General features: G+C 44.7%; 3 protein-coding genes across 3 annotated transcripts; 2 read left to right on the top strand and 1 right to left on the bottom strand.

Moving 5' to 3' along the window:
• Positions 1–65532: 65532 nt before the first annotated feature.
• On the top strand, positions 65533–235098 carry LOC121232761 (PI-PLC X domain-containing protein 3-like). Its single transcript, XM_041121174.1, has 3 exons — positions 65533–65686; positions 183861–184569; positions 234800–235098. Exons 1-3 carry the CDS (start codon positions 65584–65586, stop codon positions 234954–234956), a joined length of 969 nt encoding a protein of 322 aa, XP_040977108.1. The 5' UTR covers positions 65533–65583; the 3' UTR covers positions 234957–235098.
• Positions 235099–239569: 4471 nt separating this feature from the next.
• On the bottom strand, positions 239570–247495 carry LOC121232747 (endogenous retrovirus group V member 2 Env polyprotein-like). The gene is made up of 3 exons (XM_041121149.1): positions 247484–247495; positions 245197–245885; positions 239570–239681 (listed from the first exon to the last, which is right to left on the bottom strand). The coding sequence occupies exons 1-3, from the start codon at positions 247493–247495 to the stop codon at positions 239570–239572; spliced, it is 813 nt and encodes a 270-aa protein (XP_040977083.1).
• Positions 247496–247878: 383 nt separating this feature from the next.
• LOC121232746 (complement component C6-like) lies at positions 247879–283279 on the top strand. The gene is given in 11 exon segments (XM_041121148.1): positions 247879–247902; positions 273586–273826; positions 274911–275033; positions 275949–276068; positions 276071–276119; positions 277639–277827; positions 277829–277882; positions 280658–280769; positions 281305–281437; positions 282448–282639; positions 283185–283279. Coding segments are annotated over 11 exon segments (1332 nt in total).
• The last annotated feature ends 5079 nt before the right edge of the window (positions 283280–288358 follow it).

Here is a 288358-nt window from a genome sequence, read left to right as displayed (position 1 = left end):
CAGTGATGACTATGTGTGTGCCCAGGGGATGGTTGCTGAGAGGGCATCCCAGGGGTCTGCAGTGGGGGAATGTTTTCTTTGAGAATCGCATTTGGCACAGGATGGACACTGAGCTGCTTAGTCCTGCCACCTTACCAGCAGCTTTTGGCACAAATGACATAAGAATTCCAGATGCCATAATATATTAGTTTTATCAGATGTCTCAGGGGTTGTTGCTGTAGAAACCCCAGCTTTCACACTGAGATGAGTGCCCACCATTCTACTAAGAGGAGCAGATGGAGCTGACCAATAACAGGAAGAAAGGGTGGCCCTTCCTGTGTGCCCTTCCTCATGAACTGCCATGCCATGCCCTGGCTGATGCGCCATGCCCTGTTTGCCCACCCTGGTCGCAGTGCTCCTAGTTGCTAGTGCTTCCTAGGGCTGTCTTCATTGTATTTGATTCCTTGTTTCTGTGTGTGCATGTGTTAATTAAAAGACAGAACAGAACAACAAAACATTTTTACAGCTTGTAAAGGGAACTAGGCCTTAAGCCTCATTTTTTCTAAGACTATTCGTATCAGACATATAACTAATGATTAGAGATTGCTTTAGATGTGATTAATAGAATGCAGGTGCTTATAAAACAATATGCATAAGCTGCTTATTTGTCCTATGTGTAGCCCCCACCATGGCTGGCTAAAAACCCAGTCAAGCTAAATCAACAGAAGAAGGATCATACATCATCTTAGACCTAAGACATGGGAGTAAGTGATTAACTTTAGAACAAGATAAATTAATAGAATAGCCTGAGTGATTTTCAGAAATTCAAAGGTGATCTTTGATGTGTAAGAAGATAAGTGATTGTGGTGACCGGAGACCTTCTGCCTATGACCACTAACTTCAGAAGAACCGGGACAAGACAATAAGAATCAGTCGAGACAAGAAAATGTATTGGACTTTTGAAACCACTGGAGAATAGAGAACTGAGAGTTTGTGGAAGAACACCTAGGACTTCTTTTGACAAATCATCAATTGCGTATTGTTTTGTAAAATCGTATAGATATAGAAGGCGTTTTTGAGTTATCTTTTGCCATTCACTGTGGTGGTGGCCCAACTCTGAGTTGTTAATAAAGCAAACCTAGAGAAACCCACATTTGAAAATCCTTTTAACAAGTATCAGTCATTCAAGAACTTATGTTCCAGTCTTTCAAAAATTGTACTTACTTACTTTTAAATTTTACTTTTTATTATGTGTGTTAGGAGATATCTGGTTAGCGTTCTTGAAAAATCAGGTAATTTTCTGTATGGCTAAGCCATACAACTAAATCTTTATTTTGGACATCCTTTTAAAAAATATCTTCACCCTGTTGTGCATGTAGAGTGTGCTCAGCTCTGTTGCATTCAGCCAGTATTAACTGTTTGCTGTGTTGTTGCATTACCCACTCTTCTGATTCAAAAATCTCATTAATGATTTCCCAGAGTTTCTTGGTAATGTTTGTTCAGTCATAATCTCAGAGTAAAATCTAATGTAGCTGTCATAGTTGACCGTACAATTACAATAATTTTGTAATTGTGCCATATAAAGACCTAAAATAAGTGGAAAATAGGACAAAGCAAGTATATTTCAGAACATTTCATCTTCAGCTTTATCCATCTTTTTTGATACAGTCTTCATCCAGTCTTTTTCAATGAAGAAATGGAAAGTGAAATACTGGAAGAGTTGTGACTTTCATTTTAGAATCAACTATAAACCTACCTTTCCTTTAAACACTGGACAGGGCTATTAGCAATAAAGAATTGTGATCTATGTTTTTATGTATTTAGAGTAAACTTATGCATATATATTTTTTAATGTTACCTTCTGATTGGTATCTTTTTTGTATAAAGCTAAGGTCTGTGCTAATATGCACCCCCCCAAACAAACAAACATCCAACCCCATCTACCCCCACAACAATTGACGAGATATTTCTGTTAAATAATTATATATGGCTCTGATGACCTCCTTACTTGTGTTGTGCATGTCATTTGAAGCCAGCACATCTGTGAAGACAGACAGTAGCTATAAGGAGGGGGAGGAGACCTGTGGAACTAATGTATGTTAGTAGTGCAGACATACCACTGAAGAGGGGCAGAGCAGGAAACTTTGAAGGGGTCTTAAGTTCATCCTTTTGACTGCAATGTTAGCACCATTGGTGGTGGTGATGGAGCATCTTGTATCTACTGCATTACCTTAATTTCTGCTTTTCTCTGTGGAGTTCATACTGTTCCAATTGCTCTGAATTTTAGTAGCTGTCCCTGGCAAGATATAATTATTTCCTTTCATAAGGAAGCTGAGACCGGCAATGGATTCTGTACGTGCCACCTAGTCTGTGTCTATGGCCGTCAGAGACCATACTGACATTCTTAAAATCTTTATTCTCTCATCCTAGGTAACTTGCTCAAGGTCTTCCAGGGGGATGCCTGAAAATTCAGATTGAATGGGAAGCCTGCATAAGGACTGTAGTTTAAACTAGAAGCATTCATTATTTTCTGTAAGAGTTTTTGAAACAGTAGTTTTACTAATTTTGAGCATAGTGTGAGGCATATGTACAGCCAGGGTCAACCCACCACATCTTTCTTTTATTTAATGGAAGGAAAAAGAAATTTCAGACTAAATGCTATTTATTTAATACAATATTAGGGCAGTTGGCAAGAAGGGCAAGGACTCTTAACAGGGAAGTAGCTCAGTTTCTTTTCAAAAGGGTATACATTTTCACCTTAGCTGTCCTTTGATATTCAATTTTAAATGGAATTATTCAAGCTTTTATTTCCATCTGTTTTCTAATCTTTAAAACTCTGCATTTACCAGTGATAAGTTTTCAGTGTTTCTTGAACATGTCATTAGCATCTGCTTTGCTATACTGTTGATGATACGTGTTTGTCTCAAAAGATAATGTTCTTTTAACATAACTAGATCAGTTCAGATACATTCTATCATATGCTGTTGGGAGTAGCTATAAAATTCAGCTACGGAAGAAAAGTCCTTGCAATCAGGAATACAGAGGAAAGGTGCAGGACACCAGGATGGATTCAAGACCTGTTTGAAGGCTCCTGAATTTTCCTCTTTTCTCTCAGCCACCTCTTTTTAGTCTGTTTGCATTTTCCTTATAAATAGTTTCCTGCTTGCTACAGCATCTTTCCAACTTGTAATATCATCGTGCAAAAACATTCTCTTGAAAGTATCTTGACTGCCTCACCCACCCTAAAGTACTCACAAGCTTCTGCTGGCATGCCACAGATTGTCTTGGATGCCTCTGTCTGACACAAGTGACCAAATCAACAGGAGGGTTTCTTCTTAGGAATTACTATTAGGCTAAATTACTTTCTCAGGCTCTTTAATGTTGTATTTTGACCACTCAAATGATGTCCAGTTATGAAGACATCAGATGAGAAAATATGTAACCTTCTCTCATGTTTTCTTAAAGATGCCCCATCACCACAATAACCAAATAATTTAATTTGCAATACATAGGCATTATAAACAACGATAATTTTATGTGATTTTTATGGCTATGAGGAAGCAGAACTGAATATCTTAATTTAAAAAAATAATAATAAAAATCCATGAGGTCCATGACTCTCCACCTCTTGTGTCCCAAGATTATTTGGACTGAGACTTAGCAAGAACTGCTGATGAAGCATGATGGAAAAGCAGAATTCCTCCCTGCAATGTGGACTTTTTATGGTAACTGAACAAAAGAGCTACAAGGAAACTGTCAGCTTGTTTCTGTCCTCTAGCAAATATTCCCAACATAGGACCTCCCAGGAAGCACATGGCTAACTCAAAAAACTTTTCTTCTCACTTCAAGCTCTTGCTGATGAAATGGGTTTTTATAATAGAGCACTGGTAGTTTGAAGCACTACTACTGAACTAAATCTTCTGGTTTCTTAAGCTAGCAGCACTAATGTATTTGGGAACTTACAAAACTCATCTTAAAAAAAAAAAAACGAGGGGAGTGGCATCGAAACCCTGGGCGTTCAACATGGTAAGAAGGAGCAGGAAACTTGCAAATGTAAATGTACTTTAGCAGTTGCTCATTTGAAATACTTTTTTTTTTAATGAATTGTCTAAAACAATTCAGATTTATATGGGTTATTAACATTACACTTGAACGCCTTATCAAGTCACCAAGAGTGAACATCTTCACTGTCTGCAATTTGCCCTGTTCAATCAAAAATAAATAAAAATGAACACTGTCTTTTAAAAGTGAAATGTATAGTTCCTGCTTCAGCTAGTAACTAGCACTATAAACCCAACTTAGCTTTTTTCAGAGATTTCACATCAGAGGTGGCTGTTGCAACTAGTCTCCAGAAGGAGAAAATGTTTATTTCTATGACAGACTACATATTACATGCAAAGTATTCAAATAAAGCAGTCTGACTTATGTCAGATGCAAATAAATATGTTACTAAAATTTAAAAGAAACAGAAATTCCTTATTGCTTGTAGCTCTACAGTGTTTATAAATATCAAAACTGTTTTGGTCTGCATGCTTATTCTACGCAAAAAGAAATGAAATGTCTTTTGGGAATCACCTTTCTGTCTGGAGCATTTTAATTCAAATTTAGGATGCAGGTGTCCCCTGTCCCGATATGGTGCGCAGGAAAGGGAAAGTTGTGAGACTTTGGTAGATAAACTAAGACGGATGTAAGGCTCTTAAACTTTGGATATTCATCAAAATAAAAGCATGTAATTACTTGGCTAGTTGGAGTTAATACTTAATTGATTTGCTTTACCAGGCACCCTAAAGTGATGAGTATGTTTTCTGAAAGAAGAGGAACAATTTAAAGGTCCCTAAGTCCTCATCAACTTAAGTTGCATTTTCGTGCTTCTGCGTACATGAAGGGATGAAGTCTGTTGTCTCAGTCCTCTATGATATTGTCCTAGTTTTGGCTGCGATAGAGTTTATTTGCTGCTTAGTAGCTGGTACAGTGTGTTTTATGCCAGGCCTCCCCATATTTATATTTCAGCCATTGTCCTCCATACCACAGAGGATTTAACCACTTGGTTTCCTTAATTGCAGCACGTGTTTCACATTCATGGATAACCTGTGCAATAGAGTCCATGGTCAAGTCCACCCCTCGATCACGAGCCCATCTATATGTTGCATCTCTTCCCTGATGGCCTGAGGTGTCATGGACCCACTGAGCCATAAATAGCTCACCCTTATGTTGCCAGTCCAGGTCCACCTGAGACACTTCAATCTTGGCGGCCTGATCCACCTGCTGCTTGTGTTGATGTTCTTCAGTGGCCCAACTCTTGGGTACATGAGCATCTACATGACGTACTTTTACAACCAGATTCTCTAGCCGGGACGCAATATCTTGCCACAGTGCGGCAGCCCAGATGGGTTTACCTCTGCGCTGCCAGTTGCTCTGCTTCCATTGCTGCAACCACCCCCACAGGGCATTTGCCACCATCCATGAGTCAGTATAGAGATAGAGCACTGGCCACTTCTCTCTTTCAGCAATGTCTAACGCTAGCTGGATGGCTTTCACCTCTGCAAACTGACTTGATTCACCTTCTCCTTCAGCAGTTTTTGCGACTTGTCATGTAGGACTCCATACAGCAGCCTTCCACCTCCAATGCTTTCCCACAATGCGACAGGACCCATCAGTGAACAGGGCATATTGCCTCATTTTCTGACAGTTTATCATACAGTGGGGCCATACGTCACCTCCTCCTCTGGCGACATTCCAAAATCTTTGCCTTCTGGCCAGTCCGTGATCACTTCCAAAATTCCTGGGCAACTGGGGTTTCCTATGTGAGCTTGTTATGTGATCAGTGCGACCCACTTAGTCCACGTGGCATTAGTTGCGTGATGTGTAGAGGAGACCCTCCCTTTGAACATCCAGCCCAGCACTGGCAGTCGGGGTGCTAAGAGGAGCTGTGTTTCAGTACCAACCACTTCTGAGGCAGCTCAAACTCCTTCATATGCTGCCAATATCTCTTTTTCAGTTGGAGTATAGCGAGCCTCGGATTCTCTGTATCCTCGACTCCAAAACCCCAGGGGTTGGCCTCAGGTCTCCCCAGGTGCTTTCTGCCAGAGGCTCCAGGTAGGGCCATTCTCCCCAGCTGTGGTATAGAGCACATCTTGTCCTGCCCGGACTGGCCCAAGGGTTACTGCATGAACAGTCTCCCATTTAATTTGTTCAAAGGCTTCTTGTTGCTCAGGGCCCCATTTAAAATCATTCATCTTCCAGGTCACTTGACAGAGACGGCTTACAATCAGACTGTAATTTGGAATATGCATTCTCCAAAAACCCACAATACCTAAGAAGGCCTGTGTTTCCTCTTTATTAGTCGGTGGAGACATAGCTGCTATTTTGTTGATCACGTCCACTGGGATCTGATGACGTCCATCTTGCCATTTTATTCCTAAAAACGGGATCTCCTGTGCAGGTCCCTTGACCTTACTTTCTTTTATGGCAAAACTGGCTTTCAGAAGGATTTGGATTACTTTCTTCCCTTTCTCAAAGACTTCTTCTGCCATGTTGCCCCATACAATGATGTCATCAATGTATTGCAGGTGTTCCAGAGCTTCACCTTTTTCCAGTGCAGTCTGGATTAGTCCATGGCAAAAGGTGGGGCTGTGTTTCCACCCCTGGGGCAGTCGATTCCAGGTGTACTGGACGCCCCTCCAAGTAAAGGCAAATTGCAGACGACACTCTGCTGCCAGAGGGATTGAGAAAAATGCATTAGCAATGTCAATTGTGGCGTACCACTTGGCTGCCTTTGACTCTAGTTCGTATTGAAGTTCTAGCACATCTGGAATGGCAGCACTCAGCGGTGGCGTAACTTCATTCAGGCCACGATAGTCAACTGTTTAGTCTCCACTCCCCATTAGACTTTCGCACTGGCCATATGGGACTATTAAAGGGTAAGCGAGTTTTGCTGATCACTCCTTGGCTCTCCAGTTGGCGAATCAACTTATGGATGGGAATCAGGGGGTCTCGGTTCGTGAGATATTGCTGCCGGTGCACCGACATGGTAGCAATTGGCACTTGTTGTTCTTCAACCCTCAGCAACCCCACAATCGAAGGGTCTTGAGCGAGACCAGGCAGGGTAGACAGCTGTTCAGTGCCCTCCGTCTCCAAGGCAGCTATACCAAAAGCCCATCGATACCCCTTCGGGTCCTTAAAATACCCTCTCCTGAGATAGTCTATGCCAAGGATACACGGAGCCTCTGGACCAGTGTGATGGGTTGACCCTGGCTGGATGCCAGGTGCCCACCAAAGCCGTTCTATCACTCCCCCTCCTTCTCAGCTGGACAGGGGAGAGAAAATATAACAAAGAGCTTGTGGGTCGAGATAAGGACAGGAGAGATCACTCACCACTTACTGTCACGGGCAAAACAGACTCAACTTGGGGAAAATTAACTCGCTTTATTACAAATCAACCAGAGTAGGGTAATGAGAAATAAAACCGAATCTCAGAACACCTTCCCTCCACCCCTCCCTTCTTCCCGGGCACAACTTCACTCCCGGCTTCTCTACCAACCCCCCCAGCGGCACAGGGGGAACGGGGATGGGGTTTACGGTCAGTTCATCACACGTTGTTTTCTGCCGCTTCATCCTCCTCAGGGGGAGGGCTCATCACACTCTTCCCTGCTCCAACGTGGGGTCCCACCCACGGGAGACAGTCCTCCACGAACTTCTCCAACGTGGGCCCTTCCCACGGGCTGCAGTTCTTCACGAACTGCTCCAGCATGGGTCCTTTCCACGGTGTGCAGTCCTTCAGGAGCACACTGCTCCAGCGTGGGTCCCCCACGGGGTCACAAGTCCTGCCAGAAAACCTGCTCCATGGGCTCCTCTCTCCACAGATCCGCAGGTCCTGCCAGGAACCTGCTCCAGCGCAGGGTTCCCACGGGGTCACAGCCTCCTTCGGGCACATCCACCTGCTCCGGCGTGGGGTCCTCCCCGGGCTACAGGTGGATATCTGCTCCACCGTGGACCTCCATGGACTGCAGGGGGACAGCCTGCCTCACCATGGTCTTCACCACGGGCCGCAGGGGAATCTCTGCTCCGGCGCCTGGAGCATCTCCTCCCCCTCCTTCTTCACTGACCTTGGTGTCCGCAGAGTTGTTTCTCTTACATGTTCTCACTCCTCTCTCCGGCTGCCGAATCTGCCTATCCCAACTTTTTTTCCTTCTTAAAAATGTTATCACAGAGGCGTTACCGCTATCGCTGATTGGCTCGGCCTTGGCCGGCGGCAGGTCCATCTTAGAGCCGGCTGGTATTGGCTCTCTCTCGAACACAGGGGAAACTTCCAGCAACTTCTTACAGAAGCCACCCCTGTAACCCCCCCCGCTACCAAACCCTTGCCAGCAAAACCAATACAACCAGTCACAATGGGGTGTTTCTGCCATTCATTCCCCGTTAGGCTTACTTCAGCCTCCAATACAGTTAACTCTTGGGATCCCCCTGTCACACCAGAAATACAGATGGGTTCTGCCCCTTTATAACTTGATGGCATTACAGTGCACTGTGCGCCGGTGTCTACTAGAGCCTTATACTCCTGTGGGTCTAACGTGCCAGGCCATCGAATCCACACAGTCCAATAGACCCGGTTATCCCTTTCCTCCACCTGGCTGGAGGCAGGGCCCCTCTAATTCTGGCCAGAGTATCCAGTACTCACTTCTCGTAAAATTGGCTCAGAAGTCCCTTCAAGAGGATCAGAAATGAGATCAGCCCTTCTACTCTGTTTGGAAACTGGAGCGGCATTTTTCCTGGGAGAATCCCCTTTTGTGGTGGTTTTTCCTCGCAACTCACGTACCCGTGCATTTAGGACCGAGGTAGGTTTTCCATCCCATTTCCTCATGTCCTCTCCATGATCACGTAGGTGTGACGGAAAAGGACTTAACTGCAAGGTTCAAGCAAACGACTTATTTGAACTTCACTTACAGACTTAACACACCACTATTGCAGGTTTTACATATATGCAGATATACAGATAGGAGGAATGCACTATTGCAATTTTTTAAGGCAAGAGTAGTACATTATTACAACCACAAGTGATTCACAGACAACCACAAACGCATTTACAAATTTAAAGCATAAACAATATTCACTTACCCCTCCAGGTAAGGGCTTTCAATCCCAGGGAAGTTACCTTGACTGGCGTCCCGATCAAGGGGGGGAAGGGTTTCCTTCACAAGCCAACTGTATAGTTGGAGAAGTGACTCCCCCCATTTCCAACCTGAATCTTAGAGTTTTTATCCCCTGACTTGTGGAATGGTGTGTATGACTATGTCTGAGTGGATTATGATATAGGCCTAAATGGATTATGTACATCTGAGTGGAGTTTCCCCTTATCTTTCCTTTGTTGGTCTGTGATTGATTGAATACACAAGGTTGTCATTTGAAACTGAAGCTGAAACCCTCCAGGTTTTGGGGTTTTTTTACCTTGCTTCCTCAGCAACTGAATAGTGGTTGGATTGAGACTCAGGGCATACTATTTGCTAAGGGATTTCAAGGCTCAGTTCAGGTTTTGGTTCTTTGAATGGTGCGGCCACTGCCCTGCTTACTTTAGGGTTTATCAGACAACCCAGGGCTAAGCTGTCTACACAGCTCCCCATGAGTTGTCTCTGCAGAGAGACAGGGCCTCAAGGCAACCCAAGGCTGGGTCACTTTTGTAACCCCCCATGAGTCGCCTGTGTGCACTACATATGGTGAAACTCGTTTGTGAACTATGAGCCGGACAATCCACACAATAGGTAAAACCACAGGGCACCTCGCGGTGTGTACCTTCTATATTGTCTCTCTTGGGCAGAGGAGCGCTCACTCCTAATAGCTGAGACACTGGTCCTTACAGGTGGGCAATAGGACATATCCTCTTTAATTGCTGGAAACCCCGGGGACAGCTTCTCCAGAGCCGAGATGCAGGCTTGTAGGGAGGAGGAGAGATTTTCTTTGTATTGACGGAGTTGGCGAGCCACTTCATCCACTGTCAGTGCCTCTTCGTCTTTCCAGGTCATTATTGCCAGTGAGTTGTCATAGGACGATGGTGCACTCCGTACAAACTTCCGCCACATGGGTCGTGTGCATTGGACTTCATCTGGATCTTTGGGTAATTGTGGGTTGTCCAGGTCATAATGAATCGTCTCTAGCACAGCTAATTCCCTCAGATATTGGATACCTCTTCCTTCTGTTCCCGTGATGACCCTGGTTCACCTTCATCCTTCACTAAGCGAACTGATTTTTTTTTATATTTTTTTTCTGTACAGGGGCAACTGATACTGGTGCAGGTTGGTCCGCTGGTTCAGTTGCAGTACTGCTCACCGGGTTTTGGATAACTGCAGTGTCTGTCGCCAAGGTTTGGGTAGCTGCCGTGCTCGTTGCCGCGGCTGGAGGGGCTGCAGTGCCTGTTGCTGAGGTTTGGGTAGCCACAGTGCTCGTCGCCGGGGCTGGAGGGGTCGCGGTGCCTGTCGCCAAGGTCTCGGTGGCTGCAATGTTCGTCGCTGGGGCTGGAGGGGCCGCAGCGCCCATTGCCGAGGTTTGGGTCACCGCAGTGCTCATCGTTTTGTTGTTAGGTCCAGAGACCTTCTCTTCCCCTTGAGGGTACTGAGTTGTGTCGAACAGGGCTCGATAGGCATGGGCCAGGCCCCAGCACGTTGCAGTGATTTGTATCTCTCTGGAGCTGCCGGGGTGACAGCATACCTTTTCCAAATATTTTACTAGGTCTTCCGGATTCTGCACTTGTTCAGGGCTGAATTTCCAAAACATTGGAGGTGCCCACTTTTCTAGGTACTTGCCCATACTACCCCACACACCCTGCCACTCATAATTATCCAGCCTTGGGGCAGACCTCTGGGTGATCTTCTTAAATAGTTGTTTAACCTTAAACAAGAGCTGAACCAAATTCAGGAGCATGCTAATTCCTAGCAGTAGGGCTAGGACCGTGCTCGTATCAACATCCCAAGGGTATTCAAATTTTTCAAAATTCTCAAACACCATTGTAACTGGACTGAAAGAGAAAGGAGAGGGGAACAGAGGTACCCCACCCATAGATTGGCTTTCTGAGGAGGAAAGGTAAATGGTATAATTATTAATAGTTTCCCACAGATGGCTCCCGCAGTATAAAGGTGACAATGCTGAGTGCAAATACCGGATTAATCCCACAACCGATGACTTTATCATACCATAAGCCAGTGTTACACAATACATCAAAGCGAAAACCTTAATCCACCTCCCACGGATGATAAGCAGCAGGACAGGGACTACGTACAGCAAGCGAGGTGATACATAACAGAACTTTAAAAACCAGAGCAACAACTCTAAGAACACATAAATCAACATAGTGACCAGCGACTATAAGACCAATATAATGAATGCTTATAACAAATTTGTTTTAACAAGCTCTGGCCAGGTTTGTTGTTATCTCAACCCTTTGGGCCCCACGTTGGGCGCCAAAAAGAACTGTCATGGTTTAACTCCAGCCAGCAACTAAGCACCACGCAGCCGCTCACTCACTCCCCCCCCACCCAGTGGGATGGGGGAGAAAATCGGGAAAAGAAGTAAAACTCAAGGGTTGAGATAAGAACGGTTTAATAGAACAGAAAAGAAGAAACTAATAACGATAACACTAATAAAATGACAACAGCAATAATAAAAGGATTGGAATGTACAAATGATGCGCAGTACAATTGCTCACCACCCACCGATCGACACCCAGCTAGTCCCCGAGCAGCGATTCCCCGCCCCCACTTCCCAGTTCCTATACTAGATGGGACATCACATGGTATGGAATACCCCTTTGGCCACTTTGGGTCAGCTGCCCTGGCTCTGTCCTGTGCCAACTTCTTGTGCCCCTCCAGCTTTCTCACTCGCTGGGCATGAGAAGCTGAAAAAAATCCTTGACTTGAGACTAAACACTACTTAGCAACAACTGAAAACATCAGTTATCAACATTCTTCTCATACTGAACTCAAAACATAGCACTGTACGAGCTACTAGGAAGACAATTAACTCTATCCCAGCTGAAACCAGGACACCAGGGTTTGCGTAGCTGCAGTGCTTGTCACGAGGTTTGGAATAACCACAGTGCCTGTCACTCTGTTTTCCCTCCCTTCCCCCTGAGGGTGCTGCCTAATATCAAGCAGTGTTTGGTAGATACTGGCCAGGGCCCAGCACAGTGTGGTAAGTTGTGCCTCTTTGGAATAGCCACAGCATTTTCCTTTCAAATATTCTATCGCTTTATCAGGGTTCTGTAGTTGTTCGGGAGTGAAGTTCCAAACCATTAGAGGTGAGAAGTTCTCTAGATACCTGCCCATATCCTCCCACATGCCGTGCCACCCATGACTATCCAGCCTTGGGGCAGATCTCTGGGTGGTACTCTTAAAAAAATTTTTGTGTAACCCTAAACAAGACCTGAAACACATTCGGGAGACATAGCAATAAGAGCATGCTGGTTTGAACATCCCAAGGATATTCAAAATTCTCAAAAGCTGTTGTAATTAGCCAGAAGGAGAAAGGGGAGGTGAAAGAGCAGGAGAAAGTATTCCCCCCGTCTTCCTCATAGATTGTGTGTGCTTACTAATAAATTCCAATAGAAGGTACTCGAGGTACAGGCATGACCACAATGCCGCATACAAATACCAGCTTAACCTCATGACCAGTGATGTAATGATATCATAAGTCGACATTACCCAGTACAGCAAAATGATAGTCATGATTCCTCTCCCAGAGGTGTTAAACATCACATTCAGTTTAAGGCGGTAGAAGCAGGGAGGGATTAAATGCTGCAGCATTATGGAAAGTAATAATAGAGATAGCTGAACACCAAGCCATAATACAGCTGCTGTGATAACAGGTGCAATCCTGGCACTCTTTAAAAGAAGAATGAATGACAGAGGCAGAAAGCATTGCTTGGTTTGAGGGACAAACAGGAGTGAATACCGATCCACATTCATTTATTTGCCCATGTTATGAAATGACATCCACAGACATCTGGAATTGAATAAAAAGAACCGTTTGTGCTGATATGGTGGTACAAGCCAGGGCTTTCTAAACTGGCAGGTGGAAAGTGCTCAAATGTTCTTTTTGCTACATTTCATAAGCAAAGATTTCTTTTGCGGGAGTAATGACATTTCTATCAACAGGAGTGTCGTGGTTTAACCCTGGCTGGCAACTGAGCACCACACAGCCGCTCGCTCACTCCCCCCTGGTGGGATGGGGGAGAGAATCAGAAGGGTAAAAGTGAGAAAGAAACTCGTGGGTTGGGATAACAACAGTTTAATAATTAAAAAAGAAATTTTAAAAAATGGTAAGGAAAAGAGAAAAAATAACAGAGAGAGGAAAATAAAACCCAAGAAAGACAAGTGATGTAAACAAAACCAATTGCTTGCCACCAACTGACTGATGCCCAGCCAGTCCATGAGCAGTGGCCCCTCTGCCTCCCCAGCTTTACATGCTGAGCATGACATCATATGGTCTGGAATATCCCTTTGGTCAGTTGGGGTCAGCTGTCCCGGCTGTGTCCCCTCCCAACTTCTTGTGCCCCCCCCCAGCCTGCTCGCTGGTGGGGTGGGGTGAGAAGCAGAAAAGGCCTTGATTCTGTGTAAGCACTGCTCAGCAGTAACGAAAACATCCTTGTGTTATCAACAGTTTCCAGCACAAATCCAAAACATAGCCCCATACTAGCTACTATGAAGAAATTTAACTCTATCCCAGCCAAAACCAGTACAATGAGAATGAACACTGCTTTTATAATGTCAGAACCATTGGAATTAAATTCATCACTCCTCAGTGTCAGGGCTTCCATTAAGCCAATTGTGCTACTCAGATTTAAGTTACACCACCAGCCATGGCAGTGGATCCTTATTTTACTCATCATTCTTCTCCTATTTGCATCATATAGAACCTAGAATGAGACAGCTGTTTTCTCTCTGGTGAAACTCTTAGTGTTTGAATACTGTGGGGATGAAATAGGTGGGCTTTCTATATAGGAAAAGGTGAATATCTTGTCGTGTCATTGCAGCCAATATATTCTATCTTTTTTTTTTTAATGACATTGTCTCATTGCCTGAACTCCAGTTTCTTCCAGAACTTCTACATCAAACCCATAACACCCCTTGCTTAGTTTGGTAAGGAGTCCACTTCAGCTAAATTGATATAATCTAGATTAATTTGCTATCAGAGCACCCCTGCTGGGATTTTGCACTAAATTAAGTTGCTTTTTGAAACTGATTTTTGTTAAAGTAGTGCCACTTCACATATATTCATCATGGCTATGACCATGCGATAACTTGCCCAGAGATTTCCTAAACCTCCCTCAATCACTGCCTGATGTATACTCTAAAGCAGGACAGTTTATACATAAATGTTATTTAAGGAGATGTACACCCTCTTGCACACACAATAAATGTTTTTGTTGAGCACTTCATGACAGTTCAGAACATCTTCCTCCTGCATGGCTACTGCGAGTGCAGTTGCAGGTCCCAGACACAGATGTCCCCACAGCCGGCAGAGTTTGGGCAACCCCTCTGTTAGAGGCATGCACAGTCAAATCCAACAGGTGTTAAAACTCAGATTTATTCTTCAGTAAAAAGTTAGTTAGAACTCTGGTCACATTAGTGAACCACAGGCTCAATGATGTAAGGGGAATTAGTACTACACAGCTGATTTAAGAATTCTTAAGATTTAAAATGATGACTCAAAATGCGCATATCACTCACCTAAAAGATGAGGGGTCTCAACCTCGAGGAGTTGCCTAGGGCGGTGCCCCGACCCAAGGGGGAGTCCCCGACTGCAGACCCGCTGCTCCGAGGAGGACTGATTCCAACATGTCCTCCGGCAGGACCCCATTTATACCCTTGTCGAATCTGATCTGTGGTCATTTTAATCCCTATTGGCCAAAAGGTCACTTCAGCGTACCTGGTGCATCTCGATTGGTCAGTTCAATTTTCAACCTGCGGCCTCTAGGGTTTGTGGTTTTTTTTTCCTCTCCTCCCTGCCTGGAGAAGTTTCGTTTCCTGGGGGGGGGGGGGGGGGAGGTACTGCCACACCCTCAGTGGTCTCAGCCCCCGTGACCTCCACAGCCATTACCAACTGGCATCACTGCAAACGTCATCACTTCACTGTTTACCTTTTTCAGGGTTTTTCCTAACCACACTGAGCATCAGTTCTCTACGTAACCAGGAAACACCCCACAGGTAGTTTTTTGCCTTTTTCTTCTACACTTGATTTTTCCTCTAAGTTTTTCCTTCCTGGGAGCAGTTTCTCTCATTACCTGACACTGATGGAAAAGGACTTGGGAATGTGCTGCCAACCTGTTTGCTCGCTGGCCTGAGGAAACCATTGCAATCCACTAGATACGCTGTTTCTTCACTGAAATCACGTTTGTCCCTCGCTTAACATATTAACCAGTTGTAAGGTTGGCACGAGCCAATCTCTCTGCTTACAGCAACAGACTGATTTGTTTTGTTGGAAACTGCCACCAAGACGGTGAGCAGATGTGTCTGTGGCTGAGCAGATGCTGGCACCTGTGAATACCTCATTTGTGGGTGGTGGTTGTTGGTGTTTGGAGAAAAGGGAAATCTTTCTATCACAGGATCAGTAAAATAACTTGAGCAGAGCCACAGTTGCCTGGGGGAGCTTTGTGCACTTTCAGAAGATCAAGTTAGCATGACTTAGGCCTCAGGAAAAAACTGAAATTTGGGGTCATGGCGGACCCTGGTGCAGCTTTTGTTCCCAGAGCCAGCAGCAGTATGCTCAGCATGGCTGAACCCAGTGGCTGGCCTAAACGCAGGCAGCAGCATCATCTTTCTCATCTCATCACCTCTGGTGTGCCGTGAGGTAACTGGAGGGGTTTTGCTGTCTCTTTCTGGTTGTACAAGTGAGGTGCTTGTGCCCTTTCCTGAAGGCTGGAGGCTGCGGCAGCTGCAGTGCAAGGGGGCAGGAGGGACGTGCCTGCTGATGGGCACTACAGAGGGAGCTGCGGTGCTTGGGGTAAAGCTCTGCAAAATGCAGTGAGTGCCTGGTCTCCGGGTTTCTCATGTGAAGGTAATGTGCATCAAATACCTGCCGCTCTATAGCCCCCATCAATTTCTCTACAAACGACAGAAACGGCTCTTTAGCCCCCTGTTTAATCATGGTATATCTTGCCTTAGGCTCCGCCAGCTCCGCCGTTCGGAGCAAAGCTTCTACACCAATAGTCTTTACTTGCTCCAATACAAGCGGATGCCATTGAGCCTGATGTTGAGGATTATTAAATTGACCAGTCCCGGTCAGAACATCAGCTCCGTTACCATAACGTGGATCGGTTTGTGAAAGCTGCAAATTGTGTACTGCTTGCGCCTCTGCTCTCTGAGTCCAGATACTATGAAAAACGGCGCATTGCACAGGTTGGAAAATAATTTGAGCAATTTGAGCAACATCATAAGGTGTCATTTCTTCCATAGTTAATAGGCGTATTAATTGCATAACTGCGGGGGAGTTGGGACCATATTGCGCAGTTGCCTTTTGTAAGTCCTGTATAACTTTCCACGAATATGGTCTATGTTCATCCATAATTCCTTGTCCTGGATCACCCCGTACCACGGGGAAAGCCATCGCCCCAGTCCCCCTTAAATTCGTTTCACCGGAGCTGCCTGCTGTTACAGGAACGTTAATTTGCTCGGACAGGTCCCAATTTCCTTCTTGCAGAGCTCGAGCTTTCACCTGCTGCCAGAATTTCAGGGGGTTGTGGGGACTGACAGTAATTCGAGCCGGCGGGAGGACCCAGGGCTGTCCTCGGCAACGCGAGCCTCCCTGTAACTGTCCCTCCTTCGGTGTTCCCGCAGACCCCCCAGGTTCAGGATCCCCCATATCATTGTCCATGGGATCATGCCAACCCTCTGATGTTTCGGCTGGCAGAGGGGGGTACAGGCATGAGGTCCCCTGTTCCCCTCCCCGCGCCCGGGGGGGGCTATTCATCCCTTCTCCATCCTCTGAATCAGGCGGCAAGGGGGGGGGGCGGACGGGTTAACCGGCGCCTCTGCCGTTTCAGCGGGGCATACGTCACTACCAGGAAGCAAGTCCCGGGGCCGCTTATAAGTTCTATCTTTAATAGTCCGAGGATGTCCTGAGGGCCGCTCATCATCAGAGTCATCAACGAAAGGGTTCTTTTGTCGGCCCCGTGGCTTTGGCTGCCCGGCGCGCTTGCCAGAGGACTGGGCAACAGACCCCACGTCCTCTGTGGGAGAGGACTGCCCTCCCCCCGCGATGGGGACGTCTGGCTCCTTCATCCTATCCCTTTGTTCTTTAATGTCTTTGACGGTTTCAAGGAGCAGGTACCACGTCGTCAGGAGGCTGGCTGCCTCCTTAGACCCTCGGGACGCACTGTCAAACAGCTTGTCCCCGAGCCCTTGCCACACAGGCACACTAAATGCAGTCACTGTGTCTGCTTTATATCCGTGTTGCTTGCCCCATAAGAGCATTTTCCGCAACATCAACTCTTCTACTTTAAGTCCTCTCTTTTGCAAAATTACTTTCCACATATTTACAATTCCGGCGTCCTCTTTACTGAGGGTGCCGCCCATGTTCCCGGCAGCTCACCTGTTTATCTGCAGGTGTCAAGTACCGGTCCGGACTAGCAGCTCTTCCCGCCGCTCTCAAGCTATGCCGGGCTCCGTCTCCACTGCTCTCCTCGCAGTCACAAGCATAATTTACAGCATCACGTCGGGGTCACCAATTGTCATGGTCGAGACGGACAAACGACACGTACGCATTCTTATAGTACAAGCAAAGAAGCTTTTTTATTACTACAAGCCAGCAAATTTATACCTATTATACTTGTTACCCTGTACATATGTCTGTCCCTTATTGGTCAGAAAGTTGTCAGAAGTTGTTTTTCTCACCCCTCATTGGGTGACTTTTTCAGGTTCCTTATCACAACTGCAAACGGTCAACACATTCCTTAAACTTAGTTTCCCAGGCATGCTTCTCATCCTTTCTTGTTCTCTCACGGGAACACTGTAATCTTGTCAAGGTCAGTATCCTCCCCAGGCCCCTCGGTCCAGCCGAGGTCCTCCACAGTATATGGTTACCCTGGGTTACACGGTTTACAGAAGTAGTCTTATGCCAATTCCTGTTGTGAGAAACCCTGCCACCTACTACCATGCCTCCCAAGATCAGGTTGCTTCTGCCATGAATAAAACGTTCAACTGATCATTTGGTGTCGCTTCACCTTAATTTAGCCCGAGGGAATTTCGAATTAAACACGACTCCCTGGTCTGTCCAGTCTGGGTGGTGCTATTTTTTGGCGTAGTTGGCAGGATTCCCTCGGTGTTGCTAAAGCGATCGTTGGGACCAGGTCCTTACTGTGGCCCCTCTCTGAGAGGAGTCATACACAAGGGGAAATAGTCCTCAGAGGACTTAATCTGATTTCTTTGCGGTCTCCCTGGGAGGTCCGCATGTAGAGGTAGTCCTCAGGGGACTTGATTTGATTCCATTGTGGTCTCCCTGGGAGGTCCAAGTGTAGAGATAGTCCTCAGAGGACTACTAAAAGCATCCAATCCCTGTAACTGTGTGTTCATTATGGCCTCCCTGGGAGGTCAGACTGTAGACTGTACCCCTCTCCTGGAGAGGTTAGAAGGCTACAATGCCCAGCCATCTCCCCTTGGTATGACTTGGGCCCGTAACAAATGGCATGATCCACAAGCTGTAGTGGACAGAGTTTTTGTTTTGGCTAAAGAATGAAGGTTGAAGCAAGGAAAAGGGAAGGTGTTGGTTTGTGCAGTTTTAGGAGCTGCTTTGGTGGCAGCACAACAGGACAAATGCGTGGCCCGACAAGCAGAAGGGAAGATGATTAAATCCCTTCAAGACTTGGTGAAAGCTTTGCAGGAGCAATTAGAAAATGAGATAAGGAGCCTCTCTGACCAACTCACCACTGAGCGAGTGACTAACCAGAGACTACATACTGCTTTGACTGAGGCTCTGGAGCGGGAAAGAGTATTAAGAGAGCAATTAGATGAAACCCGCTCCCAGATCACTGTAGAAAATGTGGGTGCAGACTCTGATAGGGAAAAGGAATCAAAATCATACCCTTTTGAAGACCTAGGACGTACAAGGGAAATATTTTCTCCTGGGACGGGGAAGCCATGATGCGGCCTTTGATTAAGACTGAGACTGTGGATGGTGGTCAAGGAGGAGCCCAACAAGTTACCACCCGCATCATCCCCTACTCCCCCACCGATTTGGCCAACATTCAGGAAAAATATTCCCAGGGACCCCAAGAAACAGAAACTGAGCATGTGTGGAGAGTATCCCTTACTGGGGGTGACCGTATCCTCCTAAGTGAGGACGAGGCAAGGGGATATTGGGGTCTGGGGGTTTTCCTAACTACAAATGACAATAGAGAGCTGTGGTCCCTGACCCAAAGAGTAGCATATTGGGCAGGTGGATTGGACCCTATGGAGAGGGGAGACCCCTTTTCAATTAAAACGCCTATGGTGGGTCACATTTTGGAGACCGTACAAAAAGCTATGTGTCTCCAGCTGATGCATGATCGATTCCTGGTTTCGCAACAGCCCTCCCCCATGCAATATGTGACAGACCCTGAAAGGTTGCATCCTCTTATAAGGGGACTGCCTGATGCCTTGAAATTGTATGTGGTGCAATTACAAGATCACTTCAGAGTACCCCAACCCCGAAGAAGGGGAGGCCCCCCAGAGATGACATGGGGAGAAGTAGCACAGGAATTGATTAATTATGGGAGACGGATGGGATTCACCACTCGGGGAGAGACGAAATACAAAGCAGACCTTAGGAGGGTGGAAGGGAATGGAGAAACAAAAACCAGGTCTGCACACAATTCTCGATCCCCTCCTCCAGGCAGACCAACACAGCCTCCCGATAATAAAAGATATGCACTGTGGACAGAGGGTATCTCAAAGGGAATCCCCAGGGAGGTGATGGATGGGTTGCCCACTCCCAACCTGGAAGGTCTGGTGAAAGGCTGGGACAAAATCAAAGGGGCCCTATTTCCCTCAAATTTGAAAGACCTTTCTCACCCATCCCGGGAACCCAGGGACATGGCCCCACAATTCTGGATGGCCTGCATGGCTTCCCGATGCCATAGCAAAGGTGAACAGTCGCTGGGGAGTAAATGGATGTCCCAAACTCACTGCATTTTACCCCAAACCCCCCTCCCTACTCCTGGGGGAAAGGGAAACAAAAAACCCAGTAAAACCTTTATACTACCCAGGACAACCCGTTCTGGTGGACCTCCCAACAGTGGGAGAGGTGCCTTTAACCCTTAAAACTCCACTGAACACTTATTCAGGGGTAGCTGCTGATGCACATGGAAAAGACCACCGAATCCACACACGATGGATAATACCCTCGGTTTAATCTATGTATGTCTTATATTTGCATTCTGTAGAACCAAAGAGAAGTGGAGAAAGATGGCAAGGGACCTGTGTTAGTCCTAACTATATTAATTGTTATTTGTGTTATTGGTTTACTGTTATTTGTAATTTTTGTCTGTTATTATAGGGAAAGATGCTTTGGGGAGCCTTTTCCCTCATCCTGATCCTTTCCACTGGAGGACAGGGAAAAGATTCTCCAGATTTAGCTTGGAATTTGATTCAAGGTTTCACGCACCTCCGTAATGACACCAATCGAGGTGTTCGTACAAAGGAATTCAATTCGGCCTCATTAATCTCTAAAAAAAAAAAAAACAAACTGGTAAACAAAATTGCTCTTGGAACAACGCTTCCGGGGAACCTTTCATGGCTACTATTCAAAGATTTATCTTCTTCCCTGAGGAGGAAACCTTGAATCTTGTGATGTTGTTAAAAGAACATGGGGTACATGGGATGTTAAATTTCACCGATGGAGAATGCTGTCTCACCATACACAATGCAACTACCTCCTCAGAAGAAGCGCGAAAGAAGATAAGAGAAGTTGCAGACAAGACTGGAGAACTTTTCCAAGAGATGCAACCAAGAGACTGGCTTAACAGAGGATTGTTGCTGACCTCTCTTCTAACGTCCTTGGGACTCACGGGGTGGGGAAAATGGCTTGTTAGCATTGGACTCATGTCATTATGTGGATTTTTTTGTTCTTAATGGTTGGCTTTGCAATTGTTATACTGTTGCACTGTTCAAAGTTTATACTGTTTTGTATTGTTTGAAGTTTTGTACATGTTCTCTCTCTCTCTCTCTCTCCTTTTCTTGCTTTCTCCTTTCTTTATATCTAAATCACCAGCCTGGGAGAAGACTATGGAGAATCCACAAAGATAATGTAGACAATGTTTGAGCCACGGGGTGGTGTGAGAGACTGAAAGAGTTAATGTCTCAAACATTGTGGTGGGGCAAGTTCTGCTTAAAGACAAACCCTGCACAGCAAGGAACCAAGGTGAAAAGCCCATCAGCTCAGACATCAGCAACAGGAGGGGGAGGGCGTGCTGGAGGTCATGACACTGCACACCGTGGAAAGGACCCACGCTGGAGCAGTTCATGAAGAACTGCAGCCTGTGGGAAGGACCCACGTTGGAGAAGTTCATGGAGGACTGTCTCCCATGGGAGGGACCCCATGCTGGAGCAGGGGAAGAGTGTGATGAATCCTGCCCCTGAGGAGGATGAAGTGGCAGAAATAACGTGTGATGAACTGACCGTAAACCCCATTCTCCATCCCCCTGCGCTGCTGGGGGGGGGTAGGTAGAGAATCCGGGAGTGAAGTTGTGCCCGGGAAGAAGGGAGGGGTGGAGGGAAGGTGTTCTGAGATTTGGTTTTATTTCTCATTACCCTACTCTGGTTGATTGGCAATAAATTGAGTTAATTTTCCCCAAGCTGAGTCTGTTTTGCCTGTGACAGTAATTGGTGAGTGATCTGTCCCTATCCTTATCTCGACCCACGAGCCTTTTGTTATATTTTCTCTCCCCTGTCCAGCTGAGGAGGGGGAGTGATAGAGTGGCTTTGGTGGGCACCTGACATCCAGCCAGGGTCAAACCACCACAACCTTCCTTACTGCTCTGCTTGCCTCCATTCCCAATAATTATTGCTGCATCACAGAAGATACTGGTCACTCAGTCTTTAAAAAAACTCTTCTGTTTAGGGCCCTGCAAATAGAAAACCTGTTTCACTCTAGTAATGCAACTAATGATGTGTCTCCATTATTTTCTTCCTGTTCTCATTTCACTCATGGGGACAGAAAAAATGGAGACAAGTTTTTTTCTCTCATCTGTCTAGTTTTGTTTGATATATTGGTCCCAGAGTGTACCATCATTAGCAGTGGTTTTCTGGATGTCTTCATAATTCTATCCAATTCCTGCAGTTCAAGTAAAAAGTCAGGATTTGTACTTTTCTCCTCCAAAGAGACAACATGCACTATCCTGTTGTTCTTGTGCCGAGAGGAATTGCATATAATCTCAGTATTGATAATGGTTATCTATAATCTTGATACGTTTGAAGATCTTCTCTTGGTTGATGCTTACTTCATACCACAAGGATGCCTATCAGGTTACATCCTCTTTAGTTGAGTTTTGCTTCTTCACAGACAAGTTTCTTGGCAGCTGACTTGCCAACAATCTGGTAACCATCTGATGTCTCCAGCCGAGTTGAAAACTGTTTCTATTTCTCATCTTTGACCAGCAATCTCCAGTCTGGACTGTACATGATTATGAATACTGGGGTATGTAAGACAATAGTGGCTTTTATCTAGTCTTGTAGAAAGTCCTGAATATTGCCAAGAACTTGAAGGGACTTTATTTTGACATTTCAATTGGTTATTTATTGACTGGGTCATTTGATCTGGACCAAGGTTGGTATCTGTCTAGCTTTGTAGAGTGAAGGAGACTTTAAAACTGTTAAAGGTCTCAGCTGAAGTTTCCTCAGTGGTATGGCTGAGGATGAGGTCACAATTTTTTCCTACAGCTTGAGAAACATAAGGTGCCAGTGGGGTTCCCACACAAAACTGCAGAGCACATATTTGGTATTTATGCATAAGCGAACACAGGGATGCTAGCAGAGTTAAAAATCAAACTGTATGAGGCTATAGTGATATTTTTTTCTTATTAATTTGTTCTTGCCAGTGGATAAACCAGTGCAAACATAGAAATCATTGAGAGCAATCACTGAGAAATGTTGTAAGTCCCTATATTTGTGTAATGACTCCTAAATACCCTTCAGAGAAAGTACTTTCTTCAGAGGAAAGGACTTTTCTAACTGGTCTTAAGATATACACTGGGAAATTTTGCTTTTAATTAATATGATGCCACCTTCATTGAATTCTGAGCTGCGCCTGGGTGTATGAGGAAAGATTAGGCCCATGATTATTTTGTAAGCAAATAGTGATATTGCAGCGCTATCTGTGAGGCATGGTCTTAAACAGCATAGAAGAGAAAGAATTGTGCATAAATGAGTATAAAACAGCAAGGGCCCAAAATGATGACACCAAGCTGAGTGGTGCAGTTGACACGCCTGAGGGATGAGATGCCATTCAGAGGTGTCGTGGTTTAACCCCAGCCGGCAATGAAGCACCACGCAGCCACTCACTCACTCCCCCCCACCCAGCGGGATGGGGGAGACAATTGGGGAAAAAACCCCAAACTTGTGGATTGAGATAAAGACACTTTAATAGGACAGAAAAGGAAGGGAAAATACTACTACTACTACTAATAGAATATACAGAACAAGTGATGCACAGTACAACTGCTCACCACCCGCTGACTGATGCCCAGCCAATCCCCAAGCTGCAATACCCCCCAGCCAACTCCCCCCAGTTTATATACTGGGCATGACATAATATGGTATGGAATACCCCTTTGGGTCAGCTGTCCTTGCTGTGTCCCCTCCCAGTTTCTTGTGCACTCCCAGCCTGCACTGGCAGGGCAGTACGAAAAGCTGAAAAGTCCTTGACTTAGTATAAACACTGCTTAGCAACAACTGAAACATCAGTGTGTTATCAACATTATTCTCATCCTAAATCCAAAACACAGCACTATACCATCTACTAAGAAGAAAATTAACTTTATTCCAGCCGAAACCAGGACAAGAGGGATCTGGACAAGCTTGAGAAGTGGGCCCATGTGAACCTCATGAGGTTCAACAAGGCCAAGTGCAAGGTCCTGCACCTGGGTTGGGGCAACCCCCAGCATCAATACAGGCTGGGGGATGAAGGGACTGAGAGCAGCCCTGAGGAGAAGGACTTGGGGGTACTGGTGGGTGAAAAGCTGGACATGAGCCAGCAATGTGCACTCGCAGCCCAGAAAGCCAACCATATCCTGGGCTGCATAACAAGAAGCGTGGCCAGCAGGTCGAGGGGGCGATTCTGCCCCTCTACTCCGCTCTGGTGAGACCTCACCTGGAGTACTGCGTCCAGCTCTGGAGTCCTCAGTACAAGAAAGACATGGACCTGTTGGAGCGGGTCCAGAGGAGGGCCACAAAAATGATCAGAGGGCTGGAACACCTCTCCTATGAGGAAAGGCTGAGAGAGTTGGGGTTGTTCAGCCTGGAGAAGAGAAGGCTCTTGGGAGGCCTCATTGCAGCCTTTCAGTACTTAAAGGGGGCTTATAAGAAAGATGGGGACAGAGTTTTTTGTAGGGCCTGTAGCGATAGGACAAGGGGTAATGGTTTTAAACTAAAAGAGGGTAGATTCAGACTAGATATAAGGAAGAAATTTTTTACGAGGAGGGTGGTGAAACGCTGGAACAGGTTGCCCGGAGAGGTGGTAGATGCCCCATCCCTGGAAACGTTCAAGGTCAGGTTGGACGGGGCTCTGAGCAACCTGATCTAGTTGAAGATGTCCCTGCTCATTGCAGGGGGGTTGGACTAGATGACCTTTAAAGGTCCCTTCCAACCCAAACCATTCTATGATTCTATGATTCTAAAATTACTTTAGCAGAAACGAAGTTACATTTCAACCATGCAAGACTGTGCTATGTATTTTGAGTGATAGCCTGTGTATCCTTCCACACAGGAAAAAGGGAGTATGTACACCTGATGTTGTAACTCCTCTAAACTCCGAGCATCTTCCTCCTTAACCATGCTGGCTGTTCTGCCAGCTTCAGACAAAGCTCTCAAAGGTTTTCTGAAAGAAAAAAGAAAAGAAGAAAAAAAAAAAAAAGGCACAGGAACACTCTAGGAGTTTGAAGCTTATCCCTGCATGCTGATGTGAAGATTTCCTCAGATGCTTGCTTACGAACAGAGCAAGAGGCAGCCTCTGTCCAGCCTGGGGTCCCTCAAGGACTGCAAAGCTGAACTGAGTCACATCCCTGCGCCTTAGTGCATAAAGGCAACAGTAGATATGTTTCCTTGTTGCCTGCAAATCTTATGCCTTATATATTCCTTGGGCAAACCAACCATAAAAGCAACTGTATTGGGGAGCAAAACAATGAAAATGGGTCCCAGTGAGTTTCTGACTGTTTTTACTAGGACACTGTGAGCAGCAAGCCGGAGGCAGCATGCCTTGGCTTAGCAATGTGGCCGAGGGACTAGATATGAATGAAAGAAAGATTAAGACAAGTTGCTAAGCAACCAGGGGAAATTATTCTTGGAAATGACATTTGGACTGAAAAGGGCCAGTGTCTGACCTAAGCCTTCCTGCTGCAGAGGGCTTAACCTAATAAGAGTGCTATGCACAGTTATCTGCAGTGGGCTCTTCACCGTCTTAAATGGAAGTTACTTAAAAGCAAGAGAACTAATATGAAGATGGAAAAGCTGTAACTTGCAGAAGTGAAATGGGCTAAGATAAAACTAAGGGGAAAAAGCAGAATAATAACTGCTTGCAACAAGAGAGGTAAAGCCCTGTCATTGCTGCAGTTTGAGCACAGATAACAGTGTAAGAAAGAGCACATAACTGTTCAGCACATCAAGTTGCATGCAGTATGTTTACAAGTAGCATGTTAGGTATTTTTTGTTTAAGAATACGATATGACACTGTAGTAATATGTTGGGAAACGTAACACCATGCAAAAAGGAACAGAATTATAATGGATTGCAACAGTCACTTGTGCACTGGCCTCCTGAATTCACGTTCAATATAAAGAATGTATATACCTCATTCCCAATGGCAAAGAGTGGGACTAGTCCCCTGATAGCACCACATCTATAACCTGATAGCACACTCATATATATGTGTGTGTATGTATGCCTGTGGGATGATTGCTGGAGGTGACTTATCGATATGACACCCCCCCTCAAGGGAAGGTGAACCTCCAGGGTGGAATACAGTGGACACGTAAAGAATCGGTTCCATGGTAGTTCCCTAAGCAACACAACCTGCAACTTTTAGATGTTAGCAACACCAGGGGAACTTGGTGTGCTGACTCTAAGAGAAACAACATGGAGGGTGAAGCAGAGTAGAGACACTGCGGCCAGGCTCTGTGATCACAGTGATGGGGAACTGGAACGATAGGAACAAGAACGGTTGCTCCCTGCATTGAATCCACTGAAGCAAGGAGGTAAAATAATGGGGGTTCTGTCGACCTAATGCCCTACTTCTGATTTATATCACACGTGCCCAGTTCTGGGGTACTGACGTGTAACACCATGTCCTTTGGGTGAACCTTGCTCATTATAATATCATTATAATACCAAAACACACCTCCATCCCAAAAGTTACACACCTCCAAGGTGCGACCACCCCGCCACGGAGCATGCACTCTGAATTTTTTCTAGCATATACCTTTAAAAGCAAAGCGAGAGAACTTCATACCAATCAAAGTAAAGGTATGTATGACTAGAGTCACTCAAGCTCCACCTAAAAAAAAGAAAATATAAAATGGCTTAAGAGAGGAGGAATGTTAGGGAAGACACCATCATAGACAAGTCGGGAGGGCATTGCTGACTTCTGGGATCAGTCGATGGGCTGAACCTCTCTTCCCCCCCCATAGGGATGCCTATTGGGTGAGATTCGAACCCTTGGCTGTACTGAGTGCTTCCCCGGGAAACTTAGAATTCTTTAGAGCTCTTTTCTTTCATAATTTAATGCGCTTGTAGTAGACTGTATTATCATTTGCACGTGTTTTGCAGACAGCGTATTTATCACTGGCAATCCAAATGAACCTGTGTTACGGATGCACAACTAACCAAATCCAACAGGTGTTAAAACTCAGATTTATTCTTCAGCAAAAGTTAATTAGAAGTCCGGTAACATTTTATAAAACCACAGGCTCAATGTAAAGAGAATTAATACTACACAGCCAACTTAAGAATCCCCAAGATTTAAAGTGATGGCTCAAAACGCGCGTATCACTCACCTAAAAGCTGAGGGCTCTCTCCCTCGAGGAGTTACCTCGGGCGGTGCCCCGACCCGAGGGGGAGTCCCCGACTGCAGACCCGCTGCTCCGAGGAGGACTGCCAACGTGTCCTCCGGCGGGACCCCGTTTATACCCCTGTCGAATCTGACCTGTGGTCATTTAATTCTATTGGCTAGGAGGGTCACCTCGGTGTACCTGGCGCATCTCGACTGGCCAGTTCAAATTTCAACCTGCAGCCTCCAGGGTTTCCTTCCCCTTCTCCCTGCCTGGAGAAGTTTCGTTTCCTGCTGGTGGGATGGGGGGGGGGGGGGGAAGTGTACTGCCACAACCTGTACTGTTGCTTTAATAAACTGCGCTGCTCATTAATCTAGTCATGATAGTTCGTTAACGCAACCAAACTCCCTAAGTCTGGTAATTCTCATGTGTTGAACGTGGCTAAGCCGAGAGTGCAGTGTGCTATAAGTGCATCCGTCATCATGATAGTTACGCGACCGGACTTATAGCACTGAATTGGACATTACTCAGAAACTAAACCTAGCCGCCTCCAGCCCCTCTGACATCTGAGGATAAGCTGGAATGCAAGGGGGTTTATTTTCTGCCAAATTCCTTTAACACAACAATGCCACACACAGGAATGTATTATTCAGTGTTGCACTGTCAAGGCCAAGATCTTTAAAGGAAGCTAAGGATCAGATGAGATCCACAGCAGTGACAAGGTATCTAATCTACCACTAATTTCAATGGGAAATTGAGTAGTTGATATCTCAGGGATTTGGCCGTAGTGCCTACTGAATGGTCTAGACTCACATCTCCAGTTTCAAGACTACATGTATGAAGCTTTTGTTTCTAATAGCTTTAATGATAAAAATGTCGTATGGACAATAGACTGAGCTGGCAATGTCTTTTATACTACTGTAACCTGTCTTATAGCACTGTGAGAACAGAATTAGCTTATTCTGGTAGAAGAGAGGAGCGCAAGAGAGCTGAGCTGAGTTCTCACTTTCACCTGAGCAGAATGAAGCTCTGGGCAGCCCCAGGGAGCAAAGAACAGGCTCACACTAAGATCATGAAAGATCCTCTTTCTGTGGTCCTAAACTCTTACATTTCTGATTTAACCATGTTGTCTTGCACCAGCCATTTAACCTAGCTCTGCATTTTGGGCTAAACTGGAACCAGGAAGTTAATTTTGCACCTTTCTCTAGTATGGATATTTGCACTGGTATGAAAGGACTGTATCAATATAGATCCTTTTTGTAAACTCACTAAAGTAAGAGGTTGTGGTGGGCTGACCCTGGCTGAATGCCAAGTGCCCATCAAAGCTGTTCTGTCACTCCCCCTCCTCAGCTGGACAGGGGAGAGAAAATATAACAAAGGGCTCATGGGTTGAGATAAGGACAGGGAGAGATCACTCACCAATTACTGTCACAGGCAAAACAGACTCAGCTTGGGGAAAATTAACTTAATTTATTGCCAATCAAAGCAGAGTAGGATAATGAGAAATAAAACCAAATCTCAGAACACCTTCCCTCCACCCCTCCCTTCTTCCTGGGCATAGCTTCACTCCCGGATTCTCTGCCTACCCCCCCGAGCAGCGCAGGGGGACAGGGAATGGGGTTTATGGTCAGTTCATCACACGTTATTTCTGCCACTTCATCCTCCTCAGGGGCAGGACTCCTCATACTCTTCCCCTGCTACAGCGTGGGGTCCCTCCCACAGGAGACAGTCCTCCACGAACTTCTCCAACGTGGGTCCTTCCCCCTGGCTGCAGTTCTTCACAAACTGCTCCAGCATGGGTCCCTTCCACGGCGTGTAGTCTTTCAGGAGCACACTGCTCCAGCGTGGGTCCCCCACGGGGTCACAAGTCCTGCCAGAAAACCTGCTCCATGGCCTCCTCTCTCCACAGATCCGCAGGTCCTGCCAGGAGCCTGCTCCAGCGCAGGGTTCCCACAGGGTCACAGCCTCCTTCAGGAACCCACCTGCTCCGGCGTGGGGTCCTCCCCGGGCTGCAGGTGGATATCTGCTCCACCATGGACCTCCCTGGGCTGCAGGGGGACAGCCTGCCTCACCATGGTCTTCACCACGGGCTGCAGGGGAATCTCTGCTCCGGCGCCTGGAGCATCTCCTCCCCCTCCTTCTTCACTGACCTTGGTGTCTGCAGAGTTGTTTCTCTTACATGTTCTCACTCCTCTCTCCGGCTGCCATTTCTGTCTGTCCGAGCAACTTTTTTTCCTTCTTAAAAATGTTATCACAGAGGCATTACCACTATCGCTGATTGGTTCAGCCTTGGCCGGCGGTGGGTCCGTCTTAGAGCCTGTTGGTATTGGCTCTGTCAGACACAGGGGAAGCTTCTAGCAGCTTCTCACAGAAGCCACCCCTGTAACCCCCCTGCTGCTAAAAACCTTGTCACACAAACCCAATACAGAGGTAGTGGTCTTTTTGTTATGAAACCAGCCCATCAGCATCAGCAAGAAAAAACACATCTTTAAAAACAAAGAACATTTTGGTGTTTTAACTTTGAAGTTGATCTCATGAAATGTTAAGATCTAAATGGACTATCATCTTATCCCCTTTGATTATCCCTGTAGCCCCAGACATAGACAAGGGGAGTTGGCACCTCTGATTCTTGAATTTCTTGCTTACTTATCTTCTACTTCGGCATAGGTTATATGCTTACGTATCTGCTGCACCAAGAAAAATAATGCCAAGCAGTGTATGTTTGCTGTCAAGATTTTTAAGCATGTCAAAATCCTGAAATATTATGTACTGGTTATGCATCTGAAAAAAAGTTGAAGTAATTAACCAGCTTTTGATTGAAATAGCCTGGTTTGTATCTGCAGAGACTAGTCCATTTTCCTCAAATAGATCTACCAAAGATGATTTCCCTCAAAAAACAAAAAGTCAGTTGGGAGCAGAAAAAGTAGGCAAGCTTGTTTTCCAATTTATGGATAAAAATGAAGTGTGGAAGTGAAATTTATTGGTTCTAAAATCTTGAAGGACACAGTCGCCAGGAACAATCTGTTCAGTTCATTGTATTTCTTAATAAATCAATTCTTAATGTAGAATATGATTTGATAAGCTTATTTTTTCTTTTGTGTCCAGCAAATTCAAGGCAATTTAACAAATAAAACTACTCTTAAATTCTGCTGCATATAATTTAGCTGACTTCCAATTTCCATCTAAATGCTGCTTTGACATATCACAAATATTAAGTTTCTTAGAGATAAGGCATATGCTGTTTACATTTATGTAAGCAGCTATTGAATTGTAAATTGTTATGTAGTTTAACATGGTTATTCAGTCTTTAATCTTGTGAAGACATTGTATGTATCCTTGTGTTATCAAGAATTATGAAATCTAGTGAAGGAACTATATTAGTTGAAAGAACTATAGTAGTTGAAAATTCACATATAGTTATAGCTCTCACAATGCGAATCAACTTTTCTTTAGGAAAATAAAAAGAGAACAAGATTAAAATGCATGACAACATAAATGAAGACCTCTTCTGTGGTGTTGGTATGGTGTTTTACATCAATTCATGCTGATAAAACTATGTAGATCAGGCTTTTGATTCAGTCTGGCATAATGTGAGCATTATGAAATGTTACTCTAAACCAGCATGGTGGGGTGCATTTTTGCCTTTGCTACCTACCAGTGAAATGCACCTAACACTGCTAAGGAGCCAGAAAGCTGACACAGCAGGAAAAACAAGCGTTGGAAGGTGCAGGAAGAAAGGTGCTAATGGAGTTTGAGTGCATGTCCATTTTCACCAGCACGTCCCACGTCAGGGAGCTGCCTCTCCCAGCCCACAGCACAGCAAGCATGGAGCTTGCGGCAGTGCAACAGTGGGACATGCTGCAGCCCAATGCATACAGCCTGTGGGCTGTGTTGGGTTAATGACTGTGCTAGAGATCATTGCAGGTCCAAGTCTACAATGATACAAAATTGCTAGAAACAAGCAGTACCAAAACTGAAGAAGCTTTAACCTTCATCTCTGATTAGACCAGTTCTGAGAAAGCATAAATATAAAAGTAGCTCTAACCTTGCATGTGGCCAGTGTCTGTGCAGCCCCAGGCAGCGACGCAGAGGATGATCTGGCAGCAATATTGCCTTTGCCTTTTTCTGAGTTTTAACACCACAGGGGCTGACTTGGGCCAGGTAGCAACACTGGGATTGCTTTAATACATATAGCTAGTAATTTTTACTAACAGAGAGTGTGCTCTGACTGCTCCTGTTCTAGCTGGGGAGTTGGATGTAAGTGGCTTAACTCCAGAGTCATAGGGTCTATTGCATTAAAGCTGTCTCTCACTCCAGGGAAGTCTCCTGCTTCCAGAAGGGCAGCTTTCTGGCCTTTTCTGAGATTAAAGCATTGCTCCAACTGTAATGGGATTGACCTGATTTTGATTAGGTGTCTATAGTAATATCTGCAGTCATGAAAACAGACTAAGATGTAGGGGAGGAAAGGAAAGATAGCAAACTTATCAGAATTTCTACTGTATTTTTTTCCTATCTTCATCCATTTAAAGCACCACATCTTTCCAGCAAGTTTAGCAGGTGAAAGCAAGAATTTGGCACTTGCTTTGTTTGCTAACACTAAACACTGTGCTGTTGTGCTGGTTTTGGCTGGGAAGAGTTAACTTTCTTCATAGTAGCTAGTATGGGGCTATGTTTTGGTTTTGTGCTGGAAACAGTGCTGATAATCAGGGGTTTTGTTATTGCTGAGTAGTGCTTACACAGAGTCAAGGCCTTTTCTGCTTCTCACCCCACCAGCAAGCAGGCTGGGGGGGCACAAGAAGTTGGGAGGGGACACAGCTGGGACAGCTGACCCCAACTGACCAAAGGGATATTCCAGACCATATGACGTCATGCTCAACATATAAAGCTGGGGGAAGAAGAAGGAAGGGGGGGGATGTTTGGAGTGATGGTGTTTATTTTCCCAAGTAACCGTTAGGTGTGATGGAGCCCTGCTTTCCTGGAGATGGCTGAACACCTGCCTGCCGATGGGAAGTAGTGAATGAATTCCTTGTTTTGCTTTGCTTGCATGCATGGCTTTTGCTTTACCTATTAAACTGTCTTTATCTCAACCCATGAGTTTTCTCACTTTTACCCTTCTGATTCTCTCCCCCATCCAACTGGGGTGGGGGGAGTGAGCGAGCGGCTGTGTGGTGCTTAGTTGCCAGCTGAGGTTAAACCATGACAGCTGTGCAGGGGTGCAGTTCAGCACCATGCGGCAACCCCATTCATTTGTCCCTGCCAGAGAGCTCAGGGAACCGGAGAGGTCACGGGCCATGTGTTAGTGTGATGATGAATGCCCCCATTCAGCCTCTCTGTGGCCACGGTAGGAGATAATCACAGGTATAAGGTCGCCACTTGAGTCTCTCCATCAAAGAAATGTTGTAGCATTAAAATATTAAAAATAATGAACGTCAGACTTTTAACTCTTTTTTTAATGACAAAAATCCTTACTGAATGTGCTTAGATTTAAGACAAGCAGAAACATCCAGTGAACACACAGTGTTTTAAAGTGTCACAGGAAAACTTTTGAAATATATTTGCACGCATCTGCCATCTTGCTTTTCATGCTGTTATGGTATCTAACTATTCATGAAAAATGTTGACAGCGAAGTTAGGCTTCACACACAACAGAGTGGTAGCTCGAAATATCACGGCTGGTTTCACAGGAGGCTGCAGCCTGCCAGCTGTGCTGCTCGGGGGGGGTCACAGCCATAAGCAGGCTCTCTGATGGGGACAGCCCAGTTTGGTTTTCAGCTGCTATACCTGCCCTCCTTCAAAGCTGTGTTGTGGTGTTTGTGTCAGTGTCATGCACACCCTGCAAGTCCACAAGGTTGGTAGCCCTGCCAAGGTGGAGCTCCCCCAAGGAAGATGAAGGATGGCAGCTGCTGGCCACGCAGCCTGGTGCCCAGGAGAGAGGACTCGCTCAAGCAAGTTGTCTCCTTTCAGAGGGCTCTGAAGGATGCCCAGATGTGGGCAGGAAGAAGCTGAGAGCCCCCCTGGACTCACTTGAGGGATGCACCAAACCTGGATGAAGGTTGGGACTTTGGGAACTACCTGGGTGCTAAATGATAATGTGCTGCTGTTTCTTGAAATTTTCCTTTGGGTTAGGCAGTTAGTAATGTGGTGCTGACTGCAAGTCCAACGGTTGCTTTAGATGGTAGTCTCAGAAGCTCTAACATTTTCTTAAAAATCAGGATCAGCTGAAAAACTGAAAATTAACATCACTATCAGCTTTTGTTCATGTGTGAGTAATAGGAATTTAAGCTTTTTAAGCCATCATTACAGTTGCATTAGTAGAAAGCTGTGTGCAACTATTTTATTTCCTCTGACAGCACTTACAAGTTCACAGACTGAAAAATGTAATAACCTGTATTTTAGCTTGTTGAAGAGCAGGGGTGTCCGTCCTCCATTCTGTGTCCAGATTGCCAATGCAACAGGAATGCAATAGTCACAATATTGGGGCCCTTAGGAATGAGGATGCTAAACAGATTTGAATCTGGCAATACAAGTAATATTTGCTTTATCTTATTTAGTTTTTTATGCTAGCATACAATAAATATCACATCTAGGTGCACACAAGCACCTGCTGTCTAATTGCTTATGTGTTGGTAATGGCACTCAAGCTTGGTTTTGGCTGCTTTCCCCCCCTCTGAGAAGCATAAACACTTAGAAAAGCTGGCTGCTGCTGGTCTCTACCAGCATGTGAGTTTCTGCACCTTCGCTCAAGACGGGCTGTGGGGCTGCTACTGCTCTGCAGAGCGGTAGCGGGGGGGCTACAGGGGTAGCTTCTGTAAGAAGCTGCTAGAAGCTTCCCCTGTGTTCGAGAGAGAGCCAATACCAACAGGCTCTAAGACGGACCCACCGCCGGCCAAGGCCAAACCAATCAGCGATAGTGGTAATGCCTCTGTGATAACATATTTAAGAAGGGAAAAAATGTTGCAGCAGGCACAGAAACTGCAGCCAGAGAGAGGAGTGAGAACATGTAAGAGAAACAACCCTGCAGACACCAAGGTCAGTGAAGAAGGAGGGGGAGGAGATGCTCCAGGCGCCGGAGCAGAGATTCCCCTGCAGCCCGTGGTGAAGACCATGGTGAGGCAGGCTGTCCCCCTGCAGTCCATGGAGGTCCACGGTGGAGCAGATATCCACCTGCAGCCCGGGGAGGACCCCACGCCAGAGCAGGTGGATGCCCGAAGGAGTCTGTGACCCCATGGGAAGCCCATGCTGGAGCAGGCTCCTGGCAGGACCTGCGGATCTGTGGAGAGAGGAGCCCACGGAGCAGGTTTTCTGGCAGGACTTGTGACCCCGTGGGGGACCCACGCTGGAGCAGTGTGCTCCTGAAGGACTGCACGCTGTGGAAGGGACCCATGCTGGAGCAGTTTGTGAAGAACTGCAGCCCGTGGGAAGGACCCACGTTGGAGAAGTTCGTGGAGGACTGTCTCCCATGGGAGGGACCCCACGCTGGAGAAGGGGAAGAGTGTGATGAGTCCTGCCCCTGAGGAGGATGAAGCGGCAGAAATAACGTGTGATGAACTGACCGTAAACCCCATTCCCTGTCCCCCTGCGCCGCTCAGGGGGGTAGGTAGAGAATCCAGGAGTGAAGCTATGCCCGGGAAGAAGGGAGGGGTGGAGGGAAGGTGTTCTGAGATTTGGTTTTATTTCTCATTATCCTACTCTGCTTTGATTGGCAATAAATTAAGTTAATTTTCCCCAAGCTGAGTCTGTTTTGCCTGTGACAGTAATTGGTGAGTGATCTCTCCCTGTCCTTATCTCGACCCATGAGCTCTTTGTTATATTTTCTCTCCCCTGTCCAGCTGAGGAGGGGGAGTGATAGAGTGGCTTTGGTGGGCACCTGGTGTCTAGCCAGGGTCAACCCACCACACTCCACCACGTTGAGATCTTAACCATTAAATCTAACCATTTTAAATTACCAAACAGGGTAATTTTTAATTAAGATTAAAAGTTTTATGTTAGCATTTAAATTACATTTTAAATTACCAACCTGGGGAGCACCTCTCCCTTGGGATTGCTTTTCCCACCCACGAGGGGTCAGGGTAGTGGTCCCTGTGAGGGGATCACTGCTCACAAGCCTGCAGTCACAGCCTGGCTGGCTTTTTCTCCATCACCACTCCTAGATTAGTATTTTATTGTTTCTTTTTTTTTTTTTTTTGGTGTTAGTAGTAAAGCATAACCCCAGAGTCACTTGGGCAGCAATTATGCTCCTCATGAAGCATAATAACACTCAGTATGTCCCAGGGGGATGAGGCAAATCATACCCTTTTCAGTTCCAACCCCAGAGGGAAAAGAACATTTTCCCTGTATTGTGAAAACACAATGGCCCTATGCTGTGAGACAAACGGTGCTGGGACACTATTGGATATATTGATTTTAGTGATGATGTTCTCCTCTGCTTTTGGGTGGATTGCAGAACAGTTTTTTAAGGCAGGGATCAGTGCTTGTGTTTGGGTTGGGGGTAAAGGTTGTAGAGAGGAAACAGAGACAACGCAAACATCTTCAGATGAGCTTTGCAGAGAACAAAATGGCTTGCCTCCTTTTAGTTTCTGTGAAACAAGCATGAAAGGACACTTCTTGTTTTGTTATATGGGTAGGGGTGTGCATGTGCATATGTATGTATATATATATGTTTATATAAATATTAAAATATTGTTGAATCATTCTTAAAAACTCTTTTCAGGGAAGAAGGACTTATAAAAATCAAGCAGCTGGAACTTAAGAGGAAGGAAAGTCATCCAGGCTGTTTAAAATCCTAAATCTCATTTATGGTCTCTTTTAAAACAGGATGATTGACTATGTGAGTGTTCCTCATAATAAATAGATGTATTTTACTGTGCAGTAAGATGCTGTCAGATTATCTCATGGGAAAGGTACCAGAATCTTAAAAGCAATCATAATCTGGTTATCAGTTACAAATTCTATTCATTTACTTTTTAAATGAAAATGTAACTGGGAAGTTACAATATTTGCTTTTAAAAGATGACAATTTTACTGACTTGTGTGGATTGAGAATAAAAGAGGCAGCTGATGGAAAGTCTGCAGATCTGATTGAAGAATCAAACAGAAAATTATTCCTGCATGAGCTGAAGCATAGACAAATAGCCCAGTTTGCTGTGTTTATGATGGCGGTTAGTGATCTGGGACCAGAGAGGAGGCAGGGATTAATAATATTTTATTGCTGTTTAGGGAAATTTCAAATGGAGCCATTGTGATCCTTTACTGCTTAAAGCTTCATCAGGGAATTTTGTTCTTGAGAAATGACTCTTCTAGACAGTGAGTAAAGAAGCAGGAACTTCTCACAGATGGGTTTTCAATGTCAATTGGGAATTGGTACCTCTAGGGCTACCATGTGTGTTTATGCTGTAGAGTACAGGCACAGAAGACTACTTCATTAGGCATTTTTTTTCAAGTCACATAGGCCAGAGAAAAATGTTCAGGAAAGAACATGTATGTCATTTAGAGAAATTTGCAAATCTGTAACATAGCTCACAGGCAGCCAAAGAAAAAGCAAAAAAAAAAAAAAATAACAAAAATGCAGATATGTACCTAACTGCTGCTGGAAGAGATATACCAAGGCTGGAAACTCATCTCAGAAATATTAAGCATAGGCATTTTGCAGATGCTTTTTAATTTCTACAGCAATAAAACAGGAAGGAAAAGCAGAAAGTGTAGAATTCGGGATATAGACTCCAATGATGAGCTGCCTTGAAGGGTCCAGCAGTGCAGCCTGTTCACTGTTTCTTTCCTGAGGTGTAGTAAGTCACTCCAGGAGGGAGAACGTTTGTCTGCTATCATCCAGTCTGATCTTTTTTGGTCCAACGAAGAGAAGGGTTGTAGGACTGCTCTTCTCTTGGCCTCTCCCCTCGTGACAAACTGTAGCTTTGTGGATTTGTGGGGAGATGTCATGGTTTAACCCCAGCCAGCAACTAAGCACCACGCAGCCACTCACTCATTCTCCGTGAAGTGGAATGGGGGAGAGAATCAGAAGGGTAGAAGTGAGAAAACTCATGGGTTGACGTAAAGACAGTTTAACAGGTAAAGCAAAAGCCACGCATGCAAGCAAAGCAAAACCAGGAATTCATTCACTACTTCCCATCGGCAGGCAGGTGTTCAGCCATCTCCAGGAAAGCAGGGCTCCATCACGCATAACGGTTGCTTGGGAAGATAAACGCCATCACTCCGAACATCCCCCTTCCTTCTTCTTCTTCCCCCAGCTTTATATGCTGAGCATGACATCATATGGTCTGGAATATCCCTTTGGTCAGTTGGGGTCAGCTGTCCCAGCTGTGTCCCCTCCCAACTTCTTGTGCCCCCCCCCCCAGCCTGCTCGCTGGTGGGGTGGTATGAGAAGCAGAAAAGGCCTTGACTCTGGGTAAGCACTGCTCAGCAGTAATAAAAACATCCCTGTATTATCAGCACTGTTTCCAGCACAAAACCAAAACATAGCCCCATACTTGCTGCTATGAAGAAAATTAACTCTATCCCAGCCAAAACCAGCACAGGAGAGAAGGGTGTCTGGTGGACCTTAAGTTTGTTTCAGGAGTTTTGAGGAGGGAAGAGGGGGGGATATGGAGAACATGTGCTTTTGGAGCAGACATCCACCAACCTGCAGTTGCTGGCTGGTGCTCAGGTCCCCAGGTGCTGCCGTCCAGCTCCGCATGCCAGAATTTCCATACAGACCCCATGGCTGTGTCTGGGTTTCTTTAAACTCATCTTCCTCTCAGGCTTCTCAGATGATGGATTTAGTCATTATTTTTTTGCACCCATTTACTCACAGACATGCACTTACTCCTAGAACTGGGGTGGTATTGCAGAGTATTGATGGAAAAGACTGCCTCTAACTCCTCTAAGGGATCTGCAACATGCAGACCCACTGACAGCCTGTTTTGCCTCAGAATTTAACTAGTTTTACCAGGACTGATGGAAGGCAGTGTTGAAATCAGTCTTTTATTATCCCATAGTCTGTCTGTTTCTCTGTGCAGCACTAAACATACACTGAAAAACCATGAGCAGCCTCACTAGGATGCTGAAGAAATCAGTATTTATGAACAAGCTAAAGAGTAAAAGATTAAGACAAAAACTTCTAACAATCGCAGGCTGCTTCCTTTAATTAAAATAACAAGCCTAAATAAAGTTGTACCATTTAAAATGAGCTTGCCAGAAGTAAACAAGTGCACATGAGGCATAATGGCTAATAAAAAGGTTAGGCTGCTGATGAATAATAAAACTTCTGGCATTTCTAGCTCATCCTTTAACACTCCTATAAGGAAGGGATATCAAAGCCAAAAAAAGTTTAGGTGCCTTGAACCATATTTCTACTCTTTCAAGTATAAAAGCTGCAATCCAGGGAAAGCATAAATTACAGAGGTTTATTTCCATTGTAATCCTTTCAAACCTCATATTAAAAGTATATACAAATATGTACAAATACATATAAAAATAATAAGCAGGTGAGCATTAAAACAACTGAAATGGGGTTTATACTTTCCACAGGTCTTGTTCTGCTTTTGCAGAGGTTTTATACCAGAAAAACCTTATTTGCTTCTGTATATTTACATATACAAGAAGGAGATTCAGGTTTTTCACTTTTCTAGAAGAACCTAAAGACCTTTTAGCTGCCCAGATAAGAAGGACCCAGGCAGCCTTTCCTTATGTTTTAAAGAGGATCAGCTTCTCGATTTTAGCACCTTGTACCACTTTGCAGGGGGAAGCAGGGTGCCTCTCTGCAGAGAGCAGAAGACAGGTGCATGCCATAAAACTAAATCAGAATTTGCATCCCAAATTAAAGAATAAGATATTTGAGCTTCTTGATAGCACCAGGCATGCAATTAGTCCCACAGATTTGGTGGTACTATTCACATGTTAAAGTTATTTTGTAACTCATAAAATAAATTAGATGCATGTATAACTATTTTGTAGTAATAGGGCCAGCTAGCATTTCCTGAACCTCTGAGGAATTGCTGTTTGATGTAAAAAATCTGTGTTTTATTATGTTGGGTTAAAAAACAGGGAATGGGAGAACAAGCATGATTTTAGTACTGCATTTGATATCAAAGATAAATTGTATTTTCTTTTTAAATATTTAAAATTGTAGCGAGACCTGAACTACAGAAGCAGTGTCAACAGGAGTGTATATCTGCAGTCAGGTAACAAATGTTAAAATGTTTTTGATCCAATATTTAACATAAATCCAGGCTTATACCACTGCAAGAATTTACCACTTCAGGGGAAAAAAAGTTCTAAAAAAAAAAAAATTTTTTTTTAAAAATTCAACTGTATGCCTTACAGTTTTATGCTCTTTTTAAATTAAGGAACAGCTGCCAGCTGATGAGAATTTTGGTAGATTATCATAGTAAGTTTTAAGTGAGAGCTCTCCTAGAGAAGCTCTACAGAAAGATAACTTTTTAAATCAGGACAAAAATATGAGGTAAAGGGTGATGTCCTAATAAGTAGGAAATGCTTTGCAATAAAGCTGCATTGTTAAGTTTCCCAAAAGATGAAGCCCAGAGAAATGCCAAAAAATATCTGGGAGGTGGAAACCATTTAGTACAAACCTATGCAAGTGAAAAAAAACCCCAAGCAATCTGGAAGCTTTGCAAGTACAAGGCAAGGCAGCTATTGCCTTACATGTTGAAATCAGGCAGGTTGGCTTCAGAATACAACTGCTTAGGTAGTACTTCAAGGAGCGAGAAGTTGAAAGCTTAAAGGATGATGGTAAATGTGTTACTGCATGGGAAAGGCACTGTGGTTAGCCGGGCTGGGAAAAACTCTGGTGCTGCCAGGAGGAGCAGCAATAAAAAGACAATCCCAGCTGCCCAGCTCTCTGGAGACCTCCATGCACCCACATCATTGTTGCAATTTCAGAAGTTGATCCCTAAAAATGAGGGAGAGTCGGTCTAGTGCTCTTCACTAAGTCTTTCCTTTCTCCTTACTGATATTTCCAGGCTGTAGATGCTGGCATTGCACCAAAGCTGTGCGAGTGCAAGGGGCTGGCCTGGGGGGGGAGTTCCACCCTGCAGAGCATGAAAAGAAAACCCTCATTACAGGGCAAAAGTCATCCTGATGCTGGTGTGGAAGGGCTAGGGAGAGGCAATGCTCTCCACTCGCTCTGCCTCTGCATCAGGCCTGGTTTGGGTGGTGTGTGCTTGGGGTGGTGAAACATGGGTGCATCGGTTGCAGAGCCAGCAGGTGGTAACCCCTGGGGAGATCCCAGCATTTCCATGCTTCTTCCTCACCTGCTAGTCAGCAGGTCTTCCTTAATTTCAGTGTTACAGGATCTGGCAGTTGCTACACAAACACTTGCGTTTTCAGCAGTACATTGAATGCTGGTATTTTAGAGGTTTTATGGATTGGTCACCTGACAAATAGGGATGAAGAAAAAGCGGAGGCATTCAATGAGTTTTTTGCCTCATTCTTTAATAATACTGATAGACCTTGGGCTACCCAGTCCTCTGAGTCGGAGGACCACGAATGCGGGAACAGTGACTTTCCATTTGCGGACACTGAAATTGTAAGGGACCAGCTGTATCACCTGACTGTTCATAAGTCCGTGGGGCCTGATGGGATTCATCCCAGAGTACTGAAGGAGCTAGGGGATGTTACAGCAGGACCCCTCTCAATCATCTACCAAAGGTCTTGGGAGTCTGGGGAGGTCCCTGCTGACTGGAAGCTAGCCAACGTTATTCCAATCTACAAGAAGGGCGTGAGGGAAGACCCAGGGAACTACAGACCTGTTAGTCTAACCTCAGTTCCTGGAAAAATTATGGAGAAGATCATACTGGTGTGTAAGCCGGCACAGGCAGGACGCAGGGACAACCACAAAACCACAGATGAAATGCTAAGAGTAAATTTATTTTCATTATTTCGCCAACCGGGGGATCTCCGAAGCAGCACCCAGGCAGAGGCACACAAGCAGGGACGCAGGCACTGTGGAGCTCAGTCCATGCTAGAGAATAACCGAACCTGCTGTTTGCACCTGTATTTCAGGAATTTGCGCAGGTGTAGTTTACCACCATGCTTTGATCTTTCCCACAGCAGGGCAGGAATTTCAAGCATGTTTGATAGGGTGCCTCTGAGTCTATCACAGGCCTATGTTATCTGAACACAGATGTTCTACTTCTCAAACACACAAGGATAGACAATAATTAGAACGATATATGTATTTTTCTACACCCCAGCTGCAAGTCACTTGAGCCTGTTTACAATCCTCCTTGCCAGTCTTCTGTTATTTTCCCACATTCCACCCCCTCGCTCGAGGGACCACTTCTGCTGGGGCTGGCAAAGGTGGAGGTGTCCATTCGGGCTTGCAGGGTGTAGGGCAGGGTAATTTACAGAGGCATGCAATAAACACATATAGAAAAAGAAATAAACATATCCCTACAATAATGCTTTGAATTAGATGTCCCACTCATCCTGTCAGGGAATTAAACTACTCAGCCAAGCAGGCACCACCAATAGATTGTTTCATTTGATGCATTAAGTCCTGGAGATGTTGAATGTCGTCCTCTACACTGGCTGATTCATCAGTTATGCTGAAGCAAGACATGCCTTCAAAATCGGAGCAGTGTTTATGGTGTTGAAGAAGGAGATAGTCAACCACCAACTGATTTTGTAATGTTCCTTGGCGTACAGCTGTTACCTACTCAGAAAAAATAGCAATGAGGAACATTAATATAAAAAACACTTAGCATAGTATAATTCTGTAATACAGCTACTGGGGTTGGCACGCCAATGAAACACACTGTCAAGAGATCCACAGCTGTTAATCTTCCCTTAATATAAAAGGCAGATGAGTTAGTTACAGTAGAGGCCAACCAAATCCAAGTATTTACATGTTGATCTTGTGAAAATGCATCCAAGGCATGTGCTTGTAGTACAAGACTGCAAAGCACGACGAGCTAACCTGTGATAAGGCATGAAAACAGGTGTCGTCTCCTTCCATTAATACATACGCCATTGCTCCAGCTCCTTCAGCTAATATTACTCCAGATTTGATAACCTGATGTGGGGTAATTGCCCACGCAGATTGGAGAGCTATGGCTTGTGCTTTTTCAGATTAAACTTCAATTTGATGTTGGGTTCGCGACACCAATAACACCATTCCAATGCTATCTCCTCTAGATAAGGCACAGGTATTCGTTGAAGACACCTGAAATACAAGAACTCGAGAATCTGATATCAACAAAGGATGTAAAATAAGAGGAGAAGTTGTGGTACAGAACCATATGGCATTCTCAGGGGTTATTATATGAATCTTCATGTCTAGACTAATAGGTCCCGGTCCCACCACACAATCCATTGGTGTAAACAATTCCATTTCCCCTGTAGTTAATATTTTGGGAGAGAATGAGTTGTTCTAATGCTTCAATTGTGCTATGTTGATTAGCATATTTGGTGGGTTTAGCAAAAAACAGTCCTGACACTGTATCTACAGCAGTGAATACATATCGCCACCCCTTCGACAGGGGCAGGGGGCCCATGTAATCAACTTGCCAGGTATTCAAGGTCCATTGACCGCGTTTTATCTTTCCCCATGGCCTATATAATGCCCTTAAATGTAGCTGCGTACAAATACTACAATTATGTGCATGTGCTTTATAAATATGTAATGGCTATCAAAAAGAAAGCATTAGCAAGATCTATCACCACCTTCCAGGGTTGCAAATTTTTACTGATTTTTTTCTATAAGAGGAACCATGTCTGGTATCGTAACTGCAAGTGGGGGGGTGACTTTATTCAATTCTCTATAATCTACAGTCATTTTCCAAGTGCCGTCTGGTTTTCAAACAGGCCAAACAGGATTATTAACAGCAGTCATGGTTTCCTTAATGATTCCCACTTGTTGAAGTGCCTGAACGGTTTGAGTAATTTCCTCCTCCCCCCCCCCGGAATATGATATTGTTTTACAGTTACCACCTTGGCAGGCAGGGGCAGCACAACAGGATCCCACATCAGGAATCCACGCAAGACGGTTATAGATTGAATAGCAAATCCCGCTTGTGAAGTCCTGAAGCAGAAGCGACCGTTTACATTTCAACTGTTTGTCCTGCCAACACATCAGTGCCCAAGATATATTCTTTAACTGGGGCAATTAACACCGTTGTGGTAAATGGAGTGGCATTTCCTATTGTTAAGGTAACCTTAGCTCGGAGGGCAGGGGTCAGATTTCCCCCTAATCCACAGATTTGCAATGTGGCTTCTTTGTTATTAATATTACTATGTAATACAGTAACCTCAGCTCCAGTATCCACCAGAGCTAACACATGTAAAATCCCCCCAGACCACCACTTTATAGTTAAAGGAACGTAGGGGCGTCGGTCCTCTTCATGTTAAGAGGCTACAGTGGCGTCAATTTTGGGGGACCTGCCAAACCTTCATTTCTGCTGTTTTGGCATTTGCCAGGTAGTGCCTTGCCTTGAGGTGGCAGGCGGGGCAGAGGGTGGACGGGGAGTTGGTGGGGCCGGGGCGGTCGGCTTTTTTGTGTAGGTGCTAACTTTTGCCATCAGCAAAACATTTCTGATGTGATCCCATTTATTTCTGATCATGGGACACCGGCTTGTACAAGATCATTCCACATTTGTTTCCTCATCACCTGTGATGTAACTCCTTTCGGTTTTGCCAGCTTTCCTTTATTCACCACCCGCACAGATGGTCCCGAAGTTACAACCCCAGTTTCCCTCAAGGTATTTGCTAGGGTGCCTACATTACCAGTAGCATTTGTGACTGCTGGTATAATCAAGGGTTTTAGTGAGGCAGGCACTCCTCTCAAAAGCTGCACTTTGATACTTCTCGTTACTGCTGCCCTGTCTGGATTGAATCCCGTAATCAATGCATGAACCATTGCTGTTCTCAAAATGTTCCTGGGCACATCAGAGTAAGATGATAAGCAGTACAGCAAGCAGCAAAAGCAAAAAGCAGCCACTAACAAGCACTAGACTCTAACATACAGTAAGGCAAGCATGCCCCATGGCAAGCACAGGAGCCTGCTGATTAATAGCTAAACAGCAACAACTACTATAAATTCAATCTAGCACATTCCAATCAAATCTGTCGTTATCTTGAACCCTTCATGCCCCACGTTGGGCACTAAAAAGGACTGTCATGGTTTGACCCCGGCCGGCAACTAAGCACCACACAGCCGCTTGCTCACTCCCCTCCCCTGTTTATTAGCAATATGCGCTATCAACCGTTCTACAGTATCTTGTAGCCCATGGCACTGCTCTGCTTGAGTAGTAACTACTTCTTGTGCGATCGCCTTTGCATCTTGTAAAGTCCTGACTGACTTTTCCAATTCTCTCATTTTACTCCATAGTGCAACAATTTCACGGTCAAGAGCTCAAAGACCAGTAACTAATAACCATCCCATCTCCCTGCTGATTTGCAAGATGAATTGGATGCCGCTTTCCATGGCAATCTGCGCATAGCTGTTTCAATTGTCTGGGGGGTAACCACCAGCTCCGTCATCTCTTTCAGGCCATGCTTCCAGCAGAGCCCATGTAGCCAGGAAAGTGGCCACGGGGGTCCAGCGCTCAGAACTAGGCCCTCCTGGAATACAGGGAGTCACCATCATGGCCTCCCCAGTCCCCAACTTTTTTGCCAGCCTGTGGTGTGTTGACCCTGGCTGGACGCAGGTGCAAAACCTCAGCTTCCAAAGCAAATTTCACCTTAACTAAAATACTATTTTTTTTTTTAGGAAAATAGTGCTGTCATGATTGCATTTGGCAAGGCTTTACAGTTGTTACGTAGAAACACAGTGTTTGCCAACATGATACAATCGTAGATGCAAGTTTCTCTACTTTGAAGAGGAAATAGCTTTGAAATGGCAAATGAAGATGTGCAAACTTTGGTAACTACTTTAACAGTGAATTATTACTGAAAATATTTTTTGCTATGCAATTACTCTATTTTCCATGAGAACTCCTGCTGAGCCAGCTCAGGGACAGCAGACACAGTGGTACCACTTGGCTAAGACAAAGCCTCGGTAAAATATTAGCACACATCTACAGCTGTCACCTAAGCACTGACTGATTTAAAATACATTATTCTTTGCAGAATGAACTGAGATGCTTAGATTATTTGATTGATTTAAATTTCTATGATAATCTCATGTTTGTTCAGTCTTGCCTCCTGTTTGATGCTAGGGATAGGTATTTGGGCTCCAGAGTTTTCCCTCAGCCCCCTCTATATATTGTACATACAACAGTTGGCATTGCAGTTTGGTTTGTTGCTTGGAGACAGCTGCAGGGACGCACAGTGGCATAAATCACACCTGACTTGCTAAGGAAATAAGACCGTCTCCTGCTTTTCCTTCAGGCCTTGTAATAAGAGAAGCAAACAAAATTTGTATTCAGGATATTTGAAATATTGCTTCAATTTAACAGAAGTGACAAGGAAACTATATAATGCACATCTGTAAACAGCTTTCCTGGTGAACAAATACTGCATTTTCTTTCTTCTGGAGGTGATTACGGGAAGCACAGGATTTGAACACATGTGATGGAGGAGAATAATTAGACAAAATCTGGATTTGGGGGATAAAAACTCAATAAACTTTTTGCAGTGTTTTTAAACTTGCAGAGCAGTGCCTACTGTTCACGCTAAAGTTTATGGAGTTTCAAAGAAAAAAAACATGATATTTTTGCTACCAAAAGCTTGACTGTTGTGGTGGGTTGACCCTGGCTGGCTGCCAGGTGCCCACCAAAGCTGTTCTGTCACTCCCCCTCCTCAGCTGGACAGGGGAGAGAAAATATAACAAAGGGCTTGTGGGTTGAGATAAGGACAGGAGAGATCACTCACCAATTACTGTCACAGGAAAAACAGACTCAGCTTGGGGAAAATTAACTCCATTTATTACCAATCAACCAGAGTAGGGTAATGAGAAATAAAACCAAATCTCAGAACACCTTCCCTCCACCCCTCCCTTCTTCCCGGGCATAGCTTCACTCCCGAATTCTCTACCTACCCAGCAGCGCAGGGAGACGGGGGATGGGGTTTACAGTCAGTTCATCACACGTTATTTCTGCTGCTTCATCCTCCTCAGGGGCAGGACTCATCACACTCTTCCCCTGCTCCAGCGTGGGGTCCCACCCACAGGAGACAGTCCTCCATGAACTTCTCCAACGTGGGTCCCTCCCACGGGCTGCAGTTCTTCACGAACTGCTCCAGCATGGGTCCCTTCCACAGCGTGCAGTCCTTGAGGAGCACACTGCTCCAGCGTGGGTCCCCCACGGGGTCACAAGTCCTGCCAGAAAACCCGCTCCATGGGCTTCTCTCTCCACAGATCTGCAGGTCCTGCCAGGAGCCTGCTCCAGCGCGGGCTTCCCACGGGGTCACAGCCTCCTTGAGGCACCCACCTGCTCCAGCGTGGGGTCCTCCACGGGCTGCAGGTGGATATCTGCTCCACCGTGGACCTCCATGGGCTGCAGGGGGACAGCCTGCCTCACCATGGTCTTCACTGTGGGAACATATTTAGCTAACGGTCACAAGAGCATTCCAGATGCCTTTAGAAGGCCTTGAACAGAATAAACAAGAAGACAAAAAAAGAAAGATACCAATTAGAAGAACACAGGTGCGCATTCCACGATAAAGGGAACTTGGCACAAAGAACCTCAATTCGGCAGTTTATCTTGACCAATTAGACTGAGACAAGTTTCGCATGTTTTAGTTAGTATAACCAATTATGTCTTATGTTTATGCGCGTGTACAGTGTTGATATAACCAATCATTAAGTGTAACTAGGCGCGTGGACAGCACGTGAATAATGTGTGTAACCAATAGTAAAATAGCTAAACGCATGTACGGATGTAACCAATGTATAAAATGATGTCTGATGCTCTAGTAAAGGGTCTTCAACTATGATCATATTGATCTGTCGTTGAGTCCATGATTATGCTCCTGCACTTCACCACGGGCTGCAGGGAAATCTCTGCTCCGGTGCCTGGAGTACCTCCTCCCCCTCCTTCTTCACTGACCTTGGTGTCTGCAGGGTTGTTTCTCTTACATGTTCTCACTCCTCTCTCTGGCTGCCGTTTCTGTGCCCACCGCAACATTTTTTCCCTTCTTTAATATGTTATCACAGAGGCACTACCACTGTCACTGATTGGCTCGGCCTTGGCCAGTGGTGGGTCTGTCTTGGAGCCGGCTGGCACTGGCTCCATGGAACATAGGGGAAGCTTCTAGCAACTTCTCACAGAAGCCACCCCTGTAACCCCCCCCACTACCAAAACCTTGCCACACAAACCCAATACAGTGCTTCAGTGGATCAAGGCCTTTTTCTGATTTCCGAGCTACTGCATCCAACAAAAAATAGTTAAAAATGGGTAAAATGGGAAATTACTGTTAAAATATTGGCAGGCTGTGAGGAGCACTGTATTAAAGCTGCAACCTGTATGAGCTGCTGAAGGTGTGCAGCACTTGCAGTGCATTGAAGAGCAGTGTGCAGGCTTTTCCACGTGTTTGAGAGCAGCGGGAGGAGGCTGGTTGGAGCTAGACTGCACCTTCTTCCCTTTGCGTTGGTTTAAGGTGCTTGCAGGTTATGTGGGGAGAAGTGTCTGATGGCCTTTCTAACCCTGATCTTTCCCAAGAGAATTAGGCAAATATTTTACAGCCTAGCAGCTAAAATGTGACTTTATAATGCAAAAAATAATGAGTTTTAATCTTAAGGGGATTGTATTTATGAGGAATTCCTCATATCTTTTATTCGCTCTGTGTCATATGGATCATTACATTCTCAAACTTAATTATCTTTATAATCCAGAGCTGCACTGCATTTAATGGAACTGTTTTTAACAACTTTTCATTCTCGTAGCAAGTTGTGATGCACAGCAATTAGGGCCCAATCCTGTGGGCAGAAAATTCTTTCAGAAACTGATGCCTGATTTCCAAGCTCTAGCTAGAAATATTTACAGCCTTTTGGAATGGTTCATTAGGTACAGTGCGGTCAGGCAATTAAGGTCTTAGGTGCATAATTTAATTTGCCATGTAGGTCAAGGGTGAGGCAGCAATTCAAAGTAGAAAGAAGCAGAGCTGAGTCCACAGGAATTGGGAAGAGCCAGATGGCAGGGGGACAGACACTCTCTGAAGGAAAAGGCGGGACCAGCTCCTCTACCCCATTGCCCCAGAGGATGGAGGTCCAGGGGCAGACATATGCCCCAGAACTTGGTCTCTAACCTCTTGGTGATACCACCACCTTTGGATATCAACTTTCTCCATTCCCTTGGGGGATTCTTTTTCTCTCTTCGTTACCACCTACATTTTCCATTCTCTTTTTCTATCCCTCTTTCTCTCTCACCTCATTTTCTTGGGCTGGAAGAACAAATATTCCTGGTTTCAGGTGTTATGGAGGCTCACACAAATTCAACAGGAGTTAAAAGTCAGATTTATTCTTCAGTAAGAAGTTAGTTAGAACTCCGATAACATTAGTGAACCGCAGGCTCAATGATGTAAGGGGAATTAGTACTACACAGCCGACTTAAGAATTCTTAAGATTTGAAAATGATGACTCAAAATGCGCATATCACTCACCTAAAAGATGAGGGGTCTCAACCTCGAGGAGTTACCTTGGGTGGCGTCCTGACCCAAGGGGAGAGTCCCCGACTGCAGACCTGCTGCTCAGAGGAGGACTGGCTCAATTTGCCCTCTGGCGGGGCCCTGTTTATACCCTAGTCGAATCTGAGCTGTGGTCATTTTAATCCCCATTGGCCAAAAGGTCAACACTTCCGTGTACCTGGTGCATCTCGATTGGTCAGTTCAATTTTCAACCTGCAGCCTCTAGGGTTTGGTTTTTTTCCTCTCCTCCCTGCCTGGAGAAGTTTTGTTTCCTGTCGGGGTGGGTGTACTGCCACATCAGGTAAGAAGATTTATGTTGTTGCATAGGATATTATCTTTGAGCAATGACTGTGTAGCATTCCTTAACATCACAAGATGGAGTGGGGCACACCACAGAAATGCTGACTTCCCAGAATTAGTTCTCATCTCTGTTTCTTTAGTGTCCATGCCAACCTCTTCCTCTAGAGAAGCCAGATGCACCATCCCTTTCTTTGGGGTTGAGCCACTGCCCTGCATCCTGTACTACCTGGCCTGCAAATGCCAAGATGGAACAACTGCGCCGCTCACACCGATCATGGGTTGTATGTAATTAAAAAGGAACATTAACTCTCATCCCCCCAGCAGGCACTGACTGCGGCCTGTGAAATGTGGCTAGCATACGGATTCGAGTAGTGTGCTAAAACCTCATTAGTCATGCTGACTATTTTCAACACCTTTTGGGAGTGCTTCATTACCATGCAAACAGCAAGAGCCTGTTTGGAAAGCTTCATCCAGGATGCAGAAATACATCTTTCATGAAACATGATGCCAGTTGCCAAGAGTGGAACTGACCACTGTTAACACTCTGCAGCTCCTTTTGGAAAGTCTCTGTGTCATCCATCATCCTTTCTATTTAAAAACAGGAAAGACTTTTCATCCTGAAGCCTAAGCCTGATGGAAAACTACCAGACAAGACTCTTAACAAGCAGCAGCAATGAGCTGTGTAAGCATTGTCTTGTGAGACAGATATGTAAGCACACAGTAATCTTTTAATGGAACTTGTCTTCGAGAACGGAATGCAAGGTCACTATGAGATAGAGGCACAGGATGCCTCAAGACTGCACAGGTGTCCCTGAAACCCATTCAAGGATTATGATGCACATGCGGAGATGGGTGGTTACTTATGTTAATGAGTTCTCGGAAAAGTCATGAATATGCTAATTATTTCTCGGGAATTTTATGAATATGTATGTATAGCTTGCATATAAATTGTTTAACTGACTTGACGCGGTGTGCATATTAGGAGGAGCGATCCCCTGTGCTCCCAGCGCTGCAATAAAGAATACCTACTTAATAGTCATCCTGACTATTGAGTCCTGATTTCAGCTTTTCACAGCATCAATCTTTAGTGGTTTAGGGCATAAGCACAGTAGATGCATCAGCTATTAACCAGCTGATACTAGTTTTCCATCCAGGGGATCCAAATCCCACTGAATTCAGTGGAGTATTTTCATTATCTTCACTATTCTCCAACATGCACAGAAATAAAAATTATTTGTTTATTATTGCTTAATATTCATTGTTTAAGCAGCCATTATATGTTTATTTGCTTTTACTATTTTTTCATTTAATGCAGTTCCCATTTCTTTTAGCCTCTTTTAAATAACATTTACTACAGAACATGAATGGTTTGACTGATGTTTGCTATTTTAAAAATAATCCTACAGCAAAGAAATGGGAACTACATAATAGTGCATATGTGCTGCTCAGTCATAGCCAAGATCAATTACAAGATGTCATTCTGAATATCTTGATGGTAAAGAAACAGTTGTAAAATCTGAGTCCCTTTTTATAGCACTTAATTTCTATACTTTAACATATAAAAAAGTACTTTACTATCTATTTAGAAATACTATTTTCCTCTTCTCCCTCAATTGCTAAATACCCTGTCCAGTAGGTCTGAACTACATCCTAAATGGCTGACACATACAAACTGATTGCATCTTCTATCTCTGGTGTTCCACTGTAAAATCCTGCAAACACTATCCACTTCTGATAATCTCATCCATTTCATTCCTGCTACCTTCACTGATTTTTCTGTATATGGGTTTGTCTTTTCTTACCACTATGTGATAACATAATAAATATTGTCAATGAAAATAGTTTTTTTTCTTGACTTGGTTCTGTCTTGCATTTTTAACAGTTTTTACCCTGCCTTGAAAGTTTCTAATTTGTCTATGCTAGCTACAACCCCAAAGGTAAGATCTCAGCATCCAGATAATCTGAATTCTTCTGGAGTGTGTTTTCTATTATCATATTGCTTTTTAGTGAAGATTTTAGTTAGACTGGTCAAAATTTTCTATTTAAACAAAGGAGTGGGTTTTCTGACAAAACTAAACAGAGTCATTGGACTATCTGACTGCCTTGAAAACTTTTCATTCTTTTTTTCTGCTGGAAAACTTAAAAATTGGGAGGGGAGAGAGAGAGGCTGGAGGAAGAGGTTGGTTCAGGGCTTTCAACTCTTTTTTTTTTTTTAACCAAAGGTAGTTATTTGCATACTGAAAAAGTATTTTGTGACCACCTCAACACTACATTGGGTGGCTACATGGATTATGATCAGTACTGGAGCTTGCTTCTGCATTGCCTGTGGTAACTCCACTGCTAAACTAGCTCATTTAGCTCTTGTTTTTGTTAAAACCTGGTTTTCATTCTTGAGAATGTGCTGAAATTAATATGCTTCAATCAAGCTTTCTCTGCAAGTTCTTTACCAAGCTAAATGTGGGGTCTTCAAGTCACAGAGACAGTTGTTCATGACAAAATGTTCATGAACTTCTATAGAAAATTTTGAAACAGTCAGGTCTCTTAGAAATAAAAAGCAACTTCTCCCATCCTTCCCTGTACCGAAGTTGCGTACTTTTCCGTGATCTTATAGCACCAGCTAGAAAATAGGGCTTTTCATGTTCTGCCATCGCTGCACTCAGTAATGCCATTAGAGTCTTTGCAATAATGCCAAAATAACCAAACTTGTTTGTTTTTAACCAGGTAAAAAAGTAGCCACTGCAAACATCTTAGGTGAGACTCCACATGACAAACTTGGAAAAGAAAAAAACCAACAAATCCTCTCTTCCAGAAACCTTAGAAATAATCTTCACAGAGGAATAGCTATGGTGAAATTGATTTCCACCTGAGGACTGGATACAAATATTATCATTCGTCTTTTAGTCTCTTTATTTCAAGTTTCCAGAATTTGGTTAACTGTGGGAGCAGCTTGAAACATCTGGCGTTTGAATCAAGATTGAACATTAGAACTTGCTGTGCTGCATGTTTGCCAAGCCTTTGAAGAACTAGTTTTACAAGGTCAGGTCGGAAAGCTGCCTGGAGTTATGCCTGAGGAGGCGTGACTGAAGACAGTTACAAGTATGTGTGTGGAGTGTATGTTTATCTTTAAGTGTCCTGAGGACTGGCAAACATCCCTGCTGAGCCAGATATGCGCTCCTGTTTTAGTAAGATATAAATATGCTGTAAGAGATAATAAAGAGGTCTTTTTTGCTGCTTCTGCGAACCAGCTCGTTGTCGTCCTGAGTCTCTTTCATCGCCGCGGTTAACTATAACAAACTGTCTTGCCATACACTTTAATTATTTTATTCTGTTCTAATAGTAGATATAATATGTATTTTGGACTTGATTTTTATTTGCATTAAGACACGTATACTCCCTTGGGTCCTCTGTATATTATTGTAATGTCTCTGCTTTCATTATAAAGTATGCAAGTATAAATGCATGTTGGATCTTTATATTAACCCATCCTGTTTACAATCTCTGTAGTTCACAACAAAGAGTGGCAATAACATTAACATCCTATTTGTCAGCTGCCTAGAACAAATATGGCTTCTCATATTCAATACCAGCACCAGCAAGGATGCTCAGTTTTTCTTAGTAGAGAATAACAAATCAGAGTGCAGAATAAACCACATTTTCTTTTGCTTAAAAAACAGAAACACAAATATTCTTTCCCATAAAATGAAGAAAAGACTATTTACCCTGGTTTTACAAGGCTTTTTTTCTGTTTACTCAGAAATTTTGTAAGCTGTTTTCGCAGGATAAATACTGCCAAATAGAGATTGCTTAATGAATGCAAGGTGAGATCATTGAAGTAGCCAGATGAAGTATGAAATGACAACAAAAATACTTGTCACCTCTTCTATTCAGCCATATGGTAATTTTAAAAATTATCTCTTTTCATTCAAACAATCTACTTACTTTGACTCTTTAGGATTATATGTGCTTGTATTTTACAGATAAAAATGACTTTTTATACCTGTTAGCCATGAGGAGTAATGAAGTTGAGAATAACACGGATCCACTGTGTTCTCAGGTAACAAGAAGATAATTGGGAACTCAGCTGCAGACAACTGGAAGGGCTTTGCTGCCTAGATGTGACTGATGGTGTCATTTAAAGCCATGAGCACAGCAGAAGTGGGATGGGGGCTAGGATTTGTTCGGAAAAACTTCTATTAATTAAAAAAAAGGCGGTAAGAAGGAGGAAGGGACCAAGCCTTGGAAGCAGAATCCACGGAAAACTTCAAATATTTAAAAAAGAGTAATTCTGTTCAAAGCCTCAATTCATTAACAAGAGATTTAGAGTAGCCTCTAAATAAATCAGATACAATAGAAAAACTACAGAGAGATAATGCCCCATTAAGCCATTTTTTTCTTTTACCTTTCAGAGTGGAATCTACTTTATGTAATTTAGAGGAAAAGATCCTGTTACTCCTTTGTTATTCACATGATTAAAATAGATGCCAAGGACAAGTGAATAGATAAAGTATCTGACACTTAACATGACAAAGTAAATGTTTACAATTAAAATGCTAATTTTTAAGAGAATAAAAACAATTGAAAGCCACCTTTTTTTACAATTAAATTAATTTTGAATGCTGAAGTGACATTCCTACTGGCTAAATTACTCTGTTTTTCTGTTCTGTAGAAGCAGAGGTGTCACTAGTCATCCATGCTGTTATAGTTGCAGACTGGAGAGAACACTATACATTATGAACAGATAGTATGATTTCAATTTTCCTTCTTTTCATGGCATGTTCAGAGAGCTCATCATAGTTGTGAATAAAAGAGCAAAGATGGTATTTTTCATTATTGTGATGGGTTGACCCTGGCTGGGTGCCAGGTGCCCACCAAAGCCGCTCTATCACTCCCCCTCCTCAGCTGGACAGGGGGGAGAAAATATAACAAAAGGCTCGTGGGTCAAGATAAGGACAGTTTAATAAAGTGAAAGCAAAGGTCGCGCGTGAAAGCAAAGAAAAAACAAATTATGTTGAAACGGGGAGCCAAAGGAATCTTAGTAGATATAGTAGATATATGGATGTAGATAGGAACTGTTTAATAATTATCTATGAGACAAGGGGAGTCAAAAGAATCTCAGTAGACATAATAAAGGGGGATGAAAGATGATGTTTAGCGCTTACATTGTTGAAATTAGCTGACATAGAGACAGTCCTTGATAAGAAGAGCTGGTCCTAAGAACTAGCCAATAAGGTAGAGACAGTTCCTGATAAGAAGCAGGAGCTGGCCCCAAGAGCCAGCTAAGACTGGTCTTGCGGCTTGGGTGAATACCAAGAAATCACTGAGCCTGCGCAAGAAAAGAGGTTACTAGCGGTGACGGAGTCTATCTTCATCTCTGCGACCACCAGACGACCACCATAAAGAGGCACTGCGCAAGCGCAGTTGAGAGGAGACTATGGAAATGACCTCTCGGAGCTAATTTTAATATGAAGCGGGGACAGGTCATGCATATATATAGGCGTATTGTGAATATGTAACACTTGACTGTATAAACTTGAAACGAACTGCCGAGTCGGGTGCGCACGACTTCGGTGGGACTACCCCCCGTGCTGCCCAGCGCTGAATAAACATACCTACTTTACAATCTCACTGATTGTGGAGTCTGTTTTCCGCACGTCAATGTTATTCTCTACTTCCCATCAGCAGGCGATGTCTAGCCACTTCCTGGGAAGCAGGGCTTCAGTACGAGTAGTGGTTGCTCCAGAAGACAAAAATGCCCCCTTCCGTCTCCTTTTACTTAGCTTTTATATCTGAGTTGACATCATATGGTATGGAATATCTGTTTGCTTAGTTTAGGTCAGCTGTCCTGGCTATATCCCCTCCCAAGATCTTGCCCTGCCCCAGCCTGCCATTATGGGGGGGGAAATGTTGGAGAGACAGCCTTGATGCTGTGCCAGCGCTGCTCAGCAGTAGCCAAAACACTGGTGTGTTATCAACACCTTTCTAGCTACCAATGCAGAGCACAGCACTATGAGGGCTGCTATGGGGAGAATTAACTCAATCTCAGCCAGACACAATACAAATATCTTAGCACTGCCTGTCATTTTTGTTGTACCTGTGTCCTGGTTTCAGCTGGGATAGAGTTAATTGTCTTTCTAGTAGCTGGTACAGTGCTACGTTTTTGAGTTAGGTATGAGAAGAATGTTGATAACTGATGGTTTTTTTTCGATTCCCTCCCCCATCCCACTGGGTGGGGGGGAAGTGAGTGAGCAGCTGCATGATCCTTAGTTGCTGGCTGGGGTTAAACCACAACAACCTGGTCCCTCTTAAGCTTTTAAAGTATTAGATGCCTGAAATCCACTTTCTTTGACAGTTCAGACTTGTTATGTGTAGGGATTTCAGTAATTTGACCAAAGATGTGGGGTTTATTTTTTTTACTCTCTTTAAATAGGAACAAAAGATTGTATGGATGCTCTGATTTTGATTTACAGGCTGCCATTGTTTATAAATCAGTTAAAATTAGTAAAATGGCAGGTTTAAGCTAAACCAAAGCAAGCTGCTCTTCAATCAAGATAAGAGAGGAGTTTGCTCTGGTTTTTATTAGGCTCTTCCCAAGCAGTTACATAGACAAATGCTGAAGTTTCAAACCACTGAAAAGGTAAAAAAGGTTACCTTTTTATTTTAAGTCAAAACTTCCATATAAATGTTTCCTCAGGTTGCTATAGAAATGTTTCCTACTTTCTGTCCCATAAAAGCTTCCTCTCCTATCCCACTTCCCTCCAAATGATTTAAGTCTGTGTTCTCAGAAGTTCATAGAGACCCAGTTGTTACCGAAAAGCTCGGAATGAAGAACTTATCAACACCAATTTAGTGTAGATAAGCAGACACTTCTTTACTGACGGCCGGGTGCGCGGGCGAGTCCTCTCACGAACCACGCACACCTGTCACCAAAACAATACACCTTATATTAGGACTTATTGATGCATATTCATTAGATTTCCAAGAAAAGTTATACATATTCATTAAACTTCTGGGAAATCATTAGCATATGTAAATGTCCTTTACGAAGGCACAGTGAAGGTCTCTGGTGGTCCTCAGGAGTCCTCTGGTGGTCTTTCATAGTCTTCCTCACTCGTCCGCTTCTTGACCTCTCAGGTGTCTCCAAGCAACAAACTGGTGTCCATAACGGTTTCCTTAGTTTCTAAAACAAACACTACAAGACTACCAATCTTTGTCAAAACTTCTACGGTTAAATGATTTTGAACAATACTTATGGTTACACATTATACATTTTCTAAGTTCCTAAGTTCCTAAGGCTACATTTCAAACTTAACACTCCCATACTTATGCTTCACAATTTTCTGCTTTTTAGTCAAACCAAACTCTTTTATAATCAGATTTTAATTTCTTTATCTTGTTATCTAAGTTCTAAATGTTCCTACTAGATGATTTTAGCCAATTTCTCCGGCCTTGGTACGGGGCTATACAGGGGATTTCACAACAGACACTGGTTGGTGGTTAAATGTATAAAATACAACATACATATGATTTTGCTAAAATATTAAAATTAAATATAATTAATTCTAACTAATAATAAATCAATGACAAATCAGTAACACAGTGACAGATTTGAACCCTGCTATCTTAGCAGTTACAGTGCATTAGAAACAGAGGCAAAGCTCTTCAAACATGATTAGTGTGAGACATATTAGAGGGGACTGGTTTTTAGAAAGCAGAGTATCCATGGTTTGAAAATCCAGACCTTGAAGAAATCTTAATTTGGACATTAAAAAAAAAAAGAAGATACAAAAGCTCTAATTACTTGTGGAAACAAAGGCCAACAACTTTCTAGCCAGCGCAGAGGGGGACATTTACAGTTCTCCAGTAAAGTAGAAAGTGTAGACCTGGAATTATATCAGATAGTTTTAGCATTATTATACACAATAATACATTTTAAAATGACAGGGGTTTGCATGTATTTGTTTTATTTTGCTCTGAGTTACACCCAAAGCTTTAGAGACTGGAAGAGATCAACAACACTATTAGTAACATAATTAACCTTTCAAAAAGCTGTATACATCAGTATTATCTCAGAAAAGATAGAATACATAGCAGAGTGGATAAAAATTCAGCAGCAGTTTTCCAGGTAACCAGTGCAATCCATTAATAACTTTGCCACTTAAAATTATTTGATCCAATAATGTTGATAAAAACATTCAGTAGTCTTTACTTGAATGCTCTTTGGAAATCTTAATTTTTTTTACTATAATGTCTTCCTGTCCTTTGAAGATGATGTAAAGTAACATCTTCCATCTTTAGGTCATTAGTGGGTTTTATGTCTTTATATCTAAAATGTGGACTTGTCCTTCTTGTCCTTTTTTTTTTTTAAATGTTTACTAATACCAGTGATTTTGGAAGGGGCAGATTAGCATAGTAATAGGCAGGAAGCTAATACTGCAAAAATAAAACCTGTCTCAGTGACTGTTTGCTTCTTCCTCCCCCTTTTTAATGTACTACTCAAGTCAACATCTTCGCTGAGGACAAGCATCTGTTCAAATTTCTCCATTCAAATCCCACCTTAAGAGCTATTTTGATTGCAAAAAGTGATCCAGCAAAATTTCCTTTAAATACCTCAGAAATATTCACTCATTTTCCAAGAAATCCTTCCTTTATTTTGTGGTTGAAGGAAGAGCATTTCTTTGTACTTGCTCTGGAAACTTGGACAGAAATAGAAAAAAAGGGTTATTAGCAATTGCATTTTTATTTCCAAAGCCAGCTGTTAAAGAAGGTGTTGAGTAAGAACACAAGCTACAAGACCACAGCTGATGCTCCTAGGAATTCAAGGTGAACTGATAATTGATCCTGGCTCAGGTGTGGCTATCTCCAGACATTGTTTATGACAGACCTACCAGGTAACATGCATGTCAATAGCTTTGATAAAAAACAAACAGTCTTGCTGAAGTCAAAAGATCAGGCTTGTTGTAACAGTTCAAGATGGCTGACAGAGCTTTATCAGGTACGTTCATTCATTGATCTGGAGGCAGTAATGTAAATGCTTTGTTAACAACAACAACATTTCGGATGCTTCTATAAAGACAGTTAGGTTGGGAATGAGAATGGAAGATACTACTTTAGATCATCCTCAAAGAACAATAAAATTATTACCAAAAAAATTACAGATCTCCAAGGAGTGTTCAAGTAAGGAACAATGTTTTTTAACGTGAGTAACCCATTGCAAAAGGAGAAATTTATATCCAGAGTGTCGTGGTTTAACCCCAGCCAGTAACTAAGCACCACGCAGCTGCTCACTCACTCCCCCACCACCCAGTGGGATGGGGGACAGAATCGGGAAAAAACAAGTAAAACTCATGAGCTGAGATAAGAACAGTTTAATAGAACAGAAAGGAAGAAACTAATAATGATAATGATAACAATAATAAAATTACAACAATAATAAAAGGATTGGAATATACAAATCAAGTGATGCACAATGCAATTGCTCACCACTCGCCAACTGACGCCCAGTTAGTCCCCGAGCAGCGATCCCCCCACCCCCACTCCCCCCAGTTTCTATACTAGACATGATGTCACATGGTATGGAAAACCCCGCTGGCCACTTTGGGTCAGCTGCCCAGGCTGTGTCCCCTCCCAACTTCTTGTGCCCCTCCAGCCTTCTTGCTGGCTGGGCATGAGAGGCTGGAAAATCCTTGACTTAGTCTAAACATTACTTAGCAACAACTGAAAACATCAGTGTTATCAACAATCTTCTCATACCTAACTCAAAAACATAACACTGTACCAGCTGCTAGAAAGAAAATTAACTCTATCCCAGCTGAAACCAGGACAGTATCCACCCCTTATTCTATACCATTTACATCATGCTCAGGTCCCATACTTTCTAATATATCCTAATCAATCATCATCACCTTTTCCGTCCTTTGAGATAGATATATATATGTATACACACACAGAAAGATATCATTCCCTTGGATTATCGGCCATCTCTATAAAATGTTCTTTGAGTTCATTCAGTCCATGACTTTAGGCTCCATCTGTGTCCTGGGTTCAGCTGGGATAGAGTTAATTTTTACAGGAACCTGGGAGGTGGGGGGGGGCATAGCCGGGGCAGCTGACCTGAACTAGCCAAGGAGCTATTCCATACCATGTGCCATCATGCTCAGTATATACATGGGGAGTGGGCCGGGGGGAGGGCTCTCCTGCTCTCGACTTTCGGTGGGGGAAGTGGCGGAGCGTCGGGTCCCGGGTGGTGAGCAGTTGCACTGTGCATCACTCTTTTCTGTATACTCTTTCATTAGTACCGTCGTTGTTGTTGTAACTTTTTTTGCGTTGTCCCAGTAAACTGCCCTTATCTCAACCCTCGAGGTTCCAGTTTTTTTCTTTTCTCTCCTCCGTCTCCCCCCTATCCCACCGGAGGGGGCGGGAGGAGTGAGCGAGCGGCTGCGTGGTCCTTTGTTACCGGCTGGGCTGAAACCACGACAATCTGTCATACCAGTCTTTCTGGGCAGGAGGGAGGGTGCAAAGTCCGCTCAGTCGGCAGAGCAGGATGGGGCTTCAGTGCGGCATGGCGAGCAGGTGACATTGGATGCAGCAGGAGGATGGTGTGTAATATTGGATTGTTACGTACTGAAGGCAGTTCTGGTTCCATCACTACTGTGCTTTGCTCAGTTTTATCACAGTTCTTTCTTGCTTGATCTAAGTGATTCTTACTGTAATACCATTGATATAGCATGTAACAGCTATAGTAATGATAACATACAGTGGCAGGGTTGTGGCGATGAAAAAGGCACTTGGGATGACAACGAAATGGTTCTGAAGCAATGGCAAAAAGACCTCTTTATTGTCTCTTACAGCATACTTATATATTACTAAAACAGGAGCGCATATCTGGCTCGGCTGGGATGTTTGCCAGCCCTCAGAACAGTTAAAGATAAAAACATTCCATACACATACTCGTGATTCTCTTCAGCCACATCTTTCCAGGCGTACACCAGGCCATCCTCCGACCTGACCTAGTAAAACTAGTTCTTCAAAGGCTTGGCAAACATGCAGCACAATAAATTCTAATTTTCACTCTTGAAAACAAATGCCAGGTGTTCCAAGCTGCTCCCACACAGGGTTATTCTTGTGGTTTAACCCCAGCCAGCAACTAAGCACCACGCAGCCACTCACTCAGTCCCCGTGTCCCCCCCCCCCCCCCCAGTGGGATGGGGGAGAAAATTGGGAAAAGAAGTAAAACTCATGGGTTGAGATAAGAACGGTTTAATAGAACAGAAAAGAAGAAACTAATAAAATGACAACAGCAATAATAAAAGGGTTGGAATGTACAAATGATGCGCAGTGCAATTGCTTACCACCCGCCAATCGACACCCAGCTAGTCCCCGAGCGGCAATTCCCTGCCCCCACTCCCCAGTTCCTAAACTAGATGTGACATCCCATGGTATGGAATACCCTGTTGGCCACTTTGGCTCAGCTGCCCTGGCTGTATCCTGTGCCAACTTCTTGTGCCCCTCCAGCTTTCTCGCTGGCTGGGCATGAGAAGTTGAAAAATCCTTGACTTTAGCCTAAACACTACTTAGCAACAACTGAAAACATCAGTGTTATCAACATTCTTTGCATACTGAAGTCAAAACATAGCACTGTACCAGCTACTAGGAAGACAATTAACTCTATCCCAGCTGAAACCAGGACAGTTATATACCAAGTAACATCATACAATTTAATTCATTGGCTATTCTCACCTAAAATCAAATCCCCTTGAGGCACACATCGGACTTCCCCATCTTTTCGCATCACCCACCAAGTGTACCCAGGCCCTTGAGCAAAAGCAATCCCATGAATGGGTTTACCTTTGCCTGAGGAAGGAGTAACCCAGACTGTCTTCCCTAACATATTTTTTATTTGCACTACAGGGGCTTTATCCCCTTCTACAGTACGTAAAAATTCTGACTGGGCAGGGCCACCCCATATGGCAGATCCTCTGGTGTTGACTAACCAGGTGGCTTTTGCTAAATGTGTATCCCAATGTTTGAAAGTTCCACCCCCCATTGCTCTCAGTGTAGTCTTTAACAGCCCATTGTATCGCTCAATTTTCCCAGAGGCTGGTGCATGATAGGGGATGTGATACACCCACTCAATGCCATGCTCTTTGGCCCAGGTGTCTATGAGGATGTTTCGGAAATGAGTCCCATTCTCTGACTCAATTCTTTCTGGGGTGTCGTGTCGCCACAAGACCTGCTTTTCAAGGCCCAGGATAGTGTTCCGGGGAGTGGCATGGGACACAGAACATGTTTCCAGCCATCCAGTGGTTGCTTCCACCATTGTAAGCACATAGCGCTTGCCTTGGCGAGTTCGTGGGAGTGTGATATAGTCAATCTGCCAGGCCTCCCCATATTTATATTTCAGCCATCACCCTCCATACGATAGGGGTTTCAGCCGCTTGGCTTGCTTAATTGCAGCACGTGCTTCACATTCATGGATAACCTGTGCAATAGTATCCATAGTCAAGTCTACCCCTTGATCGTGAGCCCATCTATATGTTGCATCTCTTCCCTGATGGCCTGAGGTGTCATGGGCCCACCGAGCCATAAATAGCTCACCCTTATGTTGCCAGTCCAGGTCCACCTGAGACACTTCAATCTTGGCGGCCTGATCTGCCTGCTGGTTGTTTTGATGTTCTTCAGTGGCCCAACTCTTGGGTACGTGAGCATCTACATGACGTACTTTTACAACCAGATTCTCTATCCGAACAGCAACATCTTGCCACAGTGCGGCAGCCCAGATGAGTTTACCTCTGCGCTGCCAGTTGCTCTGCTTCCATTGCTGTAACCACCCCCACAGGGCATTTGCCACCATCCATGAGTCAGTATAGAGATAGAGCACTGGCCACCTTTCACTTTCAGCAATATCTAAAGCCAGCTGGATGGCTTTCACTTCTGCAAACTGACTCGATTCACCTTCTCCTTTCAGCAGATTCTGCGACTAGTCGTGTAAGACTCCATACAGCAGCCTTCCACCTCCGATGTTTTCCCACAATGCGACAGGATCCATCCGTGAACAGGGCATATTGCCTCTCATTTTCTGGCAGTTTATTATAGAGTGGGGCCACTTCAGCACGCGTCACTTCCTCCTCTGGCGACATTCCAAAATCTTTGCCTTCTGGCCAGTCCGTGATCACTTCCAAAATTCCTGGGCGACTGGGGTTTCCTATACAAGCTCATTGTGTGATCACTGTGACCCACTTACTCCAGGTGGAATCAGTTGCATGATGTGTAGAGGAGACCCTCCCTTTGAACATCCAGCCCAGCACCGGCAGTCGGGGTGCTAAGAGGAGCTGTGTTTCAGTACCAACCACTTCTGAGGCGGCTCAAACTCCTTCATATGCTGCCAATATCTCTTTTTCAGTTGGAGTCTAGCGAGCCTTGGATCCTTGATATCCTCGACTCCAAAACCCCAGGGGTCGACCTCGGGTCTCCCCAGGTGCTTTCTGCCAGAGGCTCCAGGTAGGGCCATTCTCTCCGGCTGCAGTATAGAGCACATTTTTAACACCTTGTCCTGCCCGGACTGGCCCAAGGGCTACTGCATGAACAATCTCCCACTTAATTTGTTCAAAGGCTTGTCGTTGTTCAGGGCCCCATTTAAAATCGTTCTTCCGGGTAGGTTGGTAGAGAGGACTTACAATTTGACTGTAATTTGGAATATGCATTCTCCAAAAACCCACAACACCTAAGAAGGCCTGTGTTTCCTTTTTATTAATTGGTGAAGACATAGCTGCTATTTTGTTGATCACATCCATTGGGATCAGATGACGTCCATCTTGCCATTTTATTCCTAAAAACTGGATCTTCCGTGCAGGTCCCTTACTTTCTTTTATGGCAAAACCGGCTTTCAGAAGGATTTGGATTATTTTCTTCTCTTTCTCAAGAACTTCTGCTGTGTCACCCCATATGATGATGTCATCAATGTATTGCAGGTGTTCCAGAGCTTCACCTTTTTCCAGTGCAGTCTGGATTAGTCCATGGCAAATGGTGGGGCTATGTTGCTGTGTTTCCACCCCTGGGGCAATCAATTCCAGTTGTACTGGATGCCCCTCCAAGTGAAAGCAAACTGTGGCTGGCACTCTGCTGCCAGAGGGATTGAGAAAAACGCATTAGCAATGTTAATTGTGGCGTACCACTTGGTTGCCTTTGACTCTAGTTCGTATTGAAGTTCTAGCACATCTGGAACAGCAGCACTCAGCGGTGGCGTAACTTCATTCAGGCCACGATAGTCAACTGTTAGTCTCCACTCCCCATTAGACTTTCGCACAGGCCATATGGGACTATTAAAGGGTGAGCGAGTTTTGCTGATCACTCCTTGGCTCTCCAGTTGGCGAATGAACTTGTGGATGGGAATCAGGGAGTCTCGGTTGGTGCGATATTGCCGCCGGTGGACCGTCGTGGTAGCAATTGGCACTAGTTGTTCTTCAACCCTCAGCAACCCCACAGTCAATGTGTCCTCTGAGAGACTGGGCAAGGTGGACAGCTGTTTAATTCCCTCCGTCTCCAAGGTAGCTATACCAAAAGCCCATCAATACCCCTTTTGTAGTTGTTTTTCCTCACAACTCACATACCTGTGCATCTAGGACTGAGGTAGGTTTTCCATCCCATTTCCTCATGTCCTTTCCGTGGTCACATAGGTAAAACCACAGGGCACCTCGTGGTGTGTACCTTCTATATTCTCTCTCTTGGGCAGAGGAACTCTCACTCCTAATAGCTGAGACATTGGTCCTTACAAGTGGGGAGTAGGACGTATTCTCTTTGAATTGCTGGAAATCCTGGGACAGCTTCTCCACAGCCGAAATGCAAGCTTGTAGGGAGGAGGAGAGATATTCTTCGTATTGACGGAGTTGGCGAGCCACTTCATCCACTGTTGGTGCCTCTTCGTCTTTCCAGGTCATTATTGCCAGTGAGTTGTCATAGGACGATGGTGCGCTCCATACAAACTTCTGCCACATGGGTCGTGTGCATGGGACATCGTCTGGATCTTTGGGTAATTGTGGGTTGTCCGGGTCATAATAAATCATCTCTAGCATGGCTAATTCCCTCAGATATTGGATACCTCTCTCCTTGGTGGTCCACTTGCCTGATTGACATATAACATCTTCCTTAAAGGGGTACCTTTCCTTCACGCTTGATAGGAGTCGCCTCCAGAGGCTGAGGGCTTCTGTCCCTTTTCCAATTGCCTTGTCAATGCCACCTTCTCTGGCAAGCGATCCCAGCTGCTTGGCTTCCCTACCTTCTAATTCCAGGCTACTAGCCTGTCATGGTTTAACCCAGGCAGCAACTAAGCACCACGCAGCTGCTCACTCACTCTCTCCCCACCCAGTCGATGGGGGAGAAAATCGGGAAGAGAAGTAAAACTCGTGGGTTGCGATAAGAACAGTTTAATAGAACAGAAAAGAAGAAATTAATAATGATAATGATAACACTAATAAAATGACAACAGTAATAATAAAAGGATTGGAATGTACAAGTGATGCACAATGCAATTGCTCACCACCTGCTGATTGATGCCCAGTTAGTCCCTGAGCGGCAATCCCTCTGCCCCCACTCCCCCCAGTTTATATACTAGACATGATGCCACATGGTATGGAATACCCCTTTGGCCGCTTTGGGTCAGCTACCCTGGCTGTGCCCCATCCCAACTTCTTGTGCCCCTCCAGCTTTCTTGCTGGCTGGGCATGAGAAGCTGAAAAAATCCTTGACTTTAGACTAAACACTACTTAGCAACAACTGAAAACATCAGTGTTATCAACATTCTTCCCATACCTAACTCGAAAACATAGCACTATATCAGCTACTAGAAAGAAAATTAAGTCTATCACAGCTGAAACCAGGCAGACAAGCCAGCCACAGGAATCAGCTGTTAGGGGTGTCTTAGCTGTGCCCAGGTCTCAGTGGAGAAGGTATTTAACCAACTAATCGCCAAGGTCAGGGACGTTATTGCAAAGTCACAGGGCTATGCAGAGGAACAAAAGCCAGCCAATGCCCCTAAACGCCATCCCAGGAGCAGATGCGTTAATGGCTCCAGCTTTGTGGCAGTGGCCGAGCTCTCGGGTGGGCTGCCTGCACCTGACTGGCGGGATGGCAATGCGGCTGAGCCGGCCGGCTGGAGAGGTGCATGTTGGCACTTGAGAGGGGTTGATGCAGATGTGGCTTCTGCCCAGGGCCCTGGGCCTTGACCTTGCTCCTTCCTCCCAAAGCCCGTCTGTTGTTTAGGGCAGGTTCGCCCTCCCAAACACGTTGATGCCGTCCAGCCCCACCAGCGTACCGCTGAGAGGGGACAGGGCGGCACCGGTAGCAGCCCTGAGAGGTCTCAGGACCCTAGCCCCGCACCACAGGGAAGCGGCTGGGGGACAGCGCCCGGGCTCGGCTCGCCAGGGCTCTGGGAGGCGGGGCGTGCGCGCCCTCCCGCAGGGCGGGGCCGGGCGAGCTGGAGCTGAGCGGCGGCGGGAGGGCGGCAGGGATACGGTGGTGGCATGGCTTCGTCGCAAGGGAAGAACGAGTTGTGGTTCGCCGACTGGATGGCAGCTCTGCCCAGCAGCATCCACCGCACCCCGCTCACCAACCTGGCCATCCCAGGTAGGGCGCCCATGCCCGTCCCCACTCCCTGCTGCGGGGCCGACTCTCGCCCCTGCTCTTCCTGGCTGCGCCGGGACCGCTCCTCCCGTGGGCTAGGATGCGCCAGGGGAGAGGAAAGCGAAGTGTTTAACGGGGTTTACTTTCTTCATGCCGCTCGTCCCCGGCCAGACCGCTGAGGAGGCAGCGCGCCCCGGGCTGTGCTGCTGTGGCTCTCCTCTTGAAATATTTTATCGTGTTCCCGTGTGCTGCCTCAAATATGAGCGAGCGGGGCAGATGCATAGAGAGGTGCCTGCAGGACGCGGTTCTTGCAGCCCCAAACCGTAACGAACTTGGAGGCGATGGTTGGCAGAGTGCACAGGCTGGATCTGTTATCTGTGTGGAAAAATAACATGTTCCTATACCGCTTTACTGGCATAATAATACATTTACTGGACCTCATGTACGAGCAAAATACCACGTTCCTCATAAACTTGTGTCACGAGGTCAGGTCTGAAAATCTGAGCTCAGGGTGAAACCGGGGAAGGATGCAGAGCTGCCAGCTGTCGTGAGGGTAGATAGACTGCACCAGTGTGCAACTTCATTTCTTGTTGCCTTCAGAAAACATTTGATCTCAATGCTAATTTAAGTAAGGTGAGAACTGGCAGGTCACGGTGCTCTGACTGTGAACTCTTTCTTTCCCCCACTGCATTTTTTTTTCAGTAAGATATTAATTATAACTGTAGACTTAGGGAAAATACATCAGAATCCAAAACATTAATTGTTTTGGATGATCCATGGATTGAGGGAGCACCTCATTTTGCAAGACTTCTTTACCAGCATCCTGTCCCCTCTGAGATATCTAACAGGAATGAGGTTTCAGAGATGCTGAGGCTGTAATGTCTCTTAAGCTCTTTATGAGAAATATTCACTTCTTACAAGTTTTGTGTAGCAGCTGCTCGTGTTACAGCAATTTTTATATCATTAGGTAAAGATTTTTTTTTAAGTCAATGTAATTGCAACAGCTATTTGCTAGAATGTGTCTTCTATAATTTTGTTTAAACATAGGTGTGGCCTTTTAAAATCATGCATCTCTTTCTTAGTCTCTTACAGTTTACAAAAGCTATGTCTAGTATTTTACTTGATACCCTATTTTTTGCTATTGGTTGAATATATCCTGTATAAAATCATGTCCCTCCAAGGCATAGGAATCCAGCATCCGTAACTGTTATGTCAAATCATGTTGGAGCTGTAAAAAGCTTTTGGTGTTAATAACTTTTCATTAACCCACAAACTGTGGAATGTTCTTACAGAATATTGGCTATGATGAGAAATGAGTCTCTTTGCAATTCATTGGGCCTTTACAGGTTAAATGTATTGTTTTAGAGACTTTTTCTTGGTTTTGAGGAGATCACTTTGGAAACTTTGGAAGTTTCTTCCCATATGACCACAGCTGAACATTAATGCTATATGTGAATAATAGCTATTAATACTATCCAAGTAGTTAATGTAAGGAATATGTAGAATCTGAAGCCTCATTTGTCAAATCTTCATAATTTTAACTTGTGAATTTTTAACTGGTTTGGAAACTAACATTTAGTTACTAATGTATTCATAGAATTACTGTTATATCTTGTAAATAGCATTTTCTTTACATTTAGTAAGAAAAAGAAAAGAAAAAAAGAAAAGAAGTTAACAGTAAACTTTTTTTTTTTTCCCCAGCAGGATTTAAACTTCACTTGCAGCAGTAGGAATACTGATTTTTGAACTTAATTCAGCAGGATAGAATTCCATTCCAGAACCTGAGTAACAGTCCAATGCTAATGTTGAAGAAAACAAACTACTAGCTTGAAAATATTAGAATGAATTTTACAAATTAATGTATCATCACTTATCCAATACAGAGGATGTTCCAGTATATTAGGGAAAAAATGTTGTTGTTTTATTAGAAATCATCAGTACATTTCTCATTGTTTAGAAGGAGTGCTTGGAACTGAGATGATACACTGTGTTGTCTTTGCACAGACATGCATGTAATATTTTAGCTGTTGCAGAGAGAGAAGCAAAAAACAGTGTTCTGTCATGATCGTATTTAAACAATACTGTTGAAGGTAGTGTTCATATTATGTTTAAAAAAATGATAGAGCACATCTTTTTTTTATCATTTGTTAAGCTTATGCAGGCACAAATTTATACTATTTATCAGCACTTGTGCTTCCATAGTCAGTGCCAGATTCGTTTACTCATTTCATTCTCTGCAGTTCAAGCCAGGTATTTTTGGTTTCTGAAGACCAGGAATCCAGTAGATGAGGCAGAGGTCTCTAATATAACTTCTGCCAGCTTTGTCAATCAGAAACTTTTCCATTTGGATTTCTTCCAAATACGAGGATCATTCCTTATACCATGATGTTTTCTTCTTTTATCGTGCTGTCTGTCTATGTTCTCTTGCACTGCAAATGGCAGATTTTCCTCATGTGAAGGATACCAGTGGCAAATAATAGTATATGCTATTTGGAAACAAAATAATCTCTTAGCTTCCAGAAAATACCACGCACATTTAATCTTCTATTGCTATGACAATTAGAACAATGAAAGGATATATGCTTAAGATTTCAGCCCAAGATGTATGTCTCCTAGTGTTTGTAAACTGCCTCTTATGTTAAAAGATCTGCCTGGCTAAAGTCACAACAGTCTGGCTTAGAAAAAGGTGGAGGATTGTGGATTTTTTTTGTTGTTGTTGTTTGGGGGGGTGTCTTATGGTAGTTGGTAAAGTGTAGTTTTGTTGAATGCCCATGCCTCTCTGACCAGGATAAGAAATAGTTTTTTGTAGATAATGTACATTTATAGAACTGAAATCTTTGTGCCCCCAAATTGAGGATAGAAGGTGAGGTATAGAGAGTCTATATATTCTGCTCTATTAATGCCGTCGTCTTAATCTGGGTTGAGGACATGAGCAATGCAGTAAAATAGATGTCAGTAGGCAGCATTTCCTTATGAATTGACCCACTTACTGATCAATTAACTTTATCTTATTGACAATCTGTAAATATGTATCTAGTTTTCTATCAGTCTGAGTTTTTATACAAATAATGTTGCCTTTTCCCCAAGCCTCTGAGAAGTCTTTAAGAATAATTTACAATGAAAGAAAGTATTTTCCTCCCCAAGTAACTAATCCCTCCACCAAAATTGGTGCTAGCCTAAGATCTGCCATATGAGCAATCCTGATGTGTGCTAGGGACATGTCTGTCATTCATATAGTGTAGCTAAAATCTTCTGAATTAATTTGAGACCCAAAATATCCCGAGTGCATAATTTTGAGAGTTGGGATTCTTCAGGCTTTTGTTTCATATGAGGGATTTATACTTTCTTTGAGCAGATGAAACCTTTGGCCTCAGCGTGTGCTCTTGTCATCTGAGGATTCGCTGTGAGCAATACAATTCTCAGTGAAAATTATTTTCACAGTGATACCAGCTTGGCAGCTGTGTTTGCTTAATGTAGTTCCTTATGAGGAATGCACAGGACCTGACTGGCTTCTTTTGTTTCTCAGATGGGATTTTTTTTTCTATTTTGACCTGTAAAGTTCTTTGTCCATCGGCCAGAAAGCAATTACTAGACACAGCAGAGCTAAATTTGGCTCATTTTAAATAAGAAGCTGCGGGCAGGTGGAATTTTTTTACGCTACCCATCTTTTTCAAGTCTTAGAGCCTCTTTCTACTTGTATTTCCCACTCTTCCACCATCATCATGCTTTGAAAAGAAAGAGCACGACCTCATAGAGAATTAGCTTACAAAAAGGGAGGATGTGTGTCAGTGTCAAAGATGTATTAAGAGATGGAAGATGGTATGGGGAGACTTGGGAAAAGCATGCATGTTATCGTAGCTAGAATATTTTAGCCATTTTGTGAATGACAGCACTGCTGAAGTAACATAACAGCTTTGTTTCAAATGATATTTTAAATTCTTGTCTTTCATTGTAATGCCTTGCAAATGTTCAAGTCATTACTTCTTGGGTGGAGACTTCTCATTCTCAGCCCCACCAGAAACTTCTTTCATCTTAAAAATGGCTAAAAATACTTCCTTGTCGGTTACATAGATACACAACATTTTCACTGTTTAAATGTTATTAGGGAGCTCTTTAATTTTGAGCTTGAATAGCTGATAAATTGGATGTTCTTAGAGTGAAAGAGTGATTGTCTTTGGGAAGCACTTGGGACCTGTTTCATCCTTATCTGTCCACTAGCGGTCAACAGAGTACCTCCGCTTTGCTTGCCAGGGTCCGATTCTGTACAAAATTAGCTCTGCTTAGAACCATAAACTGATAATGCAGGTAAACTTATAAGCTTATAATGCAGGTTGCCCACTTAGCTTTTGGCATGCACGTAAATATCTGGAAGAACTGTCTTTCTCCAGTGCACCCTGTACTCTTTCAGTGGTGTTCTGTTGTGGACACATATTTAGCTAACGGTCGCAAGAGCATTCCAGACGCCTTTAGAAGGCCTTGAACAGAATAAACAAGAAGACAAAAAAAAGAAAGATACCAATTAGAAGAACACAGGTGCGCATTCCACGATAAAGAGAACTTGGCACAAACAACCTCAATTCGGCAGTTTATCTTGACCAATTAGACTGAGACAAGTCTCGTATGTTTTAGTTAGTATAACCAATTATGTTTTATGTTTATGCACATGTGCAGTGTTGATATAACCAATCATTAGGTGTAACTAAGCGCATGGACAGCACATGCTAACCAATCAACAGATGGCTTACGCATGAGCAGGAACTAGAAATAATATATAAACCAAGCTATTTGTACAATAAAGGGGCTTCACTTGATCACATTGGTCTGTGTGTGATGTCCTGAACCTCCGCAGTGTTCTACCTGAAATAAGTACTTTATGCTTTATTTTCTGTTCAACAAAATGAATGAAGATCTTCATAACTGACTCTCCTAACTTTTTTTTTTGATAGCTGTCATCTTCCTCGGTGATGAGCTTCTTTTTATGTTGCTTTTATCCATAAAACAGTTTCTCACTGGCCCTGCACATGCTAATGTGTCAGTTCCAACCCTTTCAGAAATATTTCTGATACAGTTTCCTGTGGCATTCACCATTAATTTCCCCTGCCATTACATGTTTCTAGCATGCACAGAATGAAGCTGTTTGGTTCCTCATACTGCCATAAAAATCAAACAGTTCAAGCCCTTCAGTTACTTGCCCATCTGCTACAAGAAGTAATTTGAAACCGCTTTTGCTTGGCTTCCCAACAGGAGCTATTTATTTAATCTAGTAATCTCTGTCCACTCTGTCTCCTGTGGCTTAGTTCCAGCAGAGCTGGCTTCTCTGACCTCCCTTGTCACACCATGGCAGGTGTGACAGAGGAAATGGCTTTATTGCCATCTGGAACTATTTCTTTTTCCACCTCATTGAATTTCTGTTTCACTTCATCTCTTAGCCAAAAACTTCTTTACTGTTCTGTGTATCCAAACTGCCCTTACCTTCTGACAATTTTTAACTCTGCATGTGTTTCATGTTTGGTAACTTTCTACAGTTCTTACTATAGTGCAACTTGTACTGTGTATTTCACACAAAATGATACTTGCTTTGAAGATGCTCAGACACACTCAACTGTGCAAGTAATTAAAAATGTAGGTGTAAAGTAGACAAAGTTATGAAAACTATAACTTTAAATAGAGGGCTTAGCCCTCATAGGGGGTTTATTGTATTTAAAAGAAGAAATGCAATCTCTTCTACTACTCTGCATAGAGATATTAATTAAAATTTTAGCTACTTAATTAGATATTGGTTATATATCTTTAATACATACTTTTCAGATTTAGCAAATAGATTTGTGTTTAACAGTTCTGCTCTTCAAAGAGCAGCCAGTTCCAGGGAGAATAACCTCCATGCCCATCTTGTCCTTTCTTCAAAGTAGGTACAAATTATAGGTGCTTAATTTTTGAACAGATCTGCTTGTGCAATCCTTACAGTAAAGCCCATGGGACACTGCAAATAATATAATTTGGAAGAAAGGTGGTTCAAAATCTGAAAGTTTGTATTTTAATCTAAACTTTTGCAAAGTTGAATGTTTTTTTATTTGACCTACTGTAGCATACCTTGGTTTCATCTTAACTTTTCCATTATTTTGAACAGCTGTATAGTATCAACTAGTAACTGTACAGAAATACTGAAATGCTGGGGTAAATCAGTGTAAACAAATGCAATGAAACGCTTCTTTTCCCTTCTCAAGTAGCTTGCCAGAAATGGGAATTGCTAGTGCTTTCCTCTGGGGTATTTCAGTGATGAATAGTTTGTGCATTTATTTTCATGTATATATGCTTCTGATTGATAGAAAACTGTACTGGTGCTGTGTATGTTTGCACAGCTAGACCACTTGAGGTCATATTTCACGTTTTCATAGTAAGGGTTCAGTTTCCTTATTGGATATAGATAGGTAGCAAAGAAATAGTTTGTGGTTGGATAATCTGGAGTTCTGAAATAATTTAATTTTTTTCTACCAGTGGTTACATGGTAGAACAGCTAAACAACAAAAATATAAATAGCACTTTATAATACCAATAGTAACCCCTCCCTAAATTGTCATCTGTCCAGAATGCATGAGGAAAAGCCGAGGATCTTTCTTTCCTTGTAGATTAGTGCCTGGTAGATAATGGAGCCTAAATGCTGAAAGGTGCTGAGTGCTGCCAGCTCCCCTGGATGCTGAGGGTCCTCAGTCTTTCATCAACTCGGGTCCAACTATCTGAAGAGAATCTTCACTGTGTGATGTTCCTACATTAGCAAAATGTCATAGCCACTTAAAAGTTGTTTTTCTCAAAGTGAAATGGAATATGTTGTTCCTTTCCTTTAGAAGTACAGATTTTGCCTTTTTCTATCTAGTTTAAAGCCATCTCACAGTTTTCACCATGATCTAATTTAAAACAAGTCACTGGAACACTTTTCAGATGCTTTGCCACCTTTTAAAACATCTCTGTTCATATTAAATGAAGGTTAATCTTTGCTTCATCTAATCTCTTATCTGTTTAGCTCGCATACTTCATGCTTAAATGCTTCACCTTAGTGTTTCAACTATGAAATAAAATATTCCAGAATAGCTAGAAAAAGAGAAAGGGAGGGGAAAAAAATGCATTTCCTTAGCTGTGGTTCCAGGCTTAGCTCCTGTGGTGGGTTGACCCTGGCTGGATGCCAGGTGCCCACCAAAGCCGCTCTATAACTCCCCTCCTCAGCTGGACAGGGAGAGAAAATATAACAAAAGGCTCGTCAGTCAAACTAAGGGCAGGGAGAGATCACTTGCCAATTACCATCATGGGCAAAAAAGACTCAACTCGGGGAAATTAGTTTAATTTATTGCCAATCAAATCAGAGTAGGGTAATGGGAAATAAAACCAAATCTTAAAACACCTTCCCCCACCCCTCCCTTCTTCCCAGGCACAACTTCACTCCTGCCTTCTCTACTTCCTCCCCCCCCGAGCGGCGCAGGGGGATGGGGAATGGGGGTTGCAGTGAGTACATCATGCGTTGTCTCTGCCGCTCCTTCCTCCTCAGGGGGAGGACTCATCACACTCTTCCCCTGCTGCAGCGTGGGGTCCCTCCCATGGGAGACAGTCCTCCATGAACTTCTCCAACGTGGGTCCTTCCCACGGGCTGCAGTTCTTCACAAACTGCTCCAGCATGGGTCCTTTCCACGGCGTGCAGTCCTTGAGGAGCACACTGCTCCAGCGTGGGTCCCCCACGGGGTCACAAGTCCTGCCAGGAACCTGCTCCAGCGCGGGCTTCCCACAGGGTCACAGCCTCCTTCAGGCACCCACCTGCTCTGGCGTGGGGTCCTCCATGGGCTGCAGGTGATATCTGCTCCACCGTGGACCTCCATGGGGTGCAGGGGGACAGCCTGCCTCACCCACCATGGTCTTCCCCACAGGCTGCAGGGGAATCTCTGCTCCGGCGCCTGGAGCACCTCCTCCCCCTCCTTCACTGACCTTGGTGTCTGCAGGGTTGTTTCTCTTACATGTTCTCACTCCTCTCTTCTGGCTGCTGCTGTGTGTTTTGGGTTGGGTTTGGGTTTGGTTTTTTTCCCCTTCTTAAATATGTTATCCCAGAGGTGCTACCACTGTCGCTGATTGGCTTGGCCTTGGTCAGCAGTGGGTCCGTCTTGGAGCTGGCTGGCATTGGCTCTATCGGACATAGTGGAAGCTTCTAGCAGCTTCTCTCAGAAGCCACCTGTCATGGTTTAACCCCAGCCAGCAACTAAGCACCATGCAGCCGCTCACTCACTTCCCCCCACCCAGTGGGATGGGGGAGAAAATCGGGAAGAGAAGTAAAACTCGTGGGTTGAGATAAGAACGGTTTAATAGAACAGAAAAGAAGAAACTAATAATGATAATGATAACACTAATAAAATGACAACAGTAATAATAAAAGGATTGGAATGTACAAATGATGCGCAGTGCAATTGCTCACCACCCACCGATCGACGCCCAGTTAGTCCCCGAGCAGCGATCCCTCCGCCCCCACTCCCCCCAGTTTATATACTAGATGTGACATCACATGGTATGGAATACCCCTTTGGCCACTGTGGGTCAGCTGCCCTGGCTGTGTCCTGTGCCAACTTCTTGTGCCCCTCCAGCTTTCTCGCTGGCTGGGCATGAGAAGCTGAAAAAATCCTTGACTTGAGACTAAACACTACTTAGCAACAACTGAAAACATCAGTGTTATCAACATTCTTCTCATACTGAACCCAAAACATAGCACTGTACCATCTACTAGGAAGACAATTAACTCTATCCCAGCTGAAACCAGGACACCACCCCTGTAGCTCCCCTGCTACGAAAACCTTGCCACACAAACCCAGCACAGCTTTCCTCTGTATGTGACACAGGATGTTTCAAATGATTGGGATGCATGACACGTACTGCTGCTATGAAGGCAAAAACCTATCCAGGAAGTTTATTGGGTTATAATTTTTGATTGTGATTTAAAAAAGCTAAGATAAAGGGCACTGAAGTAACCTGACTTTTAAATAAATTCTATAGCTTTTTTTTTAGAAAACGAAACCCATTGAGATGAATAGTATGCTTTCTGCTTTACATTGTTGTCATACTACCATCCACAATGCGTTAATGGCTTGGCAGAAGATTGATTTAAAAATCTTATTAAACATTTGGCATGTATTTATATTTTGGCAGCCATGCAACCTGGTTCTATAACTACAAAAGATTACTAAACTGGGACTTAAGTGAGAGTAGGCAAAATGTTTAATATTCAAGTTACATGTAGTGCAATATAATCAAACTGTTGGCTTACAGTCTCAAAATGTTTGTTTGTTGTTTTTGCTAAATCCTTTTGTTAAAACTTTGTATTCTTCAAAAATACGAGCTTCAAACTAGTCTGGATGTTCACACCAAAGCCAAATTATATGTTTGTACATCTTCTGAACCAGCATGTGACTGGAATTGTTTTCTGATGTTTCATTCGGGCACCTGCTACTAAAGGACAGAAGAGAAATGGAGAAGGTTTAGTCATTTTTATTATCTGTGAGACTGCTGTATAATCTTAAGAAAGCTGTTAGAAGTCTCTGCTGTGTTTTCTTCATCTGTAGACTGGGGCTGGTAATCTCAGGAAGACCACTGATACTGAGTCTGGCCTTGCTTTTAGGAGGAGAGCTTGGTTAGGAAGCACGCTCCATGGGTTGTGGAACATTTCACTGACCCCTAGACAGTGCTTTGGGAGAAAGGCTGTTTGTTTTACACTGCAAAGCTCACATAAGCTTTTGGTGGAGTGCAGCGCTCTGGTCATGTAAATGCCACTCAGCACTTGCTCTGTCAGCAGAGGGGGATTTGTTTGAGTAGGTTCTGGTTCTACTTGCTAGTGCAGGAATCCCAACATGTTTGTTATTTTAGGATTACTCTTATTTCTTTCTGCTGAAGCCCTTAAATTTTGCAAGACTGTTAGTTCCAACAGTGTAGATCATGTTCACAAATACTGTCTCAGAAGCCATGCAAGCCGGTGAGGTCGTGTTCCTTATATCTCACGTGCACAGATGCCTGTTCCCATCATGTGATCCAAAAAAGTGAGTCTTTTGCATTGGTTCCCTCAGACTTGAAGTGTCTGCTTTGACATCTCAAAATTGGCTTATCTATGTATGACAGATCAGGAGATCACTTTGAAGCTACTGCAGAAGGCATCTGCCTCCAGCTTTTTCCATTGCTGGAAAGCAATGAGGACTGCATTGGAGGTCTGTATTGCACTGCAGTTGAAGTGAATCATTAGTTAGTTAGCTTCATCCAGCCCCAGCTCATCCCAGCTGGTTTTGAACAGAAATTCCTGTTATCTTCAGCCACAAAAAGAGGGAAGGTGTGGACTGAAAGTTCTCCTGGAGGCAAAGATCTAACTTGGACACTGAATAGCAGATGCTGTGGATTTGTCTGCATTCATCTCTATCCTCACTGCACTAAAAGTGCTTTTTGGGAGTTGCATTGTTTCCACAGGTGTGTGCTGGAATTAGCTGTGCTTGCTGCTTGTGTGTAATGGGCCTCCTCCTGCCACAGGAGTCAGCAGTGTATTTTTTTTTTTTTTTTTTTCAACAAACTACATGTTTAAATTCAGGACTATTTAGGTCATTTAAGTATGTGACTCCAGATCTGAAATTTTCTGTTTCAGGCAATGTTTGTGACTTGTTGGGTTTTTTTTTTAATGCTTCAACTTTCCCCCCAGTTGGTATAGTTCTCTCACCATCTCTAGGGTTGAATTAGAGGCTTTTCCAATGGCACAGAGATGCTCAGTTTTGATGAACTTTAATCTTCAAAGCATTGCTCAGTTGAAGTTCTGGCTTACCCTACTTCCAATGCAAAATTGATAGCCTTTACACTTTCCAGTAGGAGAGTTTGTCTCAAAAGAGTCCTGTCTGGGATGGAAACAGGGAGCATGTGTATTTTGACCTTCTAGTCATGCTTTGAGGCTTATCTAGTAGTGCAGGCTCTTGGTGTGAGAGGGAGCTGGACTTGTGCTGTTAGCCAAGTGTTATTTAGCGCATGTGCCTAGTGAGTGTTTTGAGAAACATTTTATAAGTTGAGAACAATAAATAAGGATAAATCAAGCCAGCTTCAGTAATTTTTGGATGTAGCTGTCTTACAGAGGAAACAAGCCAAGGGACACTGTAAAGGACACAAACAGTGTGTGTACAGATGGATTCTGTTGTTTCTAGTGTGCAAGAAGCAGAATTCCCTTTAGAAATCACAGTGTTGGAATATGGAGAAAACTGGGATTTCTAAGGTCAGTTTTAATGAACCAGCTGTCAATGATGGCTGGAAATGATCTGAGTATGAACTGATAAAACCAGACACTGACTTGTTTGAGAGCTTGGGTTGGTATGGTACTGGTACTAAGGAGAAATGGTTTGCTTTTGTGCCATTATGTATTTGATCCTGTTGTTACTGATTTGTCACTGATTTGTTATTAGTTAGAATTAATCACATTTAGTTTTAATATTTTAGCAAAATCGTATGTATGATGTATTTTATACACCGACTAGTGTCTGCTGCGAAATCCCCTGTATAGCCCCGTACCAATGCCAGAGAAATTGGCTAAAATCATCTAGTAGGAACATTTAGAACTTAGATAACAAGATAAAGAAATACCTGACAACGGGGTGGTGTAAGAGTTGTCAGTACGTTACCTGACAACGGCCTGTTTGAAACACAGCGGCCGATCCCTAAGGATAGAATGTGCAGTACAAAGCTCCTGGAAGGTACCTGGCTAGAGCCGTTAGAGATAACCGCATAGCTACTGTCAAAAAGGATGGATTGCACCTGTTGCCATAACATCGATGAAGAAATTATGAACTCTAGACGAACTTTGCTTCATTATAATACCAAAACACACCTCCTGGTCAAAAGCTACCCGCCTCCAAGACTTACCACGCCTCAGAGAGACCTTCACTGTGCCTGCGTAAAAGATATTCACATATGCTAATGATTTCCCAAAAATCTAATGAATATGTATAACTTTTCTTGGAAATCTAATGAATATGTATCAATAGGTCTTAATATAAGGTATATTGTTTTGGAGACAGGTGTGCGTGGTTCTTGAGAGTACTCGCCCACGCACCCGGCCGTCAATAAAGAAGTGTCTGCTTATCTACACTAAATTGGTGTTGATAAGTTCTTCATTCTGAGCTTTTCGGTAACAGTTTTTGGCGACCCAGATGGGACCTCGCTGAGAGAGACCGGAGGAGTCGGGGACCGATCGGTTCCTGCCGGCACCGAGGATTTCTCGGGGATACCCATCGATCCCCGATCCATAAGGCTCTTTGCGACGTCCCCTGGATTTTGGTAAGACACTTCTTTTAAATATTAAGGATAGTGGGTTAGAGTCCCACCGGTATTGTTTGGGGTTAGAGTCCCCCCGAGTGGGTTAGAGTCCCACCGGTATTGTTTGGGGTTAGAGTCCCCCCGAGTGGGTTAGAGTCCCACCGGTATCGTCTGCCTGTCAGACGCGGCGAAAGCTGCGCAAGGTTGGACAAAAGGATCCTGAAGGAAGTAGAAGCCTAGGCGTCTGCCCGTAAGACATAAGCGAAAGCTATTGCTGGGTTGGACAATTTGGGAGTGGGAAGGAGTCCCACAACTTTTGAGGATTCTGGGTTAGAGTCCCAGCTTCAAAAGCATTTTGGAAAATTTGGGTTTGAGTCCCAAATTCTATTAAAAAAAAAAAAAAATAAAACCAAAAAGAAATAAAGAAAAAAAAAAGGGGGAAAAAAAAAAAGTGAGATATATTGTGTACTTGTGTATTGGTTTTGTTGGCAAGGTTTTGGTAGCGGGGGGGGTTACAGGGGTAGCTTCTGTAAGAAGCTGCTAGAAGCTTCCCCTGTGTTCAAGAGAAAGCCAATACCAGCTCTGAGACGGACCCGCCGCCGGCCAAGGCCGAGCCAATCAGCGATAGTGGTAACACCTCTGTGATAACATTTTTAAGAAGGAAAAAAAAGTTGGGATAGGCAGATTCGGCAGCCGGAGAGAGGAGTGAGAACATGTAAGAGAAACAACTCTGCGGACACCAAGGTCAGTGAAGAAGGAGGGGGAGGAGATGCTCCAGGCGCCGGAGCAGAGATTCCCCTGCAGCCCGTGGTGAAGACCATGGTGAGGCAGGCTGTCCCCCTGCAGTCCATGGAGGTCCACGGTGGAGCAGATATCCACCTGTAGCCCGTGGAGGACCCCACGCCGGAGCAGGTGGGTTTCCCGAAGGAGGCTGTGACCCTGTGGGAACCCTGCGCTGGAGCAGGTTCCTGGCAGGACCTGCGGATCTGTGGAGAGAGGAGCCCACGGAGCAGGTTTTCTGGCAGGACTTGTGACCCCGTGGGGGACCCACGCTGGAGCAGTGTGCTCCTGAAGGACTGCACGCCGTGGAAAGGACCCATGCTGGAGCAGTTTGTGAAGAACTGCAGCCCGTGGGAAGGGCCCACGTTGGAGAAGTTCGTGGAGGACTGTCTCCCATGGGTGGGACCCCACGCTGGAGCAGGGAAGAGTGTGATGAGTCCTCCCCCTGAGGAGGGTGAAGCGGCAGAAAACAACGTGTGATGAACTGACCATAAACCCCATCCCCGTCCCCCTGTGCTGCTGGGGGGGGGTTGGTAGAGAAGCCGGGAGTGAAGTTGTGCCCGGGAAGAAGGGAGGGGTGGAGGGAAGGTGTTCTGAGATTCGGTTTTATTTCTCATTACCCTACTCTGGTTGATTTGTAATAAAGTGAGTTAATTTCCCCAAGTTGAGTCTGTTTTGCCCGTGACGGTAAGTGATGAGTGATATCTCTCCTGTCCTTATCTCGACCCACAAGCTCTTTGTTATATTTTCTCTCCCCTGTCCAGCTGAGGAGGGGGAGTGATAGAACGGCTTTGGTGGGCACCTGGCATCCAGCCAGGGTCAACCCATCACAACTTGGAAGTATCGTGAGTGTTGTAAGTGTAGGATGTGCAATTGAGCATGAAGTGAGTCTTGGCAACGATTCTAGTGTCTCTTATTGAGGTTGGAAGTTATAAAGTGTGAATATATTTGCTGGTTAATAATTTTGCCAGGGGATATTGGTTATGACTCTTGCTTAGGGAAGTCGGCTTTGTCTGTGCCCTGGGCAAGTAGGTGGACTCCATTACCTGGCAACAATTGTTATTTGTATTTATTTAATATTTAGTGTTTGATATACGTATTTGGTATTTGAAACTTTGTATTTGATACTCGGCATTTGATATTTGGTATTTAACATCTGATAATTGATTATTGATTTTCTATATTTGGTATATATTTAATAGATATTTGGTATTGGGTATAAACATAATGGCATTTGCCAAATTATTTAAGAGTAAGAGTACGGGAAATTTGTCCATTGATGGAAAGATACCGAAAACATCTCCGTTGGGATGTTTGTTGGCACACTGGGGTGAATTGCATGATGATTTACGTAAAAATCAAATGATTGAATATTGTAATCATTGGTGGCCTCTGTATACATTGGAGGATCAGGAAAGGTGGCCCATGAATGGGACACTGAATTATAATACCATTCTGCAGTTAATGTTGTTTTGTAGAAGAGAAGGGAAATGGAGTGAAGTACCTTATGTGGATTTATTCTTTTACTTAAGGCAGAGACGAGATTGGCAGAATGAGTGCAAGCTAGTTAGTAGAGACAATATGATGATGGCTATAACTTCTGACAATAAGAAAGAGAAGAAATGTTGTCTGGCATGTGATATTGCCCCTAAAGAGGATGAAGGGCCAGAGTTGGATATATCCCCTCCCAGGAGAGGAAGGAATTAGGGGTGAGAGCATAGGGAACAGATGGAAGAAATAGAAAGCAGTGGAATAGAGGATGCAGGGGAAGGACCGTCTGAAGTTGTGATTCATACCCCCATTTCTCGAAGGACCCGACAACAGGCACAAACAATAGCTCCCTTGAGGCAGGGAGTTGGTAACAATGGACCAGTGTATGTAAAAGTGCCCTTTTTGGTTGTGGACTTGATGGCTTGGAAGCAGGCAGCTGGAGTATATAGAGAAGATCTTGAGAAAGTTGGCAGAGTAGTGGATACTATAATTAGAACGCAGAATCCAGACTGGAGTGATTTACAGGTGATCTTGGATAATTTGTTGGATGATACAGAAAAGCAGATGGTACTAAAAACTGGCAAAGCACAGGCAGAAGTGGCAGTATTGAGTGGGACAATAGGTGGAACATTAGAACAGAATTTTCTGTCTGGGGATCCGCAGTGGGATCCAAATAACGTGGAACATAGAGAAAGGCTGAGTCGGTATCAGAAATAGATTTTATATGGAGTTAAACATGCTATCTTTGAATTGGTCTAAATTATATGAGGTGAGGCAAGATAAGAATGAATCTCCCTCAGCGTTTCTGGAAAGATTGAAGGAAGCTGCCAGAAAATATACTGATTTAAGAATAGAAACAGAGGCGGCTCAGATACAGTTGGCTTTGATTTTTATGGGGCAGTCGGCACCAGACATAAGAAAGAAACTTCAGAAGCTGGAGGGAGAGGATTCAAGGAGTTTGAATAAAATGTTGGAGACAACATGGAAAGTATATAATAACAGGGAAAAAGAGGAAAGGAAAATCAGAGAAAATAGATTACTGGCCGTAATGACAGGAACAGCAGACAGAGGACGAGGTAGAGGAAGAGGACGAGGTGACAGTGGACGGAGAGGATTTATGAATTTTAGCAATCAGAATTTTAACACCCCCTTAGGAGTGAATCAGTGTGCTTTGTGTCGGGAGGAAGGACACTGGAGAAAAGATTGTCCTAAAAATGTGCAGTGTTCAGGAGGAAATATTCAGAAGGAGGTAGCCAGAATGATGGTTTTGGATGAATGAAGAGGACCGGAGGGGAACCCAGCTGAGCCTCTGGTTATAATTAAGCTGGGAGAAAAAGAAGTTAAATTCTTAGTGGATACAGGAGCGACATTTTCAGTATTAAATACTTGTAAAGGAAAAATTGGAACAAAAACGGCAAACATAGTAGGAGCAACAGGGAAAGAAGAAAACAGACCATTCCTGCAACCTCTGGATTTGAAATTTGGAAATAAAATAATTACACATGAATTTTTGTATGTACCAGAATGCCCGATACCCTTGTTAGGAAGGGATTTGTTATCTAAATTAAATGTACAAATTGTTTTTGAGGAAGGAGAACTCTTTTTGAAGATACCTGAGTCAAAAACAGGAGAAATTTTAATGATACAAGAAAAAGTGGAGGAGCAGGAAATTCCACCAGAGGTAGATTTTGCAGTGATCCCTACAGTGTGGGAAACAGATATTCCTGGTAAATCAAAATTAACAGCACCTGTAAAAAAAGAGATCTAAAAAAAAAAAAAAAAGATGCAAGAACAGTAAAAATTAAACAATACCCAATTAAACCAGAAGTTAAACAAGAGGTAAAGAAATTGATTGACAAATTTTTGAAGTATAAAATTTTGGAGGAATGTGAATCTGAATATAATACTCCTATTTTACCAGTTAGAAAACCCTCGGAAGAATACAGGTTAGTGCAGGATTTGAGAGCAGTGAATCAAATAACCAAAGATATATATCCTGTGGTTACAAATCCTTATACATTGTTAACAGCGTTGAAGGAGACTCATCAGTGGTTTACAGTGCTTGATTTAAAAGACGCTTTCTTTTGCATACCCTTGGAGAAGGAAAGCAGAAAGTTGTTTGCTTTTGAATGGGAAAATCCACAAACTGGGTGAAAGATGCAGCTGACATGGACAAGACTACCCCAAGGATTTAAAAATAGCCTCTGGTTTGTGAGAGGACTCGCCCGCGCACCCGGCCGTCAATAAAGAAGTGTCTGCTTATCTACACTAAACTGGTGTTGATAAGTTCTTCATCCGAGCTTTTCGGTAACACTGTCACGTCCTCCTGCTCTGCAGGGATCAGAACAAGTCACTGAAAGATTGGCTGGTCTGGTCCATCTTATGATTTCAATTCCTAGCTCTTTGGTAGTGTACTTCCTACACCACAAAATTCTTACAGTTTCCTCTGAGGCTACATCCTTTATAAAAACAGGAGTAATTGACCATCCAGTCAATTCCTTATCCACCGAGTGGTCCATCCGTCAAATACATGTCTCTCCATTTTAGAGACAAGGATGTTGTGCAGGACAGTATCAAGTGCTTTGCACAAGTCCAGGTAAATGACAGCTGTTGCTCTTCCCTTATCCACCAACGCTGTAACCCCGTCGTAGAAGGCCACCATAGTGTTCTCCTCTATCCTTCCAGTTGCAGGGAATGATGAGGAAAGAAGCAGGAAGACCCAGCAGATCAATATCTGGCTCCGAGACTGGTGTCACTGGCAGAATTTTGGGTTTTTTTGATCATGGGTTGGTCTACACGACACCAGGCCTGCTAGCAACAGATGGGGTACACCCGTCTCAAAATGGGAAAAGGATCTTTGCACAGAAGTTAGCAGGGCTCATTGAAAGAGCTTTAAACTAGATTTGAAGGGGGAAAGGTATAAAACCAGGCTCACTAGAGATAAGCCTGGGGGCGGCATGCCAGTGTTTGAGGGACAGTGTGCTGGTGAGGTCCTTCAGTCTGCTCCACGATGTGCTGAGTACACTGGAGCACATTTGAAATGTCCCTGTACTAATGCGCGCAACACCTTAGCCATCTTGGTGGGGGTAGGGGATGGAGATCCACGCGGCAGCAAAGACTCAAGGGTTGTTGACACATTAGAAACCACGGAAGCACCTGAGAACAGTCACATAGGAGTTAGGGCTTCTCCCCAAAAAAAGGTGGCGGGATCAATAGCCCAAATGAAGTGCATCTACGCCAATGTACGCAGCATGGGCAACAAACAGGAGGAGTTGGAAGCCATTGTGCAGCTGGAAAACTATGATATAGTTGCAGTCACGGAAACATGGTGGGATGACACACAACTGGAGTGCTGCAATGGATGGCTATAAGCTCTTCAGAAGGGACAGGCAAGGAAGGAGAGGCGGTGGGGTAGCCCTGTATGTTAGGGAGTGTTTTGACTGTCTAGAGCTTGACGATGGTGATGAAAGGGTCGAGTGTTTATGGGTAAGAATTGGGGGAAAGGCCAACAAGGCAGATATAATGGTGGGAGTCTGTTATAGACCACCCAACCAGGATGAAGAAGCAGATGAAATATTCTATAAGCAACTGGGAGAAGTCTCACGATCGCTAGCCCTTGTTCTCATGGGGGACTTCAACTTACCAGATGTCCGCTGGAAATACAATACAGCAGAGAGGAAACAGTCTAGGAGGTTCCTGGAGTGTGTGGAAGATAACTTCCTGACACAGCTGGTGAGTAAGCCAACTAGGGAAGGTGCCCTGCTGGACCTGTTGTTTGCCAACAGAGGACTTGTGGGTGATGTGATGGTTGGAGGCCATCTTGGGCACAGTGATCATGAAATGATAGAGTTTTCGATTCTTGGAGAAGTAAGGAGGGTGGTTAGCAGAACAGCTACCTTGGACTTCTGGAGGGCAGACTTTGGCCTATTCAGGGGCCTGGTTGACAGAGTCCCTTGGGAGGCAGTCCTGAAGGGCAAAGGAGCCCAGGAAGGCTGGACATTCTTCAAGAAGGAAATCTTAAAGGCACAGGAGCAGGCTGTCCCTATGTGCTGAAAGGCGAGTTGGCAGGGAAGAAGAGCAGCCTGGCTTCCAGTTTTGCTGGAACTCAGAAAAAGAAAAAAAAAAAGAGTTTATGACCTTTGGAAGGAGGGGCAGGCAGCTCAGGAGGACTACAAAGATGTTGTGAGGTTATGCTGGGAGAAAATTAGACAGGCCAAAGCCCAACTAGAACTTAATTTGGCTACTGCGGTAAAAGACAATAAAAAATGTTTCTATAAATACGTTAACAACAAAAGGAGGGCAAAGGAGACTCTCCATCCTTTATTGGATGCAGGGGGAAACATAGTGACAAAGGATGAGGAAAAGGCTGAGGTACTTAATGCCGCCTTTGCCTCAGTCTTTAATAGTAAGACCAATTGTTCTCAGGGTACCCAGCCCCCTGAGCTGGAAGACAAGAGATGGGGAGCAGAATGAAGCCCCCATAATCCAAGGGGAAATGGTTAGCAACCTGCTACACTGCTTAGACACACACAAGTCTATGGGGCCGGATGGGATCCACCCAAGGGTACTGAGGGAGCTGGCAGAAGTGCTCACCAAGCCACTTTTAATCATTTATCACCAGTCCTGGCTAACTGGGGAGGGCCCAGCTGACTGGAGGTTAGCAAATGTGATGCCCATCTACAAGAAGGGCCAGAAGGAGGATCTGGGGAACTACAGGCCTGTCAGTCTGACCTCGGTGCTGGGGAAGGTTATGGAGCAGATCACCTTGAGTGCCATCACATGGCACATACAGCACAACCAGGTGATCAGGCCCAGTCAGCATTGGTTTATGAATGGCAGGTACTGCTTGACTAACCTGATCTCCTTCTATGACAAGATGACCTGCTTAGTGGATGAGGGAAAAAAATGTTGTTTACCTGGACTTTAGTAAAGCCTTTGACACTGTTTCCTACAACATTCTCCTGGAGAAACTGGCTGCTCATGGCTTGGATGGGTGTACTGTTCACTGGGTAAACATCTGGCTGGATGGCCAGGCCCAAAGAGTTGTGGTGAATGGAGTTAAATGCAGTTGGTGGCCAGTCACAAGTTGTGTTCCGCAGGGCTCAGGATTGGGGCCAGTTCTGTTTAATATCTTTATCAATGATCTGGATGAGGGAATCGAGTGCAGCCTCAGGAACTTTGCAGACGACACCAAGTTGGGCGGGAGTGTCGATCTGCTCAAGGATAGGAAGGCTCTACAGAGGGATCTGGACAGGCCGGATCGATGGGCCGAGGCCAATTGTATGAGATTCAGCAAGGCTAAGTGCTGGATCCTGCACTTGGGTCATAACAACCCCATTCAATACTACAGGCTTGGGGAAGAGTGGCTGGAAAACTGCCTGATGGAAAAGGACCTGGGGGTGTTGGTCGACGGCTGCCTGAATATGAGCCGGCAGTGTGCCCAGGTGGCCAAGAAGGCCAATAGCATCCTGGCTTGTATCAGAAATAGTGTGGCCAGCAGGACTAGGGAAGTGATCGTCCCTTTGTACTCGTCACTGGTGAGGCTGCATCTCGAATACTGTGTTCAGTTTTGGGCCAGACATTGAGGTGCTGGAGCGTGTCCAGAGAAGGGCAACGAAGCTGGTGAAGGGCCTAGAGCACAAGTGTTATGAGGAGCGGCCGAGGGAACTGGGATTGTTCAGTCTAGAGAAAAGGAGGCTGAGGGGAGACCTTATCGCTCTCTACAACTACCTGAAAGGAGGTTGTAGTGAGGTGGGTGTTGGTCTCTTCTCCCTAGTAGCAAGTGATAGGACAAGAGGAAATGGCCTCAAGTTGCAGCAGGGGAGGTTTAGATTGGATATTAGGAAAAATTTCTTCACCGAAAGGGTTGTCAAGCATTGGAACAGGCTGCCCAGGGAAGTGGTTGAGTCACCATCCCTGGAGGTATTTAAAAGACATGGGGGGGGGGGGGAGGTGCTTAGGGACATGGTTTAGTGGCGGACTTGGTAGTGTTAGGTTAATGGTTGGACTCGATGATCTTAAGGTGTGGGAGACTGAAAGAGTTAATGTCTCAAACATTGTGGTGGGGCAAGTTCTGCATAACAACGAACGGCAGGTGAGAAGCCAGTTAGCAACAGGACATGGAGGGAGTGCTGGAGGATGTGCAAATCCGTGTTCCGATACGCTGAGCAGGGCAGCTCACCATGCATGGCCAAAGATCAAACAATGGTCATACCTGCAGGGAGGGAGAAGTTACTCCCCAAATGACCCCCAAGCCCACCGACCCATTTCCCGAAGGTTCTGAAAGCACAAACCGTGCATGACACCTAATTAGCCTGATGAGTTCGAGTGCCCGCCCGAAGGAGGGGCAAGGAGATTATAAAAGGACACTAATGGAAGCCTCATTTGGGCACGCCCTCCGGAACTGGACCTCTAGACTGGCTGGACCAACGCTGCACCCAGGACTGGTGAAATCTTTCTCTTTTCTCTCTCTCTCTCTTTCTCTTTTTTTTCCACAGTCCCTACACCTCATCCCTTTAAGACATAAAACCGTTGACCAAGTCTGGGACTAAGAGTGGATCTTGCTGCCCCTAGGCTCCTCTCTGAGAAGGAGTCTAGAAAGCAAGGGGATCCACTCTGAACCTTGTGACTCAACGGGAGGGCTCTCCTTATTTTCTTTCTGTATTGGTACATATGGTTACCGCGTGTTACACGATTTACTGACGTAGTTTCATGCCAATTCTTGTTGTGAGAAACCACACCACCTACTGTTATGCCTTCCAAGTTCAGTTTGCTTCTGCCATGAACAAAACGTTTAACTGATTGTTTGGTGTCACTGCACCTTAATTTAGCCTCAGGGAATTCCGAATTCATCACGACCCCTCCCTGGTCTGTCCAACATGGGTTGTGACATAAGGGTCTTTTCCAACCTAAATGATTCTATGATTCTATATAGCCTCTGGGATCTAGCTGATTAACAAAGCTGGTTTTAGTTGTGTGAGGCCAGAGCTAGAAGCCAGAAAATGTATAAAGGATAATAAGCAGCTTAGTCTCTCTCTATTGTGAGATGAAGCAGTTATTGCGGAGGAGCTAGTGGGTGTTTGATGACCCTAGACCGGCACAGGCTGTGGTCCAGGCACTGGGCTGTCCTTGGCTCTGGTGTTTTGGTTGGGGTTTTTTTGTTCCTGCTATTCAGAGTGACCGCTGCTTGGCCTGAGGCTGCTGTATACTTTTTACCAGTCTCCCCAAAAGAAAAATTATAGTTGCTGACCCCAATCAGATACTTTCCAGATATCAGTGGAATAGCATGAAGGTATCAGAGAGTGAGCATGGTGGCTTGAGCCTGTGTACTGGTTTTGGCTGTTGATAACACACTGATGTTTTGGTTACTGCTGAACAGTGCTTACACAGGGTCAAGGCCTTTTCTGCTTCTCACACCACCCCACCAGCGAGCAGGCTGGGGGTGCACAAAGAAGTTGGGAGGGGACACAGCTGGGACAGCTGACCCCGACTGACCAAAGGGATATTCCAGACCATAGGATGTCATGATCAGCAATAAAAGCTGGGGTAAGGAGGAGGAAAGGGGGACAGGTTGAGAGTACCAAGTAACCATTATGCGTGATGGAGCCCTGCTTTCCTGGAGATGGCTAAGCATCTGCCTGCCAATGGGAAGTAGTGAATTAGTTCCTTGTTTTGCTTTGCTTATGCGTGCAGCATTTGCTTTACCTATTAAGCTGGTTTTATCTCAACCCATGAGTTTTCTCACTTTTACCCTTCCAATTCTCTCCCCCAGCCCACTGCAGGGGGAGTGAGCGAGTGGCTGTGTGGTGCTTAGTTGTTGGTTGGGGTTAAACCATGACAGCCTGTAACCAAGAGCCAGCCAAGACATCAATACTGAATGTCAGTTCTTCAATTTGTTTGTGTATATACAGTTTTTAAACACTGTCTGGAAAAAACCCTAGGTGGCAATCACAGCAGTGTAATAAGGATCCTCGGTGCTGTGTATCTATTTGATACAGACCTTGCAAAGGAACTACTAAAACTAGCTTGGCACATAAAAGTTTGATGGAGAAAGAGGTGGAGGAAGTTCAGTCCACACAAAAAGGCAGTTGCTAATATAATCAAAGGAAACAACAGCAGGAAGCAGAAGAGGTGGTACCTCAGATGGAGAGAGGTACAGCAGGGAGGAATTTTGATGCTAAACAGAAATTTACTGGAAAAACAGATTTGTGAGAACCACTGATACTATTTGTGAAATTGGGTCAAACTTGATGACTAATTGTATTTGAGGAAAATATGTAGGAAAACATTTCATCTTGATATTTTCTAACTTAATGTTTTAGAAATATTGAAATGTTTTGACATTTTCAAAATAACTTTCTTTTAAAATGACACCTAATTTAAAATTATTTCAATTTTAAAAGAGCAAAAATAAGAAAAGAATGTTTAATTGGCTATGCTGAACATTAATTAGACATTTAATTTTTTTAATTAACAGAAAAACTGTGTATGTTCCTATATAATTTTGTCCCCTACCATCTCACATCCTGACTTTTTTTTTAAATCACAATGTCATTCAAATCAGAGCTGTAATTATTCCCAGTTTCTATTACTTGGATGTGCAGCCTGAAGCTCTTACTATATTCTCTGCTTCTTACTATAGTCTCTGCCGTAGTCCTCGGAGGACTACAGAGATGCTGTTCGCCATTGTAGGGAGAAAATTCGTGCAGCCAAAGCTCGATTAGAGTTCAAGCTGGCCAGTACTGTGAAGGACAACTGTCGTGGTTTAACCCCAGCCAGCAACTAAGCACCACGCAGCCGCTCACTCACTCCCCCACCACCCAGTGGGATGGGGGAGAAAATCGGGAAAAAGAAGCAAAACCCACGGGTTGAGATAAGAACAGTTTAATAGAACAGAAAAGAAGAAACGGATAATGATAATGATAACACTAATAAAATGACAACAGCAATAATGAAAGGATTGGAATGTACAAATGATGCGCAGTGCAATTGCTCACCACCCGCCGACCGGCACCCAGCTAGTCCCCCGAGCGGCGATTCCCCGCCCCCACTTCCCAGTTCCTATACTAGATGGGACGTCATATGGTATGGAATACCCTGTTGGCCAGTTTGGGTCAGGTGCCCTGGCTGTGTCCTGTGCCAACTTCTTGTGCCCCTCCAGCTTTCTCGCTGGCTGGGCATGAGAAGCTGAAAAATCCTTGACATTAGTCTAAACACTACTAGCAGCAACTGAAAACATCAGTGTTATCAACATTCTTCTCATACTGAACTCAAAACATAGCACCGTACCAGCTACTAGGAAGACAGTTAACTCTATCCCAGCTGAAACTAGGACAGTATCCACCCCTTATTCTATACCATTGACGTCATGCTCAGTTCCCATACCTTTAGTTACATCCTGGTCAATCATCATCAGCTTTTCCATCCCTTTGAGACATATGAACAATGATATATATATATATATATATACACATACACAGAGATATCATTCCTTTAGTTTATGGGTTATGTTCATTAAATGTTCATTGAGTTCATTTAGTTCCTGACTCTGGGCTCCATCCGTCATACCAGTCTTTCTGGGCAGGAGGGATGGTGCAAAGTCCTCTCAGTCGGTAGAGCAGAGTTGGGCTTCAGTGCAGTATGACGAGCAGTTGACATTGGACGCAGCAGGAGGATGGTGTGCACCGTTGGATTGTTGCATGCTGGAGTCAGTTCTGGTTCCATCACTACTGCGCTTCGCTCAGTTTTATCACAGTTTTTCTTGCTTGATCTAAGTGATTCTTACTATAGTACTATGGATATAGCATATAACAATTATAGTAATGATAACATACAGTAGCAGGGTTATATAGCAACTAGTATCATACAGTTTAATTCTGGCTATTCTCACCTAAAATTAAATCCCCTTGAGGCACACATCGGACTTCCCCATCTTTTCGCATCACCCACCAAGTGCACCCAGGCCCTTGAGCAAAAGCAATCCCACGAATGGGTTTACCTTTGCCTGAGGCAGGAGTAACCCAGACTGTCTTCCCTAACATATTTTTTGTGTGCACTACAGGGACTTTATCCCCTTCTACAGTACGTAAAAATTCTGACTGGGCAGGGCCACCCCGATTGGCAGATCCTCTGGTGTTGACTAACCAGGTGGCTTTTGCTAAATGTGTATCCCAATGTTTGAAAGTTCCACCCCCCATTGCTCTCAATGTAGTCTTTAACAGTCCATTGTATCGCTCAATTTTCCCAGAGGCTGGTGCATGATAGGGGATGTGATACACCCACTCAATGCCATGCTCTTTGGCCCAGGTGTCTATGAGGTTGTTTCGGAAATGAGTCCCGTTGTCTGACTCAATTCTCTCTGGGGTGCCATGTCGCCACAAGACCTGCTTTTCAAGGCCCAGGATAGTGTTCCGGGCAGTGGCATGGGGTACAGAATATGTTTCCAGCCATCCGGTGGTTGTTTCCACCATTGTGAGCACATGGCGCTTGCCTTGGCGAGTTTGTGGGAGTGTGATATAGTCAATCTGCCAGGCTTCCCCCAAATTTATATTTCAGCCATCGTCCTCCATACCACAGGGGTTTTAACCGTTTGGCTTGCTTAATTGCAGCACATGTTTCACATTCATGGATAACCTGTGCAATAGTGTCCATGCTCAAGTCCACCCCTCGGTCACGAGCCCATCTATATGTTGCATCTCTTCCCTGATGGCCTGAAGCATCATGGGCCCATCGAGCCATAAATAGCTCACCCTTATGTTGCCAGTCCAAGTCCACCTGAGCCACTTCAATCTTGGCAGCCTGATCCACCTGTTGGTTATTTTGATGTTCTTCAGTGGCCCGACTCTTGGGTACGTGAGCATCTACGTGACGTACTTTTACAACCAGATTCTCTAGCCGGGATGCGATATCTTGCCACAGTGCGGCAGCCCAAATGGGTTTACCTCTGCGCTGCCAGTTGCTCTGCTTCCACTGCTGTAACCACCCCCACAGGGCATTTGCCACCATCCATGAGTCAGTATAGAGATAGAGCACTGGCCACTTTTCTCTTTCAGCAATGTCTAACGCTAGCTGGATGGCTTTCACCTCTGCAAACTGACTCGATTCACCTTCTCCTTCAGCAGTTTCTGCGACTTGTCGTGTAGGATTCCATACAGCAGCCTTCCACCTCCGATGCTTTCCCACAATGCGACAGGACCCATCAGTGAACAGAGCATATTGCTTCTCATTTCTGGCAGTTTATTATACAGCGGGGCTTCTTCAGCACGCGTTACCTCCTCCTCTGGCGACATTCCAAAATCTTTGCCTTCTGGCCAGTCCGTGATCACTTCTAAATTCCTGGGCGACTGGGGTTTCCTATGCGAGCCCGTTTGTGTGATCAGTGCAATCCACTTACTCCACGTGGCATCAGTCGCGTGATGTGTAGAGGAGACCCTCCCTTTGAACATCCAGCCCAGCACTGGCAGTCGGGGTGCTAAGAGGAGCTGTGTTTCAGTACCAACCACTTCTGAGGCAGCTCGAACTCCTTCATATGCTGCCAATATCTCTTTTTCAGTTGGAGTATAGCGAGCCTCGGATCCTCGATATCCTCGACTCCAAAACCCCAGGGGTCGACCTCGGGTCTCCCCGGGTGCTTTCTGCCAGAGGCTCCAGGTAGGGCCATTCTCCCCGGCTGCAGTATAAAGCACATTTTTAACATCTTGTCCTGCCCGGACTGGTCCAAGGGCTACTGCATGAACAATCTCCCGTTTAATTTGTTCAAAGGCTTGCTGTTGCTCAGGGCCCCATTTAAAATCATTCTTCTTCGGGTCACTTGATAGAGAGGGCTTACAATCAGACTGTAATTTGGAATATGCATTCTCCAAAAACCCACAACACCTAAGAAAGCCTGTGTTTCCTTTTTATTAGTCGGTGGAGACATAGCTGCTATTTTGTTGATCACATCCATTGGGATCTGACGACGTCCATCTTGCCATTTTATTCCTAAAAACTGGATCTCCTGTGCAGGTCCCTTGACCTTACTTTCTTTTATGGCAAAACCGGCTTTCAGAAGGATTTGGATTATCTTCTTCCCTTTCTCAAAGACTTCTTCTGCCGTGTTGCCCCATACAATGATGTCATCAATGTATTGCAGGTGTTCCGGAGCTTCACCTTTTTCCAGTGCAGTCTGGATTAGTCCATGGCAAATGGTGGGGCTGTGTTTCCACCCCTGGGGCAATCGATTCCAAGTGTACTGGACACCCCTCCAAGTAAAGGCAAACTGTGGACGACACTCTGCTGCCAGAGGGATTGAGAAAAACGCATTAGCAATGTCAATTGTAGCATACCACTTGGCTGCCTTTGACTCTAGTTCGTATTGAAGTTCTAGCATATCTGGAACGGCAGCACTCAGCGGTGGCGTAACTTCATTCAGGCCACGATAGTCAACTGTTAGTCTCCACTCCCCATTAGACTTTCGCACTGGCCATATGGGACTATTAAAGGGTGAGCGAGTTTTGCTGATCACTCCTTGGCTCTCCAGTTGGCGAATCAACTTGTGGATGGGAATCAGAGAGTCTCGGTTGGTGCGATATTGCCGCCGGTGCACTGTCGTGGTAGCAATTGGCACTTGTTGTTCTTCAACCCTCAGCAACCCCACGATCGAAGGGTCTTGAGAGAGACCAGGCAGGGTAGACAGCTGTTCAGTGCCCTCCGTCTCCAAGGCAGCTATACCAAAAGCCCATCGATACCCCTTCGGATCCTTAAAATACCCTCTCCTGAGATAGTCTATGCCAAGGATACACGGAGCCTCCGGACCAGTCACAATGGGGTGTTTCTGCCATTCATTCCCAGTTAGGCTTACTTCAGCTTCCAATACAGTTAACTCTTGGGATCCCCCTGTCACACCAGAAATACAGATGGGTTTCTGCCCCTTTATAACTTGATGGCATTAGAGTGCACTGTGCGCCGGTGTCTACTAGAGCCTTATACTCCTGTGGGTCTAACGTGCCAGGCCATCGAATCCACACAGTCCAATAGACCCGGTTATCCCTTTCCTCCACCTGGCTGGAGGCAGGGCCCCTCTAATTCTGGCCAGAGTATCCGGTATTCACTTCTCGTAAAATTGGCTCAGAAGTCCCTTCAAGAGGATCAGAAATAAGATCAGCCCTTCTGCTCTGTTTGGAAACTGGAGCGGCATTTTTCCTAGTAGAATCCCCTTTTGTGGTGGTTTTTCCTCGCAGCTCACGTACCCGTGCATTTAGGACCGAGGTAGGTTTTCCATCCCATTTCCTCATGTCCTCTCCATGATCACATAGGTAAAACCACAGGGCACCTCGCGGTGTGTACCTTCTATATTCTCTCTCTTGGGCAGAAGAGCGCTCACTCCTAATAGCTGAGACATTGGTCCTTACAGGTGGGCAATAGGACATATCCTCTTTGAATTGTTGGAAATCCTCGGACAGCTTCTCCACAGCCGAAATGCAGGCTTGTAGGGAGGAGGAGAGATTTTCTTCGTATTGACGGAGTTGGCGAGCCACTTCATCCACTGTCGGTGCCTCTTCGTCTTTCCAGGTCATTATTGCCAGTGAGTTGGCATAGGACGATGGTGCGCTCCGTACAAATTTCCGCCACATGGGTCGTGTGCATTGGACTTCGTCTGGATCTTTGGGTAATTGTGGGTTGTCCGGGTCATGATGAATCGTCTCTAGCACAGCTAATTCCCTCAGATATTGGATACCTTTTTCCATGGTGGTCCACTTGCTTGATTGACATATAACATCTTCCTTAAAGGGGTACCTTTCCTTCACACTTGACAAGAGTCGCCTCCAGAGGCTGATGGCTTGTGTTCCTCTTCCAATTGCCTTGTCAATGCCACCTTCCCTGGCAAGCGATCCCAGCTGCTTGGCTTCCCTACCTTCTAATTCCAAGCTATTAGCCCCATTGTCCCAGCATCGGAGAAGCCAGGTGATAATATGCTCACCTATACGGCGGCCAAAATCTTTTCGCATATCTCGCAGCTCACTCAAGGATAGGGACCGGGTTTATTACCTCTGGTTCTGCCTCTTCCTCCTGTTCCCGTGATGGCCCTGGTTCACCTTCATCCTTTGCTAAGCGAGCTGATTTTTTATATTTCTTTTTCTGTACGGGGGCAACTGATACTGGTGCAGGTTGATCCGCTGGTTCAGTTGCAGTATCACTCGCCGGGTTTTGGATATCCGCAGCGTCTGTCGCCAAGGTTTGGGTAGCAGCATCTGTCGCCAAGGTTTGGGTAGCAGCAGTGCTCGTCGCTGGGGCTGGAGGGGCTGCAGTGCCTGTTGCTGAGGTTTGGGTAGCCACAGTTTCTCATTGCCAGGGCTGGAGGGGTCACGGTACCTGTCACCAGGGTCTGGGTGGCCGCAATGCTCGTCGCCGGGGCTGGAGGGGCCGCAGCGCCCATTGCCGGGGTTTGGGTGACCGCAGTGCTCATTGCTTTGTTGTTAGGTCCAGAGACCTTCTCTTCCCCTTGGGGGTGCTGAGTTGTGTCGAACAGGGCTCGATAGGCATGGGCCAGGCCCCAGCACGTTGCAGTGATTTGTATCTCTCTGGAGCTGCCGGGGTGACAGCATACCTTTTCCAAATATTTTACTAGTTCTTCTGGATTCTGCATTTGTTCAGGGGTGAATTTCCAAAACACTGGAGGTGCCCACTTTTCTAGGTACTTGCCCATACTACCCCACACACCCTGCCACTCATAATTATCCAGCCTCGGGGCAGACCTCTGGGTGATCTTCTTAAATAGTTGTTTAACCTTAAACAAGAGCTGAACCACATTCAGAAGCATGCTAATTCCCAGCAGTAGGGCTAGGACCGTGCTGGTATCAACATCCCAAGAGTATTCAAATTTTTCAAAATTCCCAAACACCATTGTAACTGGACTGAAGGAGAAAGGAGAGGGGAAAAAAGGTATCCCACTCATAGACTGGTTTTCCAAGGAGGAAAGGTAAATGGTATAATTATTAATAGTTTCCCACAGATGGCTCCCGCCGTATAAAGGTGACAATGCTGAGTGCAAATACCGGATTAATTCCACAACTGATGACTTTATCATACCATAAACCAGTGTTATACAATACATCAAAGCAAAAACCTTAATCCACCTCCCACGGATGATAAGCAGGAGAAGAGGGACTACATACAGCAAGCGAGGTGATGCATAACAGAACTTCAAAAACCAGAGCAACAACTCTAAGAACACATAAATCAACATAATGACCAGCGACTATAAGACCAATATAATGAATGCTTATAACAAATTTGTTTTAACGAGCTCTGGTCAGGTTTGTCGTTATCTCAACCCTTCGGGCCCCACGTTGGGCGCCAAAATGGACTGTCGTGGTTTAACCCCAGCCAGCAACTAAGCACCACGCAGCCGCTCACTCACTCCCCCACCACCCAGTGGGATGGGGGAGAAAATCGGGAAAAAGAAGCAAAACCCACGGGTTGAGATAAGAACAGTTTAATAGAACAGAAAAGAAGAAACGGATAATGATAATGATAACACTAATAAAATGACAACAGCAATAATGAAAGGATTGGAATGTACAAATGATGCGCAGTGCAATTGCTCACCACCCGCCGACCGGCACCCAGCTAGTCCCCCGAGCGGCGATTCCCCGCCCCCACTTCCCAGTTCCTATACTAGATGGGACGTCATATGGTATGGAATACCCTGTTGGCCAGTTTGGGTCAGGTGCCCTGGCTGTGTCCTGTGCCAACTTCTTGTGCCCCTCCAGCTTTCTCGCTGGCTGGGCATGAGAAGCTGAAAAATCCTTGACATTAGTCTAAACACTACTAGCAGCAACTGAAAACATCAGTGTTATCAACATTCTTCTCATACTGAACTCAAAACATAGCACCGTACCAGCTACTAGGAAGACAGTTAACTCTATCCCAGCTGAAACTAGGACAACAACAAAAAGGGCTTTTAAAAAATATGTTAATAGCAAAAGGAGGATCAGAGATAACATTGGTCCGTTGCTTGACAAGGACGGTCACCTCACAAATAAGGATGTAGACAAAGCAGAGACGTTTAATGCCTTCTTCGCCTCTGTCTTTAACACCGATGATGGGCCCTGGGACCCCCAGAGCCCTGTGTTGGAAGACCGTGACTGGGGGGATGATAAACTCCCAGCCTACTCTGAACTTGTTTGAGACTTGCTGCTCCAGCTGGATGCACATAAGTCTATGGGGCCCGATGGGATTCATCCCAGGGTACTGAAAAAGCTGGCCGATGCAATCGCGGGACCTCTCTCCATTATTTTTCAACAGTCTTGGGAGTCTGGAGAGGTCCCAGTTGACTGGAAGTTGGCAAATGTTGTCCCAATTTTCAAGAAGGGTAAGAAGGAAGACCCTGGTAATTACAGGCCTGTCAGTCTCACTTCAGCACCTGGTAAAATTATGGAGAAGGTTATTCTGGGAGTTATTGAAAAACACTTGAGAGACAACACAGTCATTGGTCATAGCCAGCATGGGTTCACAAGGGGAAAGTCCTGCTTAACCAACTGTCGTGGTTTAACCCCAGCCAGCAACTAGGCGCTACGCAGCTGCTCATTCACTTTCCCCCCACCCAGTGGGATGGGGGAGAGAATCAGGAAAAAAAGTAAAACTCGTGGGTTGAGATAAGAACGGTTTAATAGGATAGAAAAGGAAGGGAAAAATAATAATGATACTAATAAAAGGATTGGAATATACAAAACAAGTGATGCACAATGCAATTGCTCACCACTCACTGACCAATGCCCAGTTACTTCCCAAGCGGTGATCCACCCCCCCAGCCCCACTCCCCCCAGTTTATATACTAGGCATGACGTCACATGGTATGGAATATTTTGGCCAGCTTGGGTCAGCTGCCCTGGCTGTGTCCCCTCCCAACTTCTTGTGCCCCTCCAGCCTTCTTGCTAGCTGGGCATGAGAAGCTGAAAAATCCTTGACTTTAGACTAAACACTACTTAGCAACAACTGAAAACATCAGTGTGTTATCAACATTCTTCTCATACTAAATCCAAAACATAACACTATACCAGCTACTAGAAAGAAAATTAACTCTATCCCAGCCGAAACCAGGACACCAACTTAATTTCCTTTTATGACAAGGTCACCCACCTAGTTGACCAAGAGAAGCCAGTGGATGTGGGGTTTTTTGATTTTAGAAAAGCTTTTGATACTGTCTGTCGTGGTTTAACCCCAGCCAGCAACTAAGCACCACGCAGCCGCTCACTCACTCCCCCCCCACCCAGTGGGATGGGGGAGAAAATCGGGAAAAGAAGCAAATCCACGGGTTGAGATAAGAACAGTTTAATAGAACAGAAAAGAAGAAACGAATAATGATAATGATAACACTAATAAAATGACAACAGCAATAATGAAAGGATTGGAATGTACAAATGATGCGCAGTGTAATTGCTCACCACCCACTGACCGGCACCCAGCTAGTCCCCGAGCGGCGATTCCCCGCCCCCACTTCCCAGTTCCTATACTAGATGGGACGTCATATGGTATGGAATACCCTGTTGGCCAGTTTGGGTCAGGTGCCCTGGCTGTGTCCTGTGCCAACTTCCTGTGCCCCTCCAGCTTTCTCGCTGGCTGGGCATGAGAAGCTGAAAAATCCTTGACATTAGTCTAAACACTACTAGCAGCAACTGAAAACATCGGTGTTATCAACATTCTTCTCATACTGAACTCAAAACATAGCACCGTACCAGCTACTAGGAAGACAGTTAACTCTATTCCAGCTGAAACTAGGACATGTCTCTCACAGTATCCTACTGGACAAAATGTCCAGCATCCAGCTAGACAAATCCATAATACATTGGGTGAACAATTGGCTGACAGGTCGGGCTCAAAGAGTTATAGTAAATGAGATTATATCAGGCTGGCAGCCAGTCACCAGTGGGGTTCCACTGGTGTGGCCCCACCTCGAGTACTGTGTGCAGTTTTGGGTGCCTCAATATAAGAAGGACATCAAACTATTAGAGTGTGTCCAGAGGAGGGCAACCAAGATGGTGAAAGGCCTCGAGGGCAAGACTTATGAGGAGCTGCTGAGGTCACTTGGTTTGTTCAGCTTGGAGAAGAGAAGGCTGAGGGGTGACCTCATTGCAGTCTACAACTTCCGCAAGGGGAGCAGCAGAGGAGGAGGTGCCGATGTCCTCTTTCTGGTGACCAGCGATAGGACATGTGGAAATGGAATGAAGCTGCATCAGAGGAAGTTCAGATTGGACATTAGGAAAAGGTTCTTCACTGAGAGGGCGGTCGGTCACTGGAACAGGCCCCTGTGAGAGACTGAAAGAGTTAATGTCTCAAACATTGTGGTGGGGCAAGTTCTGCTTAAAGACAAACCCTGCACAGCAAGGAGCCAAGGTGAAAAGCCCATCAGCTCAGACATCAGCAACAGGAGGGGGAGGGCCTGCTGGAGGGTGCGCAGCTCCCTGTTCTGATAAGCTGTTCTGATACAAAGATCAAACAATGGCCCTGTCTGCAGGGAAGGAGAAGTTACTCCACAAACGACCCCCAAGCCCAAAGGCTCACAAACTGCTCATTAACCTGACGAGTTCGGGTGCCTGCCTGAAGGAGGGGCAAGGATGATAAAAGGACACCAACTGAAGCCCCAGGTGTGCAAGCCCACCAGAACTGGACCCCTCAGCTGACTGGACACCTCGGCTGACTGAACCAACGCTGGACCCAGCACCGGTGAAATCTTTCTCTCTTCTTTTTTTCTCTCTCTGTCTTCTTCTCTCTTTCCTTTTCCACAATCCCTACACCTCATCCGTTTCAAGGCATAAACCGTTGACCAAGTCTGAGACTAAGAGTGGATCCAGCCGCCCCTGGGCCCTTCTCTGAGGAGGAGTCTGGAAAGCAAGGGGGTCTGCTCTGAACCTCGTGACTCAACGGGAGGGATCTCCTTATTCCCTGAACTGATGTATATGGTTACCCTGGGTTACACAGTTTACAGTAGTTTTATGCCAATTCCTGTTGTGAGAAAACCCTGCCACCTACTACCATGCCTCCCCAGTTCAGTTTGCTTCTGTCATGAATAAACTCTTTAACTGATCCTTTGGTGTCGTTTCACCTTAATTTAGCCCGAGGGAATTTTGAATTAAACACGACTTCCTGGTCTGTCCAGTCTGGGTCGTGACAGCTCCCCAGGGAAGTGGTCACAGCGCCAAGCCTGTCAGAGTTCAAGGACCATCTAGACGATGCCCTTAGTCATATGATTTAGTTTTAGGAAGTCCTGCGAGGAGCAGGGAGTTGGACTCGATGATCCTTATGGGTCCCTTCCAACTTGAGATATTCTATGATTCTTGCTGTCCAGGTAGCAGCAGTGATGAAAAATGGCTATTTCCCTCTACCTTTGTTTCAAAGGCAATTATTTTTGTCATAATTTTCCATTTAAACTTTGTTGGGTGGATTGTGTCATTATGATTTACTTGCTGATGTTCCACAACTGAAGCAGATTTCCACCTTCTCTGAAGAATCAGTGTTAAATTCCTGGGAATACGACATAGTGGGATTGAGTGCGCCCTCAACAAATTTGCAGATGACACCAAGCTGAGTGGTGCAGTTGACACACCTGAGGGATGGGATGCCATCCAGAGGGACCTGGACAAGCTTGAGAAGTGGGCCCATGTGAACCTCATGAGGTTCAACAAGGCCAAGTGCAAGGTCCTGCACCTGGGTCAGGGCAACCCCCAGTATCAATACAGGCTGGGGGATGAAGGGATTGAGAGCAGCCTTGAGGAGAAGGACTTGGGGGTACTGGTGGGTGAAAAGCTGGACATGAGCCAGCAATGTGCACTCGCAGCCCAGGAAGCCAACCATATCCTGGGCTGCATAACAAGAAGCGTGGCCAGCAGGTCGAGGGAGGCGATTCTGCCCCTCTACTCCGCTCTGGTGAGACCCCATCTGGAGTACTGTGTCCAGCTCTGGAGTCCTCAGTACAAGAAAGACATGGACCTGTTGGAGCGGGTCCAGAGGAGGGCCACAAAAATGATCAGAGGGCTGGAACACCTCTCCTGTGAGGAAAGGCTGAGAGAGTTGGGGTTGTTCAGCCTGGAGAAGAGAAGGCTCTTGGGAGACCTTATTGCAGCCTTTCAGTACTTAAAGGGGGCTTATAAGATGGGGACAGAGTTTTTAGTAGGGCCTGTAGCAATAGGACAAGGGGTAATGGTTTTAAACTAAAAGAGAGCAGATTCAGACTAGATATAAGGAAGAAATTTTTTACGAGGAGGGTGGTGAAACGCTGGAACAGGTTGCCCAGAGAAGTTGTGGATGTCCCATCCCTGGAAACATTCAAGGCCAGGTTGGACGGGGCTCTGAGCAACCTGATCTAGTTGAAGATGTCCCTGCTCATTGCAGGGGGGTTGGACTAGATGACCTTTAAAGGTCCCTTCCAACCCAAGCCATTCTATGATTCTACTATGGCAAACAGCTGCGTGCAGTTTTGTATACTTTGGTTGTCTATTCTCTGCCACTGCAGACTCTGACTTTATATCTCCACTTGATGGAACAAAAAAAATTAGAACCACTTAGAGCAGTTTTTCTGATAGGAAATGGAAATTGCTTTGTATGTAGTAGCAAAGGTTTCAAATATAGGTGAGATTTAGTTTAATTTCGAAGCATCTGCAGAAGAAGAAAACATTAATTTTGCAGGCTACCCTATTAGACTAAAAAAAATTAGAAAAATCCATATTTTGCCTATTTAATTAAGTAATTTAGATTTATTGTAGTATCTGTTTCACGGGAAACTGCAACAACGTGTGAAATTCTGTTACAGGCCATACAGCTGACTGATAGTGCTGGCAGCCAGAAGTTTCTTAAATAAACTCTGCCTTCCACGTAGCTGCTCTGCTTTCCCTGATAGTGATACGTACCTTTTTACTCGTTTTTCCAGTTACTCAAAAGTGGTTTTTTTTTCAGAATTGCTTTGCTAATTCATCTGTGTTCCAACGTTTTGGGCAGGGTTAAACATTGGTAAAAATCACCTCTTCTTTTCCACTCTGGTAGACCCTATTTCATTGTTCTCCACATCATATTTCAGAGTATTTCCTCCATGCACAACCTTTTTTCTTTTTTGTTTTTCCTCTTTTTTTAATTCATTGCCTTTTAATCTCTCTCTTCTTTCTTACATCATTCAAATTTTACATGCTCAAGAATGTGAGTTTTGTAACTAGGGGCTGAGCAACCAGCAGCAAGTGAAACTGTGAACTGGGGAGTAGCTGGGCAGCTCCATACCTGGAGTCCCCTACCAAGTTCCTCAGAAGTAGAGCTCTTTGAAAGGTCCCAGGTGACACATGGTGGCAACCTTGGAGAAAACAAAGCCCTTGGCCGAGTCTGGTGGAAGAAACCTTGGCTGTGAATAGTCTAGTACTGGCTACAACATACACCTGTGACAAAGCAGTTTCTGCTCTGCAGTCAGCTCTAACACCTGATTTGAATGGTTTTAATACAGTAAATCAAATATAATGAATGTATAAATAAATCATAACTCTTTTTTAAAGAACTAGAAGATGGGGGGGGGGGGGGGGGGAACAAACCTGTAGCTATTCCCTTGACTGGTGACACATGTTTTCTTATGTAAAGCAGAGGTTTTCTCTGTTTCACAGGCAGTGGAATAAGTTCCAGTTCCCATTTCCATAGTCCACGCTTATTGCCATTTCTGTGACTTTCTTGGCATTTCTTGAACAGTCAGATTTCTATTTGGAACTGGGACCAGGACTGACCATCTCAAGCAGGTAAACTATGCCACATGCAGGCACCCGTGTACATGGATGTTCAGGCTTATCTCTGGGCCACAAAAGATTGAAAGGAATGATGTCTGAACAGCACTCAGATCTCTCTGTCCCCTCTGTTTTCATAGCTTAAGACTTTGCACCACCCTTATGAAAATGGGAGATGTTTCTCCCCCATGTGATCTCCCAAGAGATAACTGATTAGAAAAGCAGTCGAAGAACTTGTCTAACTTGATCTGCTGGATTGCTGAAAAAAGCCAGGCTTTGAACAAAGGCATCCTCATGGCAGGCAGTAGTTTTCCTGTTAATCCATGGACTATCGTGTATTTGTCCATACTACTGTAACTATGTGCGTTACAAGGCCTTCTTTAGTCATGACGTAAAAGCTAAATGCCTCATTTGTGTAGCAGCAGTTCAAGCTTTTAGCTCTGGCATTTCATATTTCAGTTCCCCACTACTTTGACCAAGAGAGTAGCCAAAATACTAGAGTTGCCTTATTAGTAAGATCTTTTATAATACAGGGTTCACTGAGTCCTTTCCCAGCTGTCTGTGTTCCTAATGCTATTAGTTAATGCTCTAGGTGCAATGGCTAAAAACACAGAATCGGGGGGAAAAAAAATAGGATGTTGAACATTAATCACCTCCAGAACCACCATTTGCTGCTATTAAATATCCCATTGCATTTTTGTACAAGCATAGAGGTGTAGGTTCAATAAATTCAGCTGAAATATTCTTTGAAGGGAGGGCAGGAAAGGCTGCTTTTGAGCTCCTTTCTGCCTCCCCTTAAAAATGAAACCCAGAAAGCCAACAACAGCTCAATAGGAGAGGGAAGACATCTGGCCCCTGATGACTCTGCAGAGTACAGTGCTATGATCAATTACATTAAAAAATTCATCTGGCCCCAGCACGGTTGTCTGTGCCATCCGATTAGATACATTTCCAAACTGTATAAAGCAATTGGAGATGACTGAATTATAGATAAGCATTTCAGAAGAATAAATTCAGGGCTGTTGAACGTTAATGTAAGTAGTTCTTGCAATGTGATAGCTCGTGGGCAGTGCAACATGTCCATTCAGGATCTGGGAAAAGGAATTCCCACCTGTGTGCCTTCGAGACTATGAATAATAAGATTTCACTCAGCGTTGCCCAAATTTTCTGGTTCTAGTCAGTCTAGTCTTGGTACTGCCAATTTTATGACCATGCTACTGCTGCCTAGAGAGGATCTGAGGGATGAAGAAGTGAATTTAAGGAGTTCCTTCCCAGCCCATCCATGCCGGGCTCATGTAAATCTCTGTGCTTCAGTTCATTTGTTCCTTGTTGTGCCAATTCAGCAATTTGTGTGGTCCTGTTGTAAATCAAATCTCTTCAATGAACTGAGGTCATTTGGGACAGAGGGAGAGCTAAAATGGCTGATTTGTTTCTTTTAATCCAGACCAATACCATGTGCTGCTTTTCATTTTGTCCCTACAGGTGTATTAGCACAACTGAGAGAACAGTAAATTGTGATCTGGGGACAAAAACAAATGGCTGTCATGTAAAAGAAGAGGACCTTTTAAACTAGTTTTTCCACAAAAGAAAAACAAAATTATGGTAGAATGATGTACCTAAGGTACCGAATGGTACCTAAGGTTCATGTTCTGCAGGGAAACTTATTTACTGATGAACAGTAAATCTTTAGCAGTGTCGTGGTTTAACCCCAGCCAGCAACTAAGCACAACGCAGCCGCTCACTCACTTCCCCCCTATCCAGTGGGATGGGGGAGAGAATCGGGAAAAGAAGTAAAACTCGTGGGTTGAGATAAGAATGGTTTAATAGAACAGAAAAGAAGAAACTAATACTGATAATAACACTAATAAAATGACAATTGTAACAATAAAAGGATTGGAATATACAAGTGATGCACAATGCAATTGCTCACCACCCGCTGACCGATGCCCAGTTAGACCCTGAGTGGCAATCCCCCCACCCCCACTCCCCCCAGTTTATATACTAGAAGTGATGTCACATGGTATGGAATACCCCTTTGGCCAGTTTGGGTCATCTGCCCTGGCTGTGTCCCCTCCCAACTTCTTGTGCCCCTCCAGCCTTCTTGCTAGCTGGGCATGAGAAGCTGAAAAATCCTTGACTTTAGACTAAACACTACTTAGCAACAACTGAAAACATCAGTGTTGTTAACATTCTTCCCATACTGAACTCAAAACATAGCACTGTACCAGCTACTAGGAAGACAGTTAACTCTATCCCAGCTGAAACCAGGACAGTATCCACCCCTTATTCTATACCATTGATGTCATGCTCAGTTCCATCCTGGTCAATCATCACCACCTTTTCCGTCCCTTTGAGATATATAGACAATGATATATATATATATATATATATATACACACACACACGTATACACACACAGAGATATCATTCCTTTAGTTTATGGGTCATGTTCATAAAATGTTCGTTGAGTTCATTTAGTTCCCGACTCTGGGCTCCATCTGTCATACCAGTCTTTCTAGGCAGGACGGATGGTGCAAAGTCCTCTCAGTCGGCAGAGCAGGATTGGGCTTCAGTGCAGTGTGACGAGCAGGTGACATTGGACGCGGCAGGAGGATGGTGTGTAATGTTGGATTGTTGCATGCTGGAGTCAGTTCTGGTTCCACCACTACTGCGCTTCACTCAGTTTTATCACAGTTCTTTCTTGCTTGATCTAAGTGATTCTTACTGTAGTGCTATGGATATAGTATATAACAATTATTGTAATGATAACATACAGTAGCAGGGTTATATAGCAACTAATACCATACAGGTTAATTCTGGCTATTCTCACCTAAAATCAAATCCCCTTGAGGCACACATCGGACTTCCCCATCTTTTCACATCACCCACCAAGTGCACCCAGGACCTTGAGCAAAAGCAATCCCACGAATGGGTTTGCCTTTGCCTGAGGCAGGAGTAACCCAGACTGTCTTCCCTAACATATTTTTTATGTGCACTACAGGGGCTTTATCCCCTTCTACAGTACGTAAAAGTTCTGACTGTGCAGGGCCACCCCGATTGGCAGATCCTCTGGTGTTGACTAACCAGGTGGCTTTTGCTAAATGTGTATCCCAATGTTTGAAAGTTCCACCCCCCATTGCTCTCAATGTCGTCTTTAACAGTCCATTGTATCGTTCGATTTTCCCAGAGGCTGGTGCATGATAGGGGATGTGATACACCCACTCAATGCCATGCTCTTTGGCCCAGGTGTCTATGAGGTTGTTTTGGAAATGTGGTTTGCACTTTGTCATACAAGCAAGGAAAGGAAACATTTCCCACAGGAAAGCAACACAAGTTCACTAGTCATCAGAGGGTGTGATGGCATATGGAGTGCTAGATTGTATTGCCCACCTCTGAGGTAGTCTCTGAAGAGAAGGACTAGTCAGAGGTGAGAGCAGATTCTAAGCAATTGTGGCAGATCCCCGTGGGTTAGAGGGTGAGCTGAGGTTTCTGGCCTCATTTGAAAAGCTAAGAAAGTGTTACAGCAGCCTCAGCTAAATAAGAGGTTTGTAAGGTCTGCAGAGGAAGGGCTGGTCAGTTAGCAATAAATTCTGAGTTACGTTAAGGGTTGCACGTGCTGTCCATTGGAGTGACACACAAACACTGCCTCACTGTTTTATTGGATGTTTCCTGGTGCCATCCAGCAGCATTTCCTCACCTTTCAGTAGGTGAACCGTAGCCAGTCAGTTTTATCTGCACCTTTCAGTCACCTGTGCAAAGAATCTGAGTGTGGGATTTGTTTCCTGAAGTGAAGATTGTTGAGCAAGTTGCATATCACTGTAGTCCTTAATATATGCTAGCGCTGGGGAGTGGGACAAGGTGTGAGCACTCAAAACCTCCTCTTGCACTGTCTGAAAACTTGAAGACAGCAGTAGTTTCATCCATTCACCTGAAATCATATAAGAGAGAGAATATAGTAAGTTAGAAGGGGAATAAATATACTGAAGGCTGGAGGATTGAGGACAAGCAATTTAGGTTACTACAAAGTAACCATTTTGGTTACCCATCAGTAGGGATGTATCTGGGTGACTTTTCAGGCATTGCAGAAGATGGAATAAAATACGCTAGCAGAAAATACAGGGAAGGTTGTTTGTGCTCTTCTTATCCATTCACTGCTAGACTCCACTGTGTATGTAGCCATGTAAGACAACTGTAAATACCTGCTACGCTGTCACAGATTCATAAAGAGAAAGAGGTTATAAAAGAGAAAAGGTAGACTGGCACTGTGTTCACTTATTAAATTTGTTATATCAGCCTAGGGTACCATCGTGTTCTTTCGCTGAAGCATGATAATGAAATGGTGAGTTTCTGAGAGTGCCGAGTCCAAATCTGCTCCTAAACCCAAGGGCCTGTGTGCAGATTAGGTGGTGAGTGCTGCCAGATTTATCTCCATCTCTTTCCAAAGTGTTGCTTCAGAAAGCATCTTGAGGGCAACCTAGGAGTAGACTGCTGACTGATTTTACTTTCAAGTCTTGGGCAAAAGCAAAGAAAAACCTATGCTCAGAAAGAGCTATTGGGAAAATAAGTAAAATTTACAGTAACAAAGAACACATTTTAATGCTAGATCAAGGGATATACCCAGACACTTTACCAGCTGCTAAGTTCATATGTGGGCTCTGAAAAGACTGCTTTATTTCTGTTGTTCTTATGTATTTTTCTGAAAATATGTCATTGTAATATCCCCATCTATTAAATTTTGTCCTCAGGACCTCTGGAAAGAACTTTCTGTATACTGTTGCAGCCCAGGCTTTTCTTTAAAAAATATGACAGCAACAGAATTTGCTGTAGAGAAGTTTAAGTAAAATGAATGATAAACTATGCAGGAAAAAGGTTTATGCGAGCTCCCATCAGAATGGGGCTGTGTTCTGATGATTTGGTGTGGAGATCAACCTATTTTGCAGTATTGAAATATTCCACAAGTGCTAAGCTAGGATATTTAAAGTGAAACTGTTGGTGGAAGATGTTTTTATAGCTGCCAAATTTAAATTGGGATATGGAACTGCTGAGGGCCTAAAATGATATTTGCCAGTAGGCCTGTGCCTGCTGTTACATACATCTTGCTTGCTCTCCTTGACAGTGAATTCATGTTGACTTTAGAGAAGTAAGCTTCAAGTAAACTTTTTTTTGGGGGGGAGATGATGAGCGACTTCGGCAAAAGCACAGATTAAAACTTGTTTACAGCTGTCCTGTTGTGTATGATACTTATTTTAAAAAAAACAACAAGTATCTTGGTAGTGGTGTTTATATTCAATTAATCTGAATGGTTTTCAGGTTAAGACAGCACTGAATCAGTAAAATTGGTTTCTGAGCAGGGATGTTTTTTCACTGCTGCAATGGTTGGGTCCTGTTTCATTTAATGTTTTTCATTAATAACCTAGATGAGAACAAGCTCACTATTGAAATATGTGAGTAATAACAATTGAAAGAAACACATGAGGAAAACAGTAGCCCATATTGCACCACAGTGAAATGAACTTCATTTGGATAAAAATAAACTAATAGGCTGGGGCTGAACTGCAGAATTATTTGAAAACCAGTTGTTTTTTCAGAAGAAGGATTTAAAACATGGTAATTCTGGAAGAAATCTGGAGGGTAGTGTGGCAGTACATTCCCACCCCACCCCCCATCCTGCCAGCAGGAAACGAAACTTCTCCAGGAAGGGAGAAGGGGAAGGAAACCCTGGAGGCTGCAGGTTGAAATTTGAACTGGCCAATCGAGATGCGCCAGGTACACCGAGGTGACCCTCCTAGCCAATAGAATTAAATGACCACAGGTCAGATTCGACAGGGGTATAAACGGGGTCCCGCCGGAGGACACGTTGGCAGTCCTCCTCGGAGCAGCGGGTCTGCAGTCGGGGACTCCCCCTCGGGTCGGGGCACCGCCCGAGGTAACTCCTCGAGGGAGAGAGCCCTCAGCTTTTAGGTGAGTGATACGCGCGTTTTGAGCCATCACTTTAAATCTTGGGGATTCTTAAGTTGGCTGTGTAGTATTAATTCTCTTTACATCATTGAGCCTGTGGTTTTATAAGATGTTACCGGATTTCTAACTAACTTTTGCTGAAGAATAAATCTGAGTTTTAACACCTGTTAGATTTGGTTAGTCGTGCATCCGTAACAGGTAGTGGTGGCTGGGATTTTAATATGTGAGGCAGCAGGGAAGAAATCACCACTGCAGGCTTCAGCTGCGTGCTCAGAAGCACAGTGTGTATCATAGAGATGGCAGTCTGGTGTGGCTGCAAATGGGGTATGGTATTCACTGTTACTGGAAATAAATAGAGAAATGGAAGCTGGAAGTGAAGTGACAAAGCCCTTTGAGAGAGTGTGTCAGCATGAGGAGAGAAAGTGAAGCACCCGGGTACAACTCTGGAAATAGGGCTGAAATCAGCAAGAGGTGACAACAACAGGAAAATATATTGATGGTGGATTAACTTACTACATGATTCAAAGAAAAGAAATGAGGTATGATCCCTTTGAGCTCCTTTAAACATGGATTGGAAAGACTGCCTTGCTGTAAAACAGAAAGTTATCATGTTACCAGGTGGGTGCCCTGCCTGACCTCAGAAACCCTCTCTTCCCATCCTTTACTCATCTTCAGGAAGCCTAAGTTGAAATGCGGTATTTTTCAACCAGCCTCAGTTGTAATGAGCTATAAGTCACGATAGTCCATGTGTAAAAGCTTGAGGGCTCCTTGAGGGATCAAACTTATGCAATCTTCTTGAAGCTGCAGCTTGTCACATCTTCACCATCACCTGTAGCCATCTTCAAATCTCAGTTCTCTTCCAGCAGCTTATAGCTGTCAGGCCTCTTGGAAGTTACACTGCATGTGGGTAACGTCAGATAGGTTCCACCAAGCACTGGTCATCAGCTGCACAGGGGACTTTCTGCTGCAGGTTGTCAGCACATCAGTGATGGTTTACTCATGAAGGAACCTTCTATGGAACACTTTTAGAAAATTCTTAAGAGATGAAAGATGTTCATCCATGTCTTGCTGATTTCTCTCAAATAGAGAACACTTTCTGGCAAAAAAATATTTAGGAAAAGTAGTTTAGAGAGTAGCAATTAAGATTCTTTATAATCCTTAATCAGGGACAAGTTTGGAGGGTGTGGTGGGTTGACCCTGGCTGGATGCCAGGTGCCCACCAAAGCCATTCTATCACTCCCCCTCCTCAGCTGGACAGGGGAGAGAAAATATAACAAAGAGCTTGTGGGTCGAGATAAGGACAGGAGAGGTCACTCACCAATTACTGTCACGGGCAAAACAGACTTGACTTGGGGAAAATTAACTCAATTTATTACAAATCAACCAGAGTAGGGTAATGAGAAATAAAACCAAATCTCAGAACACCTTCCCTCCACCCCTCCCTTCTTCCCAGGCACAGCTTCACTCCCGGATTCTCTACCAACCCCCCCCAGCGGCACAGGGGGACGGGGAATGGGGTTTACGGTCAGTTCATCACACGTTATTTCTGCCGCTTCATCCTCCTCAGGGGCAGGACTCATCACACTCTTCCTCTGCTCCAGCATGGGGTCCCTCCCACAGGAGACAGTCCTCCACGAACTTCTCCAACGTGGGTCCTTCCCACGGGCTGCAGTTCTTCACAAACTGCTCCAGCATGGGTCCCTTCCACGGCGTGCAGTCCTTCAGGAGCACGCTGCTCCAGCGTGGGTCCCCCACGGGGTCACAAGTCCTGCCAGAAAACCTGCTCTGTGGGCTCCTCTCCACAGATCCGCAGGTCCTGCCAGGAACTTGCTCCAGCACGGGCTTCCCACGGGGTCACAGCCTCCTTCGGGCACCCACCTGCTCCGGCGTGGGGTCCTCCCCGGGCTGCAGGTGGATATCTGCTCCACCGTGGACCTCCCTGGGCTGCAGGGGGACAGCCTGCCTCACCATGGTCTTCCCCACGGGCTGCAGGGGAATCTCTGCTCCGGCGCCTGGAGCATCTCCTCCCCCTCCTTCTTCACTGACCTTGGTGTCCGCAGGGTTGTTTCTCTCACATGTTCTCACTCTCTCTCTGGCTGCTCTTTCTGTCTATCCCAACAACTTTTTTCCTTCTTAAAAATGTTATCACAGAGGTGTTACCACTATCGCTGATTGGCTCAGCCTTGGTCGGCGGTGGTTCCGTCTTAGAGCCGGCTGGTATTGGCTCTAGAGCAAGATTAGAGTTCTTTCCAGAAAAAACACTCTATCTCAGCATGAGGTTTTGGGGTTGCTGTAGAGTCTATTGAATAGAATTATTCTGTGGCCTGAACTGACTTCTTCTGTGCTATGAAACGGTCCAGCATAAATAACCATTATCTATTGTGGCCTTAGAGGTCTGTAAAGAGACCCTGATCTGAACTTCCCTAAGACTGTTATTGTCTATTTTCCAGTAAATTCCATATTGTCAGGAAAAGAACTTGGAAAGTAACAGATGCTTTTTTTCATTAGGAGTAGACAAAAGCTAAGGAAAAAGGAATACTTTATTTGGGATGGAAAAATAGGCATTTTTCTCATTCAAAAATAAAAAGTTTTACTTCAGTCATGAGCCAATTTATGTGTATTAACTCAGTAATGGCAAGATACATCAAGCCTAAAGGATTTATTTCGAACCAAGATGTTATGTTTAAAGCGCCGTATAAATAGCTGTACTGCCATCTCCCCATTGTCCTGCTCTCCAGAAGTGACTGTATGCAGACTCGTAGGGAAGAGCAAGAACAGGGATCTGCTACTTCCCTTGTATATTCTTGCAGTTTCCAACTACTAAAAATGGCACAAACTTTGCTTTTGTTTCACTTAAATACTTGTGCATCTTCTAAATCTTTTGATGATGCTGGATGGAGAGATGCATGCTTTTTCAAGATCATGAAAAATGTCCAGCTAGTTCTGTTCAGAAAGCCTCTAAGGTAGAAGTAGCTTTTTATTCTGTGAGTTTTTCCAGGTCTCAAGGGTTTTCTAACTTCTGGGTTATTTTACAAATAAGACATTTCTTGTAAAGGATTCATTTGCAGGGAGCTGAATGCCCTGGTACAGAATGCTGTACTCCACCAAAACTCTCCATATTAAATTCCTATTTTAAAGCTGTTTCAAAAATTAACAGATTTCTAGTTGAAAGATTCCCTTTCTGTGACATCTGTAATATAGTTTTTTTTAAAAAAAAAAACCAAAACACTTATGTTACATATTTCAGTTTTCGGTGAGTGTGGACTTAGATCAGAAGTAGGACTTGCAGGATGGAAACTCTTGACAAAGAGGCAAGATGAGCTGGAAATACTCAAGAACTAAGTACATTTCTGCCTCCAGTGTTTTAAATCCACTTCTCTTGTGGAGCTGGCTGTTGTAGGCTGTTTTTGTTGAACAGCCTATATAGAGTTTTAATATGATTTTGGTGTGAATCTGTAGATTTTGTCTGTTAATTCCCTTGGGTGTTTCTGTTCTGTAAACCAACCATGTAAGATTACTTTCCTCCATGCAGGCATTCTTGAACAATAACATGTGTAAGCTTAGATTGATGGGTTATCACACATAAAAAAATAATGTTGTCTCTTACTGATTTGAGTAATAGAAAATATTTTATGAAATGGACATCATGCCTTGTTAGTTTAGGATCAAATAATCCTTTTTCTATCACCTGCAAGACCTGGAAATTGTGGTAGTATCACCACTTTACAGAGGCTTCCAAGATCTCTGTTGGAAACTAAACTGCTATCACTTCTTTTCATTTAATAAAAAAAGAAAAAAAGCCTGCAAAAGGCAGAGGCTACTTCTGACAAGGTTATGAAAGAATGTTTCACTGCAATGCCAATTTTGCTGTCTGCTTCAGGAGGAATTTTACCTGGATGGCTAAATGACTGGTTTACTTTTACGTGCCCTGAAGAAGTGAGTCTTTTTTAGTCTTTTAGGAGCAAAAGTTTGTTTTTTAGGAGCCAGAAACAGGCAGTGATATCTGAAAATACTCACTTAGACAATATGCAGAGAATACATGGGCTGACATGGTATTTCTCTCCAGACTAAACAAGGAGTGATAATTGTGGCACAGTTAATCAAGGGTGTTTAATCATGGCTACAACAATTTCTTTTAAACAGATTTTTTCTCACTATTTCTTCCTTCATAATCATTATGATGTACTTAAGAAGTGATGTACTTAAGAAGACCACAAAGGTCTTGTGGAATAAGATACCCTTTGTATAAACAAGGCACACCTTGCTAAGGACTGTGCCCCTGAAGAAGAACTAAAAGACTGATAAGAAGGGAATATCCTACCCCAGGAGGCTCCAAAAGTTGAATAATTGCTAATAGGCATGAAGTCAGCAAAAATCTTCCATAACTGGAGGAAAGGTAAAGGCAGCAGGGGGAGATCATGACCACCGACTCAATTCAAGACCAAAAAGACTTTCCCCCCCCCCCCACTCTCCTTGAGCATGTGCTGTAGAATAAAAGAACACTGTACCTTTAATTTGAAGTGGGGAAACTTTAGTCCAACAGAAACTGTGGTAGATAAGTGACTACCAGTAATAGTTTTGGGGAAGAACTTTGGAAATTGAATGTGTATAACTGAACTGTATAAATTGCTTGCCCGTTTAGGCATGAGGTGTGCTAGCTTTGTGGATTACCACCTAGCCCCCATCTTTGCGCAAACATGAATTGGAATAAAATACCTCTGCTCTGTGTGTATATTGGCATTTCACACACCGGGTAAACAACCCCACTTGTGGGACAACAATTAGACTTACTTAATTGACTTGTACAACAGATAGTGCAATCCAGGTGACTTGTAGAATTTTTGCTTTTCTTACTGTCTTTTGACATTATTTATGAAATTTATGAAATCTTTCATCTTCAATATTTTAAAAATCAAACCATTATTTTGTAGTATTGTAATTAGGTAGTTTCTTTTGTCTTTTTGTCCTTTTTTGGCAGAAAAAGTAATGTTTGGTAAGGGTTTTTCTTTGGATGTTTATTTTCCCTGCAGTGGATTAAGATCTCAAATATGGTCAGTTTAGAATGAATTTATAAACATAGATTGTCTTGGGGTAGATTGGGGTAGACAGAGCAAGGTGTAGCAATGAAAAACACGTTGTTTTCAGCTATAACTTGTATTCAGTTTTTCTGGGTAAAGTATAACCCTTCTAGTATCACAGTTGCTTAGGTAGAGCTTTGTTCTCGGGATGTTTTATAAAAGCTCAAATTCTAAAAGCTCACTTACATCCTCAAAACAGAAAAAGTCAGAATGTGAATAGGGTACAATGTGGCTGTGATCCTGGTTCAGTAGTGTAAAAAAAAAAAAAAAGTGGGATATAGTAAATTAAAAGTATGAAAAAGTACTTCTTGAATGCAGTGAATTGGTGAACTTTCCTGAACACTCACATAACCTTTCTTACGAGATGCAATTATGTGTGTGAAACTAATCTGAGGGAGTTTACTCACCACTACATGCTATAAGGACTATTCGTAGGAGAATAGATTGATGAATCTGACTGATAAATAGGCTGCAAAATGCAGACAGTATTATTAGTCCCAGCCAAATTCACTGTTTCAAAGCAAACTGTGGACTAAGTTACATAATATGAAGAGTGAATCTGTATGCTTGGAATATGTGTAAGGACTGGAAGCATGAACAGCTGTGCTACAAGATAATGAAAATGCAGTCAGTGAACCTTCTCAATAGATGATCAGCAAAAGGTAAAGGTAATGTGCATGAAACCATTTTTAATTCCTTGTTTATGACATAAGCATCGGACTCCCAAGAAGCAAATGATATCTGTATATATTCTTCAGGCTTCCAGGTGCTTAATGTCAGGTGGTGACTTACAGAATGCAAATATTTTTCTGTGGTATGTAACAGTAAGGGCATATCTGTCAGGCTGGGATTTTTGCTGGCACTTGCTCAGGTAACATGCGTATATGAGTTTACTTTCATGGGAGCTGGTAAAAGTTTAAATGTGGTTTTTCAAATGCACCTGGAATTCACCAAACCACGCTCTCGAGAAGTCAGTATTAGGTCAATGCTGAGGCCCATGTACGCATTGCCCTAAGCTGGCTCGTTTGAACCTTAAGTAAATGCATGTGGGCTCCCCTGAGGACAGCAAGTTTTTTTGTTTTCAAGGCATTTTGGAAGTGGCATTGTTATGTGACGGTGTTCATGACACTTGCACCTTCCGTAACACATGGCAGAGTACTGATTTCACCACATGTTCTTGAATTCCTGGAGAGGGCAGTGAGTAGGATTAGGGTGTAACAAATGATTGCAAGGACCCATCACAGCCTTTTAAAGGTGGCTGTACAAGGTGCAAGTTAACTCTTTAGGCTCCCATTCAAAGGAGTCCTGCACGCTTTTTCATATATATGTGTATATAATTCATCCATTCATGGTTTTTTCCAGCTGTTGAGCTAGGCTTTCACCTATAGTGATCTTCTCAATTAATTACCCTCTATGTATGGGTCTTCAGGGTAAGGAAGTGAAAATGCAATATGACTTTTCTGCTCAAAGTTAATCACTACTTAATTTGTATGTCAGAGCTGGCAATATTCAGTGTCCTTAGCTCTGTGTTGGACATCAGCTGTGCCACTGATTTGAGAGGTAGTTATTAAAAATACCTGAAAGACTAAATTCTCTTCATCAAATATTGTAACCAGCTGAACACAGAGCTTTGTAACTAACTTACCTCCTCAAACCTAAGTGAAAGTAGTAGTATCATTCTTATCTGGACTTCAAGACTACTTACTCACCTTTCCTCCAGAGAGATGCTTTAGCGACCAGAGTTTCTTAAATTCTGGAAGCTAGCTCTTTGAAATGCACTGTTAAAAATGGACTCCATGGGGCAGGTCCTGTCCCTCTCCCTGCTGTGAGTACTCAAAGGGCTGGAAGATTAAAGAGCCTGGACTTGTTCTGTGCTGTACTTGGGCACAGACCTCACATGCTGAAAAGAGTAGTTAGGAGACATGATATTTTAAAGTCTTGTTGAATTTGTACAGTTACACGATCAAATGCTTGCTAGAGACTAGCACGATGTTACTTTTGTGAGTCAGCTCCTCATTAGACCAACCCTCCAGGTAGGAGAGCCGAGGATGTCCCTGGCAGTAGCTGTGTTATTCTTCCTCCACTGGGAACAGGTATGCAAAACCAACATAAACATGAACAGGGATTTGAAAAGTGAATTTTCTCTCCATTTGTGGCTGCCACCAGTAGTGTTACATGGCATTGTCTTTTTGTTCCTTTGCACTCTGTCCATCTCTTGTCCCTGTTTTAGATTGTATGATGTCCAGGGCAGAGGCTGCCCATGGCTTAGCATGCTTAAGTTCTACACGGGGGTAACTTTAGTAAACTCCTAAATTCTTTTAAAAAAACAAAACAAACAAAACCCAAACCAAAACAAAAACCCAGGGTAAAGCATCACACTTGGTGTTGCACTGGCTGCTGGGCTTTTTTGATGAGTGAGTGAGAGTAGAGGTCTCAAGAACTGAAAAACTATCCTGGGCCAAATCCTGACTGTTTTGAAGTCTGCCTTTTGAAGTCAAGGCAAAACTTTTCCTCCCCAGGAAGGTAGATAACCTAGCTCTTTATCCTTTGAAGGGGTATTCATGTGATGCTAGAGAAATCACTTGGTTAATGGATATAATAATTTGGACATGCATTAATCATTGCATTGACTCCAAATATATATATGTGTGTGTGTGCACATGTGTTTGTATATGTGTACATATATTTTTGTTTGCTCATTCAGGTGACAACTCCCTGTTGAAAGGTCATAAGGGATGAAATTAGAATTTATTTTGCAAGCTGTACAAGGTATATGGGACAAATCGAGTGACAAATGAACAGGCTAGAAGGAAAACATGTCTGTTCTTATGTCTTTGTTTGTAGGAAACCCTCAAAAGCTGAATAATCCTCTTTTCAGAGTAAACGTTTCCCCATTCTTCTCTAATACTCTGTTCCCATGTTCTCCACACGTGGCACTGGTGAACACATGGGCACCCTACACCAGGTGGTAAAGAAGCAGTTGAGCCGTGATACCTGCCTTGCTCTAACAAGAACCCATGTGGGAACTCTCAGAGAAGAACATACCTAAGTTGTGTCTGCTCAGGTACTTTATAATAGTGATTGCTGTACTGTTTGACAAAGAAAAAGAGCGTATTTGTCAAGGCAAATTATTTTTATTTACTAGATAGTTCATACCTTTACCTCTTGTAAATGCAAGTACCCCAGAGAAGTTAGGTTCAGTTACCAGATCCTTGCACAGACACTCTACAATAATGTCTGGACATCTCCCAGGTATTTAAAAGATAAATGATAATTATTTCCTTTCTTTCATTTTATTTTTTTCCCTAACACCTGTGCATGATCTATCTGATTTGGCTGGAAAAAACTGCTGGGGGAAGCAAACTTGAAGTGGGGTTTGTGTTCTGGTGCGGAGTGGTTTTAATTCCCCAGCTCCTCTGTGTGTGAGCTGCAGCCCACCTTCCCACTGCAGGTGGCTACCAGGCACTTTTAACAGCCTCATGCTTTGATCTTGCATGTTTGCAAGATTACACTTAAGCTCAATAACCCTGTCTTGAGGGTACGTTCCCTGCAAATAACTCAGTGTTGATACTTCCTCTTAGGTTATGAAACTATAGGATTTAGGGCCACAGGTCAAGTGCCATCTATCTATCTCTGGACAGACACAGATATTTCATCTCCCTTCTTGAGAAGAAAAGGCATGGTGAGAGCCTAGAGTAAAAGTTAAAAGCAATTCGGAGAGCTGCTACAGTGAGATTGGAATTTGTAAATTGGTGTGGTCAGATTACCCATGTTCACCCAGTGCCACAGTTTGTTTCCAGTTCTAGTGTTGTTCTGGTAGGTTTGAAGGGCTTCAGAAATGGTGATGGTTGTGGAGAGGGCAGTCACCTGTCTAGGGATGATATCACGAAGAACATGTGCCAGGTCAGAAGTCCTCAAAGGATAGCGCAAAGGTCCGCAGTGGACCACGTTTTCCCTTGTGAGATCAAGCTGAAATGGATGCTATCTCTGTAACTCCATGTATCATCAGTTGGACTGAAGGAGGAGTCTTAATTTCACTGTGATGCTGCTTTTGAAATGAAACTTTTACATCTGTAGACAGAAGAAAATGGAACCTTGTTTGCCAGGTTTCATCAGAAGTGAGAAAATGTTTTGGTGTGGAATACAGATTGTAGAATTAAACTTTTGGCAGTGAAACGTGCACTGGCTTTGGAACAGTGTGCAAAGAGGGCTTCAGGCAAACTCCATGTCCTTCTAATTTCTTCAGTTAAATACTTGTTATCCTCCCCAGCTTTGCTGTGATTGTTCTGTAGGATGCTCCTGGATGCATGCTAAGGACATTCTCTATTGAATGGAACCTAATACGGCTTTGAAATATTGATGAATAAAAGGTTAATTTTTAATTCCCCATCTATCTGAACTAATTAGAATTCAATGTACTTTTGTCCAAGAGACTTTGACATTATATGGCTTAATGTGGCTGCACACTTAAATAAGCATGGAGCTAAAGAATTTTACTTTCCCGGAGGCCAAGGTGTTAGGTTTAATAGTAGAAAATGGTTTTATGTGCTTCTATTTATAGTTATGCCACTGGCCCAAATTCTGCTCTTGCATATTCTTTGACTGTTGTCACATAATGCCACTTCCATTGAGCTAATCCAGCTGTAAGGTCTTCAAGAGCTCATGCTGCAGATTGTATATTAATAAATTAATATTGAGCCCATCTGAACAATGATATCCTGTATGAACATAAATAAAACTTGTTGGTGTATATTTATGCGTTCTTTCCTTATGCTGGATCACTGACCTGCTATGGCTTCAGTCTTGAATGCCTGCATTTGTGCTTGTGGCTTGGAAGAGCCAGCTAGAGTGATGGTCATCTCACTTCTGTCCTCATTCATGTTTTGGTTGTCTGATGGTTTCACCTAATTAAAATTTACAAATTTCTATTATGTCTATATTTGGAAATATAGAACAATGGTCACAAATCCTGGTTTTCATTAGTGGGATAGAACTTAATAAAGTACAGTGAAAAGAAATGTTAATCCCTGTTTTTTTTTTAGTCAAATGTTTCATTTGAAATGGATTAAATACAACTAATGTTATAGCCTCTTTATGCTGCTAGGATAAAGGAGCTTAATAACACTACAAGAAATAGTGGCAAAGAACTGAAGAAGATGGGAAAATATTTCCTTCTGCCCCAGGAAAATGCATTATTCAGTGACTGCCACTGTGATATGTGCCTGACTGAGCCAAAACCCAACATAGTTGGTGCTCAGATTGCATTTCCGTTTGAGTGAGCACAGACTGCATTTGCATAAGCAACAACCACCTAGTAGATATGGCCACAAGGAGAAACTGCTAATGGTAGGTCATCAAAATATGTTTCATTGGTGGTTTTCCAAAAGATCAGTTCCATTTGTATATTTTTCATTGAAGCATTCATGTGAGGCTATCTCTGGCATTACGAGTTTAGCCACTCCACTGCTAGAGAAGATAAACTTGGACTCTCTTGCTCTTGCCTCCTTAATTGTTTTTTTTCCTGCAAAACTAGGGAAATGATTGCTGGTATATGCATAGTAACAAAGCTTGTCAGACACAGCCAGCCAGAATTCTTCTGAATTCACATTTAATTTATTCACAGCACAGCATGCAGCAGAGCTGATGGCTGCAAGTTAATGTGCTGCACTTTGAGATAACTGTTTGCCTCCCAGGTTTTGAGGTTTATGCAAGTTTTATTTGTCAGTCTGGCCAGAGCCATAAGGAATCACAGCTCTACACTGAAATATTTTATTTACTTAGCTTTTGCCAGAAGAGAAATCAGTGAAGTAATTAAATAATGCTGCTTCTATTTCAGCACAGGAAATTTTTTTGGAGCCTGAAGTTTACAATATGTCCTTGTCAGTGTTCTGGCTCACAAGTATTACCTAGATAAAAATATTCTAGTCACAATTTCTCTGTACTTGTGGAATTAAATTTCCACCTGTCTTTGAAAATTTATCCCCTCTTCTTGTTTCCTTTAGAGGTGTATATTTCTGGGGAGGAGGAGCGGTGGGAGAAATGTAGGAACTCTGTAATAGCAAATGCAAATGCAGAAATTTCAGTGTGACAGAGAACTGCAAAGTCTCCCCTTAAACAACAGATTATATGGCTCCACTCAGGTTTTGAAATCCAGTTCATGCCAATTTAGTCCTTGCATTACAACTCAGTCTTTTAACAGTGGCAGTTCCTCCTCATTAATTGCTGCATCCATAATTAAAAGATGATGAACCCTAGTCAAGAAAAATGAGGTTATGATGCATCATTAATGAGACCATTTCTGTCACGCGGTGGGAACATGCAGGGGTCAGGAGGCCTGGGCGCATCACCGCTGCAGATGGCTGTCGAGTGCCAGCTCTTGCAGCTCTGCTGTCCAAGCCAGACCTCCCCCTGGAGTGGGCTGAAGAGGAGCACGGTGCATGGACATGGTGTTTCTTACAGCAATCTTGCAGTCTAAACTGCTTAAATCAATGTAAGTGTCCTCTGAGAGGCTTGCATTGATTTATCTAAAGCCAGTTAAAATATCATTTTAAGTCTCACTTGTACTCATGCAGAAACATTGTTTCTGTACACAAAAGAGTGTTTGGAAAGGAGTCTTTGAGATGGAGCTAACATCTTTTATGTGTATTAACCTTTAATGTCTAAAACTTGTCAAAGTGAAGGTCAGATTGATCTTTCACTTCACCATTGTACTCTTGCATTATGCTTTCTGCAAAAACAAAGCCTGTTAGATTTGCCACCTTTTGCAGTAGGAATACAGCCATGTTAAGAAACCATGTAGTTCTGTCAGTTTTGTGCACCATTTGTGACACAAGCTATTGTCTGGATAAAAATGCATAAATAAATCATTATTAGGAAATAACTGATCAATTTGTGGGAAAATGCTATAATAGGCTTCAGTTGAAATGTGTCTGATATTAGTTATAGTTTCCTCTTCTCTTGCTGTTAACAGAAGGTTGGGGGGAGTGGAGAGGGATGGGGAGAAAGTATATAGGAGGGAATGTGCCACTAAACATAAATGGTTTTGAGAACAGGGACAACCAAATTTGTATCCAGCCCTTTGTTGAGAGACTTCAGAAAAAGACATACAGGGGCTATATTTGAAAATATTAAACTGTGTTTGACAATAGAATCAGGTGATGTAACCTATAGAATACACAAGATTGAGCTGACCTTCCTTGCATTTCTTCAACCAAATTAAAAAAAAATGTTGATTTCCAATGCCGTGCAGATGGAAAGAAGCACATAGGCAAAATATCAGCACATTTGCCTATGTGTAATGCTTTTTATTTATAGGCATCTTTCTTCTCTGTTGGATCATGAGCTGCCTGTTAATGTGTGTGTCTTCCCCAGATGCCTATAGCATATCAAAATGAAAAATAGTGCACGTGTGCAGGGAGGGGTTGTGGAGGTGGCTGGGGGAGAGGGGGCTTTGCCTTCAAGCAAGCGCCACCTCTATAGCAAGACAGTTCACACAGCTTCCCAGATATCTTTCTCATCCTAATGATGGAGCCTTAGATATTAGAGCAGTCTGAGGTTAATAGTTATTTACTTGGCAGAGGAAAAGGTGAATTACTGCCACAGATTGCCACGTGCGGTTTCCTGTACCATTAGGAGCTGGCAGCTGAGTTTGTTAGCTGTTGCTCGGGAGTTAATGCGATTAGCTTAAAGAAACTTAGGGTTCAGAAAATTATTAAAAGTTTAAGAGGTTTGGGGTTTTATTAGCCTCCTGCTGTGCAAGAAATACTCTTATTAAGGAATTTTCTCCAAATTTGTGTCCAAGGGTGTCCAATCTGATATTATTGTTGTTTTTCTTGATGCTTTCATAGGGTTTCCAGGTTAATTTGTTACTGGCGGTGGGTGTTTTCATCATGTTGAGATTTCATATTTTTTCTTGTTTTGTCTGTTATCAAATTATTTTGGCAGTGTTTTAGGATTTGCTGCATAGTGCTTGGTTTTGTTTCAGGAGTGTTTTCTCCAGTGCAGGCTTCCCACAGGGTCACAGCCTCCTTCAGGTGCATCCACCTGCTCCGGCGTGGGGTCCTCCACGGGCTGCAGGAGGGCATCTGCTGCACCGTGGACCTCCATGGACTGCAGGGGGACAGCCTGCCTCACCATGGTCTTCACCACGGGCTGCAGGGGAATCTCTGCTCCGGTGCCTGGAGCATCTCCTCCCCCTCCTTCTTCACTGACCTTGGTGTCTGCAGGGTTGTTTCTCTCACATATTCTCACTCCTCTTTTCTGCTACGCTTTCTGTCGTGCAGGTTTTTTTCCCCTTCTTAAATATGTTATCCTAGAGGCACTACCATTGTTGCTGATTGGCTTAGCCTTGGCCAGCAACAGGTCTGTCTTGGAGCTGGCTGGCATTGGCCTCTATCAGACATAGGGGAAGCTTCTGGCATCTTCTCACAGAAGCCACCCCTGTAGCCCCCCTGCTACCAAAACCTTGTCAGGCAAACCCCATTCACGACCCGGGGTGGACAGACCAGGGAGTCAAGTTCGGAATTCCCTTGGGCTAAATTAAGGTGAAACGACATCAAACGATCAGTTAAACATTTTGTTCATGGCAGAAGCAAACTGAACTTGGGAGGCGTTAACAGTAGGTGGCGGGGTTTCTCTCAACAGGAATTGGCATGAAATTACCTCAGTAACCCATGTAACCCATGGTAACCATATACATCAATTCAGGGAAGAAGGAGAGCCCTCCCATTGAGTCACGAGGTTCAGAGTGGACCCCCTTGCTTTCTAGACTCCTTCTCAGAGAGGAGCCTAGGGGCGGCTAGATCCACTCCTAGTCCCAGACTTGGTCAATGGTTTTATGTCTAAATGGATGAGGTGTAGGGATTATGAAAAAGGAGAGAGGGAGAGGGACCAAGACAGAGAGAGGAAGAGGAAAAGAGAAAGATTTCACCGGTCCTGGGTCCAGCATTGGTCCAGTCAGCCAAGGGTCCAGTTCTAGTGGGCGTGTGCGTGGGTCTTCAGTTTGTGTCCTTTTATCATCTCCTTGCCCCTCCTTCAGGTGGGCACTTGAACTCATTAGGCTAATTAAGTGTCATGCGCAGTTTGTGCTTTCAGAACTTTCAGGAAATGGGTCGGTGGGCTTGGGGGTCGTTTGGGGAGTAACTTCTCCTTCCCTGCAGACATGACCTTTGTTTGATCTTTGGCCATGCATGGTGAGCTGCCGTGCTCAGCATATCAGAACACAGAGCTGTGCCCTCCCTGTCATGTTGTTGATGTCCTGTGCTGATCTGCTTCTTTTCACCTGTGGTTCCTTGCTAGGCAGGGTTCGTTGTTATGCAGAGTTCATGTTATGCAGAACTTGCCCCACCACAATGTTTGAGACACTAACTTTTTCAGTCTCACACCAATACAATATAGTAGTTAAAAATTAGTAATACTTAGAGGTTTGGGGGTATAGGTCTTCTGGGAATGGTGTGTAAATTTGAGAACTAAATGGTAACATGGCTTCATTTTTCTTCATTTTGGGCAATCTCCATTCAGACACCAAATTCAGTATCTTCACATATTGCAGTAGTTTCCTTACGGCTGTGATAGTCCAAGAATAGCAAGAGCCAGGCATGTAGAAAAGGTAATATCTTTTGAGGAAAAACGGCTATAATTGGAAATAAAATTGGATAAACTTTCAGGTATAGAAACCTTTCTCCAGGCCTGAAATGGAAGCAGCAGACTTCAAGCTAATTGCAAAAATACAACCTGACACTAATCTAATGCTAGTGCCATCTAAGAATAAACAGTCTGATTAGCTCAATCTGTGAAACATGAAGAAAGTGTTACTGTCTGGATATCAAATGGAGTCTAGCCTGGATTGTGCTGAGAGTATCCCAAAGGATGCTTTCCCTCGGCATGCCAAGGACTGGTCATCTGGGCACTGTTCTCATGCAGTGGGTGGGAAAAATAAAGACCTTTGCCTAGAATTGTTAGAATTCTTTATGGTGAATGAAGGTAACAGAGACATAGAGGAACAATACTTTAAAGGATCTGGTGGGGTTTTTTTGATATTATAAGGAGGAAGAGTATTGTCAAAACATGACATTTCTGGGCAGACAACAGTACGTAAGTACAAGTAAAAATTATACCAGAAAGAGGTATGGAGAATTAAGCATTCAAAATTAGAAAATACTTGAATTAAGACTGCTTGTGTAATTTTAGTTTGTCCAACACAAAGTGTTACAGGGTGATATGCTATTTCTCACTGTAGGATGTCTGTCTCGTAGATTACAGAGAGCACTCAGGTAGGGTTTGTGGTGGTTCTCTTCGGGCTGTGTGGGGCTCTGTACCTTCCTCTCTACACTGTTTGCATAGATCAAACGCACAAACAGAATGGTGCATTTCCCCACAGGTGTTTCTGCTGGACTTGTATCAGCAACTCTGATCTTGAAGGCTCTCCTTCCTTTTGTCCTTGTCCACACCTCCATACCCATCACATCAAACACAGGGAGCTCACCCCTGGTTTCAGAGCCCCAGCTTGCCGCAGCCCAACCGGTGAGTCCTGGGTGCTATGGAGGGTTGGTCCTTGCCTGCATTCCCGTAGTAATGGCCGCTTCTCTTGAACTGAGTCAGCATTTCCCACAAGCACCATCACATTCTCTTTTGCTTTTTTCTGTATTTCTGAATGGGAGTCTGTCCTAGTTTCAGCTGGGATAGAGTTAATTGTCTTCCTGGTAGCTGGTATGGTGCTATGTTTTGAGTTCAGTATGTGAAGAATGTTGATAACACTGATGTTTTCAGTTGTTGCTCAGTAGTGTTTAGACTAATGTCAAGGATTTTTCAGCTTCTCATGCCCAGCCAGCGAGAAAGCTGGAGGGGCACAAGAAGTTGGCACAGGATACAGCCAGGGCACCTGACCCAAAGCGGCCAACAGGGTATTCCATACCATGTGACGTCCCATCTAGTATAGGAACTGGGAAGTGGGGGCGGGGAATCGCCGCTCGGGGACTAGCTGGGTGTCAATTGGCAGGTGGTGAGCAATTGCACTGCGCATCATTTTTACATTCTAATCCTTTTGTTGTTGCTGTTGTCGTTTTATTAGTGTTGTCATTGTTGTTATTAGTTTCTTCTTTTCTGTTCTATTGGACCATTCTTATCTCAACCCACGGGTTTTGCTTCTTTTCCCGATTTTCTCCCCCCGTTCCAATGGGTGGGGGGGGAGTGAGTGAGTGGCTTCATGGTGCTTAGTTGCTGGCTGGGGTTAAACCACGACAGTCTATATTGGGTTTATGTGGCAAGATTTTGGTAGCAGGGGGGCTACAGGGGTGGCTTCTGTGAGAAGGTGCTAGAGGCTTCCCCTATGTCTGATAGAGGCCAATGCCAGCCAGCTCCAAGATGGATCCACCACTGACCAAGGCTGAGCCAGTCAGCGACAGTGGCAGCGCCTCTGGGATAACATATTTAAGAAGGGGAAAAAAAAACCCTGCGCAACAGAAAGTGCAGTGGAAGAGAGGAGTGAGAACATGTGAGAAAAACAACCCTGCAGATACCAAGGTCAGTGAAGAAGGAGGGGGAGGATGTGCTCCAGGCACCGGAGCACAGATTCCCCTGCAGCCCGTGGTGAAGACCATGGTGAGGCAGGCTGTACCCCTGTGTCCCATGGAGGTCCAAAGTGGAGCAGATATCCACCTGCAGCCCATGGAGGACCCCATGACAGAGCAGGTGGATGCCCGAAGGAGGCTGTGACCCCATGGGAAGCCCATGCTGGAGCAGGCTCCTGGCAGGACCTGTGGCCCCATGGAGAGAGAGGAGCCCACTCTGGAGCAGGTTTTCTGGCAGGACTTGTGACCCTGTGGGGGACCCATGCTGGAGCAGTCTGTTCCTGAAGGACTGCACCTCATGGAAAGGACCCACACTGGAGCAGTTCATGGAGGACTGTCTCCTGTGGGAGAGACCCCCATGGTGGAGCAGGGAAAGAGTGTGAGGAGTCCTCCCCCTGAGGAGGAAGGAGTGGCAGAGACAACATGTGATGAACTGACCACAACCCCATTCCCCATCCCCCTGCACTGCTCAGGGGGAGGAGGTAGAGAAAATTGGGAGTAAAGTTAAGCCTGGGAAGAAGGGAGGGGTGGGGGGGAGGTTTTTTAAGATTTGGTTTTATTTCTCATTATCCTACTCTGATTTGACTGGTAATAAATAAATTTTCCCCAAGTTGAGTCTGTTTTGCCCGTGGCGGTAATTGGCGAGTGATCTCTCCCTGTCCTTATAACAAAAGGCTTGTGGGTTGAGATATTTTCTCTCCCCTGTCCAGCTGAGGACGGGAGTGATAGAGTGGCTTTAGTGGGCACCTGGCATCCAGCCAGGGTCAACCCACTACACAGTCTTTCCCTAAAATTGAGCTCTACCATGATGCAAAAGTATGAAGCACTTAGCAAGCAGTTGATGAGCTGTGACCTTTTTTATGCTGTTAGTAATTATCTTATGTCACATCCCAATTTCTCAGGATGACGATGACTCAGGTTTGCTGATTCGCAGGTCAGGATTAAGGCGAAATGACACCAGGGATCCTTTAACTCACAAAACTCAACTTTTATTCGCTCACCACAAGAATTGGCATGAAACTGACGTGCGGAAACAGACTCCACAATCAGTGAGATTGTAAAGTAGGTATGTTCATTCAGCGCTGGGCAGCACGGGGGGTAGTCCCACCAAAGTCGTGGGCGCCTGTCGGCAGCTTGCTTTAAATTTATACAATCAAGTGTTACATATACATAGAGTTTCACAATACGCCTATACATATGCATGACCTGTCCCCGCTTCATATTAAAATGAGTTCCGAGAGGTCATTTCCATAGTCTCCTCTCAACTGCGCTTGCGCAGTGCCTCCTTATGGTGGTTGTCTGGTGGTCGCAGAGATGAAGATAGACGACTCCGTCACCGCTAGTAACCTCTTTTCTTGCACAGGCTCAGTGGTTTCTTGGTATTCACCCAAGCCACAAGACCAGTCTTGGTTCTTATCAGGAACTGTCTCTGCCTCAGCTAATTTCAACAATGTAAGCGCTAAACATCTTTCATCCCCCTTTATTATATCTACTGAGATTCTTTTGACTCCCCTTGTCTCAAAACTATGTCAGTAAACTATGTAACGTGCTAACCATACATCACCAAACATATACTACAGGCCTTGCTTATTTGGGGATCAGTTCAGGGAAGACAATAAGGAGAGCCCTCCCATTGAGCCACGAGGTTCAGAGTGGACCCCCTTGCTTTCTAGACTCCCTCTCAGTGAGGAGCCTAGGGGCGGCTAGATCCACTCCTAGTCCCAGACTTAGTCAATGGTTTATGTCTAAATGGATGAGGTGTAGGGATTATGGAAAAAAAAAAAAAAAAGAGAGAGGAGAGAAGAGAAAGATTTCACCAGTCCTGGGTCCAGTGTTGGTTCAATCAGCCAAGGGGTCCAGTTCTGGTGGGCTTGAGCCCATGGGGCTTCAGTTTGTGTCCTTTTATCATCTCCTTGCCCCTCCTTCGGGTGGGCACTCGAACTCATTAGGCTAATTAGGTGTCATGAGCAGTTTGTGAGTCTTTCGGGTCGTTTGGGGAGTAGCTTCCCCTTCCCTGCAGACCTGATCTTTCCCACACATGGTGAGCTGTCCTGCTCAGCGTACCAGAACAGGGAGCTGTGCACCCTCAGGCATGCCCTCCCCCTCCTGGTGCTGATGGGCTTCTTTTCACCTCTGGTTCCTTGCTAGGCAGGGTTCGTTGTTATGCAGAACTTGCCCCACCACAATGTTTGAGACTTTAACACTTTCAGTCTCTCACATCTTAGTTCTTCTTTCAGCTCTCCTCTTTTGCTTGTTATTTCTACTTCATGTGATATCGAAAAGCCGGTTGAAAAAACTCTCTAAGACTCGTTTTGGAGTTTTAGAAAGCAGGCATTCTTTATTGCAGCGCTGGATGCACGGGGGATAGTTCCACCTAGCGTGCATCCCACAGCTTTAGCACTAACAGGTTATATAGAATAACTAATTGCATATTAATCAGGTTAGTATACATATACATAAAAATGATTGCAACTGATTATCTCAGTACTGCCTACATCCGATCATGCGCAATGAAGGATCCATTTGAGTCGAAGGGCTGCTTTTATGACCACCGACCCATTTGAAGTTCTTGCTGGCTCTCCTTGAAGTCTTTGTTCTTGTCCTTGTTCTTTGATCTTGAAGCTTAATGCAGTTTCAATCCCATGTGGTCAGTTTCAACATTGCTCTCCTCTAGCGTACAGGAACATCTAGTCATAAGAGCAAAGAACCGCAAAACTTATGAGGAACTACCTCTACTAGTTAATTGCTTGGCTATACTTTTGTCTATTGTTTCAATCATAGTGTTAGTATAAGATTTCTGATAATTATTTACCAACTCTCACTTTTACAGTCACCTAGCAGCAAACCAGTTTCCACAGCTGGTACAAAATATTAAACCCATCAAAATATTTAGACATACCATACAGAATGTATGGAAATATGCTATCACATGCATTTCTTTTTATCCTTAGATAGCTAGATCCTTGCAGAGATACAGGCTGTCTGTGATGTGTCTTTGTAGAAGTTTCTCTAACTCATATCTTGATCAAGGCAGTCATGTTACGGAAAAGCTCGGAATGAAGAACTTATCAACACCAATTTAGTGTAGATAAGCAGACACTTCTTTACTGACGGCCGGGTGCGCGGGCGAGTCCTCTCACAAACCACGCACACTTGTCACCAAAACAATACACCTTATATTAAGACTTATTGATGCATATTCATTAGATTTTCAAGAAAAGTTATACATATTCATTAAACTTCCGGGAAATTATTAGCATATGTAAATGTCCTTTACGCAGGCACAGTGAAGGTCTCTCCGAGGCGTGGTAAGTCTTGGAGGCGGGTAGCTTTTGACCAGGAGGTGTGTTTTGGTATTATAATGAAGCAAAGTTCGTCTAGAGTTTATGATTTCTTCATCGATGTTATGGCAACAGGTGCAATCCATCCTTTTTGACAGTAGCTATGCGGTTATCTCTAACGGCTCTAGCCAGGTACCTTCCAGGAGCCTTGTACTGCACATTCTATCCTTGGGGATCAGCCGCTGTGTTCCAAACAGGCCGTTGTCAGGTAACATACTGACAACTCTTACACCCACCCCGTTGTCAGGTATTTCTTTATCTTGTTATTTAAGTTCTAAATGTTCCTACTAGATGATTTTAGCCAATTTCTCTGGCCTTGATACGGGGCTATACAGGGGATTTTGCAGCAGACACTGGTTGGTGGTTAAATATATAAAATACAACATACATATGATTTTGCTAAAATATTAAAACTAAATATGATTAATTCTAACTAATAACAAATTAATGACAAATCAGTAACAGTCATGCTCCTTGATGAGGACTTCTTCAAGCTATCCCAATAGAGATGTCACTGCTATAATTGTATCTCAATGAGACAGAAAAGAAATGGAGATATCACTGAATAAGGGAGAGTATGTTTAAAAATTAATAAAATAAAAAAATCTGAATGCTTGTGGTACTCAACTGGAAATTTTGTGGGCCTGGATTTCCAGACTTCTTGCACCCCTAAATGTTGTCCCCCCCAACACACACACCATAACCATACTCCTTTTCTCGACTATGTGGCTTGATGTCTGGAGTTACTGAGCACCTTCAGGTCTTTCTGATGTTCTCTTGGGTGTGCTCAAAGTTTGGTTCCTAAATAGGGCTTTAGAGCAAGGACACTTTAAGTTTGTGCATCCAAACAGGGATTATATGCCTTTTGGGCACTGAGCTGTTCATCCATGAGACTAACTCATTTCTGGGCAACTCTCATTGCTTGAGAAATGCTGTGGTAAGAAGTAAAATTTTCTAATTTTTGCTTGTCTGCCACAGAGAGGTTTTCAGGATCATAGTTTTAGACTTTAAACTTCTAAATTCCATGTAGAAGGACTTTAAATTCTTTTAAGGTATGACTTTCAGCCTCTCAAGACCCTAACTTGCCCATTAGTAATACAGGGATAATATTTCCCTCCCCTAAAGATGCATTCATTAATGCCTGAGGTATGTATGCTGGGATTCATCTCACCTAATTTTAGCTGCCTGAAGTGAGCTGTTAGTCTCATTTAAAGAGTGGAGAAAAAGAATCACCTCCACTTGTGAATCATCCAAACTTAGACACCTATATCTGGAGAAGGTAAGAACCCATCAGAGGTCCATCTTTCTTTCTTATCTCTGCAGGTACTTAGATGACCAGTACCAGTTTAGATGAGAGGCTTAATTTTAAGCAGCTATAATTGGGTGAGGTGGTCGGGGTGATAAACATGGACCAGCTAAGTGCATGTTCATCTGTGTGATGAGATTAAATGCCCAATGCATTTCTGTTCCTGCAAACAGCATGTGTTCAGCTGGGGACAGTTTTACTGATAGAATGCTGTAGAGATTTCCACAATTTTTAAATTTTTAGTTCTGAGGATTCAAATCCACCCATACCAAGATCCTGGAAATCTTCTCTATGCCTAAATATGCAGCGATGAAAGAGACACTCAGGATGACGATGAGATGGTTCCGCAGCAACAGCAAAAAGACCTCTTTATTGTCTCTTACAGCATATTTATATCTTACTAAAACAGGAGTGCAGATCTGGCCCAGCTGGGATGTTTGCCAGTCCTCAGGACACTTAAAGATAAACACACACTCCACATCTTCCCAGGCACACACCAGGCAGTCCTCCGACCTGACCTTGTAAAACTAGTTCTTCAAAGGCTTGGCAAACATGCAGCACAACAAGTTCTAACGTTCGTTCTTGATTCAAATGCCAGGTGTTTTGAGCTGCTCCCACTGTATAGTTGCAGGAGTGAAGTCATAACAAAATTTTTACTTTGGCTTGGCTTTAAATAGGGTGACATAATTTTTATCAAACTGCCTCTATCAGTGCTTTAATTCAGCAGAGATTGCTAAGTAAGGTTCCTTTTCCAGTCAAAACATCAATCAGAACTGCATGCTCCACAGAGTACTGTACAAATTAACATTTTAACATTGCTACTGTAGTAATTATTCTGAGCATCTTTCTTTTATGATACTCAAGAAAAGGGATGACTTTTTGCTGAGTTTCCAGACTCTAATTTTCTCTCTGTATGTGTGCTCTGCTTGATAGCATATGTCCATACATTCTGTATGGTATGTCTAAATATTTTGATGGTTTTAATATTTTGTACCAGCTGTGGAAACTGGTTTGCTGCTAGATGACTGTAAAAGTGAGAGTTGGTAAATAATTATCAGAAATCTTATACTAACACTGTGATTGAAAACAATAGACAAAAGTATAGCCAAGCAATTAACTAGTAGAGGTAGTTCCTCATAAGTTTTGCGGTTCTTTGCTCTTATGACTAGATGTTCCTGTACGCTAGAGGAGAACAATGTTGAAACTGACCACATGGGATTGAAACTGCGTTAAGCTTCAAGATCAAAGAACAAGGACAAGAACAAAGACTTCAAGGAGAGCCAGCAAGAACTTCAAATGGGTCGGTGGTCGTAAAAGCAGCCCTTCGACTCAAATGGATCCTTCATTGCGCATGATCGGATGTAGGCAGTACTGAGATAATCAGTTATAATAATTTTTATGAATATGTATATGTGGTGGGTTGACCCTGGCTGGGTGCCAGGTGCCCACCAAAGCCGCTCTATCACTCCCCCTTCTTAGCTGGACAGGGGGGAGAAAATATAACAAAAGGCTCGTGGGTCAAGATAAGGACAGTTTAATAAAATGAAAGCAAAGGTCGCGCGCGAAAGCAAAGAAAACAAATGATATTATTCTCTACTTCCCATCAGCAGGCGATGTCTGGCCACTTCCTGGGAAGCAGGGCTTCAGTACGCGTGGTGGTTGCTCGGGAAGACAAAAAATGCCTTCCCTTCCGCCTCCCTTTACTTAGCTTTTATATCTGGGCTGACGTCATATGGTATGGAATATCTGTTTGGTTAGTTTAGGTCAGCTGTCCTGGTTATGTCCCCTCCCAAGATCTTGCCCTGCCCCCAGCCTGCCATTGAGGGAGGGGGCAAAAATGTTGGGGAGACAGCCTTGATGCTGTGCCAGCGCTGCTCAGCAGTAGCCAAAACACTGGTGTGTTATCAACACCTCTCTAGCTACTAATGCAGAGCACAGTTCTATGAGGGCTGCTATGGGGACTATTAACTCCATCTCAGCCAGACCCAATACAATCTCCACCCCTTATTCCATACCATTTGCGTCATGCTCAGGTCCCACATAATTTAATACAGATGTCTTCTAACCATGCCATTGTATTTAATTCTCATTACTGAAATCCCTTCTTACCAACACTTACAACTGTAAACTACATACTTAAACCACTTTTATACCCAACATACAGATTTATACATTCTTATTAATTACTATCCCCTGTCCTTTAAGAGATAGATCTTCCACTCCTCCAGATGTTCACACACAGGTTATGACTTGGGCCCCATCCATCAAGATGAGTGGTCAGGGCAGGAGAAGCAGTATGTTCGATCGTTGGGCACCAACACCGGCTTGGTTTGGGTCACCGATGCACTTGTCTGGTTCCTTGCGAAGTTCACTCCTTTGCAGTTCAGGTCATTCCTGCTACATTACTTCCTACAACATACAACTCACATCACAGATTATTTTTCCCTCAAGGTTAGATGTCCTTGAGGCACACATTGGGTCTCCCCATCCTTCCGCATTACCCACCAAGTACACCCAGGTCCCTGAGCAAAGACAATCCCACGAATGGGTTTGCCTTTTCCCATGGGAGGAGAAATCCACACTGCCTTCCCCAGCCACTTCCCCATGTGCACTACAGGGACCTTATCTCCTCCCACAGTATGTAGGGGTTTTGTTTGGGCAGGACCAGGACGGTTAGCAGATCCTCTGGTGTTAACTAGCCAAGTGGCTTCTGCTAAATTTGTATCCCAATGCTTCCATGTCCCATTGCCTAGCGCTCTCAACATAGTCTTCAACAGTCCATTATATCTCTCAATTTTTCCAGATGCTTGCGGGTGATAGGGGATGTGGTACAACCCACTCAATGCCATGTTTCTTTGCCCAGGAGCTTATGAGGTTATTTCGGAAATGAGTCCCATTGTCTGATTCAATTCTTTCTGGGGTACCATGTCGCCATAAAATTTGCCTTTCGAGGCCTAAGATGGTGTTTCGGGCAGTGGCATGGTTTACAGGGTACGTTTCTAGCCAACCAGTAGTTGCTTTCCACCATCGTGAGTATGTAGCGCTTGCCTTGGCGTGTTCGTGGCAGTGGTCCAATGTAGTCAATTTGCCAGGCCTCGCCATATCGAAAACCCAGCCAGCGCCCTCTGTTCCAGGGAGACTTTACTCTGGTGGCTCGTTTGATTGCAGCACATGTTTTCACATTCATGAGTGACCTGTGTGATGGCTTCCATGGTCAGGTCCACCCCTCGATCACGAGCCCACCTATATGTTGCATCTCTCCCTAGATGTCCCGATGTCTCATGGGCCCATCGAGCTACAAATAGCTCACCCTTACGCTCCCAGTCCAGGTCCACCTGAGCTACTTCTATTTTGGCAGCCTTGTCTACCTGTTCATTATTTCGATGTTCTTCAGTGGCACGGCTTTTGGGCATGTGAGCATCTACATGACGTACCTTTAAAGTCATGTGTTCTACACGGGCAGCAATGTCCTGCCACAATGCTGCTGCCCAGATGGGTTTACCCCTGCGTTGCCAATTGGTCTTCTTCCATTGCTGTAGCCACCCCCATAGGGCATTAGCCACCATCCAAGAGTCAGTATAGAGGTAGAGTACTGGCCACTTTTCTCGTTCAGCAATGTCTAGGGCTAGTTGGATGGCTTTCACTTCTGCAAACTGGCTTGACTCGCCTTCTCCTTCAGTGGCCTCAACGACTTGTCGTGTGGGACTCCACACAGCAGCTTTCCACTTTCGATGGTTCACCTACCACACGACAGGATCCATCAGTAAACAAAGCATAACGCCTTTCGTTTTCTGATAACTCATTATATGGTGGTGCCTCTTGGGCACGAGGTACCTCCTCAGGCGTTGCTCCAAAATCTCTGCCTTCTGGCCAGTCCATGATCTCTTCCAGAATTCCTGGGCGGTTAGATTTTCCCAGTCGAGCCCGTTGCGTAATCAATGCTATCCACTTACTCCATGTAGCGCTGGTTGCATGATGTGCAGAGGGGATGTTTCCTTTGAACATCCAGTGTAGCACAGGCAATCGTGGTGCCAAGAGGAGATACGCTTCTGTACCAACAACTTCGGAAGCGGCTCGAACCCCCTCGTATGCTGCTAGTATTTCTTTTTCAGTCGGGGTGTAGTGGGCTTCTGATCCTCGGTACCCCCGGCTCCAAAACCCTAATGGTCGACCTCGGGTTTCTCCTGGAGTTTTCTGCCAGAGGCTCCAGTTGAGACCATGCTCCCCAGCTGCAGTGTAGAGTACATTTTGTACATCTGGTCCTGTCCGGACAGGCCCAAGAGCTACTGCACGAGCTATTTCCTGTCTGATATGCTCAAAGGCTTGTTGTTGTTCAGGGCCCCATTCAAAATAGTTCTTTTTCCGCGTTACTCGATAGAGAGGGCTCACAAGCTGACTATAACCTGGAATATGCATTCTCCAGAACCCCACAAGGCCTAGGAAAGCTTGTGTTTCCTTCTTGTTAGCTGGTGGAGACATAGTTGCTATCTTGTTGACCACATCCATAGGGACATGACGGCGTCCATCCTGCCATTTTATTCCCAAGAACTGAATCTCCTGTGCAGGTCCCTTGACCTTGCTTTTCTTTATGGCGAAACCAGCTTTCAGAAGAATCTGAATTATTCTTTTTCCCTTCTCAAACACTTCTTCTGCCTCGTTGCCCCACACGATGATGTCATCTATGTATTGTAAATGTTCAGGGGCATCGCCTTGTTCCAGTGCCGTTTGGATTAATCCGTGACAAATGGTAGGGCTGTGCTTCCACCCCTGGGGCAGTCGATTCCAGGTGTATTGGACACCTCTCCACGTGAAAGCAAACTGTGGCCTGCACTCTGCTGCCAAAGGAATGGAGAAAAATGCATTGGCAATATCAATTGTAGCATACCACGTGGCTGCCTTTGATGCCAGTTCATATTGGAGCTCTAACATGTCTGGTACAGCAGCACTCAGTGGCGGTGTCACTTCATTCAGGCCGCGATAATCTACTGTTAACCTCCACCCTCCATCAGACTTTTGCACTGGCCATATAGGACTATTAAAAGGTGAATGAGTCTTGCTGATGACTCCTTGGCTCTCTAGTTGATGAATCAGCTCATGGATGGGAGCCAGGGAGTCTCGGTTTGTCCGATATTGCCGGCGGTGCACCGTCCTGGTAGCGATTGGCACCTGCTGTTCTTCAACTCGCAGCAATCCCACAATGAAGGGATCTTCCGAGAGGCCAGGCAGGGTAGATAGCTGTTTGATCTTCTCTGTGTTTACAGTGGCTACACCAAAAGCCCATCGGTACCCCCTTTGGGTCCTTGAAGTACCCTCTCTTGAGGTAGTCTATGCCAAGGATACAAGGGGCCTCTGGGCCGGTCACAATGGGGTGCTTTTCCCACTTGTCCCCTGTCAAGCTCACTTCAGCCTCCAATACAGTCAATTCTTGGCATCCCCCCTGTCACTCCAGAGATCCAGATGGGTTCTGTGCCCCTGTACCCTGATGGCACCAGCGTACACTGTGCACCAGTGTCTACCAAAGCCTTATACTTCTGTGGGTCTGATGTGCCAGGCCATCGAATCCACACAGTCCAGTATATCCGGTCATCCCTTTCCTCCTCCTGGCCGAAGGCAGGGACCCTCTATTGCTGTTCCTCATCAGAGTATTCACTGTTCTGACCCTTGCGGTGCCAGACCAGAAGTCCCCTCACCAGAATCAAGGGAGGTGGTTTCAGTTCTTTTATGCCTGGAGGATCGCTGATTGCTTTCTTGGGCCTCTACAGCAACAACACTGACAGCCTTCTTCTTGGGTGACCCCTTCTTAACAGCTGTCTTCCCTCTCAGTTCACGTACGCGGGCTTCCAACTTAAAGGTGGGTTCACCATCCCACTTCCTCATGTCCTCCCCTTGGTCACGCAGGAAGAACCAGAGCATACCACGTGGCATACGCCCTGGGCTCCCTTTCCCTCTGACTGGAGCAGGAGAGGACTGATTTCTTGGAGCATCCCTAACAGCCAAGGCACTGTCCTGTAGGGATGAGGAGACACAGAGATTTTCTTCAAAGTTTTGGAGCCAAGATGACACTTTCTCCACAGTTGGTGCTTCCATATCTGGGCAATACATTGCTGCCAAGCTGTTAGAATACGACGCTGGGGCACCTTGAATCACCTTCTCCACATGGCCCGTGTGCACAGGACATCCTCTGGATCTTTTGAGACTTCCTCATCATCTAGATCACTGTAGATGACTTCCACCACTGCTAACTCTCTCAGGTACTGGATGCCTTCATCTGCGGTAGTCCACTTTTCTGAGGAATTCACAAGATCTTCCTTGAATGGATATCTTGCCCTCACACTTGAGAGGAGCCGGCTCCAGAGACTGCAAATTGCTCCTTCTTTTCCAATTCCTCTTTCAATTCCCCGGTTTCTAGCGAGGGATCCCAGCTGTTGGGCTTCCTTGCCTTCCAGTAAGCTGACTGTCGGCCCCATTATCCCAGCATCGGAGCAGCCAAGCAGGGATCCGCTCACCTGGCTGGCGGCTGTAGTCTTTCCGCAAGTCCCGAAGTTCTGAGGACGTCAGGGACCGGGTAGTTTCCCGCTTCCTGTTTAAGTTCCTTCACTCCTTCCTCCAATTTCTTTATTGAAGGACCAGGTTCTAAATTAAGGCTTTCCTCTTCTTCTTCTTCCCCTTACTAATCGATGGTATGGACCTGTTGATCTCCTTATCCATTGTTTCCTTTTCACTACTGGGGCAATTACTGTGGTGGTTGTTGTTGTTTGGGTCCCTATCTCAAGCATGGTGTCCTCAGATGCAGTCTGGGTCCCTGCCTCAACCATGGTCCTCTGAAAGTGTTGAACTATGGCTCGGTAGGCATAGGCCAAGCCCCAGTACAGTGCGAGAAGCTGCTGGTTTTCATTGGGATAGGCAAGGCACCCTTCTATCAGGTGGCGCGCCAGTTTGCCAGGGTTACTTGCCTGTTCAGGTGTAAAGTCCCAGATTATGGAGGTGATAACCGTCCTAGGAATCTGCCCAAATCCTTCCATATACCCTGCCACCCAGGGACCGGTCGCTTGAGGCACATTTCAGTATTGCCTCACCCGAAACTTGTCTTCTCTTATACCAGGATGAGACCAGATTCCACAATACCCATAATACACCACCAGTATTAATTATTAGTATTGAACAACTCACATAAGGGTGAACAAGGACCTCAGGAGCCTGCATAATAAAACCATTCACATCAATGCCTGGTAGGGAGAGGGAGATGTGTTCCCTCATCTCCTCCACAAGATAGCTTCCACAATACAGCAAAGCCATCAGTGCCAGGACAAAGCACATAGATATTATTTGTATTAGCATGTTCCCGAGTTCCTTCATTCTCCCCACAAGATAGCTCCCGCAGCACAAAAAAACCATCAGTGCCAAGGCAAAGCACACAGCCATTATTTGCATTACCATGTTCCCAAACTCAGCAAGATAGAGATAAGCAAGCAGCCAACAAGCTCCGTGACCTGCACAGGAGCTTGCCACTTAATAACTAGCTAAGGCACGCTTAATGCAAAACTGCCGTTGTCTTGCCCCACGTTGGGCGCCAAAAAGGACTGTGGTGGGTTGACCCTGGCTGGGTGCCAGGTGCCCACCAAAGCCGCTCTATCACTCCCCCCTTCTTAGCTGGACAGGGGGGAGAAAATATAACAAAAGGCTCGTGGGTCAAGATAAGGACAGTTTAATAAAATGAAAGCAAAGGTCGCGCGCGAAAGCAAAGAAACAAATGATATTATTCTCTACTTCCCATCAGCAGGCGATGTCTGGCCACTTCCTGGGAAGCAGGGCTTCAGTACGCGTGGTGGTTGCTCGGGAAGACAAAAAAATGCCTTCCCTTCCGCCTCCCTTTACTTAGCTTTTATATCTGGGCTGACGTCATATGGTATGGAATATCTGTTTGGTTAGTTTAGGTCAGCTGTCCTGGTTATGTCCCCTCCCAAGATCTTGCCCTGCCCCAGCCTGCCATTGAGGGAGGGGGCAAAAATGTTGGGGAGACAGCCTTGATGCTGTGCCAGCGCTGCTCAGCAGTAGCCAAAACACTGGTGTGTTATCAACACCTCTCTAGCTACTAATGCAGAGCACAGTTCTATGAGGGCTGCTATGGGGACTATTAACTCCATCTCAGCCAGACCCAATACAGTATACTAATCTGATTAATATGTAATTGTTACTCCATATAACTTGTTTGTGCTGAAGCTCTGGCACGCACGCTAGGTGGAACTATCCCCTGTGCATCCAGTGCTGCAATACAGAATGCCTGCTTTCTAAAACTCCAAAATTGAATCTTAGAGAGTTTCTTTGACTGGCTTTTTGGTATCATGCTGACATCTCTTTCTCCTCTGGCTGTGCAGTGTTCTCTGCTGCTCATACTGTCACGGTTTAACCTCAGCCAGCAACTAAGCACCACGTAGCCGCTCACTCACTCCCCCCCCCCCCCCCCCATTGGGATAGGGGAGAAAATAGTGAAAAGAAGCAAAACCTGTGGGTTGAGATAAGAACCGTTTAACAGAACAGAAAAGAAGAAACTAATAATGATAACACTAATAAAATGACAACAGCAATAATGAAAGGATTGGAATGTACAAGTGATGCACAGTGCAATTGCTCACCACCCTCTGACCGACACCCAGCTAGTCCCCGAGCAGCGATTCCCTGCCCCCACTTCCCAGTTCCTATACTAGATGGGACGTCACATGGTATGGAATACCCTGTTGGCCACTTTGGGTCAGGTGCCCTGGCTGTGTCCTGTGCCAACTTCTTGTGCCCCTCCAGCTTTCTCGCTGGCTGGGCATGAGAAGCTGAAAAATCCTTGACTTTAGACTAAACACTACTGAGCAACAACTGAAAACATCAGTGTTATCAACATTCTTCTCATACCTAACTCAAAACATAGCACTGTACCAGCTACCAGGAAGACAATTAACTCTATCCCAGCTGAAACCAGGACAGTATCCAACCCTTATTCTATACCATTGACGTCATGCTCAGTTCCCATACCTTTAGTTACATCCTGGTCAATCATCATCACCTTTCCATCCCTTTGAGACATATGAACAATTATATATATATATATGTATATACACTGTATTGGCTTTGTGTGGCAAGGTTTTGGTAGCGGGAGGGTTACAGGAGTGGCTTCTGAGAGAAGCTGCTGGAAGCTTCCCCTGTGTCCGACAGAGCCAATACCAGCCAGCTCTGATATGGAGCCGCCGCTGGCCAAGGCCGAGCCAATCAGCGATAGTAGTAACGCCTCTGTGATAACATTTTTAAGAAGGAAAAAAAGTTGGGACAGAGGGAAATGGCAGCCGGAGAGAGGAGTGAGAACATGTAAGAGAAACAACCCTGCAGACACCAAGGTCAGTGAAGAAGGAGGGGGAGGAGATGCTCCAGGCGCCAGAGCAGAGATTCCCCTGCAGCCCGTGGGGAAGACCATGGTGAGGCAGGCTGTCCCCCTGCAGTCCATGGAGGTCCACGGTGGAGCAGATATCCACCTGCAGCCCGGGGAGGACCCCACGCCGGAGCAGGTGGGTTCCCGAAGGAGGCTGTGACCCCGTGGAAACCCCACGCTGGAGCAGGCTCCTGGCAGGACCTGCGGATCTGTGGAGAGAAGAGCCCACGGAGCAGGTTTTCTGGCAGGACTTGTGACCCCGTGGGGGACCCACGCTGGAGCAGTGTGCTCCTGAAGGACTGCACACCGTGGAAAGGACCCATGCTGGAGCAGTTCATGAAGAACTGCAGCCCGTGGGAAGGACCCACGTTGGAGAAGTTCGTGGAGGACTGTCTCCCGTGGGTGGGACCCCACGCTGGAGCAGGGGAAGAGTGTGATGAGTCCTGCCCCTGAGGAGGATGAAGCGGCAGAAAACAATGTGTGATGAACTGACCGTAAACCCCATTCCGCGTCCCCCTGTGCTGCTGGGGGGGTTGGTAGAGAATCCGGGATTGAAGTTGTGCCCGGGAAGAAGGGAGGGGTGGAGGGAAGGTGTTCTGAGATTTGGTTTTATTTCTCATTACCCTACTCTGGTTGATTTGTAATAAATTGAGTTAATTTTCCCCAAGCTGAGTCTGTTTTGCCCGTGACGGTAATTGGTGAGTGATCTCTCCTGTCCTTATCTCAACCCACAAGCTCTTTGTTATATTTTCTCTCCCCTGTCCAGCTGAGAAGGAGGGGGAGTGATAGAACGGCTTTGGTGAGCACCTGGCATCCAGCCAGGGTCAACCTACCACACACAGAGAGAGATATCATTCCTTTAGTTTATGGGTCATGTTCATAAAATGTTCGTTGAGTTCATTTAGTTCCCGACTCTGGGCTCCATCTGTCATACCAGTCTTTCTGGGCAGGAGGGATGGTGCAAAGTCCTCTCAGTCGGTAGAGCAGAATTGGGCTTCAGTGCAGTGTGACGAGCAGTTGACATTGGACGCAGCAGGAGGATGGTGTGCACTGTTGGATTGTTGCATGCTGGAGTCAGTTCTGGTTCCATCACTACTGCGCTTCGCTCAGTTTTATCACAGTTCTTTCTTGCTTGATCTAAGTAATTCTTACTATAGTACTGTAGATATAGCATATAACAATTATAGTAATGATAACGTACAGTAACAGGGTTATATAGCAACTAATATCATACAGGTTAATTCTGGCTATTCTCACCTAAAATCAAATCCCCTTGAGGCACACATCGGACTTCCCCATCTTTTCACATCACCCACCAAGTGCACCCAGGTCCTTGAGCAAAAGCAATCCCACGAATGGCTTTACCTTTGCCTGAGGCAGGAGTAACCCAGACTGTCTTCCCTAACATATTTTTTATGTGCACTACAGGGGCTTTATCCCCTTCTACAGTATGTAAAAATTCTGACTGGGCAGGACCACCCCGATTGGCAGATCCTCTGGTGTTGACTAACCAGGTGGCTTTTGCTAAATGTGTATCCCAATGTTTGAAAGTTCCACCCCCCATTGCTCTCAATGTCGTCTTTAACAGTCCATTGTATCGCTCAACTTTCCCAGAGGCTGGTGCATGATAGGGGATGTGATACACCCACTCAATGCCATGCTCTTTGGCCCAGGTGTCCATGAGGTTGTTTCGGAAATGAGTCCCATTCTCTGACTCCGTTCTTTCTGGGGTGCCATGTCGCCACAAGACCTGCTTTTCAAGGCCCAGGATAGTGTTCCGGGCAGTGGCATGGGGTACAGAATATGTTTCCAGCCATCTTGTGGTTGCTTCCACCCTTGTAAGCACATGGCGCTTGCCTTGGTGAGTTTGTGGGAGTGTGATATAGTCAATATGGCCTCCCCATATTTATATTTCTGCCATCGCCCTCCATATCACAGGGGCTTTAACCGCTTGGCTTGCTTAATTGCAGCACGTTTCACATTCATGGATAACCTGCACAAAAATGTCCATGGTCAAGTCCACCCCTTGATCACGAGCCCATCTATATGTTGCATCTCTTCCCTGATGGCCTGAAGCATCATGGGCCTACAGAGCCATAAATAGCTCACCCTTATGTTGCCAGTCCAGATCCACCTGAGCCACTTCAATCTTGGCAGCCAGGTCCACCTGTTGGTTGTGTTGATATTCTTCAGTGCCCCCACTCTTGGGTACATGAGCATCTACGTGACGTACTTTTACAACCAGATTCTCTAGCCTGGACACAATATCTTGCCGCAGTGTGGCAGCCCAAATGGGTTTACCTCTGCGCTGCCAGTTGCTCTGCTTCCATTGCTGCAACCACCCCCATAGGGCATTTGCCACCATCCATGAGTCAGGATAGAGATAGAGCACTGGCCATTTCTCTCTTTCAGCAATGTCTAAGGCTAGCTGGATGGCTTTCACCTCTGCAAACTGACTCGATTCACCTTCTCCTTCAGCAGTTTCTGCGACTTGTCGTGTAGGACTCCATACAGCAGCCTTCCACCTCCGATGCTTTCCCACAATGCGACAGGACCCATCAGTGAACAGGGCATATTGCCTCTCATTTTCTGGCCAGTTTATTATACAGCGGGGCCTCTTCAGCCCGTGTCACCTCCTCCTCTGGCGACATTCCAAAATCTTTGCCTTCTGGCCAGTCCATGATCACTTCCACAATTCCTGGGCAACTGGGGTTTCCTATGTGAGCTTGTTATGTGATCAGTGCGACCCACTTACTCCACGTGGCATCCGTTGCATGATGTGTAGAGGAGACCCTCCCTTTGAACATCCAGCCCAGCACTGGCAGTCGGGGTGCTAAGAGGAGCTGTGTTTCAGTACCAACCACTTCTGAGGCAGCTCGAACTCCTTCATATGCTGCCAATATCTCTTTTTCAGTTGGAGTATAGCGAGCCTCAGATCCTCGATATCCCCGACATCCTCGACTCCAAAACCCCAGGGATCGGCCTCGGGTCTCCCCAGGTGCTTTCTGCCAGAGGCTCCAGGTAGGGCCATTCTCCCCGGCTGCAGTATAGAGCACATTTTTAACACCTTGTCCTGCCCGGACTGGCCCAAGAGCTACTGCATGAACAATCTCCTGCTTAATTTTTTCAAAGGCTTGTCGTTGCTCAGGGCCCCATTTAAAATCATTCTTCTTCCGGGTAACTTGACAGAGAGGGCTTACACTCAGACTGTAATTTGGAATATGCATTCTCCAAAAACCCACAACACCTAAGAAAGCCTGTGTTTCCTTTTTATTAGTCAGTGGAGATATAGCTGCTATTTTGTTGATCACATCCATTGGGATCTGACGACATCCATCTTGCCATTTTATTCCTAAAAACTGGATCTCCTGTGCAGGTCCCTTGACCTTACTTTTATGGCAAAACCAGCTTTCAGAAGGATTTGGATTTTTTTCTTCCCTTTCTCAAAGACTTCTTCTGCAGTGTTGCCCCATATGATGATGTCATCAATGTATTGCAGGTGTTCTGGAGCTTCACCTTTTTCCAGTGCAGCCTGGATTAGTCCATGGCAAATGGTGGGGCTGTGTTTCCACCCCTGGGGCAATCGATTCCAAGTGTACTGGACGCCCCTCCAAGTAAAGGCAAATTGTGGACGACACTCTGCTGCCAGAGGGATTGAGAAAAACACATTAGCAATGTCACTTGTGGCATACCACTTGGCTGCCTTTGATTCCAGTTCATATTGAAGTTCTAGCATATATGGAAAGGCAGCACTCAGCGGTGGCGTAACTTCATTCAGGCCACGATAGTCAACTGTCAGTCTCCACTCCCCATTAGACTTTCGCACTGGCCATATGGGACTATTAAAGGGTGAGCGAGTTTTGCTGATCTCTCCTTGGGTCTCCAGTTGGCGAATGAACTTGTGGATGGGAATCAGGGAATCTCGTTGGTGCGATATTGCCGCCGTGCACCGTCGTGGTAGCAATTGGCACCTGTTGTTTTTCAACCTCAGCAACCCACAATCGAAGGGTCTTGAGAGAGACCAGGCAGGGTAGACAGCTGTTCAGTGCCCTCCGTCTCCAAGGCAGCTATACCAAAAGCCCATCGATACCCCTTCGGGTCCTTAAAATACCCTCTCCTGAGATAGTCTATGCCAAGGATACACGGAGCCTCTGGACCAGTCACAATGGGGTGTTTCTGCCACTCATTCCCAGTTAGGCTTACTTCAGCTTCCAATACAGTTAACCCTTGGGATCCCCCTGTCACACCAGAAATACAGATGGGTTCTGCCCCTGTATAACTTGATGGCATTAGGGTACACTGTGCACCAGTGTCCACTAGAGCCTGATATTCCTGTGGGTCTGATGTGCCAGGCCATCAAATCCACACAGTCCAATAGACCCGGTTATCCCTTTCTTCCACCTGGCTGGAGGCAGGGCCCCTCTAATTCTGGTCAGAGTATCCGGTATTCACTTCTCGTAAAATTGGCTCAGGAGTCCCTTCAAGAGGATCAGAAATGAGATCAGCCCTTCTACTCTGTTTGGAAACTGGAGCGGCATTTTTCCTGGGAGAATCCCCTTTTGTGGTGGTTTTTCCTCGCAGCTCACGTACCCGTGCATTTAGGACCGAGGTAGGTTTTTCCATCCCATTTCCTCATGTCCTCTCCATGATCACATAGGTAAAATCACAGGGCACCTCGTGGTGTGTACTTTATATATTCTCTCTCTTGGGCAGAGGAGCACTCACTCCTAATAGCTGAGACATTGGTCCTTACAGGTGGGGAATAGGACATTTTAGATTTTCTTCGTATTGACAGAGTTGGCGAGCCACTTCATCCACTGTCAGTGCCTCTTTGTCTTTCCAGGTCATTATTGCCAGTGAGTTGGCATAGGACGATGGTGCGCTCCGTACAAACTTCCGCCACATGGGTCGTGTGCATTGGACTTTGTCTGGATATTCGGGTAATTGTGGGTTGTCCGGGTCATGATGAATCGTCTCTAGCACGGCTAATTCCCTCAGATATTGGATACCTCTTTCCATGGTGGTCCACTTGCTTGATTGACATAACATCTTCCTTGAAGGGGTACCTTTCCTTCACATTGACAGGAGTCGCCTCCAGAGGCTGATGGCTTGTGTTCCTCTTCCATTGCCTTGTCAATGCCACCTTCCCTGGCAAGCGATCCCAGCTGCTTGGCTTCCCTACCTTCTAATTCCAAGCTATTAGCCCCATTGTCCCAGCATCGGAGGAGCCAGGTGATAATATGCTCACCTATACAGTGGCCAAAATCTTTTCGCATATCCCGCAGCTCACTCAAGGATAGGGATCGGTTTATTACCTCTGGTTCTGCCTCTTCCTCCTGTTCCCGTGATGACCCTGGTTCACCTTCATCCTTTGCTAAGCGAACTGATTTTTTTGTATATTTCTTTTTTTGTATGGGGGCAACTGATACTGGTGCAGGTTGGTCCGCTGGTTCAGTTGCAGTATCACTCACTGGGTTTTGGATAACCCCAGCTTCTGTTGCCAAGGTTTGGGTAGCAGCAGTGCTCGTTGCCGGGGCTGGAGGGACCGCAGTGACCATTGCCAAGGTTTGGGTCACCGCAGTGCTCATCGTTTTGTTGTTAGGTCCAGAGACCTTCTCTTCCCCTTGAGGGTACTGAGTGGTGTCGAACAGGGCTCGATAGGCCCCAGCACGTTGAAGTGATTTGTATCTCTCTGGAGCTGCCGGGGTGACAGCATACCTTTTCCAAATATTTTACTAGGTCTTCCGGATTCTGCACTTGTTCAGGGCTGAATTTCCAAAACATTGGAGGTGCCCACTGTTCTAGGTACTTGCCCATACTATCCCACTCACCCTGCTACTCATAATTATCCAGCCTCGGGGCAGATCTCTGGGTGATCTTCTTAAATAGTTGTTTAACCTTAAACAAGAGCTGAACCACATTCAGGAACATGCTAATTCCTAGCAGTAGGGCTAGGACCGTGCTGGTCTCAACATCCCAAGAGTATTCAAATTTTTCAAAATTCTCAAACACCATTGTAACTGGACTGAAGGAGAAAGGAGAGGTGAAGAAAGGTACCCCACCCATAGATTGGCTTTCCAAGGAGGAAAGGTAAATGGTATAATTATTAATAGTTTCCCACAGATGGCTCCCGCAGTATAAAGGTGACAATGCTTAGTGCAAATACCGGATTAATCCCACAACTGATGACTTTATCATACCATAAACCAGTGTTATACAGTACATCGAAGCGAAAACCTTAATCCACCTCCCACGGATGAGAAGCAGCAGAAGAGGGACTACATACAGCAAGCGAGGTGATACATAACAGAACTTTAAGAACCAGAGCAACAACTCTAAGAACACATAAATCAACATAATGACCAATATAATGAATGCTTGTAACAAATTTGTTTTAACAAGCTCTGGTCAGGTTTGTCATTATCTCAACCCTTCGTGCCCCACGTTGGGCACCAAAATGGACTGTCGTGGTTTAACCCCAGCCAGCAACTAAGCACCACGCAGCCGCTCACTCACTCTCCCCCCACCCAGTGGGATGGGGGAGAAAAATTGGGAAAAGAAGCAAAACCCGTGGGTTGAGATAAGCTCCCCAGCTGGGAGCTCCCTGTCTTAGTTATTGAACTGCCACAATAGAGGGCAGGAAGGATCCAAACAGTCTTTGTGAATGTGAACAGGTGGTTTGAATGTTCAGAAGATCTGATGAATAGACAAACATGATTTTACTGCTAGGGAGATGATTTGATAGCAAACAAAAGGTCACATACCAGCAAAACTGTTAACTGGTGACATGAAGGTGGGAACTGCTGTTCTGCTCACTATTCATTTTCCTCCTATGCGGAGTGGCAGATTCTGCCTCCATTGCAGCTTCTCTTGCTGCACAGGATGAGCGAGCTTTTTGGGTGACGTGCAGCAGGACTTGCCTGTGCGCAACCACTAAATGGAGCATGCAGTGGACAGGGATGGATTCCAGCACAGATTGGTTGCTGTATGTCTCCTATTCCTCTTTATGGACCGTTTATGTGTGGCATCATACACAAACCCATGCCTGGCACCTGCATTCACACTTGCCTCAACATCCTTGAACGCTTCATTTACTGTCCAGAGTGCAATGCCCTTGCATGCCTCTCTGTTGCTGCGTGACTGGTGAAAATCAATCAGTGCCATGAAATCTGGCATTCTGTATGCAAATAATTGAACTATCTTGTTTCTGGAGTTCTTCAAAGGAGGCTCACTTGTGGAAGAAGGAAACAATTAGTGTTTAATGTGGATTTGTACCTCTGCATAGAGAGAGATATGTTAGTGAAATAAGGCGAAAGGCAGAATATATCTTTTGCTTGGGGATCAGGTGCAATTCTGGCATTTTTTTTGGTCAGCCAAGCACCTGGAGTGAGAAGTACCTATGCTTGAAGTGCATTGTAGCAAATAAAGAAGCCATTGTATTGCTAGTCTCTGCTCAGACAAAATAGCTTGCAATTCAAAAGCTTTTCTTCTCAAGGTTTTGTGCTGATTATTCCTTTTGGCTTTCATTCACCTGCACCTCCAGCTTTGCTTTTTATTCTTACTACTTAGGGGAAATTATGGTTCACTTAGTAAATCCAGCAAATTCATAAAACCCCATACTTGGTAACTGGACTGCATTAAACCTGCCTGGAACAATGCTCGGAAATACACTGCTGAAATCAATTGTGGATGTTGAAGTATAGTAATGAAATCTGAACTTTAGTAACACTGCTAGCTATGCCACTATTATAAAGGGTAGAAATGTTTAATTTCAATTTTAAATTCCTGCCTCTTCAATAGCAATGGTACTGCATGTTGTAGTTAAACACCTCCAGGCTTAAAACTGTGTATCTCGCTTGGAAGAGCCTAGATGTCACTGAATCCCAGCAATAGTTAGACTCCTACGAGTCAGAGTTTCAAAGGTTTTTGGAAACAGAAAGATAGAAGCATATGCTCAGAGGGTGTCCTGGTTTTGGCTGGGATAGAGTTAATTTTCTTCCTAGTATCTGATGTAGTACTGTGTTTTGGATTTAAGTTGAGAATAATGTTGATAACACACTGATGTTTTAGTTGTTGCTGAGCAGTGCTTACACCAAGTCAAGGACTTTTCAGCTTCTCATGTTGCCCTGCCAGCAAGGAAGCTGGGGTGCACAAGAAGCTGGGAGGAGACACAGCCAGGACAGCTGACCCAAAAAGGCCAACGGGGTATTCCATACCATGTGATGTCATGTCTAGTATATAAACTGGGGGGAGTTGGCCTGGGGAGGATCGCTGCTCGGGAACTAACTGGGCATCGGTCGGCAAGTGGTGAGCAATTGCATTGTGCATCACTTGATTTGTATATTCCAATCCTTTTATTAGTATTGTCATTTTATTATTGTTATTATTATCATTATTAGTTTCTTCCTTTCTGTTCTATTAAACTGTTCTTATCTCAACCCATGAGTTTTACCTTTTTCCTTCCGATTGTCTCCCCCATCCCACTGGGTGGGGGGGGAGTGAGTGAGCAGCTGCGTGGTGCTTAGTTGCTGGCTGGGGTTAAACCACAACATCAGCATATAAACTAGCGGGAAAGCTGGCCGGGGCGGCTGCTGCTCCGGAACAGGCTGGGCGTCGGTTTGTTGGTGGTGAGCAATTGTTATTCATTTGCATCACTTGTTTTTCTTGGGTTTTTTTCTCTCTTTTTGTTATTTTCCTTTTCATTGTTATTATTATTATTATTATTTTATTTTATTTTATTTCAATTATTAAACTGTTCTTTTCTCAACCCATGAGTTTTTTTACTTTTACCCTTCCGATTGTCTCCCCCAGCCCACCAGCAGGGGAGTGAGCAGCTGTGTGGTGCTTAGTTGCCGGCTGGGGTCAAACCACGACAGAGGGTTTTTTCAAAAGAACTGAAGCAGACTAGTTTCTGTGTCCTGTTGAAATGTACTTTAAAAAAAAAAAAAAATACTAGTCCCTATAGCAAAGGAATGATTTCTTCCTTTTTTCTTTATTGTGCTCAGTGAAGAGAGATTTTAATACTTTTAGCTATTAGTTTGCAAGTGCATTTCAAAAACCAGAGGGGAAGAGAGTACTTAATTGGAAGACAGAAATGTCATAATTCATGTTGTGAAAAGAGCTCTTTTTTGTTGCATTAGTGACTTCTGTAACATTAAAACAACTGCGTGTTGATAAAGATGCAATACTGCTTCATAACAAGTGCATCACAAATTTTCTAGACAGTGATTATAATGTATGAGTTAGTGCTAATTAAAGTATGTCAGTAACATAATGTACAAAATGGCTGATTGCCAGTAGAGGAACTGGAATTAGGAGCTTCCTGCAAATTTTAATTTTTGATGAATATGTTTAGATTTCAAAACATACCCTGAGATAAGAGGTATTTATTCTTTGTTTATATGTCAGTACTGTTGTTAATAACAGAAGATTATGGACTAGGTGTTCATGACAGGTGAGAAATAATTTGCCATGCAATTATTTTGATACTATCTTCTTAAAATATCAAACACTTTCACTGTATGCAAGGGTGAATATTTTGTGGTAATGAGCACAGCACAAAACTGAACTTCTGCGAAAAGGCCTTGTGTTGTACGTGAGATCTGTCCAATCAGTGATGACGCTACAGGGGCGGGAGGGGAAGACGATGGCCTCCTTGTGGCACCATCTGGAGCACTGTGTGCCCTGCCTCCGAGGATGAAATACAGACTCTGCAGCTGCTGTTGTGGCTGTATTTGGCTTGCTGAACTGGCAGCAGCGCCAAGGAGCTCCCTGGCTGCCCATGGCATGCGGGTTTGGAGGGTGGAGGGTGGCAATGCAGCAAGGTGTGGTTCTTGTGGGTGAATGATACTCCACGTATCATTATGGTCTGTGACAAGTGTTAACAAGAATATTGTTAAGCCATTGACTGAGCATCTACTTGCACCAGGTACTGCCTCAACTAAAAATTCAGCAACACCTAGTTCCTATGTGGCACTTTTTACTAGGAGACTTTTAATGGAAGAGAGTATATTAATATCATCTGTTTTACAGAAATTAAAAATGAGCAATGAAGAGATTTCCACCAAAGCTAAGCACTGAATTTGTCTTCCATACCGCTCTCTGGGTCACAACTGTGTGTTGGAGGGATGGGGGGTCCTGGGAACTTGGACTCCACATGCTCCACAGCTTCAGTGATGTCCTGACAGGAGAGCGGTTCTGCATACAACAGAGCAGTTAAGGTTGTGAAAAAACTTTTAAAACAAAGTTAAATATAAAGATCTGGGTCTCTATCCAACTTGATTTGCTTTTAGATAATTGCAAGTGGCTTGCTGGATTGTTATTTTTTTCCAGTACAGCTGCTCCTAAAAGAAGTAACAAGTATTTGTCAAATTCCTGAATTAGTATATATGACTATAACTGGAAGAAAGGCAGAGAGAAAAAAAAGACACTGTCTGATAAAGACTCTGCTTTGACAGTCTCCTTGAAAAACAGCAATAGCAGCAGTGTGGATCAGGTGCTATTGTGTTTGGCTGTGGAGTGGGACTGTCGAACTTGAGACTCTGTCTGATAGTGCCATTTTATTAAATAATTACTTAATGGTTTAAAGCAAAAGGTTTCCTTTCACACAAGCTACTCGCGTCCTCTCACAGCTGGATCAGAAATGGCCCATCCTGAGCAAGTCCTTGCAAATGTCTTGAAATAAATATTCAGGATGGCATAGAGCTAGAAAGTGGAAGGGAAGGGAATGTTAAGGCAGTTTTCAGCTGAAAACAGCTGAAATGAGTTAGAGGGAGGATGAGGAAAGCATCCAATTACATGTTAGGAAATTACTATGTAATGTTATATTTATGTAGTGTTAGTATGAAAGAGCTAAACTAATTATTGTTTTTAGACATGAACATATCCAGTGTAAATTAGATGTATCCTGAGCCTGGACAAAGTGCAGATCAGCTGACTGTTCATTCAGTTAATCAATAGTACTGCCTGTGCTTTTTCACTGACTTCTTAATGCTAAATGGTAAACACTAACAGCCAGATCTGCAGCAGTCTAAATTGGCCTAATGGGTCATTAGAGCTATACTGATTTGGGTTTGTGTGGTGGGGTTTTGGTAGCGGGGGAGGGGGCTACAGGGGTGGCTCCTGTGAGAAGCTGCTAGAAGCTTCCCCGGCTCCAGGTCGGACCTGCCTCTGGCCAAGGCCAACCCAATCAGCGACGGTGGTAGTGTTGTCCCACAAGCGGGGTTTGGTACCCGGTGTGCAATGAGCCAATCTTAAACACAGAGCTGAGATATTTGTTTATTTCATGTCTGCGCAGAGATGGATGCCAGGTGGTAACTCCACAAAGCTGGCACACTACACCAAAGAACTACAATATATTTATTCTGTTACATGATTAGTAAAAACCCGCCTAAATTTACATTCATTGGTTAGTAATCACCATCTCATCTACTATTGGCCAGCTATATTTAGATTAGTCTTGCTTGCTATGTAGATTAGCACGCATGCTCCTTGCAGGTGTGAGGGGGCAAGGTCTTCCAGCCTTGAATTGAGTTGGAGGTCCTGATCTCCCCCTGCCACCTTTCCCTTTCCCTTAGTTCATGCTTCTTTGGCAATCATCCCACCTTCGGGGCCTTCTGGAGCAGGATGTTTCTTTTTATCAGTCTTTAGTTCCTTCTTCAAGGGCATAGTCCTTAGCAAAGCATGCATAGTTTATACAAAGTAATCAGGCTTGCATAGTGAAGCTATCCAGTAATGGTCCTCCTTAAAGGACAATGCATCATGTTTAACCCTGAATTGAGCAGTATCACCACAGCTAGGCCGTAACTCAAACATAGACTACAGTAGCGCCTCTGGGATAACATATTTAAGAAGGGAAACCTGCAGCAGAGGTGTTGTCCCACAAGTGGGGTTGTTTACCCGGTGTGTGAAATGCCAATATACACACAGAGCAGAGGTATTTTATTCCAATTCATGTTTGCGCAAAGATGGGGGCTAGGTGGTAATCCACAAAGGTAGCACACCTCATACCTAAACGGGTAAGCAATTTATACAGTTCAGTTATACACATTCAATTTCCAAAGTTCTTCCCCAAAACTATTACTGGTAGTCACTTATCTACCACAGTTTCTGTTGGACTAAAGTTTCCCCACTTCAAATTAAAGGTACAGTGTTCTTTTATTCTACAGCACATGCTCAAGGAGAGTGGGGGGGGGAAGTCTTTTTGGTCTCTAATTGAGTCGGTGGTCCTCATCTCCCCTTGCTGCCCTTACCTTTCCTCCAGTTATGGAAGATTTTTGCTGACTTCATGCCTATTAGCAATTATTCAACTTTTGGAGCCTCCTGGGGTAGGATATTCCCTTCTTATCAGTCTTTTAGTTCTTCTTCAGGGGCACAGTTGTTAGCAAGGTGTGCCTTGTTTATACAAAGGGTATCTTATTCCACAAGACCTTTGTGGTCTTCTTAAGGTGGCTTAAATACATAATTTCTTAAGTACATAATTTCTTGAGTACATCAGAGGGGGAGTGGAATGTGAGAGAAACACACATGCAGACAGCAAGGTCAGCGAAGAAGGAGGGAGAGGAGGTGCGCAGGAGGAGGTGAAGCCCCTGCAGCCTGTGGTGAGATGGTAGGCTGTCCCCCTGCAGCCCATGGAGGTGAACGGTGGAGCAGATGCCCCCCTGCAGCCCATGGAGGTGAACGGTGGAGCAGATGCCCACCTGCAGCCCATGGAGGACCTCATGCCGGAGCAGTTGGATGCCCCAAAGATGGCTGGGACTCCATGGGAAAGCCCATGCTGGAACAGTCTGTGCCTGAAAGACTGCAGCCCACGGAAAGGACCCATGCCAGAGAAGTTCGTGGAGGACTGTCTCCTGTGGGAGGGATCCCACGGTGGAGCAGGGGAAGAGTGTGAGGAGTCCTCCCCCTGAGGTGGAAGGAGCGGCAGAGACAATGTGTGGCAAACTGACTGCAACCCCCATTCCCCATCCCCCTGTGCTGCTGGGGGGAGGAGGTAGAGAAAACTGGGAGTGGAGTTGAGCCGGGAAGGAGGGAAGGGTGGGGGGAAGGTGTTTTAAGATTTGGTTTTACTTCTCATTATCCTTGTTTTGATATGATTGGTAACAAATTAAATTGATTTTGTTTCTTCCCCAAGTTGAGCCTGTCTTTTGCCTGTGACCATAATTGGTGAGTGATCCCTCCCTGTCCTTGTCTCGACCCACGAGCTTTTCTTTATATTTTTCTCCTCCTCATCTCACTGGGGCTGGGGGGGGTAGTGAGCGAGTGGCTTCGTGGTGCTTTCTTGTCAGCTGGGCTTAAACCACGACATATACTGATAAATACCAATTGGGAATCTGGTGTGGACTGCAGACTGGAAATTTAGGAAATGGAATACTGCTATTTTATAACTGGTTTCATTCATTTCTTATAGTCCTCTGTATTGGTGTTTTGGGTTTGTGTGGCAGGGTTTTTGCTAGCGGGGGAGGGACTGCAGGGGTGGCTCCTGTGAGAAGCTGCTAGAAGCTTCCCTGGCTCCAAGTCGGACCCACCTCTGGCCAAGGCCGACCCAATCAGTGACGGTGGTAGTGCCTCTGGGAAAACATATTTAAGAAGGGGAGCCTGCAGCAGGAGAGGGGATTGGAATGGGAGAGAAACACCTATGCAGATACCAAGGTCAGTGAAGAAGGAGGGGGAGGAGGTACGCAGGAGGAGGTGATGCCCCTGCAGCCCGTGGTGAGATGGCAGGCTGTCCCCCTGCAGGCCATGGAGGTGAACAGGGGAGCAGATGCCCACCTGCAGCCCATGGAGGACCCCACGCCTGGAGCAGGTGGATGCCCCCGAAGATGGCCGTGACTCCATGGGAAAGCCCGCGCTGGAGCAGCCTGTGACTGAAGATCAGCCCGTGGAAAGGACCCATGCCAGGGAAGTTCATGAAGGACTGCAGCCCATGGGAAGGACTCATGTTGGAGAAATTTGTGAAGGATTGTCTCCTGTGGGAGGGACCCCACACTGGAGCAGGGGAAGAGCATGAGGAGTCCTCCCCCTGAGGAGGAAGGAGCGGCAGAGACAAGGTGTGGCCAGCTGACCGCAACCCCCATTCCCCATCCCCCTGTGCTGCTGGGGGGAGGAGGTAGAGAAAACTGGGAGTGGAGTTGAGCCGGGAAGGAGGGAGGGGTGGGGGGGAGGTGTTCTAAGGTTTGGTTTTACTTGTATCCTTGTTTTGATTTGATTTGTAGTAAATTAAATTGATTTTGTTTTTTCCCCAAGTTGAGTTGGTTTTTTTGCCCATGACCATAATTGGTGAGTGATCCCTCCTTGTCCTTATCTTGACCCATGAGCTTTTCTTTATATTTTCTCCTCATCCCACCGGGGCCGGGGGGGGGGAGGAGTGAGCGAGCAGCTTCGTGGTGCTTTGTTACCTGCTGGGCTTAAACCACAACAATTGTATAGTGGCTTATTTGATTGCCGTATTAAATCAAGCAAGGATACTGTTTGCCACAAAGAATGCAAGGAGAACTGGATTGACATCGGACTGCTAGGCACAGTGTTTGATGTGTCTCCAGGTTGATTGATTGTGTGGGGCTTTAAATTGCATGTTCAGTGATGATAGAAGAGATGAGTAAAAGGCAGGTATTGACAGTTTGATTCCTCTATATCCTGTGTGTCTTTACTTGTCGCCATTCTGTTTGCAAAATATAATTATTAGTCTTTTTATGTTCCTGGATGGAGAGGATGTGTACCAGGTGATGTGGCTGATGATAGACACTTTTTACTATCCTAGCTAAGACTCTTCCAGCAGTAGCTCTGGTAATGCTTATCTATATTACAGTGTGGTTTTTTTATTTGATCTACCAGCTAAAATAGCATCCAAGTGAGTCTCGTTTCTTGCCTATTGATTGAGATTGAGACCTGCCTTTAGGCCTCTGGTGGTTTGTCGTGTTTTCTCTTCTGTTCTTTTGTTATATCTCTTGGTCTTCAAGGTCAAAAATGAAATCAGTCACTTGTGTGGATAGGAAGATTATTCAGAGTTATAAATAAAAGCACGAAAAATTTTGAAGGGGTATTTTTAAACCTCATATTTTAGGGTTTAACCTTGTTCAGAAGTCAGGTTGTGAACCTGTGGGGAAGAAGGTGTGGCAAATTAACCTATACCTCCGTCTGGAGGGTTCTTAAACCTCTGCTGAGGTGTAGCCCCTGGCAGAAAGGTGATACTGCCTTGTCACGGCATGGCTGGTCTGACTGAACTGAACCATACTCCCAGTGCTGAAATACTGGGCTGCAGACATATTCATACCCAGCTTGGATAGGATTTGTTTTTAAATCTCCCTGTTTTGGTTGCAGAGAGGTCTCCTGTCTGTCCATGCCTCACAGTCAAGGAGTAAAAGCACAGCTCATCTTTGCTTATGTTTCCATTTAGTAGTAACCAAATTAATAATTTTATTTAAACTTGTTCTTTGGATTCTCCTATTCCAACTGGGTGCTTCTTTCCACTTTTCCCCTCTATAAAGCCTCTTGGCCCATCGTCCTCTAGTTTTGGTGTTGGCTCATTGCAAGAGGGGATTTTGTTGCATTGATCTAGTGTTTTTACAGGTGGCATGGTTGCTTTTCTTCACACAGTGTGCAGCCAGTCACATTTTTATCTTCTGTACATGCCCCTAGAAAGGATGGTTTACAGTGGCTACATGTGACTGTGGCGATATTCCACAAGAATTTGAGCAGCAAAATGTGGCGCAAGAAGATGATGAAAGACATGAGGATAACATTGGCTGTGAGGACATGCTCTGACACCTGCCACAGACTCCAGGTGCCAGCAAGCTCAGAGTGTGTTGTCATCTGATGGTTCATGATGTCTTACGGAAGCCACAACTGTCTTGAACTCTCACATGCAAAATCTTTGAATGAGGTTATTTTCCTTGCTCTGCAGTCAGATGTAAAAGTCAAATAATACTTCTTATGTGGAGGAGACAGTGAAGCCTCTTAGAAAGGGTTTCTTCTTCTGTAGTGCTTTCCCAGGGAGTCATTTTGTAAAAGAGTGGTTGTACACAGTAAAGCAGAGCTGTGCTGTATTTGCAGACCTCTGGGCTTGAGAAGGCTGGTGACACTACGGTGTGGTAACTTCATGGAAGGGTTAAGTTTATGGCCAGTTAAATGAGCCTGTGTGCTTCTTCCTGGTGACAGTGCTCCAGTTGCCCATTCTTTTGCACCCTGTTGAGTTACAGCAAAGCAATCTGACTGTGGGGGACTCCGTGCTGGAGGGATACCCCATTTGTATGTGTGTAACTGGTGCCTTCCTGAAGTTCAGGCTTCAAGTACTTATGGAGACTGTTTTTCTGGATTCTTGCAGGAAAAAAATGCTTTGGAAAAGATGATGTAGTGTTTTCCGTTTGCATCTTGGGGCCTAAGGGAAAATATTTTATTACTTCCCTCTACTGAACATGAAGTCAAACATTATAGTGTCTTTGCTTATAGTTGAGGAGACCTTGCATGAGGGAGACTTCTTCTAGAGCACATGTGTATTGGCATTGTGTGGCAAGGTTTTGGTAGCAGGGGGGGTTACAGGGGTGGCTTCTGAGAGAAGCTGCTGGAAGCTTCCCCTGTGTCCGACAGAGCCAATACCAGCCGGCTCTAAGATGGACCTGCCGCTGGCCAAGGCCGAGCCAATCAGCGATAGTGGTAGCGCCTCTGGGATAACATATTTAAGAAGGGGAAAAAAAAGTTGCTGGGACAGACAGAAACAGCATCTGGAGAGAGGAGTGAGAACATGTAAGAGAAACAACCCTGCAGACACCAAGGTCAGTGAAGAAGGAGGAGGAGGAGGTGCTCCAGGCATCAGAGCAGAGATTCCCCTGTAGCCCGTGGTGAAGACCATGGTGAGGCAGGCTGTCCCCCTGCAGTCCATGGAGGTCCACGGTGGAGCAGATATCCACCTGCAGCCCATGGAGGACCCCACGCCGGAGCAGGTGGATGCACCCAAAGGAGGCTGTGACCCCGTGGGAAGCCCGCGCTGGAGCAGGTTCCTGGCAGGACCTGCGGATCTGTGGAGAGAGGAGCCTACGGAGCAGGTTTTTTTCTGGCAGGACTTGTGACCCCATGGGGGACCCACGCTGGAGCAGTGTGCTCCTGAAGGACTGCACGCTGTGGAAGGGACCCCACGCTGGAGAAGGGGAAGTGTGTGATGAGTCCTCCCCGAGGAGGATGAAGCGGCAGAAATAACGTGTGATGAACTGACCGTAAACCCCATTCCCCATCCCCCTGCGCCGCTCAGGGGGGTAGGTAGAGAATCTGGGAGTGAAGTTGTGCCTGGGAAGAAGGGAGGGGTGGAGGGAAGGTGTTCTGAGATTTGGTTTTATTTCTCATTACCCTACTCTGGTTGATTTGTAATAAATTGAGTTAATTTTCCCCAAGCTGAGTCTGTTTTGCCTGTGACAGTAATTGGTTGAGTGATCTCTCCCTGTCCTTATCTCGACCCACAAGCTCTTTGTTATATTTTCTCTCCCCTGTCCAGCTGAGTAGGGGGGAGTGATAGAACGGCTTTGGTGGGCACCTGGCTTTCAGCCAGGGTCAACCCACCACAACATGGTCTTCGGAGACATGTCTCACATTCAGCACAGTGGCTAAGAGTTTTGTTTGTAGCAGTTTGTCAAATGTGCCAGGCAATACACAAAAGTAGAATAATGTCTGATGTGAAGATATGAGGTAAACAAAGGATAAGGAAAAGTGCAGAGCAAGGGGAATGGTCAAAATATAACACCTTATATGTTTCCCTCTTCCTCCCCTTCCTTTGCAGTATTTTACATCCTTTTGTTATCTCTCAGCTTTGATGTGGTGTGGTCAGTCAGCTAATTTTATATGGACAGCTTATTAAAAGTGGTGTTTTAAGAGGGTTTGTATGTGAAAGCCTTTGTGAACTGACTCAGAAAGGGAAATAATATTTCTCCCACCTGCTTTCCCAGATTAACTGCTCAGATTTGTCCCAGCTTTTCAAGCTCAGTGACTGAGAAAATGAAAAGGAATCTAGCCTGGATTTCTTGCATGGTAATAGAAAACTGTCAATATCATCCCTAGGACAGCCCATCCTGGAGTGCTGATAAACTGTCTGTCATGCACTCATTACAGTGGAGGAGACATACTTATTCTCTGCATCACAGGTGTCCTTACAGCAGAGTTGTCTCGTAAAAACAGTTGAAAAATCTTGCCTTTAAAGTTCTTGTGGAGATCCATCTCAGATGGCAGTGGCTTTTTTGTAGGGATCTTAAAAGTAACAGAGAAAACCTGTTTTAAGGCATCATTCTTCCACTGACTTTGTAATGCAAACTCATTTTATACAGCCACACCTCCTGGTTTTCCTTTTCTTAGCCTTAAAATAATGGGTAAAGATCCAGAAACTACATATGCTGTGCAAGTAACTTTTGTCAGCTACAGGATCACTAGAACCGTTCAGTAGTGATGCTCAGATTTAATAGAAAATACTGCAATGTTGGGTTTTTTTATTGTGTATATGTGGCTTGTTTTGTTTTGTGTGTGTGTTTTTTTTTGTTTTGTTTTAAAAAAAAAGGAGAGCACAATGAAGTAAGAACTATACTGATGTTAATACATGCCATCAATGTAGCCATGAGATAGGAAAGGGCTATACTGGATATGCCAGAGAAAAACATGTAACCAAAGAGGAGGGGAGCAGCAAGAGATGGGGGAAATGCAAAAGCAAGTGTCGAAAACACTCAGTGTTGTTGAAAAAATACAACTACTGGCAGGAGAGATCTGTGTATTCAGAATCAATTATTTCAAGGGAAATTTCTCCTGTTACCAGGAGTATTAAAGGCTGTTTTTAATGAAAAGAAATCAAATAAATAAATGCACAAGAAGCGGAGGTTGTCTGATTTGATCCTATTTTGGAGTGTAAGCGCTGAATTACTTGTGGCTATATGTAATAAGTAGGGCTTTATGTTTCTCTGTGCATGGAGAAGAAGAGATATGAACAGATAAACAACCTGTTCTCTTTTTATAAGCCTCCTCAGTTGCACACTTCCCTTCAAGGCTGTCCTGTCAATGGTAGCTGTGGTGGGTTGACCCTGGCAGGACGCCAGGTGCCCACCAAAGCTACTCTATCACTGCCCCTCCTCAGCTGGACAGGGGAGAGAAAATATAACGAAAGGCTCATGGGTCAAGATAATGTCATGGTTTCAGCCCAGCCGGTAACAAAGGACCACGCAGCCGCTCGCTCACTCCTCCCGCCCCCCTCCGGTGGGATGGGGAGGAGAATCAGAAAAGAGAAAAGAAAAAAACAGAACCTCGAGGGCTGAGATAAGGACAATTTACTGGGACAACACAAAAAGAGAAGTTACAACAATGGTACTAATAAAAGAATATACAAAGCGAGTGATGCACAGTGCAACTGCTCACCACCCGGAACCCGACGCTCCGCCACTTCCCCCACCGAAAGCCGAGAGAGCACCCCCAGCCCGCTCCCCAGTTATATACTGAGCATGATGGCACATGGTATGGAATAGCTCCTTGGCTAGTTCAGGTCAGCTGTCCCGGCTGTGCCCCCTCCCAGCTTCCTGTGGAAATTAACTCTATCCCAGCTGAACCCAGGACATTATCCACCCCTTATTCTATACCATCCACATCATGCCCAGATCCTACATTTTCCAATTAATCACCACCACTTTCCTTGTCTTATACACATATATATACATATGTATATGGACACTTCCACACACAAATAGCATTCCCTTAGTCTGTGGGCCATCCCTCCAATGTGTCCATCAGTTTTATTTAGTCCATGACTTTGGGGCTCCATCTGTTGTAACAGTCCTTCAGGATAGGAGAGATGGTGGGAGGTGTTGGATTGTTGCATGCTGCCTCCGGAGCTTGCAGCTGGTACATTTGGTGCAACCCACGCCCTTGGTCTGCAGGTCGAAGATGTTGATCTTGAGGAAATCTCTGGGCACCAGTTCAAGTTCCATCACTGTTGCACTTGGCTCGGTTTCAAAGTCCATCCTTCAGTCATTTGGGTAATTCTTACTGTAATACCCTTGATATGGCATATAGCCATTATAGATACAATGACATACATTGGCAGGTTATTTAGCAGTTAACATCATACAGCCTAATTCACTGGCTATTCTCTCCCAAAATCAAATCTCCCTGAGGTACACATCGAACTTCCCCATTCTTCTGCATCACCCACCAAGTGCACCCAGGTCCTTGAGCAAAAGAAATCCCTTGGATGAGTTTGTCTCTGCTTGAGGCAGGACTAACCTAGACTATCTTCCCTAACATACTCTTCAGGCGCACTACAGGGACTTTATCTCCTTCTATGTGGAAGTCTTGGTTGGGTGGGGCCAGCCCAATTGGCAGATCCTCTACTATTAACCAACCAGGTGGCTTTTGCTAAACGTGTATCCCAATGTTTGAAAGTCCCACCCCCCATTGCTCTCAATGTAGTTTTCAGCAGTCCATTGTATCATTCGATTTTTCCAGAGGCCAGTGCGTGATAAGGGATGTGATATACCCATTTAATGCCATGCTCTTTGGCCCAGGTGTCTATGAGGTTGTTTTGGAAATGAGTCCCGTTGTCCAACTCGATTCTTTCTGGGGTGCCGTGTCACCATAAAACTTGCTCTTCAAGGCCCAGGATAGTGTTCTGGGCAGTGGCATGGGGCATAGAATATGTTTCCAGCCATCCAGTGGTTGTTTCCACCACTGTAAGCACACGGTGCTTGCCTTGGTGGGTTCGTGGGAGTGTGATACAGTGAATCTGCCAGGCCTCCACATATTTATATTACAGCCATCGCCCTCCATACGACAGGGGTTTTAGCCACTTGTCTTGCTTAATTGCAGCACATGTTTCACATTCATGGATAACCTGCACAAAAATGTCCATGGTCAAGTCCACCCCTTGATTGCGAGCCCATCTATATGTTACATCACTTCCCTGATGGCCTGAGGTGTCATGGGCCCACTGAGCCATAAATAGCTCACCCTTATGTTGCCAGTCCAGATCCACCTGAGACACTTCAATCTTGGCGGCCTGATCTGCCTGCTGGTTGTTTTGATGTTCTTCAGTGGCCCAACTCTTGGGTACGTGAGCATCTACATGACGTACTTTTACCACTAGCTTCTCTATCCGAACAGCAATATCTTGCCACAGTGCGGCAGCCCAGATGAGTTTACCTCTGCGCTGCCAGTTGCTCTGCTTCCATTGCTGCAACCACCCCCACAGGACATTTGCCACCATCCATGAGTCAGTATAGAGATAGAGCACTGGCCACTTCTCTCTTTCAGCAATGTCTAACGCTAGCTGGATGATTTTCACCTCTGCAAACTGACTTGATTCACCTTCTCCTTCAGCAGTTTCTGCGACTTGTCATGTAGGACTCCATACAGCAGCCTTCCACCTCCGATGCTTTCCCACAATGCGACAGGACCCATCAGTGAACAGAGCATATTGCCTCTCATTTTCTGACAGTTTATTATACAGTGAGGCCTCTTCAGCCCATGTCACCACCTCCTCTGGCGACATTCCAAAATCTTTGCCTTCTGGCCAGTCTATGATCACTTCCAAAATTCCTGGGTGATCAGGGTTTTCTATGCGAGCTCCTTGTGTGATCACTGTGACCCACTTACTCCACATGGCATCAGTTGCATGATGTGTAGAGGAGACCCTCCCTTTGAACATCCAGCCCAGCACCGGCAGTCGGGGTGCTAAGAGGAGCTGTGTTTCAGTACCAACCACTTCTGAGGCAGCTCGAACTCCTTCATATGCTGCCAATATCTCTTTTTCAGTTGGAGTATAGCGAGCCTCGGATCCTCTGTATCCTCGACTCCAAAACCCCAGGGGTCAGCCTCGGGTCTCCCCCAGGTGCTTTCTGCCAGAGGCTCCAGGTAGGGCCATTGTCCCCAGCTGCAGTATAGAGTACGTTTTTAACACCTTGTCCTGCCCGGACTGGCCCAAGGGCTACTGCATGAACGATCTCCCGCTTAATTTGTTCAAAGGCTCGTCGTTGCTCAGGGCCCCATATAAAATCGTTCTTCTTCCGGGTAACTTGACAGAGAGGGCTTACACTCAGACTGTAATTTGGAATATGCATTCTCCAAAAGCCCACAACACCTAAGAAGGCCTGTGTTTCCTTTTTATTGGTCGGTGGGGACATAGCTGCTATTTTGTTGATCACATCCATTGGGATCTGACGACGCCCGTCTTGCCATTTTACTCCTAAGAACTGGATCTCCTGTGCAGGTCCCTTGACCTTACTTTCTTTTATGGCAAAACCAGCCTTCAAAAGGATTTGGATTATTTTCTTCCCTTTCTCAAAGACTTCTGCTGTGTTGCCCCATACGATGATGTCATCAATGTACTGCAGGTGTTCTGGAGCTTCACCTTTTTCCAGTGCAGCCTGGATTAGTCCATGGCAAATGGTGGGGCTGTGTTTCCACCCCTGGGGCAGTCGATTCCAGGTGTACTGGACACCCCTCCAAGCAAAGGCAAACTGTGGCCTGCACTCCGCTGCCAAAGGAATGGAAAAAAATGCATTAGCAATGTCACTTGTGGCATACCACTTAGCTGCCTTTGATTCCAGTTCATATTGAAGCTCTAACATATCCGGCACAGCAGCACTCAGCGGTAGCGTGACTTCATTCAGCCCACGATAATCTACTGTTAGTCTCCACTCCCCATTAGATTTCCGCACGGGCCATATGGGACTATTAAAGGGTGAGTGAGTCTTGCTGATCACTCCTTGGGTCTCCAATCGGCAAATCAGCTTATGGATGGGAATCAGGGAGTCTCGGTTGGTGCGATATTGCCGCCGGTGGACTGTTGTGGTAGCAATTGGCACCTGTTGTTCTTCAACCCTCAGCAACCCCACAACCGAAGGGTCCTCAGAGAGGCCAGGCAAGGTGGACAGCTATTTAATTTCCTCCATCTCCAATGCAGCTATACCAAAGGCCCAACAGTACCCTTTTGAGTCCTTGAAATACCCTCTCCTGAGAGGATGCCAAGGATGCACAGGGCCTCTGGCCCAGTCACAATCGGATGTCTCTGCCATTCATTCCCAATTAGACTCACTTCAGCTTCCAATACAGTTAGCTCTTGGGATCCCCCTGTCACACCAGAAATACAGATGGGTTCTGCCCCTTTATAACTTGATGGCATTAGGGTGCATTGTGCACCAGTGTCCACTAGAGCCTGATATTCCTGTGGGTCTGATGTGCCAGGCCATCGAATCCACACTGTCCAGTAGACCCGGTTGTCCCTTTCCTCCACCTGGCTGAAGACAGGGCCTCTCTAATCCTGGTCAGAGTATTCATTAGTCACTTTTCGCAAACGTGAATCAGAAGTCCCTTCAAGAGGATCAGAAATGAGATCAGCCCTTCTACTGCGTCTGGGGGACTGCTCACGGGAAACTGGAGTGGCATTTTTCCAAGAAGAATCCTCTTTTCTGATTGCTTTTTCTCGCAACTCCCGTACCCATGCATCTAGGACTGAGGTAGGTTCTCCATCCCACTTCCTCATGTCCTCTCCATGGTCACGCAGGTAAAACCACAGGTTAGCCCGTCGTGTGTACTTTCTATCTCCTCTCTCTTGGGCAGAGGAACACCTACTCCTAATAGCTGCGATGCGGGCCTGTACAGGTGGGGAGGAGGACATATCCACTTTGAATTGCTGGAACTCCCGGGACAATTCCTCTACAGCCGAGACACAGGCCCGTAGGGAGGAAGAGAGACTTCCTTTGTATTGCCGGAGTTGGACAGCCGGTTCGTCCACTGTTTGTCCGTTGCCTTCTTTCCAGGACATTACTGCCAATGAGTTGGCATAGGTTGGTGGTGCATTTCATAGAATCTTCCGCCACGTGGGTTGCGTGCATTGGACTTCATCTGGATCTGTGGGTGACTGCGCATTTTCTGGATCACTGTAAATCACCTCCAGCACGGCTAAGTCCCTCAGGTACTGGATACCTCTCTCCATGGTGGTCCACTTGCCTTGGTGACATGCAACTTCATCCTTGAAGGGGTATCTTTCCTTCACACCTGACAGAAGTCACCTCCAGAGGCTGAGGACTTGTGTTTTTCTCCCAACCGCCTTGTCGATGCCCCCTTCCCTAGACAGGGATCCCAACTGCTTGGCGTCCCTACCCTCTAATTCCAAACTACTGGCCCCATTATCCCAGCATCGGAGCAGCCAGGTAACAATGTGCTCACCTGGGTGGTGACCAAAATCTTTTCACATATCACGCAACTCACTCAGGGATAGAGATTGGGTGATTATTTCAGGTTCTGCCTCTTCCTCCTGTTCTCGCGATGATGCGGGAGCATAATCATGGACTCAACGACAGATCAATATGATCATAGTTGAAGACCATTTACTAGAGCATCAGACATAATTTTATACATTCGTTACATCCGTACATGCGTTTAGCTATTTTACTATTGGTTACACACATTATTCACGCGCTGTCCATGCGCCTAGTTACACTTAATGATTGGTTATATCAACACTGTACACGCGCATAAACATAAGACATAATTGGTTATACTAACTAAAACATGCGAAACTTGTCTCAGTCTAATTGGTCAAGATAAACTGCCAAATTGAGGTTCTTTGTGCCAAGTTCCCTTTATCGTGGAATGCACACCTGTATTCTTCTAATTGATATCTTATTTTTGTCGTCTTGTTTATTCTGTTCAAGGCCTTCTAAAGGCGTCTGGAATGCTCTTGCGACCGTTAGCTAAATATGTTCCCACACGATGACCCTGCTTCACCTTCATCTCTCACTAAGCAAACTGATTTCTTTGTGTGTTTCTTCTTCTGTATAGGGGTGACTGATACTGGCACAGGTTGGTTCTCTGGTTTAGCTGCAGTGCCTGTCGCCAGGGTTGGGGTAGCCACAGTGCCTGTTGCTCTGTTTTCCCTCTCTTCCCCCTGAGGGTGCTGCCTAATATCGAGCAGTGTTTGGTAGATACTGGCCAGGGCCCAGCACAGTGCAGTAAGTTGTGCATCTCTGGAATAGCCACAGCATTTTCCTTTCAAATATTCTACCACTTCATGAGGGTTCTGTAGTTGTTCGGGAGTGAAGTTCCAAGCCACTGGAGGTGAGAAGTTCTCTAGATACCTGCCCATATCCTCCCACATGCCGTGCCACCCATGAATACCCAGCTTTGGGGAAGGTCTCTGGGTGGTACTCTTAAAAAACCTTTTTGTAGCCATAAACAAGACCTGAAACACATTCAGGAGACATAGCACTAACAGCATGCTGGCTTGCGCATCCCAAGGATATTCAAAATTCTCAAAAGCTGTTGTAATTAGTCGGAAGGAGAGAAGGGAGGTGAACGGACGGGGGGAAGTATCCCCCCCTGACTTCCCCATGGATTGGGTGCAATTACCAATAATATCCGATAGAAGGCGCCCGAAGTATGGAAATGATATCGCTGCTGCATACAGATACCAGCTTAACCTCATGACCAGTGATGTAACCATTTCACAAGTCGACATTGTCCAGTATAGCAAAGTGATAATCCGGATCCCTCTCCCAGAGGTGATAAACGTAACCGCAGGGAATACATAGAGCATATAAGAACTTACACAACACCACCATGTGAATAAATAAACCAACATTGTGACTAGCAACTATTTAACTAATATAAAGAAATGCATATGACAAATTTGTTTCAACACACTCTGGCCAGATCTGTCGTTATCTCAACCCTTCGTGCCCCACGTTGGGCGCCAAAAAGGACTGTCGTGGTTTCAGCCCAGCCGGTAACAAAGGACCACGCAGCCGCTCGCTCACTCCTCCTGCCCCCCTCCGGTGGGATGGGGAGGAGAATCGGAAGAGAGAAAAAGGTAAAAAAAAAAAACGGAACCTCGAAGGTTGAGATAAGAGCAGTTTACTGGGAAAACACACACACACAAAAAAAAGAGAAGTTACAACAACAGTACGAATAAAAGAATATACAAAGCAAGTGATGCACAGTGCAACTGCTCACCACCCGGAACCCGACGCTCCGCCACTTCCCCCACCGAAAGCCTGAGAGAGCACCCCCAGCCCGCTCCCCAGTTATATACTGAGCATGATGTCACATGGTATGGAATAGCTCCTTGGCTAGTTCAGGTCAGCTGTCCCGGCTGTGCCCCCTCCCAGCTTCCTGTGGAAATTAACTCTATCTATCTCAGCTGAACCCAGGACACATAAGGACAGGGAGATCTCTCAGCAATTACCATTATAGGCAAAATAGACTCAACTCAGGGAAATTAATTTAATTTATTACCAATCAAATCAGAGTAGGATAATGAGAAATAAAACCAAATCTTAAAACACCTTGCCTCCACCCCTTCCTTTTTCCTGGGCTTAACTTTATTCCCAATTTTCTCTATCTCCTCCCCCTGAGCAGTGCAGGGGGATGGGGAATGGGGGTTGTGGTCGGTTCATCATATGTTGTCTCTGCTGCTCCTTCCTCCTCAGGGGGAGGACTCGTCACACTCTTCCCCTGCTCTACTGTGGGGGTCTCTCCCACAGGAGACAGTTCTCCAGGAACTGCTCCAGTGTGGGTCCTTTCCATGAGGTGCAGTCTTTCAGGAACAGACTGCTGCAGCGTGGTCCCCCATGGGGTCACAAGTCCTGCCAGAAAACCTGCTCCAGCATAGGCTTCCTACAGGGTCACAGCCTCCTTTGGGTGCATCCATCCGCTCTGGTGTTGGGTCCTCCCCGGGCTGCAGGTGGATATCTGCTCCGCCATGGACCTCCATGGGCTGCAGGGGGACAGCCTGCCTCACCATGGTCTTCCCCACGGGCTGCAGGGGAATCTCTGCTACAACACCTGGAGCACCTCCTCCCCCTCCTTCTTCACTGACCTTGGTATCTGCAGAGTTGTTTCTCTCATATTCTCGCTCCTCCCTCTGGCTGCTCTTTTTGCTGCAGGGTTTTTTTTTCCCCTTCTTAAATATGTTATCCCAGAGGCGCTGCCACTGTTGCTGGTTGGCTCAGCCTTGGCCAGCAGTGGGTCCGTCTTGGAGCCGGCTGGCACTGGCTCTATCAGACATATGGGAGCTTCTAGCAGCTTCTCTCAGAAGCCACCCCTGTTGCCCCCCCTGCTACCAAAACCTTGCCACACAAATCCAATACAGTAGCATTACAGTTACGAACAAGAATTATGATTGGAATGTACTCACTGTGGGGAGATGCCATTTTGCATGCTCAGCAGAGCTGCCTGGGTTCATCACAGCTTCTCGCTAGTCCCAAAGCTATTTGCTCACAATTCAAGTGCCACTGATTGCCCTAGGAGATATGATTTGGGTGCTGATGACATATTCAGCCAGACTGAGCTGGTGCTGGAATAAAATACGCCCCAAACTCTTCCCAGCACATTAATTTTATGCTTAGTATCAGATATATGTCTTGCTATTTTTTTTACTCCCTGAAATGTTCACATTCTTATATGCTAGATCCTGAATTAAGAAAAATAGCTGATACAGTACTCCTGAGACTAGCATTTAACTAAAATGTCAGATCTGATAGAGATCTCTGATGCATCTGAACAAGCAGCAGTGAGCTTGCAGAGCAAAAAACTAAAAAATAGCATAGTAGATTTGTTTGCTCTGTTCCCAGAAAAGCAAAAACTTGAAAGAATTGTTATTTGTGGAGTGCTGGTGATGGACAGTAGCTACAGCTCTGCCCCCAAATATTTTATTTTGAAGTGATTAGATAGCTAATCCGTCTTCAGATTATATTTGTCCATAAAATACAAGGTTGTTACCGAAAAGCTCGGAATGAAGAACTTATCAACACCAATTTAGTGTAGATAAGCAGACACTTCTTTATTGACGGCCGGGTGCGCGGGCGAGTCCTCTCACGAACCACGCACACCTGTCACCAAAACAATACACCTTATATTAAGACTTATTGATGCATATTCATTAGATTTCCAAGAAAAGTTATACATATTCATTAGACTTCCGGGAAATCATTAGCATATGTAAATGTCCTTTACGCAGGCACAGTGAAGGTCTCTGGTGGTCCTCAGGAGTCCTCTGGTGGTCTTTCATAGTCTTCCTCACTCGTCCGCTTCTTGACCTCTCAGGTGTCTCCAAGCAGCAAACTGGTGTCCAGAACGGTTTCCTTAGTTTTTAAAACAAACACTACAAGACTACTAATCTTTGTCAAACTTCTGTGGTTAAATGATTTTGAACAATACTTAAATTCTTATGGTTACACATTATACATTTTCTAAGTTCCTAAGTTCCTAAGGCTACATTTCAAACTTAACACTCCCATACTTATGCTTCACAATTTTCTACTTTTTAGTCAAATCAAACTCTTTTATAATCAGATTTTAATTTCTTTATCTTGTTATCTAAGTTCTAAATGTTCCTACTAGATGATTTTAGCCAATTTCTCCGGCCTTGGTACGGGGCTATACAGGGGATTTCACAGCAGGTACTGGTTGGTGGTTAAATGTATAAAACGCAACATACATATGATTTTGCTAAAATATTAAAATTGAATATGATTAATTCTAACTAACAACAAATCAATGACAAATCAGTAACAAGGTTGTATGTGATGCTTATTAATTTGATATAGAATATACTATTCAATCTTCATGTATGCAGTCAAATTCATAAACGAGAAGACCGTAGCCATCTGCCTGTCACAGCACCGCACTTGCATCATGCAAGCCATAGTGTTGTGTCCGTTCTGCTGTTGAAGTTATAATTTCTGATGGTCTTAAACTGTATGTTTTAGGTGCTTGGTCAATCCTGATGTGAAGATTCCTTTAAAAAAATTGGTAGTTACTCTTGCCGTGTCTGAAATGAGAGCTGACTTACTAATTTTTGTAAGTTTGAGTTGAAGTTCTTGTTCCATGAATCCTGCTAGGTTTTAGCCTGATAGGTGAAGGGACCCTTCTGTTATTAAAGAATTCATGCTGTGTGTCTGCTCACAAACCATCATGAAGTCATCCTTACAATTTCACTTGAATAAATAAAAATAGCTTTTTTTAGTGGCTTATTGTAGGGCTGGTTTTAAAAGTTTTAAGGCATTCCTGCACCTTTTAAAATTTTCAGTGCAGTGCACAAACATCCAACAGGGGTTTCTTTTGCATTTGGTATACACACAGGTGATATCACTGCCTTCCTCCTCCACCTTTTCTTCTGTGTACAGCCAAGAGGTTTAGATCACATTTGGAAAAAATAGTGGGGAAGGCACAGCAACTGATTCTCTCAGTCCTCAACATGATCATTTCCACTTCTACGTGTATAATACAAAAATGTTCCCCATGCTGTTTGCATTTAGATGTCTGCAGGAAATCTGGTGGCCTGACTTGTGCTTGGCAGAGCAGCTGGGTATGGCTCTAGGGGCCATGGAGATGGGGAGAGGTTGTGAGCAGTGCTCCTGCCCAGAGCTTGCCCTGCTGCCACTGTGCCATTGGGCAAGGTCTCCACTGAGCTAATTAAATGTGAGAATTAGCCTGATCTTACAGCCCTTTTTCAGGTTTCTAATGGTGTTAACGTTACATTTGTCTGAGTAAAGATTGGCTTGCTTAGAGTCTACATTTGATTAAACTAATAATTCACTTAATGGTGAGCTTTTAGAGTACAGTAATTTGGGGTTCTCAGAAAGCCCCCACCATTCGCATACTGCTCCATCGTGCTGTCTTCTCTGTGTGCTGTCTGCATGGAAATCTATCAGGAGGTGGTTTGACTGGGAAGAGGTGGGAGGCTATCTACATTTAGCAGTGTCTCAGAAAACATTACAGCACCTCCTCCTACACAAATAATTGCAGGACAGCAAAGAAGTTACCAAGTGAGAGGGGAAACCTTCTCAGGAGGGCAGCATGTGCTAATTTTCTCTTAAAGAACAGTTCCTTTAGCAGAATTGGCCTTGTGATGTCCATAGTTGTAACATGCTCATGGTGTTTGGAGAGCTAGAAATAGAATTATAGCTTGCTTTTTCTTATTGCTTTACTTTTCAACAGAGCATTGAGAATTTGAAATGTGGTATTACATAATGTATTGTTCTAAGAGAAATGGGAACTGATCTTTACGTTTGCAGGAGGGAGCTGTAAGAGACTGAACATGGGTACTTTTAATGTACGCTAAACATATTAGTATGAATTGAATAATGATAACCTGATCAGATTTTTAGCCAAAGCTTGTGTGTAGTACTGTGATAATTGCCAGTTATCTTGGGCCTTAAAGTAGATCTTTCCCCACCTTCCATCCCGTTTGATTTTAGAAGTGAGTTCCTCACCTAAGCACTGCTTCTTTCCAATGAGGAACACCTTCGCTCAGTCAAGTGATCAGAAACACCAGTGCCTGTCCCAGTGCAGACACTGTGATAGTCCACAAGCTGTCTCTTAAAAACAGACTTAAAATGGTAACAGCTTCATCCTGGCCCAAGAGCCGGTTCTTCATGGTCATGGAGATGACTGGCAATGTTGACAGTCAAAGGCTGCCCTTGGAGGCAATTGTAGACATATTCAAAAGCAGAAAACAAAATGATCCTCAGGAGTATTTCATAGCTGATAAGCAGATACCAGAGGAACAAGAGTAAGTAGTTACTAAAATAATTTATTGTGCGTGAAAACTTTATTTGCTTATAGGGAGAACATAGAGCCATTCCAGATCTGGAAGTTGGTCACTAGATATAGGATGCCATCTCCAGACCAATGGACTACCAGTTTTTCTTTCTCCCTACCTAAGAAGCTGGTTCAGACAGGTCTTTTTGAGCAGTCTTCAATGATTTGTACTAATCTGTGGAAACATTTTTTTCTGTTACGGAGGCACGCACAATCAAATCCAACAGGTGTTAAAACTCAGATTTGTTCATCAGTAAAAAGTTAGTTAGAACTCCGGTAACATTTAAAAACCACAGGCTCGATGTAAGGGGAATTAGTACTACACAGCTGACTTAAGAATTCTTAAGATTTAAAATGATGACTCAAAATGTGCATATCACTCACCTAAAAGATGAGGGCTCTCTACCTCGAGGAGTTACCTCGGGCGGCATCCCGACCCAAGGGGGAGTCCCTGACTGCAGACCCGCTGCTCCAAGGAGGACTGATTCCAACATGTCCTCCGGCAGGACCCCATTTATACCCTTGTCGAATCTGATCTGTGGTCATTTTAATCCCTGTTGGCCAAAAGGTCACTTCAGTGTACCTGGCATATCTTGATTGGTCAGTTCAATTTTCAACCTGTGGCCTCTAGGGTTTGGGTTTTTTTCCTCTCCTCCCTCCCTGGAGAAGTTTCATTTCCTGTCGAGGGGGGGGGGGGGGGGGGTGGGGTGTACTGCCACACTTTCTTTCACTTACTTCTCTTTGGACACAGGAGAAGGGGGGGGTTGGACCAGATGACCTCCAGAGGTCTCTTCCAAACTCAACTATTCTGTGGTTCTTCTCTGAAATATAAGCTCTCTGTTCTGTATTACATTGATCAAAGAGGAGTTGCTTTGTGCTGGGTTTTGAATGTTTTGTACTTCACCACATACAGCTCTAGGCTGTGTCCATTGATCCAGTAGCTGGTGTGTCTGTTGTAGTTGTGCTGTGACACTCCATGTGGATTAAGGTGCCCCAGCTGAGATGTTTTGGCTGAGAAATGCAGAGGTCTACCCATGGCAGCAGTAGTATTAGAAACCACACCTGGCAAAGGTTGACAAAACTTGACTTTGAAGTGTTTTTTTAACACAAAGTTGGTCTGTTCACCCTTGCAAACAATGTTAAAATGTTTGCATACTAATTACTGTGCACCTATCTGGTTTCTCAGATTGTCCGTTTGACACACAACTTTGCCTGCAATAACAATCCTGATAAGACAGCACAGCACAGCACAGACTCTTGATGTCATGTCCCTAGGCACAGGACCAAGGTCAGAGTTACAGTTATGTGCAATTCCAGTGGCTGGTCCAGGCCTCATCTGGTGGAAGAGGGAAAATAGACCTTTATCTCCTGCGGAGGCACAGGACAGCACACACAGACCAATGTGATCAGGTGAAGTCCACTTTACTAGAGCATCAGACATCATTTTATACATTGGTTACATCCGTACATGCGTTTAGCTATTTTACTATTGGTTGCACACATTATTCACGCACTGTCCACGCGTCTAGTTACACTTAATGATTGGTTATATCAACACTGTACACGCGCATAAACATAAAACATAATTGGTTATACTAACTAAAACATACAAGACTTGTCTCAGTCTAATTGGTCAAGATAAACTGCCGAATTGAGGTTCTTTGTGCCAAGTTCTCTTTATCGTGGAATGCGCACCTGTGTTTTTCTAATTGGTATCTTTCTTATTTTTGTCTTCTGTTTATTCTGTTCAAGGCCTTCTAAAGGCGTCTGGAATGCTCTTGTGATCATTAGCTAAAAATGTTCCACAACAATCTCCTGAAGGAAGAGGATGGGGGATAAAGGAGAGGCTACCAGTTCTGGGAAGTCATGGGGCAGGAAGGAAGCACATGTTGTCTTTCTTTATCCAACGTGTGGTGGATTGACCTTGGCTGGATGCCAGGTGCCCACCAAAGCCGCTCTATCACTCCCCCTCCTCAGCTGGACAGGGGAGAGAAAATATGACAAAAGGCTCATGGGTCGAGACAAGGACAAGGACATCACTCGGCAATTACCGTTACAGGCAAAATAGACTCAACTCAGGGAAATTAATTTAATTTATTACCAATCAAATCAGAGTAGGATAATGAGAAATAAGAACAAATCTTAAAAAACCTCCCCCCACCCCTCCCTTCTTCCCGGGCACAGCTTCACTCCTGAGTTCTCTACCTCCTCCCCCCGAGTGGCACAGGGGGACAGGGAATGGGGGTTGTGCTCAGTTCATCACATGTTGTCTCTGCTGCTCCTTCCTCCTCACTCTCTTCCCCTGCTCCAGCGTGGGGTCCCTCCCACGGGAGACAGTCCTCCATGACCTTCTCCAACGTGGGTCCTTCCCACAGTCTGCAGTTCTTCATGAACTGCTCCAGCATGGGCCCTTTCCAAGGGCTGCAGTCCTTCAGGAATGGACTGCTCCAGCGTATGGGGCCACAGGTCCTGCCAGGAGCCTGCTCCAGCATGGGCTTCCTACAGGGTCACAGCCTCCTTCGGGCACATCCACCTGCTCTGGTGTGGGGTCCTCCACGGGCTGCAGGTGGATATCTGCTCCACCGTGGACCTCCATGGGCTGCAGGGGGACAGCCTGCCTCACCATGGTCTTCCCCACAGGCTGCAGGGGAATCTCTGCTCCGGCGCCTGGAGCATCTCCTCCCCCTCCTTCTTCACTGACCTTGGTGTCTGCAGGGTTGTTTCTCTCACATATTCTCACTCCTCTCTCTGGGTGCTGTTTTTGTTGCAGGGTTTTTTTTTTTTTCCCCTTCTTAAATATGTTATCACAGAGGTGCTGCCAACGTTGCTGACTGGCTCAGCTTTGGCCAGTGGTGGGTCCATCTTGGAGCCAGCTGGAACTGGCTGTGTCCATCATGGGGGAAGCTTCTGGCATCTTCTCACAGAAGCCACCCATGTAGCCTCCCCGCTACCAAAACCTTGCTACGCAAACCCAATAAACCATGTTATCACCAAGGTCTTCAAGGCAGAAGGGGATACAAGTGGAGGAAGAGTTTGTTGGAACTGATAGGACTGGATGTGTAAATTGTGATTGTTCTGTATTTGCAGCAGCATCTAAATTCTTGCGAAGTTAATTGTAATGTAACAAATGTTGCTTTAATAGCTTCATTCTCTGTCATTCCTGTCACCTTTTTTGCTTACATTCTCAAACACGACCAGAATACATTTCCTCTTTTGTCATTGCCTGCCTCTTCTTGCTCCCAGATATTCAATGACTTCAATTTAGCTGGTATTAATGTATACTCCAAAACAATTTGGAATTCTATTATTCTGAAAGAAGGTAAAGCAAAATGGGGCTCTTTCCTGCAGACATTCATGCAGATAATTAAAATCATTCAAACAGTTGAGTGTGCTTAGAATTGGGCTCTGGATTTGTACTTTATCTGTAATCTCCCATTGGGGATGAATTAACCTTGGTTTTCATAGTTATAGTTTGAAAGAATTAAAATGCTTACTTCACAGGTTAAAACTGTTGACTTCAAAAGATTTATGTAGGGTACGGCGTTTGGAAGATCTCGCGATGTCACGGAAAGGTAGAAGGCTAGTCGTCGCCTCCCTATGACATATCAGTAATCCCACCTACCGTTGGTAGTATAAAAGGAATTAACTGCGCAATAAAAGACGGAGTTGACGCTCACACCATGTGTGTTATCTGTCTCTTCCCTGGTCCGGGCCGACCAGTGATCTAATCGCGGCACCTTGATATGTAGCAACGCTACATAGTGGTGACCCCGACGTGATCGGTCGCACAGGCGACGATGAGGCTTGCGCAAGCGATTAAGGTATTAAAGGAGTTAGCTGATGAGGTGGGTGCCCGCGGTTCGATTAGGAGGGGCCCCACGGGCGAATGCATCCAATGGATGCTGCGCCGGGGGGACATTGAGTTTCCTAGATAAGTTTTGAGCCCCCCAAATTGGGGAGAGATTCGGGAGTCCTTGCTCCGATCCGAGCGCGGAGCTGCTGAACGATCGCAGAGTTGGGGGAAGGTGGAGCAGGTGGTCGCGGCGGGACGGGAGGCTGAGGCGTGCTGGTTGGCGGTGCGAGCTGCTGCGTCTGCGGGTGCAGCGTCGCCTCGGGAGCAGCGGGGACAGTGCCCTCGGGGACAGCGGGGACAGCGCCCTCGGGGACAGCGGGGACAGCGCCCTCGGGGACAGCGGGTCGGACTCAGACGGAGCGGGCGGCCGTGGAGCGGGGCTCGCAGAGTGGTCCGTCTTTGATCGCGGACATGGGCACGGAGGGTGCGGCGGAGACGGAGGTTTTTCCTGCAGAGGCGGCACCAGCGGGACCTGGTGCGCCCCCCCCCAGTATCCATGAGAGGAGTTGCGGCGGGTGGTTCGGCAGCTCATGGGGAGGGACGGTTTGCAACGCCTCAGGCACAGGCACAGGGCATACGCGGGCGTGACTTTACGGCACTTGCAACAACTGCCTTGGCCGCACTTGGGTGTGTCGCGGCCATGGATAGAGCGGACCCCCCCCTTGCGTGAAAGTTCCGCAGGGGATTGCCGAGAGGTTTACTGCCTTTTTAGATCGGCTTCAGCTTGCTGTGCAGGCGGCAAACCTCCCGGAGGCGGCTAAAGAGGCGATTGTGCTTGAATGTGCTAGGGCTCAAGCTAACCCACAGAGCGCAGCGCTTGTCTCTCATTTGCCAGCGGGTTCGTCCCTAGGCAACATGATACGCCATGTACTGGAGAGAGAGCAACACCGGGAAGCGCGTCCGGTAGTGGCGGCCTTGCAACGAGTTTTGCGGGCGGGTACAACCTGATACTGCTTTTGAGGAGGCAGTCTGTAAGCAGGCCGCTAATGAGCAGGATTCTGATTCTGATAATAATTCTTTTGCATCAGGCAGGGTGGACTCTGAAAAAGAGCCGCATTTATATCCCTCATTACCTCCACCGCTGCCTGCTGCGGCCGCCCCGCTGCTGCCTCCCACGGCCTCTGCGCGGCCGGGACCGCTGCCGTGCCGCCACTGTCCCCCATCCACCCACCCCAACCGCCTGGTACTTCCTCTCCAGGGTCTGCAGAACTTACAACGGAACCTGGCTTTGCTGCACTGCCTGTATCTCCTTCTCCTGCTAATCCCTCTAACTCTGTGCCTCTGTCTAATCCATGACGATTCACTTAATAATTTGGGAAAAAATACACAGTTTGATGCAACGCTGTCGAGAAAAAGCTCTACAGCAAGGAGATACCATGTTTACTTTTCCTGCTGTATGCACACCTGCCTCAAGAAATGCAAGAACCTCCAGAGTTAGAGTTGTTAAGATCAGTCATCATGAATGCCTGTGTGATGTTTAATTACACCTATAACACCACTCGAAAGGGTCAGAATGTAAATGCTATTTTGCCTGTATATAGAAATGCTACAGCTTGGTGTAACTATATCTATTCCAGAATATCATGCTCTTTTTTCTATTCCAGCTGCTTTACCTGCGGGGATATTTTTAATTTGTGGGAATAGAGCGTGGGAGAGGAATTCCATCGAAACTTAACGGGAGGCCGTGTAGCCTCGGACAACTTACCTTACTAACACCCGATATCAATATGATTCACAGTAAAAGGCTCACGATAACTGACACAGGGTTAACTGGATGGCTAACAAGTTTGAGAATTACGGGATGGTTGAAAGATTTGCTTATGCATGGCTTAGTTATTTTAATTGTAATATTAGCAGTTGTAATGATTGTACCACGTATCATAAAATAGTTGAACGTATGATTGCAAAAGCATTTCATGTAACTTGGCTTGCACAAAAGACAAAAAGGGGAAATTGTGGGAGATTTCATAGAAAATGGGGGAACATTTCTTTGAGCCTGATTATTTAGAGTTAGCATAAGTAGCCCACAGTCAACATGAGTGGATCGGAGTACGCTCCCTTTAAGCTACTACAGTATTTGCATGTTACTGTAGACACCTATAGTAAATATATTCTCACTACAGCGCACAGGAAGCAGAATAGCTTGGCGGTTGTACAACACTGGCGTGCTTGCATAGCCCAACTGGGGATTCCACGACAGATCAAGACGGATAATGGTACAGCTTATACTGCGGAAAAGGTGAAACGATTTTGTGCAACCTGGGGTATAGCCCTTGTACATGGCACTCCTTATAACAGCACCGGCCAGGCCATTGTAGAACGAGCACATCGAACCTTAAAGACCCTGCTAGATCGTCTTAGGGAGGGGGACCAGGCGGAGCCCTCCTGCTTACGGGATAATTCACCTGTTCCCCGTACACAGCGTCTCCTGTTAACTGCGTTAACTTCATTAAATCAGACAATTCAGGGGGACCTGGACCAGACGACGGCGCAACAACATTTTACGAGTACGGAAGAGAAAGGCCCCTACCCACTGGTCCGTGTGCGTGATCCCCAGACACGCCAATGGGACGGACCGTTTGAGCTGCGTTGCCTCGGGCGGGGGTACGCCTGTGTACAGACGCCTGAAGGGCTACTGAAATGGGTCCCTAGTCGTATGGTTCGTCCTGCCCTAACCTCATAGTGTTTGAGTGTTTTTCTTTACAGATTGCTGTTATCCTTTCCTGGCTTGTGATGTCTTGGGTATCTGCTACGAATTTCTGACACTAGAGCAATTAATAAACAAGATAACAGAACTGCAGAGACAAGAAGGAGCTGCAAGAGCTTTATAGCAATTAAGAAAGCTGTCATTTCGGCTTAGAACATTCAGCTGCGGGATGGGGACTTACGAGTTGGTTTGTATCTTTGTTAAAAATCGGGGTTTCTTTTATTCTTGTGTATTTTATTAGGTATAATGTTGCTTTTACTGTGTTTAATTGTGTTCATAGATCTTGTAGGTCACCTTAGCCAACATAACAGGTCAAGATTCTCTGTGCCTTGCAACCACATCACAAAGCCCATGAACCAATAGACAGGATGGCTATGACTCATGCGGCACGCCTGGCCAGCGACCGCATACGCCATAGGCTCCCTATGTTTCAACTGAGGCGAATTTTAGCACCCGCTGGCCACGTGTGCTGAAATCTGTTCCTCTGCAAATGTACAAATACCGGGATTTTCCAAAGAGCATCGGGCTGGTGTACGGCAAGGCCAGCGTTGCCTCTGTGGGGACGCCCATGTAAAGCTGGCACCTACCGATTGCTGGGCTGAGTTCGCGGATGGTGGCGTCTAGATCTGTTAATGCTCTTTTAATAGAAAAAGGGAGGGGGAATTGTTGTGGGAACATATTTAGCTAACGGTCACAAGAGCATTCCAGACGCCTTTAGAAGGCCTTGAACAGAATAAACAAGAAGACAAAAATAAGAAAGATAGCAATTAGAAAAACACAGGTGCGCATTCCACGATAAAGAGAACTTGGCACAAACAACCTCAATTCGGCAGTTTATCTTGACCAATTAGACTGAGATAAGTCTCGTATGTTTTAGTCAGTATAACCAATTATGTCTTATGTTTATGCGCGTGTACAATGTTGATACAACCAATCATTAAGTGCAACTGGATGCGTGGACAGTGCATGAATAATGTGTGAATAGTGTGTGTAACCAATAGGAGCTAGTTGGACATGCGGAGGGGGAAATGTAGGGTACGGCGTTCGGAAGATCTCGCGATGTCACGGAAAGGTAGAAGGCTAGTCGTCGCCTCCCTATGACATATCAGTAATCCCACCTACCGTTGGTAGTATAAAAGGAATTAACTGCGCAATAAAAGACGGAGTTGACGCTCACACCATGTGTGTTATCTGTCTCTTCCCTGGTCCGGGCCGACCAGTGATCTAATCGCGGCACCTTGATATGTAGCAACGCTACTATTTAAGTGGATATAAGGTTGTTTGTGCTGTATGACCTGGAAAAAGATTTGATTTAAAAAGTGGAATGATTTGTGTTCATGTTACCTCAAAGACATTTCAAGTTTGTTTAATGGGTTTATTTTTAAAATGTCTTCATTTTGGTTTACGTCTTTTTTTCAATAGAAACTTCAGGGCTTTATATACAAAAAGTAAAATAGATCTTCTGTTTTCGCCACTTGAGAGGGGGTGATTCAGTTTGATTTGAGTTATGCATGGGCTAGCTCACCACCTACAAAATGCAGGCTTATAAAATATTTCTTCTTACTTTCTGATCAGACAATTTGCTTGATTAAACCCCAGATATTCTTACCTATTAAAAAATATTCCTCACATGCAAAGAAAAGTCCAACTTTTTTTTGTTTGTTTGGGTTTTTTTTGGGGGGGGGTTGTTTGTTTGTTTGGGTTTTGTTTGTCTGTTTTTTTAATGAAAATACCAATTTCCATGCTGAGACCAAGTTACAAGAATGCATGGTTGTTTGGCTGACCAGGACTCTAGGAAGAGCACCCACTGCTCTGGCTTTCCCTCAAAGTTTTCCTGAGCCTTCAGAAAGCCAAAAGCTCTGCGTGATCCTGCTGGTACTGCAGGCAACCTTGCCTGAAATGCTTGGGTAATTTATAGGCAGTGCTGGAGCTGCTCATGGGTAGGGAGTTGTAGAAATCCTATGTGACTGTTGGAGATTGAGGTGGGGGAATGAGACTGTGGATGATTTTCCTCAGCTAACCGTGGCAGTTTTGGTGGTTGTGACCATGGGGTTTGGGTGGGACCTGGGAGGTGGCTGTGGCAGTACATTCCCCCCCCATCCCGCCAGCAGGAAACAAAACTTCTCCAGGAAGGGAGAAGGGGAAGGAAACCCTGGAGGCTGCAGGTTGAAATTTGAACTGGCCAATCGAGATGCGCCAGGTACACCGAGGTGACACACTTGGCCAATAGGATTAAATGACCACAGGTCAGATTCGACAGGGGTATAAATGGGGTCCCGCCGGAGGACACATGGGCAGCCCTCCTCGGAGCAGCGGGTCTGCAGTCGAGGACTCCCCCTCGGGTCGGGGCACCGTCCGAGGTAACTCCTCGAGGGAGAGAGCCCTCAGCTTTTAGGTGAGTGATACGCGCGTTCTGGAGCCATCATTTTTAAATCTCAAGGATTCTTAAGTCACCTGTGTAGTACTAATTCCCCTTACACCATTGAGCCTGTAGTTCACTAATGTTACCGGGCTTCTAACTAACTTTTTACTGAAGAATAAATCTGAGTTTTAACACCTGTTGGATTTGGTTAGTCGTGCATCCATAACAGTGGCCAGCTCAGTCTCTGCAGGTTTCTTAATTTTGGTAGAGAACAAAACAAAAGTTTGGGGGGATTTCATGGGGAAAGCTCCCTGGTCCCGCTGCAGAGGGGTAGTTTTAGGCTTCTCAGCTCTTCCTTACCAGATCCAAGTTGACTTGCATAGAGCTGTCTGCGCATCTTTAACTGGTTTACCTAAAAACAGCAGCATGGTGCTTGGAGAACCAGGCTGTTTCTCATAGAGTTTTGACAGGGTTTATGTGCCTAGGCAGAGGTTTTATGGGTAGCAGAGAGTTGTCTGTACACATTACATCATAACTAAATGTGATCAGATACATAGACACTGGGCCTACGTATGCAAGAATGGGTCATACATGTACTCTTGTTCTGACTCTGACTCGTTCATTATCTGGATTTTTCCATTACCTGAGGTAGTATCTGCCTCTCTTCCTATTCCTTTGGATAGTGGGATGTTGAGTGTACATACGTGGCTAAGCCCTGTGACCTTCAGTTGGTGTCAGGGGTGCACAACTGGTGATGAACACTGGAAGAACAGCTGATAAGTGAGGCAGTTACCTGTGGGGAAGCTGGGTCACTGCACAATCTATAATATCTTTTTTCCCATTCTTTTTTTATTTTTCTCTCCTGGGTAATCTTTTTATCAAGGCTTGTATCACCCAAACAGTTTAAATGCTAAAGCTAACTGGACTGTGAAGTCTGAATTGCATTGCTCTTGGCAGCACCTTTTGACTTCCTGAGGTGTGCTGTGGCTTTGCAGGAGAGAACAGTGCTCAGCAATTGTAGGTCACGAGAAGACGTTGTTATGGTAACCCAGGATAGCACACCTCCCCCATCTGAGTATGTACAGTCCCAAGCACATCTTATCTCATTGTCATAGTAACCCAGGATAGTTCGCTTCCCCCCTTTCATGGTTGAACCCTGGCCAGCAACTAAGCACCACCCAGCCATTCACTCACTTCCCCCCCCCATACAGGTGGATGGGGGAGAAAATTGGAAGGAAAAAGGTAAAACTCATGGGTTGAGATAAGAACAGTTTAATAGAACAGAAAGGAAGAAACTAATAATGATAATAATAACAATAATAAAATGACAATAGTAATAATAAAAGGATTGGAATATACAAAACAAGTGGTGCACAATGCAATTGCTTACCACTCGCCAACCAACACCCAGTTAGTCCCCGAGTGGCAATCCCCCCACCTCCACTCCCCCCAATTTCTATACTAGACATGAAGTCACATGGTATGGAATACCCCATTGGCCAGTTTGGGTCAGCTGCCCTGGCTGTGTCCCCTCCCAACTTCTTGTGCCCTTCCAGCCTTGTTGGCTGGGCATGAGAAGCTGAAAAATCCTTGACTTAGTCTAAACACTACTTAGCAACAACTGAAAACATCAGTGTTATCAACATTCTTTTCATACCTAACTCAAAAACATAGCACAGTACCAGCTACTAGGAAGACAATTAACTCTATCCCAGCTGAAACCAGGACACCCCCTCATCTGCACCCCCTTTCACCCACGCCAGCTGTGGATCTCAGAATTCAGACGACAGCACCTGCATTACATCAGTGAGTTTGCTAATGAGCAAAACAGGACATTGCATATGTATGATATCTTAATCAGCACAACTTTTATTATCCACCCCTGTGGTACTTTCCATTGAGGTTCTTTGTGCCAAGTTCCCTTTATCGTGGAATGCACACCTGTGTTCTTCTAATTGCTATCTTTCTTTTTTTGTCTTCTTGTTTATTCTGTTCAAGGACTTCTAAAGGCGTCTGGAATGCTCTTGCGACCGTTAGCTAAATATGTTCCCACAACAACTGACATCACCAATGCGTTTTTCTCAATCCCTCTGGCAGCAGAGTGCAGGCCACAATTTGCTTTTACTTGGAGGGGTATCCAGTACACCTGGAATCGACTGCCCCAGGGGTGGAAACACAGCCCCACCATTTGCCATGGACTAAGCCAGACTGCACTGGAGAAGGGTGAAGCTCTGGAACACCTGCAATACATTGATGACATCATCATATGGGGCAACACGGCAGAAGAAGTCTTTGAGAAAGGGAAGAAAATAATCCAAATCCTTCTGAAAGCCGGTTTTGCCATAAAAGAAAGTAAGGTCAAGGGACCTGCACAGGAGATCCAGTTTTTAGGAGTAAAATGGCAAGATGGACATCATCAGATCCCAATGGACGTGATCAACAAAATAGCAGCTATGTCTCCACTGACTAATAAAAAGGAAACACAGGCTTTCTTAGGTGTTGTGGGTTTTTGGAGAATGCATATTCCAAATTACAGTCTGATTGTAAGCCCTCTCTGGGTTGGTACTGAAACACAGCTCCCCTTAGCACCCCGACTGCCAGTGCTGGGCTGGATGTTCAAAGGGAGGGTCTCCTCTACACATCATGCAACTGATGCCATGTGGAGTAAGTGGGTCACACTGATCACACAACGGGCTCGCATAGGAAACCCCAGTCGCCCAGGAATTGTGGAAGTGATCATGGACTGGCCAGAAGGCAAAAATTTTGGAATGTCACCAGAGGAGGTGGTGACACGGGCTGAAGAGGCCTCACTGTATAATAAACTGTCAGAAAATGAGAGGCAATATGCCCTGTTCACTGATGGGTCCTGTCACATTGTGGGAAAGCATCGGAGGTGAAAGGCTGCTGTATGGAGTCCTACACGACTAGTCGCAGAATCTGCTGAAGGAGAAGGTGAATCGAGTCAGTTTGCAGAGGTGAAAGCCATCCAGCTAGCGTTAGACATTGCTGAAAGAGAAAAGTGGCCAGTGCTCTATCTCTATACTGACTCATGGATGGTGGCAAATGCCCTGTGGGGGTGGTTGCAGCAATGGAAGCAGAGCAACTGGCAGCGCAGAGGTAAACCCATCTGGGCTGCCGCACTGTGGCAAGATATTGCTGTTCGGCTAGAGAAGCTAGTGGTAAAAGTACATCACATAGATGCTCACGTACCCAAGAGTTGGGCCACTGAAGAACATCAAAACAACCAGCAGGCAGATCAGGCTGCCAAGATTGCAGTGTCTCAGGTGGATCTGGACTGGCAACATAAGGGTGAGCTATTTATGGCTCGGTGGGCCCATGATATGTCAGGCCATCAGGGAAGAGATGCAACATATAGATGGGCTCGCGATCAAGGGGTGGACTTGACTATGGATACTATTGCACAAGTTATCCATGAATGTGAAACGTGCTGCAATCAAGCAAGCCAAGCGGTTAAAGCCCCTGTGATATGGAGGGCGATGGCTGAAATATAAATATGGGGAAGCCTGGCAGAATGACTATATCACACTCCCACAAACTCACCAAGGCAAGCGCCATGTGCTTACAATGGTGGAAGCAACCACCGGATGGCTGGAAACATATCCTGTGTCCCACGCCACTGCCTGGGACACTATCCTGGGCCTTGAAGAGAAAGTTCTATGGTGACACGACACCCCAGAAAGAATTGAGTCAGACAATGGGACTCATTTCCGAAACAACCTCATAGACACCTGGGCCAAAGAGCATGGCATTGAGTGGGTGTATCACATCCCCTATCATGCACCAGCCTCTGGGAAAAATCGAACAATACAATAGACTGTTAAAGACTACATTGAGAGTAATGGGAGTTGGAACCTTCAAACACTGGGATACACTTTTAGCAAAAGTCACCTGGTTGGTTAATACTAGAGGATCTGCCAATTGGGGTGGCCCTGCCGAATCAGAACTTTTATGTACTGTGGAAGGGGGTAAAGTCCCTGTAGTGCACATAAAAAATATGTTAGGGAAGACATAGCCAATGAATTAAATTGTTTGATGTTACTTGCTATATAACCCTGCCACTGTATGTTATTACCATAAATGTTATATGCTATATCCATAGTATTACAGTAAGAATCACTTAGATCACGCAAGAATGAACTGTGATAAAACTGAGCGAAGCGCAGTAGTGATGGGACCAGAACTGACTCCAGCATGCAACAATCCAACATTACACACCATCCTCCTGCTGCGTCCAATGTCACCCACTTGCCACACTGCACTGAAGCCCGATCCTGCTCTGCCGACTGAGCGGAGTTTGCACCATCCCTCCTGCCCAGAAAGACTGGTATGACAGATGGAACCCAAAGTCATGGAGTAAATGAACTCAACGAACATTTTATAGAGATGGCCCATAGACTAAGGGAATGATATCTCTGTGTGTGTATACATATATATCTATCTCAAAGGACGGAAAAGGTGATGATGATTGATTAGGATGTATTGGAAAGTATGGGACCTGAGCATGACATAAATGGTATAGAATAAGGGGTGGATACTGTCCTGGTTTCAGCTGGGATAGAGTTAATTTTCTTTCTAGCAGCTGGTATAGTGTTATGTTTTTGAGTTAGGTATGAGAAGAATGTTGATAACACTGATGTTTTCAGTTGTTGCTGAGTAATGTTTAGTCTAAAGTCAAGGATTTTTTCAGCTTCTGATGCCCAGCCAGCAAGAAGGCTTGAGGGGCACAAGAAGTTGGGAGGGGACACAGCCAGGGCAGCTGACCCCAACTGGCCAAAGGGATATTCCATACCATGTGACATCACGTCTAGTATAGAAACTGGGGGGAGTGGGGGTGGGAGCATCGCTGCTTGAGAACTAACTGGGTGTTGGTTGGCGAGCGGTGAGCAATTGCATTGTGCATCACTTGTTTTGTATATTCCAATCCTTTTATTACTATTGTCATTTTATTATTGTTATTATTATCATTATTAGTTTCTTCCTTTCTGTTCTATTAAACTGTTCTTATCTCAACCCATGAGTTTTACCTTTTTCCTTCCGATTTTCTCCCCTATCCCACTGGGTGGTGGGGAGTGAGTGAGCGTCTGCATGGTGCTTAGTTGCTGGCTGTCATTAAACCACTGTAGCAAAGAATTTTAGAGGTATATTTAAGAAGGAGAAGAGCATTTAATAACCTTTTTGATGAGCAGATGAGACTTGAAATAAGGAAAAGGTCAGAAAGGATACATGTCCTTGGCATTTTTTAACTCATATTTTAGCTGGCTATAAAGATGTGTGTGTGTGGTGGTGTTTGGATGGTTTGTTTTATTGTTTGGTTCTGCAAACTAGATGGCACATGATTCAGTGTGTAGGGTTAGACTGTCCTCTTCTTGTTGGCTCTAGGGATTTATTATGTGACTCACTTTGCTGAAGTTATACCAGGCTTATTTTGATGTTCAGAGCCCGCTGACTTCAGTGAGCTTAAAGGCGTAAGTAAGAGCTAAAAGAGTTGAGGGAGTGCCCAGACAAGCAGTGAAACAGGCACTGCCTTTCCTTCAAGTTCCTGCGAGGTGCTGATGGGGTAAATGCTGCCAGACAAATGTAGTGTATTGAGAAAACGACAGGGGAGGAGTCTGTTGGCAAGTGTTGGTACAGGTCAGAAAATTATGTTTATTAAGAAAAAATCATTAATGACTTTTAATATATGAATACAATATTGATCATTTTCCTTTGTTGTGTTTCTAGGGTCTCATGACTCTTTTAGCTTCTACATCGATGAAGCCTCTCCAGTTGGGCCTGAACAGCCAGAGACGGTCCAGAATTTTGTGTCTGTTTTTGGGACTGTGGCTAAAAAGCTGATGAGGAAGTGGTTGGCTACACAGACCATGAACTTCACCAGCCAGCTGGGGGCAGGTATACGGTATTTTGATCTTAGAATTTCCACCAAGCCCAGAGACCCAGACAATGAACTCTACTTTGCTCATGGTTTATTCAGTGCCAGAGTCAAGGAGGGTCTGGAAGAGATCAGTGCGTTTCTCACTGACCACCCAAAAGAAGTGGTCTTCTTGGACTTCAATCACTTCTATGGAATGCAGAAACACCATCATGAAAAGCTTGTCCAAATGCTCAAAGACATGTACGGAAACAAAATGTGTCCTGCTATATTTGCCCATGAAGTAACTCTCCAGTACTTGTGGGAAAAGGAACACCAAATACTGGTGTTCTATCACAGTCCAGTGGCTCTCGAGGTACCATTTCTTTGGCCAGGTCAGATGATGCCAGCTCCCTGGGCAAACACAACAGATCCAGAAAAACTGATTCAATTCCTCCAGGCATCAATCACTGAAAGAAGAAAGAAGGGCTCCTTTTTTATATCTCAAGTAGTGCTGACACCAAAGGCTAGTACAGTGGTGAAAGGGATTGCTAGTGGTCTCAGAGAAACAATCACAGAAAGGTAAGTTTTTGGCAGTTAAGGTGTGCTGACTGTGCTGAATGTGTGTGTTAGTAACGCTGCTTTTCTAATTCCTTTTAAAGAAACTCCAGCAGATGTATTTCTTCCATGCTACTGTGGGTTACAGTCAGAACTTGGGCATAATCCTAAAATATTTAGAGAAACACGTTGAAGGAGAAGCTTTTTTATCTTGAAAGAAAATCTGCCACTAAAGCCTAATGAGATCTTATGGGATTGGCTTTGTTTGGGTTTTGTTTGTTTGGGTTTTGGGTTTTTTCTTTTTCTGAATGCAGGTTTTTCCATTTGTTTTGCTTTTAAAATGTGGTTTCTTACCATGAGCACTGAACATCTTTCCTTGGATTTCCTTACTGGATGTGGACAAATCTATCTGAATGATCTAGATCATTTAAGTTTTTATTTATGCACCATGCTTCAGGTATTGGGTAAACAATTTTTTTTCATTTTGGCTCATCAGCAAAACCTGACACTGCAGAATTTGAATCCTTAACTACCTTTACACATCTTAAAGATGCATGGCTTCACTCTGCACACCATCACACACTATATCAAAGATGTCAGGACACCATTAGAGTGAATTTGCCTCCTAACAGTCCTTCATTTATCATACAGAATTTCTTGAGGGAAGAGACTGCAGACCATTATAGAAGTTGTGCACGTGGAATACTGTGTCGACAGGCCATTAGTTGTTACATTACAAAAAATGCCATCTGTGCAAGACATGCATTATTTATACCATTCTGACTTTGATAAATCATGGCCAATTTTCAGCTTAAAGGCACATATGTGTGACTATGTTCTTGACAACTGGATAAGAAACCTGAAATTTAATGCCAAGACACAAGAGCTTTTTTTTTTTCCTTTAAAAAAATAGAAGGGTTGCAGAGTGGAAAAAATTTATAATGGGGATCAGTGGCCATGCTCTCTGCATGGATGTATTTGTGCCAGGAAGGTCTATTGGGAACACTGTCCCCTTCTATGAGATGAATGACACGGTGCCTGTGACACTACACCCTGCAAAGAAAACATGCCTCATTTTTGAGAAAGGTTGAGCCATTTTTATGACAGCTTTCCCAAGTGACTGTTAAGTAGAAAAAAACAAGGAAAAACTTGACCTGAAATGGTAAAACACTGACACAGAAGGTTTTATAAGAAGCTGAATACAATTCAGAAGTGCTTGTGTGACTACACTTGCAGCTGTTTTTATATCCTCCACATATGTTTTTATAGGCTCCATTAGACTGGGGATCTCCCTTTCTGGTGAGTCTGAAGAGCACTTTTCTGTACTGAAATAGTACTTTGTTGATGGATTTTACTATTAAACACTCACCTTGTTGTTCAGGGATTTTTCTTCTCTGGTAAACATCTTTCTGAGTGTTCTTTAGAACATGAAGTAGCACAATCGAGAAACTACTTGGTTCTTCTTAAAACTTGCTGCATCAGTAAAATAGCTAGTAAAAAACCTTTTCTTCTTCTCTGGCTCTGTCCTGGGTTCAGCTGGGATAGAGTTAATTTTTACAGAAACCTGGGAGGTGGGGGGGCATAGCCGGGGCAGCTGACCTGAACTAGCCAAGGAGCTATTCCATACCATGTGACATCATGCCCAGTATATATATGGGGAGTGGGCCGGGGGGAGGGTTCTCCTGCTCTCTCTCTCGATTTTCGGTGGGGGAAGTGGTGGAGCGTCGGGTCCCGGGTGGTGAGCAGTTGCACTGTGCATCACTCTTTTTTTGTATACTCTTTCATTAGTACCGTCGTTGTTGTTGTAACTTTTTTTGTGTTGTCCCAGTAAACTGCCCTTATCCCAACCCTCGAGGTTCCAGTTTTTTTTCTTTTCTCTCCTCCGTCTCCCCCCTATCCCACCGGAGGGGGCGGGAGGAGTGAGCGAGCAGCTGCGTGGTCCTTTGTTACCGGCTGGGCTGAAACCACGACAGTCCTTTTTGGCGCCCAACGTGGGGCACGAAGGGTTGAGATAACGACAGATCTGGCCAGAGCATGTTGAAACAAATTTGTCATACGCATTCCTTATATTAGATAAATAGATGTTAGTCACAATGTTGATTAATTTGTTTACATGGTGGCGTTTTGTAAGTCCTTATATGCTCTATGTATTGCCTGTAGTTACGTTTCTCACCTCTGGGAGAGTGACTCGGATTATCATTTTGCTGTACTGGGCAATGTCGACTTGTGAAATGATTACATCACTAGTCATGAGATTAAGCTGGTATCTGTATGAGGCAGTGATATCATTTCCATACTTTGGGCACCTTCTATCAGATTTTATTGGTAATTACACCCAATCCATGGGGAAGTCAGGGGGGGATACTTCCCCCCGTCCGTTCGCCTCCCTTTTCTCCTTCCGACTAATTACAACAGCTTTTGAGAACTTCGAATATCCTTGGGATGCACAAGCCAGCGTGCTGTTAGTGCTATGTCTCCTGAATATGTTTCAGGTCTTGTTTAGGGCTACAAAAAGGCTCTTTAAGAGTACCGCCCAGAGATCTGCCCCAAAGCTGGATATTCATGGGTGGCACGGCATGTGGGAGGATATGGGCAGGTATCTAGAGAACTTCTCACCCCCAGTGGCTTGGAAGTTCACTCCCGAACAACTACAGAACCCTCATGAAGTGGTAGAATATTTGAAAGAAAAATGCTGTGGCTATTCCAAAGACGTACAACTCGCTGCACTGTGCTGGGCCCTGGCCAGTATCTACCAAACACTGCTTGATATTAGGCAGCACCCTCAGGGAGAAAAGGGGGAAAAGATGGAAAACAGGACAGCAGGCACCGTGGCTACCCCAACCCCGGCAACAGGCAGCGCGGCTACCCCAACCCCGGTGACAGATACTGCAGCTAAACCAGAGAACCAACCTGTGCCAGTATCAGTCGCCCCTGTACAGAAAAAGAAACACACAAAGAAATCAGTTCGCTCAGTGAGAGATGAAGATGAACCAGGGTCATCACGAGAACAGGAGGAAGAGGCAGAACCTGAAATAATCACCCGATCTCTATCCCTGAGTGAGATGCGTGACATGCGAAAAGATTTTAGCCGCCACCCAGGTGAGCACATTGTTACCTGGCTGCTCCGATGCTGGGATAATGGGGCCAGTAGTTTGGAATTAGAGGGTAGGGAAGCCAAGCAGCTGGGATCCACGTCTAGGGAAGGGGGCATCGACAAGGCGATTGGGAGAAAAACATAACTCCTCAGCCTCTGGAGGCGACTTCTGTCAGGTGTGAAGGAAAGATACCCCTTCAAGGATGAAGTTGCATGTCACCAAGGCAAGTGGACCACCATGGAGAGAGGTATCCAGTACCTGAGGGAATTAGCCGTGCTGGAGGTGATTTATAATGATCCAGAAAATGCGCAGTCACCCATAGACCCAGCTGAAGTCCAATGCACACAACCCATGTGGCGGAAGTTTCTGCAAAGTGCACCACCAACCTATGCCAACTCATTGGCAGTAATGTCCTGGAAAGAAGGCCATGGACAAACAGTGGATGAATTGGCTGTCCAACTCCGGCAATACGAAGGAAGTCTCTCTTCCTCCCTACGGGCCTGTGTCTCGGCTGTAGAGGAATTGACCCGAGAGTTCCAGCAATTCAAAGTGGATATGTCTTCCTCCCCACCTGTACAGGCCCGCATCGCAGCTATTGGGAGTAAGCGTTCCTCTGCCCAAGAGAGAGGAGAGAGAAAGTACACACGACGGACTAACCTGTGGTTTTACCTGCGTGACCATGGAGAGAACATGAGGAAGTGGGATGGAAAACCTACCTCAGTCCTGGATGCACGGGTACGGGAGTTGCGAGAAAAAGCAACCAGAAAAGAGGATTCTTCTTGGAAAACTGCTGCTCCAGTTTCCTGTGAGCAGTCCCCCAGATGCAGTAGATGGGCTGATCACATTTCTGATCCTCTTGAAGGGACTTCTGATTCACGTGTGCGAAAAGTGAGTAACGAATATTCTAACCAGGATTAGAGGGGCCCTGCCTCCAGCCAGGTGGAGGAGAGGGACAACCGAGTCTACTGGACAGTGTGGATTCGATGGCCTGGCACATCAGACCCACAGGAATATAAGGCTCTAGTAGACACTGGTGCACAATGCACCCTAATGCCATCAAGTTATAAAGGGGCAGAACCCATCTGTATCTCTGGTGTGACAGGGGGATCCCAAGAGCTAACCGTATTAGAAGCTGAAATGAGTCTAACCGGGAATGAGTGGCATAAACACCCCATTGCAACTGGCCCAGAGGCCCCGTGCATCCTTGGCATAGATTATCTCAGGAGGGGATATTTCAAGGACCCAAAAGGGTACCGTTGGGCTTTTGGTATAGCTGCATTGGAGACGGAGGAGATTGAACAGCTGTCTACCCTGCCTGGTCTCTCTCAAGACCCTTCGGTTGTGGGGTTGCTGAGGGTTGAAGAACAACAGGTGCCAATTGCTACCACGACGGTGCACCGGCGGCAATATCGCACCAACCGAGATTCCCTGATCCCCATCCATAAGCTGATTTGCCAATTGGAGGGTCAAGGAGTGATCAGCAAGACTCACTCACCCTTTAATAGTCCCATATGGCCCGTGCGGAAATCTAATGGGGAATGGAGACTAACAGTAGATTATTGTGGGCTGAATGAAGTCACGCCACCGCTGAGCGCTGCTGTGCCAGATATGTTAGAGCTTCAATATGAACTGGAATCAAAGGCAGCCAAGTGGTATGCCACAAGTGACATTGCTAATGCATTTTTTTCCATCCCTTTGGCAGCAGAGTGCAGGCCACAGTTTGCCTTTACTTGGAGGGGTGTCCAGTACACCTGGAATCGACTGCCCCAGGGGTGGAAACACAGCCCCACTATTTGCCATGGACTGATCCAGGCTGCACTGGAAAAAGGTGAAGCTCCAGAGCACCTGCAATACATTGATGACATCATCGTATGGGGCAACACGGCAGAAGAAGTTTTTGAGAAAGGGAAGAAAATAATCCAAATCCTTTTGAAGGCTGGTTTTGCCATAAAAGAAAGTAAGGTCAAGGGACCTGCACAGGAGATCCAGTTCTTAGGAGTAAAATGGCAAGACGGGCGTCGTCAGATCCCAATGGATGTGATCAACAAAATAGCAGCTATGTCTCCACCGACTAATAAAAAGGAAACACAGGCTTTCTTAGGTGTTGTGGGCTTTTGGAGAATGCGTATTCCAAATTACAGTCAAATTGTAAGTCCTCTCTACCAAGTGACCTGGAAGAAGAATGATTTTAAATGGGGGCCTGAGCAACGACAAGCTTTTGAACAAATTAAGCGGGAGATTGTTCATGCAGTAGCTCTTGGGCCAGTCCGGGCAGGACAAGATGTTATAAATGTGCTCTACACTGCAGCTGGGGAGAATGGCCCTACCTGGAGCCTCTGGCAGAAAGCACCTGGGGAGACCCGAGGTTGACCCCTGGGGTTTTGGAGTCGGGGATACAGAGGATCCGAGGCTCGCTATACTCCAACTGAAAAAGAGATATTGGCAGCATATGAAGGAGTTTGAGCTGCCTCAGAAGTGGTTGGTACTGAAACACAGCTCCTCTTAGCACCCCGACTGCTGGTGCTGGGCTGGATGTTCAAAGGGAAGGTCTCCTCTACACATCATGCAACTGATGCCACGTGGAGTAAGTGGGTCACACTGATCACACAACGGGCTCGCATAGGAAACCCCAGTCGCCCAGGAATTGTGGAAGTGATCATGGACTGGCCAGAAGGCAAAAATTTTGGAATATCGCCAGAGGAGGAGGTGACACATGCTGAAGAGGCCCCGCTGTATAATAAACTGTCAGAAAATGAGAGGCAATATGCCCTGTTCACTGATGGGTCCTGTATCATTGTGGGAAAGCATCGGAGGTGGAAGGCTGCTGTATGGAGTCCTACACAACAAGTCGCAGAAACTGCTGAAGGAGAAGGTGAATCGAGCCAGTTTGCAGAGGTGAAAGCCATCCAGCTAGCGTTAGACATTGCTGAAAGAGAAAAGTGGCCAGTGCTCTATCTCTATACCGACTCATGGATGGTGGCAAATGCCCTATGGGGGTGGCTACAGCAATGGAAGAAGAGCAATTGGCAGCGCAGAGGTAAACCCATTTGGGCTGCCGCACTGTGGCAAGATATTGCTGTTCGGATAGAGAAGCTAGTGGTAAAAGTACGTCATGTAGATGCTCATGTACCCAAGAGTTGGGCCACTGAAGAACATCAAAACAACCAGCAGGCAGATCAGGCCGCCAAGATTGAAGTGTCTCAGGTGGACCTGGACTGGCAACATAAGGGTGAGCTATTTATGGCTCAGTGGGCCCATGATACCTCGGGCCATCAGGGAAGAGATGCAACATATAGATGGGCTCGTGATCGAGGGGTGGACTTAACCATGGACACTATCACACAGGTTATCCATGAATGTGAAACATGTGCTGCAATGAAGCAAGCCAAGCGACTGAAACCCCTGTCGTATGGAGGGCGATGGCTGAAATATAAACAGTGGGAGGCCTGGCAGATTGACTATATCACACTCCCACGAACCCACCAAGGCAAGTGCCATGTGCTTACAATGGTGGAAGCAACCACTGGATGGCTGGAAACATATCCTGTGTCCCACGCCACTGCCCAGAACACTATCCTGGGCCTTGAAGAGAAAGTCTTATGGCAACACGGTACCCCAGAAAGAATCGAGTCGGACAACGGGACTCACTTCCGAAACAACCTGATAGACACCTGGGCCAAAGAACATGGCATTGAGTGGGTATATCACATCCCTTATCACGCACCAGCCTCCGGAAAAATCGAACGATACAATGGACTGCTGAAAACTACATTGAGAGCAATGGGGGGTGGAACTTTCAAACATTGGGATACACATTTAACGAAAGCCACCTGGTTAGTTAATACTAGAGGATCCACCAATCGGGCGGGCCCCACCCAACCAAGACTTCCACATACTGTAGAAGGGGATAAAGTTCCTGTAGTGCGCATGAGGAGTATGTTAGGAAAGACAGTCTGGGTTACTCCTGCCTCACGCAGAGACAAACCCATCCAAGGGGTTGTTTTTGCTCAGGGACCTGGGTACACCTGGTGGGTGATGCAGAAGGATGGGGAAGTTCGATGTGTACCTCAGGGAGATTTGATTTTGGGAGAGAATAGCCAGTGAACTAGGCTGTATGATATTTAACTGCTAAATAACCTGCCAATGTATGTCATTGTATCTATAATGGCTATATGCCATATCAAGGGTATTACTGTAAGAATTACCCAAATGACTGAAGAATGGACTTTGAAACTGAGCCAAGAACAACAGTGATAGAACTTGAACTGGCGCCCAGCAATTTCCTCAAGATCAACATCTTCGACCTGCAGACCAAGGGTGTGGGTTGCATCAAATGTACCAGCCAGCAGTTCCAGAGACAGCATACAACAACCCAACACCTCACACCATCTCTCTTATCCTGAAGAAGTGTTACAACAGATGGAGCCTCAAAGTCATGGACTAAATAAAACTGATGGACACATTGGAGGGATAACCCATTGACTAAGGGAATACTATTTGTATGTGTGTGTGTGTGTGTGTGTGGGTCCATATACATATATATCTATATATAAGACAAGGAAAGTGGTAGTGGTTGATTGGAAAATGTAAGATCTGGGCATGATGTAAATGGTATAGAATAAGGGGTGGATAATGTCCTGGGTTCAGCTGGGATAGAGTTAATTTTTACAGAAACCTGGGAGGTGGGGGGGCATAGCCGGGGCAGCTGACCTGAACTAGCCAAGGAGCTATTCCATACCATGTGACATCATGCTCAGTATATACATGGGGAGTGGGCCGGGGGGAGGGTTCTCCTGCTCTCGACTTTCGACTTTCGGTGGGGGAAGTGACAGAGCGTCGGGTCCCGGGTGGTGAGCAGTTGCACTGTGCATCACTCTTTTCTGTATACTCTTTCATTAGTACCGTCGTTGTTGTTGTAACTTTTTTTGCGTTGTCCCAGTAAACTGCCCTTATCCCAACCCTCGAGGTTCCAGTTTTTTTTTTCTTTTCTCTCCTCCGTCTCCCCCCTATCCCACCGGAGGGGGCGGGAGGAGTGAGCGAGCGGCTGCGTGGTCCTTTGTTACCGGCTGGGCTGAAACCACGACAGGCTCATAATGTGCTTCCTTGAAGCTGTTTGGAAAAATAAAAAGTTCGAATGGATTCTGGATATGTTTGGCTGAGCTCTGAATGACTTGAGTCTTTGAACTCTTAGGATGCCTTTGTCTACTGCAAATCTTGAGATTATAACTAACTTGAAATGTCAGTAAATAATTGGGCTGGAATACCTGGCAATGTTGTTTTTTCCAAATTGCAACTGAGATTTTCCCATGAGCCACAAGTGTGTAATCACATCTGCTCCATGAATACTTTTTCCTTCTTTGCATAACTTTTAACTATTGCAAAAGAAATGGACCCTTAAAATTATCTCCAAAGCTGGTATTTAGTCTTCCAAGTGTGGCATCTCATTTTTAAATACTACTACTTATTACAAAAATACACTTCAGGAAGACACAGGCTTGGAATATGTGTTAATCTACACAGAAACTGAGCTCATATATTGAGTTAACTGCTCTGAAAGTAAACATCAAGTATACTCAGAACTGCTCCTCATGTGATGCTGATCCTGTTAAAAAAATAAATAGATGAGCAATTAAAGGATGCAACACAATTAGTAGAATTTACAGAATTCTCTTCAATCTTGCTGCATTAATATTTCAGTAACTTAAAAGTATGTAATCCATACTAAAGGAGTCGGGGCATATGTTCCAGCTATGCTGTGTTTGCTACTTTGAACCATCTCATGATTATTTGTAAAAACATTATTCTGTCCTTTTCAGAATAAATACACAGATCAAATTCCATTACTGTGGCCAGGTAGATAAGATATGTGTATTTGTTAGCAGTTGCTGCATAGATTTATACATTTTATACTATTTTCTGCTTATTAATAAATGCTGGTGAAGAGCTTTGCATTAAGAATGCAGTATGTTGCTTTTGGCAGCAGTTTTATTTATATTTGGGTGGGGTTTTTCCCCCACATTGAATTTTGGAAGATCTGAATGCAAATGTGGAATAAGGTTGAATTTTTCAAATAATTCTGGTATGGTTCCCCCCCACAAAAATGTAATACTAAGTTTAAGAAATGTTCCTTTTTGGCATTTTCAAATAAAACCCTTAGTCATCTCTTTTTTCCCCCGTCTGTACAGTGGCCATTTTCATTTACATATTGACTTAATTCTGAAAATAGAGTAAAGTTTGGATCCTTTCAGATCCAATAAGATGTATCAGATTTTGATCTCTGAAGTTGTTTGTTGCTCAGGAGATTATTTATGATTTGAATAGCAATGGCCAACTGAGAGGGAGAATGGGGTTTCTCTCAGTTGTAGCATTGGTCAGACCAGGAAAGCTGCAAGCAGACACTGTGCAGCAATCCATGCTTCTTTCTGTTGCTCTGTAGCTCATGTTGTGAAAGAGCACAATGAAATATTCCCCTGTAGCCAACACAGTATGCTTGCTTTAATAGCTCTTCAGTGCAGCTTCTTGTTGTGGTGGAGGTCCACACGTTCAAACTGCAGTAGAGCAGTCTCCTAAGGTGATGCTGATCACCCCTTTTCAGAAGGAGAAGCGATGTTAGCACAGATGTGAAAGATGGGAGGCCCATGGTAACCTAGATAAAAGGAACAGTTTCATGCTCCTAAGACTGAATTCAGTAGAAGATATACCAGGACTGTTTTTCACTGATAATGCTTGCTCACAGGCTTTGCTGCTGTCATCACAGGTGATACTCTGTGGGATAATAATTTGAAAGAAGAAGGAATTATAAAATTATCAAGCTTTCTAACCTGCACAAATACAAAGGGGAAAAGCCATTTCTTGTAAGCTCTTCCTAGGACCACAGCTCAACGTTACAAAACTTTCTACCATGGCTTTCATCTTCATTACTTGAATTAGGAGAATCACTTGCATGCGTGTATGTTACGTTTCTTGGATTTGATGAAAAACTTTGAGGACTAACAATATGTTTTCAGGCTTAACATTCTGTCAAACACACAGTTTAGATGCCAAGAAATAATCTTTGATTATCAAACAGTACATACCAAATGAGTTACATTCCCTCTGCTTATTGAATTACCTTCACAGTGAGGTGGCTGCCTTTAGTACATCTGAAAGGTGGTTGTGAAACAACCTTTTGATGAGTGTAGAGCTGTTCTTCATATTAATCTAGTTTGTTTTCTGATTTGCAGTGGAATTACTAATTTTATCTCTGACACTGGAGACAAGCATGATGGAGCTCACTTTGTTGTCTTTGAGGTTGAATAATATAGAAGAAGAATAGAACTCCTTTATTGGACACAGAAATCCTGTGGTACTTTTAAAGCTTTTGAGAAATAGAAAATAAACATGTACCTAGCCTATTGTCACTTGATTTCCAAATTACTCTCTAAGGATAATGTTCCCTGTAGCTCACATGTGACTAAATCCTTGCCCACCATAATAAAGCTTCCCCCTTAGCAACCAAAGCAAAAAAAAAATGTAAAAATAATAAAAAAAAAAAATCCTGCATATGAGAACCTTTGAAGTGGAGGCAAAGCATCCACACTATTAACAAAAGGGGTGGTAAGTAGGCCACAGAAGCTGTCTGGAGAAAAGCCATCTCTGGGTGCAGTCATAAACTAAGCAGGGTCAGATTTAGCTTGCAAATAGGTGGATATTATATAAAAAATAATCCCTGAAGTTGCAAAAAGTGGGATTTTTAAGTCAGTTACAGAAGGTGTTACATCAATCAATTAATATAGCCAATTGAAGTTTTATTAATTATAGTAAGCAGGATATGAGCAAAAACAGCGCTGGGCGACAGGGGAGTCTCCGCTCCACCAACTGCCGCGCTGAGCAGTTTAAACAGTCCCTTTTTATACATCTTTACTTCCGTGCTCATGAAGTAGTGGAGATACTCTGCGCATGTTTCAGTTGTTGTTAGGGGGTCGATTTCTGCCTCTTGATGGTCGTTGAGGCTGAAGATTGAAGTCTTCCTCAGTTATCTTCGGATGACCTTTCTCTTATTTGGTCTTCATTTTGCTGTGTTGTAGTTTTCAGAGCTGTTTTGCAAGAGTCTTCGGCAAACAGTCTTGCGGTTTGTCGTTTACTTCAGGTCGTATGCTCAGCTTTAGTCTCTGTTTCCTGTCAGCTTTAGTCTCTGTTTCCTGTTAAGCAAAGTACTTCAAGCAATAGCTTATGCAAGCACCTTTTTGTGAGTTATATGGTTGTTTGAGAAACAAATATGACTTTTAACAACTTGTATCAGGTTAGGCACCAAAACACCTGTTTGCAGTTATGGTATATGCTGTGTGGCTACTCATAAAGGTATGTGATCCCATCATCACACTCTGAGCACGGTCTGACCCTGCGTATATGGGAAAGCAGCAAGTGTTTTTCATCATGAAAAGGAAATATTCATTCCCCCAGCCCCACTGCTGTATGCTGTCGCTAACATCTACTTATCTCAAAGATTCCATGCTTCAATCTGCATGGCTGCTGTAGTGAAACTGCAAATGACTCATTAAGTCAGTTGGATTTTATTTGATCTTTCTGACATTACTTAGATAACTAAAGAAATACTACAGCTAATAGATGCTAACAAGTGCTGACCCCGGGGGAAATGCATTTGTTGGTGCAGGGCCTGGGTCTGCCTAGCTCCTTTTACCTCATTGTGAAAGGAACAGTTCCTTGATGGGTTGGTCCTTCTCTTCATTTAATACAAACTAACTCAAACAAATACAAACTCAGCAGGTATGACAACATCTATGTCTCTATGTTGTATTAGCACTTGCATGCTGCAAACCATTGCCTTCAGGACTATATAAGTAAGTAGATCTATGGGCACACCCTTGCCAATTTTTAAGCAGAGAACTGGGCAGTTCTGGACTAACTAACATGCAGTTTGGAAGTTTGAACTTTTAATCCCCTTGTCCCGTCCCACTCGGTGGGCTCGGGGGAGGTGATCTTTTAGATAGTCCGTTGCAGCACACAGGAGTCATGACAATGACTCAGGAGGGACAGAGAAAATTTCAACACCCCGTTTCACTCAGCGAATCCCAGGGCAGGAGTCACAACAATGGCTCCTAAATGCTCAGAATATGTTTTATTTAACATTGACTTATAACACAAGTGTGGCTAAATTTGGCGTAGCAGATATTTCGAATAAAAAACTTGACACCTAACAGCCGTAGCAAAATATTCCTAACAACAAGGTAGGAGGAAGAGAAGAGATAAGAGAGAGAAGAAAGAGAAAAAAGGAGAGGTAAATATCACCACCCTTGGATCCAGCGAGGAAAGAGTCTCGGTAGTAACTGTCTGGATTCCTCAGGCAGCAGGCATGCGCCTGGGGGTTGGTCTCCCCCCCTTTTATACCCTCATCTGAGAGCCCTTTGTGCATGAGCTGTGGGGTTTTCTCAAAAGTTCTTGAGGAGGTGGTAAGGGCCCGTGGCAAAACTCCAAACCTGTAACAAAACGTCCAAAGCACAACCGCTAGAAAACTTCCCAGAAAGACAATTGCCAGAAAGCCTCTTCAAGGCACAACCGCTGGAAAGCCTCCCAGAAACAGTTCACTACCCCACCTCCGCAGGGCATGTCCTGTTTCGGCTGCTTGAGGCTACCTGATTGGTTGTTTGGGACAAAATGGTTGCCAGTCTCTCAGCCCTGTAGCTGCTCCATGCTCCTGGAGTGGTAGAATGTGGATGGAAAGTTGTCAAAAACTTCCTGTCACCTCTTAAAACCCTGTTGCACATGCTATATTATTCTAGATAGATTTGGGCAATGCTCAGCATCCTCCAAGGCCTTAGAGGGTTTTCAAGTGTAATCTAGAGAGAATGCATCCGTACTCTCTAGAGAAATCACCTGTATATCTCCAACTTCTGCAGTGGCTATCTCCACTTGGGTGCTACACTAAGGAAGCCTTAGCTACAGAAAGCCCCTGGGATCCATTGTCAGAAGGTACACCAAGCCTGCAATTAATTTTATTAAATGCTTCCCCATGCTTACAAACCAGTGAGAGACTGAAAGAGTTAATGTCTCAAACATTGTGGTGGGGCAAGTTCTGCTTAACTACAACGAACCTTAAAGCGCATCAGCACAGATCAGCAACAGGACAACAGGACTGGGAGGGCATGCCAGAGGGTGCACAGCTCCCTGTTCTGTTGTACTGTTCTGATATGCTGAGCAGGGCAGTTTACCATGCATGGCGAAAGATCATGTCTGCAGGGAAGGGGAAGTTACTCCCCAAACGACCCCCAAGCCCAAAGGCTCACAAACTGCTCATGACACCTAATTAGCCTAATGAGTTCGAGTGCCCACCCAAAGGAGGTGCAAGGATGATAAAAAAAGACACAAATTGAAGCCCCAGGTGCGCAAGCCCACCAGAACTGGACCCCTCGGCTGACTGAACCAACGCTGGACCCAGGACCGGTGAAATCTTTCTCTCTTCCTTTTTCTCTCTCTGTCTTCTTCTCTCTTTCCTTTTCCTTTTCCACAATCCCTACACCTCATCCCTTTAAGACATAAAACCATTGACCAAGTCTTGGACTAAGAGTGGATCCAGCCACCCCTGGGCCCTTCTCTGAGGAGGAGTCTGGAAAGCAAGGGGGTCTGCTCTGAACCTCGTGACTCAACGGGAGGGATCTCCTTCTTCCCCGAATTGATGTACATGGTAACCACAGGTGTCGTGGTTTAACCCCAGCCAGCAACTAAGCACCATGCAGCTGCTCACTTGCTTCCCCCCCACCCAGTGGGATGGGGGAGAGAATCAGGAAAAAAAGTAAAACTCATGGGTTGAGATAAGAACAGTTTAATAGAACAGAAAAAGAGAAACTAATAATGATGATGGTAACGCTAATACAATGACAATAGTAATAATAAAAGAATTGGAATATACAAGTGATGCACAATGCAATTGCTCACCACCTGCCGACTGACACCCAGTTAGTCCCCGAGCAGTGATCTCCCCACACCCTCTCCCCCCCGGTTTATATACTAGACATGATGTCACATGGTATGGAATACCCCGTTGGCCAGTTTGGGTCAGCTGCCCTGGCTGTGTCCCCTCCCAACTTCTTGTGCCCCTCCAGCCTTCTTGCTGGCTGGGCATGAGAAGCTGGAAAATCCTTGACTTTAGACTAAATATTACTTAGCAACAACTGAAAACATCAGTGTGTTATCAACAGTCTCCTCATACTGAACCCAAAACATAGCACTGTACCAGCTACTAGGAAGAAAGTTAACTCTATCCCAGCTGAAACCAGGACAATGGGTTACCTGGTTCACTGGGGGAGTTCCATGCCAGTTCCCATTGTGAGAAACCCGGCCACCTACTGTTATGCCTCCCGAGTTCAGTTTGCTTCTGTCATGAATAAAATGTTTAACTGATCATTTGGTGTCATTTCACCTTAATTTAGCCCAAGGGAATTCCAAATTCAGCATGACTCCCTGGTCTGTCCAGCCCCGGTCATGACAAGAAGGTACACCAAGCCTGCAATTAATTTTATTAAATGTTTCTCCATGCTTACAGACAAGTAGCCTTTGTGGACTGAATGAGAAGTTAGGCATGCAGGCTATAGCCAGAGTTGTGTTGGGGCAAAGCATGCAGAAGAAGCAGTAAGGGATCCTTGCAACCTGGTGCCACATTTGTACAAAAGAAACAGCTGGAACAGGGGTAGTGGAAAAGGACTTGGTAAATAGAGAAGGCAGCCAGGCCAAAGGTCTTGGCGATGTACCGCCTTCTGCATGATGCAGAACTTGCATAGGCTAGAAAAATTCCCCTGTTTTTCTTCTATTAAAATAGAGATGATAATGTTTGCCCTCTAGGAATTCAGTAATGTCTGTGGGGTGCAATGCAATTCTTTCTTAGGGAGCCACTGTCACTGTGAAAGATACTGTTTTGATACAACATAAAGCTTATTTTGATTTATTTTGTTCTTAAAGCCTGGAAATGTTTAACCTCATTTTATTGATCTTTTCTTTACAACTTTACACCTAGGCAAATGCTTCATAATTCCATTTTCTTCCAGGATTGATTTTCTTTGTGGCTAAGATATAAGCTTCATGTAATAGGAGATTATAATAAGAGTATGTCTATAATTATAATGATAGCATTGCATGTATTGTCTCAGGCTGTACTGTTGCTTCAACAGAGCATAGGCTATTATAGTAAAATGTCTTTCAGTATTTATCTTGGACACTAAGAAAAATAATAAAAGACACTGAATGGTCATTAGTGGGATTTGACCTTTGGCAAGATTTTAATACTGTAGTTGTTGATCTGAGAGTTTTTATAACTAAGCAACTGTCATCTAGAAAGTAATGTATCATAAAATAGTATTAAGATATGAAGGAGACTGAGTGGTTAGAGTTGGGTAGAAGCCATGGTGAGATACAGGCACTTTCCCACTGAAAATTTTTGGGTCTTGAGCTATAGCATGAAGGAGGAACCTTACCATCATTTATTTCATGGCAGGGTATCAAAACCTGCTTAGCTTTATCTTTCAAACAGCACCATGGCGCTCTCAGTTATGCCAGCAAGCACTGTTGTGTAGTAAATCAAGAACCAAACAGGATCTTGGGTGATATGGCTCCTTAGTTTTGCTGCTGGCCAATGATGGGGGACAGCCATGGACCTTTATTCCCTTCCTACTTGGATTTACATACTCTGAAGTCAGAAACTGGCTTCTCTCCTTTTCTAGTGAGACCCCTTCAAATTAGAGCTCCTAGGTAATGCTGTAATCCAGATAATTCCTACAGGTATAGTAGCATACTGTGTTGCTTGAGTAACCGGGAAGAGATCATTTTAGCCAGTGCATTCACTGCCTTGTTTCCCAAGGTTTGAGTGGATATTGCAAAGAAACTTGCCTCTTTGTGAGCAGGATTTTTCTCAGGGCTAAGTTCATTATGGTTTGCCTTGGATTTGCTGCTTACCAGAGCTTCCTGGAAGGAAGCAAGAACAGGGCAACCCCTCTGTCCTGGTTTCAGCTGGGATAGAGTTAATTGTCTTCCTAGTAGCTGGTATAGTGCTATGTTTTTGAGTTTGGTATGAGAAGAATGTTGATAACACTGATGTTTTCAGTTGTTGCTAAGTAATGTTTCATCTAAAGTCAAGGATTTTTCAGCTTCTCATGCCCAGCCAGCAAGAAGGCTGGAGGGGCACAAGAAGTTGGCACAGGACACAGCCAGGGCAGCTGACCCAAAGTGGCCAAAGGGGTATTCCATACCATGTGATGTCACATCTAGTATATAAACTGGGGGGGTGCGGGCGGGAGAGGGGGATCACCGCTCAGGAACTAACTGGGTGTCAGTCAGCAGGTGGTGAGCAATTGCATTGTGCATCACTTGTTTTGCATATTCCAATCCTTTTATTATTACTGTTGTCATTTTATTAGTGTTATCATTATCATTATTAGTTTTTCTTTTCTGTTCTATTAAACTGTTCTTATCTCAACCCACAAGTTTTACTTTTTTCCCGATTCTCTCCCCCATCCCACTGGGTGGGGGGGAAGTGAGTGAGCGGCTGCGTGGTGCTTAGTTGCTGGCTGGGGTTAAACCACGACACCCTCCATTCCCTGCTTTTGATTGAGGAAGATGCTGAAGCAGTGAGGACTCTGCTCCTCACTAACCTTGCTGAAGAGCATGGGTGAGCGTGGCCTACTGCCTCAGCTGAGGCGTCAGCTGTGCAGGGCCCATGACTACTGTCCCTGCGTCAGGAGGAGGATCTGTCTCCACTCGGGACCACTGTTGTCACATCCTTTCCTTAGCCACCTTTTGCCATCTCTCTCCTCCCATGCACACTCTTTTTACTTTGTTTTCTTTTCTTCCTCTTGGCTGTTGCAAGCAGTCAGCCCAGCAATTTTCATTTCTACTTCAGCTGCATGCATGCTGATGATTAGGATTTGGACAATTAAGATGAAATAATTAAATCTGAAACCAGAGTGTTACCATCAGCTTTTAAAGCTGCCACTGGGAGGAATTAGGAAAAGGGTGTTTTGTTCCCTGAGATGCTGTTTCAGGCTGTCATCGGGTGCTAGGCAGGCATCCCTGAAGCTCATTGCTGGAAGGTCATCAAAGTACCTGTGTGTTGTCTAAGACTGGTGCTGTTTCTCTGAAGAGTATGAGCATGTGGCATGGCAAGTGTCTGCACCTGGTTTGGTCCGTCTGTTAAACATCCTTCTGCAGAAGACAGGGCTCAGCTGAGAGGGGTAAGGTCATTGCTGTGGCACTGGAAATGAGAGCCGTGCTCTCGCCCTTGTTTAATACCACGCACAGTAAGTTCTTTTGAGCCCGTTGCTAACCTCAGCTCGGAAAGTGTTTGGCTGACAATGATCTATCTCACCTCATGGCATTTGCTGCTGGCTCCTTCTTTCCATCATACAGCATTTCAGTGCTATTACTGTCTGGCTGCGCTAGAACAGAAAAGACGTAAATCCAACTGAATGGTTTTCTCTTGGTAGAAAGTTCCCTTCTTTGAGCTCTTCAGTCTGAGGAACATTTATAGAAATAGTAATCCATATTATGAACATCTGGGGTTTTTTCTTCTAAGCTATTTCTCATGAGAATTATAGGTGGGCTGTTGCTTGAAAAATATTTTCCAGCTCAGGCAGGATTTTCCTTTATTCTGTAGTAACTCTGAAAATAATGTATTGGATGGACTGACCACAAGTCTCAGTTACTGTAATTTCCTCTCAGTAACCTTCTGGGCTTCTCTCCTGCTTATAGCCAGCATTGACTGTACCAGCTGAGCAGCTCTTCTCAGGGTACGTCTCTTATGAGATGCAGACTCACATCTGCATTTTTTTTTTTAAGTGGTGTGTGTTTTTCTCCAGGCCCATGCTTGAGAACTCTTGTCATCTCTTAAATAATGTGTCTGCTGATGCACAATATATCAGTGCGTTGGGTCACAATGACAGAGGCTGTTCTGTCTAGCAGATCTCTGCCCAAGTCAGCGCTGAGTGGAGGGGTGCAAGGTCTCTCTAGCCAGTCTTTGACACTTGATGTGAGGCAGCTGCTCAGCTGAGGCCAACCACTATCAGCATCTGGCGTGAGAGGTCTGTAGGAGGAAAGGGACAGTAGCAGCTCTATGGTAAATGTGCAGTTTGGTCTGTATCTCACAAGAGGAGCGTGAGCCACTGCAGGGACTCTTGTGCTCAGTGTGTGGCTGATGTGACAGGTCTGTGTTTCCTTGTGCTGATGGAGCAGAGTGGTCCAGCACGACTCGGTGTCACACAAGGAGGAGGGAATGACCTCTTTTTTACTGCATCTCTCAACCAAATATCTATCCTGGCTTCACTCCAGAAGGATTTTAGTTTATTATTGATGTGTCCTCTGCAATCCCTTGCTATATTTTTACAAGCTATATAATGCATTTTTTAGTCTACCTTTTCCCTGATGGTCTGTGATGTGGTTTGTTTTATTTGTGGTATAGCAACCCTAGTTCATCAGTGTGGAGTTCTCATTAAATAAAATATGAGATCAATTCAGAAGTTACCAGTATTACTGGAAACATGAGACTTCTCACAATGTCTGGCTATTTTTAGTGCTGATCAGAACCAGTAAGAGCTTTCCAAATCATCATTTGCATTTGAAAAATCTTGGTCATTTTTTGTTTCTAAAGCTATTTTCAGATCACATCAGTGGCATATTGGTTAATATTTTATTTCCTTTTTTGAGATTTTGGTCTACAGTTGTTAGTTTTGTTAGATGTGGCAGCAAGTGCATGTTTATGTAAATTGTTTCAACCCAGCAATTACAAAACCATTTGTTCTTTTTCCCATTGGTGCAGCTTTTTATTGAAAACTGCAGATATCTTAGTCTACTCTTTTTTTCAGGAATGCATCTTTCAGTGTTTTTCTCCAGGGAGAAGTCTACTTTAGCAAAATAGTTTATGTCAAAACATTTCAACTTTGTACTTCTATTAATTCCATCTTGTCTTCAGGTTTGTGTTACAGTGTTAATTGCCATATTTAATGCTGTTTCTATATTCACAGCTTTTCATTTTTGTATTCAGAAATAAGTTTTGAACTTTATTTGATGGGAAAGACCAACATTTTGTATTTGCTTTCTAATTTGAAACAAAATCACATTTTGAAATGCTGGAGTTGCTCACAGAACAGCAGTTCTTGGTTTCAGATCAGATCTATTTAATACCACAATGGGTGTCTAGCACTGAAGTACCCAGCCTTTACTTGCCCCTCGATATAATTGTTGAGCAAGTGACAGTCTGCAGACAATATCATACTTTTTCTCTCATTCCTAATCTCCATTTTAATTTTGCTTATGGTTATTGGAAACTACAGTCTTATCCATTAGCTATAGGGTGAATACTACTGGCCAAGCAAAGTAGCAGTATTATTAACAATAATAACTCACCTGGTGTGCATGGTAATAAACACTGTAGAAGGACAGAGTTCTTCAGGGAGAGACTATTGTCTAAGTAATACACTGTGGCACATTTCCAGGACCTTTACTTTCTTGCAGGAAAAAATAAATTGGAACCCATTTTTAATTTTTCTCTAAAAAAGTTCAACCTCATTATTTTGGCCAAAAGTGAAATGGCCCAACTGCCCTCTTCAAAATTTAAAATTATTTGAAATCGAGGCAGACAGCATGATGGTAGATATAGTCTAGAGTCAGTAATTTGAGACTATGCAATGTAGAAGAGTCTAGTGAAGATGGCTGTCAGTCATGTTATGTTGCCATTGATTGTATCATCTAGACATTTCAAGACTGTTAGCTATAAGGTTGAGTTAAAATAAAAGATGACTATTAGCATTTGATTACAAAATCTGCTAGTAATGAATGTTAAAAAGGATGGCTCAAAGGTGAGCAAAAATATCTACCAGAGTGACATAAGCAGATTTTATTGCTTCCAGTAGATTCAGTAGCACAGTGCAGTAAGTAAACTGTACCACTGTTGCCTTAATGATAAGCCATTGTGAGTTGGTTAAAATAATTGTATTAATCCTGGTTATATTCACATTAAGTTCTGCTACTTTATTCAGTGTGGAGCTTGAAAGTTAGTTTTTCATCCAGTGTTTGAATTGTCAGGATTCCTCTTGGAGTCTTCTTTATGACTCCAGATATCACTGGGGTAGATGTTTTATAAAAGCTGTAAGAACTGAATACATTTAAGCAGAGAGGAGAGTGATCTGTGTAATCTCCATAGCAGAATTGCTAAAGGACTAGTATGAGCATTGCACATATTAAAGCAGACCTATAAAAACACCCTTATGTAAAAATGGCAGGGGAATGGTCTGAGCCCCCACCAAGCTTTCAGGAGAAGGCAAGACTGAAGAGCTTAACTGGAAAGAAGTGATAATTAAAGATACAGAGGTTAATAGAAAGTAGGATAAACATTGAGGTTTTGCCAAAGGTGGATGGTGTCAAACTATCTTAATTTCATTTTTTAACTAATTTTATGGAAATTTTACAGGAAAATTGGTCTTAATGGGATTTCAGTAATGCAGCTGATAAAGTGTTAAGTAGGATATTATCAACCAAAATGGAATTTGGGAATTGGAAATGGAGTTGAGACTGGTTGGAAGTACCAGACTGAAGAGAAGGTAATGATAGCATTCCTCAAAGAGTCTTGTGATCTTTAATATTTCCATGAAGGACCTTGGATTCAGTTGTAGGAGACTGTTAATGGAGTTTGCTGATAACACAAAATAAAAGGTTATCATCATAATAGAGGAGGGCTGAGGGGTAACATAAAGCAAGAACTGGATACCTGCAGTATTTAGAAATGAGCTGGAATTCAGTGGTACAAAATGCAAGGTCATAACAATGGGAACATGTTCTGGTAAGGTGGGATCACATCAGCTGGGGAAGCCACGCAAGGCTGGTGACACTGGAGTATCACCCATGGCTGGCTAAAGCTGACCCCTCAGTGGAAAGGATCTGGGAAGAAGAGCGGTATCATCTTGATACACACTGAGACACTTCCAGCATGCGCAGAAAGGTGGTGATATAGCTGCCCGAGGTGCAGGTAGGATATCTTTTTGGATATCCTGTGCAATTCTGATCATCCATGTTCTGGAAGTACATTAAAATTGGAACACATGCAGAGAGGGACTACTAGGATAATGTCCTGGGTTCAGCTGGGATAGAGTTAATTTCCACAGGAAGCTGGGAGGGGGCACAGCCGGGACAGCTGACCTGAGCTAGCCAAGGAGCTATTCCATACCATGTGACATCATGCTCAGTATATAACTGGGGAGCGGGCTGGGGGTGCTCTCTCGGCTTTCGGTGGGGGAAGTGGCGGAGCGTCGGGTTCCAGGTGGTGAGCAGTTGCACTGTGCATCACTCGCTTTGTATATTCTTTTATTAGTACTGTTGTTGTAACTTCTCTTTTTTTTGTGTGTGTGTGTTTTCCCAGTAAACTGCTCTTATCTCAACCTTCGAGGTTCCGGGTTTTTTTTTTCCTTTTTCTCTCTTCCGATTCTCCTCCCCATCCCACCGGAGGGGGGCGGGAGGAGTGAGCGAGCGGCTGCGTGGTCCTTTGTTACCGGCTGGGCTGAAACCACGACAGTCCTTTTTGGCGCCCAACGTGGGGCACGAAGGGTTGAGATAACGACAGATCTGGCCAGAGTGTGTTGAAACAAATTTGTCATACGCATTTCTTATATTAGTTAAATAGTTGCTAGTCACAATGTTGGTTCATTTATTCACATGGTGGCATTGTGTAAGTTCTTATATGCTCTATGTATTCCCTGCGGTTACGTTTCTCACCTCTGGGAGAGGGATCCGGATTATCACTTTGCTATACTGGACAATGTCGACTTGTGAAATGGTTACATCACTGGTCATGAGGTTAAGCTGGTATCTGTATGAGGCAGTGATATCATTTCCATACTTCGGGCGCCTTCTATCGGATATTATTGGTAATTGCACCCAATCCATGGGGAAGTCAGGGGGGGATACTTCCCCCCGTCCGTTCACCTCCCTTCTCTCCTTCCGACTAATTACAACAGCTTTTGAGAATTTTGAATATCCTTGGGATGCGCAAGCCAGCATGCTGTTAGTGCTATGTCTCCTGAATGTGTTTCAGGTCTTGTTTATGGCTACAAAAAGGTTTTTTAAGAGTACCACCCAGAGACCTTCCCCAAAGCTGGATATTCATGGGTGGCACGGCATGTGGGAGGATATGGGCAGGTATCTAGAGAACTTCTCACCCCCAGTGGCTTGGAAGTTCACTCCCGAACAACTACAGAACCCTCATGAAGTGGTAGAATATTTGAAAGGAAAATGCTGTGGCTATTCCAGAGATGCACAACTTACTGCACTGTGCTGGGCCCTGGCCAGTATCTACCAAACACTGCTCGATATTAGGCAGCACCCTCAGGGGGAAGAGAGGGAAAACAGAGCAACAGGCACTGTGGCTACCCCAACCCTGGCGACAGGCACTGCAGCTAAACCAGAGAACCAACCTGTGCCAGTATCAGTCACCCCTATACAGAAGAAGAAACACACAAAGAAATCAGTTTGCTTAGTGAGAGATGAAGATGAACCAGGGTCATCAAGAGAACAGGAGGAAGAGGCAGAACCTGAAATAATCACCCAATCTCTATCCCTGAGTTGCTCGAAATGTGAAAAGATTTTGGCCGCCACCCAGGTGAGCACATTGTTACCTGGCTGCTGCGATGCTGGGATAATGGGGCCAGTAGTTTGGAATTAGAGGGTAGGGAAGCCAAGCAGTTGGGATCCCTGTCTAGGGAAGGGGGCATTGACAAGGCGATTGGGAGAAAAACACAAGTCCTCAGCCTCTGGAGGTGACTTCTGTTAGGTGTGAAGGAAAGATACCCCTTCAAGGAAGACGTTACATGTCACCAAGGCAAGTGGACCACCATGGAGAGAGGTATCCAGTACCTGAGGGAATTAGCCGTGCTGGAGGTGATTTACAGTGATCCAGAAAATGCGCAGTCACCCACAGATCCAGATGAAGTCCAATGCACGCAACCCATGTGGCGGAAGTTTCTACGAAGTGCACCACCAACCTATGCCAACTCATTGGCAGTAATGTCCTGGAAAGAAGGCAATGGACAAACGGTGGACGAACCGGCTGTCCAACTCCGGCAATACGAAGGAAGTCTCTCTTCCTCCCTACGGGCCTGTGTCTCAGCTGTAGAGGAATTGTCCCGGGAGTTCCAGCAATTCAAAGTGGATATGTCCTCCTCCCCACCTGTACAGGCCCGCATTGCAGCTATTAGGAGTAGGTGTTCCTCTGCCCAAGAGAGAGGAGAGAGAAAGTACACACGACGGGCTAACCTGTGGTTTTACCTGCGTGACCATGGAGAGAACATGAGGAAGTGGGATGGAGAACCTACCTCAGTCCTAGATGCATGGGTACGGGAGTTGCGAGAAAAAGCAATCAGAAAAGAGGATTCTTCTTGGAAAAATGCCACTCCAGTTTCCCGTGAGCAGTCCCCCAGACAGAGCAGAAGGGCTGATCTCATTTCTGATCCTCTTGAAGGGACTTCTGATTCACGTTTGTGAAAAGTGACTAATGGATACTCTGACCAGGATTAGAGAGGCCCTGCCTTCAGCCAGGTGGAGGAAAGGGACAACCGGGTCTACTGGACAGTGTGGATTTGATGGCCTGGCACATCAGACCCACAGGAATATCAGGCTCTAGTGGACACTGGTGCACAATGTACCCTAATGCCATCAAGTTATACAGGGGCAGAACCCATCTGTATCTCTGGTGTGACAGGGGGATCCCAAGAGTTAACTGTATTGGAAGCTGAAGTGAGTCTAATTGGGAATGAATGGCAGAGACATCCGATTGTGACTGGTCCAGATGCTCCGTGTATCCTTGGCATAGACTATCTCAGGAGAGGGTATTTTAAGGACCCAAAGGGCTATCGATGGGCTTTTAGTATAGCTGCCTTGGAGACGGAGGGCACTGAACAGCTGTCTACCCTGCCTGGTCTCTCTCAAGACCCTTCGATTGTGGGGTTGCTGAGGGTTGAAGAACAACAGGTGCCAATTACTACTACAGTGGTGCACCAGCGGCAATATCGCACCAACCGAGACTCCCTGATTCCCATCCATAAGCTGATTCGCCAACTGGAGACCCAAGGAGAGATCAGCAAAACTCGCTCACCCTTTAATAGTCCCATATGGTCAGTGTGAAAGTCTAATGGGGAGTGGAGACTGACAGTTGACTATCGTGGCCTGAACGAAGTTATGCTGCCGCTGAGTGCTGTCATTCCAGATATGCTAGAACTTCAATACTGTCGTGGTTTTACCCCAGCCAGCAACTAAGCACCACGCAGCCGCTCACTCACTCCCCCCCCACCCAGTGGGATGGGGGAGAAAATCGGGAAAAGAAGCAAATCCACGGGTTGAGATAAGAACAGTTTAATAGAACAGAAAAGAAGAAACGAATAATGATAATGATAACACTAATAAAATGACAACAGCAATAATGAAAGGATTGGAATGTACAAATGATGCGCAGTGTAATTGCTCACCACCCACTGACCGGCACCCAGCTAGTCCCCGAGCGGCGATTCCCCGCCCCCACTTCCCAGTTCGTATACTAGATGGGACGTCATATGGTATGGAATACCCTGTTGGCCAGTTTGGGTCAGGTGCCCTGGCTGTGTCCTGTGCCAACTTCTTGTGCCCCTCCAGCTTTCTCGCTGGCTGGGCATGAGAAGCTGAAAAATCCTTGACATTAGTCTAAACACTGCTAGCAGCAACTGAAAACATCGGTGTTATCAACATTCTTCTCATACTGAACTCAAAACATAGCACCGTACCAGCTACTAGGAAGACAGTTAACTCTATTCCAGCTGAAACTAGGACATGTCTCTCACAGTATCCTACTGGACAAAATGTCCAGCATCCAGCTAGACAAATCCATAATACATTGGGTGAACAATTGGCTGACAGGTCGGGCTCAAAGAGTTATAGTAAATGAGATTATATCAGGCTGGCAGCCAGTCACCAGTGGGGTTCCACTGGTGTGGCCCCACCTCGAGTACTGTGTGCAGTTTTGGGTGCCTCAATATAAGAAGGACATCAAACTATTAGAGTGTGTCCAGAGGAGGGCAACCAAGATGGTGAAAGGCCTCGAGGGCAAGACTTATGAGGAGCTGCTGAGGTCACTTGGTTTGTTCAGCTTGGAGAAGAGAAGGCTGAGGGGTGACCTCATTGCAGTCTACAACTTCCGCAAGGGGAGCAGCAGAGGAGGAGGTGCCGATGTCCTCTTTCTGGTGACCAGCGATAGGACATGTGGAAATGGAATGAAGCTGCATCAGAGGAAGTTCAGATTGGACATTAGGAAAAGGTTCTTCACTGAGAGGGCGGTCGGTCACTGGAACAGGCCCCTGTGAGAGACTGAAAGAGTTAATGTCTCAAACATTGTGGTGGGGCAAGTTCTGCTTAAAGACAAACCCTGCACAGCAAGGAGCCAAGGTGAAAAGCCCATCAGCTCAGACATCAGCAACAGGAGGGGGAGGGCGTGCTGGAGGGTGCACAGCTCCCTGTTCTGATAAGCTGTTCTGATACAAAGATCAAACAATGGCCCTGTCTGCAGGGAAGGAGAAGTTACTCCACAAACGACCCCCAAGCCCAAAGGCTCACAAACTGCTCATTAACCTGACGAGTTCGGGTGCCTGCCTGAAGGAGGGGCAAGGATGATAAAAGGACACCAACTGAAGCCCCAGGTGTGCAAGCCCACCAGAACTGGACCCCTCGGCTGACTGGACACCTCGGCTGACTGGACCAATGCTGGACCCAGCACCGGTGAAATCTTTCTCTCTTCCTTTTTCTCTCTCTGTCATCTTCTCTCTTTCCTTTTCCACAATCCCTACACCTCATCCGTTTCAAGACATAAACCGTTGACCAAGTCTGGGACTAAGAGTGGATCCAGCCGCCCCTGGGCCCTTCTCTGAGGAGGAGTCTGGAAAGCAAGGGGGTCTGCTCTGAACCTCGTGACTCAACGGGAGGGATCTCCTTATTCCCTGAACTGATGTATATGGTTACCCTGGGTTACACAGTTTACAGTAGTTTTATGCCAATTCCTGTTGTGAGAAAACCCTGCCACCTACTACCATGCCTCCCCAGTTCAGTTTGCTTCTGTCATGAATAAACTCTTTAACTGATCCTTTGGTGTCGTTTCACCTTAATTTAGCCCGAGGGAATTTTGAATTAAACACGACTTCCTGGTCTGTCCAGTCTGGGTCGTGACAGCTCCCCAGGGAAGTGGTCACAGCGCCAAGCCTGTCAGAGTTCAAGGACCATCTAGACGATGCCCTTAGTCATATGATTTAGTTTTAGGAAGTCCTGCGAGGAGCAGGGAGTTGGACTCGATGATCCTTATGGGTCCCTTCCAACTTGAGATATTCTATGATTCTTGCTGTCCAGGTAGCAGCAGTGATGAAAAATGGCTATTTCCCTCTACCTTTGTTTCAAAGGCAATTATTTTTGTCATAATTTTCCATTTAAACTTTGTTGGGTGGATTGTGTCATTATGATTTACTTGCTGATGTTCCACAACTGAAGCAGATTTCCACCTTCTCTGAAGAATCAGTGTTAAATTCCTGGGAATACGACATAGTGGGATTGAGTGCGCCCTCAACAAATTTGCAGATGACACCAAGCTGAGTGGTGCAGTTGACACACCTGAGGGATGGGATGCCATCCAGAGGGACCTGGACAAGCTTGAGAAGTGGGCCCATGTGAACCTCATGAGGTTCAACAAGGCCAAGTGCAAGGTCCTGCACCTGGGTCAGGGCAACCCCCAGGTATCAATACAGGCTGGGGGATGAAGGGATTGAGAACAGCCCTGAGGAGAAGGACTTGGGGGTACTGGTGGGTGAAAAGCTGGACATGAGCCAGCAATGTGCACTCGCAGCCCAGGAAGCCAACCATATCCTGGGCTGCATAACAAGAAGCGTGGCCAGCAGGTCGAGGGAGGCGATTCTGCCCCTCTACTCCGCTCTGGTGAGACCCCATCTGGAGTACTGCGTCCAGCTCTGGAGTCCTCAGTACAAGAAAGACATGGACCTGTTGGAGCGGGTCCAGAGGAGGGCCACAAAAATGATCAGAGGGCTGGAACACCTCTCCTATGAGGAAAGGCTGAGAGAGTTGGGGTTGTTCAGCCTGGAGAAGAGAAGGCTCTTGGGAGACCTTATTGCAGCCTTTCAGTACTTAAAGGGGGCTTATAAGATGGGGACAGAGTTTTTAGTAGGGCCTGTAGCAATAGGACAAGGGGTAATGGTTTTAAACTAAAAGAGAGCAGATTCAGACTAGATATAAGGAAGAAATTTTTTACGAGGAGGGTGGTGAAACGCTGGAACAGGTTGCCCAGAGAAGTTGTGGATGTCCCATCCCTGGAAACATTCAAGGCCAGGTTGGACGGGGCTCTGAGCAACCTGATCTAGTTGAAGATGTCCCTGCTCATTGCAGGGGGGTTGGACTAGATGACCTTTAAAGGTCCCTTCCAACCCAAGCCATTCTATGATTCTACTATGGCAAACAGCTGCGTGCAGTTTTGTATACTTTGGTTGTCTATTCTCTGCCACTGCAGACTCTGACTTTATATCTCCACTTGATGGAACAAAAAAAATTAGAACCACTTAGAGCAGTTTTTCTGATAGGAAATGGAAATTGCTTTGTATGTAGTAGCAAAGGTTTCAAATATAGGTGAGATTTAGTTTAATTTCGAAGCATCTGCAGGAAGAAGAAAACATTAATTTTGCAGGCTACCCTATTAGACTAAAAAAAATTAGAAAAATCCATATTTTGCCTATTTAATTAAGTAATTTAGATTTATTGTAGTATCTGTTTCACGGGAAACTGCAACAACGTGTGAAATTCTGTTACAGGCCATACAGCTGACTGATAGTGCTGGCAGCCAGAAGTTTCTTAAATAAACTCTGCCTTCCACGTAGCTGCTCTGCTTTCCCTGATAGTGATACGTACCTTTTTACTCGTTTTTCCAGTTACTCAAAAGTGGTTTTTTTTCAGAATTGCTTTGCTAATTCATCTGTGTTCCAACGTTTTGGGCAGGGTTAAACATTGGTAAAAATCACCTCTTCTTTTCCACTCTGGTAGACCCTATTTCATTGTTCTCCACATCATATTTCAGAGTATTTCCTCCATGCACAACCTTTTTTCTTTTTTGTTTTTCCTCTTTTTTTTAATTCATTGCCTTTTAATCTCTCTCTTCTTTCTTACATCATTCAAATTTTACATGCTCAAGAATGTGAGTTTTGTAACTAGGGGCTGAGCAACCAGCAGCAAGTGAAACTGTGAACTGGGGAGTAGCTGGGCAGCTCCATACCTGGAGTCCCCTACCAAGTTCCTCAGAAGTAGAGCTCTTTGAAAGGTCCCAGGTGACACATGGTGGCAACCTTGGAGAAAACAAAGCCCTTGGCCGAGTCTGGTGGAAGAAACCTTGGCTGTGAATAGTCTAGTACTGGCTACAACATACACCTGTGACAAAGCAGTTTCTGCTCTGCAGTCAGCTCTAACACCTGATTTGAATGGTTTTAATACAGTAAATCAAATATAATGAATGTATAAATAAATCATAACTCTTTTTTAAAGAACTAGAAGATGGGGGGGGGGGGGTGGAACAAACCTGTAGCTATTCCCTTGACTGGTGACACATGTTTTCTTATGTAAAGCAGAGGTTTTCTCTGTTTCACAGGCAGTGGAATAAGTTCCAGTTCCCATTTCCATAGTCCACGCTTATTGCCATTTCTGTGACTTTCTTGGCATTTCTTGAACAGTCAGATTTCTATTTGGAACTGGGACCAGGACTGACCATCTCAAGCAGGTAAACTATGCCACATGCAGGCACCCGTGTACATGGATGTTCAGGCTTATCTCTGGGCCACAAAAGATTGAAAGGAATGATGTCTGAACAGCACTCAGATCTCTCTGTCCCCTCTGTTTTCATAGCTTAAGACTTTGCACCACCCTTATGAAAATGGGAGATGTTTCTCCCCCATGTGATCTCCCAAGAGATAACTGATTAGAAAAGCAGTCGAAGAACTTGTCTAACTTGATCTGCTGGATTGCTGAAAAAAGCCAGGCTTTGAACAAAGGCATCCTCATGGCAGGCAGTAGTTTTCCTGTTAATCCATGGACTATCGTGTATTTGTCCATACTACTGTAACTATGTGCGTTACAAGGCCTTCTTTAGTCATGACGTAAAAGCTAAATGCCTCATTTTGTGTAGCAGCAGTTCAAGCTTTTAGCTCTGGCATTTCATATTTCAGTTCCCCACTACTTTGACCAAGAGAGTAGCCAAAATACTAGAGTTGCCTTATTAGTAAGATCTTTTATAATACAGGGTTCACTGAGTCCTTTCCCAGCTGTCTGTGTTCCTAATGCTATTAGTTAATGCTCTAGGTGCAATGGCTAAAAACACAGAATCGGGGGGAAAAAAAAATAGGATGTTGAACATTAATCACCTCCAGAACCACCATTTGCTGCTATTAAATATCCCATTGCATTTTTGTACAAGCATAGAGGTGTAGGTTCAATAAATTCAGCTGAAATATTCTTTGAAGGGAGGGCAGGAAAGGCTGCTTTTGAGCTCCTTTCTGCCTCCCCTTAAAAATGAAACCCAGAAAGCCAACAACAGCTCAATAGGAGAGGGAAGACATCTGGCCCCTGATGACTCTGCAGAGTACAGTGCTATGATCAATTACATTAAAAAATTCATCTGGCCCCAGCACGGTTGTCTGTGCCATCCGATTAGATACATTTCCAAACTGTATAAAGCAATTGGAGATGACTGAATTATAGATAAGCATTTCAGAAGAATAAATTCAGGGCTGTTGAACGTTAATGTAAGTAGTTCTTGCAATGTGATAGCTCGTGGGCAGTGCAACATGTCCATTCAGGATCTGGGAAAAGGAATTCCCACCTGTGTGCCTTCGAGACTATGAATAATAAGATTTCACTCAGCGTTGCCCAAATTTTCTGGTTCTAGTCAGTCTAGTCTTGGTACTGCCAATTTTATGACCATGCTACTGCTGCCTAGAGAGGATCTGAGGGATGAAGAAGTGAATTTAAGGAGTTCCTTCCCAGCCCATCCATGCCGGGCTCATGTAAATCTCTGTGCTTCAGTTCATTTGTTCCTTGTTGTGCCAATTCAGCAATTTGTGTGGTCCTGTTGTAAATCAAATCTCTTCAATGAACTGAGGTCATTTGGGACAGAGGGAGAGCTAAAATGGCTGATTTGTTTCTTTTAATCCAGACCAATACCATGTGCTGCTTTTCATTTTGTCCCTACAGGTGTATTAGCACAACTGAGAGAACAGTAAATTGTGATCTGGGGACAAAAACAAATGGCTGTCATGTAAAAGAAGAGGACCTTTTAAACTAGTTTTTCCACAAAAGAAAAACAAAATTATGGTAGAATGATGTACCTAAGGTACCGAATGGTACCTAAGGTTCATGTTCTGCAGGGAAACTTATTTACTGATGAACAGTAAATCTTTAGCAGTGTCGTGGTTTAACCCCAGCCAGCAACTAAGCACAACGCAGCCGCTCACTCACTTCCCCCCTATCCAGTGGGATGGGGGAGAGAATCGGGAAAAGAAGTAAAACTCGTGGGTTGAGATAAGAATGGTTTAATAGAACAGAAAAGAAGAAACTAATACTGATAATAACACTAATAAAATGACAATTGTAACAATAAAAGGATTGGAATATACAAGTGATGCACAATGCAATTGCTCACCACCCGCTGACCGATGCCCAGTTAGACCCTGAGTGGCAATCCCCCCACCCCCACTCCCCCCAGTTTATATACTAGAAGTGATGTCACATGGTATGGAATACCCCTTTGGCCAGTTTGGGTCATCTGCCCTGGCTGTGTCCCCTCCCAACTTCTTGTGCCCCTCCAGCCTTCTTGCTAGCTGGGCATGAGAAGCTGAAAAATCCTTGACTTTAGACTAAACACTACTTAGCAACAACTGAAAACATCAGTGTTGTTAACATTCTTCCCATACTGAACTCAAAACATAGCACTGTACCAGCTACTAGGAAGACAGTTAACTCTATCCCAGCTGAAACCAGGACAGTATCCACCCCTTATTCTATACCATTGATGTCATGCTCAGTTCCATCCTGGTCAATCATCACCACCTTTTCCGTCCCTTTGAGATATATAGACAATGATATATATATATATATATATACACACACACACGTATACACACACAGAGATATCATTCCTTTAGTTTATGGGTCATGTTCATAAAATGTTCGTTGAGTTCATTTAGTTCCTGACTCTGGGCTCCATCTGTCATACCAGTCTTTCTAGGCAGGACGGATGGTGCAAAGTCCTCTCAGTCGGCAGAGCAGGATTGGGCTTCAGTGCAGTGTGACGAGCAGGTGACATTGGACGCGGCAGGAGGATGGTGTGTAATGTTGGATTGTTGCATGCTGGAGTCAGTTCTGGTTCCACCACTACTGCGCTTCACTCAGTTTTATCACAGTTCTTTCTTGCTTGATCTAAGTGATTCTTACTGTAGTGCTATGGATATAGTATATAACAATTATTGTAATGATAACATACAGTAGCAGGGTTATATAGCAACTAATACCATACAGGTTAATTCTGGCTATTCTCACCTAAAATCAAATCCCCTTGAGGCACACATCGGACTTCCCCATCTTTTCACATCACCCACGACCTTGAGCAAAAGCAATCCCACGAATGGGTTTGCCTTTGCCTGAGGCAGGAGTAACCCAGACTGTCTTCCCTAACATATTTTTTATGTGCACTACAGGGGCTTTATCCCCTTCTACAGTACGTAAAAGTTCTGACTGTGCAGGGCCACCCCGATTGGCAGATCCTCTGGTGTTGACTAACCAGGTGGCTTTTGCTAAATGTGTATCCCAATGTTTGAAAGTTCCACCCCCCATTGCTCTCAATGTCGTCTTTAACAGTCCATTGTATCGTTCGATTTTCCCAGAGGCTGGTGCATGATAGGGGATGTGATACACCCACTCAATGCCATGCTCTTTGGCCCAGGTGTCTATGAGGTTGTTTTGGAAATGAGTCCCATTGTCTGACTCAATTCTTTCTGGGGTGTCGTGTCGCCATAGAACTTTCTCTTCAAGGCCCAGGATAGTGTTCTGGGCAGTGGCATGGGGTACAGAATATGTTTCCAGCCATCCAGTGGTTGCTTCCACCATTGTAAGCACATGGCGCTTGCCTTGGTGAGTTTGTGGGAGTGTGATATAGTCAATCTGCCAGGCTTCCCCATATTTATATTTCAGCCATTGCCCTCCATGCCACAGGGGCTTTAACCGCTTGTCTTGCTTAATTGCAGCACGTTTCACATTCATGGATAACTTGTGCAATAGTATCCATAGTCAAGTCCACCCCTCAGTCAGGAGCCCATCTATATGTTGCATCTCTTCCCTGATGGCCTGAGGTGTCATGGGCCCACCGAGCCATAAATAGCTCACCCTTATGTTGCCAGTCCAGATTCACCTGAGCCACTGCAATCTTGGCAGCCAGGTCCACCTGCTGGTTGTTTTGATGTTCTTCAGTGGCCCAACTCTTGGGTATGTGAGCATCTACATGACGTACTTTTACAACCAGATTCTCTAGCCGGGATGCAATATCTTGCCACAGTGCGGCAGCCCAAATGGGTTTACCTCTGTGCTGCCAGTTGCTCTGCTTCCATTGCTGTAACCACCCCCTGTGAGAGACTGAAGGAGTTAATGTCTCAAACATTGTGGTGGGGCAAGTTCTGCTTAACGACTAACTCTGCATAACAACGAACTCGGCCTAGCAAGGAACCATAGGTGAAAGGAAGCCCATCAGCACCCATCAGCAACAGGAGAGGGAGGTTGTGCTGGAGGGTGCACAGCTCCCTGTTCTGTTGTGCTGTTCTGATATGCTGAACAGGGCAGCTCACCATGTATGGCGAAAGATCTTGTCTGCAGGGAAGGGGAAGCTACTCCTCAAACGACCCCCAAGCTCCAAGGCCCAAAGGCTACCTAATTAGCCTAATGAGTTTGAGTGCCCACCTGCAGGAGGGGGCAAGGATGATAAAAGGACACAAACTGAAGCCCCATGTGCGCAAGCCCACCAGAACTGGACTCCTCGGCTGACTGAACCAATGCTGGATCCAGGACTGGTGAAATATTTCTATTCTTTCTCTCTCTCTCTTTCCCTTTTCCTTTTCCGTAATCCCTACACCTCATCTCCTTACTAGACATAAAACCGTTGACCAAGTCTGGGACTAAGAGTGGATTCAACCACCCCTAGGCTCCTCGCTGAGAAGGAGTCTAGAAAGCAAGGGGATCCTCTCTGAATCTCGTGACTCAACGGGAGGGATCTCCTTATTGTCTTCCCTGAACTGATTCCCAAATAAGCAAGGCTTGTAGTATACATTCAGTGATGTATGGTTAGTACATGTTACACAGTTTACTGACATAGTTTCATGCCAAATTTTGTTGTGAGCATACCAATTCTGGTGGTGAGCATGCCAATTCTTGAGAGCAAATAAAAATTGAGTTTTGTGAGTTAAAGGATCCCTGGTGTCATTTCACCTTAATCCTGACCTGGGAATCAGCAAACCTGAGTCATCGTCCTGAGAATTTGGGATGTGACACCCCCACAGGACATTTGCCACCATCCATGAGTCAGTATAGAGATAGAGCACTGGCCACTTCTCTCTTTCAGCAATGTCTAACGCTAGCTGGATGGCTTTCACCTCTGCAAACTGACTCAATTTACCTTCTCCTTCAGCAGATTCTGCAACTTGTCATGTAGGACTCCATACAGCAGCCTTCCACCTCCGATGTTTTCCCACAATGCGACAGGACCCATCAGTGAACAGGGCATATTGCCTCTCATTTTCTGGCAGTTTATTATACAGTGGGGCCTCTTCAGCCCGTGTCACCTCCTCCTTTGGCGACATTCCAAAATCTTTGCCTTCTGGCCAGTCTGTGATCACTTCCAAAATTCCTGGGCAACTGGGGTTTCCTATGTGAGCTTGTTGTGTGATCAGTGTGACCCGCTTACTCCACATGGCATCAGTTGCATGACGTATAGAGGAGATCCTCCCTTTGAACATCCAGCCCAGCACTGGCAGTCGGGGTGCTAAGAGGAGCTGTGTTTCAGTACCAACCACTTCTGAGGCAGCTCAAACTCCTTCATATGCTGCCAATATCTCTTTTTCAGTTGGAGTATGGCGAGCCTCGGATCCTCGATATCCCTGACTCCAAAACCCCAGGGGTCGGCCTCGGGTCTCCCCAGGTGCTTTCTGCCAGAGGCTCCAGGTAGGGCCATTCTCCCCAGCTGCAGTGTAGAGCACATTTATAACATCTTGTCCTGCCCGGACTGGTCCAAGGGCTACTGCATGAACAATCTCTGCTTAATTTGTTCAAAGGCTCGTCGTTGCTCAGGGCCCCATTTAAAATCGTTCTTCTTCCAGGTCGCTTGATAGAGAGGACTTACAATCAGACTGTAATTTGGAATATGCATTCTCCAAAAGCCCACAACACCTAAGAAGGCCTGTGTTTCCTTTTTATTGCTCGGTGGGAACATAGCTGCTATTTTGTTGATCACGTCCACTGGGATCTGATGACGTCCATCTTGCCATTTTATTCCTAAAAACTGGATCTCCCATGCAGGTCCCTTGACCTTACTTTCTTTTATGGCAAAACCGGCTTTCAGAAGGATTTGGATTATTTTCTTCCCTTTCTCAAAGACTTCTTCTCCTGTGTTACCCCATACAATGATGTCATTGATCTATTGCAGGTGTTCTGGAGCTTCACCCTTTTCCAGTGCAGTCTGGATTGGTCCATAGGAAATGGTGGGGCTGTATTTCCACCCCTGGGGCAGTCGATTCCAGGTGTACTGGACGCCCCTCCAAGTGAAAGCAAACTGTGGCCTGCACTCCGCTGCCAAAGGGTTTGAGAAAAACGCATTGGTGATGTCAATTGTGGCATACCACTTGGCTGCCTTTGACTCTAGTTCGTATTGAAGTTCTAGCATATCTGGAACGACAGCACTCAGCGGCAGCATAACTTCGTTCAGGCCACGATAGTCAACTGTTAGTCTCCACTCCCCATTAGACTTTCGCACTGGCCATATGGGACTATTAAAGGGTGAGCGAGTTTTGCTGATCTCTCCTTGGGTCTCCAGTTGGCGAATGAACTTGTGGATGGGAATCAGGGAATCTCGGTTGGTGCGATATTGCCGCCGGTGCACCGTCGTGGTAGCAATTGGCACCTGTTGTTCTTCAACCCTCAGCAACCCCACAATCGAAGGGTCTTGAGCGAGACCAGGCAGGGTAGACAGCTGTTCAGTGCCCTCCGTCTCCAAGGCAGCTATACCAAAAGCCCATCGATACCCCTTCGGGTCCTTAAAATACCCTCTCCTGAGATAGTCTATGCCAAGGATACACGGAGCATCTGGACCAGTCACAATGGGGTGTTTCTGCCATTCATTCCCAGTTAGGCTTACTTCAGCTTCCAACACAGTTAACCCTTGGGATCCCCCTGTCACACCAGAGATACAGATGGGTTCTGCCCCTTTATAACTTGATGGCATTAGAGTGCACTGTGCGCCGGTGTCTACTAGAGCCTTATACTCCTCTGGGTCTGACATGCCAGGCCATCGAATCCACACCATCCAGTAGACTCGGTTGTCCCTTTCCTCCACCTGGCTGGAAGCAGGGCCCCTCTAATCCTGGTTAGAGTATTCATTACTCACTTCTTGTAAAATTGGCTCAGAAGTCCCTTCAAGAGGATCAGAAATGAGATCAGCCCTTCTACTCTGTTTGGAAACTGGAGCAGCATTTTTCCTGGTAGAATCTCCTTTTGTGGTGGTTTTTCCTTGCAACTCACGTACCCATGCATTTAGGACCTAGGTAGGTTTTCCATCCCATTTCCTCATGTCCACTCCATGGTCACATAGGTAAAACCACAGGGCACCTCGCGGTATATACCTTTTATATTCTGTCTCTCAGGCAGAGGAATGCTCACTTCTAATAGCTGAGACATTGGTCCTTACAGGTGAGGAGTAGGACATATCCTCTTTGAATTTCTGGAAATCCCGGGACAGCTTCTCCACAGCTGAGATGCAGGCTTGTAGGGAGGAGGAGAGATTTTCTTTGTATCGACGGAGTTGGCGAGCCATTTCATCCACTGTGGGTGCCTCTTTGTCTTTCCAGGTTACTATTGCCAGTGAGTTGGCATAGGACGATGGTGTGCTCCGTACAATCTTCCGCCACATGGGTCGTGTGCATGGGACTTTGTCTGGATTTTTGGGTAATTGTGGGTTGTCCGGGTCATAATGAATCGTCTCTAGCACAGCTAATTCCCTCAGATATTGGATACCTCTTTCCATGGTTATCCACTTGCTTGGTTGACATATAACATCTTCCTTAAAGGGGTACCTTTCCTTCACACTTGACAGGAGTCGCCTCCAGAGGCTGAGGTCTTGTGTCCCTTTTCCAATTGCCTTGTCAATGCCACCTTCCCTGGCAAGTGATCCCAGCTGCTTGGCTTCCCTACCTTCTAAGTCCAAGCTACTAGCCCCATTGTCCCAGCATTGGAGCAGCCAGGTGATAATATGCTCACCTATACAATGGCCAAAATATTTTCGCATATCCCACAGCTCACTCAAGGATAGTGATCGGGTTATTACCTCTGGTTCTGCCTCTTCCTCCTGTTCCCGTGATGACCCTGGTTCATCTTCATCCTTTGCTAAGCGAACTGATTTTTTTGTATATGTCTTCTTCTGTATGGGGGCAACTGATACTGGTGCGGATTGGTCCACTGGTTCAGTTGCAGTACTACTTGCCGAGGTTTGGGTAGCTGCAGTGCTCGTCGCCAGGGCTGGAGGGACCGCAGTGCCCGTTGCCGAGTTTTCAGTAGCCACAGTGCCTGTCATCTTGTTGTTAGATCCAGAGACTTTCTCTTCCCCTTGAGGGTACTGAGTGGTGTTGAACAGGGCTCGATAGGCATGGGCCAGGCCCCAGCACGTTGCAGTGATTTGTATCTCTCTGGAGCTGCCGGGGTGACAGCATACCTTTTCCAAATATTTTACTAGTTCTTCTGGATTCTACACTTGTTCAGAGGTGAATTTCCAAAACATTGGAGGTGCCCACTGTTCTAGGTACTTGCCCATACTACCCCACTCACCCTGCCACTCATAATTATCCAGCCTTGGGGCAGACCTCTGGGTGATCTTCTTAAATAGTTGTTTAACCTTAAACAAGAGCTGAACCACATTCAGGAACATGCTAGTTCCTAGCAGTAGGGCTAGGACCATGCTGGTGTCAACATCCCAAGGGTATTCAAATTTTTTTAAAATTCTCAAACGCCATTGTAACTGGACTGAAGGAGAAGGGAAAAGGGAAGAAAGGTACCCCACCCATAGACTGGTTTTCCAAGGAGGAAAGGTAAATGGTGTAATTATTAATAGTTTCCCAGAGATGGCTCCCAAAGTATAGAGGTGACGACAATGCTGAGTGCAAATACTGGATTAATCCCACAACCGATGACTTTATCATACCATAAACCAGTGTTATACAATACATCGAAGTGAAAACCTTAATCCACCTCCCACGGATGATAAGCAGCAGCACAGGGACTACATACAGCAAGTGAGGTGATACATAACAGAACTTTAAAAATGAGCGCAACAACTCTAAGAACACATAAATCAACATAGTGACCAGCAACTATTAGACCAATATAATGAATGCTTATAACAAATTTGTTTTAACAAGCTCTGGTCAGGTCTGTTGTTATGTTAACCCTTTGTGCCCTACGTTGGGCTCCAAAAAGGACTGTCGTGGTTTAACCCAGCCAGCAACTAAGCACCACGCAGCCGCTCACTCACTCTCCCCCCACCCAGTGGGATGGGGGAGAAAATTGGGAAAAGAATCAAAACTCGTGGGTTGAGATAAGAATGGTTTAATAGGACTGAAGAAACTAATAATGATAATGATAACACTAATAAAATGACAATAGTAGTAATAAAAGGATTGGAATATACAAGTGATGCACAATGCAATTGCTCACCACCCGCTGACTGACGCCCAGTTAGTCCCCGAGCGGTGATCCCCCCACCCCCACTCCCCCCAGTTTATGTACTAGACATGATGTCACATGGTATGGAATACCCTGTTGGCCAGTTGGGGTCATCTGCCCTGGCTGTGTCCCCTCCCAACTTCTTGTGCCCCTCCAGCCTTCTTGCTAGCTGGGCATGAGAAGCTGAAAAATCCTTGACTTTAGACTAAACACTACTTAGCAACAACTGAAAACATCAGTGTTATCAACATTCTTATACTGAACTCAAAACATAGCACTGTACCAGCTACTAGGAAGACAATTAACTCTATCCCAGCTGAAACCAGGATAAGCAGGAACAGGGTGAGGACATGGTGAACATTCTTGAGTAGCACACCTTGATGACATTATTTTTGGTAGCATCCTATTTGTGGGTACTCCAGTTGAAACTAATGAGGATGTATAAGGATATATACATAGGGATGGTCTGAACACCGAGGAAGGTTGTGACATCTCCATCACTGTAGGCTTGTAAGAACTGATTAAATTGAACATTTGCCAGGAGTGGTTTGTATAGTTGATCTTTGTGTAGTTGATCCTTCCCAGGATGGGCTGAATGAACTTGAATGACTTTTCAAGGTTCTTTCCTGTCATGATTATTATGATTCAGTGACACACAAGACATCCACTGTTCCCACTGGAGCGATGAATTCTCAGCATCCTTGAAAAGCCAGAGTCATTGTGTGCTGAATTATGGCTGCAGAATTAATCAGTGTTCTTGCAAATGTGGGTAAAATTGGATGAAGTGGGGGAAAAGTTAAAGAGTATAGGTGTTACCGAAATCCGGAATAAAACTCCTTAACAGCAATGAGAAGTTAAGAAGCAGGCACTCCTTTATTGCAGCGCTGGGCACACGGGGGATCGCTCCATCGCTCCATCTATCGTGTGCCCCTGTCTAGTCTAACTGTGCAGGTTAAATGCACACCTGTTATACATATTCACTAAATTTCTAGAAAATGTTATACATAATCATTAACTTTCCGATAAATCATTAGCATATGTAAATGTCTCTTCACGCAGGCGCAGTGAAGGTCTCTGGTGGTCTTCCATAGTCTTCCTCACTTGTCCACTTCTTGACCTCTCTTAGGTGATTCTGTGCAGTACGATTCTCACCATCATCTATATTAATTTACATAAAAATGCATACTATGTCTATTCTTAAATGTAACCTTTCTAATAATTGGTCCTTCAGTCACACCATCTTATTAATATTCTTATGTTAAAACAATCATTGGTTAATCTCACTTAACTCTACTGATTAGAATCCTCGATAATTAGATCGAGGTGGGAAGGGTAAGGGGTTTCCAAGCAGCAAACTGGTGTCCATAACGGTTTCCTAAAACAAAACACTACAAATCAACAAATCTTTGTCAAAATTTCTGTGGTTAACTGATTTTAGACAATACTTGAATTCTTATGGTTACCCATAGTATATTTTCTAAAGTTCCTAAGTTCCTATGACTACATTTCAAACTTAACACTCCCATACCTATGCTTCACAATTTTCTACTTCTTAATCAAACCAAACTCTTTTATGTGATTAAATTTTTATTTCTTTACCAGAATATTTGCAACATAGGGATTCAGATTCAGGCTCATGTGAGTACATCCTCCTGCAGAGGAGTGCTGTTTTTCTTGAACAGTAACGCCTATTTGCAAAAGGCTGCAGGGAGGCAAGGTGTGTGCTTCGCTGGAAAGGGAAGAAATGCTACATGTCACTTTTGCCCTGAACAAGTGGACCTGATTCAGTTCTCGCTGGTGTTACTAGTAATGAGCACTTAATGCTAGGCAGCGTCACACTCTGTAAATGAGACCAGTTTCTCATTCTGGATTAGGTTGTACTGGGTCCCTGCACTCCAAAAGAAAATCCGTTCTTTGCCTTTAGTGATCAAACTCTCATTAAACAGTGAACAGCCCTTTTGTTTTGTGTTTACAAAGTTGCTTTTCCTCCTCCTCTCCCTTGAAAGCTCTGCAGAGAGGAAGGGCTGTTTTGCCACTGGAGGTCCTGTCTTAGAGCATTGCTGTTGTTAGTCTTCTGTCACGTTTACAGGCTTTGATGACTCAGGCAATAAAAAAAAACCCACACTGCCCCTCTTTCTGAGCTAAAATAGCCTAAGAGGAAATTTTTTTAAAGCAAATTTTAATGCAGTTAGGTCATATTTTCTTTCTGAATGCTCGTAATGGGACTTGCAGTTTTGCTGCTTGAACTGAAGCTACTGGAATGTGTTATTATTATTTTTAAACAAAATTCAATACCATTGGAGTCCACCTGAGATTTTTGATAGATTAAAAAAAAAAAGTCTTGAATATTCAATAGCTTTGAAAAGGGCTATGCATACCTTGTATTTTAGAGCAGTGTTTCTCAGCTGAGTTCTTTACTGCATCAGAAAATGGTTCCTGAAAGAAGTGAAAAACTTAAAAAGAAATCTGCACACATTTCTGTTTATATGAGCAAGCAAACAGACCAGGGAAAATAGAGGTAATAAAATAACTGTCAAAGCTGAGCCTAGATTTTATTGGGTTGTAAATGAAAATCATTGTAGCAATGCTATATAAGAAAGCATATGGCTCCTCAACAAAAAAAGGCTGGAAACAGTGATGTAGGGCATGTTTGCATTGTGTGATGTAAGCCATCTTGATACCCAAGCCCTGCCCAAATGATTGATACCTCTGACTGGCCTAGTGAGGTGCCACCTAGAGATAAAAGCTTTGGTCTCAGAAGAAATATAGCCACATTAAATATTTCTGCATGACACTGCATTGTCCAGCGTAGGTACATCCCTGCTGCCCAGATCTCCACTCACATGGCTGGGCTGTTCTCAGCCCTTGCAGGTCAGGATCTGAACCATTGGTGCCAGAGCTCCAGTGAGTGACATGCGGAAACAGACTCCACAATCAGTGAGATTGTAAAGCAGGTATGTTTATTCAGCGCTGGGCAGCACGGGGGGGTAGTCCCACCAAAGTCGTGCACGCCTGACTCGGCAGTTCGCTTCAAATTTATACAGTCAAGTGTTACATATACATGAAGTTTTGCAATACGCCTATACATAAGCATGATCTATCCCCGCTTCATATTAAAACTAGTTCCAAAAGTCACAAGGCCGGTCTTGGCTGGTTTTTGGGGTGGACTGCTGCTTCTTATCAGGGACTATCTCCTGCCCCAGCCAGCCTCAACAATGCAAACATTAAGCATCACTTCTCATCCTCTTGGGCCATCAATGCAAACGTTAAGCACCACTTCTCATCCTCTTGGGCCACGTCTACCTGTACTGAAATTTCTTTAACTTCATTATAAGCTAGATAATTATTAAACAGTTTTTATCTACATCCATATATCTACTAAGGTTCCTTTGGCTCCCCGTTTCATGAGACCTTTAAGCACAGCACAGGCATCAAAAGCCTCCGTAGGAGCACCAGGACCCACTTAACACAAAGGCAGTGATGCTTTTGGGGTTTGCAGGCTGAGAGACTTGCATATGCTCATGCGCAAAATCATTTTTATCAATATTGCAAGAATATCCACTAAGACTATGGTATGTACTGGGCTTTTGTGAGCACACTCACGTAGGTGGCTGCCACACAGCATGGTTTGTGTTCCTCTGACTAAAACCCTTAATGAAAACAATTACTAGTTTGAGACATGTGGAGACTGGAATTTACAAGGAAGGGTGAACAAAGTTTGTTCTGCTATCACAAAGACACACTGAGGAATGTTAAAGCAGGCTTATTCTAATAATTATTCTGGATGTAGGGTACACCGTTCAGAAGATCTCGCGATGTCACGGAAAGGTAGAAGGCTAGTCGTCGCCTCCCTATGACATATCAGTAATCCCACCTACCGTTGTTAGTATAAAAGGAATTAACTGCGCAATAAAGGACGGAGTTGGCACTCACACTGTAATGAACGGGTTAACTTTGTTCATGAAATCGCATGTGGGGGTAGGGACATTCTTCGCTTATCTAAGACCATGAGTACCGATGATTAGCATATGTAGAGAAACGTTTACAGAGCATGAATGGGACTTGAGTCACCTAAAGAACAGCTGAGGAAGACTTCGGCCTTCATCCCAACAACCACCAGAAGGCAAATTACGACCACTTAACACCTGATGGCACAAGATACCGAAGATACCAGCCAGCCTTCACGTATCAGGGACTAAAAAGACTGTATAAATAAAGAGGCTCTTCCCCTGTTTGGGTGCGAGCTTGTGGCAGAGCACTGTCTCCCCGGCCGCCCAGCGCTGTTTTGCTCTTTTATCGCTTGCTAATACATTCGATCTTTTATTTAATACAAATTGGCTCCTCCAATTTGTCACGAGCGTCTATAACACACACCATGTGTGTTATCTGCCTCTTCCCTGGTCCGGGCCGACCAGTGATCTAATCGCGGCACCTTGATATGTAGCACTGCTACATAGTGGGAGGCTGAGGCGTGTTGGTTGGCGGCGCGAGCTGCTGCGTCTGCGGGTGCAGCGCCGCCTCGGGAGCAGCGGGGACAGCGCCCTCGGGGACAGCGGGGACAGCGCCCTCGGGGACAGCGGGTCGGACTCAGACGGAGCGGGCGGCCGTGGAGCGGGGCTCGCAGAGTGGTCCGTCTTTGATCGCGGACATGGGCACGGAGGGTGCGGCGGAGACGGAGGTTTTTCCTGCAGAGGCGGCACCAGCGGGACCTGGTGCGCCCCCCCCCAGTATCCATGAGGAGTTGCGGCGGGTGGTTCGGCAGCTCATGGGGGAGGGACGGTTTGCAACGCCTCAGGCACAGGCACGGGGCATACGCGGGCGTGACTTTACGGCAGTTGCAACAACTGCCTTGGCCGCTCTTAGGTGTGTCGCGGCCATGGATAGAGCGGACCCCCCTTGCGTGAAAGTTCGGCAGGGGATTGCCGAGAGGTTTACTGCCTTTTTAGATCGGCTTCAGCTTGCTGTGCAGGCGGCAAACCTCCCGGAGGCGGCTAAAGAGGCGATTGTGCTTGAATGTGCTAGGGCTCAAGCTAACCCACAGAGCGCAGCGCTTGTCTCTCATTTGCCAGCGGGTTCGTCCCTAGGCAACATGATACGCCATGTACTGGAGAGAGAGCAACACCGGGAAGCGCGTCCGGTAGTGGCGGCCTTGCAACGAGTTTTGCGGGCGGGTACAACCTGATACTGCTTTTGAGGAGGCAGTCTGTAAGCAGGCCGCTAATGAGCAGGATTCTGATTCTGATAATAATTCTTTTGCATCAGGCAGGGTGGACTCTGAAAAAGAGCCGCATTTATATCCCTCATTACCTCCACCGCTGCCTCCCGCGGCCTCTGCGCGGCCGGGACCGCTGCCGTGCCGCCGCCGGCCCCCACCCCCCCCACCCCAATCCCCTGGTACTCCCTCTCCAGGGTCTGCAGAACTTACAACGGAACCTGACTTTCCTACACTACCTGTATCTCCTTCTCCTGCTAATCCCTCTAACTCTGTGCCTCTGTCTAATCCATGACGATTCACTTAATAATTTGGGAAAAAATACACATAGTTTGATGCAACGCTGTCGAGAAAAAGCTCTACAGCAAGGAGATACCATGTTTACTTTTCCTGCTGTATGCACACCTGCCTCAAGTATTACAAGAACCTCCAGAGTTAGAGTTGTTAGGATCAGTCATCATGAATCCCTGTGTGATGTTTAATTACACCCATAACACCACTCGAAAGGGTCAGAATGTAAATGCTATTTTGCCTGTATATAGAAATGCTACAGCTTGGTGTAACTATATCTATTCCAGAATATCACACTCTTTTTTCTATTCCAGCTGCTTTACCTAGGCGGATGTTTTTAATTTGTGGGAATAGAGCGTGGGAGAGGAATTCCGTCACAACTTAACAGGAGGCCATGTAGCCTCGGACGACTTGCGTTACTAACACCCGATATCAATATGTTTCACAGTAAAAGGCTCACGATAACTGACACAGGGTTAACTGGATGGCTAACAAGTTTGAGAATTACGGGATGGTTGAAAGATTTGCTTATGCATGGCTTAGTTATTTTAATTGTAATATTAGCAGTTGTAATGATTGTACCACATATCATAAAATAGTTGAACGTATGATTGCAAAAGCATTTCATGTAACTTGGCACTCAAAAAAAAAAAAAGAGAGAGAGAGAGGAAGAGACAGAAAAAAAAAATTAATGAAAACAAACGGCTGGAGAGGGGGAAGAGAGATGCGGTTGCGGAACACACAGACATGGCAGCTGAAGAGTGAGAACATGTAAGAGAAATAACCCTGCAGACACCAAGGTCAGTGCAGAAGGAGGGGGAGGAGATGCTCCAGGCGCCGGAGCGGAGTTTCCCCTGCAGCCCGTGGTGAAGACCATGGTGAGACGGGTCATTCCCCTGCGGTCTATGGAGGTCCACACTGGAGCAGTGTGCTCCTGAAGGACTGCACGCCGTGGAAGGGACCCATGCTGAAGATCTTCGTGGAGGACTGTCTCCCGTGGGAGAGATCCCACGCTGGAACAGGGGAAGAGTGTGATGAGTGCTGCCACTGAGGAGGATGAAGCGACAGAGATAATGTGTGATGAACTAACAGCAAAACCTCATTTCCCGTTCCCCTGTCCAGCTGTGGAGGAGAGAGTGATAGGATAGCTATGGTAGGTGACTGGTGTTCAGCCAGGATCAACCCATCACATAGACAAAATGCATTATAACATAGAATGAAATTACATTGCAATTGGGAATTTCAAAAACAAGGGCTCTGTGTAACTCCTTTACAAGGCAATGAAAGTGTATGTGATTGGAATTAGGTGAAGGCGCATTTGCAAGGTGCATTTGCTACTAATATTGCAGGAGAGACCTAAGACCTTGCACAGATATTACAAGATCAAATGGGAAATACACAAAATTAGCAGAATAAGGTGTTTTTCAAAGAATTGTCTAATACTGTTGAATGCTTAAATCCAAAAACATGATTTGAAGGTTTAAATTTGTGTATCTGAATTTATATTGCTATTGGAGGGTTATTAATCATTTGTGTGTTTGCAGCAATCAGAATCACCTGAGGAGCAGTACGAGGATTGCGTCAGTTCGAAGCTACAGTCCTCGCTGCCTTCCTCGTGAATCTGATGTTCCTAAACAAAAAAGGGGGCGATGTGGGAGCAGCTCGGAACACCTGGCATTTGTTTTCAAGAGTGACCATTAGAATTTGTTGTGCTGCATGTTTGCCAAGCCTTGAAGAACTAGTTTTACAAGGTCAGGTTGGAGGATGGCCTTGTGTAGGCCTGGGAAGATGTGGCTGAAGACAGTCACGAGTATGTCTATGGAATGTTTTTATCTTTAACTGTTCTGAGGACTGGCAAACATCCCAGCTGGGTCAGATATGCCCTCCTGTGCTAGTTATATTGGCTGTGAGTCGTTAGTACTTTCTGGATCTTTGTTGAAACATATATAAGTTGGATTCTTTTGTGAAATAAAGGGAATCTTGCACGGAAAAAAAAAGAAAAAGAAAAGGGCAAATTGTGGGAGATTTCATAGAAAATGGGGGAACATTTCTTTGAGCCTGATTATTTAGAGTTAGCATAAGTAGCCCGCAGTCAACATGAGTGGACCGGAGTACGCTCCCTTTAAGCCACTACAGTATTTGCATGTTACCGTAGACACCTATAGTAAATATATTCTCGCTACAGCGCACAGGAAGCAGAATAGCTTGGCGGTTGTACAACACTGGCGTGCTTGCATAGCCCAACTGGGGATTCCACGACAGATCAAGACGGATAATGGTACAGCTTATGCTGCGGAAAAGGTGAAACGATTTTGTGCAACCTGGGGTATAGCCCTTGTACATGGCACTCCTTATAACAGCACCGGCCAGGCCATTGTAGAACGAGCACATTGAACCTTAAAGACCCTGCTAGATCGTCTTAGGGAGGGGGACCAGGCGGAGCCCTCCTGCTTACGGGATAATTCACCTGTTCTCCGTGCACAGCGTCTCCTGTTAACTGCGTTAACTTCATTAAATCAGACAATTCGGGGGGACCTGGACCAGACGACGGCGCAACAACATTTTACGACTACGGAAGAGAAAGGCCCCTACCTACTGGTCCGTGTGCGTGATCCCCAGACACGCCAATGGGACGGACCGTTTGAGCTGCGTTGCCTCGGGCGGGGGTACGCCTGTGTACAGACGCCTGAAGGGCTACTGAAATGGGTCCCTAGTCGTATGGTTCGTCCTGCCCTAACCTCATAGTGTTTGAGTGTTTTTCTTTACAGATTGCTGTTATCCTTTCCTGGCTTGTGATGTCTTGGGTATCTGCTACGAATTTCTGACGCTGGAGCAATTAATAAACAAGATAACAGAACTGCAGAAGCAAGAAGGCGCTGCAAGACCTTTATAGCAATTAAGAAAACTGTCATTTCGGCTTAGAACATTTAGCTGCGGGATGGGGACTTAGGAGTTGGTTTGTATCTTTGTTAAAAATCAGGGTTTCTTTTATTCTTGTGTATTTTATTAGGTATAATGTTGCTTTTACTGTGTTTAATTAATTGTGTTCATATATCTTGTAGGTCACCTTAGCCGACATAACAGGTCAAGATTCTCTGTGCACTGCAACCACATCACAAAGCCCGTGAACCAATAAACACGATGGCTATGACTCGTGCGGCACGTCTGGCCAGCGACCGCATGTGCCATAGGCTCCCCATGTTTCAACTGAGGCGAATTTTGGCACCCGCTGGCCACGCATGCTAAAATCTGTTCCTCTGCAAATGTACAAATACCGGGATTTTCCGAAGAGCATCGGGCCGGTGTACGGCAAGGCCATCGTTGCCTCTGTGGGGACGCCCACGTAAAGCTGGCACCTACCAATTGCTGGGCTGAGTTCGCGGATGGTGGTGACTAGATCTGCTAATGCTCTTTTAATAGAAAAAGGGAGGGGGAATTGTTGTGGGAACATTTTCAGCTAACGGTCACAAGAGCATTCCAGACGCCTTTAGAAGGCCTTGAACAGAATAAACAAGAAGACAAAAATAAGAAAGATACCAATTAGAAAAACACAGGTGCACATTCCACGATAAAGAGAACTTGGCACAAACAACCTCAATTCGGCAGTTTATCTTGACCAATTAGACTGAGATAAGTCTCGTATGTTTAGTTAGTATGACCAATTATATTTTATGTTTATGCGCGTGTGCAGTGTTGATGCAGCCAATCATTGAGTGCAACTGGACGCGTGGCCAGTGCATGAATAGTGTGTGTAACCAATGGGAGCTAGTTGGACATGAGGAGGGGGAGATGTAGGGAACACCGTTCGGAAGATCTCGCGATGTCACGGAAAGGTAGAAGGCTAGTCGTCGCCTCCCTATGACATATCAGTAATCCCACCTACCGTTGTTAGTATAAAAGGAATTAACTGCGCAATAAAGGACGGAGTTGGCACTCACACCATGTGTGTTATTGGTCTCTTCCCTGGTCCGGGCCGACCAGTGATCTAATCGCGGCACCTTGATATGTAGCACTGCTACAGTGAGCATGTGAGAGATTTGTACTGAAACTGAGCAATGTGTTGTTTCTTACAGTCATTGATGTAATCCACTTTCAAGATGGCACTATGGGAGGAAGATGATGTGTATGGGTTTTTTCTATGAATTTCTATCATAAGCAGAGTTGCATAGCCTAGACCAAATCCTTAAGGTCAGTGGAATCTTTTGTTCAGGTATATTTTTTTTACAGGGTTGTGTTGTTTGGCTTTGCTATACAAATAAGCTTTTTGTTGGATAATCTGATTCACTTTTTGACTTATCTTTGAACACTCTCTACTCTTGTGAACAAAAGATTTCTGTGACTTTATCTAACAATTTGCTTATGGGCAAAGGGTTATGCAACTGATTTCTGTGTGTAATATCAGTAAAACATAAATAACCCATTTAACTACTAAGCCTATCTGGAGATGAAATGGCAGGACAAATTAAGTTTAAGATAGAGCACTAATCAAAAGGAAGCATGACTATCTGTTAAAGGCTGATTTAATAAGAACACACTAGGAAAAAGAAAACAGTATTTCAGTCTATATGGCTAAGTGTATAGACAACAAACTCTATGGTCTGAAGACAGAATTACGTCAGAACCATATTCAGAACAAATAAAGGACACCAAAAGAAGTTAATTATGCCTCAAGGGGGAGTAAAATATCAAGGGTATCAACTTATGCAGAAGGAAGGAAGAAAAAATCTATGCCTGCCTACAATCAATCAGTTCACCTTTAAACCTAAAACTCTTTGAGCTTAAACGGGAGGATATTAAAGACAAAGGCAACATACTGCCACCTTAGAAGTTCAGCCTCATGTCTTTGTCCAGTGTTCAGCAATATCTCTTGCATGTAGAGATGCAGTGGAGTTTTCAACTGCTCTGAGCTGCCTTTTATCATCTTGGTGGTCCATGCCATTCTGCTGAGATCTGTCCTGGTTCTGGTTGCTCTCAGATCTTTTCAAACAGTCCAGACATTGCCAGATATTTAACACCTGACCTGTGCCTATTACAGTTCCACAGAGTGCAGCTTTTCAGGATTACATAACCTTAAATCTAAAGATGCTGGCTGGGTTCTTATACAGCAGAGTGCTTAAGCTCAGTTTTATGAGTTGATGTGCATACATGCATATGCTTCAGTTATATTTAATCAATGAGTGAAATAAAATGCTTTGCTGGCCTTAAATGAGGATCTTACGGTGGATTTAAGCACATGGACAAATGTTTTGCTGAAGCAAAACTTTAGTGTACATTTTCCTGTAAAATCATAGAGGGGCCTAATTATAACTGGTGGGGTTTTTTCAGTACTAAATTATATTAAAAAATGACTGATTCCGGTGGCCACTGACAAGTAAAATCTGTGTCTGCTAATAGTTCTGTTTTCTTTAGATCTGTTTTCCTAAAGCTTTGGGGTCCAGTTTTAGGTTCAGCATGTTTAGCTTGATTTATATTACTGTTAGACCAACATTTTACATGTACCTTGCCTCTGTGAAAGAGGCTGTACACCGTGCTGGCTGAGGGGGAATCACAGATTTATAGATTTTAGAGCAAAGGGAGAACATGATGTTCAGCTAAAATGACTACGGCCCTGCCCAGTCTGTAGGTTCTTTTATTTAACTCAACAGCTTGAGGTTGACCGAGGGTGTATTTTTAGAATGACATCCAGGCTTGATTTAAAGACTCCAAGTGCTGCAGAAATTGTCACAATCTTTGAGAGTTTTTTCCAATAGTCAATTACCTTTCTTTGAAAAATCTGTACCTTATTTTTTTGGAACTCTGTTAACTTTTGTCTTCTGAACATTGGATCTTGCTGCTTCATTTCCTCTGCAGGACTAGGGAGTTCTTTATTTTCCCATAGATATTTATTATTATTATTATTTTATATTTTCATGGTATCAGAAAAATTTCTTTATACTCACAAACCCAGTTAAGCAGACATCTTTTACACCCCAGTATCCCAGTGCTAGGGGTCTGACATCATAAAAATATGCCATCTTAGAAAAGAGTCGATATGATGACTGTGGTGCTTTTTGTTTCAGTTACTAATCACTGGTTTATGATTAAATATAATTCATGACTGAGATATTAATACTGGGAAAGAAAGGGTATTTGGTATATGCTGTACTTATACTGTAGAAATAATGGTTGCTCCAGTGTCCCCCAAAATATTATTTTCAGTATTTCCTTCAGTGTGTCAAACACGCTTTACAAATGTCTCGAGTTCTCTGTTACTTCTTTTTCCATAAACAATTCCCATGGAGTCATATGGCCAGATGATATAGAAAAGGTATCTGGTCCATTCCCTTGCCCCTAGGTTAGATCAACAATTACCATGAGCCTGTATGACCTTCCTTTTATTCTTTTCTACTGAGAAGTTGAAATACAATCAACATATTATTTCCAAAGAGAATGAAAATTATAAAAAGAAGGGGTTTCAAAACGCTTGAGCAGTAACCTGTGTCCTTTCTCACATGGTTCCCTTAGAAACCAAGTAAGATCAATGGCAGTCACTGTTGGTAAATCCTGCCTCGATGCATTTGTCTCGCTGCTTTATGAGTAATTATTGTTCCTGTTTTCTCCTTAGGGCTCTTCCTGCAATGATGCAGTGGGTCCAAACTCAGAAACCAGGAGAAAGTGGTGTGAATATTATCACTGCAGATTTTGTAGAACTTGGTGACTTTATCAGCACAGTCATAAAGCTCAACTATGCCCTGGATGAAGGTGAAGATGACACTACTTGATAGTACTGTAATATGTTTGTTGTTGCGTTATTTAGAATTAAAAAAAAAGATTGCATTTTAAAAGAAGTATCTTGTAAAACACTGATCTTCCTATAACACGCTGAGGTGTTTAGGGCTTTAGTAGGTGGGCGTAGGGGAAATGTTTTAATCAATTATGATCACTTTTTACATTTGTGTTTCATGTGAAGAACAAAACTAAACATGTTTACAGTGTTTTATAAAAGAAGGCCATTTCCATGTTTTCCATGAGGTACAAAATGCAATTCATGTGTCTTCTATGGTTATGAACAGTGCCAAGAAATTTGCTGCTTTCAGAGCAATGGGATGTATATTGCCCTCTGTCTGCTCACAGTAGGATTCATGACTGTGTGTGCATTACACCGGGACACTAAGGACAGTATATCTGGCCCGAAAATTTTAAGCTGCTACACTTCATCTGTTAGGTGGTTTAACTGATCATATTTATCAGTGAGCTACAGGTTTAAATGCCTTTGTGAAGTAAATCCAAAGTCATGCCTCCAACATACGCATAATCAGTGGACAGTAAACATGATGTATTACATAGCTTGCACAGAGCACAGACTACATCCTGCTTGCTTTTCATTCTCAAAATGGGGTTTTCCAATGTCTCTGCCCCAGGTCAAGGCAGCAGATATGTGGTGCTGGCCTAACTCTGTACTAGGAGCTGCCAGTGCATATTTTCTGTGGTTCTAGCAGGAACAAAGTTAGGCCAGCTTGGAGCACCACTCCCTCCCAGGATTCATCTTATGTAAGAGCCTGATCCAATGTCCAGTGAATTTAATAGGAAAATTTCCTGTGTTTAGCATAGATTTGGCATAGGATCAATAAATTGTGTGTACTGTAAGGTGAGCAGGATTTTTTCCCATAGTGGAAACGTGCTTTCTGCAGGATTAAAACTGCACTTAAAAAAAAAAATAGGTGCAGTCTAAGCTTCTCTTTAAGGCAGCTATGAACACAACACTTCTCTGCTGATTACAAAAAAATCAGTGCCAGCTTCATCAGTGAAAAATTGCTGTACTTAAGAGTGTAGTAGTTCAATATCTAGCTAATAACAATACCCTAATGTCCTTAAATTGTTTGTGGGATATAATACTGCATAACACAAGGTCAGAAGTCTACTGAATGGCACTGTTCTAGCAGCAGAATCTCTGATCATCCTACTGTGATGGGTTGACCCTGGCTGGTTGCCAGGTGCCCACCAAAGCCGTTCTATCACTCCCCCTCCTCAGCTGGACAGGGGAGAGAAAATATAACAAAGAGCTTGTGGGTCGAAATAAGGACAGGAGAGAGATCACTCACCAATTACCGTCACGGGCAAAACAGACTCAACTTGGGGAAAATTAACTCACTTTATTACAAATCAACCAGAGCAGAGTAATGAGAAATAAAACCAAATCTCAGAACACCTTCCTTCCACCCCTCCCTTCTTCCTGGGCACAACTTCACTCCCGGCTTCTCTACCAACCCCCCCAGCGGCACAGGGGGACGGGGATGGGGTTTTCGGTCAGTTCATCACACGTTATTTTCTGCCGCTTCATCCTCCTCAGGGGGAGGACTCATCACACTCTTCCCCTGCTCCAGCGTGGGGTCCCACCCACGGGAGACAGTCCTCCACGAACTTCTCCAACGTGGGTCCTTCCCACGGGCTGCAGTTCTTCACGAACTGCTCCAGCATGGGTCCTTTCCACGGTGTGCAGTCCTTCAGGAGCACACTGCTCCAGCGTGGGTCCCCCACGGGGTCACAGCCTCCTTCGGGAACCCACCTGCTCCGGCGTGGGGTCCTCCCCGGGCTGCAGGTGGATATCTGCTCCACCGTGGACCTCCATGGACTGCAGGGGGACAGCCTGCCTCACCATGGTCTTCACCACGGGCTGCAGGGGAATCTCTGCTCCGGCGCCTGGAGCATCTCCTCCCCCTCCTTCTTCACTGACCTTGGTGTCCGCAGGGTTGTTTCTCTTACATGTTCTCACTCCTCTCTCCGGCTGCCGAATTATTGCCTGTCCCAACTTTTTCCTTCTTAAAAATGTTATCACAGAGGCGTTACCACTATCGCTGATTGGCTCGGCCTTGGCCGGCGGCAGGTCCGTCTTAGAGCCGGCTGGTATTGGCTCTCTCTCGAACACAGGGGAAGCTTCCAGCAACTTCTTACAGAAGCCACCCCTGTAACACCCCCTCCCGCTACCAAAACCTTGCCACACAAAGCCAATACACCTACTTTTAATGAAACACATAAATCTCAAATATATGGAAAATTTAGTGTGTTATAAAATGAGAGCATTGCCACTGTATGACACCTAACTGGATACAATGCAATCAATCATATCTCCTGGATACATCAATGCACAGGCACACAACTTTGGAAAGCAAACCATTTCATTTGTGCAAAACAATAGATACCATAATGTCTTACAAGGAAAATGCTCTTTGAAATATTGCAGGGCCTTATGGGATAAGACTAAGGTCAAATTTCCATTGATATTACTAGAATTTTTGGTTGAGTGAGAAGAGAGAATGGCATCATACGGTCCTTTGCTATTTTCTGTCAGATGATAAGGACTACCATCTACCATCAGAGTTTAGAAAAACAAAAATGGTCTCATTGAACAGGTGGGTTACAGGGAGGTTGTAGGGTTTTTGTTGTTGGTTTTAGTTTACAAAGAAGTGGAATAAAATGAACAGTTGCTGCTATTTTGTACTGAGAGGGTGCCTTGGAAAAAGAGTGTGTGTGTGTGTGTGTGTGTGTGTACTATAAAGAAATGTTTAAGTGTATGTGTACTATAAAGATGCATTTAAATGTATGTATATGATACAAAGACATCCATGCACACTTGCATAATGATATTCTGGTTTCTGGACAGGAGTATTATAAATTTGGTTGAAGAAAACGGCAGGTGTTACAAAGTTATGATGCCTCCTTCAGTAGCAGGTTTTTTCTGTATAGGTTAGGACTGTAAGATTCATCCTCAGTGAAAGCTGTGATCTAAGCCAGTTAGGTTTTTTACAGTATTAAAACTTGACCCAAAGTGCCCCAAAAATTTACCGAGTCACAGCCCATCTTTGCATTGAACAAGGGGTAGGACTCGAGTCCTTTCACCCACAGCTAAGCAAGATATGGGGGGGGTTGATGCACTTTGTTTCCACTTTCCACAGGCTCTCCAAGCAAAATTAATGCAATGGACACATAAAATGAAACATGAGCATATGTTTTCTTGAACCCTGTGCAAACTGAAAACTTGTGTATTTTGCATAGTTTGTGGAGTACCTTTTCTTTTATGTGGGATGGCCCATATAGAAACATGAAAATGTTTGCTTATTTATTGGAGATGTGGTGTGAAATGCTCTTTTCATTCTTCTGTTTAGCTGGATTTGTTTGTTTCCAGATTCTTCCTGTCATCCTTCAGCTACTTAAGTATAGTTGAAACATTTAAACTATCCTTTTAATATGGTAAAATAATCTGAATCTTTGGGTGGAGCAAAAACAATGTTTCTTTTTTGGATTCTGATTGAAATTCTGTTGAATCTGAGAACACTAACACCGAGTTCCTCCTGAGGCCTCCCGCTCAAACACACACCAGACACCCCAAGCTTTTCGCTTACACAAAGGTGTACTCAAAGCAAATGTTCTGCTGTATTTAAGAAAAGGTGTGTGAGTGTGTGTGCCTGTATATATGAATAAATATAGAGCTATGCCATATCTTGAGCTTATTAGCATTGTTATGAAATGTTCGCTTAGCATCAGTTTTATTCTAATTGTCATTTGGGTACTGGAAAATAAAAGCAAAGCAAAAAGAAAATCCTCTGATGAGAAGGATAATAGACAAATCATATCATTTCTCCATTAATGGGGGAGGGGAAATCTTAGCAAAATGTTAAATTTTGGTCAGAAAAATTATTATTTCATTTAGCTGTTGATCTCCTTTCTGTTGGAGAAGCACAGCACTTTATGGTAGGGGACAGGTAAGCAAACTTGCCTTAATTACTAAAACAAAAAAGGGGGGGGGGGGCATACTATCCACACTTTTCTGGCGATTTCATCTGCAAGGCCCCAAAACTGTAGTCAAACTGTCCTGATAGGGATGCACTCCCTATTGATATTGTTTGGGAGATCTCACCAGAAAAGAACAAGCCAGAAAGGACTATGCAGCACAACTTGACCATTCAAGAGCCCAGTTTTGCCACCCATATGCAGCTAAAACTCTCTTTGATTTCAACCAGAAATGTGCTTGTGGGGTTGGGTCAGATGAGTTGTTCTGACCTGATTCGTTTGGGAGGTTTCTACACATGTATTATGAGGAATCTTGCATGGGAAATTAGATGACTGTAATCAGCCCATCAGAGGAAAAATACCTGTCTACACTATTGATCTTCATAACATCTGTTTACTAAAACTGTCATGTCATTCTTTGTCAAAACATTTTTTTCTCTTCTCATGCTCATTTTCCCCCTCGCTATGTTCATTGTATACACATCAAGTAGTATTGTTTTCTGACATTTTTACATGATTATTTGATTCTTTCTTTCAGTCATACTTTAAAAATTGCGACTGCGTTGCACAACACAAGCCAAAAGTCAGTGTCTCAGCTGGTGTAAACCTACCTGGCTCCATTTTTCAGTTTACACAAGCTGAGAATCTCTTTTGATACTGATCCAACCTGCAGCGATTTGAACCAAATAGCAGCTGGTTCCAGGTGTCTGATTCCTGCCCTGTGTGGAGAAGAGTAAAATCAGAATCAGACCACAGGAGCCTAGTTTTAAAATCACTGGGTTATTTACATTCTTTTGCTGTTGGTTACATTACTGGTTTTGTAGGTTCTGCCATTTCAAGCCATTCTTTTAAACATACACATGTGTATATATATGTATATGTGCATGAGAGGAAATGTATGATCCTGTATGCTGGGCTAAGTCTTTCTGTCATACTGATACAAATCTAGACCATTTCTACTAATTTCAAAGCAGTTACTAAAGTTTTACACTGGGATGAAAGGGAGCAGATAGTCAGTGCATAGTAAGTATATACTGTATTGCAAAGGAAATTCAAAATTGTGGAGGTTAACTCCACAATATCAAAAAACTGGAGTGCCCTGAAAACGCAGCTCCAGTGCTGTTTATCCTGAATATAGTATATGGAGCACTAGGTATTAGCAACTGAGCAGGCTATTTGGTGATTTCAACAGTTCAGTTAACACCATTTTAAACGTCTAAACTCCTTCTCAGTGAAGTAAAAGCTAATAGTGTATGATGTATTTGCCATATCTCAGTGGTAGCTTCTGTGTTACAGAATTGTTCTGAATTGTATATGTTTACCCAAAAATGAGGTTAAAATATGCTGTATAGTATGTGCAATGTATTGATTACAAGTATGTTGGAGTTCAGTGATCTATTTAGTTTTTACTGTGCTGCTGTTTTGTAGGTATCTGTGTGTATGGGAGTATGGATTGTCTACAATGTATGAGGAAATAATAATTAATCCTAAAGGAAAGGGCAGTTATGTAACCTGCCTTAATGCATTTGCATAATCTTGTTTGAATCCTATAATTATCAGTTCTGATTTCAAATGTTACCGAGGATTGTCTATAGGGCTGACTCCCTCACTTTTCGGCACTAAGGAGTTAAACTTGAAGTTGCTTGGAGCTCACTTACATATTGGTAAAAAAAAGAACAGCATGTTTGCCTGATCAACTACCTTGATTGTACAAGGTGGCAAAGACATGGTTTCCAGTGTGATACGGATCAAATCACTTCTGTGCACACACAGCTCCTGCTGATGTCAGCGGGAACTGTGTTCATGTTATTGAACGGCCTAAAATTCTTCTTCTGGGATACAATCATGATACAAAGGTGGTGGTATCCTGGCTTTGGGGAAGCACCTGGATGCTATGCAATACTGCTCATGTCCTGTGCTGGAATGTAGCTGTAAATTTGCAGGAAGAGCTCTGAACTCTGTTCCAATCTAGGGTGGACTGTAAAAATCCTTATGTTAAAATGATAAATGTCAGAGGCTGAGCAGCCTGGCCTGGCCTGCCCACATACAGCATTCTGCTTTCAGGAGCTGTGGCAGCTTTAATTAAAAAAGCAATAATAATTTCCCAGTGGCTGGCAGGACCTAGTGCTCTAGTTAGGAATCTCTACATTGCCCACAGGTATGACCCCTCTACCATTCCCACAGCCAGGTCTAGCTCTCCCTTCATGGTTTCTGTCTGAGATGCCTCTGCCTGACGCCAATGGTAATTCTGAAAGACGTACTGAACACAGAGTCCAGCTCATGCCTGGCCCATTGAGCAGGAGTAGGCAGAGCGCGCCTGGCCTACAGTACATTTGGTGTGAGGTCAGCTGCAGTCAGACCCACCTGAACGGTGATTGAGGGAAGGCAGAAGTCTGATTTCAGACCCTCTTCTGTTATCTTCGTCTACTTAAAATACAACATCTTCCCACTCTTCTCCTTTGCCTCTACTCAGTGCTTCTTATCTCAGCTTCTGCATACTCATCCCTTTAATTGCCAGCTGTGAGCAACACTGCTCAAAGTGAGTATTATAGGTTTGTCATCCTCAGTACACCATCACAATCCACAAGTTCTTATAAGATGTTGAGTACAGGGCTAAAAGATGGCAGTGTCCCACATCTGATGTCCTGGGATGGTTTATCTCCACACTCCAAGTTATGTACACATATACTCTTAGATGGGCCTCACCTTGGCTGATGAGAATTCATTTTTAAACTTTCTCCCTCCAAATTAAAAACAAATTAGATGATACACCAATGAGTATCTCCTAAGATGGAGGTACACTTAGGCTTTTTTTTCTGCAGTGAGATGACATGTACTAGTCTCTTCCCTCAGCTCTTGGTCCTACAAAGGTCAATTTGATCGCCAGAGATTCCTAGAGTAGCTGAAATGCTTGACACTAGCAAATCAGTTTTGCTGGGATCCTTAAAGCAGAATCCTGGGCTTTATATGTTATTATTAGTAGTGAAAATAAAAATATGTGGTTAAAAATGCAACCTAAAAAAAAAATAAATAAATAGCTGGGCTTGTCAGGACAGATGTTAAGTTTTTGACTGCCTCAGTCATGAGTAGCTTTAGGATCATGCAGTGTGATGATTAGTATGTTATTGCCACACTGCCTTCTGACACTGTTCAGGGTTTCTGTACAGAAGCCTTATTATTCCCAATGAGCATTAATACATTTGAATGACTTTTCTACGTTTCAGTGGGAAGGACAATTGTTTAAGACTGAGAACATGGAGCTCCCTGTGTGTTGTGCCCACAAAGGTTCACAGAGCTGCACCTTCTCTTTTTAGGAACTATTCAGTGGTACTTTAATAAATGTTGTGTAAAAAATGCCTACAGTTCTATATAGCAAATGTGAATTTTTATGACAAGAATGCATATTTAATGTAAAAAAAAAAAAGAATAACATAAAATCCAGTTTCTTTGTATCCAGTGAAACATCTAATAAAGCTCTGGTACCTGTATTCTTGGTTTATGGCTTCATTGCTGCATTCAAGACATTACATATTGGAGGCTTCTTAAACACAGTTCTGCAATATGGGATGGAGTTGGATGTTAGACCCGGGCTGTGCTATTACGTTAGAGGCATACGTGGACTGCCCCATAAGGGCATCACAGCGGGAGTACCATTTCCACGTGGTTACTGTGGGACCCTTGAATGCCACAGGCTGCTGTGATGTGTTCATGCTGCTGGGGATGCAGCAGGCTCTCGGGTACCTCTTCTTGGTACCAGCCTCAATTTGCCTTAAGCACCAAAGTGTATGACCCAGCTCTGTACCCTGCTGCTGACTCTTACCATTGGCGGTATCTTGTAAGAAGGAGTGAAATGGAAAGCAGGAACTAGACCTCCAAAGTGTTAGTCTCCTACTGCTTCCCTGGGCCCTCTCAGCATTGCTGCCTGGCAGCTCACATAGGCACAGTGACACAAACTCAGCTTGCCTGCAGGTGCTGGTGGAGCAGACTAGCCACTGCCTCAAGCCTGGCTCCAGGACGTGCCAGCCAGCAGGTGAGTTCCCTCCATTATCTCCCTGGTGCCTCCTATGGGGTTTGGGGACCAGCTCCTTGGAGGGGGACACAGGCAAGCCCTGCACCAAGAGCTCTCTGCACCCAGGAGCACAGCCAGCAAGACTGGGCTTTGCAGGGTCCTGCTAAGGTGAAGCATGGCATGTTAGAAGCTAAAGTCTTTCTGCATGGCAACAGCTTGGAGTTTAAGGCTCATATTACCTTGTATTCCTAGCGAGGCCAGAAGTGTTACTTGTTTTCCAGGACAGACCTCTTTTGTTTACCTCTCCTACTGAGTCACAGGCAAACCCAGCTCAAGTGCTCTGCTCCTGCACTCTTCATGCCCTCTCACTTGGCCCATTTTGAAATTAAGGAGCCAGGCACAGGCTGCCAGGGTTGCAGAAGAAGATGCCATGAAAGATGAGCAATGCCAAGGAGGCCTCTCTGTCAGTGTCTCCCTACAGAAATCCACAAATTAAATTTGCCTGCTGCTTAAAATGTCTCCCCTCCTCTTCCTACCCCACAGGTACTGTCTTACCAATGGGAGCATATGAGTTGCTCTGTACACAGAATGAATTTTCCTCATTGCAAAAGTGGTTGTCTCTCTCTCAACTACTCCAATAAAAGAATCAGCAGGCCAACTTTATCCTGCTGTTGTAATAGCTACTTTACTCCAAATATCGGATGCCTCTGTCCTGGTTAATATAGTGGTCTGATGATACATGAGAACACAGCCAGCTGAGTTGCTGATGCCTTTAAGAAAGCATGCGTAACACTAGGTGAAACAGGTATTTAGTAAATGGTTCTGATTTGGTTGTCTGAAAAGTGGATTCATTTCCTGCTGTGCAACGAGCCAATAATCACACACTCAGGAGAGACATTATTTATTTCATATTTGTGCAAAGATGGGCGCTAGGTGGTAACTCCACAAAGCTAGCACACCACACCAAACTAATGTATTTAGTAAAAACCCACCTAAATTTACATTCATTGGTTAGTAGTCAACATCTCATCTACTATTGGCCAGTTATATTTAGATTAGCTTCACTTGCTATGTAGATTAGCACGCATGCTCCTTGCAGGTGTGGGGGGGCAAGGTCTTCCAGCCTGGAATTGAGTCAGAGGTCGCGATCTCCCCCTGCCACCTTTACCTTTCCCCCAGTTCATGCTTCTTTGGCAATCATCCAGCCTTTGGCACCTTCTGGAGCAGGATGTTTCCTTTTATCAGTCACATCGTACTTTTCTTAAGTTCAATTATCCTTCTTGTTACCTCAAGAACGTTTCTTTTCTCTCTGATGGACCTTGAGCATTCTTGCCAAGTTGGCAATGCACACAAAGCATCCTCAAAGCATCAAGGCCTAATTGTTCCAGGGTGTCCTTACTCTATTAATGCCAACTGTGTGCCTTTCTGATTACAGCCTTACTTGTTAATTTGATATATACAAAATACATCTTGCACAAAATAGTCAGACTATTCTAAATCTCTGAGTTATTCTTCAACAATTCCAGAAAGTAATTGTGTATTAAGACACTGAATTTGGGTGGAAAAAAAAAAAAAGAAAAATCCTTTACCCTTGACGTGCGGAAACAGACTCCACAATCAGTGAGATTGTAAAGTAGGTATGTTTATTCAGCGCTGGGCAGCACGGGAGGTAGTCCCACCAAAGTTGTGCGCGCCTGACTCGGCAGTTCGCTTCAAATCTATACAGTCAAGTGTTACATATACATGAAGTTTTGCAATACGCCTATACATAAGCATGATCTATCCCCGCTTCATATTAAAATTAGTTCCAAAAGTCACAAGGCCGGTCTTGGCTGGTTTTTGGGGTGGACTGCTGCTTCTTATCAGGGACTATCTCCTGCCCCAGCCAGCCTCAACAATGCAAACATTAAGCATCACTTCTCATCCCCTTGGGCCATGTCTACCTCTATTGAAATTTCTTTAACTTCATTATAAGCTGGATAATTATTAAACAGTTCTTATCTACATCCATATATCTACTACATCTGCTAAGGTTCCTTTGGCTCCCCATTTCAGTCCCCCCTTTTCTAGAAAATAGTAAATTCTTTTACTATATCCAACTCTAGTACTTCTAATGCATTGTTTCCCTATCTAGCATTCTCTCAAAATATTTATTGGACTCGAGTCTTCGTCGCAACTGATTCTTTTTCCATTCGCTGTAGGAATCCCCTGTGCTTTGGAAACACCATAAGCCGCATCGAATTGTTGTACAAAGGATTATGAGCAGAAAAATGATTACTATTGCTGTCACAAACAGTTGTTTTGGCCATGTTAAATTTGGCAACCAGGAAGTTAGTTTTTCCCATATCTCAGAAAATCCCCATGATGTGTCATCCATAGTGATAAGATGTAACTCCTTAGAAATTTCCCAAATCTTTTCAATATCTGTCTCTACTTGCTGTCTTTCATTTAAATAGGCACAACAGCTTTGATTTATAAGTACGCACACACACCCTTCCTTTGTGGTTAACATATCTAATGCAAGGCGATTTTGTATCGTTATCTTTGCCAAGGAATCAATTTCGGCTTGTAATTTTCCTAGAGAGTCAGCAGTAGTATTGGCTAAAGTCTCGACCACCGCTGATACATTGACTATTGCTTTTTCCAATTCAGATACTCCAAGCATTGGGAAAAGCCATCGTACCACACTGTGGAATGTGGTGCCTCGTTCTATAAGAGGGTTAGAGGTTCTTTTAGTCCTCGTGTGGTGCCATGGGGATCGGAATATTCCCTGTAATTTTCCTAAGATAGGGAGTGTTTGTGGGATTATTATTCCCTCTGTGCATTCTCCCCACCAATCGATAGGTAAACTCTTATGTGCCTCCCCGTTTGCACAAAGGTACCAACGCCCGTCAGGGAGATTACAATTGGACGGCTCCCGAGGAGGAGGAAGATAACAACTCCCTGTTAGATTTCCCCATCCTGTATTAGCTATCCCTGTAGAGTGTGATTCATTACATCGAAAGCAAGTTCCATTCAGTGTCCCAAGAAAACTAGAAGTGTTGGCGTAATGCGGGCGCATCATTATGGGGTCTCCCCCTCTGCCTCTTTCCATGTCTTTTAATCTCCAAGACCAATTGTATCGATCATTATCATGTGGGTGTCTGCTATCCAGATCAAGTTTATACTTCACTATAGTTCTGGAACCATTTCCATATAAACAAGTATAGTTGGCAGTTCTATTCAATAGTGTTTTAGTGCTGTTTGTTCTAGAGGGGGACACCAATAAACGGGAAGGTTTCTCCTTGTTTGGGTATTAAGGTACACATCCAACAGCTTGATACATTAATATCCTTTGCTAGCTCCTGGTTATATCTGACAAACAGGTTTTCATCCCGTGCCTTACACAGAGTCCCCACAACTCCCCATATTACTGCGTAAAAACTAAATGTCCATTGGGTTTTGTGGTGACTTTCCATGGAGTTTTGGGTGTCTTTTTCACTCTGGTGTGATGAATCCAAGCGTCCTGTTCCTTGATTCTGATTGCAGTAAAGGAGGTGAGTAGTACTTGGAATGGTCCATCCCACTGTGACTCCAGGGTTTTTTCCGTAAGAGACTCTTGGCTGGTGGTGATGCCGCCGTATCCCGCATGTCGATTACCATTTAGGACGTAACTGCTTCCGTCTGTGAACCAAGTTTCCCCGTTTTCCATGGGGCTGTCTTTCAGGTCTGGGCGGCTTGCGTATGTTGCTTCAATGGTTTCCAAACAGTCATGATGTACCGGTTCTCCTGTGTTCCCGCTGAGAAAAGAAGCTGGGTTGACAATGTTAGTGACTACAATTTCCACGTCATCCAGCTCTATCAATATAGCTTGATATCTCAGGAATCTTTGTGGAGAGAGCCAATGTCCACCCTTTGCTTCCAGTACTGCTGATACTGTATGAGACACCAGAACAGTCATTTTCTGGCCCAGAGTAAACTTTCGGGCTTCCTGTATGTTCAGTATTATAGCTGCAACTGCCCGCAGGCATCCAGGCCAACCTTTTGCAGTCGTGTCTAACTGCTTAGAGAAGTAGGCAACTGCCCGTCGATATGGACCCAGGTTTTGTGCTAATATTCCCAGGGCAATGCCCTGCTTCTCATGGGAGTAAAGAAGAAATGACTTACATCTGGGAGTCCTAAGGCCAGGGCTGACATCAAAACCTTTTTCAGTAGCTCAAAGGCTCGTTCGGTCTCCTTGTTCCACTCAAGGTGTTTCTGCTCAGTGGCTGTCAGCGCATACAGTGGTTTAACAAGCAATCCATAATTATAGATCCACAATCGGCACCACCCCGTCATTCCCAGAAAAGTCCGTAACTCTTTTACTGTCTGAGGTCTCCGAGTTTGGCATATTGCCTCTTTACGGGCCTGTCCCAAAGTTCTTTGTCCCGCACTAATTTCATAGCCCAAATAATTCACTTTGCGTTGCATTACCTGTGCCGCCTTCTTGGATACCCGGTACCCTTGAAGTCCCAGGAAATTCAGCAGACTCACCGTCCATGTCATACAATCTTTCTCTGTCTTGGTGGCGATCAGGATATCATCCACGTACTGCAACAGTTTTCCCTCCTCAGACGGGGCTTCCCAGGATTCTAAGTCTTTCGCAAGCTGATTGCCGAAAATGGTAGGACTATTCTTGAATCCTTGTGGCAACACCGTCCAAGTGAGCTGGGTCTTTCGACCACTCTTGGGGTTTTCCCATTCAAATGCAAATAATTTTTGGCTGGTCTCATGGAGAGGGAGGCAAAAGAAAGCATCCTTCAAATCTAAAACAGTAAACCAAGTCAATTCAGGTGTTAATAAGGTCAACAGGGTATATGGGTTTGCCACTACCGGGTAAAGATCTTCAGTTATCTTATTCACCGCCTGTAAGTCTTGGACCACCCGATATGACCTATCGGGCTTCTGAACAGGTAATATAGAGGTATTGAATTCAGACTCACACTCTTTTAGTAATCCCAACTGCAAAAATTTTTCTATCACCGGCCGGATTCCTTCTCTGTCTTCCTTCTTTAGGGGATATTGTTTAATTCTTACCGGCTTTTGGCCTTCCTTGATCCTAACTTCAACAGGTGGAGCACTTTTCGCTCTTCCAGGTGCATCAGTAGCCCATACCCCCAGGTACACTTGGTTTAAGATGTCCTCTTTAATGCTTCCTTCTAGGGGGAGACTGGTTAAGGTTAGGCTCAACATTTGAATATATTGCTGATCTTTTACCTCCAGAGTAATTTCTCCCTTTTTGAATACAATTTTTGCTCCCAATTGTTCCAACAAGTCCCTTCCCAAAAGTGCCTTTGGGGAGTTGGGCATATATAAAAATTTATGAATGCCCCACTGTTTTCCTAATTTATATTCTAAAGGTTTACAAAAATATGCCTTTTCACTTTGGCCAGTCGCTCCTTTCACCATGACATAATCATCTCCCAGGGGCATCAAAGCTCGGTTCAGACCTGAGTATGTTGCCCCCGTATCTACCAAAAATTCTACCTCTTGTTGTGTTTTCCCTAGCTTGATTATAACCAGTGGATCCGCTAGGACAGATTCCCCAGGTTCCCGTCAATCTCCCTTCACATGGGCTACCATTCTTCCTGTTTGAGCCCTCTGATCCTCCTTGTTCCTTGGGCATTCCTTTTTCCAATGACCAAATTTCTTACACAAAGCACATTGATCCTTGCCCAGTCGGGGCAAGTCTCGTCTAGGCCCTCTTCCTCTTTCTTCCTGGATAACAGCCAGTAATTTCTTTTGCCCTTGCCTATATCCTTCCTCTCTGTTACTAAATACTCTCCATGCTTCATCCAATAATATTTCTAATTCCTACCCTCTGTAGGGCATAATTTCTGAAGTTTGCGCCTTATATCCCCTGTAGATTGACCCAAAAACAGGGAGACCAATTGGTGTACTCCTACCTCTGACCCAGGATCCAGCGGTGTGCTGCGGCACATTACATCCCTCAGTCGATCCAGGAATTCAGATGGAGACTCGGAAGGACTCTGTTTGACGGCATATAAAGCTGACCAATTTATAGTTTTGGGGATTGCCCTCTCCATTCCTTTTGTAATCCAATCCTGATACCCCTGCAATCTTTCCACATGTGCAGACCTATTAACATCCCACTTTGGGTCTTGGAGAGGGAAATATTCCTTAATGTCCCCTCCTGTGATCTTATAATGATCTTCAGCTAGGTTCCCTGCTGTTTTTAAAATCAGCTGTTTCTCTGTCTCAGTCATATATTCCAATAATAGCTGTATATCCTTCCAATCAGGGTTATGCTGTTTTACAATAAATTGGAAATGCTTAGTTACACCTATTGGATCACTCCTATAATCTTTTGCAACCTTTTTCCATTCCCCTAGGTCAGCAGTAGAAAAGGGTACTTTGATTAACATCGTCCCACCATCCGGCCCCACCGCCTCTCGGAGAGGTGCTTGTAAAGCTGTTGAGGTAGTTTTCTTCCTAGTCCGGGAAGATACAGGGCTGTCCGGGGGGGTCGGAGTTCTATCCGAGTCTGCATCCTGTTCCTGTGGTCGAGGGGGAGTCTTAAACAAATCAATTAGATCTTGTTCTGGTGCCTGATGGATTTTATTTGCCTTAGTACATCTTTGTCCAATACTACATGCCGAACAGCACCGCCTCAGTTTACCTCTAAGCTCCTTGTTGTTTTCTTGCTCAAGTGCAAGCACCATGGGGTCCTGTGGGGGTACCATTCCACAGTCCCTTTGCCACTCCGGATGGTTTTGGAGGGTGTAAAACATGTCTGCATACGAAACCTCATCCCATTTTCCTTCTCTCCTTAAAAACAGCATTAGTTGTAATAGAGTATTATAATCTATTGACCCATTAAGTGGCCACTTAGCATCACCTTCTAACTTTTACAACGGCCACCATTGATTGCAGTATTTAATAAGGTTCTTTTTATTTTCCGTACCTCCGGTCCCAACAATATCTTTCCAGTGGGCAATTACACAACCCAGAGGACTCTTCCTCAATATTCCCCCTTGATTGTTTCCCATTTTATAACTTCTCCTTTTAATAAGCTTCCATGCAAATCGTTTCTTACACCTCTTTATAGTTTTCTCCCAGTTTTCCTCCCACACGTCCTGAATTTCCGGGATTAAATTTTCCTTTCACACACCAATTTCACTATTTCGGCTACCTTTCCAACCACAAACAATCTCAACTATATATGTAGCCCATCCCCTCTTATCCCAGGGAGTCCAAACTCGACACTCAGGGCATTCAATATCCCCTCCACAATCTATTTGCAACCTCTGTTTACACCACACACATTCCAGGACATATGAGGGCATACACTCATTTCCTGGATGTAAAAGACACCTTTCAAATACCCACATGTATGCGATGCACCATACAGGGACTTTCTTATACCAACACCACAAAATGATTAAGATAATCAAACTCAAAATTACAATTACAACGCTAACATATAAATCTAAGTTCCAAATCATCAGGGAATCACACTTTTGTTCGTCTCTGGCCGTACCCCTTGTGGAGTTACGAAACTGTGGATCAGAAGTCCACACACGCTCCGCAGCTGAGCTGCATCTCTTTTACTCAAACATTCAATTCACAGTTTAGACATTTACACATTAACAAGCATATATACACATATAAATCTCAACATAACATTTCCACATACTCACACAAAATCTTTAACATTAAATTTCCAAACATTCACATCATACAATCATCGCTCCAGTTGACAACCTTTCAGCAGCTGCAAAAATGTACCAAGCACAATTGCGAGGGGGTGCGCTTACCCTTCTCCTGCCTCTTATATACCAGTCATCGACAGGTCCGTCCTGGCTCCCGATACTGGGATGCAGCGGTCACCCCGGATTTGCTCGATCTACCCCCAAGATCGCTGGCGGCCGCTCTATCGGTCAGCAAATCCCCCCTTGTTACCATACAGGGTACCCTCCTCCCATACGGGGACTCTGCTGCACGCCAGACGTCTCTGCGCGATTTACCAGCTGCCCCGGCCCATACAATTTACAGGCTCCCTTTGTGACACATACCGTTTGGTCCGCGGCTTCAGGAGGTCGTTGTCTGCTCCCGCGGTGAGCGGCTGGCAGCGGAGGCCCCTCCGAGGAAAGTGCTCGGGGCGCGCCGAGGGGCGTCCGCTCCGCAGTCGGTCCCGCAGCCGAGCAGAGAGTCTCCTGGCTGGCTCGCCAAACTGACATGTGGAAACAGACTCCACTATCAGTGAGATTGTAAAGTAGGTATGTTCATTCAGCGCTGGGCAGCACGGGGGGTGCGCGCCTGACGCGGCAGTTCGCTTCAAATTTATACAGTCGTGTTACATATACATGAAGTTTCGCAATACGCCTATACATAAGCATGATCTATCCCCGCTTCATATTAAAACTAGTTCCAAAAGTCACAAGGCCGGTCTTGGCTGGTTTTTGGGGTGGACTGCTGCTTCTTATCAGGGACTATCTCCTGCCCCAGCCAGCCTCAACAATGCAAATGTTAAGCATCACTTCTCATCCCCTTGGGCCATGTCTACCTCTATTGAAATTTCTTTAACTTCATTATAAGCTAGATAATTATTAAACAGTTCTTTTCTACATCCATATATCTATTACATCTACTAAGGTTCCTTTGGCTCCCTGTTTCACCCTTATATGTTTTTAATTTGCTAAGAGAGTTCTATCAAAATGCAACTTTTCTCTCAGAAGGTCAATTTTTAATAGATTTTACTGAAATAAGCAGTTTGTGGGCATAGGCACAGTGTAAGTGATAAATAGGACTTCCACATTTTTGGCTCCTTAGTGTCCCAGCCACAGTTTCTAGCATTATTCATTTATTTTTGTTTTTCTCCCAGCAAATGAGAAATTTCCAAGGAAAAAATAATTGCAGTGTAAGTGTATTGATTGAAATCAAAATAACTTAAATAACAGGTCTTAATCAGGTTTAAATGTTTGCCTAAATGGGCAAGCAATTTATACAGTTTAGTTATACACATTCAATTTCCAAAGTTCTTCCCCAAAACTATTACTGGTAGTCGCTTATCTACCACAGTTTCTGTTGGACTAAAGTTTCCCCACTTCAAATTAAAGGTACAGTGTTCTTTTATTCTACAGCACATGCTCAAGGAGAGTGGGGGGGGGTAAGTCTTTTGGTCTTGAATTGAGTCAGTGGTCGTGATCTCCCCCTGCCGCCTTTACCTTTCCTCCAGTTATGGAAGATTTTTGCTGACTTCATGCCTATTAGCAATTATTCAACTTTTGGAGCCTCCTGGGGTAGGATATTCCCTTCTTATCAGTCTTTTAGTTCTTCTTCAGGGGCACAGTCCTTAGCAAGCCGTGCCTTGTTTATACAAAGGGTATCTTGTTTCACAAGACCTTTGTGGTCTTCTTAAGGTGGCTTAAGTACATCATTTCTTAAGTACATCAGGTCTGGTGATTGCAATATGCTGACGCCTGCACTAAATGTTCAACTCATTCCAGGTTCTTTCACCAAGACTGACTTCAAAGGTCAAAATGGGAAATTGTATAGCCAAACCCATGATCTTGGAATATCCCTTTCATAGTCACCAGAAGGCCAATATGCCCCTCCAGTTGGCTGTGAAGCAGCTTGTGATGCCTCAGCGGAGAGGGATATGATGGCAGTCTGGAGCAGCCTGTGGAGGAGAAACCATAACCAGGGCAGCCTAAAGTGCTGCCAAGCCTCTGTGCAAACAGGGTGATGGATGGATGGATGGATGTAAGGATGGATGGATGGAGAGAATGGGACCAGTGGAGGACAGTGGCAGCAGGTCATTGCTGCACTCCAAACTGGACAAGCAAAGATGAGTGTTGCAGCTGGGGTGGTTATGTACCAGGAACATATACAGAAGCTGAGAGCCAGGGCTATTCATGCCCAAGCACTGGGAATAGAAGGATTTAGTGGAGAAAGTGTGGGTGGGAAAGCAAGCCTCAAAATGCCTGCAGTTAGCAATGCTGATGCACCAGAGGCCCAAGTGTGGTGCATTACTCATGAGACCTCCTTCCTGTGGAGTTAAATCCCAGAGGGTAGCGTGGGCTTGCATCTTTACCAGCTTCCGCCATCAGCAGCCTCCTCACATCCTGCATCCTTGTGGCTCACAAGCACAGAACAAAACCCCTTCTGGTATGGTCTTCCCTTCTGCATAGCACTGTCTTCTCTCTCCAGTGTGAGTTCATGCAGACAGCAGGGAGCGGAGAGGGGAATCCAGGCTGCACTTGGCTGTGCTGCAACATGAGATGAGAAGCAGAGCTGGTTGTCAGTGATGTCTTTATCCAAGAAAATTAATGACTTGAAGATCATGTAGTGGATTTAGAGGTGAACAAATCTTTTTTTAAAATAGGTGAATAAACCACTGAGTCTAAAAATAGATGAGGAAAAGGGCAAGAAAAGTAAGCGACTCGGCAAAATCCATAGAAAAGGAGGCATGGGACTGGGTTTTGTAATTTCTTGTTCTTAACCTTGTCTTTGGTTGCCTGGACTACGCTTCCTCTGCTGCCCTATCTTGAATTTCATTAATTTAATTACTTCATTGGGAACAGGAGCAAGACCTTAGGCTGGGATTTCCAAGGACAGTTGAGGGACTCAGAGACTCACTGCTGGTTTCCAGAGGGATTATGTTGTCTTTAAAACCTATTGAAAAGCCAAGATCTCAGTTACTTGTAAATGGTGGCTTAGGGAATTTGAAGTTCTTTTGCTTTCCTTTTGCTTGCAAAGCAGGAGGTCAGAAGAATTATGTGGACCCTGGTAGAGCTGTCAGTTGATTGTTGTATTTGTTGGCCATTGCATGTAGCCATCAGGTTCCTTGACAGGTAAGTATACATTTATGCTTTCTACAGTACATTTTAAAGACAATTCCAAAGAAATGTAAACCCAGGAGTTGTGTGACAGGTAGATTTACAAAAACAAAATCACAGTATGACCCACTGGATCCACCTCTTGTACGTCTCAAGATGTGTTAATACAGGTATTTTGGTGGTAAGGCTGAAGATCATAAGCCACTCAAAAATTAGTCCCTGAGGACCTACCAACGCCTTGGACAGGGGAAAGGACAGCCTGTGACTGCATGGATATCCATGGCAGGGAACAAGGGAGCAGTTAGTTCTCCCTCTTCATCAGTCTGTGTGGGTTTCCACCCATGTCTGCTATGGAGGATCTAGCAGTGTGAGTAGATAGTGTAGGCATAAGGGAGATCCCCCTTTATTTTCCTGAATATGCACAGATTTATAGTGCAGCTCAGGAGATTAAGGCTGCCAGATGCGGCCGAGCTGGGAGTTGGGTCAGCTTGAGGGTCTCACCATGCACTCTGAAGGAGTGCAGTGGGAAGGGTGAGGAGGGTGTCTGGCAGAATGACTGCCTGGGCCAGATGACATAGCATAGCATTTTTCACTCATCTTCATACAGGTGTTCAAGGAGTCGTGCACACTGTTCTAGAATCATTTAGGTTGGAAAGGACCTTTAAAATCATCAAGTCCTCTATAACCTTGGATACAGAGGCATACACATTAAATTTGTACAGCCAGCTGCACTCTGTATGCATACTACATGCAGGTTAATGCACACGCAGCAAGTTTGGCATGCAACTCTCCTTCAGACACACAAATGTCAGTGTAAGGCATGACAATTAGAGACCCACAGCTGAAAACCTAGCCATTAGCATGCAAAGGAGCTTCAGTACCATCAGAGTCCCCTGTGCTTTGTCTTACCATAAATGGATCATGAAAAATCATTCTGAATCATGGAGAAGAGCACAGTTCCCATAATTGCAGGTGAGTGATGTAAAGATGGAATGGTAACACCACCAACTCCATCCCACTGTGGGGCACGGGGAGTGACAACGGAATAGTCATCTCTGCTCTGTCAGCAGAGCCATCTCAGGAGCCTGTCTGCCTGCCATGGAGGCATGTGTGCACCTGCAAATCATCATTAGATAAATCTACAACCACAGCTCCTGCTCTGCTGCTGGGATGCTGGACTGGGAGTTTAGGTCCATCCCAAGGCTTGGGTGGAGAGCTGAGAGCACGCCTTTCTAATGCAACACCTCCATTGACTTTTGCCTGAACTGATTTCATCAGTAAATTCTGTCCAGCATCAAGATTATCTCACCACAAAAAAGCGTACAGGTAAATGTTTGTTTATGTTTGCAGAACTGTAACAAAAAGGGGACATAGCTGCATTTGAGACAAAATTCCTTCCAGGATTTGTGAAAAGCTGTGGTACCTTACCACCCTCATCGTGCCCATGGCAAGGATGGTACCATCCAGCAGGAACTGTGGTGTAACCTGCCATCTCTAAAGCATTTCCATAGGGGTAGGGACACTAATGGCAGAAGACAGAGGTGATGTTTAGTCCCAGGGAAAGGAAAGCAAAGCACCATTTCCAGACTTGCCCTTTTTCTGGAAATACTTTGTACAGGGTTTCCTATGCAAAGAAGGACCTACTTCTTGTTCCTCTGTGTCCTGGTTTCAGCTGGGATAGAGTTAATTGTCTTCCTAGTAGCTGGTACAGTGCTATGTTTTGGGTTCAGTATGAGAAGAATGTTGATAACACTGATGTTTTCAGTTGTTGCTAAGTAATGTTTCATCTAAAGTCAAGGATTTTTCAGCTTCTCATGCCCAGCCAGCGAGAAAGCTGGAGGGGCACAAGAAGTTGGCACAGGACACAGCCAGGGCAGCTGACCCAAAGTGGCCAAAGGGGTATTCCATACCATGTGATGTCATGTCTAGTATAGGAACTGGGGGGAGTGGGGGCGAGGGGATTGCCGCTCGGGGACTAGCTGGGTGTCGATCAGCGGGTGGTGAGCAATTGTACTGTGCATCGTTTGTATATTCCAATCCTTTTATTATTACTATTGTCATTTTATTAGTGTTATCATTATCATTATTAGTTTCTTCCTTTCTGTCCTATTAAACTGTTCTTATCTCAACCCACAAGTTTTACTTTTTTTTTCCCAATTCTCTCCCCCATCCCACTGGGTGGGGGGGGAAGTGAGTGAGCGGCTGCGTGGTGCTTAGTTGCTGGCTGGGGTTAAACCACGACACTCTGCTTCTGTTGTGGGTGACCTGTAAAACAAGCACACAAATATGCATGCACACATCTGTCATTCCATCTGTGCCTCTGATTAGAAACATCTAACCATATACTTGTTCAAGTTACTTTATAAATCTATTGTGATAGGTAGTGTGTCGTGTTTCTTGGAAGCAGCCTTTTTCAGGTCACAGAGTGTAATTAAAGGCAATTAATGCAATTACTCACAACTGTGCTGCTGATAATGCTCCAGATGCCATTATGGCACTATGCTTCCTGCCACTGACCCTTGCAGGATGAGCCTTTATGTTCTCCTAGTGTTGTCTTTGTGGTTAAACTAGGGGGCTAGAAATGGGAGAAAAGTACAATTTATTGTTCCTAACTCCCCTCACTCTGAAAATTTCAAGTGTGCTAGGCAGACCCTAAACCCATTTGTCTATTCTCTTTTCTGTTCACTGCCTGATGAAGAATAAGAAGGGGACAAGGTGGAGTGTTTGGTGAAGACTGCCATGGAAAATGGTCATAGATTAAATCTTATAAAGCACTTATATATAAAAAATATATTTTACAATAGTCTGTTATGCAATTAAACATGTACTAAATGTGTTGATTTCCACTGATGAGTTTTATAATTATGGAGTAACTATTCAAAGGGACTATAACTTTAGGCAGTAAAATCTGAAAGACTTGAATTAGCTGTGAACTTCAAACTTTTCCTTTGGCATCCAGCCCTGTCTTTCCCTTTTTTCTCAGCCACTGCCAAGTAATTTACAGTTCAAGAAAGGCTAATGGAGCTATAAACAAAGCACAGATGCCTCTCACATTTCCTTTATTGGTCTGTGGTATGAAAATAGCCACCGCTTCCAGAGGAGTGCACGTGCGTAATTACAGAAGTGCCTCAAGTGTCCTGCTTATCTGCAGAACAGGTACACCATAAATCATCTTTCATCTTCAGTGGAGCTGGCTTAAGGGGCTGAAACCTATCTGAATTCACTCTCTGTCCTCTGGGTTTATTTTTGTAAAGTTAGCATTGGCCTACTGGGATGATCGTTAAACTCATTAAGTCTCTAAAGAAGGATTGACTACTGTAAACTCAGTTTTAAGAGCTGTCTTAGATAGTGGGATATCTTCAGATCACCTCGTGAGCCTGTCAATCACTGCACACACATTAAAGTTCAACATTTCCCACTCGCACCAGCATGAAACAAAAATAACTCAGCTGAGCTGAATGGCATTGAAACCGTTTTATAGCAATGCATTCGTGACCGAATTCATTAGCACCAGGTCAGGGCTGCCTCATGTTCTCCTATGCCTTTCCCAAAATGCAGGTTCAGCGGTGCTGGAGCCTGGGCAAACAGCACTGTCCTGCTGCAGCTGGTGTCTCTGAGCACTGCCTGCCTCCAGGGCCAGCTCCTGCTGCTGCTGCTGCTGCTGGGACGGGGGTGCAGGGTGGCCCAGGCAGGCCAAGCACTTTGGCAGGGAGGGCTGAGCCAATCTCCCTGCTTTTCATGGGGATGGTTGCAGGAAAGGGGAGTCTGTGTCCTCAGAAAGATGCAGTAGGATTCATCCAATGTTTCCTTTGGAGAATGCTGACTGTTAGCAGATGCCGGTAGCTGATGCTCAGCTTCACTGCAAGCAGGTGTGTTAGTGCATACATGGATATTTCAGGACATGAGCCCAAATGAGCAGAGGTAAGCTTGCCTGCACATGCACCTTGCTGTTCACTCCCTGGTTTGCTGAAGCTATATTTGCCGGCTCTAGGACCTTGCAGGGCAAGCAGTCCTATCAGATACAGCAGGACTCTGCAAAGCTGAGGCTGATCTTCAGCTCTTTATTAGTCAGCATTGCCCTGCACAAAAGAGGCAAAGAGGCTGGGTCGTGTATGTACCAGCCAGCCAGAGGAAAAGCTTTCCAGACTGACTGTTTTCATAAGCACTGATGTTGAGCATTTGCATCTCGGCTGACAAGAGCCATGGTTTGATTTTTAGGTCTGCATAGAAATATCACAGATCAAACATGACAGAGTTGCAGCAGAGACCTTGGAACCCATCACAGCTCAGGGCCCTGTTCACGCACCCCTGCCCCCCACCAAACTTCGGCTGTTCCACCGAGTGTGTGGCTTGCAGGGAATATTGGAGAGGCAACCTTTAGATGGGTGGTACGACTATAAAGGGAAGTCAGAAACAGGGTCTCTAAGATAATGATATTTAGGGTAGTTGTTCTGATACTAAAGGAGAAGCAGCTTCTACCTGCATAGGGCATTATTTCTGTACTGCATCGTATAGTCCATATAATGCCCAGCAACCCTCAAGACTTTTGCCCTCTGTATGGTTTCTCCTATCCAGCTTTGCAGAGTGTATCAAGCATATCTCAAGTATGTACATGCCTGTTCCCAGATCAATTCTGTCTCAGCTGCCCCACTTCCGCTCCCGTCCCCATCACCCTCAAACACACAGTGCCATGGTGAGCTAAGGAGTCTCCAGCTGGGGATTGGCATCCTTGGCTGGCCCAGCAGCACTGTGGTGCAGAAGCCATCCCTCTGTGCCTGGTCAGGAATGTCACCTTAATTGTCATTGCAATGCACAAGTGAACAGAAGCTTTCCTACTGAATTCAATTACACCTTCTCTTGATATTTAGAGCACATTCACTACAGTGATATGACTATTGGGAAGAACAAGATATGAAATAACATGCCATTGGGGAAGGGGAGAGCCTTAATCCAACTGGAACTGGGCTACCATGGCAGGCTAGATTAATGCAGTTTAGTTTCTGTACCATAACCAAAAGGGTTTTCATAAGAGTGCTCAGTGTACCATCATCCACTGCATCAGGTCTGTAGAGCTTTGCATCTTGTGGCTTTTGACATCTATGGCACATGGACATTTGCTTGGGGAATTTCTTTGCAGTCGTGGCTCCAGCTGCAGAGGAGACCCCCTGTGAACAGTGGCTGTAGACTGGTCTCCAGTCAAACCTCCTCTGTTTTGTGGGAATTGGTGTGAGGTATGTGAGGGCTGCTTTCCAAACTGGCAGTCATGAATGCATGTCCTGTTTGTCGTGGAAAATAAAGACTGGGAAGAGCTGCAACTTGAGTGGCTCCTGAGTCACTGAATAATCAAGGCTAATCCCATTTTCTAGTGTTAGTGTTACTGATTTGTCATTGATTTATTATTAGTTAGAATTAATTATATTTAATTTTAATATTTTAGCAAAATAATATGTATGTTGTATTTTATACATTTAACTACCAACCAGTGTCTGCTGTGAAATCCCCTGTATAGCCCCATACCAAGGCCGGAGAAATTGGCTAAAATCATCTAGTAGGAACATTTAGAACTTAGATAACAAGATAAAGAAATTAAAATCTGATTATAAAAGAGTTTGGTTTGACTAAAAAGTAGAAAATTGTGAAGCATAAGTATGGGAGTGTTAAGTTTGAAATGTAGCCTTAGGAACTTAGGAGCTTAGAAAATGTATAATGTGTAACCATAAGTATTGTTCAAAATCATTTAACCACAGAAGTTTTGACAAAGATTGGTAGTCTTGTAGTGTTTGTTTTAGAAACTAAGGAAACCATTATGGACACCAGTTTGCTGCTTGGAGACACCTGAGAGGTCAAGAAGCGGACGAGTGAGGAAGACTATGAAAGACCACCAGAGGACTCCTGAGGACCACCAGAGACCTTCACTGTGCCTGCGTAAAGGACATTTACATATGCTAATGATTTCCCAGAAGTTTAATGAATATGTATAACTTTTCTTGGAAATCTAATGAATATGCATCAATAAGTCCTAATATAAGGTGTATTGTTTTGGTGACAGGTGTGCGTGGTTCGTGAGAAGACTCGCCCGCGCACCCGGCCGTCAATAAAGAAGTGTCTGCTTATCAACACTAAATTGGTGTTGATAAGTTCTTCATTCCGAGCTTTTCGGTAACATTAGAAGCAGAAGATGAGATGTGAAATCTTACATTAATTATCAGTTTACTATACACATTGGTCTGTATCCACAAAGCCATTTAGGAGTCAAAACTGTGTTTACTTGAACCTCACCTTTATTTCAATGCCTTGAGGCTCTTGAACGTCCACATGGAGCCTAGCTGATGGGTCATGCAGCTAAAACCAGAACAGCCAGAGAGTTTCATAGAGCAGTCTGACACCATCCTTAATGTCACCCCACTCTGCACAGATGTAACAATGCTGATGTTTTGTATCCAGTTCAGACAGAAAGAGAGGGTAAGGAGGACATATAGTTGTGCTTCTGGCAAGAGGAAGAGGAATTGAAGGTGTATGAGGTGAGCTGTTAACAACTATCTCTGGTCAGTCAGTTCTGCTGTGTAGACTGGAATTTGAGCTACAGCTCTGAATTTTCTCTGTCTGCCTCTGAGTCACTGCCAAACATCATCAGGAACCTCTGATCCTGATTTGCCACAGAAAAAACAATCTGTGTGTTCTCTTGGCTCTGTAATGTACATCAGATTTGACCTAGAAGGTTCATATCTGGTGGAGAAAGACTCCTTTGGTGCCTGGTATTTGTCTTTTTTTAAATCATGATAAAGATACCAATCATACAGAAACTCAGAAAAAAACAGCCACAAATTGCAGAGATGAATCAGCAGAGCTCTTGATTGGTGTCAATTTACAGACTTTGACTGGTGATCAAATAAATCAAAATCTCTTGCCCCATTTCTCCTGATTCATCTAGTTTCTCAGTGGGCAATTTAAAAAAAAAAAATTATTGTGTTGGTGTTAAATGCATTCTGTATCTTATATTTGTAGTTTGATTTCAATACAGAAACGCTCTAAAAAACTTTGTCTGTTGGTGCCCCCTAGTGGAACGTTTGCCTGCAGTAAAGCTGCAGGAATTTTGCTAATGATTGTGCATATTCCATATCTTAATTGCTTTAAATTTAAGTCCCTCAAAAAGCCTGTTTGGGGGGTATAAAGTCATTCACACATATCAGTGCTTGCAGGACTGTGCTTTTATATAGCACGGGGCTTTTATGATGTGAAAAATGTACACACCAGTGAAGAAAATCCTTTTTCCTTCCTAGGCTTTGTTCATTTCTGTCCTTAGCATTAACGTGATACATAAACTTTCCTAAATAAAATGAGATATGCCACTCGTTTCTTTTCTCATTCTGTATCAGACAGAAAGCCAGGCACCAATGCAGTCAGGCAGACACACACACAGAGGCATGGAGAATATTTCTGCTCTCAAACCCATTCCCTGGGTCAGCTTCCGGCAGCAAGCAGTGTGGTTCCCAGCAGGGCAGTCACTCCCATGGCTCCTTCTCCATAAATGTTCCAGGCTGGGGACAAAGCGTTGGCCAAAAGGACTTTGATGAATGACAAGCTGGCATTAACCTATACCTCTCGGGCTGAACTTTACTGACTTAAGAAATGTCTGAGAGAGGAGGAAAACCCACAGCAGTGGTCTACTCTTGCCTCCAAAATAGCTGTATGCAGCCAAGTGCCACAGCTCCCTAGTGCAGATGGACATGTGCCACAAGAGCCAAGCATAACCACGCTGCCTCTGAGCAACAGAAGTTAAGCCAAAAAAAACCTCTCTTCTGCCCTCACCTACCACTAGCCATGGTGCAGGAATTGCTCTAACTCTGACCAATAGACAAAGCCTTGCAGACTAGATTTGCACTGGTAAATCCACATCGTGTGCATCTCCTCCAGTATGAACCCTCTAAAGCCTTTGGGGTTCCCCAGCACATACTGGGATTTATGTCTATGCAGACAAATGAAGGAACAAAAGGAGAAGTTGATGCAATCTATATATTCAGATCTGATATCTTTTAAATACATGTATGTAATATATATATAAATATATAAAACATGTATATACCTTTTAAATGACACCACTCTCACTCAAGCCCAACACAATAGTGATGACTGAAGTTCATTATGTGAAAGATCGCTAAAGCTATTGTATTGGGTTTGCATGGCAAGGTTTTGGTAGCAGGGGGGCTACAGGGGTGGCTTCTGTGAGAAGCTGCTAGAAGCTTCCCCTATGTCCAACAGAGCCAATGCCAGCCGGCTCTAAGACAGACCCACCGCCGGCCAAGGCCGAACCACAGCGACAGTGGTAGCGCCTCTGGATAACATATTTAAGAAGGGGAAAAAGTTGCTGCGCAACAGAAAACTGCAGCCAGAGAGAGGAGTGAGAATATGTGAGAGAAACAACTCTGCAGACACCAAGGTCAGTGTGGTGGGTTGACCCTGGCTGGATGCCAGGTGCCCATCAAAGCCATTCTATCACTCCCCCTCCTCAGCTGGACAGGGGAGAGAAAATATAACAAGGGGCTCGTGGGTCAAGATAAGGACAGGAGAGATCACTCAACCAATTACCGTCATGGGCAAAACAGACTCAGCTTGGGGAAAATTAACTCAATTTATTGCCAATTAACCAGAGTAGGGTAATGAGAAATAAAACCAAATCTCAGAACACCTTCCCTCCACCCCTCCCTTCTTCCCAGGCACAGCTTCACTCCTGGATTCTCTACCTACCCCCCCAGAGCGGCACAGGGGGACGGGGAATGGGGTTTACGGTCAGTTCATCACATGTTATTTCTGCCGCTTCATCCTCCTCAGGGGCAGGACTCATCACACTCTTCCCCTGCTCCAGCGTGGGGTCCCTCCCATGGGAGACAGTCCTCCATGAACTTCTCCAACGTGGGTCCTTCCCACGGGCTGCAGTTCTTCACGAACTGCTCCAGCATGGGTCCTTTCCACGGTGTGCAGTCCTTCAGGAGCACACTGCTCCAGTGTGGATCCCCCACGGGGTCACAAGTCCTGCCAGAAAACCTGCTCCAACGTGGGCTCCTCTCTCCACAGATCTGCAGGTCCTGCCAGGAACCTACTCCAGCGCTGACCTTGGTGTCTGCAGGGTTGTTTCTCTTACGTGTTCTCACTCCTCTCTCCAGCTGCCATTTCTGTCTGTCTCAGCAACTTTTTTTTCCTTCTTAAATATGTTATCACAGAGGCGCTACCACTATCGCTGATTGGCTCGGCCTTGGCTGGCGGCGGGTCCGTCTTAGAGCCGGCTGGTATTGGCTTTGTTGGACACAGGAGAAGCTTCCAGCAGCTTCTCACAGAAGCCACCCCTCTAACCCCCCCCCACTACCAAAACCTTGCCACACAAAACCAATACAGTCAGTGCAGAAGGAGGGGGAGGAGATGCTCCAGGCGCTGGAGCAGAGATTCCCCTGCAGCCTGTTGTGAAGACCATGGTGAGGCAGGCTGTCCCCCTGCAGTCCATGGAGGTCCACGGTGGAGCAGATATCCACCTGCAGCCCATGGAGGACCCCATGCCGGAGCAGGCGGGTTCCCAAAGGAGGCTGTGACCCCATGGGAAGCCCGCGCTGGAGCAGGCTCCTGGCAGGATTTGTGACCCCATGGGGGACCCATGCTGGAGCAGCTCGTGAAGAACAGCAGCCTGTGGGAAGGACTCACATTGGAGAAGTTCATGGAAGACTGTCTCCCGTGGGAGGGTGTCCTGGTTTCAGCTGGGATAGAGTTAATTGTCTTCCTAGTAGCTGGTACAGTGCTATGTTTTGAGTTCAGTATGAGAAGAACGTTGATAACACTGATGTTTTCAGTTGTTGCTAAGTAGTGTTTAGTCTAAAGTCAAGGATTTTTCAGCTTCTCATGCCCAGCCAGCGAGAAAGCTGGAGGGGCACAAGAAGTTGGCACAGGACACAGCCAGGGCAGCTGACCCAAAGTGGCCAAAGGGGTATTCCATACCATGTGACGCCATATCTAGTATAGAAACTGGGGGTGGTGGGGGCAGGGGATGGCCACTCAGGGACTAGCTGGGTGTCGATCGGTGGGTGGTGAGCAATTGCACTGTGCATAATTTGTACATTCCAATCCTTTTATTATTGCTGTTGTCATTTTATTAGTGTTATCATTATCATTATTAGTTTCTTCTTTTCTGTCCTATTAAACCGTTCTCATCTCAACCTACGAGTTTTACTTCTTTTCCTGACTTTCTCCCCCATCCCACTGGGTGGGGGGAGAGTGAGTGAGCAGCTGCGTGGTGCTTAGTTGCTAGCTGGGGTTAAACCACGACAGAGGGACCCCACGCTGGAGCAGGGGAAGAGTGTAAGGAGTCCTGCCCCTGAGGAGGAAGGAGTGGCAGAGATGTGTGATGAACTGACCGTAACCCCCACTCCCCGTCCCCCTGCGCCATGCAGGGGAGGAGGTAGGGAAAATCAGGAGTGAAGTTGTGCCCAGGAAGAAGGGAAGGGTGGAGGGGAAGGTGTTTTAAGATTTGGTTTTATTTCTCGTTACCCTACTCTGATTTGATTAGTAATAAATTAAATAAATTTTCCCCAAGTTGAGTCTGTTTTGCCCATGACGGTAAGTGGTGAGTGATCTCTCCCTGTCCTTATGTCAACCCACAAGCCCTTTGTTGTATTTTCTCTCCCCTGTCCAGCTGAGGAGGAGAGTGATAGAGCGGCTTTGGTGGGCACCTGGCTGCCAGCCAGGGTCAACTCACCACAGCTGTATTGCAGGAAAGGGAGTACCACAGCACTGCATACGCAGAGGCTGTGGGATGCTTCTGCTCCAGGGAAGCTGCCACTAATCCTAGTCTAGTAAAGGGCAAGGCTGACTGTGATGGTTAGATTCTGCTGAGAAAGGAAAGTTGTCCCAGGACTTGAAAAGGCCATGGGGAAAACAGCAGAGAGGATCATCTCTTTTTGCACAGAGGCAGTGAGTCTGAGCAGAGACTGGGAGCACTGGGACAGAAGCAGTGATTAGGGATAGGCCCAGTTCTCTGCACCTTCTTCCCTGTGGGGTGGCTTTGAGGTGCTGGTTTAATCAAACCAGGTGATTACCAGATGCTTTGATTGATGATTATTAAACCTTTTTGATAGTAAATACTGTTGTTTATCAGTGTCCTGGTTTCGGCTGGGATAGAGTTAATTTTCTTTCTAGTAGCTAGTATAGTGTTATGCCTTGGCTTCAGTATGAGAAGAATGTTGATAACACACTGATGTTTTCAGTTGTTGCTAAATAATGTTTCATCTAAAGTCAAGGATTTTTCAGCTTCTCATGCCCAGCCAGCGAGAAAGCTGGAGGGGCACAAGAAGTTGGCACAGGACAGAGCCAGGGCACCTGACCCAAACTGGCCAAAGGGGTATTCCATACCATGGGACGTCACATCAAGTATATAAACTGGGGGGAGTTGGCCTGGGGGGATTGCTGCTCGGGAACTAACTGGGCATCAGTCGGCAAGTGGTGAGCAATTGCATTGTGCATCACTTGTTTTATGTATTCCAATCCTTTTATTAGTATTGTCATTTTATTATTGTTATTATTACCATTATTAGTTTCTTCCTTTCTGTTCTATTAAACTGTTCTTATCTCAACCCACGAGTTTTACTTCTTTTCCCGATTCTCTCCCCCATCCCACTGGGTGGGGGGGAAGTGAGCGAGCAGCTGCGTGGTGCTTAGTTGCTGGCTGGGGTTAAACCATTACAATCAGGGATACAAAATAGTTAAATAAATCACTTGTTTCATATAGTATGCATGCTTTAGATGCAAATTTCTCAAAATACAAGCAACTTGAATAGTAGCTACTTAGTGATAGTTTTTATTTATTCTGAAAAATGTTATAAGGTAAGATCCCATTCATCTGGGCTAATACAAGGTGTGGGTCAAGCAGCCCAGTTCATACATCCTCCTTCCAGCTGTGTACTCGAATCACTAGCTAGTGCCAGGTGCTTTCTGACCTCCTTCCTTCCCCATAAATCTTGCAGTGGTGGCTGCGGTAGCTTCCTTGTTGTGGGGCAGGAGGGCTTCCTGGTGTTCAATATTGCAGCTTGTGCACTGGAGGATGTGTGGCTATCTCCTGAGATAGATCAGCTTAGGTTCTCTTTGTTCAGATGCTGCTTCCTCCTTCCTTGGTGGCTGGTTTGACAAGCATGGTGTTGTGCAAAGTGTGGCTGACTTTCCATCCACCCTCCATGAGGAGCTGAGGAGGCTGGGTACTGAGTGAATGTCTTTATGCAACATTTCTGGATGGTTCCCTGTCCTCTCCTCTGCTGGTAAGATGCCCTATAAGCATGGAAACTGGGATTTTAATTTCCCTAGACTTTTTTTCCACTGTGGTAGATAAAACCCATTTTTAAGCATTTCAGCCCCTGGCAGAAGGGGTACTTTTACTGCTATGAGGGAAAATGCATCTGTGCTCTAGTTGTGCTTGGGTAATCCCGTGGTTGTGCTTCAGTCTGTCAGAGCAGTCGCTGGGTGTTAACAGGGATGAAATCCAAAGTGGCTTCTAAAGCGGAAAGGTCTTAATTTCATTTCTGGCTGATCTGTGAGATGAAGAAGTGACAAAACAGTAGCCTGAAAGCATGGAAATGAAGGAAGGTGCTGAGCCAGAGATTCCCTCCTTGGCTCCAGCCCACCCAATTACAATGGGGGTGCAAATGAAGGGGTACAGGCTTGTGCTAGGCCTTCCTAGTCATGCAAGCAGTGAATATGCTTTTCAGAGCTAAACACCCTGAACTGTGCCTGATCAAGAGCAAAGCTGCCTAAACATGTGTTTTCAGAAGCAGTGGCTGGTTTTGCTTGCTGCTGCCCCAGAGCAACCTTGGTGCCAACCTCCTGCCATGATGAAGTCCTGAGGCCAGAACACCCCTCTTGCTTCATGCAGGTCTCAGTAAGGAGCTGTAAGTGCTTGTTTCCCTGCTGGGCTTAAGGTTGCTTTGTGGGTTAGATGCCAAAGCTTCTTTCCAACCCCTTTTTAAGAGTTTGTTCAAATGCTGCTCCTTCTCCAGCAGCCCAGGGAGCTCCCCCTGGCCACAGCAGAGCCAAGTGCTGCTGGTGTTCCAGCCCCAAGTGCTGGGAGCTTTCCTTATGGGAGCATTTCTCCTCTCAGCTGGCTCCATGCAGGAAGGGTGATTATTATTTTGCTTCGGTATGAAAACCTGGAGACACAGTGCAGGCTGATGCAAAGCTGCTCTGTTTGTGGAGATGCAGGGAGGTATCTTCAGTGTACTTACTGACTCACAGAAGAACCACTCTGGTTAAATAAGGATGTACAATGGCAAACCTGTGGGGCTGTTTTTCAAAAGGCTATTAGTGGTGCATCAAACACTTCCAGCTTGTTAATTAAAATCAAGGAGCAGCAAACTCTGTATAGGAGAGGGAATTCCTGACTGTTCATTTGACAAAGCAGCTGGAGAGAGCAGCTGTAACTCTGTGCTTTCAAATCCTGCAGCATAAAATCTGAATCTGCTAATGCAATCCTTAAACAAATTGTTTTTTCTGCATAGGTGCTGCTGTTTCACAGCATCCTCTGTGCTGATACAACCCTGTCACGACCCAGACTGGACAGACCAGGGAGTCGTGTTTAATTTGAAATTCCCTCGGGCTAAATTAAGGTGAAACGACACCAAATGATCAGTTAAAGATTTTATTCATGACAGAAGCAAACTGAACTGGGGAGGCATGGTAGTAGGTGGCAGGGTTTCTCACAACAGGAATTGGCATAAAACTACTGTAAACTGTGTAACCCAGGGTAACCATATACATCAGTTCAGGGAATAAGGAGATCCCTCCCGTTGAGTCACGAGGTTCAGAGCAGACCCCCTTGCTTTCCAGACTCCTCCTCAGAGAAGGGTCTGGGGGTGGCTGGATCCACTCTTAGTCTCAGACTTGGTCAACGGTTTATGCCTTGAAACGGATGAGGTGTAGGGATTGTGGAAAAGGAAAGAGAGAAGAAGACAGAGAGAGAAAAAGGAAGAGAGAAAGATTTCACCGGCGCTGGGTCCAGCGTTGGTTCAGTCAGCCGAGGTGTCCAGTCAGCTGAGGGGTCCAGTCCCGGTGGGCTTGCACACCTGGGACTTCAGTTGGTGTCCTTTTATCATCCTTGCCCCTCCTTCGGGTGGGCACCCGAACTCGTCAGGTTAATGAGCAGTTTGTGAGCCTTTGGGCTTGGGGGTCATTTGGGGAGTAACTTCTCCTTCCCTGCAGACAGGGCCATTGTTTGATCTTTGTATCAGAACAGCTTATCAGAACAGGGAGCTGTGCACCCTCCAGCACGCCCCCCCCCCTCCTGTTGCTGATGTCTGAGCTGATGGGCTTTTCACCTTGGCTCCTTGCTGTGCAGGGTTTGTCTTTAAGCAGAACTTGCCCCACCACAATGTTTGAGACATTAACTCTTTCAGTCTCTCACAAACCCCTCCTCCCAAAACCTTTGCTTCTGCTCTTCAGTCCCACACCTCCTTCAGATCATTGGTGGCAGCCAGGGAGGAGATGGTGCAGGTTTCTCAGTGAAGCAGAGCACAAGTGAATGGTGCCTGGCTGCAGGCAAGGCTGCCTAACACCACCGTGCCACGCCAGGGGCAGTGCCACCCTTGTCATCAGATGGCCTGGTGATGGACAGAGTAAATAAGATATTTTATGTATCACTTTTCTTATTGCCACAAGATATGTCAAAACAGCTCAGTATTGAAGCTATTCAGATGGCACGTTTAAGCACAAAAGGCTTTCATTTTTTTGCTTCAATATCCCTTCTCATGGAGGGTGTATAAGGTGATAAAAGTTTAAAGAGGAGGAAAAATACCTCGCTGAATTATTGAATTAAGTGCAAAGTGTATTTTCCTTCCAGTCTACCCTGATAGATGAGGTATGACCTTGTGAAACCCAGGAGAATACTGATTGGATTTCTCAGCTCCCTTTGACATAACATTTCCTCGTTTTTTGAAAAATGATCTTTTATAAACAAATTGCAGTAAAGATGAAGGGATGTTATGTTTTGCTGGAGAAATATTTCTTGTAAAAATATTGAAATTGAGGCCATGGATATGTGCATAGACACTCCCAAAGTCTGAGTGCTGTAAAATAGCATGCATCTATTTGCTGACCTCTCTGGGTTGCTCCCAATTTGATTCCAGTGATAGTGCTTTGGCCTTTAGGGAATACTGCACCAGTGCTTGAGACCAGAGACTTGGTAAGGCACAGCATTATATGGGTGTGAAAGCCTGCAGGGCCGCAGACCAGAGGAAGAGCATCTTTTGGTGCTGATGCTTTTCCGTGTGAAACTCTGTCCCAGAAGGCACCCTTGTTTGCATGAGCCATCACTCAACATGTTGCTGACTAATTTTCCAAGTGCGTGTTTCTCTAAGAAGACTTATTTGATTTCTCATACTTTTAAAAGGCCGTGAGGAAACCTTGTGAGTAGCTGACTGTGAGGACAGTGAACATGAAGTGGAGTGTCAGCACTAGGGTATTGCCTACTGCTCAGATGCCCTAACACATCCTACAATATAAGGGAAGGATGTACATTTGCAAGTGCTGATTTCCAGCCAGGACAGAAGAGAGTGAGACTGCTTTGAGAATATTCTACAAACAAAGCCTGTGATGAACCGAGGAATATATATGGAGAGCAGTCCTGCAGTGTCATAAGGTGGGCTGCCACACTTGGGAGAAGCTACTTTCTCTAGTCACTTTGGTTACATGAGTACAACCTTTGTTGTCCTGGTCCAGACCCTTTGTTCCTCTGATCAGCTTGCCTGCTTGCAGATGAGCTGACAGCCTCCTGGGGCACATCAGTCATTGCATGCAGCTTTGCTAGAATGTGAGTTAGCCCAAGCTGTGCTCTTTGCTGCTGTGGCCCATCAGCTTCAGGCAACTGAGTTAAGTTCACATAAACCCCCATCTAAGGAGTCTATATGGATGTACTCATGCTGTACTCAAGCCCTAACTTTGGTTTGAAGTCTACCAGTGCCACTCACCATCTAACACTTCTATTAATGCTAACTGTGGTGCTTGTCTGCTAGCTTGTTCTCTGATTATGAATGGCACAGACTGCTTGTAGACTGTGTGAAGTGCCCTTGTAGTCATTTTAAAATTTATAAACTTTTTTAGTAACTCCTTGCTTTCCTGTTAAGAAAGTGTAAAAGTAGTTTCTCAGCTCGAAGCTTTTACCCATCTGCATTATACTACTACAAACACTGACTTGCAGCTCACAGTTGTGGTTTGTTTCTACAAGCCTGGGAGAAGCCAGGCATCTCGTGTTTGAGTTCCCACTGGGGCTGCCCTCAGTGAGCTGGAAGTGCTGAGGGTTAGGGGATGCTCTCTGAAAGGTAGACGCTGGTATTTTTCACATAACTTCGCAAATCCCACCCAGCAGCAATCATGGAGCCAGAGTGATAACTATTTTAGAATAGAATATTTTCAGTTGGAAGGGACCTACAATGATCATTTAGTCCAACTGCCTGACCATTTCAGGGCTGACCAAAAGTTAAAGCATGTTATTAACGGCATTGTCCAAATGCCTCTTAAACACTGACAGGCTTGGGGCATCGACCACCTCTCTAGGAAGCCTGTTCCAGCGTTTGACCACCCTCTCGGAAATGAAATGCTTCCTAATGTCAAGTCTGAACCTCCCCTGGTGCAGCTTTGAAACATTCCCATGCGTCCTGTCACTGGATCCCAGGGAGAAGAGATCAGCACCTCCCTCTCCACTTCCCCTCCTCAGGAAGCTGTAGAGAGCAATGAGGTCGCCTCTCAGCCTCCTTTTCTCTGAACTAGGCTTTCAGTCAGCAGAGACCTCCCCAGACTCCCAAGACCTTTGGTAGATGATCGAGAGGGGTCCTGCTGTAACATCTACTAGCTCCTTCAGTACCCTGGGATGAATCCCATCGGGCCCCATAGACTTATGTGCATCCAGCTGGAGCAGCAAGTCTCAAACAAGTTCAGAGTAGGCTAGGAGTTTATCATCCCCCCAGTCACGGTCTTCCAACACAGGGCTCTGGGGGTCCCAGGGCCCATCATCGGTGTTAAAGACAGAGGCGAAGAAGGCATTAAACGTCTCTGCTTTGTCTACATCCCTATTTGTGAGGTGACCATCCTTGTCAAGCAACGGACCAATGTTATCTCTGATTCTCCTTTTGCTGTCAACATATTTTTTAAAAGCCCTTTTTGTTGTCCTTCACAGTACTGGCCAACTTGAACTCTAATCGAGCTTTGGTGAACAGCATCTCTGTAGTCTTCCTGCGTCACCTGTCCTTGCTTCCAACATCCATATACTTTCCTTTTTCGCCTAAGTTCTAGAAGATCCTTGCTCAGCCAAGCCAGCCTTCTGCCCCGCTTGCTCAACTTCTGAGATTTTGGAATCACCTCTGAAGAGATGACTCTTAAAATTTACAATACTTTCTTAAATAGTGAAAATAGAAGTTTAAATAGACCACTTAGGAGGGGGAACTTACCTGGGCTTTGGGAGGTTAGATTCAGACCTATATTTTAAACTGTGTGCAGAAGGGCTTTGCATGAGCATCCCAGGGTCTCTAGAGGGCCCTATCCACTTGAAAGGTCATGCATTTTTCTGTATTGGCATGGAAGAAATATGAAAACTTGATGTTTTTCAAGTTTATTTTTGTTTGCCAGAAACTTTTTTAGCTAAGCTGACTGGTATGTTGTCTTGGTTTCTGATCCTTTAATCATCCTCATGACCTCCCTGATGTCTTCTGCTTGCATCATGGTAACCATCTAGGGTGGGATTCATCTCACATATCCATAGGCAACAGCAGTTCCACAGGGATCTGCATTGCAGCTAATCACTCTCCTTTTGTATTAATGAAGAGAAATTGGGTGGGTTTCTACATAAATATCTGTTAACTGAATAAGTGCCCTAGTAGGGCTGTAGAGGGTGACTAACTCTCACTCTTCTCTGTACTAAATATAAGGAAAGACTCTTAAAGCAAGACTGGAATATTATGTAACATGTTTCATTTACTAACTAGTTTACTAGCCCATCCTGCTACATGTTGTTATTTTTATAAACTATTTTCTTCAGTTTTTTGTCACTGAATTCCTATGCTGTGACATCAAAGGACTTCTGAGGGCTTTGTATCAGAATTTGTGCCCATTCCCTTAGCTCATGTTCCTAGTATTTTTGGCAGCAGTTAATTCAGTTGGACTGCTTGAACTACAATTCAAAAACCGAGGGCTCAAAGATAAGAAGCCATCCCCATCCCTGGGGATGTCAGGCAGGAACAGACATGATTCTGTGGCAACTGTGTTTATTATATTTGGTCCACGCTGGAACAGGTGCACCTCAAAGCACCTGTAGCTGTGGACTGTATCTATGCCGCAGCAGGTATACCCCTTCATTGACAAAAGCAGCCAAACACAAGCTGAGCTGGACTGATGTTGAAACCAGTAGTTTTAATTGGAAATTTTCTAACAAAGCAGAGCTTCACCAGAACATTTTGTGGACGTTTGTGGACATTTTATGGGCATTTTACAGACATTTCACAGGGGTGGTCCATAGACTAAGGGAATGATATCTGCGTATTATATCAAAGGATGGGAGGGGGAGTGGTGGTTAATGAGAATGTATTGGATAGTGTGAGACCTGAGCACGACGTAAATGGTATGGAATAAGGGGTGGAGATTGTACTGGTTTTGGCTGGGATAGAGTTAATTTTCTTCATAGTAGCTGGTATGGGGCTATGTTTTGGATTTGTGCTGAAAACGGTGTTGATAATGCCGAGTTGTTTTTGTTATTGCTGAGCAGTGCTTACACAGAGTCAAGGCCTTTTCTGCTTCTCACACTGCCCCACCAGCGAGTAGGCTGGGGGTGCACAAGAAGTTGGGAGGGGACACAGCTGGGACAGCTGACCCCAACTGACCAAAGGGATATTCCAGACCATATGACGTCATGCTCAGTATATAAAGCTGGGGGAAGAAGAAGGAAGGGGGGACGTTCAGAGTTATGGTGTTTGTCTTCCCAAGTAATCATTATGCGTGATGGAGCCCTGCATTCCTGGAAATGGCTGAACACCTGCCTGCCGATGGGAAGTAATAAGTGAATTCCTTATTTTGCTTTGCTTGTGTGTGCGGCTTTTGCTTTACCTATTAAACTGTCTTTATCTCAACCCATGAGTTTTCTCACTTTTACCCTTCTGATTCTTTCCCCCATCCCACCAAGGGGGAGTGAGTGGCTGTGTGGTGCTTAGTTGCTGGCTGGAGTTAAACCATGACACCAGTTTCTGAACTTTCTCTTTGCTTTTTTCCTATCACGTCTTTCCCCAAACCTTGCCGTTTAACAAGCCTGATGCTTGAAATCAATGAGGTCTTTATCCCTGTGGTTTTGGTTTTAGCAGACTGATAAACTGTGCAACTTCATAACAGTGAGTTAGTATCCAAAATACACACTCACCAGATTAGTTGCAAATGGCCCATGGATGCTTATAAACTGAAGCCTTTCCTCTGAACTTTTTGGTTGTCTTATCAATTGCTGGCGTATTTGTTATGGCAAGAATCATTTTGCTTTCTATTTGGCTGGTGGTTAGGGAGTCCTAATTTTTGTTGGAATCCTATATACTCCCACAATGTAAAGGAGTAATGAGCATTGTCCTCAAGAACCTCATAGGGCTCTTGGAAACTCAAGGGCTAGTTTGTTCATGATTAAAGTAGCATGATACACAGGATTAATTAGTTCTTGCAATGTATCTCAGGTCATATTCTTGGCCTCTCTACTTTCTGCAATTAACTACTTATGAAGGTGCTAAGACTCTCCTTTTTCTTTATTTCTAGAATTCCAACTATATTAGAGTCCATAAAGTCATTTCTGTTGCAAACTTCACAATGAAACAGTCAGATCTGCAGCTCTCAGACATCTTTCTAAAAGCACTTAACCACCTGCCCCTGGAGTACAACTACACTTTATACAGCAGAATATTCGATGACTTTGGCACTCATTACTACACCTCTGGGAAGATGGGTGGTTCCTATGACATTCTTTACCAGTACAGCTCTGAGGAACTAAAGAACTCAGGTATGTAATCTTCAGCAAGAAAATATCATTATTTCTTTACCAGCTTTTCTTATCACTGTTTTTAGGCCTTACACCACATAGTAAGTTTTCCAACTAACAGCAAAAAATCCTTTAGACTTGCATAGACCCAGGAATTGCCCACACTGCCTAAATAGAGCGAGAAGAAAATTTTGCTCTACACTGTCTTATTTTGAAAACTTCAAGAGGTTCCTTACTTGGTAAATATCATTGTGTTCAGGGAAACCTCTTAAGACTTTCAGATCAAGACCAGGTGCCACCAGGAAAATGTATTCCAGCATACTTCAGTGTGGAACTGAGGTCTGAGAGGTGTAAGTGGTACCTTTTGGGCTACAGTTATTATAGTTGTTGGTATTGATTAGAAATTACTCTAAAACTAATCCTATGACTGCCAGATTGTCGAAAGGAAAAGACAAATCTACAAAAGTGGAAACCTAAGGTTAAAAGCTGTGATCCTTAATGCCACTGCTGTAACTTGTATGGGTATGGGAGGTTACCTAAAGGGGTTGGTAAGCACGACTCAGTCCAATGCTGTTTGTACCTGGGGAAGCAGGTGCCTGCAGTAGTGAAGTCTCCTCCTAGACTGGTTGGTGTCCTGTGCCCCAAGTGTAGCAGGAGCAGGTGACTGTTGCTGTCCCAGGAAGAGCAGCTTCTTGCCGCATCCCAGGCTGGGGGAGAGGTGTGCTGTTCTCACCACCACTGACCTCTGCAGAGCAGCACCCTGGGCAAGCATGACCGGACTGTGAACAGAAAAGGGCTGTTCCACAGGGTTCTGGTGGCAGGAGGGGGTGTCAGATACCCCAGGAGAGGCGACATGGGAGAAATTCCCAGACAGGAATGGGAAGAGGAGTCTGGGAGAGGGTGAACATGGGCAGAGCCTGATGGGACCAGAGAGATGAGGTGCTGGCAGTGGTGAGTGAAGAGCGTGAGCACAGTGTGGAGGTCAGAAAGAAACCAGTGAGCAGGGAGACCTGTGATGGCTCAGCTCATTGTAGGAGCATGAAGGCACAGTTCCATCATGTAACATGGTTATGGTGGTGAAACTGCTGCTCTGTCATATTTCTAGGTCTGGCAGTGGATGAATCAGTGGAGTGTGTCCGAACAGAAACAACAAGGCATGTGTTCTTCTGGAAGAAAAAGAAAGTCAGTACCAGATGCACCACAAACAGGATGACTGTGAAACATGAAGGTAACCATGATGAGAACAGGGCCCATGTCCTGTTACTTACCCTGAGAGATACCATTCCTCTCAGCTAGGTGCCCCAGGTGACCACTTAGCTTTGTTGAACTACAGATGCTCTTCCACCACTGTCAGAGGAGCCAGTGTTTCACTGCTTGTCTCTGAAGCAAGCATCGGAAACATCTTCTTGCTTGCAAAAGAAATTATGATGTAGGAGCGCTCTTCCTCTGCTCTGGGTACCCTGGGTCCAAGGCCAGGCATGCTGAACTGGGAAATGGGCACAACTAGAAACGCATGATCATGACTGAGTCCCTGATCTTCTCTAAGGGTTTCTCAGGGCTCGTTGAGAGAGGTTGGGCAGCAATAACACACTCCCTGACCTTCCCCTCTCATCTTCCTTGTGCTAAGCAGGCGTCTAGGTGCAGGAGTCTCCTGGCGATGCCAGAAATGTGTCTCAGGAACTGCAGAAAGTTGGTGCATTTTCTGCAAGAATGGCAAGAGTCATGTTCTGCATCACTAAAAACAGGGATTTCATCATCTCCACCATGTTTTTGTCCTCATTTTATGATCAATTCCAGTTACTCAGATGTTTACAGCTGGGACTAAAGATCCTGCCTTGCAGTGTGTCCTTCTAGAAGAGCCTGCTGTATCCCATGCATTTTCCACAAGTGTCTCCTGTAGTTCTGAATATCTCTGTGGCTGAGGTCTCACACATTTTCATTTGGAAGACTATGACAGGCTGCCATCATAGTGGAGATGATTGTTTTTCTGAGCTTAGACTTCATTCTTCCAAAGGTAGCTTCAAAAAATTAATCTTAGTATATTCTTTTATATCCTCTTACACTTTTTCTTAGAACTCTGTTGTTGCATCCACTAGCTTTGGAGGCCTTTATCTGACAATACTGCAATGAAATCCCCTTTCAGGTTCCATTTTGGAGTCAGCCGAATGGTCAGTCTCTCTGGTAAAGGGTGGCAGGTCAGAGTACACTGCAGCTCTGGCCTGGGAGAAAAAGGGGGCTTTTCCAGGACACACAGTCTTCACAAACTGCTGGAATCCACAAAGGACAATCCCATGGTGACTGACTTTGAGGTAAGAGAAGAGCAAGAAAAACATTGAGATAGTAAAGCGCTCACCAGTTAGCAGCTCTTCAGAGTGCTCTGCAGGTGTTTTCTGTCTTTTAAGTCAGAATGATGCTGTGTGTTATATGAATGCACACAAATATGGGCATATGTCGTGGTTTAACCCCAGCCAGCAACTAAGCACCACGCAGCTGCTCACTCACTCTCCCCCCACCCAGTGGGATGGGGGAGAAAATCAGGAAAAGAAGTAAAACTTGTGGGTTGAGATAAGAACGGTTTAATAGAATATAAAAAGAAGAAACTAATAATGATAACACTAATAAAGTGACAGCAGTAATGATAAAAGGATTGGAATATACAAATGATGCACAGTACAATTGCTCACTACCCGCTGATTGATACCCAGCTAGTCCCCGAGCGGTGATTCCCCTGCCCCCACTCCCCCCAGTTTCTATACTAGATGGGACGGCACATGGTATGGAATACCCTGTTGGCCAGTTAGTTTGGGTCAGGTGCCCTGGCTGTGTCCTGTGCCAACTTCTTGTGCCCCTCCAGCTTTCTTGCTGGCTGGGCATGAGAAGCTGAAAAATCCTTGACTTGAGACTAAACACTACTAGCAACAACTGAAAACATCAGTGTTATCAACATTCTTCCCATACTGAACTCAAAACATAGCACCGTACCAGCTACTAGGAAGACAGTTAACTCTATCCCAGCTGAAACCAGGACAGCATAATATAAACATACAAAATGTATTAAAGCTACTTCTTATGTATCTCAGTTTGCAAGCTGCACCAGGTTTGCATTATCCATGGACAGTGGGAGTAGGAGGGAGGAATGTAAGTGAATTACTCTAGCATCAGCAGGAGCTCAGACATGGGCAGGGGTTAGTTACTGTACAGGAAAGCAGTGCATGGTGCTGGGGACACTTTTTTCCCTGTGCTCTTTCCCTTGTCAGGCCTACATTGCAAGGTATGGTGTATAGCTAAACTGAAACAAAACAGCAGTCCCCTGGTATCACTGTCCTACTTGTTTAATGCATTGTGCCAGCGCTGTTGTGAGTGCACTGAGCTGCCTCCCTCCTCAGCTGGCACAGAAGCCACTCAGCAGCAGCAAAGTGCTTGAGGCAAATGACAAAACCTGCCTGAACGCAGCATGCAGTGATCTTTCTCCCACTGCAGCTGCCAAGCTCCTGAAGGCAGTGTAGGGATGTCTCACGTGGCAGGGATCAGGTATAAGCAAACCCTGTGTCATCTATGGTGTCCTGAATTTTTAGACATGGCAGAAATTGGTTTGTTTTGTCACTGGCTCACCGAGCCCTAAACTGGGGCAATAAAAGCAATATAAACAGGATAATCTAGATGTATAGTGCTGACATGCTCCTTTAAAGTATCCATAACTTTCAACATGCCTGACTCCCGTGTGACATAGCTTCATGTGTAGTCTCTAGTGCCTTTAAAATACTGCAACTAACACCCAGCAGGACCCTGCTGCATCTAGATAACTGCTTACTGAATGGCTGTCTTCCAGGTGTCGCCATCATGGATTTGGTGAAGAATGTGCCATGTGCCGTGACCAGACCTTGCAACCTGAGGAGAGCCCTGAGAGAATATGTGGGCAGGTTTGACCCTTGCCAGTGTGCCTCATGCCCCAGCAATGGCAGGTCTGTGCTTTCCAGGACGGAGTGCCTCTGCCTGTGCCAGACTGGCATCTACAGCAAAAACTGACACACGAGCTCTGGGTTACAAATCAGGTATTTGGGGTGATACTGTCATGATGTAAATATGGTCCTTCTGATGCAAAATGCACAGCAGGCTTCAGTCAGGCATTCCTGTGGCATGGGAAAACTGAGAAGGCTAATTGTTGCTTTTCTAGATAATTTGAAAATTAAATTCTGTATATTTTCTATAAAATAAAATTCTGAAATTTCATTTAAAAAATAAAAATCTGAATGATTTTGACCATGTAAAGGTTTCATACAATTAACTGTCTAATACCTGAACCTTTCTCTTCCATGTTATTTTCAATAAGATTCCAATGCCTATCAAAAAGTATTTTTCTTAGCATAGTGATATTTAGTCCTGCATTTAGAACTCCCAAGTTTCAGCTCATTTCTGTTGCACCAAGTCTCAAGTTTGTTAGTTATTCCACTATGGCATCCCAATTTTCCAAATGGCTGAGGCCGTTGCAGAAACATTAAAGGGTTAGTCCTAAAATGTGGACACATATTTAGCTAACATTAGTCGCAAGAGCATTCCAGAGGCCTTTAGAAGACCTTGAACAGAATAAACAAGAAGACAAAAAAAGAAAGATGCCAATTAGAAGAACACAGGTGCACATTCCACGATAAAGGGAACTTGGCACAAAGAACCTCAATTCGGCAGTTTATCTTGACCAATTAGACTGAGACAAGTTTTGCATGTTTTAGTTGGCATAACCAATTATGTCCTGTGTTTATGCGCGTGTACAGAGTTAGTATAACCAATTATATCTTATGTTTATGCGCGTGTACAGTGTTGATATAACCAATCATATTTTATGCTTGTGCGCGTGTACAGTGACTTTGCAGAATATGTGACTATAAGTATGTGTGTGTTTTAGCAATAAAGGGTCGTCTGTTGTCTGCTCTCAAGATTACAGGCGTCCGTCTACTTCAATCTCCTCACTAAAACACAGCCTGTCCTTGCCCCTCTCCGGGTCACTCTGTTCAGACACCTTTCATGGTGCTCAGACTCTGCAGACAGGATATATGCAAGTCAAAACTGCAATGCTGTTATCTATTGGGTAACATGGAAGATAGTCAGGATTTAGCAAGACATTAGGATAAGCATTAGTTTGTTCATTTTCCCTCTAAGACCCCCAGGAAGTCTTCGGCCAGGGAGGCATCAGCCAGGTGGGGAAGGGCTGGTCACAGCTGCTCCTTGGGACAGGTCCTCAATGTTGTTAACTTTTTCTGTTCTTAGCATGTTTTTCCAAAACACTCATGATATAATAAATTCGTATCATACCTTTTACCAAAAACACCTTGGCAATTTTGTCAAAGATGAATCTGACGTAACCTTCCCTTCCTAAATCCATGGCACTTCTTATCCCATGGTGATGGTCAGAAAGTATAAGAATAAAGGCAGGATTAAAAATAAAAAATCAAACTGAATAGGCATGGCTCATAAAAGAAATTATAAGACATAGTAAAAGATTCCTCAGCTACATAATTAAGATAATAGGAAATGAGCTGTTCGGCAATAAGGATGAAGCCGAGATCAAAGATAATTATGCAAAAATTAAGAAACCCATTCCTTAGTTTTCCCTATAGCCTATTATGCTTAAGAAAAAATGGCTAACGGATATAACAATTGTTGATTACAATGTGGAAGGAAAACTCAATTTAGCTTGTCTTAAGGAGAGGGAACATAATCAACATTCTGAAGAATTTAAAGAACAATTTCATGAAAACAGTTTTTTGAATTAATTTGGCACTAATGCAATACCTATAAGAAACAGAAGAGACTTACAGTATTATATTAGTATATATTATTTATATTCCAGGAAAAAAAAGGGGACAGAAGGGAAAGTGACTCAGGCAACTACAGGCCTCATTATCTGACCTGATAAAGAAATATTTTGAAAGAAATAAACAATTGAAGATATGCAGATAAAGAGCTGAATGTAGAAAGTGTATTGCATGCAGAAAAGAAATGGTGTGTAAATAAAAATTTTCATATAATGCTTCATGGTGGCACAGACAAAATACCCTGGGGGTAAGAAAAGATAGTGGTGTTTTAATTTCGCTTGTATGGGAAGTAGATTTGGGGTTTAGACTTGGTGTTAGAGTTCAGATTTATTTGATAGTTCAGTGTTTCATGAGTGTCGTGGTTTAACCCCAGCCAGCAACTAAGCACCACGCAGCTGCTCGCTCACTTCCCCCCCACCCAGTGGGATGGGGGAGAGAATTGGGAAAAAAAAGTAAAACTTGTGGGTTGAGATAAGAACAGTTTAATAGGACAGAAAGGAAGAAACTAATAATGATAATGATAACACCAATAAAATGACAATAGTAATAATAAAAGGATTGGAATGTACAAGTGATGCACAATGCAATTGCTAACCACCTGCTGACCAACACCCAGTTAGTCCCTGAGAGGCAATCCCCCCAGGCCAACTCCCCCCAGTTTATATACTAGATGTGATGTCACATGGTATGGAATACCCCTTTGGCCACTTTGGGTCAGCTGCCCTGGCTGTGTCCTGTGCCAACTTCTTGTGCCCCTCCAGCCTTCTTGCTGGCTGGGCATGAGAAGCTGAAAAATCCTTGACTTTAGACTAAACACTACTTAGCAACAACTGAAAACATCAACATTCTTCTCATACCAAACTCAAAAACATAGCACTGTACCAGCTACTAGGAAGACAATTAACTCTATCCCAGCTGAAACCAGGACGGGGGGCAGGGAAGTCCTCAGCATTTCTGTCCAAAGCTCCTGACATTCTGCCATTGTGATTTGGTGACATCGCTGCTTAAGATGCATCCTTACCAGCAAATTTTTACTTTTCAGAGGGGCTCCTTGTATAAATGATTATGAAGCAACAAGAGAAGAGGATATATTGATTGGTGAACCTGAGTCTGGATGCTCCAGGCCAGACCCACCAGAAAACAGCTTTATCAGGGTGAGCATGAATGAAAAATGAGTGAGTGAGGAAGGAAAGTGTAGTAGTTTCAGAGCTGGCAAATTTTACAGCCTCTCTGCTACATGTGCCTGATACCCAAACTAGCTACTGTGCTAGCAAGCATGTTGCTGTGTATGTGGCATGCTGTGAGACTCTAGTCCACCAAAGTCCACCAGCAACTGAAGCAAAGGCAAGGTAAAATCCATTTTAAACAGTGGTCCTTGAATCCTCGTTTTGTAACCATGACATCAGTTAGTGCAGCTGGACAAACATATTAGTATACAGGTGAGTGGATGACTCCTATTTCAGAGTAGGAAAAGCAAGCATTTATTACATCATATCATCAGGCTTTTATCATTTTTTCTTTTGACAATATCTATTCTCATTACCATAGAAGGAGGGGGGGGCTTTTTGTTTTGGTTGGGGGAGGGGGTTGGGGTTTTTTTCTTTTGGGGGTTGGGGGGTTTTGGGGTTTTTTTTGTGGATTGGTTTGGGGGTTTTTTTGTTGTTTTTTGGTTTGTTTGGGTTTTTTTAGAATGAAAAGAACCAGTATGCTATGGGGGAAGAAGCTGAAATTGCCTGTGTGAGTGAGTATGTCCTCAGTGGCTATCAATTCCTTTGGTGTCTGCCAGATCAAACCTGGACACAACAACCTGTTGAATGTCAACATAAGAAAGAGAAAACTGATTTAGCCCAGCAACAAAACAGAAGTGGAAGTAAAAGACACAAAATTGGTTATAATACAGGTTTTAACAAATGAATCTGTAATGATATCTGAAGAGATAGCATTTTAAGAAGGTATTTCATGTATTCACACTAGAGATGGCAAAAACCTACTAAGTCACTACATCATTCTTCTTTCAATTCAGAAGTGTTACTATTATGTGCTTTGTAAGGATATTATAATATTCAGTGCTTTAGAAAACCCTCAGATGGATGCTGTGAAGTCCTTCTCTTGTCTAGCTTTAAATATCTTTAACAGAAGGACTCATCTTTTGTTTCCAGACTTATATAGATATCTTTAAGTTGATGACAGTTATGGTGAAGAAAGTGTTCTTGGAGGAATTTGACTACCACTTTTTATATTAAATGGATGATGTGTCTCTAACCACCCCCCTCCCCAGGCTGCCTTGAAAATCCCCACAATAAATCAATGTCTTGAAGTGTTTATAGTCCAATTAAGAATTAATGATCAGAACTGGCCTAGGTTTGCTAACAGGAGAGATTCCAATAGTTTTCTAGAATTCAGTGTGATTTCATTGACTTAGTGTTCATTTTACAAAAAAAAATTACCTGAATATACTTATGAGCTTTCTATTGCCATTCATTTAAATTGTGTTAATAGCTTCATTTACAAAAGAAAAATTAAAATATGTTGTTAATGCCATTCTTATTATTTTTAAACTGTAAAATTAAATTACTCATACTAGCATACATTAGAAACACATTGTAATTATTTAGTTATTGACTGAAAAATATTTTTACAGACTATACTGACATGACTGCACTGAAAATTTCTAGACAATTATGTTAAATATTTATTAGTTTTGAATGTCAATCAAACATTCAGTGTTACTGAGTATCTTTATGCCTCTTCAACTGAAGCATTATGACTTGCTGTAAATATCCACACACCATAAAAACAACAAGAATTTTATTTTTTTCTTGTTTATTACAGCCTCAGTATGCCTCAGGCCACTAACATCTGACAGTGTCACAATTTCCCCATTTAAACAACAGTACAAGATTGGTGAAACCATGAAGCTGAGCTGCCAAGCTGGGTTTATAGTCACTGGTCAAACACAGTATACTTGTGGGAAAGACTTGTTCTGGATACCTCCTATTTTGAGATCTATTACATGTGAAAAAGGTTAGTATCCCTGCAGATGCTTTACTGTTTCTATACTGCTGGTATCCACAGCACAGTTTCTTTTAGGTAGCTAGAAGTAGGAGGCAGATGACTGGTTTTAAGATGTATAGCAACTGTTCATTAATTTTGCTTTTCCTTTGTGCCTACCACAGAGCCCTATAATTTCAGCCCCAAATTTCTGCATTAAGTTCAGAATTTTTGGGTGCAACTTACTTGCACTTTAATTATGAAATTGAGATATTGAAACTGTTTTCTTAAAAAACAAACCAACCAACCCAACCCAACCAGCTGTATTAACAAGGCTTTATGAAAGCAAAGTAGGAGAATGCATTCTGCTGAAACTTCAGCTTCTCCTCTTGTACAGGCTTTTCCAGTGATTTTTGCAAAGAATGATGCATACTTGTGGAATCCCAACCATGGCAGCTTTTGAAGAGAGAAATATGGGATAAACTAAAATAAATCCATTGTAGGTTTTATGGCAGAAGTCTAAGATATTTCTGTTCGCTTTGTTACTAGTTAAAATAACTCTCTCACTTTTGTTTCAGATGTGCAAACTAAGATTAGAGGTGTTTGCAATCCAGGACAAAAGCAGGTTGGATCTTATTGTGTTTGTATGTCTCCAGAAAAGGACTGTGGGTAAGTTAAGTACTTTCATTAGAAAAAGAAAAGTTGCAGTTTCTCCACTGATAGACTAAGAGTCCATAGCAAACTCAAAACAGGAAGAGTAACAAAAGACAACAGCAACTTCAGGGTTACTCTCTGTTCAGATATATGCCTCTATCCAAATTACAGCCCCATTTATAGCCTATGAAATAAATGAACAATGACATTAACCAAATGGCACACCATGGAACATCCTTCTAGTCTACATCACCATCTGCTACTGGAGATCCCCACTCTTCCTTTTCTTCCCTTTTTTCCTCCAAATTCTGTATTTTCACTGTCATCACCGTGCTATAATAGGTCATGCTCCTTGTGTTTGAGATTCACCTTTTTCAGATTAACATGCTGCAAAATACACTGTATGTTTTAGTCTCCAGAGCATATAAAAATACATAAGACTCGGATTTATAGTTTCTTTGCACAACACGATCTACACAAATCTTTGAGCCTTCAAGTGAATAGAGGGTTATCCTGGAGGACAGACCAGGGTGGAGGTGTGGCATGGAGCTGGAGATGGGAAAGATGAGAACAGATTGAATATGAACTGGGCTGTTGTAGGGCTGAGATGAACACATATTCTACCACAGGGCTCCTGTGTGACCACAGGCAAGTCCCTTGGCATGGGATTCATCTCATTCATGTCAGCCCCCAAATAACCAAGTATCTTCTCTCTCTCAAGAGGGTAGAGAGAGAGCATGTTCAGAGGGTGACAGACATTGTCAAAAGTACCTAGGCAGAATCCTCTAATAACTAGAGAGGCTTCGATGCCCAAAGCTATAAGCTTAACTCTTAAGAGGCTAAACTAGGTGAGCTGTATTGCTCCCTCTCTCTGGGAAATGACTGAGCTCCACAACATGATGCTGCTTGGAAATGCCTGCACTTGCTAAGAATGGATCCACTCGGGAACCAAGAGCAATACAGAAAGAAACTACAAGCAGCATGGCTGTGTTTGCCTGCCACAAGTCCCAAACTAACTGTGCCTCAGAGGCAGACTTGCACACACTGCTGCAGTGCTGCATTAACTCAGTGAAGCCACCCCAGGGCCTGTGGAAGTGTCCCATGTCTTGTGGAGGTAACAGCACCTCCTATTTTATTATGCAGGCACATGTCCTTCACCTCCCATCTGTTGGACAGGACCAAAGCTTCCTTACCTCACAGCACTATGCTGTATCAGGTCCAGGTCCTGCAGTAGCTGGGTGTATTGTGTCTAGCTGGGAAGGAGTTAACTTTCCCCACAGCAGCCCTCATAGTACTGTGCTTTGTATTTGTAGCTAGAAAAGTGATGATAACACCCCAAAGGCCAATAGACTGGGGGTGGGCAAGAAGTTGGGAGGGGACACAGCCAGGACAGCTGACCCAAACTGACCAAAGAGATATTCCATGCCATATGACATCAGCTCAGCAATAAAAGCTGAGAAAGGACTCCTCTTAAGAAAGGAAGGGGGGCATTCGTTATTAAGGCGTTTGTCTTCTGAAGCAACCACTATGCGTACTGAGGCCCAACTTCCCAGGAAGTGGCTGGATGTCACCTGCCGATGGGAAGTAGAGTTTTTGTTTTCCTTTGCTTCTGCACGTGGCTTTTGCTTTTCTTTATTAAACTGCCTTTATCTCAACCCACGAATTTTTTCATCTTATTTTCTCCACCCGTCCTGCTGAGGAGGGGGAGTGACAGAGCAGCTTGGTGGGCACCTGGTGGCCAGCCAAGGTCAACCCACCACAGTCCTTTTTGGCACACGATGTGGGGCGTGAGGAATTCAAGATAAGGATAGTAATTGGGAGAGGTAATGGGAAACACATGGACTGACAATTGCTAGAGTGGAGAGTGGAATAATTGTGGGTAATTTCTGTTGTAATTGTGGTGAAGGGACGAGAGGTGGAGTGTGTGTAAATTGGCCACTTTTGTCAGTGTTGTGATGATGTTACTTTGATTTTGGTGTGGGGAATGTTTTTGTTGACGTAAGTAAAGTTTATGAAGACTGTAGATTGTGTGATGAATGTGTATTTTAATGATAATTCTTAAATATGTGATGCACAGAAGTGAGGGGTGGAATGTATTGGGTTTACATGGCAAGGTTTTGGTAGCAGAGGGGCTGCAGGGATGGCTTCTGTGAGAAGATGCCCCCATGTCAGACACAGCTAGTTCCAGCTGGGTACAAGATGGACCCACCACTGGCCAATGCTGAGCCAATTGGCGACAGTGGTAGCGCCTCTGTGATAAAATATTTAAGAAGGGGGAAAAACTGCTGCGCAACAGCAGCTGGAAGAGAGGAGTGAGAATATGTGAGAGAAACAACCCTGCAGACACCAAGGTCAGTGAAGAAGGAGGGGGAGGAGATGCTCCAGGCGCCGGAGCAGAGATTCCCCTGCAGCCCGTGGGGAAGACCATGGTGAGGCAGGCTGTCCCCCTGCAGCCCAGGGAGGTCCACGGTGGAGCAGATATCCACCTGCAGCCCGGGGAGGACCCCACGCCGGAGCAGGTGGATGTGCCCTGAAGGAGGCTTTGACCCCATGGGAAGCCCACGCTGGAGCAGGTTTTCTGGAAGGCCCTGTGGCCCTGCAGGGGACCCACACTGGAGCAGTCTGTTCCTGAAGGACTGCAGCCCATGGGAAGGACCCATATTGGAGCAGTTCATGAAGGACTGTCTCCCATGGGAGGGACCCCATGCTGGAGCAGGGGAAGAGAATGAGGAGGAAGGAGTGACAGAAACAAAGCGTTATGAACTGACCGCAACCCCCATTCCCTGTTCCCCTGTGCTGCTCTGGGGAAGGAGGTACTGAAGGCAGCAGTGAAGTTGAGCCTGGGAAGAAGGGAGGGGTGGAGGGAAGGTGTTTTTATATTTGTTCTTATTTCTCATTCTACTACTCTGATTTTGGTTGGCAATAAATTAAATTAATTTCCCCAAGTCAAGTCTGTTTTGCACATGACAGTAATTGCTAGAGTGATCTCCCTGTCCTAATCTTGACCCATGAGCCTTTCATTGTATTTTTTCCTCCTTGTCCTGCTGAGGAGGGGGAGTGATAGAGCAGCTTGGTGGGCATCTGGCATCCAGCCAAGGTCAACCCACCATGCTGGGACAGCCTTAGGTTTTTAGACAGATATCCAGCTATCCTGGTTTTGCCTGGGATAGAGGGGCCCTGCCTCCAGCCAGGTGGAGGAAAGAGACAACCGGGTTTATTGGACTGTGTGGATTTGATGGCCTGGCACGTTAGACCCACAGGAGTACAAGGCTCTAGTAGACACTGGTGCACAGTGTACTCTAATGCCATCAAGTTATAAAGGGGCAGAACCCATTTGTATTTCTGGTGTGACAGGGAGATCCCAACAGCTTACTATGTTGGAGGCTGAAGTAAGCCTAACTGGGAATGAATGGCAGAAACACCCCATTGTGACTGGTCCGGAGGCTCCGTGTATCCTTGGCATAGACTATCTCAGGAGAGGGTATTTTAAGGACCCAAAGGGGTATCGGTGGCCTTTTGGTATAGCTGCCTTGGAGACAGAGGGAACTGAACAGCTGTCTACTGTCCTGGTTTCAGCTGGGATAGAGTTAATTGTCTTCCTAGTAGCTGGTACAGTGCGGAGACTCAATTAAGCGCTCAAACTCTCTGTGCAAGATTCCCTTTATTTCACAAAAGAATCCAACTTATATATGTTTCAACAAAGATCCAGAAAGTACTAACGGCACACAGCCAATGCTACTAACACAGGAGGGCATATCTGGCCCAGCTGGGATGTTTGCCAGTCCTCAGAACAGTTAAAGATAAAAACATTCCATAGACATACTCGTGACTGTCTTCAGCCACATCTTCCCAGGCCTACACAAGGCCATCCTCCAACCTGACCTTGTGAAACTAGTTCTTCAAAGGCTTGGCAAACATGCAGCACAACAAATTCTAACGGTCACTCTTGAAAACAAATGCCAGGTGTTCCGAGCTGCTCCCACAGTGTCAGAAGTGGCACTGCCTCGAAGCTGAAGCTCCCCCGTGTTGCTGGCTGGCACCGCCATCGCCCGCGGGGCCTGTGCCCGCAGATAGCGGGAAGCTAGGGCTAAGCGCTCCCCACAGCACGGGTTGTCCCTCCTGATGCCAAAGCGAGGAGATGTGTCGATGTCCTAGTTTCAGCTGGGATAGAGTTAACTGTCTTCCTAGTAGCTGGTACGGTGCTATGTTTTGAGCTCAGTATGAGAAGAATGTTGATAACACTGATGTTTTCAGTTGTTGCTAGTAGTGTTTAGACTAATGTCAAGGATTCTTCAGCTTCTCATGCCCAGCCAGTGAGAAAGCTGGAGGGGCACAAGAAGTTGGCACAGGACACAGCCAGGGCACCTGACCCAAACTAACTGGCCAACAGGGTATTCCATACCATATGACGTCCCATCTAGTATAGGAACTGGGAAGTGGGGGCGGGGAATCGCCGCTCGGGGACTAGCTGGGTGCCAGTCGGCGGGTGGTGAGCAATTACACTGCGCATCATTTGTACATTCCAATCCTTTCATTATTGCTGTTGTCATTTTATTAGTGTTATCATTATCATTATTCGTTTCTTCTTTTCTGTTCTATTAAACTGTTCTTATCTCAACCCGTGGGTTTTGCTGCTTTTTTCCCGATTTTCTCCCCCATCCCACTGGGTGGGGGGGGAGTGAGCGAGCGGCTGCGTGGTGCTTAGTTGCTGGCTGGGGTTAAACCACGACAGTCGAACATACGCGTACTTTTAATTGAGAAATCGTGCTATTGCAATGAGATCGCTAGGCTGTCTGCATTGCCACAGCTGCGGGGTGCCGTGCAATGAGCCGCTGCATGCTGCAAGGTCTGCCTGTGGAGAGCACGCAGTAGCTCTCGCTGGGGCAGCAGCTGAATACCCACATGCAGGCAGGGTTTCAGGCATCTAATAATGCGGTGTGTTGCATATCACAATTTAAAAGTCCATTCAAGATGCAGTTGTTGCTGATACGCTTGGCTCTGCCAGTGATGCTGAGAGGGCTGATGGCCAGCAAACCCGTTTTGCCACACCACGTGAGGAGTGGCATCCAGGCACAGGGGAATACAAAGAGAAGTAGGA

Source organism: Aquila chrysaetos, chromosome W (assembly GCF_900496995.4).
Source record: "Aquila chrysaetos chrysaetos chromosome W, bAquChr1.4, whole genome shotgun sequence".
Taxonomy (NCBI): Eukaryota; Metazoa; Chordata; class Aves; order Accipitriformes; family Accipitridae; genus Aquila; species Aquila chrysaetos.
Note: the sequence above shows the minus strand (reverse complement) of the source record. Positions and strands in the feature narration are given on the sequence as shown.

What these genes read in the sequence shown, in the direction of transcription:
- LOC121232761 (XM_041121174.1), top strand. Translation starts at nt 65,584, where the DNA reads ATGGCTTCGTCGCAAGGGAAGAACGAGTTGTGGTTCGCCGACTGGATG. An exon ending in CACCAACCTGGCCATCCCAG is followed by an intron (nt 65,687 to 183,860) that starts GTAGGGCGCCCA and finishes TTGTGTTTCTAG; the next exon opens with GGTCTCATGACTCTTTTAGC. An exon ending in AGAGAAACAATCACAGAAAG is followed by an intron (nt 184,570 to 234,799) that starts GTAAGTTTTTGG and finishes TTTTCTCCTTAG; the next exon opens with GGCTCTTCCTGCAATGATGC.
- LOC121232747 (XM_041121149.1), bottom strand. An exon ending in ACAATTCGATGCGGCTTATG is followed by an intron (nt 239,682 to 245,196) that starts GTGTTTCCAAAG and finishes TTCTCCACACAG; the next exon opens with GGCAGGAATCAGACACCTGG.